Below are 248,532 nucleotides of genomic sequence, written 5' to 3'. Positions count from 1 at the left end.
ATATTTGTCTGTGTTTTCGCAACTGTAATACGAAGCAAATGTAAATCTATCATATTTTAAAAACGCTGCATTCACTACTTTTGTCCATTTTTGCTCTGGATTTGCATTCATTAATATTTTCTATTGGGGAAAGACAGATCCGTATTTATCTGGTAGAAAATAAACCCAACGACTGCAAATAGAGAAGCAAATGGAGATCAGACCCTGCTAAATCCTGGCGTCATCCGGGTCGGTGGCCATATTACTGCCGTGTCACAACACACTCATGTGAACCTGGCCTTGGGCTGAGACTAGACACAGACCTTCCAGTTGGAACTATTGGACTACGGGTGTAATAAGAAGATCTCGAGTAGTTCTTGGCTGCGGAGGGCAACTGTCACTTAATAGAATGTAAACCTTCTGCTACGAAGAGTCAGTGTGGTGGGCGACACCGAGGCTTATCGCAGTACAACACCGCTATCCACGGGAAAGTAGCTTGGTCATTTCTGCACAATCGCTCCCGTAAAGCGAGTCATTAGCCAATTCTTTTTAACTTATTTATTTTTTGAATCGCTGCACACGGGGATTTTAGAGCAACTTGAAAACACAGGAACTACTATTTCATCCATAAGGTAACGCAAAAAACTCTTGTAAATTACTCATTCAGGTTTAGGTGTAGCCCTAGCCGGGGGCCTGAGACACATGGCAGGCTTTCTGCACGGCACTGTATGACGGAGGGATTGTTATCGGATCGTGCCACAATGTATATTTTTATTCAGTCAGATTCCATGTGAAACAGACAAAAATCACCGTATAGCGAATTGTGAAATTGGAGTCCTACAAAGGTGCAGTATGGCTCCGTACAGCAGCAACGAGGGGCTTGTACAGTATGGCTCCGTGCAGCGGCAACGAGGGGCTTGTACAGTATGGCTCCGTACAGCAGCAACGAGGGGCTTGTACAGTATGGCTCCGTGCAGCGGCAACGAGGGGCTTGTACAGTATGGCTCCGTGCAGCGGCAACGAGGGGCTTGTACAGTATGGCTCCGTGCAGCGGCAACGAGGGGCTTGTACAGTATGGCTCCGTGCAGCGGCAACGAGGGGCTTGTACAGTATGGCTCCGTGCAGCGGCAACGAGGGGCTTGTACAGTTGAGTTATTAACCAGTGATTACAATAACAAAGCTTACTAAAGTTTATTTGACTGCGAAAATGTAGTAAAAGCGGTTGTCCCACAGTGTCTGATCTGCGGGGGTCTGACTGTATGACTGGAGGGGCAGTGCATACGCCTGGCTGTTGCTCCATTCATATAGACACTTGGGATACCTTGTATTCGTGGTTGTGGTCGGACCCCTACCGATCAGTTCCTATGGATAGATAAGTTGTGTTCGTGGGACAGTTGACTTTTAATTTTAACAGCCACTTGTTGACACGTGCAGACATTCTGTGGACTCTGTTATGTGACATACATGGCCATTTCTAGAAACAAGGTTAAGGTGCATTCACACAAAGTGGCATGTTTGTGATAAAAAACGCTCCAAAAGCTTATTTAAAACCACGTGAATTTTTGCTGTTTGACCGAATGCACACGGGTACACACGGATTCTGCAAGGGGAATCCCACACAATCCGCCGGTGGCAACCCTGGGTACCTGTCCGTGTCTTCTTTCTTCTGTACTGCGGATGTGCCAGCCGTCGCACATGCGCAGTACCGATTTCCCCTTTGCCGTCACTAGGCGATGAAGCGGAATCCGCGACCTTTCCGGCATTGTTATTCTAGATAGGCCGTGGATCAGTTGGCTTCCATTTGTTTTTTTAAATTGAAAAACGTTAACAATACGTGCAGTTTTTACCGCATCCATTGTTCGCCCGTGTGATAGCGCCTTCTCTTTATGCATTAATGAGGTTGTACTGTTCTGACTGCTGCACCAAGGTCAGTATTTGCTTTGTTATGGGGGTACTGTGGGAGTGTTGGTGGGCTTCTCTGCATGGATATCCCGTCATGTGATCTTTTATCGTACGTCTGTACACAGATCAGGCTCTGTTCACATTTGTGTTATTTACTGTCAGGTTCTCATTGAAGGGCAAAACAGCGTGCCATTAAAAATGAAAGCCATGATGCCCGTGTGCCAGGTTTGTTATATTAATCTGGCGGTCAGAACAGCGTGAATAAAGTAAAACAAGGTGTATATTATAAATGGCTTTACTCAGTTGGAAATCTATTGAGCCACAAAGTGAAGCCAAATATTTGGTCTTTTAAGTTCCCTTTGCTACATTATTGAGTCGCACCTAGTAGGGGGGACGGTGCTGAACTTGGCGATATGTAGTTCTCTATTATTTGATATGCTATTCTCATTTAAAAAGCTGTTTAAGGATGGTTTCACACACAGGGTGGGGGGGTTGTTTTTTTTTGTAAAAGCTACGGTTTCTGTGGCCGTTTTTCTTCATGCAGTCTTTTGAGCCAAAGCCAGAAGTGGATTATAAACTGCAGCTATTTAAGAAAGGTTTCACAAAGTTTTTTCTTTCTCAAATGTGTTGTCCCATCAGTAGCGGTTTAGCTGCAGGAAATAAATAGTTCCATACGTTGTGCACAGACCTGGGATGGAACTGTAGGCCTGTTGAAGTGAATAGGGCTCAGCCTGCAGTACCAACCCAGGCCATTGCATAATGGACGAAGCTGGAGGTGGGACAACCCCTTTAATGCTGCCAGGGGTCATTAATAAAGCCTCTGAGCCTTGCTTGCTGCACCAACACAAAGTGACTGCCTATATGCCCGCTTCCACTAGAAGAGCTCTCAACCACTGTGTGTGGGTGGGAGAAGCAGGAATAGCAGGATTTCTCTATGGCTCTGCACGATGAGATGTTTGGTCTGGAAACTGTAAGCATTTCTGTCTTGGAAGCTTATTTGGCATTGTTCAGTAATGGAGAAGCCTGAAAAAAATATTAAGTTTGTGTATTTTACTATTCAATCATTGTAAGTTGTAGCATTATGCTGCAATAGACAGATAAATGTAAATATAAACTATATGTGCCCGAGAAAACGTATATCTACTAGACCCAGTGTTAATTCCCATTTCCAGACTCAATTATTTCCTAAAGTGATTTAGTTAAATCAACTTTAAAGACTTAGGAAACCTTTTGTGCAAGAAATCAATGCACACATCTTACTAAGTGCAGAAACAAAATGATGCTCTTATATTGTTTGTTTTTTTTGCATTGTTTTCCTTTTCATGCATTTAGAAAGCCTCATATGTGGTTTGCAGGCTTTTTTACATTCCCTTTCCCAGCACTGATTAGCTGGTCTCTTTCATGACTGTGCAGGAGCTTAGCTGCACCTCCTCTCATCTCTTTTAGAGGCTGTGTAGCGTAACCACGCCCACTCGGTACTACACAGCTTCTCTCAGTTTATCTTATTTTCTCTGAGTACTTGCTGATTTGTTCCCCTTCACTCCTCCTGATCTCCTCCACCATACTGTCATACGGCCCTCTGTAATAGCTCAGTGGAAAGGCAGTGAACGCACGTTCACAACAGGGCAGCAGGCTAGGGGAGGAGCTGTCAGTTTACTCCAGTTTGCAGTGCCTTGAAAAATAATGCAAGCGTAAAAATCAAACAACGACAAATTTTTAATGAAAACCAATTACAGAAAGTCTTCATTTCCAAAAGCTCATTGATTAACAAAAAAAAAAGTACCAAGGTGCACGTAGCAGCTAAGATCCGTGATACATTCAATAATGTTGTCTTAATTATCAGCCATGAACCGCCTGCCATGTAAGCTGTGTAATAGGGCTTATTTACCAGCCTACATTTTGTGGTCCTAGTTCACATCCATAAATAGATGGGAAGTCTTACATTCTTTGTCCTATTCTAGCTTTGCATTGTGATAACCCTTCACTCTCCCAGTGTTAGTGCTGTCGCACAAAATCAACTTGTTGCCTCTCGACTGGATGGATAGGTGATGAGCATCCAATTGGTGGGATTCTGACTGCTTGGGACCCCAAAAACCACAAGTATAGGGATTCAAAGTGCGTTGGAATTAACGGTGGCCGTGCGTATGAGTACAAGCACTTGGTTATGTCTGACAGCCCTATAGAAATGAATGAAGTGGAAATGCGCAGTTATGGCCTCTGTGTCCTTGATTGGTGGGATATCCATTGGTCAGCCCCCCCCCCACTAATAAGACACTGATTGTAAATACATTATCCGTTAATTTTCTGGGACAACCCTTTAAAGTCTCTTACTTAAAGGGGTAGATGGATAGGGGGATGAATATATGATCACTAGATCCCAAGTCTCCTGTTCCTCCTCCTTGCAGGACTGCAGTAACTAGTAGTCTGAGTGGGGAGTGATGGTCATACATGTGCCCTGCTGCTGCAGTCAAGGTCTATAGTATGTTCACCTGATCGCATATTCAAATATTTGTGCATAGATTGCTGCCATCACAGGTTTGTCAGCCTTGATGGTATTTCTTTATGATCTGTATTGTTCTTTGCACACTTTATTAGAGACTGGGGAAAATGTTTCTTTAATGTTTAGCAGATTCTGGTCATACTTGTTAAAGGGGTTTTCTAGGACATAAAAAGGTTAAATGTCCTTAAAATAAAGAAAAATTGAATACTTCTCTCTCCCCCGCACTTCCCATCCAAAGCTGCAGCCCTATTGCCCACTGCGCGGAACCCGGGAGAAGTGGCGGACAGTCACGTGCCGTCCATTCTACGCTTGGCAGCTCAGCCATTCACAGGCTTTAGCAGCTGTAGAAAAATGGCTGCTGAAGCCTTAAGGGGTCATGTGCATAATGAGCGGCACATGACTGCCCACTTTGGCTTCCTGATTCTGGATAGGGATCAGTGGGGACAGGTGAGTATTCAATTTTTCTTTATTTTAAGGTGGTTTTAATTCTTTAGGGTTCAGTTGTTTGTGTTTTTTTCCTATTGATGCTCAGTATAGCGCAGCAAGATGCAGGATTGTATCTACGAATAAAACGTGTGCTGGTCGGAAACCTGGCAGATCCATTATAAGGCAATGGAGAAAAAGCATCAGAACTGATCCAATATAGCTTCTATAAAAATGGAAATCATGACGCCTGTCTGACTGAAGCTTTAGGCACGTCCAACATTGGTGGGATTGCTGTGAATTCTACACAGAAAGTTTGTGGCTATTTACAGTTTACTATATACAGACGGGGTTTGAAAAACCTCAACCGAGCTGGAATGAATGGTAGCATGCCGCAAGTTTTCATGTCTGCACCATGCTGCTTATTTTCCACAAAGGCTGTGGCTTTTCTCCAGGGCTTCACCATGCAGAGGATGGAATCTGTAATAACAGCTGCATGCAACTCATGTGGATTTTGCTGCACAAAAAAGTGCATCTCCATCAGGACTTTCCCTAAAGGACATCGGCCATGGCAACCAATCCAGGGTTTTTATACTTTAAAATTGCACCAACACATTAGACTGTTACTGGATCCACCTCCAGTCTGATGTGTATAGACTGTTCCTTCTGGCAGGTGTTGGAAGCTGCAGGGCAATAAGCCCCTGTCGGTCACCTCTGTGTCTCTTTTGTATTGCATACAGCTGAGCAGAGCATGCATAGGGATGGGGGGGATCAGCAGCTAGCTGTGGCCCTTTAACAGGGGCAGATATCTGCCATTGTCAATGATTGCCCTGTGTTTGAAAGGCTGCAATCAGCGAGTGGTTGATCACCTTGCTACAAAAATCGTTGTCGGCAGCCCCTCTGCCCATGTATATGTGCTGCCTACAATAATGAAAGTGTACATGTACCCATGTAGTTTACACCAGTCTCTGTGAAGGCCTTTAAAATAAATGCCGATGGACCAATTGGAGCTTGTCATTGGCCTTAAATTGGCCCATATAAAGAGGACCTTTAGGCCTCATGTCCACGGGCAAATTAAGAATTAAAATCCGGAGCGTTTTTACCGCACGCGGATCCGTGCCCCATAGGAATGCATTGACCACCCACGGGTAGATAAATACCCGCGGATGGTCAATAAAAATGAATAAAAAAATTTCTGGAGCATGAAAAAAAATAGACATGCTCCATTTAGGTGCGGATCACGCGTGCGGGAGCTCATAGAGCACATAGCTCAATTGATCTCCCGCATGAAAAATAAAAGACAATTACAGTGCATCCGCAGCTCAAATCCGCGTTACAAATCCGCAGCGGATCTGATTTTCCCCGTGGACATGAGGCCTTAGGGCTCCCACACACTTGCGTTTTTTTAAGGCTGTTTTTTGTTAACACGATTGTCAATAGGACTTTCTAATGTTAAAAACGCAATCCACATGGCTCACTAGAAATTTTCATCTAGACTTTGAAGAACATTAGTGCTAATTATGTATTAATATCTTGTAAGGTCTCTTTGAGAAGTGTATAATGCAGCTGCAGTCCGGTCTTCTGAAACCAGCCAAAAAGATGGGAATTGTCAGTTATTATAGACCATGCTGAAACAGATATGTTAGAAGAGCAAAGACTTGTATTCTTTGATAGAACAATTTTAGGACCTCTTTTCTTAGAACTCCCCCACACCCACCCCATTAGCAAGGACTGCAACACCCAGTTGTCAATTGTGAATATTCAGGAGGAATAACAGAGGAGCAGCACAATGGAGAGGAGTTATTCCATGAGGAATACTTACTGAAACTAACATGTCAGGAGAGCGGAGAGGTATCTGTGCTCAGACCGTTGTATATATCCATGCCAGTTGAGCGTACGGCTAAGGACTGTTCCGAACATTTAAAGAAGTCTGTCCGTTTTTTTTTATGTCCTATTAACATTATCTACGCATCTGCATCTGAACAGTGAATGCCACGGTAAATTGATTTTCAGCTGAGACTTACATCATGAGATATCGCAGCTGCAGTTTTTCCTGTGCTGTATGCAGATTAGCAGGGAACTATCCAATGATCACTACACCGATAAGCAGTCTGGGCTCTCCCTGCATCTTCAACTCAAAAACATCCCTTTGTTTGCTGAATGACAGCTCCAGCTCTGCCCGCTGGAGATGTCATGTGCTCCTCCAAATGTGCCTGCACCGCACTGAGGGTTTGGGTGCATTTGGGAGTCATAACGCATGCGCCCAATTCCTCAGTGCAGGGCAGGCACATTTGGTGGAATGTATGACGTCTCCGGCAGGCAAAGCTGGCGGTGTCCTTCAACAAAGAAGGGAGTGTGTTTGAGTTGAAGACGTGGGGAGAGCCCCGGCTGGAGTAGTGAACCACCCATCAGACAGTCCACCGTTAATTTAAATACAGCGCGGGAAGAATTCCGGTGACCATCTCAAGATGGCAGCCTCCGCTGAAAGAAAATACATTTACTGTGACTTTCCTCGATCATGTGTGAGTATATTGTGTTAAGGGGATAAAAATAACATGACATTTCCTTTAAATCCAGTATTTTTAGATTCCAAACAAGACTATTTAAAGGGTGTATAATAGCTGGCTACATGGCGTGTGAGGTGCTCTGATTTCTTGTTTCTATAATAGCTGTGTAGATATGTATATTTACCTTACCTTAGGTCAGTGCAGGTAAACTATTCCAACAGGGAGTTTTTTTTTTTCTTTTCATGATCCCAATGTTAGTAGTCAGTATACGCCTACAATATATCCGTAGACTTGACGCCATATTTGTAGCGGTATTTTTAAGTGGGTGTCAAGACTCTTCAGTATTCTGTAGTTGACTATCTTGCTTAGAACAGGTCTATCGTATTTAGCATATGGAGGCAGAACCCGGGTGTTGGTCATACACAGCATTGCTTCTGCAGACAGGGAGGGCTGTCTGTCATTAAGTGACACTGCAGGCTCATACAGAGAGCTTTAAATCTATACATTACTGATAGGAATCTTTGCCTACACAACTGTGCCAGACTCGCTTCACTCCAGACCATACTAAATGCAGCAGCTAGGCTCATTTTTCTATCCAGTCGTTACTCAGACGCCTCTGCATTATGCCAGTCACTGCATTTGCTGCCCATCCACTGCAGAACTAAAATTTAAACTCCTCTACCTGACTCACAAAGTTCTGCATGGCGCTGCACCACCATACATCGCCTCCCTACTGTCAGTGCACCACCCAGCCCGCTCACTCCGATCGGCTAACACACTCAGACTAAACACCCCTGTAATACGAACCTCTCATGCTCACCTACAGGACTTCACCAGAGCAGCACCCATCCTGTGGAATGCTCTACCCCAAGGCATCCGGACAATTCCCGATGCACGAAATTTCAGACATGCCTTCAAACTGCATCTCTTCAGGGAAGCATACCAAATCTCCTGACCTAGTCCCTCGCCCCTCCCTATGGCGCCCCACCCCGTTTGCCTTCTAATAATTGATCTGCACATGAAATTCCCTATGGCCTGTGTGCCCCATGCCTTGCTCCTCCCCCCCCCCCCACACCCCTTGCACCTCCTGTACCACCCCCAACCCATTTGTGTCAAACCCAATGTACCTCACATTGTAATTGTATTGTTTTGCATTTATCCATGCCTGAAAGCGCTGCGGAATAAGTTGTCGCTATACAAATAAAGATTATTATTATTATTACCTCTTGCCCTATAACCTGCTGCCAGCAGCTGGAGCATTATGACCTACATGACAGATCAACTTCAGGGGGATTTCACAAGGGATGTCATTTCCGCCATACAAAAGCCAATGCAGAATTTTTTGTGAGGACCCACATCAAAATCCCCCCATGTTGCATGCAGACTTGGGTACAAATTCACTCCCATATTTGAAGGGGTGAAATATGTAGTCAACAAGTTGGCGTATACATTGACATTCTCTGCATCTAAAATCCACATTGCAGGTCAGTTTACCCTGCAGATCATTCCTACGACGGGTGGATGAGCTTTCTCAAAATCTCATTGATATTGCTTGCCCTGTAAAATGTTGCAGATTTTCTGCAGGTAAAACCACAGCGTTTACGCGACACGTTCCATTAGTATCCAAACCCCATTTACATGGAGGAATTTTTATCTATTTTTTCCCTACGTTGGAAGCAACAAGAAAAAGCCTCTGAAGATTCTTGTAGAGGAATGACTGCAGGTACTGGAGCTCCTCTAATATCATCTGTAGGATCTCTCTCATACTTGATACAAGGATCATCATGAGATTTCTTAAGTGCATGGTGCTTCAAGCAGCGAGTAGCACAAAATGTTCCTCCTTTTCAGGAATCCTGCAAATTACTTTTTTGGCAAATATGTTATTTAGTAATGTTCTCTTTTAAGCCTGTAGTTCTAAAACTGATGCAGAGGACAGATGGGAGAAGCTGCCAGTGTCAACCACTAAGATTCCACCTCTTTGGCCAATGAAGGCAGCGACCCAATTACGTGACCCAAGCAATTAGTCCAGCCTTTTCTTGCAGCAGTTTTGATATCCCTTCCATATTATTTTTTATCTGTTCGGTTAGAACAAAAAGGGAACTCTCTTACACACTTTGGGAGAAAAACTAGTGCACAACTCCTGGTTACCACTCCGATGTTCTAAATGTATGGATTTATGATTTTATTCCTATTTACCTCACAAGGAGTAATTGAAGTTATATGTGGTCTTTTAAGGAAACGATCATTGGAGGCTATGGTCACATCCATGGAATCCAACGGACCATTACAAGCTTCTTTCAGTTGCGAAACACAAGAGACCCCGTTATAAGGCAACCGCTAATGTGCTCATTCGGTATTGTATTGTGTTTTTCATTAATGGTGAAAACCAAGACACAGAAGTGAACAGAATACGACTCTGTTCTATCTGTGCCATTGCTCATGGAAAAGTAACACTGTGACAACAATAGCCAATGAGGTCCGTCATGTGCTGTGGCATCTGTTTCTAAGAGCAGCCGCAAAGCAAATGTGAACAGAGTCTTGCTGGTTAATAAGTATTGTTGTAAAGTCTATTTTAGAGAAGAAATATGTGGTTGTTTATGGCAGAAGGTGCTGAGATATTACAGTGAGGCGATCCTCCCATTGTCTACTTGTAACAGGAGAAAGTTCAATAAACTCAATACACATTACAATTACAGTGTAATTACAATAATCCATCATGTGAAGACTGGAGCTGAGAAGCCGTTGCTGAAATTAGAAGCTGGCAAGAACCTGAAGCCTCACATGTGAAATGTATGTTACCGACGTCATGTCAGCACATGTATGTTTTATATTGGATAAATGCTCCACCTGCGTGACATCATACTTTTTTAAAATTTTTTACCTAAACTGTGCTGTTTTCTGTGTTCCACTCATCACATCTTATTTTCCCGACTGAGCTGAAAGGTACAACTTTTCTTTTTTTTGCCAAATAATAAACATGTTAAAAAACATTTGTGTGTAAGTTAGAAAGGAGGAGTACAGATTTTTTTTTTTTTAAATTCATTATTCAACTAGTCCCCCAGTATATAGAAGAGAGCTAAGTGTTACCTTTTTTCAGTTATTACTTTCTATGTGAAACTTAGTTTTTTTTTCTCCTTAGATGGTCATGTGATTTCATTTCTGACGAACTCAGATCAACTTGGGGTTATGGATTCATTTTCTAGTCAGAGTCTCAGTTTGTGCAATACTGTTAAATGGATCTACCACAGAAACTGCCTAGAGGTGGACACAGGCACTCCTATCAGTTACTGATGATGATCACACAGTTATAATAGAGGAGGTCACAGCTCATCCCTCTGCCTGTACACTTTTGTTTATTTAGAAGAATATACAAAGTAAAGATGAAAGCCTCCCCCCCCCCCCCGAGGGGAGGCGGGCAGAGTTAGGAAGTGCAGGAAAGAAAGAGAAACCAGAGCAGGGTCTAGGATAGCCACCTTCACCCCTCCCCCTTTTGATTAATGGTTATGGTGGATCTGCAAGCACAACATCACTGCAGAGGTAGTTGAAGGCAACCAGTAGGTTGATGTAGCTCTCTGTAAAAATGAGTTTGAAACCCCTGCCCTAAGGCTAGAGGTACAGAGCGGTAATGCACATTGTGCCAAAGAAACTTGGGTGCAGCTCGCATCAGACAGCACATGGACACTTGTCCGATCTACACAGACCCTGAACATTAAATGTTCTCATCTGTGAAACTGGACATCCCATCAGTATTTTCTCATCAGTGTGAAGAACTATGCAGGCATATATCCCCACAGGCTATAATGAGGGCCATGTGCTGTCCATCAAATACTTGGACAGCAGACGGCTAAAAAATACAGTTATGTGCGTTTAGCCCTTACGATGCCTGCTTTACCTCATAGGCTCCAATCTTCAGTATATGACAAGAGTAAGGAACTTTGTTTTCTTTTTTTTAAGGGATGAGCCACACCGTTATATTGTTCACCTCACCCCTAGCCAGGCTTGATATCTACATTACGCAAGATAAGAGACATGTTACTTCTTGATGAAGATTCCACTAGGACCTGATCTGTTGCACTAAGGCTAATTTCACATGGGCGAGTGCGATAGCGTGCTCACCAACATGCGATGCCCCTATACCGAGAATGATCTTTGAAGAAATTATTAAACAGCATGTGTGCAAGCACTTGGGTAAAAATGGAGTAATTAACCAGAGCCAGCATGGGTTTGTAACAAACAAGTCATGCCAGGCGAATCTAATTTCCTTCTATGATAGAATCACCGACTGGGTTGATCAGGAAAATGTGGTAGATATATTATATCCTGACTTTAGTAAAGCATTTGCTAAAGTTTCTAATATCATACTTATTGGAAAAACAAATGACCAAATATGGGATTGACAAGGCAACTGTTAAGTCTCATGCCCACGAGCGCTCATGGATTTATGCCGTGGGAGTACCACGATTAAAAACAAAGTGCCTGTGAGTGATCACTCATAATTTCCGCAGCCTTGTGTTCAGTCTTGTGGCAAACAGGTGCACCTGGGACTATCCTCATTGATTTATGATGGAATCGAAGACCTCTGGGTTCAATGACCAGTTTATGGAAGAAGCTCCTTATCTGGTCTAGGTGTATACGCATAATTTCTGGTATAGTGGCTACCATGGGAAAGTCATAGGGATAAGAAATATTTACTCCCATCTCTCTTAGATGGGCCACCATTTCCTCTACCACTTTGGTATTTTCACTGTCCCTAGAGTGTTTACCAAAGGGTAGGTACACAAACTGAAAGTGGGGCATTTTTGAACATAGTCGGATCACAAATCTAAGGTACTTTTGGTTAATTAGGTCTATGGGGATGTGGTAATACGCATCCTTTAGATCAATTGTACACATGACAATTTTTATTAGTTAAAGTGAATCTTCTAGTTTAAATTTTAAATCTGTGATAAACTATATATTCATTAAGTGATTTTATGGTTCTGAAGGAAACATTAGATTTGCACACTATGATTAGTGGGGAATAGAAGCCTTTCCCCACTCCTCTCTGGGTACTGGAATAATTGCTCCTATAGCCAATAGATCCAGGACACCATTCTCCAATCTTTCCAGGAGCAGTAAAGATTGAAAGGGAGTTGTTAGAATTTTCAACTCTGCCGGAAAGTCTTGTTTGCAACACCCAAGCATTGTTTGTTACTCATCTACAGCAATACCAAAATCGAGAGAGTGTTACGCCACTGGCCCCAAAGAACTGTTTGGACTCAGATTTAGGACTATGTAGGAAGTTCCTATCTTTTCCTCCTTTTGGATAGGACCAGCTCCCGAATTTCCCTTTCTGTACTTTAGGTTGAAACCTGAGTTTAAGACAGGACGGAATCTTTTTATATTGTCTGTCTTTTCGAAAGCTTTTTTTGTCCTCAGCTTTTTCTAGGAGTTCACGGTCAAACACAATTTCCCACTGATAGGGGATCAAACATAATTACCGTATATACCGGCGTATAAGGCTAACCCCAACTATCGCCTTATAAGCCGGGAAGACGGTGTCAAAAAAAAACAAAAACAAAAAAAAAAAACAACCCACAGTACTCACCTCCCCCCAGCATTCTGCAGCGCTGCTGCAGGCTGTCACTCCCTCCTCGTCCCTGACAGAGCATTGCTTTCTGAAGACGGGGCTTGAAATCCCCCGCTTCCAGAATGCTATTGCTGTGATTGTCTGATGCCGCATGAGTTAGCCAATCACAGCCAATCAATGATGTAATTGAATGGCTGTGATTGGCTGACACCGTGTGAGTTAGCCAATCACAGCACTAGCTTTCTGGAAGCGGGAATTTCAAGCCCCGCATCCAGAAAGCAATGCTCTGGCGGGGACGAGGAGGGAGCGAGAGCCTGCAGCAGCGTCGCAGAACGCCGGGGGAGGCGAGTACTGTTTTTTTTTGGACCCCCCTTTTTTTTTTGTATTACCGGCATATATGACAAGATTTTAGCCATAGTGCCCGCCTAGTTGAATTGCCTAGAACAGCATTTTTAGCTCCAAACTTTAGGGTTTCAGGAGAAGGATCTGTCAGAAATCCAATAGTCATTTTGAGTAATGGTAAATAGTTGATTATGTCCTCTCTGGGGGTCTTTGGCTAGATAACCATCTGAAACAGAATACTAAGCCAAATGAACACGAAGCAAGCCACAGCAGTAGCAGCAACATTTGTTTCAAGGGTATGGACAAAAGTATTTGGATACTGCAGAAAATCAGCAAATATGCAAATACTGAGTTTGCCCCACGGTATACTGGGAAGCGCATGGGTAAAATAAAGAGCTGCTAATTTTGTAATAACCATTCATTCATCCGATCGAGCACTTGTGGGACGAACTGGATCGACGGGTACGACACCGCCACCCACAGCCATCGTCACAACAATGTCTTCTCACAGCCTGGCACGGAGAGTGGCGAGCTGTTCCTGCCCAGACATACAGAGAACTTCTGGAAAGTATGCCTCAACATGTTACTGCTGTAATACAAGCAAGAGGAGGGCCGAAATGTTACTAAATAAAATAATAAAGCACTTTTTCTGAAAAACATGCAGTGTCCAAATACTTGTCCATATAGTGTATTCTGTGATTTCCCATGATTTCTTTAATAAAGGCTCAATCTTCCTATCCATGGGCTCCCTAAGTTGTGAGTAGTCTTCAAATGTCAGGGGAGGGTTTCTTAACAACCTTTGCTACTCGGATATCAATTTTTGGGATTTCTTCACATATCCCGATATCATCTGGAGAAAAAAGTTTAATCTTTAAACTCTCAAGAGATGGTGTTTTCTTTGCCTCACCCCACTCATCCAGCTGTTTCAATGTTTCATGACGGGAATAACATTATGCGGCGGGACCTAAGACCCCCTAAACATCTCATCTTGAATGGATGTAAGTTGTAGAATCTCTTCCACTCATGTCTCTCACTCCCTTGAGGAGCTTCCATATGTCATATGAAGAAATATAGTATTTCTCGCTCTAGTCAATAATCAGAGGACCCTCTCTGTCTGCTTGTTCCTCATCCGACAGATATTGAAAGAAATCCTCTGAATCTGAACTAGAAGGTTCTAACTAAAGATGAGCGAACACCAAAATGTTCGGGTTTGCGTTATTCGAAACGAACTTCCCGCGATGTTCGGGTGTTCGTTTCGAATAACGAACCCCATTGAAGTCAATGGGCGACCGGAACATTTTTGTATTTCGCCGATGCTCGCTAAGGTTTTCATGTGTGAAAATCTTGGCAATTCAAGAAAATGATGGGAACGACACAGCAAGTTCTCCTCTGCCACAGCTGTAACAGCTGTGGCAGAGAAGAATGATGTTAGCCCATTGAATTCAATGGAGCCGTCAATACAGCCGACTCCACTGAATGCAATGGGCTGCCGGCGATCGCGGGATGAATTGTCGGAAAGGGGTTAAATATATAAGCCCTTTCCTGCAATTCATCCAGAAATGTGTAAAAATAAAAAATATATATATACTCACCTGGTGCCGACAGACGGAGTTCAGCGCGGCAGGCTGCAGTTCTCCTGAACTGCTCTGAACAGCTGTGAGTAGTATTCAGCAGCCGGGGATTTATGATTCATGAATTCATGAATGGGTGTGAGTGAGGGCTGGCCTCTGATTGGTCAGGCTGTGACCATTCAGAGGCATCTTATTCAGCAGGCGGGGATTTTAAATCCCCGGCTGCTGAATACTACTCACAGCTGTTCAGAGCAGTTCAGGAGAACTGCAGCCTGCCGCGCTGAACTCCGTCTGTCGGCACCAGGTGAGTATATATATATTTTTTATTTTTACACATTTCTGGATGAATTGCAGGAAAGGGCTTATATATTTAACCCCTTTCCGACAATTCATCCCGCGATCGCCGGGAGCCCATTGCATTCAGTGGAGTCGGCTGTATTGCCGGTTCCATTGAATTCAATGGGCAAACATCGTTCTTCTCTGTCACAGCTGTTACAGCTGTGGCAGAGAAGAAGGATTTGTCTTCTATATGTTCTCAATGGGGTTGGCGCTGCTGCCGCCGGCCCCATTGAGCGCATATAGAAATGATTTCTCAGGGAAGAAAGTTAAAGTAACCCGAACATCCGAACATCGTGTGGTGATCGTTACGAATAACGAACATCCCGAACACCCTAATATTCGCCCGAGCATCAAGCTCGGACGAGTACGTTCGCTCATCTCTAGTTCTAACACATTGGATCTTTTGGTTTGTCTGGAAGGACCCGGTTAAGAAGTAGAGGAAAGGTTTGAGATGGAAGCCTGAACCTCCTTTCTGCCTATGCTTCTACTATTTATTAGGGTGCCCTATACCTTTTTTTTTTTTTTTTTTAAGTAGTACACTCAACACAATTTTTTTTAATAATATTGTCAAGTTTTTTTGGCACACAGAGCACATTTTCTAGCCTTCGTTTTGACATTGTGTCTGGACCTCTGCGTTTCTCTGTCACCCTGCAATGACAAGAAAATCATATTGCTAAACCAACAAGTACATTATAGACATTTTGACCAGGACGACCACTCACGGTTTGCTGGGTTTCTGCATCACCTTCAGAGACATCCATGGCGTTTATTGAAGTAGAGTAGGCTTACTGAAAGCAGTTGTAGGCTAGAAGTAGCAGCACCACCTTTTCCTAAGAACTAGTGAAGTTAAATGAGATACATTGGCGTGATTGAACACTGTCTCCTGGGCAAATGTAGCCTTGGGTATGCCAGAGGCCTGAAACATTCAACACTTTTGTTGTAGTTTAAAAAAAAACAAAAAAAAAACATTTAGCCAAAAAAAAAAAAAAGTGGATCGTTTTGTTAAACGTTGGGGGTGAACTCCAGCCAGTGGCACTGGCAATATTGTACAGTTAAAGGGAAGAGTGACTCAACAAATCCTGGAAGACAATGTCCTGCACTAAGTGAAGAAACTGCAGTTCAAAAGAGGTTAATTATGACACAGACAATGTCTCAAGAAAAAGCGACAAAAAAAAAAAAGCAAGGTCTACATTTTGTTCTTCACAGTCTGTGCATTTGATTTTTATTATAGCAAATACCCAAAGGATTTGGGAACATGAAGCCTTCTGCATAGAAGAGGGGGAGAAAAATTCCAAAATAAAAAAATATACAGATTGAAAGCTGGAAAAAGAACAGTTTGGAGGCTATGATTTTTGTCAAAAGGGTTACGAACTATTGACCAGCTGAATACAACTTCTGCAGATGCCATCAGTATACCTATATACGAGAGTCGGGAAGGGAATTGTCTATTTTTAGGGAGAGCACCTCTGGGAAATATGCAAATGGCAAGATAGAACAAGGTCTCTACAAGGCCATCTAGTGGAAGGCAGCAATCCTTCAAGTCATGTCAGATCTTTTAACAAGTCTTGTAACAATGACTGGCAATTTAGAATCTTCTCCAGAAGGAAGAGAGAACCATGCATGGACAGCTGTTTTGGGGCGATTGCCCCTCATCAGCGTGCAATAGATTTCTGGCTTTGGGTCATAATTCCCAGTCATTGTTACAAGACTTGTTAAGAGGTCTGACATTGCAGGAATGTTGCCTTCCAATAGTTGGCACTGTAGAGGCATTATTCCATCATCCCATTTGCCTATACTTATATGTACAGACACCGCTCCAGATCCATAAATATACAATGAAGCATTCCTGTAAACGCACAGATACAATGTCCAGCAGTCATTTATTTTAGATAGAAAAAAATGTCAAGGTTAGATAAGGCAAAGATAATCCGCTAAATATTTAAATAAAACACTAAAGGGAACGTATAACAAAAAGTTTTGCTTGATTGGGCTGTAAACATTTTAATAAAATATGCAGTAAACATAGTGGTAAATCTTTGGACTAAAACAAGGTTCCAATGTATATTTAACAATCCATTACAAATTTAAAAAAAACAAAACAAAAAACAACTATTTGTCCGAGCTTCAGAAAGGTTGTGGTAGCTACTGGGTAACAATAGAGAATTTGAAGACTTCCATCCGGATTGTATAGAAGAATTTCTCTATTTGGCCTGTGGAGCAGTCACCAGATTTGACACTTTGAAAAAACTTAAGTAGGAATAATAAAACCTCCTCATCGGGTTTTCATTGTGATTAAACTAACTTAGGGCTCCTACCCACATGCGTGTTTTTTTTTTTTTAACGCTGCGATATCACTATGGTTTTTTAACGCGTTTGTCAACGGGACTTTTTAATGTTAAAAACGCATCACAAGTTTGTGCTTTGGAATTTTTGTGCGATGAGTTTTTAACATTAGAAAGTCCCATTGACAATTGTGCTAAAAAAAAACCAGTGACACAGCTATTGGTTCTTATCTCCATATATGGTGGGGCTGCCCGTCCAGCGCTCCTTTCTGGAGGGAGGTGGAAGGGGTTCTGAGATTGCTTTCCCCCGCCTTAACAATCTTAGCAGACATGATCTTCCTTTGGAGGCCATCCGCAAGCTTTCATCCCCTGAAAAATAAATTGCTAGCATTTCTGTTGGATGAAGCAAAGGCCCTTATCGCTCTGCATTGGCTCCAGAAGGCTCCTTCTTCCCTCTCCCAGTGGGAGGAAAAGGTTGATATGATTTGCAACATGGAAGAGCTGTCTAGTTGGGCGAGGGGTACTCACGAGAGTTTTATACAGATCTGGTACCCCTCGCAAAAACTGAGACAAAGGCTTTAAGTGTCCGTCCTGAGCCCATGGAGAACCTATCTGTTATGCTAGAGACCAGTGTAATAAAATGCTTGGGCTATGGGACAGGCTCTCCTGCAGCGACTAGAACTAAAGGGCCCTGGATCGAAGCGTGGATGGTGGCGTCTGGGACAAACTGGATGAGGGTGAGAACTGTGATATATTTTGATTCAGCAGCTTCTCGTTCCCTCCCCTCCACCATGCCCTACCCTCCTTGCCTTCCCCTCACTCTTTGTCCATCCCCCCATCCTCTTTTTACACTTTTTTTTTGTCTATTAGAAGGTGGGAGAAGGTAGAGCTCTCGTTGGAGATGCGATAGGAGCTTTAGTGGCCGTCTCCAACTGCAAGAGATCCCGACAGATATATTTGTATCTGTTTCTTGAAGATTATAAGACTATGCTTTCTTTAATATGGTTTGTACGAAAACCTTTTCAAAAAATTGTCAAAAATCTGATAAAAAAAAAATGCAGCCATATCGCAGTGTTAAAAAAAAAAAAAGCAAGTGGGCAGGAGCCCTTATAATTATAATTACTTGGTGCAATATACATACAAAATAAATATCAAACATTTAAATGTAAAGAACTGCTAAAGGGCAGTAAGAAAAAAAACAAAACCCCCAGAAAACAAAGACATTACCTGTTTCCTCTCATTTATAGTAAAATATTCTATTCGGCTTCTGAATTGCCTTTAACGGATGCTCAATTTACAAAAGGTGACAGAAAGTAGTTATGACCACCACATTTGTCCCAGAGACCCTTGAAGGCCTTTAAATCTGCTCGGTTCCGCTTTTAGCTTGTTACTATGGATATCCCACATATTTATAGGGTAACTGTTAGATCAAGGCAACCTCACACTCAAGGACAACATGAAATTGTATCGCCATGTATCTGATTTTAAGACTGTATTGATACATATTTTTGTGCTTCTATAGTGTAGGCAGTATAATCCGCGCACAGTTTGCTTTATTAATGTCGTACACAAACCTCGTCAATGAGCTAAAAGGAGGAACTATCCAAATTATATTGTCAGCATAGTCTTTAAATGGAATCTATAACTGGGTCTTGTGCTGCAAGTCCACATTAGGGCGATTTCACACAAATGTAAGACATTTCATGTTTAGGTTACGGCTGCAACATTCAGACTCTGTGCTAAATGAAGTTTGGTCTATAGCAATCAAGAGTCATAATGCCCACAGGAAGTCCAAGTGTTGCAGCTGTAATGTGAATAAAAACGGGCTGTGTCATAGCCATGTGAAACGGACTACTACCTTAAGGCACTATTCCACGAGCCCCATTAACACTTGGGCAAGAGCATCAATCATTGGGCTGCACCTGCGTTTGCAGGTTCAGTCCGCCTATTGTCAGGGAGACACAAGCACTAGTGCTCATGCAATAGCACCCTATTTATATGGTCACTCAATGTGTGTAAGACCCTGTACACAAGTCAGCAGCAAAAACACTGGCACCAAATACCTTAATAAATTCAAAACTATTCAATAACTTTGGCTAAAAAAAACAAAAACAAACTGACAAACTAAAAACACAAAAATAAGGAAAATCCAGTCAATAAATATGCCTGCAACTAGCAAGGCATAACATATTGCACATGAATGGGATGATAGCTCATCGAGTAGAACGGAAAGAAAAGTCTTTTTAACTCACTCTAAGATGGAAAAAAGTTGGTGCCGTTGTATTGTTGAATGCGTGAAATAAGCAACATATGGCTCTCCATCATCACAGCGCAATACACAAACATTAATGGAAACCCCTATTCTGAGATCAGACGACCACTTCAGGCTTACAGGTAAAAACTGGATTCAATATTCTGTTCTTTCATATTTCTTGATATAAGACAAGTGTTTCAGGTGTAATAAATAGGATAAGGCGGTTATCTACAGGAGACTGGTAAGACATTTATACCAGTAAGACCCGCCAGTTAACATGTAGTCGAATCCATGGTCGTAAGAGTCAAGATGCTTCTGTCATTTGAATAGTAGGGATCCATTTCACTCCAAGATCTAGAGCAACAAAAAGAAACAAATGGGCAATCTAGAAACGTCTGTCAATAAAATAACTTAATGTGTCCTAATGATCTTCACTGGAGAAGGACTCTTGGATACTGGAATCATTAAATTGTTAAGAATGTATAATGATCGTTATAGAACAGAGCACACATAAATCTAAGCATTAACGCATAGTGACCATCTGCTGTTTGACTTTTTTTTTTTTCTACTAGATTCTCAAAAATGCATAGAAGTTCAAACATGCAACATTTTCTAATTTGTAGCATTGGTTCACCTTACCGTGTGATTCTACTTAAAAAGAGGAGACTTTACATAATAGATACACAGTAAATATATTGAAACTATTAATTGTTCTTGCGTTAGGGTGCTGGGGCGGAGCTTCATAGGCTTTATAATACACTGCTGTACTGAAGTAAAGTAGTGTAATAGAAGAATGATAAAATATGTGAGATTCAATTTCCTTGGTGGGAAACAATAAAAGGTAAAAAAAAAGTATTTAAAAAAAGATTTAAAATAAAAAAAAAAAAGTTAACCCCCCTCCCCCTAAATTATTTTAAAAAAACACTAAAAACTTATTTTTAAAAAGTTGCAAAAAAAATTAAACCCAAAACGAATTTTAAAAAAATTGTACACTACGTTATATGTACCCAAAAATTATGCCATTAAAAAAATACAACTTGTCCAACAAAAAAACAAAAACAAAACTCATATGGTTATGTCAATGGAAAAATTTTAAAGTTATGGCTCTAGGAATGCAACAATGAAAAAAAACTATGCCTTAATTACGATCTAATTTTTCAAACCAGCTTCGTCACTAAGGAGTTAAATATAAAGAAATACAGTAAAAACAGTTTTTTTTCCTAAGGATGCAACAGCGGTGCGGTTCTGCATTGTATCATATCATTCCTAACAGGGACATACTGGAACAATCTAAGCATCTATATGCGTGCACCCTTAAGTTCCTATAAACTACAAATGAGCATGGCATCCAGAGTGGCTCTGTGAGGTTGTAAAAAGTCATGTGCCAGTCCTCATCTTATACTTATAGGGAATCGGTCAGCTACTTTGAGCCTTTAAAAGCTTAGCTTATTAGCTGGAAGTAGCTCACCCGTTAGGGCTCATGTCCACGGGCAAAATAAGAATTAAAATCCGCAGCGGATTTTAACTCTTCTTCCGCCCGCGGATCCGCACCCCATAGGGATGCATTGACCACCCGCGGGTAGATAAATACCTGCGGATCGTCAATAAAAGGAATTTTAAAAAAAATGGAGCATGAAAAAATCTGGACCATGCTCCATTTTCGTGCGGGTCTCCCGCGGGCTTCTATTGAAGCCTATGGAAGCCGTCCGGATCCGCGGGAGACAAAAATCAGAGTTTACTCACCCGCTCCGGTTCTTCTCTTCGGCGCCGCGCCATCTTCTCTCAGTCGCGGCCGGATCATTTTGCTTCGGCCCGGCGCATGCGCGGGGCACGTCACCGACGTCATCATGCACATCCGCCGAGCCGAAGAAAGAAGATCCGGCCGCGACGAGAGAAGATGACGCCGCAGCGAAGAGAAGAAACGGAGCGGATGGGAGGTGAGTTTATTCTGATTTATTGTTATTTTCAGCGCTCATGTCCGCGGGGCAGGAGGGACCCGCTGCAGATTCTACATGGAGAATCTGCAGCGGATCTGATTTTCCCCGTGGACATGAGGCCTTAATCCGAGGATGTAACTTTTATACTTAACATCTCCGCTGTTAGCACTCAAACCTGCCACCGATTGCACTGAGTGGACTACAGAGGCACACCAAGCGCTGCAGAATAAATTGGCACTATATCAATCAAGATTATTATTATTATAGCCCTCTCATTCTATTTGTAGAATGGAAGGACTACTTTTGCGTTCAGTGCCAGGTTTGGGGGTTACAGCAGGAAAGGTACACTTACATTCTCAGACTCAGCGGGTCTGCTAGCCAACAGACTTTCTTTAAGGAAAATGGCTATGGAATCAACCTGAGAAGAACCTTACAGATGCATTGATAACCAAATGGAATAAAAGACAATTGCAATACATGTAAAAAGTCCACTTAACAAGTGATAGAACCTCCAGAGGCCGCGCTTACTTGTGCCATCTGGTTAGTCTTAAAAGATAAGGCAGGGACTCAATCGGAGAAAACTACTGCAGTGATCCAGAATGAAGAATAAGGCTGGGTCCATCTACCGGTACTTCTTTAACCCCATGATGGAACAGCCTTTTTTTTTCTCAACCTCACTTTCCGAAAGCCGTAACTAATTTTTCGTCGACATAAGCCATATGAGGGATTTTTTGTGGGACAAGTTGCATTTTTTTTAATGGCATCATTTAATGTAACACTTTTTTAAAATTTGAATTTTTTTTTAATAGGTTGAAGGGGAAAAAAGCTACAATTGTGTTGGTTTTGGGGTTGACCGGTTTTCACTGTACAGTAAAAATTACATGTTAGCTTTATTCTAGGGTCAGTGCGATTATGGAGTTACCAAATTAGATTTTGATTCTACGTTCCGACACCCATAACTTTATTTTTTGGTCAGAGAGGTTTGGGGGTGGCTTATTTTTTGTGGACTAAGCTGTAGTTTTTAATATAATTTTGGAGTGCATTACACATTATTAATTTTTTGTCATCAATTGTGGGTGTGGAGATCAGACGAGAACCCACAATTCTACCGTTGTGTGTTCTTAACATTTACCCTGTGGAATAATATCTTTAGAATTCATTAGCTTGGACCCTTCCAGATGAGAATCTTTATCTTTATACTGTCAACATATCTCGCAGCATTTAGATGCAGCAATACCAACTATTATAACTTTATCTAGAATATCATGTACATATATAGATTTCATTCACAGGGTGTAATAAAAAAACCTAAAAGGATTGCACTAGGTCTCCAATGGCCGCAATAATTCACCACCCCATGACTGAATTGTGTGTCAGCCAAACTGGGGATAAAGAGAGTCCCCTCTCTGTCGATCCAGTAAAGCTCCATTTAGACGGGACAAGTGTCGGACAAACGATGCCGGACACTCGTCCTCGCATATACTAGGTCCCGTGCACCTGCATGGGAGCTAGTATTGCTGGCTCACAGCAGGGAGGCTGCAGAAGACTTCTCTCCTCACGCTCCCACACCCCTCTTCATTCACTTAATATAGCGGCCATCCAATACTGAACGGCTGCTATTTACACTGAACGATGAGCTCATCGTCCATCGTTTATGCAGCATAAACGATGGACGATGAGCTGATCAGTGATCGTTCAGTGTAAATAGCAGCTGTTCAGTACTGAACGGCCGCTACGTTAAGTCAATGGAGAGGGGTGTGGAAGCGCGGGGAGAGAAGTCTTCTGCAGCCTCCCTGCTGTGAGCCAGCAATACTAGCTCCCATGCAGGTGCACGGACCTAGTATATGCGAGGACGAGTGTCCGGCATCGTTTGCCGGAGACTTGCCCTATCTAAATGGGCCTTTAGATTCTGCAGTCAAGCTACACTGACTGTAGCATCTAAGGTATTAGACGATTAGGACTGGAGCCATCTACAATCCCAGCTGCTGCAGTTGTGTGTCAGAAAACACTTATGTCATTTATACTGCAGAGTGATTGTGGTTTTGAAAAAACAAAGCACAGCTGATGTTCTTTCCCTCCTCAAAGTTTTTTTTGCACGCCATATGTACTCCAGTATGGTAACAATAAAACTACAGCTTGTCCCACTATGAACGAGTCCTCAAATGTCCGTCAATGAAGGAAAAAAAAAGTTATGGTTTTTGAAAAGTGAGGTGAAAGTGTCAACCCCCCCCCCAAAAAAAAAAAACACATATCCTTAAGGGGTTAAGTGGACTGTTTAGAGCATTACAATTGAGCTTTAAAAACAAGGTCACCTCCATGCATTTATCTTAAGAGTTCCCCAGTATTGCATACTACATAATAATAATCTTTAAATAGCACCAACATATTCCGCAGCGCCTACAAGACTGGGAACAGAAACAAAACCCAGTTACATCTAGTAATCAATTGATGGAAAGCGTAGGGGTGAGGGTCCTGCTCCAACGAGCTTACATACTACAAGTAATGGGGTGATACAGAAGGTAAAGGGGCTGGAGATGTGCACAGTATGGCGGGGTGGAGATGTGCACTGTATGGCGAGGTGACAATAGTCAAATGGGGCCATATAGTGGCTGAATCAGTATGACTGAGGGGGAGGGGGTGGGGGTTGATTACAGCTAGCTGGGATTGCAGTCAGCAGGACAGGGAGCATGTTATCAGGCGGAGTACAGAGGGGTTTGGTTTAGCAGATATAGTATGTCTCCCTGGAGAGCTGCATTTTTAGAGCACGCCTGAAGTTTTGTGTGTCAGTGATTGTCCGCATAGTTTGGGTAGGGCGTTCCAGAGGACTGGGGCTGCTCTGGAGAAGTCTTGGAAGCGGAAATGAGAGCTTCGAGTTAAAGGGGCACTTAATGTGATTTTGTTAGCAGAGCGGAGGAATAAGCATGGTTTTATACTAGATGAATCAGATTATTATGCAGTATGCAAATAATAAGAGACACTGTCCAATGTGATACAGTTGTAAACCTACTTTAAGCACATCATCATGGCAGCAGATTCCCAACACCAATTCTCAAAAGCAAGCAGTGCAAATAAAGATCAAATTGATTCACTCACTTATGGCTTATAGGAGATAGCATTAGACAATGTAAGAAATTAATGAGCCCCCTGGATAATTGATTCAACTTATTAACATCAGTATGCAAGAAGATTAACACTGACATCTTAGACTAGCTGCTTCCACACCTGCGGCGGGGATTCAGTTTTCTTCTTCCAATTGGGGAGCAGGAAAAAGGAATCCCTGGGCAGACGGTTCTCTCTTATGATGGAACCGAACAGCGCTGAACGGACCCCACTGACTATATGGGGTCATGCAGCACTATCTCTTCTGGTATTTTGTACTGCAGCTATCCAGAGTTATAGTATAAAGACGCTACCTAGAAGATGAAGAGTTGTCAGTTTTGATATTCCGCGTCTAATGAAAGGTCCTAGAACCCACTGAGTAGTTATGCTATGCCAGGCTGGATGCAGCAGGGATTGATTATAGACATTATGATCCTGTTAGTACATGTGCATCTGATTCTATGTATATGTTTTTATAAATCTATATATTAGACTGTTTATACCAAGCAGCCATTTAGTGTGATGTAAATCTTAAATCTATCACTTGCCAAATTCTCCTTGCCAAAAGAATCAAGCCGAGTTCGAAGTGGCATCAAAGGAGAAGGCAAACGAGCTCAGCATAACGACTCTGAGGGAACCATAGTTGGAACTAAAGTATAGAAATTTGTTTTCAGTAAAGCAACGTTGTAAATCAGAGTGAATAAGCCACAAGTGAAGAGACTGAAATGCTGCAAGCAAATGTTTACCAACCACCAGAAAGAAGAAGAGCTTTTCCATTTGGCCAAACAAAAGAGCGTTTGCGACTTTGCAAAGATGTATTTATTTATGAAAATGAAGATATTGGATAAGAATACTAAAAAAATTACACTTTGTTAATAACATGTTCTTGATAAATATTTACTCTGATGCTCTGAGGTACACATACAGTCATTGAAAATAAAAATATGCATTTTATAACTTGTCATCTATGTTCTAGATATAAAACAAAACGCTTTGCATATTGCTCATTGGAAACATAATACATTGACATAGAAGGAATGAACAAAACCAAGACCTTAACGTAAACCTGCTGTCTACACACAAGGCTGAACCAAAACTTACAACGGTTGTCACCTTTAACAAAAGTTAATGACTTTATGACTAGAAGGGTGGAAGTGCACGGTAAAGCTGGCTATACGCGGCCAGATCACACCACCCAAAGCCAATTTTGCTGATAAATTCATGTGACCCTTGTGGGTGGGCATGGTTTGGCTACATACAGCCACAGTTTACTTCCACCCAAAAAAAAAACAAAAAACAAAGACCTGACAAATAAATAATTGACCTTGATGCCATTAACCACCAATTTGGGTACGATCTCACAGTGTAGTAACCAGAAAAGCAGCCGACGCTCCACTCGCCCACGGTGGCCAGTGCCACAGATTTAGCTAATAATGATGCCCTTATACCAGCAAAATCTTGTGCCCATTGGCCTCTGCGAGCTGGCAGAGCTTTAACCACACTGTGGGGGAGCGTACCCTAAATCTAATCCACAGTGGAAAAATAAAATGTGGGCATGTTTCTCACCTGAATAACATCACTATACTGTTTGATAGGCAGCATTACTGTATGCAGACATTGAGACAAAATGACAACTCTTATTTGGACATTATCTGTGGGCAGATATAAGGTGCAATGTGCACGATATGTGAAACACTAGAACGAAGAAAGCCAAAACATATGGCATAATTCTATAATAACTTACAATGTGACACACAAAAAACAGCCAGCATTATCTGCACTTGGCAAAAACATTATTTTTGTGATTTTAAAGAGGACCTGTTAAGTCCAAGACAAGCAGGACTGGCTGCATGTATCAGCTGCCCTCACTGCTATTTTCCTTATAGCTCCCCTAATTCACTGGCTATGGCTCCCATTACATGCAGAGCCCAACACTAGTCTACTGCCAAGACGGCTGTCTGCACTGTCCAGTCGGAATGGCTAACACTACCTCTGATTGACAGTGGCCAGTGGAGACCACCCACTTGACAGAAGACTAAAGCCTCATGTCCACGGGCAAAATATGATTTAAGATCCGCAGCGGATCTCCCGCATGCGGATCCGCATCCCATAGGGATGCATTGACCACCCGCGGGTACATAAATACCCGCGGATGGTCAATAAAAGGGATTTTTAAAAAAATGGAGCATGAAAAAATCTGGACCATGCTCCATTTTCGTGCGGGTCTCCCGCGGGGACGGCTCCCATGGGCTTCTATTGAAGCCTATGGAAGCCGTCCGGATCCGCGGGAGACCTAAAATAGGAATTTAAAAGTATTTACCCATCCGAAGCGGACCGGGAAGGTCTTCTCTTCCTCACGGCCGGATCTTTCTTGCTTCGGCTCGGCGGATGTGCCCGGCGCATGCGCGCGGCACGTCGGCGACGTGCCGGCGACGTGCCGCCGGCGTGACGAATTCATCCGCCGGCCGAAAAAGAAGATCCGGCCGTGAGGAACAGCAGACCTTCCCCGCCCGCTACGGATAGGTAAATTCTTTTAAATTCTTATTTTCAGCGCTCATGTCCGCGGGGCAGGAGGGACCCGCTACGGATTCTACATGTAGAATCCGTAGCCGGCCTGATTTTCCCCGTGGACATGAGGCCTAAGGCTGGGCTCCATAGTGTATATAATAGGAGCCAAATGAGGGGGTCTAGAATATAAACAACGATGATGGAGTCAATGGGACAACAGCTGTAAAAAAAAAGGTATGCAGCTGGTTCGCTTGGCTTTATCAAATGGGTTGTGTCATCACAAAAAAAACCACATGGCATAAAACAAAAGATGATCACATACTCACCTGCCTTTGGACCCCGGGGTCACAGCTGAGTGGCTCATGCAGCCTCGATCCTGGCATGTACATCTATTGGAAGTCAGGTGACTGCAGCTTTGCTGTTCTAACTCCTGGCATCAGTGCTCGGAATGTGAGCAATTATGCAAGGAGTACGAGATGGTGAGACTGCGGCCTTTGATTAGCCGCATCAAAAAGAAATAGCCAGCGGCACTCCAACTCTTGACCACACAAGTGGGGAAGATAGAGGAATGTAGCGCCGCAGGATAACGAATCCTTTGATTAGCCGCAGTCACCTAACTTCCAGAGGATGTCCACAACGGGGTGCCAGGGACAAGGCCGCAGGAGCAGCTTAGATGTGTCCCGGGGGACTGAGCACAAGCGAGTACGTTACTTTGTTTTGTCTTATGCCCAGCCGTTTAAAAGTTTTATTCCTGGAATGACACAAATCCTTTAAGCAAGGATTGCGATATGAACTCTACAGAGAAAGTTGATAGACAAGACTATACAGAATATGTAATTTCAGCTGCTGTTCAGATGTTACTGTATGCATTTAGCTTATTTTTGACCTAAAAGATCGAGACTTTCACATTAACATAAAAAGAGTAAGTCTGTTTGTGTATCAATGTAAGAACCAGAGCCCCAAAAGTTTGATTACAGATACCAACAATCCAAGAAAAAATTGCCCATTACAGAATTATGCAGACAAGAGAAGAGAACGAAAAAGCATCAGCCAATTAAAAGACACACAGAACAGATGCCTTACTTATATATAAAAATGTACAGAAGACGTTGTAAAGTAAAGAACAGTTCATCGATTCATGTTGCTCCGCCTTACTAGCAATACCCGTGAGCATTGTATGTCTCGTTAAACCCCCGAGAGAGATATCCCCTAGTCATCTAAGGCCGCAGGTTCATCATTTTCCAGTTTATAGGAGAAGCGTTGGCAGCAAAGGCTATTTAGAGAGGTTCCACACCTGGTGACCCGTGGCGCAGTGCATCGACCCATCACTCGGTCCAGCAGTCTTCTAAGAGACACGCACGCTGTCTCCCCGCCGGTGTAGCAGCACATTGAGTCCAAGCAGTTGATACCTGATCCTGTCTCAGTAAGCTGAGGAGGAGATAAAAATGTGACAGCAGTGGGCCATTACACATGTATTTATACGGTTAGCAGAGAGAGAAACATTTATGAAATCAGTCTCCAAAGGGTAATAAAAAATGCCCTAAACAGATGTTAAAGGAAATACAGCTGCCAAATACAAAGACACATTAGCATCACATCTTGTAGTAGTGGAAATTAATCAGGAATATTCCTACAAGAAATCTCTACTAGCACATTTTTTATATTTTGCAAATAACACACAAGGGAAAGGAGAAAAATAAATAATAACCGTGCAACCACTAGTTTTGCACCAGCAACCATGCTGTCAGCCATTCTCTATTCAGCTAAGGAATGGGGAGGGGGGGGGGGGGGGGGGGAGTTCAAAGGTTTTAGAAATGCTTAAAACATAGTAACCTTTTTCAGATAGAAGAACAATAAATTCAGAGTAAAGCTCAGTGTGCCTGCAGCCTTTGCTATAGGAAATGTCCCAAATACAAATTACAAACCAAAAACAAGGATTCTGATATCTATTGTCTTCTACTTTATAAAACCACCAATTAAGCACGGCTCTGACCGGCCTTGTGACGACATCTTTTTTTGCTCTACATGCATAAATGTAGTTGATGCCTACTAGAGATGAGCGAGCATACTCGCTAAGGGCAATTGCTCGATCGAGCATTGCCCTTAGCGAGTACCTGCCCGCTCAGAAGAAGAGGTTCAGCTGGCGGCGCGGGTGACAGGTGAGTTCTGGCCATGAGCAGGGGGGAGCGGGGGGGATGGGGAGAGAGATCTCCCCTTTGTTCCTCCCCCGCTGCTCCCTGCCCGCCGCCGAATCTTTGCTCCCGAGCAGGCAGGTACTCGCTAAGGGCAATGCTCGATCAAGCAATTGCCCTTAGCGAGTATGCTCGCTAATCTCTAATGCCTACGCATAAAGGAATTCTTTCCAGCTATATAATTTTTTCTAAAACTCATGAGAAAGCAACAACAAAACCATTTCAGGAATACATTGAGGCAAATTTACTATTGAAAACGGTTCTTACACGCTTTGCACTATATATGTGGTGCGTTTTAGGCCTTTTTTTTTGCTGCCTGAAAAATGCGAAGGGACATAGTCTAAAGGCAACATTGTGCTTAAAAAAACAGTATAAAGTCGAATAGGTGGTATATAGTTAGACAAAAGTGTCCAAAGGTTCCCCAGATTTATCATCCAGCGTGAGTAACTGTGATAGAATTAGCACATCTTACGTTTTTGCTGTCTAAATGCCCATTTACACCTAAGGATTATCGAGCAAAAATTTGTTCAAACGAATCGTTCAGTGTAAAATGCAAAAGGAAAAAAAACCCAAAAACAAACACTCACTTGTCGTTCACAGTTGTTTAGGCTGACTTTTCAGTCAGCTTAAAAAACCTTGTTGGCTTCTCGTCCTGTGTAAGTGCTCCCCCGCTCAGCGCTTCCCATAGAAGATAAAGCGCTGAGGAAGAAGCGAACGAGAAGCCCACCAGTCACTTAGCGTTGACGTCAGCTCTCGTACAGTTGTTTAAAAGACTGTAAAAGGGCCTTAACCATTACAGTATTAAAAATCTACCCATTAAAGAGGCTCTATCATTAGAAAAAAAAAATCAATCAATTCTTACCTATTCCCCCGAAAAAGCCTTCTTACTGCATTTTCTGGCTTCTCCAGTCCTCAGGGTCATCTGTGACGTTATGTGCATTCTCGGCATTCTCCTTCCTGCAGGTCAGTATACACTACATAACTGGTGATGTAGCGTTCACTGCCTAGCATGAAATGCCGAATCCTATGCCAGGTTATTGCCGCGACTGCTAGCAGTGAACATTACATCACATAGCATACACTGACCTACAGGAAGGAGAATCCCGAGAATGGATGTCATATTACAGGAAGAAGAGGATCAGTCCGGCTGGAGGTGAGGTGACCCGGGGGAACTTGAGAAGTCAGGAGAAGATCGGTAAGGTGAAGATGTGTGAAGGAGACGGCCTGGGGAAGAATTGGCAAGTATAGAATTTTTTTTTTCTAATTACAGAACCCCTTTAAACTCAAAACTGATACTACTCTCCAATCGGAGTATCACTTCATATGGCTCACCTAATCTATAAAATAAAAAATAAAAAACACAGTTGGAAAACTAATCACTTCCAACAAATCTCTACTGGTGCTCCCCTCTTGTTGGCTGCCTTCTCATATATTCCTTCGTACATCAGTCAAGTCATATTACATTCTAGTACGCCGTTTTAACAATACTTTTATATACTAACGTCTAATGACTTTTGTTAAGGAAGTGCAGTATACTTCATCTATGTTGTATTTTTTTCAGCCAATCCCCCCTTTTTCGCCAACTGTGAGTGGCACTGAGGGTAGATAGCAGGGTCTTAACTCCTGAGAGAAGACTTTCTTTGACAGGCTGAATTCACATAGGCAATTTTCACGCACAAGTTCTGTCTAATAGCGAAATGGATGGAACTTGCATGTGAAAACACAATGTGTTTATTCATACTACCGATTTTTCTCTCACAGAGATGCTGCAAGGTAGAAAACATTGCTGGTCCTATTTTTGTCCGGCTCCTTGTAAAGAATCATCCATTATTTCTTATTTCATATTTCTCTAATATTTAACTTCCATCTTAGTCCCTGTGGGAAAATGCCAGGGACTAGCCTAGGTCTGAATGGCAACATTTATAACCGGACTTCTGTCCTAAAGAGGGTGTGTTACAGTCATGTTCAATGGGACCAAATGCATCATGATCGATAGTGATTGCTGCATCATCAAGGATGAGCCAACACTTAAGTCCCCATTTAGTTGTATAATACAAGTAAGAGCACATCCAACGCTACGCTGCAGTAAACACGTCGTGATATAAATCTAGTTATTATCAAATAATTGTCATTATATTTAAGGGATTGTAACACCTATATTAGGACCTGACCCACTTGACTAATGTAATCTTAGCCTTAGGGTTCACTCACACAGGTATATGGGCCTATGTATGATGCACGTGTTTTTCATGCATATAACACACAGTCCTAAAAGCCCATTGATTTACATTGGGGCATTGAGACATGCGTTTTCATTCACATGTGTTTTACACGTGTTGTGGAAAGTTTCCCGCCAAAAAAAGCATTGCATCCTATTTTGGTGCATAACACATCTATTATAGGCTACAGGGGGTTTAAAATACGCATGTTACATGGCATAGTGTGTATTACGTGCATAATAAGTAGCCCCCATACGCCAAGGCGATTGAGGCCTTTACAGCAGCTTATCACTGGTGGATCCTGTGTTATCTACATATAGGTGTTAGCTTTCACTGTAATCCTGAATGTGATAATGAGGACTAAAGTGCTCACTACTGAACAAGTATCAGTCTCCTGCTAGACTCTGGTCTCTATGTAGGAGGTTAGGATTATTATTATTATTATTTTTTTTTTTAAAGTATAGACAAGGACCGAAAAATGTAAAAAAAATAAAAAATAAAAAAAAAATCCTTCATACGTTTAACAAAACTTGATGAATACAACAAGTCATTTTCTGATGACACATTCCCTTTAGCCCACTGACTCAGTACAGTTTTCTCTTCTAGAAGTGGCAAAACAATTAAGCCAGGCTCACACAACCATATTTGAATTGCGTATTACGTGCGTATAATACGCTGTACATCGCGGCAATTCAAATGCATAGATTTTCGCTTTTACACTCACAGTAGCGTTTTTTAATTGTGTCTAGTACGAAATTTAAAAAAAAAAAAAAAAAAAAAAAAGAACGCAGCATGTTCTATTTTACCATGTATTACGCGCGGTAGAACCTTATTGTTCTCTATGGGTGCGCACAAAACACTGTACATACGTAATTACATTTCGTATGTGAGGTTTATAGGCAACGTTGCTAAGTGACACACAGGGAAATAAAAGTAAAAAAAAAAAAGGAACGGGGAAGCCTGTGCATGACAGCGTGCGCAAGATACACCATCATGCGCAGGCAGAAATCGCTGCCATACGCAGCATCTTGCGGTAAAAGGCTGCATTACATACGCAGCGTTTTACCCCAAGCTTGTGTTGGCTTGCCCCAACTATAATGAAATAGAGCTAAAATACAATCACATTTCTACATAAACGGAATAGGTTTTTTTCCTCGCAGATTTCATTTATCAGCTCATTACAACAACAGAACGTGACGCGATAAAGGCTGCTGGTGACCTAGAAGGCACAGGGAAAGACCTGTTAGACAAGGTTAGAAAATGGCAGCTTCTTTTAAAACAAAAAAAATATATAAAATTTTGCAATAAAGTTCAACTTTTTCAAGACTATAGCCAACAAAAACGGTTAATCCTTCATGCTGTCTGGATGTCAAGCACATAATGTGGGTTAAGACACAAGTCCACCAATGAATGAATTCACACAGATGGAAATAATGTTCTCTACAATGACTAAATGTGGCTGGAACACGGTGTCACTACCATATGACAAAGACATGCTAGCACCAAGGGTCCATGGGTGACTAGAGATCACAGTGCGGGTGGAGTACTACCTAGTCTGCTCAAGTGCTCTGCTGGTTGGATGCATCAGCTAGCAATTGTCTATTGTCCGACCCTCGGTGCTCGTTTTCAGTAAAGTCAAATGCTGAGCTGATTGAACCCTTATCCTCTTCCATCTAAAGGGACAGAAAAGTAACATTCTGGTAAAATGACTGCTATGATGCTTCGATAATTTATGTACAACTTAAAACCAATCCCGCATAAAAGATTCAACAAGCATACTCTTATTACACACCAATCATTGCTGACGAGATGGGACTGAATGGTACAATACACCTCAGTACGGGGAGACACAATCCGGTTGTGGTGTCTGACTGAGTGATGTGTGAAGATAAAACGAAGTATGAAGAAAGCATAGGGAAAGGATACACATAGTAAAGTGCACAAATGAATCCACAACACATTAGGACCTAAACAGAAGTGACACAGTATGAAAGTAAAGCCTGGTTTAGACGCAACGATTATCGCTCAAAAGATGTCTTTTGAGCAACTTTTGAGTGATAATCATTGTGGACAAGGTGATCGATGAAATGGCAGTTTGATTGACAGTTTTGAGCGATCACTTTGCGCTCCGAGCGGGGTATGCAGAGGACAAGCAGGGCCGCATGTCTTCTGCATCGAGCTGTTCTCTTCTCGCAGCGCTCAGCTATTATCCCCAAGTGGGGTATGAAGAACGCAGCTGGACCGCTGTGTTCTTCATATCCCGTCTAGGTTCACGGAGCAGGATACCAGCTGAAACAATATCAATGGTATCCCGCTGTGAACTCCTGATAAGGCTGATCGTTCTCTTTCAGCATGTTGAAAGAGAACGATCAGGAAAACTGCACGATGTAAGAGCAGTGAGACATGATTATCGCTCAAAAGACTGCTTCAGCGCTGTCACCTCTCTGAAGGCCGCACGCGTGGCACAAAAATCTGACTCTTTCTAGAGTCCAATGCGCATCCTCTCCTATACAAGTCAATGCGAGAGAGCGTGCACAGGAAGCAGTCGCATTTTCGTGCCATGCACAGACTTCGACAGGGGACAGCGCTGTAAGAAGAAAAAAAAAACCCCACTACCTGTCACCTCCCGTAATAGCACCATAACTTAATTTACGGTGCTGTGGGACCGGGCCACATTTCCTTTAAATAACACGTGGTGATTGTAAGGAGTCCTGCAGCTAGGAGGCCATGTGAGTAGATCTTATCTAGGAGGGTGCTGCAGCCATGATAAAAAAGTGTTAAAAGTGGTTGTCTAGTTTACAAAGTCCCTTTTTGTTTTAAATACCCTAGGAGGGGATAAAGGAGTTAATAGAGAGAAATCCATTATTCAGAACCTCCATGCAGAGAGCAATTACAAGGAGAGTCTTTCTTTTGAAGATCTAAAGCATCCATGCATTACACATAAGATCAATTAATTTCAATGGGCATTATGTAATGCTTCATTATCACCATAAATCCATAGTACAACCAAAGATCAGAAACTTTAACATACAATTATCTCCTCCTCCTGATCACTTTACTCTGCATTCACTTAATTAAAAAAAAAAAACATACAAAGAAGTCCCGAGAGATCAGGTTACTACTGCAGCCCATAGAAATCTATGGGGAAGCAAGGGGGAGCCGAAGGAAACTTCTACAGAGAGACACAAAAGACATAGCACTTGGGAATCAGTACTCTCACGTAAATGAATGGAGCGCAGTATGCCTGCCTGACCAATGCTACTTTCATTTAGGGACCAACCAGGCCCCTGTTCTTGTGATCAGTGGGGTTCCGAGTGATCGGACCCTCACCAATTACCTAGTTATCCCCTATCCCATGGGCACTGACAGAGCCGAAAATCTGAATGCAACGCTAGCCATTCCCTCTTGATGTAATGCTGACAAGGAAAAGGAAACTATAATTTTTTGGTTGTTGGGTCTCTAAAGTGAAAAGTTATTTATGCTACAGAAGGAGGAACCAAAATCAGCAGGGGCGAACATAAGTATTGCAAATTTTAGAGACCGCTATAAAACTCCAGAAAAACTATAGAGAAATAAGTGAGAGGAGAGCGCCAAGGGAAAAAAAATTTTCAGCAATCAATTGAGGTGAAATAAAGAAAAACACTCACCGGGTGCTCAGGTGAGACCAGACTAAGAGCATGAGTCTCACCGGCACCGAGATCCTGGATAGCGTTTAGAAATATGAAGCTGGGTCCCTTATCCGTGGAAAGCCGCACAGCAATTATACGAGTAAACACCCAAAATAATGGGGGCTCGTCATGTAGTCATTGACAGAAAAAAAGAAAAACAATGCTTGCGCTCACGGGAACACAGGAAGGATTATCAAATTGATTATAGTACAATCAATTTATTTTAATAAACATAATATACTGAGCTACGCGTTTCTGCGACCATTCTGTCGCCTTTTTCAAGCTCAAGTAACACAGAAAAAGACGTACTATTTATACATAAATTTAAAAGGATGGCTCAAAGAGTGACGTGATCACGTTAACCCGACCTTCCCAGGTAGCGGAACCCCCGCCCAATTCATTCAGAGAACGGTGTGCACCGCTAATTGCACATGGACTGGTGAGCCATCCTTTTAAATTTATGTATAAATAGTATGTCTTTCTGTGTTACTTGAGCTTGAAAAAGGCGACAGAATGGTCGCAGAAACGCGTAGCTCAGTATATTATGTTTATTAAAATAAATTGATTGTACTATAATCAATTTGATAATCCTTCCTGTGTTCCCGTGAGCGCAAGCATTGTTTTTCTTTTTTTCTGTCAATGTCCAGAAAAACTATGTATGCACCAGAAGCGAGTTTCTCTGTGCACTGGCTACCTGAATTGAAGCAACTCTCCAGTCATGGATAAACAAAAATGGCCACACTCCTTGTCTGACTATCTGGTGCACACTGCATTGGTATGTATTATTAGTCCAAGACACTACACACTGCTTTGATTTGCCAGTGCTGTCTATCTGGGTATTATTAAAGATGAGCGAGCGTACTCGGAAAAGCACTACTCGCTCGAGTAATGTGCTTTATCCGAGTATCTCACTGCTCGTCCCTGAAGATTCGGGTGCCGCTGCGGCTGTGGTGAGTCGCAGCGGGGCAGAGCGGGCGGGAGAGAGGGAGAGAAAGATCTTACCTCCGTTCCTCCCCGCTCTCCCCTGCAGCTCCCCGCTCCGTGCCGGCAGCCGAATCTTCAGGGACGAGCACAGCGATACTCGGATAAAGCACATTACTCGAGCGAGTAGTGCTTTTCCGAGTACGCTCGCTCATCCCTAGGTATTATTGTATCAGGTCGCCACCAGAAATACTGGTGGAGACAAGACTGACAGGCCGGTCACGCCCCCTGCATCTGATTGGCACCCAGCTCTCCACCCATTCAGGTCCTGGCAGGGCACTAGGGATGTCTTACATCGTGAAGCCTGCTAGCACCGGCAAGAGATCGACAGAATCCAGAGCCAGCGGCGGAAGGGGGCGACAGCGGCCTGGGACCTGTGGCCGCGGCAGCACATCCACACACAGCAGTGCCCAGTAAGGCCATCCTAGAGGGTGAAGGCTGGGAGCGCCGGCAGTGGCAGCACATCCTGACCACCCAGAGGCAGCGGCGCAAGGGTCCACGGCTGCAGATGCACTGACAGCGGCAGCTCCAGCTAGGAGATCCACAGGTAGGAAAGCGGTGGCAGCAGATGCACAGGCAGCAAAAATCTCCCAACTGCAGCGCCAACGCTGGGATCGGCGGCAGCAGACACACCAGCAACAGCACAGCAGAAGCAGTGATGGAGCGGAGGCATTCCCTTCACTGCAAGGGGATTGCTCCCGCGGACCCAGGATGACACACGGAGCTGCTGCTAGGACCTTACTCAACTCAGCCAATCGGAAGCTAGGGGTGTGACAGGGGCATTCCTCCTTGCAAGCCCTGTCAAACCCCTAGTTTCCGGTGGTGTCAAGGTACGATAATACCATCCATCTGAACAACATTGGCCAGTTACAACAGCAAGTAGCATCTTAGACCACCGATGCACACTGTGATTTAGTATACATAATATAGTTAGAGAAGTGATGTGGCCATTTCTGTTTATCCAGGTTCGAAGGGTTGCTTTAATCCAGTGCTGATCACCAGTGATAATGCTCTCCCTACCGAAAAGGAAGCAGGCATCAGAGACCATTAAAATTAGCTTTCCAGTGACAGGATCAAACCAAATAATGTTGTTATTTGTAGTCGTACGGGAATTTTCAGAATTTGAGCTCAGGTTTACACATGTAATACTGCCCAACACCACAATCCTGAATCCAGGATACGGACGGTCTGGAGTAAAGTAGTGGTGGCCAAGTTTTAAACAGTAAACCTTACTATAGTCACAAATATTTGGAACCTAGCATGGGTTATGGATTCATTCTGAAATATTTCAATGATTTAAGACGTTCCAGCGGCCACAAGAACTGTAAGTGCATGCTTCAATATTCTTAATTACTACATTTAATCTGGAGGAAGCTTTGCAATGCTAAAGTATTGTAAAACAGAAGTACTGTACTAGTTTTTCTTTAGCAATTCTCTCTGTTCCAAAAGAGCAATGGGCATTTTATAAGAATTCTAGTGATAGAAGGCCAACAGTCCAATCTAGAAGGAATCTCTAACAAACTTTACAAGATCTAAATGTAACTGCACTTTATCAGAAGGCAGAGAAATTATTTTGACACAAGGATTTCTCCCCGTCTTACTCTGTATTTCGTTAAAAGGCTGCAAGTGAAAGCATGTCTCAATAGAGTTTCCTTATTTTCCAGATGGATTCACGTTGTCATTTTCATTTCCCAACAGATAAGTAAAGGGCTACATTGTGGAACTTCATAAACTAAGCAATCACTACTGAATCTACAGAGCATTACCACTAAAGTGTGGCATTCGTGCTTACTCGCTGTTGTATAACAATTTAGAATCCATATAACCTCCATATGTAAAATTAGATATGCAGAGACTCAAAACTTTTTTAAGTCATAAAAGCTCATTCCCCTTCATAAAAATAAATATAGTGGTTACAGGAGCCATATGCAGCTTGCCCAACAGTTTGGTAGCTCCCAACCCCCCCCCCCAATCCAATTATTTACAATTTGGGGGTCATTAAATATGATGGACACAATAGTATGGGCATTTCCGAAGCGATGATATTGTTCTGGCAATGATCGGCCTGCATTCCTTTATAGGAATTACAAGGGGACCACTACAGGAAGCAGACTACGTATATATGGGGGATGAAAAAAAAAAGTTTAAATGAACACTTTTTTTATAATTGTGTATTAGGTGCTTTGCAATTGGGTTGCGAGGCTATCTAATTCTTTACTCCCACTCAAATTTGACATTAGGCCAAGAGGGAAGGTTTTAAGGCATCAGTCCGGCACCCAAAAAGGATTGTGCACATCCTATTAAAGGGCCACTCCAGTGATTTTTCTTTCTTCATTCATTATTCAGCTATCCCCCCAAGGATATGTAATTCAGCTATTGTTGCCTTGTTTAGTTATTCCGTTCTTTCTGAAGCTCCGGGCCTCTTTCTCCTCAGATGGTCATGTGATCTCAGTTCTGACCAGCTCAGATCTACTTGTGTTCGTGTGCTCAGTTTCTAGTCAGATTCTCAATCTGTGTGATGCTATTATAGTTACCCTACCACAGAGACTGCCTAGAGGGGAATGCAGACACTTCTATCGCAGTCACTGGTGATGATTACAGTCACACAATTATAATAGAGGCGATCACGGCTCGGCCTACTAACTGAATAATTATGGTCTGTGACTTCTTGAGGAGAATATAGAATGCAGATAATGGCAGTTTTGCAGAGATGGTACAAACTGGAGCTGATCATGTAATGCTGTGCTGATCTATCATTAGTTTTACATGAAAGTAACATCAAGGTAGTGACTGATAAGCATCAGATGAGGGGCTGCACAGCATGGAAAGGAGATCTCCAGAGTGCGAAAGGCAGACAGTTCAGGGGTTCAAACATTTAAGAACGCGATGTGGAGTGGCCCTTCAACTGGAACATGTGCACAATACTTGCTGGGCATCTGACAATAGACCAGGGTTGGTATAACCATTTTAATGCCAGTTTCACACAAACCTACTATGGGCGCATTTATGCACCAGTAATATGTACGAGCAATTTGGCCTGACTGCAGATGCACTGACCTGAACTCAGAGCATCATACATTCCCGTGATCCCAGAGTTCAGGCTAGGACACTTGCTCATAATATGCATGTATTGTGTAAAACTGGTATAATGATTATTTTTCTTTAGAAATATCCAACTAACAACTAGGCACTATGTCGTGCTGGGAATAGTTACTCTACCCAATATATATAAAAGGGGACTTCTTTAAATATGAAAATTCATGAATTACTCCCATGGTTCCACCAATTACAAATCAGTAGCCATAATATAGTGGAAATTTCAAACTATTTGTATTAATTCCATGTAATGGCTTACTTTGTGCACTACTGGATTTGAAACCCAAATGAAAATATCAAGAACAAAGTAAAATTAAGGCTAGGGTTACAAAAGGCTCTTGTTGCTAGACTTCTTTTCTTTATAGAGCAGTAAAAAAATATATAAAAGAGACTCTTTAAAGTTAAATGTATAAAGCAATTATTAAATTATTGAAAAAGAGAAAAAACAGTTTTGAAAATCACTTAGAAAATTATATACCTACACACATTTGTTGAAGGCTGATTTACTGTAGATATATAGTCACATGTGGCACATTTGTTGCAGAAAGTTGCGGTCTATAAGTCTGCATGCACAAGGATTTCAGATGAATAGGACAATAGCAGTACTTTCTACAATAAATGTGCCATGCATGGATGTATTCTAAAGTCTCAGTGAAGCCCTAATCTAAAATCAGGACAATACTCATAGCAAAAACATAAAGGCCCAATGCACATGGCACATTTACATTATGGAATCCGGAGTGGGCATCCACCTCCGGATTCCGCAGCAAATATTGCCCATAGACATGCTATGGAAAAATCGCTTTTCCATGTCCACAAGCGGCAATCAATTGTGATTTTCTGCTCGTGAAGGGAAAATCACAGCATATCCTATTCCACACGGAAAGCTTCCATTGAAGTCAATTGAAGCCTTCCGATCCCTGGCCCTTTTACGATGACATGCAACAGCGCGGCATTTTCTGTACTGCGCATGTGTGCCGGCCGGTACATCCACAGCATAGAAAAGAGCCATCCGGACAGGTACGCAGGGGTCTCCGGCCGGGCACAGGGTCGGATTCCGCTGTGTGATCCCGCATGCAGAATCCGACCCGGCCGTGTACATTCGGCCCAAAACCTAAATGTGAACACACAAAACATTTTTTTGTTAAGTAGTAAATAAAATACGCAACAAAAAACCAAAAACATAAGAGGTATATTAACAAATGGCACTGCCTTATGCATGTTATCTAGCATGCTCCAAATATAGTCCCCTTCAACAAGCAGTCAAACCATGCTGAGGAAAGTAGCCGTACAAGAGCACAGTAGGTCTGTTATCAGCGTGCCATGCTAGGGATTTTAAGGCATGACATGCACTCTTATTGCAGGCTTTTTGACCTGCTAAAAGTAAAGAAAAAAATAAAAAAGAAGAGCAAAATGAACAGATGGCAGCTCTGGCTGTTTAGCATAATCATACCCATGCCTTGCTCCATTTGCGTGTTGGTTAGTTGAGCCTCAACATGCAAAAAAAAAAAAAAAGTGGATGAGGAGCCTCCCCTCCTACTCTACCTAATTTTGCTCAGCTGATTCCTTGCCCGTGACAGAGGCTGCAGGGCGATGAATTCGTCACTTAAAGCAACTCTGTTGGGATACATCTACAGGTGGACAGAAAAGGTATGTAACACACAACACGTCAATAAGAAATAGTCATTGCAAAACATGGGAGAGGAATTAAATAGAAATATTACACAGAAAATATCACGTCACCATAAACACAAATCACCAACTAATTGGGATTACAGTTATCGCCTTAGGAACTACAAGAGCAGAATAGAAGTGCTGTATATTGTCCATTACAACCCTCTTCACCTCATAGGAGATGCTTCATAGAACAAGACCTTGTTCCTGAAATTCTTCAAACTCTTCCCAGATAATCCAGCACTTTGGTTCAGATTGTGAGATCTTACACCATTCTAAACCATCTGTATGAAAAAACGTAAGACTTGCAGAAAAAGAAAACCCGGGTGTATATATGTATAGAAAAATGACACTTGTACACTAAAAAAAAAGTTTATTCTTTTAATTACTGACACTTATTGGGCAAGATTAAAACTAAAATGTATGGGATATGAACATGTAACAGACGGGGAAGTCGAAATTCTTTTAGAAACTGATTTAAACTCATGCTTCACATTTACAAACATTTCAAGGATGTTTAGAGCAGTACAGTTAATCTGGCTAAAGCGGCTGTGGAATACAAACCAACTTCCGACTTCTGTATGAAATGTTTACTGGCAATGGTCTATAACCTACTATAAAGCAGCACAATTACAAACACTGGTAATTAAAGATGTAAAAATATAGAATTCACTTTGCAACTGTAGCAAACTCAGGCACTTACAAAATTATAGTCAATTTTGCATTAGCAGCAAATGCAGGCACTTAGCAAATCATCCAGTCTAATACATATTTCTAATCCTACGCAGATCAATATGTACTTGAGAGAGATTATATATATTAATTATATATATATTATATATTAATTATATATATATTATATATCTATATATATCTATCCGCTGTGTGAGGCTTGTCAAAAACTACAAGCCCAAGAATCATTATGGAGCACTGAGGATATTACAAGACAGCCCTATAGAGCTTACGCTGAGATCTACAATGAAAGTTATCGGAGTTTGTGCACTGATATCCATTAATAAAACCTTTCTGAGAAGAATGTCTGATGGCCATGTACAGTTCTCGATACCTGTGCCTTCTCTGTACTCGTAGGATAAAGGTGTCTATAAACCACTTTCTTCAGGACATCAAGAAACAAACACGCTGTGGTGATGATGATTATGGCAAACCATGCAGACCCACTGGAAAGCAGTTGGACAAATACAAAGTACATGTCTTGGGTGTGTAAAAATGGCCTGCGGGGATAAAAAAAAAAGTGAAAAATATATTACATTCTACAATTACAAATTTCACCCTGTAACCATGCAATTAACCAATTTCTAAACTGAAATGGTAAGTCTACTGAAATACGTAGAAAAATTTGAGATACACAATGACAACTACAACTTAAAAAGGGCCACGCAGGTAAGGGTTTTTTTCCAATTCATTCATTATGCAGCTATTCCCCCTAGAATATTCCCCCTAGAGTGTTACACTACCTTGGTTAGTTCTTACTTTCTATCTAAAGGTCCTGCTCTTCTTTCCCTCAGATGGCCATGTGATCTCGGTTCTGGCAAGCTCAGGTTGACTTGGGGGTTATAGATTTATTTTCTAGTTAATTTCTCAGTTTCTATGATTCTGCTACATAAACCCAACACTGAAACTGTTGAGGGGGATATACACATCCTTACAGACTTAATCCTTACAGGGGCTAAAGAACAGGTGAGAAGAGTGAAGAAGAAAGTACTGTCTGCTTTCCAGTTTGCTACCGGCAAAATGAGGCAAACTACTATCCTGCGTGAGAAAAAGATTCTGTTCTGAACCTATTCAGAATAGTGGGACAGCGGTCTGTACTGAGCTATTCTACATTCCACGGTAGGCAACTGGAGGGCCAGCATCAACTGTGAAGGTGGTTAGGAGAGCTGAAACGTGGGACTAAAGTTCACCATCACACACTGGAAAACTACTATCCTGGGTGTGTAGTAGATATGGCCTTCATAATGTTTTTTTTTAAGTTTATGGCTAAGCAGTGTATTCGTGCAGTGTGGTGCAATTAGTATATGGCAGAGAAGAAATTAATTAGGTCTGGTGCTTGAAAGATAGCATAATCTTGATGATCTGAAGCCAGGATTCTTGTGAAAATTGTATTGGAAAGATAGAAAAGAAGGACTGGAATCTTGTTAGAGAAGTAATAGTCCCTTGGAAGGCAAACTGTGCCAAAGAAGAATAAGGCTAAAGCCCCATTTACACGCAATGATTAATGTTCAAATTTTGTTCAAACGATGGCTTTTGAGCGATAATCGCTGCGTATAAACGCTTCCATCTTTCACTCTTCGGCTGAACAATGATTTTTAGGTAAGCATAAAATACATCGTTCAGCCGTAGAGAGATAGCAGGGACTGCACGCTCTGTTCTCCACGGGAGCAGCTGATTGCATTGTATCCAGCCGACAGCCAGCAGCAGCCTATGCGAAGTCTATGTAGCTCAGTACAAAGTCCAGACCACAAGCTGGGATTTGTAAACAGCTGCTGGAGGCTCATTTACATGCAAATGAAGCTGATAAAGTGCTAATAGGCATTAGTGCCCATATGTACTTTATGCAAAATGATCTCTAGAACTGTCAATCTTTCCATTGTTTGAAAGTTTGTCTTTGCGTGTAAATGAGCCTTAAGAATGCTCTTAGTGTATGACTTAGTGTAGGACTATTCCACGAAGTGGAGTGTGAGGTATTGGGAGAAGGATGGGGTTGCCTGAGGTCCAAATGTCCACAGCACATATGCCACAAGGAAAACTTCTTTTTTTTTGTATATAAAAAGGTGGATCTCAAATGGAGCGAGTATCTAACGAGCATGCTCTGTTTGTGAGAAACCAGTGGTGGCCAGGGAAAACAGAGTGACGATTTCTTAATGTGCGCCAAGGACAAATAACTTTGGATAGTTCCTGAAACTATACGCCTGACACCCTGACCCAAGTACAAAGGCCGTGCGCGTAAACCTACAGCAAAGGTATTATGTAAAGGCTCTCTCTTACATCTTGTCAAGGAGAGATGTAGAGGACTGACACTTATGACGCTGCAAACGTACAGGAGAAAATCACAACCCAGTCCTTGTAGAAGAAATGTGAAATAGGAATACAGGGATGTGTAACGTTAGATGTACTCCAGCAATGTACCAGCTTTATAATTACTCATAGTAATAGATGACTAGACTCTCTATGGAAAGGGTCGCTGTGGTAAGCCAATGGTGGAGCGGACCCCTTTATCGTAGTTGGTGCCCTGCGTAGTACGCCAAGGCAGTCCTCAGTAGACACACTAAGCTAAAACGGATTAAGTCAGTGTCCGCAGAAGGGATATATAGCTGGTAGGAGGGACTAAATCTATCTTCCCCAATGACACGGATGAGAAACTTGAAAATAAAACAAATAGTGTAATATAATAACTTAGTAATTTGGTGCTGACACTAAGTCAGCATATACAGTATGATGTGGTGTCACTACATGAATGCTGCAGCTTATTAAGGCCTGTAACCATGATGTGCCGTCCACAAAGACACAATATGGTAGTCATCAACTACCACAACTACGTGATGTTTCATGGACTTCATGTCATGATGTATGAATACTAAACAGATAGAGCTGGGAACAGGAAGTGTTGGAATAGCACATAACGACTGAGGTAGGATTATTACAATGTCGTTTCTAATCATGTTTTAGCTATATTATAACTTCCATTTCTAGGAAAACCACAGAAAGGAATAAAACCCACATGAGTCTTAAACTACTTTTCCAATCCTATTTCTACATCCAGCATTGGCTCCTACGGGGGTTTCTGTCTTCTATGCAGAAAACTACATGGGACCGGAACCTGACACAACCACACAAATATTTAACGTATGAAACAGAGAACTCTTTGGTCTCCGCTTCACAAAGTTTATGTTCCAGTCAGTGTTTTTAGTTGAAGAGAAAAGCACTAGGGAAGACTTCTCTACCCAGCTAAAAAGAATGACAAGGACAGAAAACATGTGAGCAGGATACCAAAGAGGACATTAGGCTTCCATCCATATGCAGTTTTCAGCATACAAGATGGAAAGCAAAAGATTGAAGGGGAAACAAGGCGGCCCAAAAACGCCATGTAAAAGGAGGCCTAGCTGCCAGAAGATTTCTTGCCCCCACATCAATAATCACGGATAGCCAAGGATTTCAGCTGCAGAACCTCTGGTGATTAACAGTATTAACCCCTTAATGGCATGGCCTATTTTGGGCTTAAGGACGCAACGATTTTTGGCAGATTTTCTTCTCCATTTTTCAAAAGTCATAACTTTTTTATTTTCCCGTTGACGCGGCCGTATGAGGGCTTGTTTTTTGCATGGCGAACGGTAGTTTTTAATCGGTTCCACTTTTGTGTTCATTGACTATATTGTAAAACTTTTATTATTTTTTTTATGATAGCAGGGAGAGAAAACGCATCAATTCTGCCATCGATTTTTTTTTTTTTTTTTTTACAGCGTTAATCATGCAGCATAAATAAGACAATCCATTTTTTCTGCGGATCGGTACGGTTACAAAGATACCAAAATTCTTACTTTTTTTTAGGTTTTTCCACTTTTCTGCAATAAAAACCCTAAATTCGGAATTTTTTTTCTAAATTGCTGCATTCAAAGTCCTGTAAGGTTTTTATTTTTCCATGTTCAGAGCTATACGAGAGCCTGTTTTTTGCGAGACGAGCTGTAGTTTTTATTGGTACCTATTTTGAGTACATGCGGCTTTTTTGATCACTTTTATTGCGTTTTTAGGGAGGCCAAATGCTAAAAATTTGCATTTTGCCTCAGTTTTTTAGAGTTTTTTTTTAACGTTTTTTCTGTGCACAGTCAAAATCATGTGCAACTTATTGTATGCGTCGTTACGCGACAATACCAAATATGTCGGGTTTTAATTTTTTTTAACCTTTATGCTAATATGAGAAAAAGCATAAAAAAAGGGTTTTTTGCTTCTTTTTCTTTTACATTTTTCTTTTTTATTCTTTTCTTTTTTTTTAAAACAATTTGTGTCCCTCTGGGGCACTTACAGTACAGCAATGATCGCTGTGATAAGGCATATCGCTTAGACAGTGATCACAGGTTTTGGCAACACAGGACTCTAGGATCTGCAATTATATCGCGAAAGCCCGGTGACGTCACAGAGGGAGCGCGCTCCCTCTGTTAACCGCTCCAATGCCGCGATTTACATAGATCGCAGCAGGGAAGGGGTCAACAGCGGGGGGGTGCACCCCCGCTGTTGCAGCAGGAGGCTGACAGCCGGCTCCTGCTGCGGGATAGCGCAAGATCATAAGCGATCTCGCGCTATCCCCAGGACGTAAGTTTACGCCCTGTTGCGGGAAGTACCCTGCTGCCAGAACGTAAACTTACGCCCTGGAGGGGAAAGGGGTTAATATTTTTTTCAGTTATTTTTAAAAACTAAATGTCCCTTCTATCGGAAGCTGAATACTACTTATACTGTTTTGTCATGCAGAATTACCATGTTCCGATGCAATTTGAACATACAGGATAGGAAAAGTATTATGTAATAATAAATCACATTGGCAATTCAAGGGTGATGCTGCCCTTACCAGATAATTCCACCATAAAACAGTGAAAAGATAAAATAAAATGCAATGGAACCCCAGGTGACAAAATGATTTATCCAGGTCCAGAACTGTGTTTCAAGGGCCATCTGGAAACAAACAAAAGAAATTCTAAGTGTTTAAACATTCACCACAGAGCAATTGCAAATCAATTGTATTTGGTGCTTCACACCATCCCACAGTTTAAGCCTACGTAAAATGTTCAGGATATTTGTAAATACTCTATTTCACTTGTCATGTATTGCTCTTTAGGTCACCTGCACACGAATGGGTCGAGCCTGCAGCGGAATCCAGCCCTGTGCCCAGCCAGCAACCACGCGTACTTTTTTTCCTTCATCTGTATTTTGGATAGAGCTGATGGCTAAAAGTAGCACATACCTCTAACTTTTTTCACTCCTTGGTTCCCCCTGGGGTGTTGGATTCTTTATCTCCTGGATCACTAACATTTTAGTATCGGGAGTTCATTTGGGGTTTTGCTGCGCTCCACTTTCCAGTGGATTCATTCCCCATTTATGATCTTTGGACCTATCTATATACTAAATTCTTGTTTTTTTGTATTGAATAAGTCTACCAAAGCGCTCTTCTTTCCTCTTATTTAATGTTGATCCAGAGAAAGGCAAAAAAAAAACCCCAATGAGGTAAAAGCCGATTTTTCCCCATTTAAAAAAGGGAAAACAATTCCTTCATGGCTCCTGGCCTTTTACAACTGATGACCTATCCTCTGAATAGGTCATTAGCAATTGATCAACAGGGATCCGCTGCTCAGGGTGCTGGTCCATGAGCCGATCATCAGGTCAGCTATCAGTGCAGCGGGGCAGGTCATCATTAGTGGTCAGGGCAGTAAGTGAAAATGCTGGCTTTAATCCCACTGAAATCAATAGGAGCACTGCCTCCTATTACACTTCCTGCTCCTCTCAAGATCAGGATCGGACATGAAGTCCTAAACATAAGAGGAGAAGGAAGTGCACTGTGAACAGGTCTGGCATAGGGAGCCTCCTGCGGTTTGCCCCAATATCCATTTGACTATTTTCCAGGGCGGCACCATTCTTAGGGTTTATTTAGACCTACCAATTTGTTGTTTGAACGACTGAACAATGATAGAGTTACCTCACGCAGCCGGTTTATACGCATATGGTGGCTTGTTCAAACGAGAAACAGTTCAGTCGTTCATTCAATGGATACGTTAATAAGGCCGCATTAACAATCGGTATTTAAACCAAGCAGTTAGTGAACGATCAAACAATGATTTTGATGCCTGTATAAAATGATTGATGAATGAAAAGTGACCAATTTATTGTTCATCATTTGATCGCTGGCTATGTTTACACTGAACAATTCTTGTTAATTTTCGCTCATTTGCACGGTTTTCTTGGATGATAATTGTTCCATGTAAAAGGGTTTTTAAAAGAGCGGAGGGGAACTAATTACTGACCAATTAAAGGAGCTCGTCTTACAGCGCAGGCATCCAGCATTAGGACACACAACAATGTTATCGCCCGAGCTAGTGCAGTAAAGGACCTAGAAGTGCAAGTATATTAGCACCACCTATAGCAGCTCATTGCCTCCTGGAAAAGGTCTTTCTATCAGCTGTTACTGCTTGTTCATTTTCCTGCCCACTCACTTCCAAGATTTAACAGCTGAACTGCCCAGTTTGCCCCACACCACCAGTCCTGACCTCAGGAAACCAACTTAATTTCTAGGTTTTCCTTTTGAACGTGAATTAAGAGCAACTAATTCATATGGTAGACATACGTACATGATAAGTAATGTAAAGGATTTACTAAGTTACTTGACACTTTGATCAAATGTGGAGTTTCTTTTAAGGAATATGAAAGAAAAATGTATGAAACTCACCTTCATAGTAACTGCTAAAACCATAACGGTAAACACCAAAGTTCCAAAGGTCCAGTTCCCAAACATCTATACAAAAATACAACAGTATTACATTAGTGCCATATTAGTAAATGCATGGCTATGCAAACTGCTGCATATGAAGCAAAATGCTGTGTGCCTTTGAAAAGAAAGAACACTTTTTTGCCCTATGCTCAAGGATCAAACAAATTTGAGATTACCAAATTATCTTCTCTTACAACTCATCCCTTACATTTTCTCTATATCAAAGTTTAAAAGAACCCCCTATGTTTCAGAGATCATATTACATTTTCTTTTTCCACCATCAACTTGACCATCATTACAGGAATGCAAGAAATTATTTACAAGGACCCTGCTACCGTCAGAACGAAGAATAAACTACTTGTTTATGCAGCCTGTGATGGACGTGATGAAGGGAATTACCTACTGCTTTAAATGGATTGTTTCAGGAAGACAACCTTTATCCATACGACCTATTAGGGCATACAGACATCATTATGAGCGTCTCCTCAGTCAGAGAACTCCTTAGTCAATGGCTCCCATTCAGATAGGCTGGGCAATCCATATATACATGGCTGACCATTCATTTTGCTGCTGTTCATGGCTTTCCACAGCAATAAGCAGCTTTACAGGTACTTCCAGGAGCCTGAGCAGCGTCAATCAGCACTTCTTTACAATAATGAGCTTAACACCTTTAACAAAGGCAATGCTTGAGCATTGTGAGCGTTCAGCCGATAGCTATATAAACGATTTTGTCAGCCTAATGGAGTTGTCTGCTCATTTTTTCAATGATGACCTATCCTCTGGATAGGTCATCAGTAAGCTGGTGGACAGGTGTCCACCGCTCAGGACCCCCATCCATCAGCTGATCATCTGGATTGCTGTCCAGCGCAGTGGGCCAACTGTTGTCATATGCAGACAAGGGAGGAAGTGTTGGTGCTCGAAATCAATGGAAGAGCAGCGCTGCTCATTTCCTGGTCGGGACTGGATGCGACATCCTTACCAAGCGAGAAGCAGAAAGCGAGGCTCTCAGTGGGAGTGAAGGTGGCGCTGGCACTTCCTTCCTTGTCCACTTATGCCAACATCCAGCTCCTGCAGTTGACAGCCGGCCAGATGATCAACTGATGGACAGGTATCCCGAGTGGGCAGACAACTCCTTTAAAGCTCCGGAGCGTGTTCATAATGATATGATATAATGGCAATTGTTGCAAGTACATAATATATGTGTAGCTTTACTGCTCTTTTAAGGGCGTTTCCAATTCAGACATCTACTGCCTAAGCAGTTTCCTCTCCTGACAATGAGTGGACTGTGAGGGGTCATACTGCTGGAGCCGCTATAAAGTGAGACACCCTTTATTTCAGCTCTCACCTCTGACAAATTATCCGATTCCTGGTGTGTTCACACATTGTGAATATGCTGCAGATTTTCCACTATGGAACGTCGTATAAAAATCTGCAGTATATTACAGTAAAATGGAAGTTTTGTAATGGATGGAGTCCTAACAAATAAAGATGAAGATTGGATTTTAACTCAACTGATGACTGTCTGAAAGATTCCTTTGTGGTGCTGCTCGCATATCTTATTTTGTTTGACAGCAAAATGGCTGGGATTTTACCAGAACTGTTCTTTCCATGGTGGGTTCCATGACATAATGTGGAGCGTTACACTTCTACAGACATAAGGATAGAGGCTGGGAGAACCAGAGATCTCTATATTATGGGACCCCAGGGATAAACTTGACACAGTTTAGGAAATATTCCAGGGCACAAAAACAAAACATACTATTTAGGAGTGACAACACCACGTTAACGCTAAATGGCTACTAGTAGCACCATTACTGCTAAACTATTCCTGGCTTACAATAATACTCTTACCAGCTGCCTGTTAGGCTTCAATATCTGATGGCATTCAGAAAATGGAAAGAAGGAAAAAGGAAGAGAAGTAGAGCCAAGAGATAAAGCAAAAGCACAGCACAGAGATGAATATTCAAGGAGGTCAGTAGTTGTATGCTGTCCACCCCCCGTGGACAGCAGGCCTTAGAAAGGACCACATCTTTTTGACAACACAAAAAACAGAATAAACTTCATGGTTAGTTCTTCCATGCCTACTTTTGAAACCCTTGTACTGAGCAGATGTATGAATGATAAACACACAGTGTAGGTTTGCAAGTGGACTTTAAAAAAGAAAGATTAAGTCCCTAGTTTCTACACAGACCCGTCTCTCTCCATAACATGCTACAAAAACCTGAGCAGTGTGTCGTCTCTCTGTAGGTCAGCAAGAAGCAATGGGCTTGATGCAGGAGTCCGCACACATCTGCAGAATCAGGCTACATAGGTTTTGTTGCTGCCTCAACCAGATGTGCACATAGATTTAGAAAAAAAGCTGCTTTACAAATAGCTTTAAAAGTATATGCATCAAAGCAATAACGGGATTTAGGGCTCATGCCCACGAACGGAGCAGGAAACACCCATGGGTTTATACTGCGGTGGTGATAGCATTTTTCCGTGGTCTCCATTAACCCCTTAACACATGGCCTATTTTGGGCTTAAAACCTCGTTCACACGGGCAACAAAGTCGCGCGGTTTTGTAGCATTGCTAAAATGCTACATATCGCTAAAATGCTACAATATCGCATGTATGAGAAGCCCATGGTTTCCTATGGGCTATTTCACACATGCGATGTTTTGTAGCATGCAAAAACCCAGCACAAAAACCTCACGGGTCCGGCGATATGCACGTAATTCGTGAGGTTTTGTATTCCATGTTTCCCTATGGAGCCTTCCTCTCTGCTGCATCACATAGCACGAAAACATAATTTACGTGCGGCGCGATGCAACTTTGACAGTAGGAAATCCTACTGCCAAAGCCCTAATCTAAGCCCTAACTGCAGGGGAAAGAAATACACATACATCACCTGTCCCACGCTGTCAGCCCAGCCGCATCTCCTCCCCGGCAGTGATCTTCTGATCTTCTCCTATTCTAGCCGGGGATTAAAAATCCCGGCCTCCTTGAAGCGCTGGCTGTGATTGGCTGACACTTAGGCTGTGATTGGTTGGCTGGGTCCCGAGGAGAAGATGCGGCCAGGCTGACAGCGCAGGACAGGTGATGTATGTGTGTTTTGTTTGTTTCTTATTCAGCTACGGCCTTTTTCCGGGAAAGGGCTTATATTTCAAGCGTCCCTCGAAAAATCTTGCATGTGGTGCTACAAAGTCGCGGTGATATCGCACGGACCAGCAATGCGATATTGCTGCAATTTTATCGCAGTGATGCAGTGTCGCCCGTGTGAACGAGGCCTAGGATACAATGATTTTTGGCAGATTTTCATCTCTATTTTTCAAAAGCCATAACTTTTTATTTTTCTGTCGACACGGCCGTATAAGGGCTTTTTTTTTTCAGCATAAATGACAATACATTTTTTTTCTGCAGGACGGTATGATTACAACGATACCAAAATTCATATTTTTTTTAGGTTTTTTCACTTTTCTGCAATAAAAACCCTTTTCGGAAATTTTTTTTTTTTTTCTAAATCGCTGCATTCAAAGTCCTATAACTTTTTTATTTTTCCATGGAAGGAGCTCTGTGAGGGCTTATTTTTTGTGAGATAAGCTGTAGTTTTTACAGCCATTTTGGGGTACATACGGCTTTATTGATCACTTTTATTGCGCTTTTTGGGAGGCAAAGGGCTAAAAATTAGCATTTTGCCTTAGCTTTTTAGCGTTCTTTTTTAACGCTTTTTGCAATGCAGGATAAAACCGTGAGAAACTTCTTGTACGCGTCTTTACGGGCACGATACCAAATATGTGGGATTTGTGTCCTTGTGGGGTACTTGCAGCATAGCACCTATGATCGCTATGATAAGGCATTGCAGGACTTCTTTCCTGCAATGGCTTAACACTTATTAAAGCAATCATAGGCAGTAGTAATAAAGGACGCCAGTAGTTGGTGTAATGTTACCATGGCAACTAGCCGGGCTCTCTGCAATTACATCGCGAAAGCCCGGTAACGTCAGAGGGAGTGCGCTCCCTCTGTGAACCCTTTCCATGCTGCGATCTACATAGATAGTGGCAGGCAAGGGGTTAACAGTGGGGGTCGCTGCTCTGATGCACCCCTGCTGCTGCAGCAGGAGCCTGGCTATCAGTGACAGCCGGCTCCCACAGCCGGATAGCGCAATATCTTTTCTGATCTCGGGGTATCCCCAGGACGTCCGTTTACGTCCTGTTGCGGGAAGGAGTTAATTATTATACTAATAGAGACCTCCCATGCGGAAACACACGGGGAAATAGAACATTTTTTTCCCTGCAGCGGAAATCCACAGCAGAATCACGCATGTGAGCACTGACAGGCAGAAAAGCTATTAGGTTCAATAGAATCTAATAGCTGCGTTATTCCACAGCGGGGAACGCGGCAGAAATCCGTCCGTGGGCATTAGCCCTTAAACGCTGACACTGTAAAGACTGTATTTACATTAACCATTTCCAATCCACTGTCTGACGTCTTCCTACATTCTGATTGAAGCTTGTACAGCTCCAATGTCAGAAGACGTCTGACAGGGTATTCTTACCGTCTATTGCCAGCCACTCCGCTGTCGGAGCCTCTCTGGCGCACACACTCTGGCTTTAGCCAGCAGATGGCATTGTTGTATAACAGCAAAAAGAGAAAGCCTTTTAGGAAACCCTGAATCCAAAATTGGATGAGGAAAGGGTTAAAGTAAAAATTGATGATATAGCCACTTTAACCAGTAGCATATAAACATAATTTTCAATGTGCTCCTAGAATATGCAAATAAAAGCTGGAATAAAGGCCCTGCAGTGTCAAATATTGGAAGATAGCTTCCCTGTAAGTCAATGTCATTCCAACAGGCCTTGCAGCATGACTAGGGATGTAAGCCAAACTATAACCTTGTCCATAAGGAACAGATACCAAGACAGCTGTTTTGGCGTTCTTGCCCCTCATCAGAGCACAGTAGGGCTTTGATTCTGGGAGCCTCCTGCAGACTGTATATCTAGCAGTATTTACGTTTGTCTGCTAACAACTTACTGACAAATCAGATTACATTCTACCCACAGAAATCTAGAGAGGAAAGGGGGAGTCCAATCAGAGGGAAACCGAGAAAACACACACAGATTGTGTGGCAACTAATAAGTTTTACTGTCTCACAGCTACTGGATTCACATCTACACAGTTATCTGTTCTTTTCTGTATATGAGAGATAATTGAACAGACTATCTATTTTGTGTGTGCAGTATATTGGAGACATAGCAGCTAGTGTACACCCACCAGCTTAGAGAGAACTTAAAATAGATATGGATTCTGGAGAGGGGGGGGGGGGGGTGGGACTGGTAAAACTTTTGGATTTACAAGTCATAACAGCCTGAAATACAGCTGCTCCTCAAGTACACACGACAGCTTACAATTACAGGTACAATTTAAGACCCATCAACTGAATGCCAGATCTTCTATCACGTCTAATAGGAGCCATATACACCTGCAGTTTGAGAATTTTACATTTTGACAATAAGTGCGAGATTTATGGTACACATTTACCTGCATGACCCCATACAAGGAGTTGTATATACTCACTCTTATTCCCCCTCATTAATTGTAAAGTTCAATAACACTAGTCAAAAAGTAAAGGTTTCATTTAACTACTATAGGATTTGCCACTACCACCTCTTACAGCAGGCCATTTCACAGCTTAACCACTCTTACTTTATATGCAGCCTTTAAAAGCAGGTGACATATCCTCAGTTCAGGCCATCAACATCTGATTGGTGGAGTTCCGCTGCTCAGAATCCCCACCAGTCAGTGGATTGAAAGGGCCACAGCACTCGTGCGAGCAGCCACTTCGATGCTTACATCTCTGCACAAACCTGTTCGCACTCAGAACTCTATTAATTATAGCAGAAGTTCTGAGTGCTACAAGCCTGTCCCATTGAAGTGAATAGGACTAGCCGACTGATAAGTCTGGCAGTCCGATTGACGTGAATGACACGGAGGTGCACATGCTCCATCTTACGCTGCACTGCACATCGGAACGTGGCTGGGGCGACATTCCAGGTATGGGTTGTCATGAGACATCTACAGTGGCCTTCTAGTAGACACACCGAAACTGCTTCACTTTTTTGCTATTGTGAACTCGGATGCTTTTAATCAAATTTGGAGTACACTTAAAATTTTCTCTCAAAAGTCGTTCTCACAAATATTTTACTATGGTATTAAATAGACAAAAGAAAAACAACAAAAAAAAAAAAAAAAACATCACAGAAAGCGGCCATATACTCACTGATCTACTGATACATGTGTTACTTGAACCTTTATTCAGCAGTCTGGCTGTCTGCATGTTGAGGGATAAGTGGTGTAATATGCCTGCCCTCTTGTATCAGTATATCAGTGACTATATGGCCGCTTTCTGTGATCCTTCGTCTGTTTTACATTTTCCTTTCTGGTATTCAATATAGAGTCCAAGTGCTTGGCTATCCTTTGCACTTCTGCGGAAAGGAATGGAGTGGCAGTGGCAGCACACATGCTTACCTACCGCTCCATTCATTCAGGGTTACACAGGACCCTTGTTCTCGTGATCACTGGAGGTCCTAGAGGTCGTACAATCTTCAATCATTTAACTCCCTATAACTTGAGAAAAACACTTTAAAAAAATTCTGATTTAACGCTCTTTAAGCAGTTTTCCAGGACTATACTACTGATGACTAGAGATGAGCGAGCACACTTGGTTAAGGCAGTTACTCAAGCGAGCGGATCGCTCTTCTCAAGTAACTGCATTCTCGTCCGAGCAGGGCCCGGGGGGCGGCAGGGGGGAGAGAGAGAGATCACGTGCTCGCTCATCTCTACTGATGACCTATCCTCAGTTGGGGTCCGCTGGTTGAGATCCTTGTTGATCAGCTGATTGAAGAGGCTGTGGAGTTCAGGTTAGGGCCGCGGCCTCTTCTCTGGCCTGCGACATTACGTACATTGGTCATATAACCTGAGAGCAGCTCAGTTCCATTCAAAGTGAATGCAATACCACGCATGGCTGCTATAGAGTATTACGCTGTACCTGATATGCACTGAAATGACAACAGCACTCACCTGTGCACCACTGTCATTTCAATCAGCTGACTGATGGGGGATCCTGAGCGGCAGACCCACAACTATCAACCACTGCTGACCTGTCCTGGAAACCCCTTTAATATTCTGCAGATACTTTTTGGCATTGAGTGCTTCTACATAGCTTGCTTGTTGTATTCTATAAAACCATAGAAAAGCACACTATTTACTAAAACTTTCAACAAGTAAAATCACTGTCACTAAAGTACTCGGCTTCTCAAATGCTCCTGCTACAGCTTGTCAATCTTTCTGTAGAGGTTGCTGGAATTAGAAATTTTGTAATCACTAAGCATTTTATTTTTTTTTAAATACCACTTTACCTTCTATTCTGTCCAAAGTTTTACATACATGTGGGAGTTTAGAAATAGCTTTTGGCCTTCAATCAGTTATCCAAACATTGCTATTAAAATAATAGTAAAACCATTTCACACACTAAACAAGCATACCTGTCCATTTCCAAGGAGAGATGTATCTTCACCCATAAGAAAGTAAGACCCAAAAAAGATGATAAAGGCATGCCCAAAGCCTAGAAAGGTCCAGTAAAGGAACGGTTTAAAACCGAGAAGGGCGTTTTTGCTAATGTCTCTGTAGAAATAGTAAAAATACCAATTAAATTAAAATGCCATACTTCTAGAAATCGTGATGTTTAAATCTGCTTAGAGATACAGATTCAGTACAAGGAAAAGGCAGTATAAAAAGGGGTCCAAACATACATTTCGATTGCGTCACTGATGTCAAGAAAAATGTTCTAAAGTGTAAAATAGCATTTTTCTGACAAACAAGTTTAAAGCGTTAAAGGGGTTGTACCAGAATTACAGATTATACCCTACCCAGAGGATAATTTGCTGATTGGTGGGGGCCTCCAATGCTGCTTACTGTACCCCCATTATGTGAGGAAGACCATAAAGGGAGCTTTGGTCATGCTGTCATGCCATTTGTTTTCAATGGGACTGCTTTAAATAGCTGAGCGGTAATGAAATGAGCAACACTGCAATTAATATAGTACTAATCACACAAGCTCAGCTAGCACTCAATTCACGGAGACATCACAGAGTAGAAGCACCCCTGCAGTGACGAGAACAGGGGGAACAGGATAACGGTTCTCAGGATTGGTGGCATCTCAGCAGTAAGATCCCAACTGATCAGCAAGTTATCCTCTTTAGGCCTTAGTCAGACGGGCGTTTTTTCGCGCGATTTGCGCATGCGATTCACGCATATATAGAACCAATGGTCCGCTATGGTATCGGTCACATGTCCGCTTTTTATGCGGATATGCGATAAATTATAGGACACGACGATTCGCAGATCGCGCCTATCTGCGTTTTATGTGCGCACCAAAATCATTTTTTTCGACGGCCAGTCTAAGTTTCATGCGCACGGCGATTTTTCTCCGGTCAGACGGGCGTTTTGCTGCGACGATTAACGCGGCTAGGTGCAGATTTTTCCCGCGATTTTTCGCCCCCGGTCACGTGATTTGCGCATGCGCATCCGACATGCGATCCGCAAATCGCGCGAAAAAACGCCCGTCTGACTAAGGCCTTACTGTGCATAGGGGATAACCTTTAATTCTGGTACAAGCCATTTAATGGTGAAATCCTGTCGAACTACCAATAGTAAGTCCTAAATGAAGGAAATGTATATTCTTTTTTCCTTTTTTAAACAAAAGGCCTCTAGGCCAGCCAAAGCTGTATGCCTATGACATATCAACAGTTACTGCATCCACAGGATATGTCAGAAGTGTCATGGATCCCCACTCTGTGACCCACAATTCTCTCTAAAACAAGGGGCCTCAACTCATCCCATACGCCACTGTATCAAGGCTACGACAAGTAGCCAAGTTTTACATAAACAGCCGAGTACCCTGTGCTATGCTGTTTCTGTTACAAATATGAATGGGAGTTAAGTAAACAGTGTAGCATTGTGAGCTACACTGTTCCTGAATCTCACAAGTTGCAGAAATAGGAAAGCTCAAAGCGCTACAATGTTTATGTAACTCCCATTCACCTCCATTGGACTTACAGAAACAACACAGTGCAGGGTGCCTCAGCTGCCTCTTGGAGCCTGGATGTGTAAGCCAAAGGTTGAATCAGGATGGGGGTTGGGGGCACAGATGTGAATACCCCGTGATAACTAGTTACTCACCTATAGAGACCAGGTTTGGTGTGTAACACATGTGGATGCACATGTTGCTCAAACAGACTGTACATCAATATAGGTAAGGAAGTAAAACAAATATTGTACAAAGTCAGATAAACGCTGTCATACAGCGTCTGCAAGAGAAAAAGAGAATTACCGTTTTAGATACATGTTGCACTCTATTAGTATTTATGTTATACACATTTTAAACATTAACACTGCTAAATTCATAATATACATTTCCTCTACTGTCCTGTCACAATATATTACAATGCTAGCAACGTGCATTGATTACACACACACACACACACACACACACACACACACACACACACACACACACACTACTAGGAGATGAGCGAGCATAGGCCGCCTGCAGACGGGCGGGTCGGGACCAGCTGCGAGGATTCTCGCCGTGGGACCCGACCCGAGCGCCTGCAGAGAGCAGCGCGTACTCACCCGCGCCCGCAGCTGTTTGATGTGCTGGCTTGCCGGACGGGAGCCGGCGGCTGGGCACTGCGAGCCCCGCACAGAAGTAGAACATGCCGCGGTTTGTTTGCCGTGCGAGATTTCGCGCGGACAAACCGCGGCCGTCTGCCCAGGATTGCGTTTGCTAACGCAATCCTATGGCGGCTTCCATGGATTTCCCGCGGAATTTTCGCCCGTCTACAGGCGGCCACACTCGTTAAGGACAGATACTCGAAAGAATATCGGCCTTTTCGAGTACCTGCCTGCTCGCAAAGATTCGGGTACCGGCGGGGAAGAGCAGGGGGGGGAACAGGGGGAGATCTCTCTCTCTCTCGCTGCCCCCCCTTCCCCGCCGGCACTCGAATCTTTGTGGGTGACGGGCATGTACTCAAAAGGACGATACTCGCACGAGTATCTGTCCTTAACGAGTATGTTCACTCATCTCTAATCAATACGCTACAATGACTGTAGGTCAATAGATCAAAATACATAGCTTAAATGATCTCTAACTTTCAAACAATTTGTGCTAATATGATAACCAGTGTGACAACTAGCAAAAGTGCAAGATATTTTATTTACCTAAAATTACATTATTGTGCCAAAAAATCCCTCTAAAATGCTGGCCACTAGGGGTCTCCCTACGGTCTAGTTTGCTGTCCACTGTCAAATCAGTGACAACAAATAGAGCAACAGCAGAAGAGGTGGTCGACGGGGATGAGACGACATGCTTACTAAAGTGTATAGAAATTACAGCAAAGAGGAGTGTGTGTGGGTGTTAGAGAGTTACAGAGTAAAATTTGTAGTTCTCAGTGTACAGTTTATAGAACACAACACAGCAGCATACTCTCCCCACCAGTCTGAAAGGATTTAGAATCCAATGTACAACCTACATAGGGGAAAGAAAATTTGGAAAAAACACAGGATCCAAATCATACAATTGCCACAATTCGTGGTATTCCTCATATACGCACATGGCATCTTATTCTGAAAACTTGAACAGCTTTCAAAAGTTAAGAGATGTAAGCATCACAAAACCTCCCAGCCATGTGTGTCCGGGTTGATTATTATAGGAGGCTCTTTGAACATGAGAGAACATTTAAGTTTATAACCTAGGGAAGGATCAACTGTTAGCAAAGAATGGAAATTAGGACATTAAGTAGTAATGGTGCACTTACCTGCTGAGAAAATAAACAAAAGAACTGATACAAAAATTGCGGTGTGATAAAACACACATTCTGAAAAAGAAAAATAGCAATTAAAAAAGTAGTAGGAATTTAATATTCAAATAGAACCATGTCATAACATATGAAGCTCCTAAATTGCCGCCACTCGCCCTCTCCAACATGCCACTTTCAGGATAAGGGGGGGGGGGGGGGGGGTGAAGTAGTCATACCATGCTAACTTGCGAGTCAGCGCCATCATCATTATCATCATCCAGTACATGCACAGTGAAGTGAGATCTACTGGTCTCCGCTACATATGTCCATGCACCTAATTCTGCTGGAGCTGGTTTGCAAGCCAGAATTGCATACCTACTCCTGAGAGCAGGACAGCCTGTGTGACTACACATCGGTAGCACACACTGCTTTAAAACTTTATTTTTCCCTAGTTGTGAAAGTGATATTTTAGAGTGAAAAACTTTAAAACCTGCTACTATCCTGTACAACGCTATGGTGGCAGTTCAGAGGTTTCATTTGTGATTTCAGGTTCCCTTTATATATGATAAATGCTAATGCACATAGTATAAAGTGTAGGAGAAACTAGATTTACCAGCCAGCGACATCAAAGAGTATTCTAATCTGACCTGGGTTAGGCCCTCCATTTTTAAAAAGGTAGGGCTTCAGGGCTCATTCACATGGACAAAAACACAACGTAGGGAACACATGCTAATGTGTGCTCTTTTATACACACCGTAAGACTTACAAACCAAGATCGGACATGCAGTGTTTGTTTTTTTTTTTGTGTAACATCAGTCCACATAGAAAATGCACATCCAGACACATCAATTTAATTATATGGGTCTGTGTGCTGTTTTGTATTCAAATCAGTAAAAATATGGACTGAATATGGACAGAAAATGTGTCCATGTGAATGGGCCCTCAACTACATTGCGAATAAACAAAAATCTTGGGTCATCTTCTGTTATGAAAAAAAAAAGTACAGAAAGTTGTGCAACAAATAACTTTTAAAATTCATTAAAGGGGTTGTCTCACGAAAGCAAGTGGGTCTATGCACTTCTGTATGGCCATATTAATGCACTTTGTAATATACATCGTGCATTAAATATGAGCCATACAGAAGTTATTCACTTACCTGCTCCGTTGCTAGCGTCCCCGTTGCCATGGTTCCGTCTAACTTCGGTGTCTTCTTGCTTTTTTAGACGCGCTTGCGCAGATGGATCTTCTCCCTTCGGCTGGTCTTGGAAGCATCAGCGTTTTGGCTCCGCCCCCTTGTACGCGTCATCGCGTAGCTCCGCCCCATGACGTGTGCCGGTTCCAGCCTCCTGATTGGCTGGAATCGGCACGTGACGGGGGCGGAGCTACGCGATGACGCGTACAAGGGGGCGGAGCCAAAACGCCGATGCTTCCAAGACCAGCCGAAGGGAGAAGATCCATCTGCGCAAGCGCGTCTAAAAAAGCAAGAAGACACCGAAGTTAGACGGAACCATGGCAACGGGGACGCTAGCAACGGAGCAGGTAAGTGAATAACTTCTGTATGGCTCATATTTAATGCACGATGTATATTACAAAGTGCATTAATATGGCCATACAGAAGTGTATAGACCCACTTGCTTTCGTGAGACAACCCCTTTAACGAGACATCTTGAAAACTAGACCACTGATGGACCGATCCCACTGTGGAGTACTGCGATTGCTCCCCTGTTGGCTTGCTTACTTGACAAGCTGTTTCTGACAGGTGTTTTTACTGAACGGTCATTGTGTCTTTTGGAAAGGTAATCGTTTATGTGAACAATGTAGACTTCTCTCGAGACGCAGTAATTTACCACATCCACTGATGTACATGGACATGCAGAAAGTGTTAAACATTTTTAATCAAGAGGCTTAAGTGTACTAAAACATGGACATACCTTATAAAAAAAGTACTGTACAAGAGTTGCTATTCTAATATAGTAGTAGTGACCATGCACCAAAAGAAGCTTAGAGAGGAATTTAAATCTTGCAATTGCATAGTCGCTGTTCCTTACAGCTTGTCTTCCTTCTTTACCCATGATGCCTGGAGAAAAAGCAAAAAACAGTACAAGTCACGATGAATACATGTGAAAAGGTAGCTTTGTACACATATATTTGCAATAAATAGTTGCACAAAAAAATTGAACCCTTTGGAATTGCCAGGATTTTAGCTGAGACTACTAATAAAATGTGTAAACAAAACTTAATAGGGTGACTAGTACTCCAGGATCAATGAAACAAGATGCATGGTAACTTAGAGACGAACGTCCAACCATGTACATAGAGCAAAAAGAAAGCGCAGTGCCAGTGCACTTTGGATGCTGCCAATTTAACAATAAAAAACATTTTATTCCACAGATTCAATATGCTGGTTAAACAGCATTTTTCATCCTTGAAAAAGGTTATGTTTAGTCAAAAAGTCACAGCTGTGAAATGTAATGTTTTTTTTTAAATCAGTCACCGCACATTGGATGCTGGTCTACTTTCTTTGTGATCTATGCTGATAAAATGTGGGCGGATAGTTATTATAAACAAACACAATTTAACTAAAACTAGTAACACAGAAACAGTTGTACCGTTCAGGCCTTCTATCAAGCCCACTGGGTAAATATCTACAGTACAGGGAGAAAAAGTAAACTCTTAAGGCTGAATGTCCACGGGCAGATCGGATTCCACTTGTGGGAGCCCACAGCAGAATCCCATCCTGTCCGCAGCCAAGGACAATTATTTACATGGCCGGATCTTCCTTCTTCTGCACTGCGGATGTGTGCCGGCTTGCCGCACAGTCCTTTTTTTTTTTTTTCAAACTCTTGCTTTCCCGCGAGATCCACGGCACGTCTGCAGTGACAGCTGCAGGTGTGCTGCAGATAGGACTGCTTCCATTGACCAAAAGCTCGGCAAAACAAATCCGCATGCTTTAATGCATTTGCAGATGCCCATGCATCCCTATGGACAGCTTGATTTCGCAAATCAAGCCCACCTGTGGACATTGGGCCTAAGATTTAGTAACCTATAGATCCCCCTAGTAAGTATCATGTCTACCAAATAAGACTTGCTCAAGATTGACAAGGACCTTTGGACCATTCCTCCCTGCAAACATGTTTCAGTTCATCAATATTTCTGGTATACCTTGTGTACGCAGACCTCTTCAGCCCATGCCTAAATATCTCAATAGGATTAAAGGTCAGAATTCTAACTCAGTCGTTACGAAACGCAAATCATCTTTTTCAACTTTAGTTGACTAGTTCTTTAGTCTCACATCTGTGGCGGGGATTCAGTTTTGCTCCAACATTCAGAGATCAGGAAAAGGGAATCCCCTGGCCGAACGGGCTGCCTTATGTTGGAACCGAACAGACCCCATTGTCTTTAATGGGGTCCGTTCAGTTTCTGCGCAGCTACCGGACCTGCGATGGAACCTCCGTTTGGGTCGTTGTCTCACTCAATATTTCTCCAGCTTGAGGTCATGGACTGCTACACTAACACTCTGTAAAATGTTTTTAGATAACTTAGAATTCATTTTGCCCTTAATGATTGCAAGGTGTCCATTCCCTGAGGCAGCGAAGCATCACTAAAACATGATGTTCCCTCCACCATGCTTCAGAGTACAGAGGTGGTTTTGGTGTACAGTTCTTTTGCTTTGAAATCTCAAATACTCCTTTTACATCCTCCCTGCGAGTGTTAAAATTTGACATTTCAACAAGGCAGGAGACATCTATATTGTATTAGTTATCCAAACAAGCTTAATTTTAATCACCACTTCTATTGCCATTACTTCTGCTTCAATTTTATCGCTCTGCTGCATAAACAACCACCGCACCTTCAGTGCATTCTATCCATATCAGCTCTTCTGGCCTTCCCTCACCCATGCACAACTTACATGCACTCTTCCATTACTTAGGCTGTATTCACAATGCAAAGTTTTCTGTGCAAGTTCTGACTGAGATGGACTCGGTTCAGATAGAACGGTCCAGTACCACAGCACCTAGCAGGTAACCCCACCGGGTGAGAAGACCCGGTGATGTCCTGTAAACCTGTCACATGGCCATCTAATGTAGAGGCTGGTTTACGGGACTGATAAAGTCCTTATCTGGCCTCCTGTTGGCAGCAGTGGTCACATGGGTAAACAACCCACTTAACCGCTACAGTGCAAGTAAACAAAGGAGAGGTGGACCAGAAGCAGCAGAGGGGAAGCAGAACGACAGCAGGGAGGTTTATTTTTTAATATTTCTGTCACCTCCCTACTGCCACCAATGCTTAGACAGAAAACCCATTTAGTAGTATTCGGTGAACAAGGTCTAGTGCACAAAATAAATGATGAACTCACCTATGCCAACATGAGCTTCTTGTATCATGCTTACATCATTTGCACCATCACCAATGGCAAGTGTGATTGGCTTCTCAGGAGAGATTTTTAATAATCTTACTACCTGAAAACACAAGGAAAATATCTGAGCCATTTACAGAGAAAGGTTTTAGATAAATTGAGATGAGAGTAAAAAACAATACAAATAGCTAGACTCTGATTAAATCAATAATTATTTACTTTTACTCAAACCATGAGAATTCAAACCTGGGAGTTCCTATGCCCCAGGCAGTAGCTCTTCTAACCAAGCCACCGGCGATCCTGGAAGGTACTTTACAGAACCTACTGACCTAGGTTTAAGGGCCTTTCACATGGGCGGAATTAGTCTGTGGGACACACTGCAATTTGCATTACATTCTGCACCATAATTCCCAGGGCTACCTGTGCATTTTGATGCAGAATTAAAAATGGCTTAAATCTGCCCGTATCTTCGCAGCAATACCTGAAGTTAAACCTGTTGTTTTCAGTATAGAAATCTGTTACCCTTCATCTTTTAAGGTGTGTCATGGCAGAATAATTTCACATGAAAGGCCCCTTGCCAGACTGTTTTCTGCCTGTAGTCTAGCTTGTTACTACATCCCTGCCTCGTGCTGCAATCAGCTGCTAAGAACTGAACTTGGGCTCTTCATTATATTTGTTTCAATAAAAGTCATCTAAGTTGTCTGAACTGCTGAACTCCAAACCCACCAACCAGGCCATCACACATACCTTTGCTTTTTGTAACGGTGCCATTCGACAGCACAGCACCGCGGTGCAGTTTTTACACACTTCCATGAATAGCTTTTCATGTTCCCTGAGTGCAAGAGAAAGGCTAGCACCATCGACAACTAGCCCATGTTGAATCACATGATCCTCTTTCAGTCTAAATAAGACAAAAGATAACAGATGTAGGTTTTAAAAAAATTATTTTAAAATGTCACGAGAAAATAAATATTTTAGAATATCTGACTTTAGATTGTTTATACATGGATATAGGGTAGGTCATCTTGACTGAGCTACTGTTAACAGCATTCAGATATGCTTTACAGCAGCCACATGACCCATAGTAACCTGTAGTCCAGAATTGTTGATTCTCACTTCTGTGAGGGTGTGTTCTCACATAATATATTGTGACATGGATACACAGCAGATTTTATGCTTTCAATTGAAGGGCTAAAGTCTACTGTGAATCCGCATCAAAATCCTGCAGATTTTGACCTTTTGGTGTGGATTTTCTGCTGCAGAAAAACTTTCTGATGACACATTCCCTTTAACTATATGCACAATGCTGCAATTTTTTTTATTGCTTGTTTGCTTCCTAAATGTAAAATTAAGTAATTTTCCAAATAGTCTTCATCAAACATTTTCTACAAATTTTGCTGTTGCAGAATCTGTAACTTTTTCACCTAGTTGTCTGCCCTGCTGAATCTGCCATGGATCCAACAGAGCACTACTGCTGGTTCTCCTTGCTACTTCATTTCTTCTCTCAGTGTCAGAGATAGCAGCGAAGGGGGGTGATGTACAAGGCAGACCAATGCGGAGAAGAGGGAAAGCATCCAGGGTATGAGGGAGGACAGACCACACCGGCTGTAGAGAGGGAAAAAAGCACCTACAAGCCAGTGTGATGGAAGAGAATTACATAGGCTGTGGATAAGCATAGAGCTAAGAGGACATTTTGGGACACTCCTTGGCATCAGTGGCTGTCAGCACAATGGGGAAGAAGAAATCAGTGTAGGGGGATGAAGTCCTGCTAGCACAGCCTATGAAAGCTAGTGAAAATCAGCAGTATTATGGACACACCTAATTCCTATTAGGTGCAATGGGATGAAACTGCAAGGAGACACAAATTAGATATTAGAAAAAAAACAAAAAACTTTCTGACAGTGAGGGTGATCAATGAGTGGAACAGGTTACCATGGGAGGTGGGGAGTTCTCATTCAATGGAAGTGTTTAAACAAAGGCTGGACAGACATCTGTCCAGCATGATTTAGTGATCCTGCACTGAGCAGGGGGTTGGATCAAATGACCCTGCAGGTCCCTTGCAACTCTACCATTCTATCATTCTACAATCTAGGATTGAATTGAGCACATCCAGCATATATTACTGGAAAAAAGGCACACACAAGAAAAAGTCTGAAATTAGGAGCAGGTTGAAAACTGCATATCAGGGGGCTGAAAACAGATTACAGACTAACTTAGAGCAACTTTTTTTTGCTTTACTCAGGGTAGCTACTAATGAATTTGTCCAACGCTTTTAACCTTGATCTCAGTTTTACTGTACAAAGGAATTCTTTATTTAGACATTGAGGAACTGCATTCCAAATGCAGTTTTTTCCACTTACCGCCTATCAAGCTGTCGTAGCTGCTCCGCACAGTCTCTGTCTGATTTTTGTTGAACAAGTTCAAGAATATTCATAGTTCTGTGGAAATGTCCACAGGATAAGCTGACGCTGACAGCTGTCTCATGTTTGTCTCCCGTGAGCACCCACACTTTTATTCCTGCCAACCGGAGGGCCTCAATTGTTTCCTGGACCCTATCCTGGAGCCTAAATCAGATTCCAGAGATGTTTAACTTTGCATACATACATAAAAAAAAAAAACAACAACACAAATTGTAGAGAAAATAAAAGGGACTTTTCTGCCATACAATATATAAAAGTACTCAAGAATTTTGGCCACACAACATACACCGTAAACTCTATTGAGTTAGATGCTCTTTGGAAATGGGCTTCTTACTTGTCTTCGACACCAGTTGCTCCCAGTATCTCCAGGTCTCTTTCAATTTGGTTAAATACGTCAGCCAGTCGTTCTTCCCTTTGCTGTAATGCAGTTCGGGCTTCATGCAGACGCTGGTCTATTTCTTGATACTCTTGAGCTGTGAATTTCCTATAGGCCACACACAATGTTCGAAGCCCTTTCTAGAAGAAGAATGTACACGTGGGATCAGCAGAACATTTTAAAGTATGACGGAAGAACGGCAAAAACACAAAATATAAAAAAATACATAACTTGCTGTATAATTGTTTCAATACTGGACTCGACGAAATGAGATATGTTAGGCCCAAAATGTCATTGGTGTTTTGACTAAATTACCAAAAGAACTAGTATAATTTACATACAAATATAAATGCATAGTAATGTGCAAGAATATATGCAAAAGTATCAAAATGCTGGACATGCGTCAAGATGGTCGGTTTGACTATGCTAAAAGTGGTGGCATCTACAATATTTTTGGCACAAATGCCTGGCATAATGGAATATTAAAATGACATATTTTCTGACATACTGGAGTCACTTTCCTTGTAACAGATTGACTAATAAAGCCCCAATGTCTGCATGGTAAAGGAAGCTGTAATGCTAAAAGAGGTCTTTAAAGCAGAGCTGAACAGAACCAATTACCATCACGACTTGAAAAAATGGAAGTATTGTTCCTTCCCCTCAGATGGATCTGTCAACTGAAGCGATTCTCCAGTTTCGGGATAAGAGGGGGGTGGAGGGTGTATTTGCAGTTATTCTCCTTTGCCGCACCTCCAGTTCGCCACTTCTGGGCTCCATTTTTAACTGGCCAAGATAGCTGCAGCGTTTTTTTTTTAACTACCCAATGTATACTGTGCACTGCTCTCGGATTAGCCAGTGCTGATCACATGAGCAGCTCTGGCCAGAGAGCAGGTACAGTGCATTAGTAGTCCAACACTGCCAATACACTGAGTATTAGGTAGTCTGAGGATTGCAGTAGCCATCTTTGATAGACAAGAATGGGACCCATAATCGGTGAATCAGAGGGACGGCAGAGAAGAATAACTGCAGGTAATATATAACCCCCTACCTCGCCAGTCCTGTAACAGCAGAATCCTGTCCCAAAACTGGAGGATCACTTTAATATACTGCCTGATGTAAGAGCAGCATGTTACAGCTTATGGTCCATATACAATACCCCAAACAGATAGTTTATGAGTCTGGTAGTTGGGAGGGGAGGAGTGCTCTCCTCGTAAATACACCAGACTCAGACTATGTGTCTAGGGCATTCTTTCAGCGCGCCAAGTACCAGTAGCTAAACCGCACATGGTGTGTGAAGATTTGGCTTCTGGAAGTACAGACCTGTAGTTTTTTAACAGCAAAGGGGACGGCAGCAACACTATAACTACTAAGGGGAGCTCCATTATGAGAAGGGGTTCATAGCCATTTGCTGGACATTTTACGTGAACCTATGCCAAGTGGCTGAGTTCTATTTTTAGGCCAAATAAAATATTAATTGATTGCTAATGGCAAGATAACATTTATGCCAGAAATAATAATGGAAAAAAAAAAACTTACTATGGCAAATTCATCTACATGCAGTCTTGTTCTATCTATTTCCCCACTTTTGGAATTTGGAAGGATAGCAGACTCAGCTCCTTTGGTGAAAAGTATCTTTTCCCCTGGAAACAAATTAAGTACATAAATGCTCATAGAGAAGGAAAAAACACTGCTATTCTTAAAAGGCTTTGGACACATCTGCATTGATTTTCGGGTTATTCGTGTGTTTCCTATATACAAAATAAAGAGTAACTTTCTAAACAGTTTTCTTTAAAAATTTCCTACCATTTTGCTGCTGTAGAGTCTGTATAACTCTTGCAAATAGCTGGCTGTGCTGCTGCCTCTGACAACACACTACTCCTGGCTTTCAGCTCAGGGCTGACCTCAAACGCTCTCCTGCTCTTAGTGTTAGAAATACCAACAGGGAGGGGTGGAGGATGAACACAGCAAAGTAAACAGTTAGATATGGAAAAAAGAACCCAGAGTCTGCAGGTAGAGGGAGAAATATCACACAGCCTATGACCTGAAGCAGATTCTGCAGAGGGAGGGGGTAAAACACATAGGAAGCATCAGCGTAGAGAGGAGATATCACACACAAAGAGACACACACTCACAGGCAGCATCAGCGTTTGTGTTGGCACAGGGAAAAGGAGATCCCTCATGGGCTACAGCACCTACTGCTGGGAGGGACACATCCACATGAGAAAAGTCTGAAACTAGCAGCAGGTTGCAAACTGCATATTGGAAGGGGTTGTGGGCCTGAAAATGAATAAAGGAATGGAGATTGCAGTCTGAAAGTTAGGGAAACTTTTTTTTTTTTTTTTAATGTTTTTAAACTGCAGGTAACCACTAACACATGTACATTTTTACCCCATGTTAAAGGTGACCATAACCTTTAAGGTCTGTGTGTAAACTTACCCAAAGGACTTTCAACAAGGACACTCATCCTACGTCGATTTGCATCAAACTCCAACACATGAAGAAGCTTGTACCTTAAAGTCATACAAATAATTACTTTTTAAAACAGGACAAAAGAATATTTCACATTGTATGGCTTAATTTTATCTAACTTCTAACATCTTTTCAAATCACACCACGACCTATAGCATTAATGACCTATCCTCAGGATTTTCCCATTCCCACTTAAAAAAAACCAAAACATAACTTATTCAGTGGTGTCATTTAAAGTGTCATATAATAATATAATAGAAAACTGTAAAAAAAAATTCTAAGTGGAGTAAAATAGGGAAAAAAACACCACAAAGTGCACCTTTTTCGAGGTGGGGGTGTATTTTTATAGCTTTCATGGTGCATTAAAAATGACATGTTATTTTTATTTTGGGAGTAGGATTGCAGAGATGTCAAATGTATATTATATTATTTGTTTTCCTATGTAGTACTACCTTAAAAAAAGAAAACTGAAAATGTTCTGCTGTCATCTCAAGTTAACTAGGATTCCAGCCTTATAGCTGGGTGTCAGCTATATGGGCACTGTACTATATCTTGCCAACACTGTACGTGTATGTTATGGAACATATGGGCTAGTTCCAAAAAGGGTTTTTTTCCCCCCAGGAGAAATTAATTTAATCTTTATATATTAAAAATACATTCTTTGCTTTAAAAAAAAAAAAAAAAAAAAAAAAACACAACAAGCGCCTAGGGAGAGTTGTCAGCATGCAGTTCCATCTCAGGCAGATATACAAATGATTAGAGTTGTGGTGTGATTAGATGAACAGTCTTGTCACCTGATGCCCTAAAAGTGCTTCCACTAGATGCCTCTACGATACAATTAAAGAGATTTCGTCCAGTGAACAGTTTGAAAGGGAGCCACATTACTGGAATGTGAGAAGCTGGATGGTTTCATCGACCATTCACTTGGTCCATTCTGAGCAGAATGTAAGGAGGTGTTGGGACCAGTGGATGTGTGAGGACACGCAAGGCTTGATGGTCCAGGACATCCTTGACAGACTCCCAGTAGAGAGGATCGCCTGATTGTCCAACAAGCAACTGTTTGTTGTGTACCATTCAGAGACCAGTGGCCCCATTGTTACAGATCCCTGTGTCTGTCAGAACCGTTTCCAGGTGTTTGGCTGAAGGATATTTGGTGTAATGGCACACAATACATGTACTGCCTTTGACACCCAACTTCTCCTCTGTTTGCAGTAATGTGATGAACAATGAAACTGGACTGCTACTGAGTGGAACCCGGACATCTTCATCAACGAATACAGGTTTAGTTACGACACGGATGACAGCCCCCTGCTAGTGTAATGGTCTGAGGGACTATCATATATGACAGTTGGTCACCCTCAGTAGTGGTATGAGGGACAATGACAGCTCAGCGATATGCTCAGGACATCCCACATGCGTTCCTTTCATGGCGGCTTCCAAGAGGCATCTTCCAGCAGGATAATGCTTGGCCGCACACACAAGGGGGTTACAGGAATGTCCCCACAACATTGTCCCACTTACGCTAAAATAAAGTAACTAGAAATATTTAAAAAAATAAATAAAAAAAAATATATATATATATATATATATATATATATATATATATATATATATATATATATATATATATATATATATATATATATATATATATATATATATATCTTTTTACCCCCAGTGAAACTAAAAAAAACTGACAAAAAAGGCAGTGAAAAGATACTAAATAAATAAATAAAAAATGTATAAAAAAAAAAACGCCCTATAGGTCACAGAAAAAAAAACAACAAAAATAATTTTGGCAGCTAAAGGACACAAAATAGGGCAGTAAACCCCCACATGGGCAAAACAGCCTGGTTCTTAATGGGTTAAGACCTGTTCTGTTACTGCAATGCTCTCAATAGTAAAATGGGAAGAAGGATGAGGGGAATATCTCAACATAGAAAGATACAAAATTCTGTCTCACACAGCTACCACATTTTTCTCTTAATACAACTACCGTAGAACTGAATATAAAAAAAAGTGTTACCTTTCCAGTTTGCCAAGGATTTTGATTTCCATAATTTCCCCACTGGTACCGGCAAACGAAACACCCATTCTATGATCAAAAGTGAAAAAAGTCATTTGTATTACAAATAGATACTGAAAAAGCATTTAATAGCTTTATTAACCAAAACAGAGAACTGTGCGCAAAGCCTGTCTGGCAGCACATACAGATGCAGGGATCACCAAATGGGTGTTCAATGTGTGCCATTTGTTTAATGCGCCGAACATAAGTTATTTATGTAGCCACTGCTTTGTAATAGCTTCTGGGCTAGGTATATAGAGAAGGCGTGCTAGGATAACTAACGCACTTTACTAGTCAAGCCTCGTAGATTCTCTACAGTTCCGTTACATGACGTGCTGTGATTATATAGGTATTCTCTTCTAGAAGCAATGCTTGTAAAAAAAGAAAAAAAACTCGAGTCCAATTTAGAGATTGTAAAATGCCTAAATCTTCCAGAAGTAATGATTAACGTAGTAATTTAGTTTTACATCTGTAATATGTAGTAATTTAGGTTGATCATCGCCACCAAATAAATATATATTGCAAGTATTACCAAGTACACAAAACACACCCACAGTCTAAAAAGTAAAACTGTTCAAAGAGGAGCTGTCAGAGGATCAACATAGCGGTTCCCACTGCTCAGTCTCAATGCACAGCGTCACACTTGATTGACAGCCCAACATCACAGATTTTAAAAATGGACAATTTAAAAGCCCTTGTATTCTTCACAAACACAAGAGCGAAATAAAAAGAAAAATCTGGAAGACACAAACACTAGTTAGGCCTCATGGCCCGCCGCGAATTCTTCATGGAGAATCCCGCAGCGGGTCCCTCCTTTCCCGGGAACATGAGGCTGAAAATAAGAATAAACTCACCTGTCTGGACGCTGCGGATCTTCCCTCCGTCGCGGCCGGATCGTCTTTCTTCGGCACATCCACCGGGCTGAAGAAAGAAGATCCAGCTGCGACGGAGGGAAGATCCGCAGCGTCCGGACAGGCGAGTTTTAATTCTGGTACGGATGTTCTGCGGATCCGAACGGCTTCCATAGGTTTCAGTAGAAGCCTGCGGGAGACCCGCACTAAAATGGAGCATGTCGCGGTTTTTTTCCCGCACGCGGATCCGCGCCTGAAGGGAAAAATGACATCCGCAGGTATTTAACTACCTGCGGGTGTCCAATGCATCCCTACGGGGCGCAGATCCGCGTGCGGGAAAAAACGCTGTGGATTTTAAATCATCTTTTCCCTCGTGGACATGAGGCCTTATTCCATGGCAACGGTGGAATAAGATGATATGGAATGGGTAGTGTCACTGCAGCCTCCGATTGGCTTCAGAGGTCAACTGACTTCCGGTCTATGCTGGCAGCGAAGTCTTTACTGAAGTAACTCTGCCGTTTCTGTGAGGTGTCATTTTATATCATGCCCAGTCACTTAAATATTAATACTCTAACAACCCCTTTAAAATCCACATTACACTTGTAGGTACCTTGCTGCAACCTAAACTTGCAGTGAGAAGGAAAAGGGGGCACATGTAAAAGTTTGGCATGGTGCCCAGACGTTTCTAGTTACACTCCTGGCTGGCACTCACCTACTGGAAGCTTCAACCAATGCTTTTTCATCAGGTGAAGAGGCATAGTACTCCAGCTGTGAGGAAATTCCATTGGAGAACCGTAGGCCATCAACAAAACCATCTGGCTGGTCATAACTTATTTGTACTGTGTGGCACAGGGAGACTGCTTTGAAGAAGAGTTCTTCTTCTAAACTCTGATAAATGTAAAAATATATATATGTGTTATACATTTATAGATGTGTATTTTAGGTGCACAACTGCATATAGAAAGTGCTCACAACTGAACTCTCAAAAGGCAAGCATAGAAGTGAAACCTCACCTTACAGTCAACTAATCCCTTAACCCCTTAACGACCGGCCCATAGACTTTTTACGTCCTCACTTGCTGGGCCTTATTCCCTGAGGACGTAGAAATATGTTTCCTGCAGGGATTAAGGCCCTGCAAGCTGAGGACGTGGCAGCTCCATGCTGACGGCTCCAGGAGGTAGCCGGCAATCTGGAGCTGCCATTCCGGGCCGCGGGTCCCCTCCCCCGGTCACATGATCGCCGGCATTTACCGAATGCCGGCGATCATATAAAAGTTAGTAAAAAGTTTAAAAAAGTGAAAGATTCAGCTGCCCCGATGGATCGGATCCATCGGGGCAGCTGAAAGTACTCACCCGCCTTCGCCGCGATGATCGGCAATGTCCCAGCCTCCAGGTCCCGTCGGCGCCTTCTGCGCATGCGCGCCAGACGTCATCCGGTCTGGGAAACTTAAAAATCCTTCTGCTCCCGGCTCCCATGTGTAGCCGAGAGCAGAGGGATGTCACCGGGAGCCGCTGTATGCGGTTCCCGGTCAGATGATCGCTGCTATCCAATGGATAGCAGCGATCATGTAAAGTAAAAAAAAGTTTTTAAAAAGTTACAAAAAGGAAAAAAAAAAAAGTTTTGTTTCATCTCTCCTCACGGGTAATATCCGTGAGGGGAGATCAAATAGCGTACCTAAGGCACCGCATTTATCCGTGGACTTCACCACAGCTTCTGCGCACGTGCCCGCCGCCCAGATGGCGGACGCATGTGCAAAAGGCACAGATTTCCAGGGTAATTTAAAATCTCCCTGCTCCTGGCTACCAAATGTAGCCGAGAGCCTGGAGATTTCACCGGGGCCCACAAAACGCGGTTCCTGGTCACGTGATCACCGTTTTCCAATTGAAACCGGTGATCACGTAAAAGTAAAAGAAGTGAAAATTTCACACCTCTAATCACAGATCAGATTTGTGAGGGGAGGTGAAATTACTTACCTAAGGCCTCTGGTGATGTCCCCCAACGGGATCTTTATCCACGGACCTTTCCCCAACTTTGGCGCATGTGCCCATTAGCAAAATGGCGGACACAAGCGCAAAAGCTGTTGAGGGCCCTGGAAATTCAAAGTCTCCTTGCTCCTGGCTACTAAATGTAGCCAAGAGCCTGGAGCAGTGACCGAGGGCCGCAGTGAGTGGTTTCCGGTCACGTGATCGCCGTTATCCAATCGATAAAGGCGATTACGTAAAATTTAAGACACAGTTGAAATTTGATGCACCTTTCCTTTTGAGTCCCCTTGTGCATACAGACATAATATTAAGGCCACAATGGGCATGTCTCTGAAAACGGGAGGATCCATTTTGGGGTGAACTTTCTCATTCTTATGTACGCTATACAAAAAAAAAATGTTTTTAAAATGACACAATTGCCAAAAAAATTAAAATCGTAATTTTTTCCATCTGCTTTGCTCAGATTCATTCAAAAACTGTGGGGTTAAAATATACAGTACACCCCTAGAAGTATGCGTTAAGTGGTCTAGTTTTCAAAATGGGGTCATTCTGGGGGTCCTCTGTCGTTTTGGCCACTCAAGGGCTCTACAAGTAGGCAATGGGGCCTAAAACGCCTTCACGCAAAATGTCTGTTCTAAAAGCCACCAGCTGCTCCTTTCGTTTTGGGCCCAGTTGTGAATACAGACCTAATTTTAGGGCCACAATGGGTATGTTTCTGAACACAGGACAAACAGGGGTATCTATTTTGTGGTACAAGTCTTCATTCATATGTATGCTGTACAAAAAAAAACGGGTTTAAATGTGACATGATTGCCAAAAAAATGAAAATCGTGATTTTTTCCTTCTGCTTTGCTTAGATTCATTCAAAAACCGTGGGGTTAAAATGCGCAGTACACCCCTAGATGTATTCATTTAGAGGTCTAGTTTTCAAAATGGGGTCATTTGTGGGGGTTCTATATCGTTTTGGTCCATCAAGGGCTCTACAATTGGGCAATGGGGCTAAAATCGCCTTCAAGCAATACGACTGTTCTGAAAGTCACCATCTGCTCTTTTCGGTTTGGGCCCCGTTGTGCATATGGACAGAATATTAGGGCTACAATGGGTATGTTTCTGAACACAGGACAAACAGGGGTATCCATTTTGGGTGCAAATACGCATTTTCATGTGCATTATAGAAAAAAAAACCCATCTTTTAAATGGCATATTTGCAAAAACATGAAATTTTATTTTTTCCTCCTCTAAATTGCATTAATTCCTGAAAGAAATCTGTGGGGTAAAAAAACACGATCCCCCTCAGTGAATACATTATAAGGGGTGTAGTTTTTAAAATGGGGTCATTTGTGGGGTTATCTATCATTCTGACTCCCATAAGCCTTTGTAATCTTGGCTTGGTGCCGAAAAACAAAGTGTTCCTCAAAATGTTGAAAATCAATGTTAAATTTGCACGTCTCTTAAATGGTTAAAAAAAACTGAATTTTTTCTAATGTGCACCCAGAATAAAGTAAACAGATGGAAATATATATCTTAGCAAAAATTTGTACAGTATGTTTGCACATATTTGTGATATCGCAGTTGAAAATGTGAAAAAATGAAAATTTTCTCAAAATGTTCCCAATTTTGGTGCTTTTAATAAATATACACAAATTCTATCGGACTATTTTCACCACCTAAATGAAGTACAACATGTGGTGAAAAAACAATGTCAGAATCACTTGGATATGCAAAACCTTTACGGAGTTATGCTATGTCAAAGTGACACGTCAGATTTCCAAAATTTGGTCTGGTCATTAAGGCGCAAACAGGCTTGGTCACTAAGGGGTTAAGGACATGGCCTATTTTGATACTTTAGGATATTACCATTTTTGGACATTTTCACCACCAGTTTTCAAAAGCCATAACTTCCATTGACTTAAACATAAGAGGGCTTGTTTGTTGCAGGTAGAGCTGTAGTTCATAAGCCGCCTGCACAAGAGCGGATTTGCACTGCAGATTCCAGAGTCGGCATCCGCCTCTGGATTCTGCAGCAAATCCCGCCCATAGCATGCTATGACAACACACGATTTCCTGTCCACGAGGGGAAAGCGATTGCGATGTTTCGCTCGCAGGAAATAAAATTGCGGCATGCTGTGATTTTGTGCAGGCTACGCATGGCCGTTTACCATTTAAGTCAATGGCAGCCGTCCGTTTCCCAGCCAGTCTGCGATCATTATTGCAGAATGGTCGCAGGAGCCATGTCATCGCCATAGCGACGTCATCTCTACTGCGCATGTGCGCCGGCACATTCACAGCAGAGTAGAGAAGACGCCAGAGAGGTATGCTGTGGTCACCTGCCGGGCACCGGGTCAGATCCCACTGTGAGATCCCGCATGCGGGGTCTGACCCACCTGTGTGCAGGCGGTTTTATTGGTACTGTTTTGGAGCCTATCTTATACTGTATATTTTTACAATTTCCTTTGAGGAAACAGATGAAAAAACATCAATTCTGTCTTTTTTTAAGGACTTTCACTGTACAGTAAAAAATGACATGATAACCATTTATGGCAGACCCAGAGGCCATTATTAGGCCTTCGGTTTCTATCACAAAAGGCCGATTGGCTGACAGAGAGCCCCCTTCCTCTGTTAACCCTTCAGATAACCCAGTCGTCACTGTAGAATTAAGCGGCCAGAAAAGGCGTTCTCTCCAATCTTAGCAGTAAATGTGGGGTGCCAGCTGTACAATGACAGATATCACCTGCAAGTAATTGTGTGAGCACAGCTTCTAAGCCCATACCACAACAGTGCCATAATAATACAGTGCCAAGTGCAGTTTCGGAAGAAGTTAAGACTTTCAATATATTCCATAAATACCAGTAGGGGTATATTCACATATTGCATATTTTGTGCAGAAAATGTCTGCAACTAAAAATATGAGCGATTACTGCTCTTGTGTGAGAGCAAAGGAGTTATTATAGCTGGGACGACTGTCAGGCACTTTAGCACCAAACAATCAACAGAACCCCAACTACTATTACCTCAATACAGCTTAAGTACCAATTGCTATTGCGATTCACTATCGCAGGCCAAGAGCTGACACTGGTCTACATAGTACTGAGAAAGTCTACTGCATAATCTTTAACATCCTTGCCTTACCAAGCTTGTAGGGGCTCCATCAACATAATCTATTGTCACTCCTTCTGGAACAAGTTTCCCATTGATCTCTTGGTATTTAACTCCATTTACTGAACATTCTCTAAATTGCATTTCATTTTCTGTCAATGTGCCCGTTTTGTCTGTAAATACATATTCTACCTGTGAGAGGAGAAGAAAGATCTTCAGTAACATTATAAAGCTTTCTGCACTTAGAGTAAAAACAGTGAATGAAAAAGCACCGACACCTGTATGACAGGAAGCAACTAATCTCTAGAAGTATTATTACGTAGATGGGTTTAACTAGAATGGGACACACAAAAAGGTTTGCATCAAGTTTGATGAGCGACCAGTAGCAGCCACTAACTGCTGTTAGGTCATTCTTCTGATGGAGTTGGAGGCTTGTGGAGGCACAGACCCACTCATTTTCAGAAATTAAAAAATCTGAAAAATAAGGAAGCATTCACACTGCGCTTTTCAGTCACTTGTGTAATTACGTCAGGGGGTTCCGTCACAGGTGCAGAAAACAGTACAACGACGGAACCCATGAAGGAAAGAAATGAAACCTTTCACTGTCGTTAGTGAAACTGACACCACTATGGTGTCTAGTTTTATTTGGGAGTACAGAATAGCATAGCCAACTCTTATTCTGTACTCCAAATAGAACGGAAACTTGTGGGAAAAACAACAACAACAAAAAAAATGCAAGACAATCTGTATGTGTAAATGTATAGCATTCCAAAGATATTCCTTATTCTGCTTTAGGTCCTTACGCATTGTAGCCACAACAGTATCACCAACCAGTTGTTACATTTTTGCTTCTTTTTTTTTTAATTTCATTTACAACAACTTTATCAAGGCTCTCTTCACACTTCTGTTTGTGATTTCAGTCATAAATGTGGTGGGGAAAAAACAGAACATTACAATGACGGAAACTGGACGGCAGCAAAATCAATGCGTTCCGTCAGGTACTTCTAGTTTTAGTCGATCCAGCATGCCGATTTCTTTTCGTTCTTCTCCATAATGGAAAAGAAGAAAGGAAATGTGAACAAAGCTTAGAGAATGTTTTTATTATTAACTTACAAATTAATCACAGAGAAATGTACAGTGTAAGTTATGATTATAGTTTAGAAAAATCTACTATCACTAGTCTAGTGCAGATATGCACATAAAATATCTACAAAAGATTAGATATTATATATAGAGGTCTAAAACCGTGTACAGTACCAAGAAGCATACAAAATGTTTACATTTGGCAAACCACTATTCAATTATGCAGATGGGGGTGCATAAAAGACAATCTGACGTACTGTATCTCACGGGTGGGGACTAAAGAAATATAGGAATTCCTGTAGTTATCTGCACCACTTGACCAAACTGCTATTAAAGTGCAAGTACGTCCCCAATTCCAAAAAAGTTGAGACGTTGTGTAAACTGTAAATAAATGTGAAAGAATAAAAATACACAATGATTTGGAAATGTCATAATAATATTTTATTCACAGTAGGAAAAAAAAAATATCGGAAGGTGAAAGGGAGACATTTTTTCATTTTATTAAAAAAAATTAACTCTAGAGATGAGCGAGCATACTCGTCCGAGCTTGATGCTCGTTCGAGTATTAGGGTGCTCGAGATGCTCGTTACTCGAGACGAGCACCACGCGGTACTCGTCTCGATTAAACGAGCACTGACCATTGAATTCAATGGAGCCGGCAATACAGCCGGCTCCATTGAAAGCCATGGGCTGCCGGCGATCGCAGGATGAATTGTCGGGAAGGGCTTAAATATATAAGCCCATCCCTGCAATTCATCCAGAAAGGTGTAAAAATAAAAAAAATATATATACTCACCTTGTCCCGGCAGACGGAGTTCAGCGCAGCCGGCCTGCAGTGGGTGTGAAGGGGGTGTGAGTCAGGCATGCCCCTGATTGGCTCAGCGCTGAGCCAATCAGAGGCAGATCTCACTCACACCCATTCATGAATTCATGAATGGGTGAGTGAGTGTTGCCTCTGATTGGCTCAGCGCAGCTCTCAGCTGAATGACAGCAGTTCAGCACCACAGTGCAGGGGACAGCAGGAGAAGATGCAGCTGTGCCCCCGCAGCTGAAGGGAGGTGAGTATCTATTTTTTTTTTGTTTTTTAAATCACTTTTAATTCATTTCCAGGGAATGGCTTATATGTAAAGCCCTTCCCTGAAAAAGAATTCAGGTGTGCCAGCGGACCATTGTCTTCAATGGAGTCGCCGGCAGCAGCAGCGGCTCCATTGAAGAGAATGCCTGCATTTTTATTCTTTTTTTACACTAAAATCTTTCTTTTTCAGGTAAGGGCTTATATTTTTAAGCCCTTCCCGAAAATTCATCCCGATGCAGTGGGCTAACATCGTTCTTCTCTGCCACAGCTGTTACAGCTGTGGCAGAGGAGAACGATCGTTATGCTGACAGTGGGGGGGGCGGGGGGGGTCTCACTCTTGCCACTATTGTGGCTTAATAGTGAGACCTCGGAGCCCGAAATGCAGCCCTGCATGTTGCTCCTCGCCTGCAATATCCATTTCTGTGTTTTTTACATGACTTTGGTGATTTGCTAAGATTTTCACAAATGAAAACCTTAGCGGAGCACCAGTCATATACAAAAATGCTCGAGTCGCCCATTGACTTCAATGGGGTTCGTTACTCGAAACGAACTCTCGAGCATCACTGAAAGTTCGACTCGAGTAACGAGCTCCCGAGCATTTTGGTGCTCGCTCATCTCTAATTAACTCCTTTAGAAATTGATGGCAGCAACACATCTCAAGAAAGTTGAGATGGTTAACAAAAAGCTGGAAAAGTGGAAGTAGTGAAAAAAAAGACAGCTGGAGGGTCAATTTTCTACTAAGTCACATGACTGTATGTAAAAAGTGCATATTAGAGAGTCAGAGTGTCTCAGGAGCAAAGATAGTCAGAAGTTCACCCATCTTTAGACAGTTTTTTACAGATTGGTGAACAATTTCAGAAAAATTTCCCTCAATATAAGATTGCGACAACTTTGAATATCCCACAAGCTACGGTATATAAAAGACTCAGAGAATCAGGAAAAATTCATGTACACAAGGGACAAGGCTGGCTGTAAATATTGGATGGTCAAGATCTACAGGCCCTCAGGCATCACTGCTTTAAAAAACAGGCATGATTCTGTAATGCAAATCACTGCATGGGCTCAGGAATACTTCCAGAAATCATTGTCTGTGGACACAGTTCGCCGTAAAATCCACAAATCCAAGTTATAGCTGTATCATAGAAAAAAAGGAGGAGCCATCAACACAATCCAGAAACACCGGTATCTTCTTTGGGCCAAAGCTCATTTAAATGAATTAAGGCAAAATAGAAAACTGTTCTGTGGTCAGAACAAATAAGTCTCAAATTTTTTTTGGAAACCACGGACACTGTCCTGTGGACTCAAGAGAAGAGGGACCCATCCAGCTTGTTATCAGAACGCAGTTCAAAAGCCTGCATCTCTGATGATATGGGGTGCATTAGTGTCTATGGCCTGAGCAGCTTATATATCTTGAAAGGGATTATCAATGCTGAGCAGCATGTAGAGGTTTTAAAACATATGCACCCCCATAGAGACAACCTCTCTTTCAGGGAAGGTCTTGTATATTTCAGCAAGACAATGCTAAACTACATACTGCATCAATCACAGCAGCATGACTACAGTATCCTACATCAGAGAAGAATGGGACAGCATTCCTCTCTCCAAACTCCAGCAATAGTTCTCTTCACTTTCTAGATGTTTACAGACCATTGAAAAAAGAAAAGATGAGATGTTACACAATGTTAGACACGGCCCTGTCCCAACTTTTTTAAGGTGTGTTTCTGCCATCAATTTCTAAAGAAGTTAATGTTTTTTGTTTAAATTAAATTTAAAAAACCTCTCACTTTGACCTTCTGATAGGTTTCAGGTTCCATGTTCTATTGTGAACATATGGTTATAGGACACTTCCAAATCATTGTATTCTTTTCTTCTTTACATTTTACACAGCGTCCCAACTTTTTTTTGGAATGGCGTTTGAACATACCGTGCTCACATCAACACAGGAACACAACCCTTTTGTATACCCTATTAGTGATACAGCGTATGGTGCCAATACAATCAGCTAAGCCACTCTGAAGACACCTACAAACATTTGGGTACAAGAAATCTCTACCAAATAGGCAGTTCAGTCTAAAGGGAACCTGCCATCGGGTTCATGCTGCCCCGGATAGATAGGCACAGTGCCCGCATGTAAATGTTATTGTGAAACATTGCAGCGTTTCAGAATAAACAGACTTTGAAGTTTGCTTGTTTGATTCAGGAATGCAACTCTTGAGCCAAAGAGGTGGGCCGCATTGGTCTCTCTCTGCCCATAGCATGAAGAGTGGAGAAGAAAGGAAGGGGGTGGAGCAAACCAAAAAGTGTCAGACACTTGAGTCCAAAGTGTATGACCAGGACTCCAACAGCCTTGAGGAGGGTTATAGAAAGAAAACTGTGAAGGTGCTACCAGCCTTGTAGTCTCACCAATAATGGGCGGACTAAAAAGGCAGAAACAAAAATCTGGTATCTTGGCACAACTCTTTCAATAAAAGGTCATGAGACATGAGGATGAAATATCCAACTTCTTAAATAAATAAAGAGCCATTCATTAAAAAGAGAAGTTGGATATTTCACCCCACTGTCTCACGACTCATTGGAGAGTTGCGTCAAAATAGCACATTTTTGAAGAGTGACAGCTCACACCCTACATATAAGCAGAAAGAGAGTGGTCACTGTGGGTGGAGAAAACTCGGTGTGGCCTTTTTCTTCGACTTGACAGCTCCATTCCAGAGTCAAACAGGCAAACTTCAATTTTCATGCAGTCACTGTGCATATCGGTCTCAGGTGCATGCTGCCCAAAGGTCCCCTTAAAGTGTGGTTGTCAAATGGAAGGCTGTGTACACATTAGAACTATAATTTCTGTCGACATAAAATCATTGTGACTTTTACTGCATTACAAGTGTGTTCAGCTAGTGGGAACAGTGCCATTATAGATTAATCCTCTTGACAGTGCTCTGAGGCTGGCGGGCCTGAGAGGACATTATCAGCTACTTTACAGAAGACACAGTTGATTCATGGAGCAGGCATTCACACAGACACAAAATAGTAATAAAAGGAAACTGAGGAAAATAGAAGAATAAAACAATGTACTTAAAAGAAAACAAGAGTGACTACGTTTTTTCACCACTGAGGAGTCAAAAACAAACAACACTTGCTAAAGAATATGCTACACACCAGCAAACCTTACCTGTCCGAGCTCTTCATTCAGGTCAGATGTATTAACCTGTGCTCTCTGATTGCTTTCTTCATGATACAGATCAAGGTCCCAACCAATGAAAAACGACCCAAGAAATTTCTGCATCTCCACAGTAACATAAAGTGAAATCGGGATGATAAAATTATAAAGCACTAGAAATGCCAGGAAATCTGAAATGAATTTTAGAATCTAAAAAGAGAAAGAAAAAAATATATATATTAGTAAAAAAACACAGTCATTAATTTGTAGGTAATTAACAGATACAAAAAAAAAAAACTTAAAGCGCTGCATTCCCAGATTACAATTTTTCAATGCAGTGAAAGCTGTTGGTTTGAAAAATTGAAGAATAAGGCCTCATGTCCACGGGGAAAATCGGGCCCGCTACGGATGCTCCATGGAGAATCTGCAGCGGGTCCCTCCTGCCCCGCGGACATGAGCGCTGAAAAGGAGAATAAATGACAATAAACTCACCTCCGATCCGCTCCGTTTCTTCTCTTCGCGGCGGCGTCATCTTCTCTCGTCGCGGCCGGATCTTCATTCTTCGGCTCGGCGGATGTGCACGATGACGTCGGTGACGTGCCCCGCGCATGCGCCGGGCCGAAGCAAAAATCATCCGGCCGCGGCTGAGAGAGGATAGCGCGGCGCCGAAGAGAAGAACCGGAGCGGGTAAGTAAAATGTGATTTTTGTCTCCCGCGGATCCGGACGGCTTCCATAGAAGCCCGCGGGAGCCGTCCCCGCGGGAGACCCGCATGAAAATGGAGCATGGTCCAGATTTTTTCATGCTCCATTTTTTTTTAAATCACTTTTATTGACGATCCGCGGGTATTTATCTACCCGCGGGTGGTCAATGCATCCCTATGGGGTGCGGATCCGCGCGCGGGAGAAGAGTTAAAATCCGCTGCGGATTTTAATTCTTCTTTTCCCCGTGGACATGAGCCCTAAGGCTGAACATTTACACGATTATAACAATCACACAACTGCTTCTGGGGCTGCCATGTACGGTTGTAGAAAAAGTCATCTAAAGAAACTATACAACTAAGAATTTTGTGTAATTTGCAAAATAACCAACTTTAACAGGTCTAAGTGAAACTGAAGGCAGGTTTTCAGTAAAATCCTAGTGTCATTTAACAAACCAGGGACGTTATTGCTTTCACTTTGGTCCTCCAAATTCAAAGTGCCCTCTATACTTAAAATTGGATTTGTCACCAAGTATGCTTTCATATGCAAGGGCAGCATATTGCAGTGACAGGTCTACACCTTCATTAGCTCAAAAGGCACAAGAAAAAACACATTTTTGTCCATATGATTTGGGGACACAGAAGACTTTGGGTATACCTGCTGCCTCTGGGAGGCAACACTAAGCAAAGCGTGTCAGTCCCTCCTATACCCCCCTCTTGCAGGCACTGAGCAGATCAGTTTTAGCTTACTGTCCATAGAAGGCAGACCTTCCTGCTCTGCAGCTCTTCTGTCTTTTTTTTTTTAAGTTGATTTGTCCTTCCTTTCTGGGATGCCACCTTCGACAGCCTACGAGTTTGCACGTACAGTGATACAAAGTGTCGGCTCTTACGTGTGAAAATACTTTCTCTTCTTTAAAACAGCAGGCACCAGACTTTACAGATAACGCGTTTCCACCGACAAAGCGGCCTTGATCACATCTCATGGACGATTGTTAGACGCGTTAATTAGCACATCTAAGATAGGACATGCGTGGCTACAATGCCCGAATCGCAGGTCAGTGCTGCACGAAAAGATAGGACCTGTCCTATCTTTGGTGCACGATGTGCAGAAGTTTCCATTGACTCCTATGGGAGCAGAAGTTTATGGAAACTCCTGCTGTAAGCTGCAGGGAATCTATTCCCTGCACAGAACATTTAAAACCTACTGCCCAGAAGAACATTTTAAATGTCCCAACTGTAAACTCCTGTTAAGGCCCATTTAGACCCAACGATTCTTGCTCAAAATTCCCCCCTCATCTTTTGAGCAATAACCATTGCATCTAAATGTACGGACATCGTGCAGTTTTCGTGCAAGAGCTGTTCATTGTTCAATTCTAGTTTTTTTGAATTGAGCAATGAACTCTCATCAGCGGTGCAGGCTGTTATCACAGTCGGCAGCGCTGATAAGATTATTACAGCCCGTGTCCCGCTGGTAGTTCAGCGGGACGCAAGCTGTAATCGCGAACAATACAGCCGTTTGCTTATGTAGAACAGCTGTACTGTTTGCCAAGTAATAGCAGAGGTTTCCCGCTCCGCCTGCATAGACTATGCAAAGATGACTGCTCAAAACTGTCACTCAAACTATCGTTTGAGCGACTTTTGAGCGATTATCTGTCAATGTAAATGGAGTATTAATGAGAGTAAGCTCCGAGGGTTCCGTTAATCCCCGCCGGGACTAACGAGAATTTACAACAGGACATGTAAAATGTGCTTCTGGACAGCACCTTTTAAATGCCATGCTGTAAGCAGTGGGGCATTCCTCCTGCCCCCCTGCTGGTCAATTCCCCAGCAGCAGGGGGCACTAGGAGACTCCCTGATCCCTCTCTCCCCAAGGGATTTTCCTATAGCGGGGAGAGAAAGGGGCGGGTTTATAGAGCTTTCCCTGAAGAGCATAGGAGGGGCGGAGCTAGAAGAATCTATCATCTAACCCCGCCCCCTCTATCTTTGCTATAGGGGATCTCTGTGAGAAGCCCTATAACCCCTCCACCCTCCCTGCGGTATGGGGATATCCCTTAGAGAGAGCCAGGCTATGGGATAATCCCTCATAGCAGGGAGAGAGAGCAGGGCTATTAGGGATTAACCCATAGCAGGGACAGACAGAGCGGGGCTATGGGTTAATTCCCTGTAGCCCCGCTCTGTCTCACTGCGGTGGGGAAGTCCCGAAGTCCTCTCTTCCCCTTATGGAGCAGCTGGACTTTTCAAGCGCAGTTGTTCCAGAGAGCATCTGCCCATTCACGAGAATTTTAGCGCAGTATAGGTGCACTTTTTTAGCAGACCTATACTGCACTAAAACAGCGCTCGTCTGAACGAGGCCTTAAAGTGACATGTCAGATTTGAAAAATGAGGCTTGGTCAGGAAGACCAAAACTGAAAGCAGGGGGAAGGGGTTAAGGCATAACAAATATTGACGCACACAATATTTCTTTAAAACACACACACCATACCTTACTGCTATTTCTGTCATGTTCTGTTTTTTGGTTATACCATGGTTCATCCCATTTTTCTTCTGCTTGCCATGCATATTTCAAGATTGTGCTGAGAATAGCTTCAAACAGAAGAATAACCAGGTACACAAGCAAGAAGGTATTCATGGACCTGTACAAATAAATTGATGAAATGCTGAAAATTTTATCTACACAAAGTGTAAAATAAAACGAATACTTTAAAAGGGGTTATCTGGTATAATTAATATCAATCAATATAAAGGGTCACTTACACGGGACGATTATAGTGCAAAATCCGTTCAAGATTGTGACGCGTTGGGCGAGAAGATGGCAAGAAGCCAGCTGTGATCTGCTTGTCTAACACTCTGTACAAGAGCTCACAACCTAGCGGGTACGTCAGTGCTCATTCAGTCGTTTACACGACTGACGTCCCGGCTAAATGGGACATTAGACCGTGGGGTCTGATAAGCTGCTTCAGGTGTGCCTTTCATGGTCTATCAGCATAGCTTTGAATCTGTAGCAGTGACTGTAGTATTGGAGTTTGCTGCAGATTTGTTTCATTCAAGGGAATGGAAATGAGCTGCAATACCAGGCAGGACTAAACCTATGGAGCTGTGCACGGCAAAACAATGCAGGGGACACAACATTCATCCTTTTATATCCTACAAATAAGACATCAATTATAATGAACCAGATAACCCCTTTAACAAGCAGCTATATATAGTCATATAATTGAGACAGTGGTATAAAGAGATAAGAGTATTTCAATGACTTATCTTTAACCCCTTAATGACAAGGTCCTTTTTATGTTTTGCTCCCCACTTTAAAATAAAAATAAAAAATTACAACTCCCTTAATTTTTCATCAGTTTTTATATTTTTTTTTTACAGGAGGCGTTGTATTTTTCTTTGGTACTATTCATATGAGGTACTGAAAACGTTTTTTGCTCTAAATGTTATGTGAAGTGAAAAAGAGAGTAAAAAAAAAAAGAAAGAAAAAAACAAAAAAACACTGAGTTAGGCCATCTCTTGGGGAAGTCTTGTTTTTATGGCGTACACACTGCAGCAGAAATGGCATGATACATTTATTCTGTGAGTCACTAGGATTTAGATGAAAAAAATGAAAATAATAAATGTGTGTACATATATATATATTTTTTTATATACTACTTAAAAATATGTCACCATATTGTCACTACCAGAACTTTATTTTTCCATCCATACATGTGGTGCATACAACTTTGATAGTTTTTTTTATTACACTTTTTTCTTGGATTTGGAGTGGCTAAAAAATGTAATGCTGACTCTTTTTTGTACTTTTATGGAGGTGGCATTATCAATTTTTTTTAATGAGACACAGGAAAAGTGTTTTATAAAAAAAAAAAATTAGGATCCTTTACTGTTCATAATAAGTTTTTACATTTTTTTTTCAGCCCCCTAAGGGAAATATAACTTGGATCATTTGCTCACATAGACCATATACTGTAATACTTTAGTACTGCAGAACATGGCATTTCCGTTGCCATTGTATTAACCCCTTAAGGACCAGGCTGTTTTGTACCTCAGGGACCAGATACCTCAGGGATTTTACCCATGTGATAGTTAAACTGCCCTATTTTTTTTCCTTTAGCTACCAAAATTATTTTTGCTGCATTTTTTTAATATCTTTTTCACTGACTTTTTCCATTTTTTAGTTTATTGGTGATAAAAAGCTAAAAAAAAATGTTTTCAACATTTATAGTTTTTTGTTAAATTCGTATATTTACGCTAAAATAAAGTATGGGAACGGGCTCCTCATTTTGTTTCGGACATTTTGATATACAATATGTAAGGTTTCAGACTACAGGGCACATACGGCGACGGTTTTGGTTGGCGTTCGCTTTAGGTTCTTTTTTTTTTTATTCTGTAATTTTTTAATCTACTTTTTGTACCCTTTCTTTTTTACCATCCATGTCCCCCAAAACATCATATAAGACCTCTGGGGGACATTCACATTTTTTTTTTTTATTGCACACTTTTCCACTGTAGCTGGGGCATCCATAGGAGCCCTAGTTACAATGGGAAACATTCCCCTGTAGTGACAGTAGTACCTGGCAGAGCTGATCAGGGTCTGATAGGACCCTGCAGCTCTGCTGTAACAGGGAGACCCAGTGGTCATGTAATCGTTGGGTCGCGTAGTGGAAGAAACACTTACATTTTCACTTCTTACTACTTCTTGTACCCGGGAAAGGAAAAGACAAACTGTTACAAAATGCTTTTCCCTTCTCCTATGGGTTCTCAACTGAGGACCCGACCTGCTCCTGCTCGATTGCAGGAGCAGAGGCTTTAATCCTGCACCATATTGCTGCGATCTGACGGGAGTAAAGCCCAGGACTAAGCGCCGTAAATTTACATCGCTTGGTCCTTAAGGGGTTAAGACATGCTACAGGCACATCTTAACAGGCAGAAGTGCATGGCATCCATGAGGGCACGCAAAAAAAAAACAAAAAAAAAACGCAGGCTGCCATGAGACCCAGACAGCACCATGCGAACTCGTTGCTAGGAAGTTGTTCTGGACTCCAAAATGCTGATCAGGGACCTAAATATCACTGTTATAATTGACAGCGGCATTTAAAGGGTTAGCAGCTGCGATTTGTATTAATGTGAACTGCCCCTATTGCAGCCCAGTCTCTGCTGTCAAAGACCGCTCATCTCGGCTGTGTATGGAGATGGCTCGGCTCCCAATTCTGATCCAAACAAACCTTGCACACCAAGGGGGTACATATATGTTCAGGAGCGTGAAGTGGGTTAAATGCTAAATGTCCTACTTGAGAGTTCTAGATTCATAGCCAAAAATTTGGAATCCACAGGAGATCTAGAGTCCTTTGAGGGATGGGGAATAGGTATCAGTCACAACAAAGCACGATGTAACATCGAGTGTAAAATGAATGACCACCTAAAGAAATATATAGTTGGTGAAAGGAGGTGCATGCAATTTCTTCACTGTGCACCGGGAGTCTCTGGTATTTACATTATGGTTTGCAATATAAATTTAAAGTAGTGAATAAAATGTTGATAACCTGACCAATGACATCTATAACCCTGACGGATATGATATATTCTTAATTTACAGTACATTTTCTGTACCATAAGGGAGCTGAGATGAATACATATTGTAGAGTAGGGACTACTGTGGTCATTTTCAGTAATACAGTAGGCTGCACTAGCATTTTGCTTGCTCTGGTTTACTGGAAAACAGAATGTCATACTTTTCCACTGCAGATCGTTTTTGTGATTTACTCTTGTAATTCAATGCCATTTTAGCTTCCATTCCAGTATATACGGCAACTCCTATAAAATAAATGCAGAAGTAAAGATAATTATACATACAAAGAAGGAGCCATTAGTGTCGGGTCTAATGACATAACAATTTAGACATTAACACGTTGGTTAACTTGAACATTGCTGAAGGGATAAGAGAACATTATCTTCTACTAATATCTGTAATACTCTTAGGTAGATTAATACAAAATGAAGAGTTGTCAGCTGTAAATGCCATGCATAGCTTTTTTGCTTCAGTGTCTATCAGCATTCACAAGACTACATTTTGATCTAGTGGGAATGGATTCATAAGCCTGTGACAGGCAGATCACAGCATAAAACAGCGGGCTGAGGACAGAGACACACGGATATGCAATCATTAGCAAGCTGGGGGTGAAGAACAAGGGAGTGAAGCTATGCACAAAACAGGAGTACATAAGCTACAAAAACTAAAAACAGTTAGAAGGAGAAGTTTAATTTAATGCACTACATTTATAGGAGAAAATCATGGTATGTATAGAACCATCATTATGCAGAAATCTAAAGGCCGGTTTACACACAACGATTATTGCTCAAAATTCATCCAAATGATGGTTTTTGAGCGATCATCTTTGTGTGCAAATGTGTGCCCATCATGCACTTAGGGCTAATGCCCACGGACAGATTTCTGCCACATTCCCTGCAGCAGAATAACGCAGCTATTAGGTTCTATGAAACCCAATAGCTTTTCTGCCTGTCAGTGCTCACATGCGTGATTCTGCCGCGGGAAAAAAAAATTGTGGCATGTTCTATTTCACCGTGTTTTTCCGCAGCCGAGGTCTCCATTAATATAGTACTAATGGAGACCGCGGAAAACCACATTTTTCCGCAATCACCAGTGGGGACTTTTTGTTTACTCCACAACGTAAATTCGCAGGCGTAGCCCACTCCGTCAGTGGCCACGAGCCCTTACCGTGCATTCTTTGTCCATCACTGAGTTCAGCTCAGCATAAAAGCCATGGTCCTAGATAAGAGGGACCGCATGCTGAGTTCTCTGCAGGCAGCGCAGATTAGATAATTAGCCAACAGCCCTGCAGCAGGATAATGAACATGTATTTAAAGAACAGACCACCTGCTGTTCTGTAATTACATCTCCTGGCAGCTGATTAACATAAATGATGGGCATTGGCAGCTAATTAACATCATTAGTACCTAATGCAAAATGATTGCTCAAAGCTGTCTGTTCCTGACAAATTTTGAGCGATCATCTTTGTGTGTAAACGGACCTAAAGCTTAATCCTACAAATTCTACTTAACAGCTTTATGTTGACAGCTTTGTGTCAACACTTCATAGATTATGTGATGAAAGGGGATGGGCTTGCATCCTGATCACAGTGCAAGCCAAGGCCCCTTTGTCACATGATCATTTTCAAAAGGGAAAGGGTTTCTAGCAAAGGAAGTTTGGAATGTTGCACAAAAGAAAAAAAACCCACAACCATTATGTATTAATGAAAAAAATAAGGGACATTTATCAACAATCTTGACATTTTAATTAAATTTAATTAAAAAAAACAAAACACATACCAAAAATCTCCTTTGTGTTTTTCAATCTAGCTCCGCGAAGCAAAAGGTTTTCTGGTCCAAGAGGCCTTTTATATAAACAAGTAAATAATATTCTATATATTAGTAAATACATATTTTACCTCATTCACTTACAACCACAGCAACCCTCAAAAAATAATTCTAAAGCATTTAAGAAGTGAACTGTAACTGATTAATAGGGTTATATCCTTTAATAACAACACATTACATAATAGAAATAATAAATACTGAACATTCTGAAGAAAGTAGAGTTCTGTGACTGGTCTGCAGAAATACCAATCTGAATATAAGGAATGCTGAGTGCACGACATCCATGTCCCCAAAAGAAGCAGTCGTGCTCAGCAAAATGCATGTCAGTATAAATGCTCAGTGACTAGAAAGAATAGCAGCATGCATAAGGCATAATTAGAAAAATATTTAATTCTGTGTATCCAGGTGAAGATCTGTGGTTGGAGCGTGGGGGAACAGAACAGCATGCAAGAAGATCTCCCATCATGCTATTCTTACACCTCTCCTAGCTTTAGCTTTGTTCATGGTAAAGGCATACTATGTGCTACAAGTTATATCAGATTTATGACCAAAAAAATAGGCTGAACTAGAAGCTTTCAAAAGGAAATATAAAAAAAATACATAAAATTCTATATTTTAACACACAGCTGCGTGTGGACATAGAGACTACCAGCGTGTTCCGCTGACTGTGAAATAAGTAGCACTGAAACACACTACAGGGGTTTTCCATACCTTAAAAAAAAAATGATGACTTATCCTCAGAATAGGCCAGTAATAGGCGATTAGCTAGGTCCGTCACTTGGGAACCCCAGCAGATGTCACCCTGTACAGAGCTGGAAGCAGAGAGCAGCGAACATTGCGCAGTGGCCCAACATGGTACTGCATACACAGCTTAGACTGAAATGAATGGGGCCATTGCACAATGTCCGATGCCATCTGCTTGATCCTCCGCATATCATGACAGCGGTCTGGCAAACAGCTGTTTGGTGGGGATCAGCTACTAATAGCGGGTCGTCCATTTTTTGGGTCTGGAAAACCTCTAACTAAAATAAGAATTCAAATAATACATTTAGTGGACCTAAAAACTGGACCTAAAGAACTCTAAGCTCCTTTTCGGTCTGCTGAAAGCCAAAAAAATAAGCATCTCATTTATTGCTGGTGCCTTTTTGATTTAACCCTCATGGGTCTTTCAGGGCATTTAATATAAGTTTTATTTGAAATACACCCTCTAATCCACTCTTCTTCACCTCTCCAAATATAATGCACATTTTTACTTCAGCAGGAGGACCTGTAGCATTTCTGCAGCCAAAACAGACAAAATCTGCATTTTTGGTGCAGATTTTGACTCGCTATCAGCTGCGTATCAGTCAGCGCTCCCCGACACCCCGAGGCATGTAGTGAGCGCAGCGCTGCCACTTCCACATCACCTGACCAGCAGCCTTGCACTTATTACAGGCCACCAGGTGATGGTGAGCGCTGACAACTGAAGGCTTTGGAGGTGAGGGGAGTCCTGAATCTTCTGAAATCAGTTCTGGATACGCAACTGATTTCGAATCAAAATCCATTGGTTCGGATTTTGACTGTATTGGATGAGGAACTGCTGTGGAATTTACAGCTGTGGAGATTCCGCAGCATTTGCTGTAGATGTAAACATTTAAAGAATGCATGCCCATCAAAAAGATATTTGGTAGAAAATGTCTAATCTGAATATGAAATGACCTTCAAAAAGCTATTTTCTTATAATGGCTTTTTCATTTTTCTGCATTTGCTCAGAAATTTCTCATGGCGGTTCATGGCAGTAGATGTTAGCCTCTCATTAAGTACCAATTTAACCGTCACTTTCAAACTGCAGGTTTTACATATTCTGCTGCCTGTGTAAACATCTTACATATTCAGACCCGATTCCAGCTTTTGTTTTTATAGAGGTGGTTTAAAATTGCTAGCAGGGATATGATTGCTAGTAAACCTGACATTTTTGGGAACAATTTTCATACATATGAGCCTCCATGTTCAGTGTGAAGACTAAACTAACAAAAACAAAGGAGACTAAGCAAAAATTACCTTACAATTTCCTCTGAATGATCCCGCATAGTTATTCTACCAACAAACCTAAAGAAATATTTGCAGAAGAATATTAAAAACCTTAAATATGTGTATGATATTAGCTACATTTATCAATGTCTTCACAGTACAATTCTGTAAAAACATATTCAAATTCCAATAAATAAACTGTAAAGTAATGAAACGTTAGACAATTTTCTAATATAGCAGTTACTTTTCGGCATCAACTTTGTAGGTTTTTCACGATCTCTGCATGCACTCAATTATTAGGAACTTTAAGGGTAAGACTTATGGTCATGTGATGGATACACAGATGCTCTGCTCGTTGCACAACAGCTCTACTAACGCCTCATGTCCACGGGTGGGTCGGATTCTGCATATGGGAGCCCGCAGCGGAATCCCACCCTGCCTGCAGCCGAGGACACATCTCCTGCATCCCGTCTGGATTTCTTTTCTCTTTCACTGCGGAAGTGCCGGATGGCGTGCCGCGTGCATGCGCAATACTTTTTGTCTTTTGAACTCTTGCTTTCTCGCAGTATCCACGGCTTGTCGCAATTCTGCGGATCGGACAACTTTGACTTCAATGGAAGCCCTCTGTGCGAGTTCCGCAGCAAAACGGAGCATGCTACCATTTGTTTTCCGGACCAAAAGGTCCGCAAAACAAATCCGCATGCTTTAATGCATTTGCGGATGCCCATGTATTCCTATGGGCGGCTTCATATGCAGATCTGCCACACGGGTGATCCACGTGGATTCTGCAAATCAAACCCGCCCGTGAACATGAGGCCTATATGTACTGCAACTTTGAGCAGTCCTAGACCCATGTGTCCATCACATGACTAGGATTGCTATCCTCTATCAGCAAGGATTTTAAAAACCACAAGTAATTTATATTGAAATTAGATGGGGAAATGATATAACACTTTGTTATACAAAGAATACCAACATTTACTGAAACAAAAATACCCTTTTAAGGGGCTACAGTACATACAACTATTCAAGATCTATAGCCATACACTTCATATAGCTGCCAGTCTCCCACATGCATGCTCAGCTTTTCCAAGCCTCCATATGTTCTCCATAAGGAGAGGGGAGACTACTGAAAGTATTGGACACGATGAAAGCCAACATCTAATATCAGCTCAGTAACAGGGCACCTTCATACACGAGATAATCGATTGGTTCAGCCAACATTCATCTAATGTGTGTGGTCAACTTAAGTGGACATGTCCAACATTGCAACTCTAACTAAACAATTACCATATCATTATATGTCAACTACTGGCCACAATGTATTTTCCACATAGTGCAGAGTATGCTTTCCTTTGTGATGGCCCTCTGTACAAGAAAGTGCAGTCTGCTGTGTTTTCCTATGCAGAAAAAAAAAAGAAACATACTAGAGCATACCATTCAGACAGGCCAAAAGTACACCCTTGGTGAATGGTAGCCTATGGCTATGTTTGGGATATGCAACAGGTGCTCTCCTGTTCATCAACAAAAAGTAAAGGCCCATTAATTTAAATTCATTTACATTAAAAAGACCTTTTAAAAACTCTTACCTGTAAAGATCCGCTTCAGGCTGCTGACACTCTATCACTGCTTTCAATGTGTCCAGGTTGGTAACAGACTGTAATACTGCACTTTCTGGAACAGCAAAATGTGTCTGAAAAGATAAAATAGGAATTATAAGTACAGGATACTCCAGTTAGAGGTCTCCATGTACATAGCTGTTCTAACAGATTGTCAGTAACTCATTAGATTACAGCTTATAGTTTTTCTAGAGCAAGTTTGAAAATGAACACAAAGATCTGGTTGCTTCCCATCAGCAACACTTTTATGGACACTAAGTTTCTATCACCTGTTAAAATAAAGTGCCGTACATGTATGGCATATGGGCCTAGGCTTTAAACCTGCTCAATTGTAAGTGTACAGCGTGGGTTATCTAGTAGGAACAGGTTGGGTGCTGGCTGCCAGTTACGGCAAGGGGACCCCAAGGAGAAGATAGAATCACTTCTGTCCTCTTTTGGATTCTTCAAAGCACTTAATGAGTGTTATGGAATGCATACTGGCAGGGGCAATGTCACTGACTGATATGTATCAAAAGAAGCAACACTTTATTAGACCAGCTGGACGTGACTGCTACAGCAGTTATGTGCAGGTCGTTGCAGCGTAATGACTGCAGGCCAGTAATGGAGACTGCACGGAGTACTGCAACAGCACAGGATTCTCCAAGTGGGTAATTCTTATTTTCAATTTTATTACATTCTCTACTTTCTGTCAGACTCTTATATGTCCCAGAAAGTTCCTTCAACTGCACATATTCCTGCGTTTATACATCACCAATCATACACACAAGAAACTGTGCAACTCCACTGTTGTGTAATAACACACTGGCCATCAGCTTTTCCACAAACCATTTATCTCCACCTATACAAATTATGTAAGAGCTAAAGTGGTCCATGTTGGCATTTTGAAAGGAAATGCATTATGGTTACAAGTGGTGACCACCTGTCTTGGATCCTGTTCTCTTTGCTAGATTTGTATGTGACATAGGAGAAGGTTTGATAGGTACGGGGTGTGTCATAGGGCTGATATCCCTGGTGGTGTCTGCAACGCGGAAAACCATTCAGATTTACTGGATAAATGGTCAAAATAAAGAACATTGCAATTTAAGGCTTTCCAAATGTAAAATAGCGCTCTCCAGAACCAAACAAAATAAGACCTCCAACACAAAAAAGGCATTCATAAGACAAGGGTCCAAAAATGGCCTGCAGAAATGGTGGAACATCTTAAGGGATTTTCTTTTTTTTAAATTTATAAAACGTTAGAAGAAGAAAAAATTATGTAATTTTGGTATCACCATAACTGAACGAACCCACAGAACAAAAGTTCATGTCATTCTTTCTGAACAAGTAAAGCAGTATAAACTAAATCTGCTCAAAAAAGGGCACAATTTTTTTTTGTATTTTATATCACTTAAACATTGAAAAAAAAAAAGTTTGCAGTACATTAAATGGTACAATTAAATAAGATAAAAAGTTGTCCTGCCAAAAAAAGCCTGCATGCAGCTTTTGATGGAGAAAAAAAAAGGTGGGGACCAAAAAAACTGGAGTAAAAATTAAAATCTTTTCTTGAAGGCGTCACACAAGATAATCATACATTTGTATTCTGAATACTGTAACGTTAACACCATAATTCAGAAAACATTTCTGTACTAGTACCCTTTCATATAAGAAAAACTTCATAAATCATTTGTTGACATAGCCGCCTTGGGGGTATGTTCACACAGCAGATTTTGACGTGGATGCCACGTTAAATCCACGTCCCCCTTATTGGCATCATCATCTGTGCCATAGAATTCTGCGTAACACAGAAAGTAAAAAAAAACAAAAACGTACATGACACTTAATACGGATCTGCATTGGAAACGTCACATGCAGATTCTGCTGCAGTACTAGAGGCCATCTCTGCTTCGGATTCTGCTGTGTGAACATCCCCTAAGTAATTGATTATTTTAATGTAAATCATATAAACAGCACCAATACATTCTGCAGTGCAGTACAGAGACTGCCATCACTCACATCAGCTCTTGTCCCCTTTGGGGCTCACAGTCTATCTTGAGGTATTTCCATGAACAATACATGTGTTACAACTTTTTGTGAAAAATAAAAGTCAAATGTCTCTAAAAAAAAAAAAAAAAAAAAAAAAAGACACAAAGTGACTAAACTTGCCTTGAGATTTGTCTCTCCATCCAGACTGGCAGTTGTTACGTGACATGAACCATTAACTCTGTCTGAGGACAGCAGTACAAGATCAGCAGGAAAAGTTTCATCTTTGGCTACCCGTACAATGTCACCAACCTGAGGGAAAACAAAAAGCAAAACACATTTTTCTTAGAAAATGAATAAGGGGTTTTATTTTCTATACGCGTCCTTCTGCAGAAACGATCCAACACTTAAAGTTTAGGAGTCATGTAAAATAGAAAGCCCATACGTACCCTGATATTTTTGGATCTAGTCTTAACAAGGCCACCACTTCTGACAACGTAAACTGGAGCTCCATTAACTTCATTATCTGCTTTGTGCCGTAGCCAGTCTTCATAGCCCTTAAAGCGCAGAAAAAGTATAAGAGAACACCTTCACAATATAAATCGGGGTCTGAGGGGTAGATTCAGGGTTTCCAAACACTTTGCAAGGTGATGTTTCCAGCATTAGAAAAGCTCACCAAACCATTAAGAGGAGGAGACTGGTTATGCAAACTTCCTATTGGTGAGCTATCCTGAGGATAGGTTATCAATAGTTAATTAGCTGGGGTCTGCAGTAGGGAATCCCAGCCAATCAGCTGATCAGGCGCCCACTGACAGCGGTGAAAATACACTGATGTCAGGAGCAGAAGCTCATCAATAGTCTTTTTCCTGGAAATCCCAGTTAAAGAATACAGAGGATTTTTGGATCCTCGGGATTGACACCCAATCACCGAATAGTCTAAAGTATTAGGCCTCATGCCCACGGCCGGGTCAGATTCTACCTGCGAAATCTCACAGTGGAATCAGACCCAATGAATAGAGCATGCTGCGATTCTTCCCTGCAAGTGGAAAATCACAGTTGATTTCTGCTCGTGGGCAGGGGAGAATCTGTTAACATAGCATGTCTACGGATGGCTATTGCTGCAGGATTCACGGCGGGTGTCTGACCGCTAATACCGCAGCAATTATCCGTCCGTGGGCATTTGGCTAAAGGTGAATTATGATGTATATATTAATACATTATGGATTACAACGCTCCATTGCAAAGTGTTATGTCTTTTCAGACACTGCAATGTGGAACACACTTTCTGCTATGTCGTTAAGATTCATAGGTGTGGGGCAGGCTTATTGCTGCTTGAGTCGCTATATTTTGGAAGCTTATTTGGAGTATAGACCATATATGTCCAAAACACACACGAATGATGGATATCCTCTTTATGCTAGTTATTTTTTTTTAAAGACTATGAACTAAGGGCGCCCACCCACTGGCGTTTGCGATTTTTGTGCGTGAAAAACGCAGCGTTTTCCCCGGCGTTTTTTGCCGCGTTTTCGCGGCTTTTCCATTAATTTACATTGACAATCATGGGTGCATTAGGAGAAAAATAAGGACACATATGCAACTGACAGTTCCTATGTTAAAAAACGCAACGCAAAAAGAAACGCCAGTGGACAGGAGTACATTCAATTCTAATTGCTCTTGAGAAAAAACGCAAAACGCAAAGAAAAAAAAATCTCCAGTGGGTGGGCGCCCTAAAGGTGTAAACTTTTAGCTATTTTTTTGGATAAGAGGTTTTTATTCTGTGTTGCTGATAATTGGACCCATTAGCTGACCAGAGATTACTAATCAATTGAACTCTCTGGTGAGCTGGAAAACGTTTCGGTGTACTTCTATGGGTGGGTTACATGTCATGATCTTGCTAGAAAATACGATTAGTTTTGCCTACATTCAATACCGATTTTGGAGTATAAATGATCGAAAGTGATTAACTTCGTTGACTACAAATTGACATCACTGCAACTAAAATTATTTGGGCCCATTGAAAGTTTTACATTAGACATGCTAAAGAGTGTTTATCGGTTTGTGTAAAGCAGGGTACAGAGTTGTCAGCACAGGAACAAGGAAATGGGCTCCTCTTTACCAGAAATGATGTACAAATAGATTTTCGCTCTTGGGATGTGAAGGGTTTTTGTATAACTGCTCAATATCAAAGTTGTACTGCAAGTCACTATACTACATATACCCCAGAGGCGGTATGGAAAGGAGTCCAAACTTTGTATATGGAAATGTAATATAAACAAGTTTTGTATTCTGAGAAGAGAACTTACAGAAATGCTGACATACAGTAGAGTTACCTGTTTGATGGCGGTTACTGTTATGACAAAAAATAGCGGAAGTCCACTTGTTACCGGACTTGTTGGAGTATCAATCATAAGCTGAAACAATAAAATATTGTCACACACAGGACTGCACTGTGATAAAATAATTTAGAAAACCTACCAGAAGAAATTAATTCATTCACTTTAACAGGTACGGGTTCTGTCAGTTGCAAACCAGGACGTTTAAGTGTATCTAACTTTAAAGACAGCTTCTGTTCATCCTATAGTCGGTTTGTGTCTCATCAATCTTGTCAATATACTTTCATTACATTTTTTTGTTTTACCACTGAAAATCAAGGCTAAAGTACAGTCCCTCTGCAATCCACTGTTTCTTCTCCGGCATTTAGCTTCCCTAGCAACTGGGACATTAGGACATTTTCTAAGCTGTCTTCATAAGAACATTTTCCCTATGTAGAATGCTTCTTAACCCCTTAGTCACCACCCCATAGACTTTTTGCATCCAGCTTTAGTGGACTTTAATCCCGAGGGCCGTAAAAACACGCTTGCTCTGGGGACTAAGCCACGTGGGCTGAGGACGCGACAGCTCCATGCGGTCAGCTGCCAGAGGTAGCAGACAACCTGGAGATGTCATTGGGGGGGCCGGGATATCCAACCCCCGGGCATGTGATCCGCGTTATCCATTGGACCACATAAAAGTAAAAGTTTCAGCTCCCCTCACAGATCAGATCCATAAGGGGAGCTAAAAGTACTCCGCGGCAATCTGGTGCAGAAAGGATCTGACGCCGCCTTCTGCACATGCGCGCTAGACATATTATGTCACACACAGTAGGCCAAGAGGCCTGAGAAATTTGAAATCTTCTGGCTACTGAAGGTACTCGGAAAGCAGGAAATGTCACTGGGGACCAGTCCCCGGACCAGTGATTGCCGTTATCCAATAGGTTTCTCTATCGTTTTGGCCGCTCAAGGGTTCTACAATTGTGCTATGGGGCCTGAAACACCTTCAAGCAAAATGTCTGTTCTGAAAGCCACCGGCTGCTCCTTTCATTTTATGACCCATTGTACATACAGACATAAGATTAGGACAACAATGGGTATGTTTCTGAACACAGGACAAACAGGGGTATCCATTCTGGGGTGTAAATCCTCATTTTCATGTGCACTATAGAAAAAAAACTGCCTTTAACCCCTTAACGACCAATGACGTACCTGGTACGTCATGGAGCGTCGGGGTATGTATGAAGAGAGGTTGCGTGGCAACCTCTCTTCATACAGTGCGGGCATCAGCTGTTTATAACAGCTGACACCCGCGGGCAATAGCCGCGAGCGGCCGATCGCGGCTATTAACCATTTAAACGCCGCTGTCAATTCTGACAGCGGCATTTAAATCCCCCGAACGATGTTCGGGGGTCCCGCGCGGCCCCCCCGCGGTGAGATCGGGGGAGCCATGCACGTATCATGGCAGCCGGGGGCCTAATGAAAGGCCCCAGGGCTGCCTTAGCAGACTGCCTATCAAGCCGTCCCCGTGGGGTGGCTTCATAGGCTGCCTGTCAAAAAGCGATCAAAGCATCGCATCTTAAAGTCCCCCAGGGGGACTTCAAAGTAAAGTAAAAAAAAGAATCAATAAAGTTTTTTTTTAATTGAAAAAAAAAAAAAGTTGTAAATGTTTAAATCACCCCCCCTTTTGCCATATCTATTATTAAAAAATCTAAATAATAAAAATATGTATTTGATATCGCCGCGTCCGTAAAAGTCCGATCTATCAAAGTAGCACATAATTTTTCCCGCACGGTAAACGTCGTCCGAAACAAAAAATGAAGAACGCCAGAAATGCACTTTTTTAGTTACCCTGTCTCCAAGAAAAAAACGCAATAAAAAGCGATCAAAAAGTCATATGTATTCCAAAATGGTACTATCAGAAACTACAGGACATCCCGCAAAAAATGAGACCTTGCTCAACTACGTCGACGGAAAAATAAAAAAGTTATCGCGCGCACAAAATGACAGAAAATAATTGAAAAAAATTTTATGTCTTTTAAAAAAAAAAAGAGGAGTATAGTAAAAAAAAACCTTAACAAGTTTGGCATCGTAGTAATCGTACCGACCCATAGAATAAAGTTATCATGTCGTTTTTGTTGCCATTTGTGCGCCGTAGAAGCAAGACGTACTAAAAGATGGCAAAATGTCGTTTTTTTTCCATTTTACTCCACTTAGAATTTTTTAAAAGTTTTTCAGTACATTATATGGTACTTTAAATAGCACCATTGAAAAATACAACTCATCCCGCAAAAAACAAGCCCTCATACAGTGACGTGGATGGATAAATAAAGGAGTTATGATTTTTTTAAAGGGGGGAGGAAAAAACGAAAATGGAAAAAGAAAACTGGCCGCGTCATTAAGGGGTTAAAATAACATATTTGCAAAACATCTCCTCTAAATTGCATTAACTCCTGAAAAAAAACTGTGGGGTCAAAATACTCCTGACCCCCCTCAGTGAATACATTTAAGGGGTGTAGCTTTTAAAATAGTGTCATTTGTTAAAGTGACATGTCAGATTTCCAAAACTTAGATTAGTCAGTAAGGCGCAAACAGGCTTGGTCACTAAAGGGTTACAAATACTGTACCTCAACTGCATTAAACAATTAACTAAAATGACTAAGCTCTTTCATAAAGGTATTAAGGCTTCTCATTTTACATGACATTAATTAAAGTTGTTTTGTAATGGATAGATCCTAAAGGACTACATTAACTTATAATGGATCTGTCAGCTTTTCTTATACCAGGTAGAATATATAGAGCAAGTTGTTCGCCATCCACATCCTCATTAAAACTCAAAAGCTGTAAGATGGCAGAGGCAGTGCAAATTGTAAGGACATTAATAACTTTATAAACATTATTCTGTTCAGCAATTACTTACCTGAACCAAAAATATGATGAGAAAATAGAAATTGGCTATTCTTCTGAATTGTTCAAACAAGTTTTTTGGTATGAAGTTCAACACTGTGTACTAGAAAAAGAAAATAGATTCATCAGCCGAAATACATAATGAAAATGTGAGAATAGGAATAGAAAGGGGTTTAAACGCTATAGAGCCCTTTCATTTTGGAAATCAGAGTTGATCCAAGATCATAAAATTCAACTATGTGATTGTCTCACATATAGGCCGAATGCAGACGGCCGGGTCAGATTCCAACTGAGAGATTCTCGCAGCGGAATGTGACCCTGTGCCCCTGCAGTGACCTCCGGCTTACCTGTCCGGTGTCCTCACTCTGCGCTGTGGATGTGCCGGCTGGCACACACTCGCACATGCGCGGTGTGGAGAATGCATGTCAGCGATGGCAAGGCTCGCACTGAAATAGGACATGCTGCGATTTCCACCCCACGAGCAGAAGATTGCAGTTGAATTCCGCTCGTGAGCATGGAAATGCATTTTTCAATGCATGTCCTGTGGGATGTATTTGTTGCGGGATCCAGAGCTCCAGATCCCACAGTGCAAATAAGCCAGTGTGCATTGGGCCATACTGGCATAAAAGGAATGAAGAAAGTTTGACCCTCCCTAATAGTATGCAGTAAGATAAAGGTAACACTGGAACTAAGAGAATTATTGTTTTCTTTAAAGTTACAATCTGTGTTAGAAAACAAACCAAAAATTTTCACAGTAGTATTCACTTAGGCTGGGTTCACACAGGGCGGATTTGCTGCGGAAATTCCGCGCAGAATTTCGCCGCGGCAAATCCGCCTGCACCCGCTAATCTCGGGATTAGCCAACCACCACACGGGACGGCCAATCCGCTGCGGCAAGTCAGGCAGGGACCGCAGCTGCGGCGGCGGCAGCCACGGCTTTCAAATATGCAGCATGTCTATTTATTTTTTCTTTCCACTGCAGGCCGCGCTCTTCTCTATGGGAGCGCCGGCCGCAGCAGAAGAGCAAGCGGCCGGGCCGCTTCAAAGCCGCCGCGGGTTTTTCCTCCGCGGTTCTCCCGGCGGAAATCTCGCGGTTTTTGCTGCGGCCAAACCGCGAAATTTCCGACGGGAATCCGCCCCGTGTGAACCCAGCCTTAAGGCTGGGTTCACACAGGGCGGATTTGTTGCGGTTTTGCTGCGTTTTTCCCGTTGCGGTTTTGCCGCAGAAGTACTGCTTCTGCGGCAAAACCGCTTCAAAATTTATTTTTGTCTTGCGGAAAAATCTGCATGCGTATTTTTCTGCAGCGCTTTTTTACTTTTGCAGCGTATTTTGGTGCGTCCATAGAGGTCTATGGACAAAAAAGCGCTGCGGAAAAGTCAAAAGAATGGACATGCTGCATCTTCAAAAACCGTACCGCAGTTACATTTCCGCACTGTGGCTGTGCGGAAAAAATCCGCCCTGTGAGAACAGCTTTTTGCCCAAACACATTTGTGCTGCATTGCACTGCAAACGCAGCGGTTTTGCCGCTGTGCGGATATGCAGCGGCAAAACCGCAGCAAATCCGCCCTGTATGAACCCAACCTAATAGTAACTGCATTTTATTTTAAAACATACAAAATAGGCGATTCTATGAAGTTTTGCAACATGCTTTATTAGCCTATTCTGTACATTTCTGTACAAAACCCCTCTTGATCCTGTTTCCACAAATTCTGTCCCCAGGGCTAGTGTTGTTATTGTGTCCCGTCTCAGCAGCTCCGTCATCGGCGCTGCAGGTGGCTTCTTCTCTCCCCAGTGCATTGGGTTGTGACATACCGTACTGTACACACAATGCACTGTGACCCTGTCAGTGCATCAGGTCCGTTAGGAAAGGGGAGAAGTCACCTGCAGTACAGAACATCTTCTCCTTCACAAAGGCTCCGAGATCCAAGAAGAATAGCTCTAGTGCTGGAGGACAGAATTCGTGGACATCGGATGATCAAATAGGGTTAAAAATGACTAACATAAAAACAAACATTAAAAAACAAATAGAAATAGCTAGGCCTGCACTAAAGAAGACACCTCAGTTATACAGCTCTGTCTAACTGCATAACTGAAGAGTAAGGCCTCCTTCCCACAAACGGATTTCCGCCGCGTAATTCGCGGCGAAAATCCGCTGCGTTGCCCGCAGCTATTAGGTTCTATTGAACCTAATAGCTCAGTGCTCACGGTGCAGAATTCCACCGTGGAATTCCGCACCGCGAAATCTCCCGTCCTCACCCGCAGCATGCTCTATTTGCCGCAGGTGTACGCGCAGACGGCTTCCATTGCAGTCAATGGAAGCCGTCCGTTCACGCTATCTCCCGCTGTAGCACAGCGGAAGATAGCGTGAAAACGCTTCCCCGCCTACCGCCGCCGCGTCAAATGACGCGGCCGGCCGTGTCACGTGACGCGGCCGGCCGCGGGCGCGTCACGTAATGCAGCGGGTGTGACATGTGACGCAGCGGCGGTGGGCGGGGAAGCGCCATACGGGACCCAGAACGCCGGATCCGCTGGTAAGTATGGGGTCTCTGGGGGGGCGCCGTGACGGGCTTCGCCACGGAATATTCCGCGGCGGAGCCCGTCACGGCCGTGTGCAGCCGGCCTAATAATATAATAATCTTTATTTGTATAGCACCAACTTATTCCGCAGCGCTTATAAAGCATGGGGGAATACAGACAAGATGACAATTACAAGTGGTCTACAGTTATTTGGAAACAAAAACGGGGTGTCAAGGGATTACAGGGGCAGGAGATAAAGCACTGGGGACACAAACAATGCGACAATTACATATAGTATTCAGTTATTAGAAGACAAACTGGGTGGAGGTGATAAGGAGGTACAGGGGCAGGAGATGCACACGATAGGCCACGATAGGTGCACGGGAATTTAAACAATTCTGGACGATAATCATCCCATGTAAATGGCCCTTCAGCCACTGGATTGTGGGCTTCTCATTGGGAGCGTTTACCCAGACCGAGAAGCCAGCAATCCTTTTTAAGCCAACTGAGGGCTTAAAGAGATGGGTGTGATTTTGTCCCGTTATGCGATTATCTCACCAGTTAATACTACGGTACGTGTGAGAAAGATATGGCAGGATCTATCTTCCAGTGTTTGGTTTTTTTTTTTTTAAAACCCGCAGGCACTAGCGTGGAGATTGAAAGGTCAGAGAAACAAAAGACCCTGGTTCATGCGCGACTATGATCTGTAACATCGAGCGTAGTTGCGCTCACACCCATCTGTCTAGGCCCTGAGAGTCAGCAATAACGAACTACGAACGAATAGTGAGCAATTTTTTTTTTGCATTTACATTGCACAATTAACGCTCAACTTCCTTCGTTTGAATGAATTTTGAGTGATAATCGTCCCGGGTAAATGACAGTGCTGGCACTCTGCAAGAAACATTTCTACAAGAGAGGTATACAAAAGGTCAACGCTTGCTTCTTGATGGACTACTGGCCGTGTTCTGAGCTCCGTTCTATTATTGCTTTGCTGTTTATAATGCAGATATCCAAGTTAATAGAAAGTTCATTACATGGCCACGTCTATCAGACACCGTGCTTAATCATAGCAACAGGTAGGCTTAATAATAGATAATTCTAGACTGGATTGAACCTTTACACACTAATGACTCATCATGCCTCCATCTAAGCTACATAGATTTTTCCTAAGTCCCACGTCTTAGAGCTTAACATACAATCTGGACAAAGGCTAACTCCATCTATTCGCTACTCCAGCACACAACAGGATCAGAGCTCTTCTTGCAAATGAATAAAGCAACTTACCTTCGATGAAATTATTCTGTTGTCTGCAAATTTCTGAGGGACGTAATGGCCATGCTGAGGGAACCTGTTCGCCACATAGACGGTCCTCGTCTCACTATGATTTGGTGGGTCACATCCCTGAGGAACAGAAGGATCAGCACTGTAAGGTTACTGTAAAAACACTCAAGGCCACTATCACACGGCAGGATTCTCATCAGCGTCTTTCTTCAGTATTGGTAAACTAAACCTAGACAGTTTTTCTCTTTAAGTTACATTCTTAGTTATAACTTCCAAACACAGATCAGAAGACTGCTGAGTAGAAGTGGCCAAATAGTAACAATGTTCAGACTTTTTAATAAGGTTTAATTCCCAATTACACAGACTGCTATTCTGGTAAATGGCCACTTAATGGGGTATTTCCATCTGACACTCTTATGGCACACCCCCCAGGATGTGCAATAAAAGACTGGTAGGCGCTGGTCCCACCTCTGGATCTTACTGCCCCCAATCCGTCTGGCTGGATGCTGTAGATGGGAATGTAAACCGGTTATGACAGCCTGCTTGACTATTCCCTAAGACCCCGTTCACACCAGAGCATGCGTATTTGCAGAATGAGCTCTGTTTTGTGTGCACAGTGGCATATTTTACCGTACTTTTTGCGCCCGCCAGGCATGTTCATTTGCGTGCAGCAAAGACGCAGCACATGAAATGGCTAGTCTAATGATTCCAGATATGTTCTTTTTGCTGACTTCTATGAGGACTTTGGGTACACAAATGGGCAAGAAGATAAAGCAGTTTTTTTTGGCGCGCCCAAAGTTTGCAGGAAACATATGCGCATGTGTATGAATCCATTGAAATCAATATGTTCTATTCACTGTGTATTATGTGGGCAAATACACCAATGTGAAGGGGGCCTTAGCTCGATCATAAGTGATAGGAGTTAAAGAAAACAGCATAGCACAGCTCCACAGCTACAAAACCCACGCAGCTTGCTGTGCTACACTGTTTCCATAACTCACATTCACTTGTATAGGAGATAAGGAGACCGCATAGCACAGCCCACTATGCCATTTTTGTAATCCCGCCATGGCATACAGAAATGTATACGCATCCTGATAATAGGCCATTATGGGTATATCCCTTTAAGGCTACTGGGGCACTTGCCGTGTGTGCGCCAAAACCTTTCAGACACCGCAAGGACATCCATCTGTGTGCTGTCCGACACCTGGACGACCCGCACATTCACATGCCCAAATACTAGTCCGTCATAAGGCGAAGAATCGGACATGTGATGAGTTTTTTCATGTAGTCTATGTGAAAAATACTCCGTGTATGCAGCCTCATTGAATAATATCGGTCCGTATGCGGTCTGTGTGTCATTCGTTTTTTAAACATATGACACACGGATTGAAAAATAACACACGCTAGTGTTTCAGAGACCTAATACCAATAACTGTAGTGTGAAATAGGACAAAGTGATGCACATCAACGTTCAACACACATTTCACAAGCCAGTGAAATACGAAGAGATGAAGCAACTGGTTGCAGAGATAGGTTACAAAACTAGAAGGAAGTGGAAAGAGTTGCTGGAACTATATTCTCACGCCGTATGATAAATACTGATGATATGGCAACAACATGAAGGTACTGATACAAAACACACACTATAGCAGCAAACACAAAGCTCAGCACCAGATGTGTCCTTTCCAATGTCCCTCTGTGACCAGTAGTCCTCGGTACCGTTCAGTCAGCAATCTCCTTGCTACCTTCTTGCCGATTTACCTGCCATATTGCTGCATGTGACATTCTGAGACAATAATGCTTTCAATGACTTTCCACTGAAAGAGACACGAAAAGGGGGATTCCAAGACTTGCATGGCACAACCATATGCAAACTTCAAGTTTTTAGAGCTACGAAAGCATACTGAAGACTGATTAGCAATTCTGCCTAATTATTCAGATCTGCCATTTGCAGCTCAGACAACTGCTGTGATGTACTACACAAGATGGGAAGCCGTCCTGTCACCATGTGGTGTCACGTAGCTTATGATTAAGGAAGCCGTTATGAAGTAATGCAACTGCCTTTCCTATGGAAGGAATAGAAGATGGCATATAGCAGGTTACAAAAACGTTGTCTATTTTAGCAATCAGTGATCTATCATCACATGGAGGGACCGGATTGCTGCCATGAAGCGTTACATCACTATGTGGCCCTATAGACCGATAGCTAGTAGCCTGCTTGATGAGGGGATTGCAGGGCCACTGCAGATTGGGAGACACACTGAAGTCATGATATACACGACAGGTATAGGTTTAGGGTACCTTTACATGGGCCAACTATTAACCAAAAAATGGCTCAATGGACTTTCAGCGATAGTATTGCTGTATGAAGGACAGGTTATTGAGTGATAAATTGCTAGTCGTTTCATTTTAATTCAGTGATACAAAGTAACACCACTGAGCAAGAAGCCGCACACCAACCAAGCAGTTCTTCATTTTTGTACAACTGCCTGTTCACAGTGAATGGAAGCCAGCGGCAGGAAGATTTCTGGTGCGCTTCACCTCCATTCACTGAATGGCCATCGCTCCTGTGTAAAGCACCCTTACTTTAAAAATTGTTTCCTAAGGGTGCCTGCACACGAACGGAATTTCCAGCGCGTTATTTTAGGCACATTATCTGCCCCAGACCGCAGCCAATATACTCCTATGAGGATCCGCAGTTGTCCCCAGACGGACGGATTTGTATCGCGTTTTTTCACGCGCGTGAAAAAATCTGCGACCTGTTCTAATTTGGGTCGGATTCTGCACGTGAAGCCTCCAATACAAGTGAATGGGTGCGTTTTTTCACGCAGTATATCCGCAGTGCAGCTGCGGATGGAGTCACTGGTTGCTATGACTACAGGAAGTAGGCATGGTAGGAGGCGTCCCAACACACAGCACAGAGCTTCACAGGCAAATTTGTAGAGGGAGATAGGTAGTATTTCTTGCCAATGCAGGATGTAAGAATGCAAAATCTGTAGTAATGAATTCCTCTTGTGAATTTTTTTGCAGTGACTGAAATAAAGTCACGCTGGAGAAGCGCCCGAAAAAAGTTACATGGATCAACCATGCCCACAAAGACATCTGCTCACCGGGTGAAAGCATGTTGCCAGGATAATTTAACGGTGCTCGCACAAGCAAGAGGGACAAAACGGAGTCTGGGTGTTGGTTTTAAAGCTGTTTTCCAAGGAATGGGCAGTTATCTAGGGGTTGGGTTTACAATAAGGGGTGTCTGCTGGTTTTTCGGCGCGTTTTTTTCCGCAACACATCCGTGTATATCCGCGCGTGATTTTTCACGCATCCGCACCTATCCGCAAGCACATTTAGGTACCATACGCGCGTGAAAATCCGCTAGCGGAATCCGGAACGCTCGTGTGCAGGCGGCCTAAATCTGGTATAACATCAATGTAGATCCACAGGGTGATTGCCATGGTTTAGAACTATCTTCTTAAGGCCCAATGCCCACAGGCATATTTTCACTGCGGGATCCGGATCCCACAGCAAATACTCCCCATAGAACATGCAAGGAAAATGCTTTTCCATGCCCACGAGCGGAAATAAACTGATTTTCCGCCCGCGTGCGAAAAAATAAAAAGGAAAATTCCTAGCATGTCCTATTCTACTGCGAGGCTTGCATGGACGGCTCACATTGCACTCAATGGAAGCCATCAGGTCTGGCCTGACTCTCTGCACTGCCTGTGTCTGTCCTGTTGAAAAGATAGATCCTGGAAGAAACTTTTCAGAGGCAGACAGACTTAACCATGACGAATAGAGTTGAGGGAACGGACTCTGCCGAGCTTGATGCTCGTTCGAGTATTAGCATACTCGATGGTGCTCGTTACTCGAACGAGCATCACGCCGCGTTCAACCCCGCCCTGGTTTTGCCCCCTCCTCGCCGCTGAAGTGTCAGATTTGACCCCTCCCCACTGCACACGTCAGCGAGAGAGCGCTGCAGGGGAGGTATCCTGCTTCACAATCCTGTCCGACAGCCTTTTGTACAAGATTGAAAAGAGTTTCAACGGAATGAGAAATGCGTTGTGACCCCAGACTAATTAACATATTGGTAATTGCAGAGAGTGAACTTTGCCTTCAGCTCCTGGAATACAAGGTGCACACAGTTTAATAAATCAGATATTCTCTCTGGATTGACCCGCTATCATTGGCAGCGATACATGTACTTCATTACCCTGACTGAGGATGGCAAGGAGCAGAGATTTGTCATTTTTATTTCCTTCATTGATTCTAAAAATACTACAGAGAACACCGGACTAGACACAATGTAAAATATTTGTTTACCGCAAATGACAGCTTGCTGTAAGCCAATTACCTCTCATGTGCCAAAGCCATAATGACAGCCAGGGAGAGAGTAACGGTTTTATCCAACATTTCCAGTAAGGTTGGCCGGTTTACATGCATGGGGTCGACTCATTACAACCAACCTGCCCAAACAGGCTGAACTGGGTGGACATGGTCTTTTTTCAATCTGACATACTGTTATATATCCTATTTTAGACTTCAAAGTGAACTCATCAGCATCTCTTCGCTGTCCTGGAGGGCAAAATAAAGTTGTGTCCCGTTGCTTCCAGCAATATGTCTGCTGTGTGCATAGGAGAATCCTGCATTAGTAGCAGACACATCAGCTCTGGTCAACCGCTGGCCCCAATCATCACACCCTCCAGCTACTCACTGACGGCCTCTCTTCATGCTTCGGAAGACAGCCGGCAGCCAGTGGACAGCAGACGGCAAAAAGATGGTGACAGTTCCCTTAAAGCTTCAAATACTGCAAGAATGCATGAAGGCGCCCCGAGTATGAAGTGCTGGGGAGCATTTAAGAAAGCATGGATAGGGGAACATTTCTAATCTTATTTTATTATTTTTCCTAAAAAAATATATATATATATCAAAGAAATTCAGTCAATTTTCTTAATATATAGTATAGTGATTTATAGTCCTTAGTGTTAGTCTCCCAGGTTAAAAAAAAGTTAAGAATCAACATTTTTTTCCTTTTTGCAGCTAAAAATAATTGAAAGTTAAGAAAAAGAAAAAAAAAAACTGTGTGCGCCCTTGGACCTCTCCTACTGAAAGAGCAACAATTATAAATGGCCATATTGTACTGTATATTACTGGTGCTATAATCTCTGTTTTTTCTTCTTCTAATGAGGTCTTCACAGTAAGGGCTCTTTCCCATGCGCAGATATATGGCGACAGCATTTTTATATTTTCATGCCTGCTCTGTATAAGGCCTCCTTCCCACGAACGGATTTCCGCTGCGTAATTCGCGGCGAAAATCTGCTGCATTGCCCGCAGCTATTAGGTTCTATTGAACCTAATAGCTCAGGGAACACAGTGCGGAATTACGCACCGTGAAATCTCCCGTCCTCACCCGCTGCATGCTCTATTTGCCGCGGGTGTACACGCTGACGGCTTCCATTGCAGTCAATGAAAGCCATCCGTTCACGCTATCTCCTGCTGTTAACACAGCGGAAGATAGTGTGAAAACGCTTTCCCGCCTACCGCCGCCGCGTCATATCACGCGGCCAACGCGTCACATGACACGGTCGGTAGGCGTGTCATGTGACGCGGTGGGCGTCATGTGACGTGGCGGCGGTGGGCGGGGAAGCGTCATGCGGGAGCGAAGATGCCGGATACGCTGGTAAGTATGGGGTCTCTGGGGGGCGCCGTGACGGGCTTCACCGCAGAATATTCCGCGGCGGAGCCCGTCACGCTCGTGTGCAGCCGGCCTAAGCGTCTGAATGGGCGTTTTTCCGCGATCACGGCAAGCGCTTTCTCGTCCGTTCACGCAACCGCGAGCGTCGTTTTTAGTGAAAAAAAATACGCTGCACCTTGGAAAACCCTCGCTGTGCCAAAATTCTCGAGATGCCTTCCAGTGCCTATATAGAGGCACCTGTAAGCTTTTCACAGCGTTGGAAGCTACAAAAATGCTACAATAGGAGTCTATGGAACCCGCCAGCATATATTGGCCAAAACATAGTTCCAGAACCATTTGGCTGAGCGTATATGCGCTGGCCGCGTATATGTTCTATTTATCGCGCTGCCAGCTTATTTACATGCCTTATATTCACCCATGTGAACAGCTGCATTGAAAATCAATGCTTCACATGGGTACCATATATGTACCCGGGCATAAAACCGCGCCGTATATGCGCTCGTGGGAATAAAGCCTAACATGCCTTAAAAACAAATTGCACTTACATGCACTTGAGTGGCATGCAAGCGCAATGTTTTTATTTTTATGCACCTATAGAAAATAATGGGCGATTTCTGAACAGGAATTACACATAAATAGGACGTGAATGTATCAAATGAATGTGGTTTTTTCCATGTGAATTTTATCCATCTTTAACGGAGACAGAACTTGTGAGTGAAAAATCACATGTGTGAATAGAGCCCAAGAGCGCTACAGTTTCTGCGGATTTTATTGCGGATCTACAGCACCTTTCATCCTCTCAATGGAATTCAAATTAAATGCTGCAGATCCGCACCAAAATCTGTGATAAAAATCAGCAGCGTGTGAATGCACCCCAAAGAGGAAAACAAGAACAAACAAAGGTATGGGTGAATGAAGTAAGGAGGCTGTCTTGTGGGGGGTGGCTTCGTTTATTCGGTACCAATTGAATTTAGGCATTTCTTTTCTTGACGTATACCGTGCAATAATAAAATAAGTAGCAAATAATGAATTTTAAATTAAACTCTATCAACTTCATTTTTTTGTCCACTCCAACTGCTTGGTCGCTTGCTTTGGAACACAAAGAGCGATATTTAAAAAGGGATAAACAGTTGGAGACCGACCTGCTCGCTGCAGGATCATTACCTTAATGAGCAGATTGCTGCAATCTAAGACGGCGCATTAGAACCCGCTCTCTGAAGGGACCTTACACGCGGGCCGGAATTAGGAAGCACGATGCACCCAAGTCCACAGCTGCAGAGTTCCACGCCAAAATAGTCAGGTCCAACTGCGGTTTTACCGCAGCTTGCGGTGCGTTATGCATCCTAATTCCAGCCACGTTAAAGGTCCTGAACGCTGCCAGGTCAGCTTTCACAACATGTTCTAGTACACGCCTGCATCTCCCACGCATTAGAGGACACCAGTCTATCACGTATAAATCCACCATGTGCTGGTTTTGGAGGTGGTGGCACACGAGAGACCTGCACAACGTGGAGAATGTCTCCACATCGCTTGTAGATATAGGGGCGGTGTAGGGCTCCAGAAACAGTCCTCCCAGCCCACTGGGCCAATCGCATATAATATGCATTCGGCAAGGGAGAAATAAAGCTCTTCATTTTGATGGTATACCTGACACATGGTGGACAGCAGAGTAACTGTTGAAATGCTCAGTTCTTCAGTGTTTTAAATGGTGTTGGCAGGTTTACGGGTGAAAAACTGGTGACGGGTTCCCGTTAATGCTTTACTTATAAGTCTACATTGTGCCATCCCTCTGTTATTCCTCCTGGAAATGAGTGACTAAACCAAGTACAGGGTGTGCCCCTACACTCAACACTGTGCAAACAGTGGCGAGTGCGGGACAGCCTATTGAGAAGGGAAAAAGTCATGGTCCTTTTAGACGAGCCGTTTCTCGTCACCGCTAACTCGTTTGCAGCCTTTTTAGACAGGCAGATCATCGTTGAGAATCGCTCACTACTCGCTCAGTGTCCGCACTGCTATGTAATGCACAACGAGAAGTGAGTGAGCCAACAAGGATTTTTACACTGGCTGCACGATGAACAAGAAGAAAATGATTGTCGATCGGTCGTTAGCTCGCGTTTTAACCGAACGATTAGTGTTCATTTTCACTTGTTTGAACTAGAATTGTTATATATTTTATGAAAAAAGTGCATCTATGAACTAAAACAGACATGTTCAAAAAGGCTAAGAGCTTGTTTAACCCCTTAACACTATAGGACATACCGTTACGACCTGCATCGCCAGGGTATGTATAAAGGGAGATCACCCAGTGGCAACAGCTCCGGTAAACCACGCGGCTCATCGGAGCTGTTAACCCTTTAAATGCTGCGATCATTTCTGACAGCGGCATTTAAATTCCCTGGACGATGTTCCGAGGTCTCGTACACCCGGTTTGCCGTGCGGGTGTCATAGCAGATGAAGGCCTTCTGAAAGGCTGCAGGGCTGTCACAGTAGAATGTCAAGCTATGCTCATGGGGTGGCTTGATAGACTGCCTGCCCGATCGCAGAATGATGTAATGCTATAGCATTACATCATACTGCAGGAGACATCAAAGCATCGCAAGTTTTTGTTCCCTCTGGGGACTAAAATCAAAAGTAACAAAATAAGATCAATAAAGCTTTACTAATCATTTAAGAAAAAAAGGTTATAAAAGTTTGAAAAAAAACAAAACCTTTTGCCATATTTATAATAAAAGAATCTAAATAAAAGAAAAATACATATTTGGCATCGCTGCGTCTGTAAAATTCTGCTCAAAGTAATGCATTTTTTTAGTCACCCTCTCTCCAAGAAAAAAAAACCCAATAAAGTGATCAAAAAGTCGTTTGTATTCCAAAATGGTACCAAAGCAAAGTGCAGGACGACCCGTAAAAAAAAAAAGAAAAAAAAAGGGAGTCCTCGTACAACTATGTTGACAGAATAATTAAAAAAGGTTATGATTGTCAGAAGATGGCGGCAGAATAGAATTTTGAAAAATTAAATGTCTTTAAAAAAATGTTGCAGTTTTTGGCCATAGAAACAAGACGCACCCAAAGATGGTGGAATTTTGTGTCTTTTTTTCTTCATTTTATTCCACTTAGAATTTTTTTTATGTTTTTCAGTACATTTTATGGTGCACTACATAGTACTATTGAAAAACACAACTTGTCCCGCATGAAATGAATGATTAGTGGTCGACGTTCAGTCATTAGCTGCCTTTTCTCTAACTTAAACACTTTTTTGAATAATATTATTCAGGCTAAGGGCTCTTTTCCACGAGCGCATATCAGCCGTCCGTTTTCACAGATCCCATGGATCCCTATTTCTGAGATGTAAACGCCCGTCCAAACCAATATAGCGACGGGCGTTTTTACGTTGAGCCCAAAAGATAGTCCTGGAACTATCGTTTGGGCCGGAATACGTCGGCTGCTGCATTGGCTCCTATGGGAGCCCATGGCAGCGGCCGTAGGTGGGAGTTTAGGAGTGTGAGTAAGGCTAGGGTCACACAGGGCGGATTTGCCGCGGTTTTGCCGCAGCAGATCCGCCCGCGGCAAAACCGCCCGCGGCCGCTAAGCCCGGGATTAGCCAGCCATGTGGACGAGGTTTCTCAGAAATCTCGTCCACACGGGACGGCTAATCCGCTGCGGTAAATCCGGTTGAAACCGCGGCTGCGGCGGCCGCAGCCACGGTTTCAAAAGAAGCAGCATGCTCATTCTTTTTTGCATTCCGCTGCGGCCGCGCTCTCCTCTATGGGAGCGCCGGCCGCAACGGAAGAGCAAGCGGCCGGACCGCTTCAAAGCCGCCGCGGCTTAAACCGCGGCGGCTCTGCCGGCGGAGATCTCGCGGTTTTTGCTGCGGCCAAACCGCGAGATTTCCGACGGCAATCCGCCCCGTGTGACCCTAGGCTAATTGTTCATCAGTATTTAGCGCCCGTGCAACACTCCTCCGTATAGCAACTGGTCCGCCTGCATGCTGAGGGATGTGGTGTCTATACCTGCCGTGTATTTTGTATCAGTATACCAGTAAGTATGGCCGCTGTTGGCAGCAGTCACATGTCCTGGTCAGCAGCAAACAGGAAGAACAGAGGGGTTGTAAAGCAATTTTAAGTTGTGGGAAAACCCCTTAAGGCTGGCGTCACACAGAACGGAATTCCAGCGGAATGACCGCACCGAAAAACCGCAAGAATTCTGCTAGAAAAGCGCAGCTTCAAAACCCACGGCCTTTAGCTGCGGCTTTTGGAGTGGTTTCACCGTCAGCATTCTGCCGCGGCTTTCTCTAACCATACAGAGGCCTCTGCGGAAACCAAAGAAGAATTGACATGCTGCAGAATTGAATTCCGCGTCGCATGTCAGTTTTCGTGCAGCTTGGCCGCAATGTGTGGAAGAGATTTTTGCAAAACCTTGTCCACTTTGCTTGCTAATTCCGGGATTAGGAGCCGGGGCAAAATTGCCGTGCGGACTTTCCGGACGGAAATTCCATGGCCATTCCGCCGCGCGTGAACCCAGCCATAAGGTTCTGTTCGGATTTTCGTTCCCCTCCCCCCCGGCCACACATGAAGCATACATCCCATCAAAGATCCTGTCCTTTTTTTGGACATAAGAAGGCTTATACTGTAAGTTTGCAGCAAGTTTTCAAAGTTTCATGTTTTTTTCCTGCTTGAACAGAGTGAAAGGGAAGGAACACCCTGCGGCTCTCACAGCATCATTTTTGCTTGGATGATTTTCAGACAAAGGCACCGAGATTCCAGAACTTGAAGGGCCATTCCAGGGAAAAACGTCTATATTTTCCCCAGGGTACAACCGGTATACAGGTGATATTGGGACAGATACTTACCACCCCCTTCATTGATTAGAGCCAGCCCCCTATGACCACCATTGTGACTAGCTGAGTGCTTCTGTGTGCTGCCACTTCCTCCATTCATTCCTATACAGGCCACAAAGTGTCATAGGAAGGAAGAGAGTCAGTGACTTCTGGTCTGCAGGAGGATCCAACTGCTCCCGTGGGACGATGGGAGAGGAGAACTGTCTCATCAACCAGGGGATTGCCAAGTTATGTTATCAGTCCTGATGTGCCCTGTATGCCAATTGTACCCCAGGAAAAGGATAAAGTTTCATTGGAGTAGTCCTTTATGGTCGGCTCACAGAAGCGTATGCGTATAACGCAGTGTTTTACCGTTGTGTGAGCCGGCGTTTCACTACGCACCGCACTGATTTTGGACAGTGCATTATATCTCACGACGCCGTCATGCGCAGTCGTCCGCTTTTTTTTAAACTTCCGGCTGCCGCTTAACGATGCATATAAACGCCGCACATATGCAATGTAATTACATATGTACAGCATTTATTACGCGCCTTTTTGGTTTGTGAAGTGTCTAAAAGCAACCTGTAAATACTACGTTATAGAGAATGGCAGGTCCCACTACCAACTTACCCACCATTCCCTAAAATCCAGGCCCAGAGGAGAAACACATCAAAATACTCAGCAAGCCGAGCCGTCCTGGACTCCTCCCCCAGCTTTATAACCAGGGCCAGAGACTATCCCAGCGTTGGGCTTGCCGTGTATATAGAGGGAGTCGTCTAGTATAGTAAGAATTTTTTATTTTAGTTTTTTACGGATTACTGAAATTTGAGTGAGCAATGGGGCTGGTCAGCTAAAAACGTAAGTTTGTTGTGGCCAATATGTGAAACAGAAGAAGTGAATAAGGAATAAATAAGTTTACGGTCGCTTAAATCGCCGCAAGAAAATCACATCGTTACGCGATTTTGTGTCGCTACAAAGTCGCATGTGGTGCTACAAAGTTGCGCTATATGCTATACATACTGTATGCAGTTATAGGACGCCTCTGTATGGCTCTTTATTACAGGGATATTCCAAATGAAGAGTCTTATTATATAAGTGAATGTTAAATCAATATAGATACATTTACAGGAAATGATCTTCGCCACACATGTATGGCAGGAACAAGTAAAGTGTTGAACACCTCCGAGGTGGAAAATATTTCTCATACTGTACTACAAAACCTTTTACGTTTCTGTTTTCATTGATATCAATTTTATGTATCTAAGGCTTCATGCCCACGGCCGTGGCAGACTCAGTCAGCGAAATATCACAGCAGAGTCCAACACGGTGCCCCTCAAAGACCACTACTAAAGTCCTGTCTGATGCGCCAGAGCGCATGTGCAGTACAGCGCATGACACGCCGGCGGGGATGCGTAATCATGCGAAGTATTGCGTGACAAACACCTTCTATTCACTACTACATTTAAAGGGGTTGTCCCGCGCCGAAACGTTTTTTTTTTTTTTTAAACCCCCCCCCCGTTCGGCGCGAGACAACCCCGATGCAGGGGTTAAAAAAACAACCCCCACAGCGCTTACCTGAATCCCGGCGGTCCGGCGTCTTCATACTCACCTGCTGAAGATGGCCGCCGGGATCCTCTGTCTCCATGGACCGCAGGGCTTCTGTGCGGTCCATTGCCGATTCCAGCCTCCTGATTGGCTGGAATCGGCACGTGACGGGGCGGAGCTACACGGAGCTACACGGAGCCCCATAGAGAAGAGGAGAAGACCCGGACTGCGCAAGCGCGGCTAATTTGGCCATCGGAGGGCGAAAATTAGTCGGCACCATGGAGACGAGGACGCCAGCAACGGAGCAGGTAAGTATAAAACTTTTTATAACTTCTGTATGGCTCATAATTAATGCACAATGTATATTACAAAGTGCATTATTATGGCCATACAGAAGTGTATAGACCCACTTGCTGCCGCGGGACAACCCCTTTAATAGCTGTGAAACAATGCAACGGATTTCCGCTGCGTGAAACGCAGCAGAAATCCGTCCGTGGGCATTAGCCCTAAGTGTTAATAAGGGCTCATTCCCACGACTGTATACATGAACCACTGCATGGGTCCCGCAGCGTTTTACCGCTCTGTGTGATGGCGGCAGAGCCAGCAGTATGACGGCAAGTGCACTGCGCATGAAGGGAGAAGGGACTTGTTATTTGTATAGTGCCAACTTATTCCGCAGCGCTTTCAGGTAATTATTACTCCCCACCAAGCTGGATACTTAATTTACAGACCTCGGAAGGCTGAGCCAACCTGGAGCCGACTACCTGAACCATGCAGGGACTGAACTCACAACCTTCAGGTCATGAACGAGTGCTTTAGGACTGCAATTCTGCTGCCTTAAAAAAAAAAAAAAAAAAAAAAAAAAAAAAAAAAAAAAAAATCACACTGCGCATGATAGATTGCTTTAGATACACAGAGGCCACAGCGTATCTCACACAATCCATCATGTGCAACGTGACTTTTTTATTTCCTGCACTGTCTCATAGCGGGGGTGCGTACGTATCGTCGCCCATATGTAATGTATTGTGCATGGACGCTGCCCATAAAAAAAGACTAGGTCTCACGCTGCGTGGTACACGGAGAAATAGAGCATGCTGCCATCTTTTACACGCAGTGTAGATATGCTAATGTGCATGGAGCAATGAAAATCCATTCCCTTTCATGGATTCCATTCATTGTCTATCACGTACGTTAATATGCGATGAAAATACGGTTGTGTGAATGAGCCCTTAACGTGGGTTAAGGCCCATTTAGACAACAATTATAGCTCAAAAGATGTCGCTCAAGCGACTTTTGAGTGATAATTGTTGTCATTTACAGCGCAAGATGATCGCTCAAGATGAGCGATCACCTTGCGCTGCCAGCGGAGGAGGCAGAAGACAAGCGGGGTGTCCTGGCTTGTCTTCGGCATCAAGCTCTTCCCTGATATGAGCGCCCGGCTGTTATACAGGCGAGCGCTCGGAGCGGAGGATACAGAAGACAAACCGGGTGTCCCCGCTTGCCTTCTGCATTCAGCTGTTTTCAACACTGAACGCCCAGCTGTTATACAGCCAAGTGCTCCGTGCCAGGTATGGAGAACAGAGCTGGACCGCTCTGTTTTTTGTACTCAGCCTGTTATTAGGGACAGGATACAGCTGAAACAATCGTATCAGCTGTATCCCGCTGTGAATCCCTGATAAGGCTCATTGTTGTCTAAGCAGGCTGAAAGACGACGATGTGCGATGGCATAACAAAAACTGTATGATGTCAGTGCAGTTACACACAACGATTATCACTCATAAGACGGCTTTGAGCGAATTCTGAGCGATAATCGCTGTGTCTAAATGGGCCTTTAGAAGTGTTTCAAATGGGGAAGATCATTTGTAACAATCGTGTGTATATATAGCAAGGTTTAAGTGTCCTATAACTCTATGTTCATCTATGCCCCCCTTTATCAGAAGCTTGATAACTAGGATGTGGAAGAGCAATAAAAAGTGTAAACCAATACTGATACTTTGTGTTCCATCTAATGATTATATTCTCCTACCACTGATGGACAATCTGATGTTACCACTCAATCCAGTAACTTTATCACTTAACCTCGGAGTCGTGTATGAAGGCATTAGAGGCATTAGAGGTTCGGCTCACGGCCCCTGCATTCCCGCTCTAAGGGGTCCTTCCCACTTGGGATAAAAATCATGCAATTTTTGCGATGTGAGATCGAGTTAAAGCGCTGAATTAGGAAACCAACGATTTGTGATGTTTTCACTCCTACAATGTGGAGTGGGGAAAAAAAGTTGCGGAATGTCTGATCTTTCTGCCTACAGAGCCTCCTTTTTATCACATCGCAGAGCACGAGCTTGTGATACGCGTACAACATGTGTCGCAGGAACAAAGATGCCAGTCTGCCGCAGTAGTTACTCACGGCAACAATCCCAATCACCAGTGTGAAGGAGCCCTTATGGCCACAGACGAGCCAAGTCTCCAGAGACATGATCTCACCAGAGCAAGTCAATACAGCCCAAAATGCTCCAATTATCCAGTACCGACTGGCAAGCACAGGGTTAGCAGACTCGGTACGGCTCCATTCAATCGCCTGCGACGAGATCTGCTCAAACGTTTTAGGCCGGTCAGTGTTAATCTTGCAGTGACAGTTAAATGTCATGACGTCACTATATGTCAGGGGACGGTAAAACACTCGCAATCCCAACGTATATAGTTACATCATTTAGCAGGAAGACCTACAATTTGTGGTATATGGTGGAGCGCAATAAACAAGGGTCACATGATCAGGCGACAGAAGTTGCTAAATCCTCTTACAATGACAGACTGGCCCATCACTACTAGTAGTGCCGCCACGCAGGGGGGTATACAGCCCATCACTACCAGTAGTGCCGCCACGTAGGGGGGGTATACAGCCCATCACTACTAGTAGTGCCGCCACGTAGGGGGGGTATACAGCCCATCACTACTAGTAGTGCCGCCACGTAGGGGGGGGTATACAGCCCATCACTACTAGTAGTGCCGCCACGCAGGGGGGTATACAGCCCATCACTACTAGTAGTGCCGCCACGCAGGGGGGTATACAGCCCATCACTACTAGTAGTGCCGCCACGCAGGGGGGTATACAGCCCATCACTACTAGTAGTGCCGTCACGCAGGGGGGTATACAGCCCATCACTACTAGTAGTGCCGCCACGTAGGGGGGGTATACAGCCCATCACTACTAGTAGTGCCGCCACGTAGGGGGGGTATACAGCCCATCACTACTAGTAGTGCCGCCACGTAGGGGGGGTATACAGCCCATCACTACTAGTAGTGCCGCCACGTAGGGGGGGTATACAGCCCATCACTACTAGTAGTGCCGCCACGTAGGGGGGGTATACAGCCCATCACTACTAGTAGTGCCGCCACGTAGGGGGGGTATACAGCCCATCACTACTAGTAGTGCCGCCACGTAGGGGGGGTATACAGCCCATCACTACTAGTAGTGCCGCCACGTAGGGGGGGTATACAGCCCATCACTACTAGTAGTGCCGCCACGTAGGGGGGGTATACAGCCCATCACTACTAGTAGTGCCGCCACGTAGGGGGGGTATACAGCCCATCACTACTAGTAGTGCCGCCACGCAGGGGGGGTATACAGCCCATCACTACTAGTAGTGCCGCCACGCAGGGGGGTATACAGCCCATCACTACTAGTAGTGCCGCCACGCAGGGGGGTATACAGCCCATCACTACTAGTAGTGCCGCCACGCAGGGGGGTATACAGCCCATCACTACTAGTAGTGCCGCCACGCAGGGGGGTATACAGCCCATCACTACTAGTAGTGCCGCCACGCAGGGGGGTATACAGCCCATCACTACTAGTAGTGCCGCCACGCAGGGGGGTATACAGCCCATCACTACTAGTAGTGCCGCCACGCAGGGGGGTATACAGCCCATCACTACTAGTAGTGCCGCCACGCAGGAGGTGTAAAGCCCATCACTACTAGTAGTGCCGCCACGCAGGGGGGTATACAGCCCATCACTACTAGTAGTGACGCCACGCAGGGCGGTATACAGCCCATCACTACTAGTAGTGCCGTCACGTAGGGGGGGTATACAGCCCATCACTACTAGTAGTGCCGCCACGTAGGGGGGGTATACAGCCCATCACTACTAGTAGTGCCGCAACGTAGGGGGGTATACAGCCCATCACTACTAGTAGTGCCGCCACGCAGGGGGCTATACAGCCCATCACTACTAGTAGTGCCGCCACGCAGGGGGCTATACAGCCCATCACTACTACTAGTGCCGCCACGTAGGGGGGTATTCAGCCCATCACTACTACTAGTGCCGCCACGTTGGGGGTTATACAGCCCATCACTACTACTAGTGCCGCCACGTAGGGGGGTATACAGCCCATCACTACTAGTAGTGCCGCCACGTAGGGGGCTATACAGCCCATCACTACTACTAGTGCCGCCACGTAGGGGGCTATACAGCCCATCACTACTAGTAGTGCCGCCACGTAGGGGGCTATACAGCCCATCACTACTAGTAGTGCCGCCACGTAGGGGGCTATACAGCCCATCACTACTAGTAGTGCCGCCACGCAGGGGGGGTATACAGCCCATCACTACTAGTAGTGCCGCCACGCAGGGGGGTATACAGCCCATCACTACTAGTAGTGCCGCCACGCAGGAGGTGTAAAGCCCTTGACTGCTAATAGTGCCGCCACATAGGGGGTAAACAGCCCATCACTACTAGTAGTGCCGCCACATAGGGGATATACAGCCCATTACTACTAGTAGTGCCGCCACATAGGGAATATACAGCCCATTACTACTAGTAGTGCCGCCACGTGGGGAATATACAGCCCATTACTACTAGTAGTGCCGCCACGTAGGGAATATACAGCCCATTACTACTAGTAGTGCCGCCACGTAGGGAATATACAGCCCATTACTACTAGTAGTGCCGCCACGTAGAGGTTATACAGCCCACTACTACTAGCAGTGTCGCCACGTAGAGGTTAAACAGCCCATTACTACTAGTAGTGTCGCCACGTAGAGGTTATACAGCCCATTACTACTAGTAGTGTCGCCATGTAGAGGTTATACAGCCCATTACTACTAGTAGTGTCGCCATGTAGAGGGTATACAGCCCATTACTACTAGTAGTGTCGCCATGTAGAGGGTATACAGCCCATTACTACTAGTAGTGTCGCCATGTAGAGGGTATACAGCCCATTACTACTAGTAGTGTCGCCATGTAGAGGGTATACAGCCCATTACTACTAGTAGTGTCGCCATGTAGAGGGTATACAGCCCATTACTACTAGTAGTGTCGCCATGTAGAGGTTATACAGCCCATTACTACTAGTAGTGTCGCCATGTAGAGGTTATACAGCCCATTACTACTAGTAGTGTCGCCATGTAGAGGTTATACAGCCCATTACTACTAGTAGTGTCGCCATGTAGAGGTTATACAGCCCATTACTACTAGTAGTGTCGCCATGTAGAGGTTATACAGCCCATTACTACTAGTAGTGTCGCCATGTAGAGGTTATATAGCCCATTACTACTAGTAGTGTCGCCATGTAGAGGGTATACAGCCCATTACTACTAGTAGTGTCGCCATGTAGAGGGTATACAGCTCATTACTACTAGTAGTGTCGCCATGTAGAGGGTATACAGCCCATTACTACTAGTAGTGTCACCATGTAGAGGTTATACAGCCCATTACTACTAGTAGTGTCGCCATGTAGAGGTTATACAGCCCATTACTACTAGTAGTGTCGCCATGTAGAGGTTATATAGCCCATTACTACTAGTAGTGTCGCCATGTAGAGGGTATACAGCCCATTACTACTAGTAGTGTCGCCATGTAGAGGGTATACAGCTCATTACTACTAGTAGTGTCGCCATGTAGAGGGTATACGGCCCATTACTACTAGTAGTGCCTCCATGTAGAGGGTATACAGCCCATTACTACTAGTAGTGTCACCATGTAGAGGTTATACAGCCCATTACTACTAGTAGTGTCGCCATGTAGAGGTTATACAGCTCATTACTACTAGTAGTGCCTCCATGTAGAGGGTATACAGCCCATTACTACTAGTAGTGTCGCCATGTAGAGGGTATACAGCTCATTACTACTAGTAGTGCCGCCATGTAGAGGGTATACAGCTCATTACTACTAGTAGTGCCGCCATGTAGAGGGTATACAGCCCATTACTACTAGTAGTGCCGCCATGTAGAGGTTATACAGCTCATTACTACTAGTAGTGCCGCCATGTAGAGGGTATACAGCTCATTACTACTAGTAGTGCCGCCATGTAGGACTCCCTCACACATACTGCATGAAGTGCTGCCACAAAGTTGTACAACTCCCCCTACAGCCATTACCATCACCGCCACCTGCCCCATTCTCGCCCCACAACACACACCAGCTATGGAAACTAAGTTGCCAGGACGGGCTGAGATTGCGGCCTAGCCCGATCCCCGGTCTATCCTGCGGAGCTACCCCGGATCCCTGCGCCGAGAGCGGTACAAACTCCAGCCACCTACCAGCTGCTGCCACAGCCAGCGCACGGGGAAGCAGTCCCGCCAGGAATCCATCGCCGAGCGGCGCCCAGCCTCACCGCGCCAGCATGGCCATGAGGGGAAAGACGTAGAGTTTGGCGGTGACTTCCCCGCTGTGAGACCGACCCGGTCAGTCGGCTCCTTCCGCGGTGCGCGTCCACGACAGCAGCAGAGGACGGCGAGGCCGCGCAGCCGGGGTGAAGCCGAGGAGGATCCCGCCCAATGCTGGTGGCGTCATGAGCGCCGTGTGAGGCGGGGAGCTCCGGCCCGCTGCGGTCAGCCGGTCGTGAGAGGCTGCATCCCCTGTCACCTCATAGGAGTGATGGCGGCAGGGTGGTCTGCCCCGCAGTGGGCAACTTACCTCCTCCTGTAGACAGTCTGTCAGCCCGTGTGTTAGCAAACAGCAGAATATAAAGGTGTGAGGCGGCAGAGAGCTATCACTGAGGCGTCGAAGCGCTGTCGCTGAGGCGGCGGAGAGCTATCCCTGAGGCGGCACAGAGCCATCGCTGAGGTGACAGAGAGCTATCTCTGAAGCGTCGCTGAGGCGGCAGAGAGCTATCCCTGAGGCAGCGGAGAGCCATCGCTGAGGCGGCGGAGAGCCATCGCTGAGACGGCGGAGAGTCATCTCTAAGGCGTCGAAGCGCTGTTGCTGAGGCGGCGGAGAGCTATCTCTGAGGCGGCGGAGAGCCATCTCTGAGGCGGCGGAGAGCCATCCCTGAGGCGTCGAAGAGCCGTTCCTGAGGCGGCGGAGAGCCGTCGCTGAGGCGTCGAAGCGCCGTCGCTGTGGCGTCGAAGCGCCGTCGCTGAGGCGTCGAAGAGCCATCGATGAGGTGGCGGAGAGCTATCCCTGAGGCATCGAAGCGCTGTCGCTGAGGCGGCGGAGAGCTATCCCTGAGGCGGTAGAGAGCTGTCGCTGAGGCGGCGGAGCGCCGCTGCTGAGGCTGTGGGAACCACTCACCATCCAGTATGACCCAATAACTGACCGGCTACGTCCTTTGAGTGAGAATCGTTGGGTCTAACTGCTCGGACTTCGTGCAGTTTTCATTACGAGTCATTCATCATTGTCTTTCAGCAATCTGAAAGAGAATGTTAGGCTTATCAGTGCCGTGTGCTGAGTTCTCAGCGGGATACCGCTGATACTATTGTTACAGCTGGTATCCTGCTCAGAGAACACAGCCGGAGTGTGAAGAAGACAGCGCTCTAGCTGTGTTCTGCATACCCCGCTCGGAGCGCTCAGCTGTATACCATCTGAGCTCTCTGTGAACACAGCCAAAGTATGAAGAAGACAGCGCTCCAGCTTTGTTCTGCATACTCCCCTCGGAGCGCTCAGCTGGAAACAAGCTGAGCGCTCCGAGAAGACAACAGCTGTATGCAAAAGATAGCTGTCCTGCTTGACTTCTGCATACAGTGGGAGCCTTCATTTGCACACTTATGCCAAGTGAATGCTCAAAACTCATTCACACTGCTATTTGAGCAAAATTTTAGTGATCATCTTGCCGTGTAAATGCGCACAACGATTCACTCAAAAGAGGTCCCTGAATCAACTTTCTTCAGAGAAGGTTCCTTCCTGACTCCAAGTCTGTCAGTCAGAAGATCCCCGAATCAGCAACCCTTCTGGTTATTTAATGTCTATATCCTGTAATATCATAGCGCTCTAGAAAGACATCTAGTCCTCTCTTAAACCCCTCTATGCATTTAGCCCTCACCACGTCCTCAGGCAGAGAGTTCCACAGTTTTTTATTCCGGCTATTCTGCATCAAAAGTCACGTTGCCCAGCAGGTTCCCACCGGGCGGCTTCAGGTTTCGGTTTGCCCTTTAACCACATTCCAGCCATGCGAAAGATCCCATAAGGAGTTCCAAATCTTGTTTGCATTGGGGATTCCCTGGAGAAAAAAATTTCACTCGGGAGCGTCAAATAGTTAAGGCTAGGACTAGAGATGAGTGAGCATACTCGGTAAGGCAATATTCGAGTACCTGCTGGCTCGTCCCAGAAGATTCGAGGGGGTTGCAGAGGGGATTGGGAGGGAGAGAGAGAGAGCTCTCTCTCGCTCTCCCCACAGCCCTCCCGAATCTTCAGGGACGAGCCAGCAGGTACTCGAAAAAGGCGAAGCGCTCTCTCGTGTATATTGCCTTACCGAGTATATTCGCTCATCTCTAGCAAGGACCAGAAACTGTGGAAATGTCTGCCGTAGATTTAACACAAATTCACAACAAATCTCAAAAATGTTTGACGTATTAAGGCCTCATGTCCACGGGGAAAATCAGGCCCGCTACGGATTCTCCATGGAGAATCTGCAGCGGGTCCCTCCTGCCCCGCGGACATGAGCGCTGAAAATAGGAATTTAAAATAATTTACCCATCCGGAGCGGGCCGGGAAGGTCTTCTCTTCCTCACGGCCGGATCTTCTTTTTCGGCCGGCGGATGAACTCGTCACACCAGTGGCACGTCGCCGACGTGCCGCGTGCATGCGCTGGGCACATCCGCCGAGCCGAAGCAAGAAAGATCTGGCCGTGAGGAATAGAAGACCTTCCTGGTCCGCTCCGGATGGGTAAATTCTTTTAAATTCCTATTTTAGGTCTCCCGCGGATCCGGACGGCTTCCATAGGCTTCAATAGAAGCCCGCGGGAGACCCGCACGAAAATGGAGCATGGTCCAGATTTTTTCATGCTCCATTTTTTTTTTAATCCCTTTTATTGACGATCCGCAGGTATTTATCTACCCGCGGGTGGTCAATGCATCCTTATGGGGTGCGGATCCACGGCAGGAGAAGAGTTAAAATCTGCTGCGGATTTTAATTCTTCTTTTGCCCGTGGACATGAGCCCTAAAGGCCTCATGCCCACGTGCGTATCGGTAAAACGCTGCAGGTCTCCTTGCAGCGTTTTGTCGATGTTTGTAAACAAAGACTCTTCTGTCAAAGACCGCGTGTGACACTTAAAAAAAAAAAGTGTTATTCTCCGCTCTGCTTCTTAGCACGGTTGTGTATGAAAACGTCCCTCATACGCAATGTATTGCATATGGACAGCGTTGCATACGCAGCCTTTACCAATATATAAGACTAACGCTGCATGGTTCGAAGAAAAATACAGCATGCTGTGATCTATTTCTCGTGCGTTTCGATGCGTAGTGTCTATGGAGTCAATGAAAGTCCATTGACTCCATTCACAGCGTATCCCGTGGTCGTGCAACACAGCGTAATTCGTGGTCAAAATCCAGTCGTGGATATGAGCCCAAAGGGTTAGGTCAAGCTTGAGATTAGTCATCAATAGTTGACCAAGAGAAACCATTGCTCAGAATTCTCACCAATTAGCTGATTGAAAAGTCTACAGCACTTGTGTGAGCACACAGTCTTTTTTAGGCATGGGATGTCACATTCATCGGGTGAGCAGCTCAATACCATTTAAGTGGTTAGGACTTAAGGCTGATTTACACACAATGATTATCACTCAAAATTCGTCCAAACGACAGCTTTTGAGCGATGGCCGTTGCGTGTAAATGTGTGCCCATCTTACACTTACCGTGCGCTCCCTGTCCATCGCTGTGTTCAGCTCAGCATAAAAGCAGTTGTCCCTGATAAGACGGACTGCATGCTGTGTTCTCTGCGGGCAACACTAATAGCATTGTATGCAGCCTGCTGCACTCGGCAGAACAAAAGCTATGTATTTAGAGAACAGACCACCCACTGTTCTCTAAATACATGCAAATGAAGCTAGTTAGCTAATGCAAAATGATCACTCAAAACTGTTAGTTTCTGACGAATTTTGAGCGATCATCTTTGCATGTCAATAGACCATTAGCTGCAATACCAGGCACAGGTACTATACAATGTACGGCGCTGTGCCTGGTATGGAATGAAGCGGCCGTGGCTCTTACATGGGCACCGCAGGCATTTCAGTTAGCTGATTGGTGGGAATCCTAAGTGGTGGCCCACAGCTAATCAATAATAATGATCCCTTCTTTCCTACAATAGGTTTCATTTACCAATTAATAAAAGCATACCTTTTAGCTCTGCTTCTTGTGTCTGCCACCCTCTTGTGGTTCCGGACAGACGTGTGCATCACACTGTTCCTCTTGTGTGTATGGACTCCATATGTCTCTTTTCTTCCAGTACTGAAAGAGTCAACGAGTTCTCTGGCTCTCAGCCCAGCTGTGGGGTTAATAGGCATTACTTTCCTATATAAGAAGTGCTAGAATTGTTGATGTGTTAGTCTCTGATCCCCAGCTTTCCTAGGTCTTTATTGTGTGTTTCATCCGGTACCTGTAACTGTATTCTGTTTACTGGTTGCCTCCCTGTCTCTGCACCTTAACCCGTTTGTATATTTGGCTCTGTTATCCTGCATAGCCTCCCCACTCCTGTCTTCTCAGTCTACCCTTTGTCTTGTAGGTTTGCTACGTCCTGACTAGAGATGAGCGAGCACCAAAATGCTCGGGGGCTCGTTACTCGGGACAAAATTATTGCGATGCTCGATGGTTCGTTTCGAGTAACGAACCCCATTGAAGTCAATGGGCGACTCGAGCATTTTTGTATATCGCCGATGCTCGCTAAGGTTTTCATTTGTGAAAATCTGGGCAATTCAAGAAAGTGATGGGAACGACACAGAAACGGATAGGGCAGGCGAGGGGCTACATGTTGGGCTGCATCTCAAGTTCCCAGGTCCCACTATTAAGCCACAATAGCGGCAAGAGTGCCCCCCCCCCTCCCAACAACGTTTACTTCTGAAAAGCCCTCATTAGCAATGCATACCTTAGCTAAGCACCACACTACCTCCAACAAAGCACAATCACTGCCTGCATGACACTCCGCTGCCACTTCTCCTGGGTTACATGCTGCCCAACCCCCCCCCCCCGCATGACGCAGTGTCCACAGCGCACACCAAAGTGTCCCTGCGCAGCCTTCAGCTGCACTCATGCCACACCACCCTCATCTCTATTTATAAGTGCGTCTGCCATGAGGAGGAACCGCAGGCACACACGGCAGAGGGTTGGCACGGCTAGGCAGCGACCCTCTTTAAAAGGGGCGGTGCGATAGCCCACAATGCTGTACAGAAGCAATGAGAAATATAATCCTGTGCCACCGCCATCAGGAGCTGCACACGTGGGCATAGCAATGGGGAACCTATGTGCCACACACTATTCATTCTGTCAAGGTGTCTGCATGCCCCAGTCAGACCGCGGTTTTTTATAAATAGTCACAGGCAGGTACAACTCCGCAATGGGAATTCCGTGTGCACCCACAGCATCGGTGGCTCCCTGGAACCCACCGGCTGTACATTAATGTATCCCATTGCAGTGCCCATCACAGCTGAGGTAACGTCAGATTAAATGCAGGTGGGCTTCGGCCCACACTGCATACCCCAACCTGACTGGGGTTTTTAATTCATAGACACAGGCAGATACAACTCCCTATTGTGAAGTCCGTGTGGACCCACAGCATGGGTGGGTGCCAGGAAGTCACCGGCGGTACATAAATATATCCCATTGCATTGCCCATCACAGCTGAGGTAATGTCATGTTTAATGCAGGTGGGCTTGGGCCCACACTGCATGACCCAGTCAGACTGGGGTTCTTTAGAAGTGGACACATGCAGTTACAACTCCCTGTGGACCCACAGCATGGGTGGCTCCCTGGAACCCACCGGCTGTACATAAATGTATCCCATTGCAGTGCCCATCACAGCTGAGGTAACATCTGATTAAATACAGGTGGGCTTCGGCCCACACTGCATGCCCCAGTCAGACTTGGGTTCTTTAGAAGTGGACACATGCAGTTACAACTCCGTGTGGACCGACAGCATGGGTGGGTGCCAGGAAGCCACCGGCGGTACATAAATATATCCCTTTGCATTGCCCATCACAGCTGAGGTAATGTCATGTTTAATGCAGGTGGGCTTCGGCCCACACTGCATGGCCCAGTCAGACTGGGGTTCTTTAGAAGTGGACACATGCAGTTACAACTCCCTGTGGACCCACGGCATGGGTGGCTCCCTGGAACCCACCGGTGGTACATAAATATATCCCATTGCAGTGCCCAGCACAACTGATGTAACGTCAGCTTTAATGCAGGTGGGCAAAAAATTATTTGGATTACACTGTAGGCGAGGGCCCCAAAAAATTGGTGTACCAACTGTACTAATGTACGTCAGAAAAATTGCCCATGCCCAACCAAGAGGGCAGGTGAAACCCATTAATCGCTTTGGTTAATGTGGCTTAATTTGTAACTAGGCCTGGAGGCAGCCCAGTTAAAATAAAAATTGGTTCAGGTGAAAGTTTCAACGCTTTAATGAGCATTGAAACGTATAAAAATTGTTTACAAAAATTATGTGACTGAGCCTTGTGGGCCTAAGAAAAATTGCCCGTTCGGCGTGATTACGTCAGGTTTCAGGAGGAGGAGGATGAATATTATACACAGATTGATGAAGCTAAAAGGTCCACGTTTTTGATGGTGATAGAGAACAATGTGTCAGAACCGGCAACTCTCGGGGCCGCCGTGCCCGCACCACCGGTCCGGCCACCCGGGGTACAGGAGCGCGGCGCAGAGGTACCCCGGTTCTTGTGATCTCCCCGGGCCGCTGTAATACTGGTCGCCGCCGGGTTGCTAGGGAGGCAGCTGGTGCTTCTAGTCGCTTGACTACCAGGCTGGCTTCCCTAGTAACTGTCTGTGCAGTGAGACTGGGGGCGTGCCCCCAGCACCGCCCTGATTAGCCCTGCTGCTGTCAGGCTCCCCGCCCCAATCAGCTTCTGGGGCGGGAGCGCTGACAGCATTTAAATAGGTGTGTTTTCCTCTCAGGCCTTGCCAGTGTTAGTTTGGTTCTCCAGCTGCACCCGCGTTTATCCTGACTGCTCTTGTGACCTCGGCTTTTCTGACACCTGCTTTTGGACTTGACTACGTTTTTGCCTGACCCCTCCGTACTGCGTACCCTCTTGTTGCCTACCCGGATTGTCTGACCATTCTACCGTTGCTTGTCTCAGTGTCTGTTTGTCTCCCGTGTCCCGCTTCCCTAGTGAGGGTAGGGACCGTCGCCCAGTTGTCGCCCTGGGGGTTAGCCCAGGGGGGCAAGTAGGCAGGGACAGGGGTTGCGGGATATCTCAGGGACCCCCATATCCCGGACACTGTCCTGACAGTAACACTGGCCGAACTAAGGTCAGACCCTTGCATCCGCCCGGCAACTTTGAGCCCCTCGATGGAGGCCGTGGCGGCTGTAGCGAACCAGGTCCAGGTCCTTACGACCCTTGCCCAGGACCTAACAGCCCGCTTGCAGCCACGGGAACAAGTGGCAGCTGCAGGTCCCATGCAGCCCTCGTCCGCTCCAGGAACGATGTCAGAACCTCGAGCCACGCTTCCGGATTGCTTCTCCGGAGAGAGAGATCAGTTTTTTGCATTTAGAGAGAGCTGCAAGCTCTACTTTGATCTCCGCCCCCACTCCTCTGGTACTGAATACCAGAAAGTGGGAATCGTAATTACCCGCCTGAGGGGAGAGCCCCAAAATTGGGCTTTCTCGCTACCAGCTGGCTCTCCAGCCCGACTATCCCTTGACGCCTTTTTTTCCGCCCTGGGTCAAATTTATGACGAACCCGACCGGGCGGGCTACGCAGTCTCCAAACTTCTGGCCCTGCGCCAGGGTTGTAAGATGGCGGAGGACTACTGTTCCCAATTCCGTCAACATTGTACGGAATCCCGGTGGAACGATGCCGCCCTAAAAGACTTATTTTTGACCGGTCTGTCTGAGGGTCTCAAGGACCTACTTGTGGCCCACCCAGAGCCTAGAACCCTGGAGCAAGCCATGTCGCTGGCTATTCGAGCCGACCGACGTTTGAGGGCCAGACACGCCGCTCGGACCACCCCACTCCCCACGTCTACTTCTTCGACTGACCCGACCTTTTACCCTCCCACCACCGAGGCCATAGAGCTGGGAGCCGTGAACCCCGAGCAACGACGGGAACACCGCCTGAAGAAGAACCTCTGCTTCTACTGTGGGGAGCCGGGTCACCGCATTGCTACCTGCGCTAAGAAGCCACGGCAGGAAGAACTCCCGCTCCTAGGCAGTTGTCGGGGGGACTGTCTAGGAGCCAAGGTACTCCCTGTGTTGTCCAAAATGTTAGTGCCTTGCACCCTAGAATTTCATGCTTTCCACCGTACTGGGCAAGCCTTTGTTGATTCGGGGGCTGCGGCTAATTTCGTTAACTTTAATTTCGTTGCTCAACTGTCCGGGGTTTTGTTACGTTTAGAAACTCCGATTCTGGTTTCAGGAGTGGACTCCACTCCTTTGCAAGCAGGGGTGGTTAATCTGGTGACCCCTGAAGTAAGGTTTACTATAGGAGCCTTACACGTGGAAACCTGCACCTTTCTAGTGATGAGAGATTTGTCTGTGGACGTCGTCCTAGGCCTCCCCTGGCTCCGGGAGCACAACCCGGTAGTAAATTGGGACACGTTGGAACTGGTAAAGTGGGGTCCCCGCTGTGCCAATCACCTTTGTGCGGTGAAGGTGGGAATCTCCACCTGCGAGGGGAGCCCCCTACCAGAATACCTCTCCGAGTTTTCTGACGTGTTCTCCAAACAATTATCTGAAGCTCTGCCCCCTCATAGGGAATGGGACTGTAAAATAGACTTGATTCCTGGGGCCAAACTTCCTAAGGGCCGCATTTATAACGTTACGGTTCCAGAGAGAGAATCCATGAGGGACTACATCCAGGACAGCCTGGCCAAGGGGCACATCCGGCCCTCAGAATCCCCGGTGGGTGCCGGGTTTTTCTTCGTTGAGAAGAAGGATGGGGGTCTCCGGCCCTGTATTGACTATAGAGAGCTAAATAAAATCACAGTCCGAAACCAGTATGCTCTTCCACTCATTCCTGACCTCCTCAACCAGGTCGCTGGTGCCCGATGGTTTTCTAAACTTGATCTCAGGGGAGCATACAACCTCATCCGCATTCGGGAGGGGGATGAGTGGAAAACCGCCTTCAATACGCCCCTCGGGCATTTTGAATACCTAGTTATGCCTTTTGGATTGTGTAACGCCCCCGCCATTTTTCAGGGGTACATGAACTCAGTGTTTCAGGATATCATGGGGGTGTTCGTGGTTGTATATCTAGACGACATTTTGATTTTTTCCTCCGACTTGCCGAGTCACCATACTCACGTTCAGACTGTGCTAGCTCGACTCAGACATAACAAGCTGTTTGCTAAACTCGAGAAATGTGTTTTCGGGGTACAAAAGATATCATTTTTGGGGTATATCATCACGCCATGCGACTTCCAGATGGATCCTGAAAAGGTGAAGGCCATCACGGAGTGGGCCCAGCCAGGGTCGTTGAAAGCCCTTCAACGCTTCCTCGGCTTCGCCAACTACTATCGCAAATTCATTAAAGACTTCTCCGTGGTGGCTAAACCTCTAACGGACCTCACCAGAAAGGGGGCAGATGTGAGGACCTGGTCTTCTGAGGCTCTGAGGGCCTTCAATACCCTAAAGGCGGCGTTCTCGTCTGCACCTGTCCTAGTACAACCGGATCTGTCCAGTCCTTTTGTGGTGGAGGTAGATGCCTCTGAGTTTGGTGTGGGAGCGGTACTGTCCCAAGGTCCCTCCACTCTCACCAACCTTAGACCGTGTGCCTATTTTTCTAGGAAGTTTTCGTCCACCGAACGGAACTATGATATAGGCAACCGGGAATTACTGGCGATTAAGTGGGCTTTCGAAGAGTGGAGGCATTTTTTGGAAGGAGCCCATCACCAGATTACTGTACTCACTGACCATAAAAACCTCACTTATCTAGATTCCGCTAAGAGGTTAAATGCTCGGCAAGCCCGCTGGGCCTTGTTTTTCTCTCGGTTCAATTTTGTTGTTACCTATAGACCCGGTTCTAAGAATGTCAAGGCTGATGCCCTGTCTAGGAGTTTTGGTTCTCCGGAACCTTCCGAGCCGGAGCCTGAGAGCATTCTCTCCCCTGGGGTGGTCCTCGCTGCTGTCTCCTCCGACCTTTCACCTCTCATTCACGCCGCTCAACAATCTGCTCCTGAAGCCCTTCCGGAAGGCAAATTATTTGTCCCGTTGTCACTGAGATTGAAAGTGTTAGAGGAGACACATGCTTCAGTCCTAGCTGGACACCCCGGTATCAGGGGTACTCTGGAGTTAGCGGCCAGACTCTATTGGTGGCCGCACATGGCCAAGGATGTACGGGTATTTGTGTCCGCGTGCCCGGTTTGCGCAAGGGGGAAGAACCTCAGGAGACGTCCTGAGGGGCCTCTTCTGCCCTTGCCCATTCCGTCCAGGCCATGGTCCCATTTGTCCATGGATTTTATTACTGATCTGCCATCCTCGCTGGGGAATACGGTCATTTGGGTAATAGTTGACCGTTTCTCCAAAATGTCTCATTTTGTTCCACTTGGCAAGTTGCCTAACGCCAAACTTTTGTCTGAGATGTTCATCAAGGAGATTGTTCGGTTACATGGGATCCCCGAGGATATTGTGTCTGATAGAGGGGTTCAGTTCGTCGCTCGCTTCTGGCGAGCCTTCTGTAAAAATCTAAACGTTAATTTGTCCTTTTCCTCCGCTTTCCATCCCGAGAGTAACGGACAAACGGAACGGATGAACCAAGAACTTATCCAGTATCTGCGACTGTTTGTCTCTGATAACCAGCATCAGTGGGCCAACTACTTACCTCTCGCCGAATTTGCTATTAACAACCATGGTAACTCGTCGACCCAACTGTCACCTTTTTTTTGTAACTATGGGTTCCATCCCCGGTTCTCGCTTTCTACTCCTTTGGTCTCGAACAATCCGGCCGCCGACATATCCGCCGAAGAACTGTGCACAGTTTGGGCCCAGGTTCGTAAGAACCTTCAGGGTTCCCAAGAGAAACTGCGTAAATACGCAAATAAAAGACGTACTATCTCTGCACCTTTTGTGGTCGGGGAGCAGGTTTTATTATCATCTAAGAATCTGAGACTTAAGGTTCCCTCCCTGAAACTTGCTCCTCGGTTCATTGGCCCATTTACGGTTTCTCAGGTTATCAACCCGGTGTCATATAAGTTGGCACTTCCTGACCCCTGGAAGGTCCACAAGGTTTTTCACAAGAACTTGCTTAAGAAGTATGTGACTCCAGTTCTCCCCACCCAGAACCCGCCTCCTCCCTCTCTGGTACAGGGGGAACTGGAGTATGAAGTAGAAAGGCTTGTGGATGCCCGACGGGTTAGAGGTGGGCTGCAGTACCTGGTCCACTGGAGAGGATTTGGCCCTGAGGATAGGACGTGGGTCCCTGCCAGGGACGTTCATGCGCCACGCCTAGTCCAGGCATTCCACAGGGCTTTCCCGCTTAAGCCCGCACCTGGCCATGGGGGTCCGGTGTACCCCCGTAGAAGGGGGGGTACTGTCAGAACCGGCAACTCTCGGGGCCGCCGTGCCCGCACCACCGGTCCGGCCACCCGGGGTACAGGAGCGCGGCGCAGAGGTACCCCGGTTCTTGTGATCTCCCCGGGCCGCTGTAATACTGGTCGCCGCCGGGTTGCTAGGGAGGCAGCTGGTGCTTCTAGTCGCTTGACTACCAGGCTGGCTTCCCTAGTAACTGTCTGTGCAGTGAGACTGGGGGCGTGCCCCCAGCACCGCCCTGATTAGCCCTGCTGCTGTCAGGCTCCCCGCCCCAATCAGCTTCTGGGGCGGGAGCGCTGACAGCATTTAAATAGGTGTGTTTTCCTCTCAGGCCTTGCCAGTGTTAGTTTGGTTCTCCAGCTGCACCCGCGTTTATCCTGACTGCTCTTGTGACCTCGGCTTTTCTGACACCTGCTTTTGGACTTGACTACGTTTTTGCCTGACCCCTCCGTACTGCGTACCCTCTTGTTGCCTACCCGGATTGTCTGACCATTCTACCGTTGCTTGTCTCAGTGTCTGTTTGTCTCCCGTGTCCCGCTTCCCTAGTGAGGGTAGGGACCGTCGCCCAGTTGTCGCCCTGGGGGTTAGCCCAGGGGGGCAAGTAGGCAGGGACAGGGGTTGCGGGATATCTCAGGGACCCCCATATCCCGGACACTGTCCTGACACAATGCTTCCATCCGCGGGTGCAGCCTACGTATTGTTTAGGTATCGCTGCTGTCCGCTGGTGGAGAAGAGAAGTCTGGGGAAATCCAGGCTTTGTTCATCTTGAGTGTAAGCCTGTCGGCACTGTCGGTTGACAGGCGGGTATATTTATCTGTGATGATTCCCCCAGCCGCACTAAACACCCTCTCTGACAAGACGCTAGCCGCAGGACAAGCAAGCACCTCCAGGGCATACAGCGCGAGTTCAGGCCACGTGTCCAGCTTCGACACCCAGTAGTTGTAGGGGGCAGAGGCGTCACGGAGGACGGTCGTGCGATCGGCTACGTACTCCCTCACCATCCTTTTACAGTGCTCCCGCCGACTCAGCCTTGACTGGGGAGCGGTGACACAGTCTTGCTGGGGAGCCAGAAAGCTGTCAAAGTCTTGCAGGGTGCGCAGGGTGGCAGCGTCCGTGTGGGACTTGCGGGAAATGTGCGCAGAGCCGGCGCACCTTTCCGAGCAGGTCTGACAAGCGTGGGTAGCTTTTCAGAAAGCGCTGAACCACCAAATTAAAGACGTGGCCCAGGCATGGCACGTGCGTGAGGCTGCCGAGCTGCAGAGCCGCCACCAGGTTACGGCCGTTGTCACACACGACCATGCCCGGTTGGAGGCTCAGCGGCGCAAGCCAGCGGTCGGTCTGCTCTGTCAGACCCTGCAGCAGTTCGTGGGCCGTGTGCCTCTTCTCTCCTAAGCTGAGTAGTTTCAGCACGGCCTGCTGACGCTTGCCACGCCGCGCGACACCGACTGCTGGCGACATGCTGCTGCTGACACATCTTGATTGCGAGACAGAGGTTGCGTAGGAGGAGGAGGGTGGTTTAGTGGAGGAAGCATACACCGCCGCAGATACCACCACTGAGCTGGGGCCCGCAATTCTGGGGGTGGGTAGGACGTGAGCGGTCCCAGGCTCTGACTCTGTCCCAGCCTCCATTAAATTGACCCAATGTGCCATCAGGGAGATATAGTGGCCCTGCCTGCCTGTGCTTGTCCACGTGTCCGTTGTTAAGTAGACCTTGGCAGTAACCGCGTTGGTGAGGGCGCGTACAATGTTGCGGGAGACGTGGTCGTGCAGGGCTGGGACGGCACATCGGGAAAAGTAGTGGTGACTGGGAACTGAGTAGCGCGGGGCCGCCGCTGCCATCATACCTTTGAAAGCCTCCGTTTCCACAACCCTATACGGCAGCATCTCCAGGCTGATCAATTTGGCTATGTGCACGTTTAACGCTTGAGCGTGCGGGTGCGTGGCGGCGTACTTGCGCTTGCGCTCCAACACTTGCGCTAGCGACGGCTTGACGGTGTGCTGAGAGACATTGGTGGATAGGGCCGAGCACAGCGGAGGTGAGGGTGTGGGTGCGGGGCCAGGAGACGGTAGTGCCTGTGTCCTGAGAGGGGGGTTGGATCTCAGTGGCAGGTTGGGGCACAGGGGGAGAGGCAGCAGTGCAAACCGGAGGCGGTGAATGGCCTTCGTCCCACCTTGTGGGGTGCTTGGCCATCATATGTCTGCGCATGCTGGTGGTGGTGAGGCTGGTGGTGGCTCCCCGGCTGATCTTGGCGCGACAAAGGTTGCACACCACTGTTCGTCGGTCGTCTGCATTCTCAGTGAAAAACTGCCAGACCTTTGAGCACCTTGGCCTCTGCAGGGTGGCATGGCGCGAGGGGGCGCTTTGGGAAACAGTTGGTGGATTATTCGGTCTGGCCCTGCCTCTACCCTTGGCCACCGCACTGCCTCTTCCAACCTGCCCTGCTGCTGCCCTTGCCTCCCCCTCTGAAGACCTGTCCTCAGTAGGCGTAGTAAACCAGGTGGGGTCAGTCACCTCATCGTCCTGCTGCTCTTCCTCCGAATCCTCTGTGCGCTCCTCCCTCGTACTTACTCCAATTACTACTACCTGAGTGATAGACAACTGTGTCTCATCGTCATCGTCCTCCTCACCCACTGAAAGCTCTTGAGACAGTTGCCGGAAGTCCCCAGCCTCATCCCCTGGACCCCGGGAACTTTCCAAAGGTTGGGCATCGGTCGCGACAAACTCCTCCAGTGGGAGAGGATTCGGAACCATTGCTGCCCATTCTGGGCAGGGGCCCGAGAACAGTTCCTGGGAGTCTGCCTGCTCCTCAGAATGTGTCATTGTAATGGAGTGAGGAGGCTGGGAGGAAGGAGGAGCAGCAGCCAGAGGATTCAGAGTTGCAGCAGTGGACGGCGTAGAACTCTGGGTGGTTGATAGATTGCTGGATGCACTTTCTGCCATCCACGACAGGACCTGCTCACACTGCTCATTTTCTAATAAAGGTCTACCGCGTGGACCCATTAATTGTGAGATGAATGTGGGGACGCCAGAAACGTGCCTCTCTCCTAATCCCGCAGCAGTCGGCTGCGATACACCTGGATCAGGAGCTCGGCCTGTGCCCACACCCTGACTTGGGCCTCCGCGTCTTCGCCCGCGTCCACGTCCTCTAGGCCTACCCCTACCCCTCATCATGCTGTATTACCAGTAGTGCAGAAACAGAACGCTGTAATTAAATGTGCCGCTTATTGGCCTGTGGTTGGAGGCTGACTTCCCTTACGGAATGCACAGCAGAGCCAGGAAACAATTTTGCGCACGCCTGTAGTGAGACGTAGGTGCGTATGACTGAGCTAGTGGAATTCACAGCGCAGAAGCAGTCAAGTGGCCAAAGGCCAGTAGTAGGCCTTAAGTATTTTGCTTCTATTTTTTTTAAATGCTGAGCTTATACAGCAGACAGATACTGTAGGCAGCGTATAATATTATGTATACTGTTTCCCTCTGGCGGGATGACGGCGATCATGTAACAGAGACAGCAGATCCAGGAAACAATTTTGCGCAGGCCTGCTGTAACGCTTAGCTGCGTCTTAATTAGGACTACTACCCCCAGCAGATAGATACTGTAGGCAGCGTATAATATTATGTATACTCTTTCCATCTGGTGGGATGACGGAGATCATGTAACAGAGACAGCAGATCTAGGAAACAATTTTGCGCAAGCCTGCTGTAACGCTTAGCTGCGTGTTAATTAGCACTACTACCCCCAGCAGATAGATACTGTAGGCAGCGTATAATATTATGTATACTGTTTCCCTCTGGCGGGATGACGGCGATCATGTAACAGAGACAGCAGATCCAGGAAACAATTCTACGCAAGCCTGCTGTAACGCTTAGCTGCGTATTAATTACGACTACTACCCCCAGTAGATAGATACTGTAGGCAGCGTATAATATTATGTATACTGTTTCCCTCTGGCGGGATGACGGCGATCATGTAACAGAGACAGCAGATCCAGGAAACTATTTTGCGCAAGCCTGCTGTAACGCTTAGCTGCGTATTAATTACGACTACTACCCCCAGCAGATAGATACTGTAGGCAGTGTATAATATTATGTATACTCTTTCCCTCTGGCGGGATGACGGCGATCATGTAACAGAGACAGCAGATACAGGAAACAATTTTGCGCAAGCCTGCTGTAACGCTTAGCTGCGTATTAATTAGGACTACTACCCCCAGCAGATAGATACTATAGGCACCGTATAATATTATGTATACTGTTTCCCTCTGGCGGGATGACGGCGATCATGTAACAGAGACAGCAGATCCAGGAAACAATTTTGCGCAAGCCTGCTGTAACGCTTAGCTGCGTATTAATTAGGACTACTACCCCCAGTAGATAGATACTGTAGGCAGCGTATAATATTATGTATACTGTTTCCCTCTGGCGGGATGATGGCGATCATGTAACAGAGACAGCAGATCCAGGAAACAATTTTGCGCAAGCCTGCTGTAACGCTTAGCTGCGTATTAATTAGGACTACTACCCCCAGCAGATAGATACTGTAGGCAGCGTATAATATTATGTATACTCTTTCCCTCTGGCGGGATGACAGCGCTGATGTAACAGAGACAGCAGATCCAGGAAACAATTTTGCGCAAGCCTGCTGTAACGCTTAGCTGCGTATTAATTAGGACTACTACCCCCAGCAGACACGCAGTAAACTGAAGATGGTCACAGGCAGCCCAAATATAGTATTTTCCCCCAATTTTTGGGAAAAAGCCGACTGCCTATATAGCCTGAATATCTCTTTCCCTGCCTCACCAGTACTGGCCCTATACTCTGTACAATGACTGCAGACTGCGGACGCAATGCTCTGCACAGCCGATATACAAAAAAAAATAATTGTGCAACACTGCTAAAAGCAGCCTCAACAGTACTGCACACGGTCAGATGTGGCCCTAAGAAGGACCCTTGGGGTTCTTGAAGCCTAAAATAACTTCTAACGCTCTCCCTATAGCAGCTCTGTCAGAATGCATCTGTGGCGAGCCGCGGGCGGGGCAGATTTTTATACTCGGGTGACACCTGATCTCGCCAGCCACTCACTGCAGGGGGGTGGTATAGGGCTTGAACGTCGCAGGGGGAAGTTGTAATGCCTTCCCTGTCTTTCTATTGGCCAGAAAAGCGCGCTAACGTCTCAGAGATGAAAGTGAAAGTAACTCGAACATCGCGTGGTGCTCGCCTCTAGTAACGAGCATCTCGAACACGCTAATACTCGAACGAGTATTAAGCTCGGACGAGTACGTCCGCTCATCTCTAGTCCTGATGTTTGTTTTGTAGCCTGGTTGGAGCCTGCTCCAGTCACCCAGCCTAGGCATCCTTTTCCCTTTTTCTGTGTGTATGATTGTTTACTATCTAATCCTGTCCCTGTTCTTGTTTGTGTCTTTTGTACATCTGCCTGCTGACTAATCCGGTCCTGGTACCGTTCCTGTGGTTTGTACAGCCCTGTCCTATGGTATTGGTGCGTACTGTGCAGAGTACTTCTTTCCTGTGTCCCATTACGGATAGGCCCGAGAAGATGACAGCGGGGCCGTTCTTATCAGGACGTCTACCCCGTTTATAGGCAGGGGTTCCCCCATCTCTCTTACTAACAAAGGGCCAGATTTGCCATCTAACCACCAGGAGTTAGCTGCCAGGCACACCGGGAGTAGCCCAAAGGCCAAACCGGTTGGCTGGTTCAGTGGGTCCACATTCGTTATCCGTAGCAATACCTGAATAATTGTTTTAAATTCTCCCGCACAGCTTGTGAATTTGGCAGTTCTGTGAGTGGACCAAACCATCTAGTTGTTTGTTGCTTGAGTTGCCAAAAAGTCCTCCTCTTTCACCTCTTGTGAAATGCATGCAGTGCTGCAAAGTCACAGGAGTCTCGATACTGCCCATAAATGATCTACACATGACACAATGTCACGGCACACACAAGACAACTTTCTGTTGCCATCCTCTGAGAACCGTAAATTGCTTTTTTTTCCATAGATGGGGCTATGTAGGGGGCTTGTGTTTTGCAGGTAAGCTGTAGTTTGTATTTTAGTTTCTAAAATCCTTATTTTGTCAATTATTTTAGTTGCGCTATGAGACTTAATCTAGAAACTTGGCTTCCGAAAAGTCGCAAATGGTCGGCCATAATAGGCTGATTTTGTCTTACATATGTAGTTTTAACCAACAAATGGGCAAAAAATATTTTCTCATACAATTTTAAAATAGTAATTTGCCTGAAAAAGTTAACCCATTGACAACATCCTCCATACATGTATTAGGCCGAACCCACTACAAATGTGTAGGTGTTGGCTGCCTTTGACAACAGACACCCAACAACAGCAGGCAGTCTATATGTTACCAGCAACTGAATAGATCACAAATGTCGAATCCGGCCCGCCACCTCAGCAAGTTCCCTCACCCTCCGTGCTGTTGTCAGTATCAGATTGTCTATCGGCTGGTTTTGTCTAGCAGAGCAGACAAAAACAGATGAGTGCCGATAGCACACTGACAACGCCCACGGAGGAGGGAAGCTAACATGATCTCTAGTGCAAGGAGAGCAGGACTGAGGAGGAGGAGCAGCTGCAGGATGAGAGCTCTCACTGGTCCTTCCTCTGTTCATGGCAGCAGATCTGGGGAGACATCAGGGGCCCAAGTATGCAGGAGGGCCCCAAAAAGAACTGAGAGCAGCCTGTATACCTGCCATTGGGACTACATTGGATGCAGATGAGTATACAGATTGTTCTGTCTGTTATATAAACATATGTGTTTGCATTCTACTGGGAGAACTATGACTTCTGGGGCCATTATAAGGATTACTATTACTACTGGGGCCATTATGGGGGTCACTATTACTACTGGGACTACTATAGGAGCACTATGACTACTGGGGCCATTATGGGTCACTATGGGGGTTACTTACCACTGGGGCCACTATGGGTGACCCTATCACCATTGGGGTCACTATGGGGACCTTATAACTACTGTGATCACTATGGGGGACCCTATTACCACTTAGGCCACTACGGAGTTTGCTATTACTATACAGTCTTACAATTACAAATGGCCCTTTGAAAGCAACCATAAGGCTGATGTGACCCTCGGTGAAAATGAGTTTGACACCCCTGGAATAGATGTACCATTGAGAAAAGTCAAATAAGCGTTCAGTGTATACTACTAGCCATACTAACCTCCTTTGCTACAATATTGATCCTGAATGTACAGTATATACAGATATGTATTAGCTAAAGATTATTCACTAATTCTGCACCGTGCTGACAATTTATTTGGTGACTGAGATAAGTTCTCCTTGAGCACCCCATAAAATCAAATGGCGGAGTACTGAATATATTCTGCACTAAAACAATAAAAGCAATCTGGATTAAAAAATAAATGTTCCAATACTTTAGCTAAAAAATAATCTGTCATTTTAAAATGAAAATTTACAATCACAGATTGGGGGTCATCTGGTCCAACCCCTTGTCCAGCCTCTGTTTGAAGACTTCCATTGAAGGAGAACTCACCCACTCCCGTGGTAAGCTGTTCCACTCATTGATCACCCTCACTGTCAGAATGTTTTTTCTAATATCTAATCTGTGTCTCCTCCCTTTCAGCTTCATCCCATTGCTTCTAGTCTTTCCTTGTGCAAATGAGACTAGGGCTGATCCCTCTGCACCTGCTCTTCAGGGAGTGGTATTCAGTTGTTGCACATTCTCCTGACCTGGTTAGGAGAGAGGCATCACACAGTCATTGCTACAGAGTTACAGTCACAACCCCATGCTAATTCACAGGGCAGGAAGTACAGTAACAAGCACACTGTGTTCCTCAGCACTAGCTGAAGCACAATAATTGAAGTATGTTATACATTTGTTTTTATTAAAGGCAACCCGTCAGGCCCTCAAAATTGCCCACAATGAGGTCAGCAGGGTATAGTGACAAACACACTCATTTCAACAGTCTGTCATTTATACAGATTACTTTAGCGGTTTTGCTAACATTACTTTTAAAACTTTTCAGGACTGCAGTGGAGAGGAGTCCAATGAAGCTTATGTATGTTCATATATGTACACTCAGTATACACACTTTTTAAAAAAGTTTTATTAATTATTTTAAAAAAACAAAATAAAAAAGACAAAAACATATTTGGTATTGCTGCATCCATAAAAGCAACGCATTATATATCCCGCACAGTGAACGTTGTCAGAAAAATACTCGTCACAATTGCACTTTTTTGTAAAAGCGATTAAAGAGTTTTGCATTTGTCTCCATTTAGGATTTTTTAAAAGTTTTTCACTGCATTATATAGTATATTAAATAGTACCATTGAAAAATACATTCTTCCCGGAAATAATAAGCCCTCAGACAGCTATTTTGATGGATAAATAAAAGAGTTATAATTTTTTTAAGTGGGTAGGAAAAATCGAAAATGAAGAAAAAATGTCTGCGTCCTAAAGGGTTAAAGAAATAGTAAAGTTTACTGAAAAAGCTATTTTTATTTGACCACTCAAGCCAGTTTTGATCGGTACTCTTGTATCTTGTCTCCACCGGAAGCTAGTGGCTGACCTGGGTTTGCTGTAGTTAATGCCCCCTATCAAGCCCCTAGCTTCCGATTGGCTGTTTGTGTGTCTGCTGTCACATGCCTCCAGCTGTTCAGTGCCCACAGTCACTTGCCGGACTGCAACCATTCTTGCCTCTGCAAGACAGTCCCGTCGGCTTACATCGGCCACACAACAGCTATTGCAGCTGCTGAATACAGTAGAAGAAGACCCTTCGGGGGAAAGGAAGTGGCACAGCCGTGGGAAATGGTAGTGTGGTGGGGAGCAGAGTCACAGTGGAGCTGGTAGGGCGGCGCCATGTAACACTCATTGTAGGGCCAACAGCACCAGAGGCTCCGGTTATGGTCAGAATGACTAGAGCACAGCACCGGGCACAGTCTCAGCCACAGCGGTGGGGTGCATAGTGACAGCAGCAGAGGGGCGGAGTACATTGGCAGGGACAGTGTTTGTAACAGCGGTGGGGTGGTGAGTGACAGCAGCAGGCAGGGCAGTTAGTACAACCATGCCTAACACTAACCCTCCACCCACGCCAAAGTACTGCAGTCTGGCAAGTGACTGTGGGGGGCCGTGTTACGCGGTCCCTGGTCACGTGATCACCGCTATCTAATGGATAACGACGATTATGTAAAAGTAAAAAAAAATAACATTTTTACCTCCTGTCACGGATCCGATCCATTAGGCCTCATGTCCACGGGGAAAATCAGGCCCGCTACGGATTCTCCATGTAGAATCTGCAGCGGGTCCCTCCTGCCCCGCTGACATGAGCGCTTAAAATAGGAATTTAAAAGAATTAACTCACCTGCAGCGGACCGGGAAGGTCTTCTCTTCTTCACGGCCGGATCTTCTTTTTCGGCCGGCGGATGAACTCGTCACGCCGGCGGCACGCGCGCATGCGCCGTGCACATCCGCCGAGCCGAAGCAAGAAAGATCCGGCCGTGAGGAAGAGAAGACCTTCCCGGTCCGCTGCGGGTGAGTTAATTCTTTTAAATTCCTATTTTAGGTCTCCCGCGGATCTAGACGGCTTCCATAGGCTTCAATAGAAGCCTGCGGGAGCCGTCCCCGCGGGAGACCTGCACGAAAATGGAGCATGGTCCAGATTTTTTCATGCTCCATTTTTTTTAAAATCACTTTTATTGACCATCCGCGGGTATTTATCTACCCGCGGGTGGTCAATGCATCCCTATGGGGTGCGGATCCGCGTGCGGGAGAAGAGTTAAAATCCGCTGCGGATTTTAATTCTTCTTTTGCCCGTGGACATGAGGCCTTAGGGAAGTTGAAGTTACTTACCTAAGGCCTCCGGCAATGTCCCCCAATGGGATCTTTATCCGCAGACTTTTGCCCAACTTCGGCAAAATGGCGGTCGTAAGTGCAGAAGCTGGGGAGGGCCCGCGAAATTTAAAACCTCTAGGCACCAGCTTACTAAAGGTAGCAGAGAGCTTAGAGTAATGTCCAAGGGCCACAGTGAGTGGTCCATGGTCACGTGATCGCCGTTATCCAACGGATAATGGCGATCGTGTAAAAGTTAAAAACCAATTGAAGTGTACTGCTCCTTTCTGTTTGGGCCCCGTTGTGCATACGGACATAGGATTAGAGCCACACATGGTATGTCTCTGGACACAGGACAAATAGGGGGATCCATTTTGGGGTGAAAGTCTTCATTTATATGTGAGCTGTATAAAAAAAAAAAAAATTTTAAATTACATTATTGCCAAAAAATAAAAATCGTAATTTTTTTTTCTGCTTTGCTTAGATTCATTCAAAAACTGTGAGGTCAAAATACGCAGTACACCCCTAGATGGATGCGTTAACGGGTATAGTTTTCAAAATGGGGTCATTTGTGGGGGTTCTCAGTCGTTTTGGCCGCTCGAGGGCTCTACAAGTGGGCAATGGGGCCTAAAAGGTCTTCAAGCAAAATGTCTGTTCTGAAAGCCACCGTCTGCTCCTTTCGGTTTGGGTGCCGTTGTGCATACAGACATAAAATTAGCGCCACAATGGGTATGTTTCTGAGCACAGGATAAATGGGGGTATCCATTTTGGGGCGTAAATCCTCATTTTCATGTGCTGTATAGAAAAAAATATGTCTTTAAAATGACATATTTGCACAAAAATGAAATTTTATTTTTTCTCCTCTAAATTGCATTAATTCCTGATTCCCAGCAGGCTGCAGTGGCCTCCTCTGAGCAGCGGTGCCACACCTGAGCAAGCTACTAGGAATCGGAAGCTGGGGAGCACTGACAGCGGTAAGCCTTTGGGGAAGGTGAGGGGCGCCGCATAATATAAAATTAGCTACGGATAGGAAGCTAATTTAAAATCCAAATCCACACCAATGGTGCAGATTTTCACAGTTTTTTGTATGTGGAAATACGTTATTGGCTGCAGTGATTTCTGCTGTGGACATTTTGCAGAATTTTGCTCTGATGTAGATATGTTTAAAACATCTAAAAAATTGATTTACACAAGATTACGCAACCGGGGATGTAAAAAAGTTACTCTCAACAGAGCCATGAATAAAGTAGAAGAACGGGAACGGAAAGATCTTTTGATAGATAAAAGTTTAACCATACATCCTAAAAATGAAAAGATTTCTCCACATCTTATAGCAAAGATTTTTTAAGATCAAAACTCTATTTCTAAAATTCCTACTTATTTTAAAACTAGATGACAATTTGAATGGCATACTGGACAAAGGTATCCTATGTGTAGTGAAAAGAAATAGGAATTTAGGGGCTACACGGTCACCAAGTTTATATGAGTCAAAAAAAGCTAAATCGCAATGGCTAGACTATAAGGGGTTCTTCAAATGCGGTAGGAAACAAGAAAAATTAAGAATGCAAGAGGCTATACCATTAAAAGTTTTATCAACTGTGAATTCTATAATGTCATTTACATTATCGCATGTACAGAATGTGACTTTAAGTATGCAGGCTGCACCACACGTAAGTTGAAAATCTGTATAATAGAACATCTGAGACACACAAAGAATTCAAACTCAAGAAGCTCAGGTGCATGGAATAGAAAAAGTGGAGAAGATAAGGAAATTTACTAGAGATGTGCGAGCGTACTCGCTAAAGCAAACTAGTGCTAGGGGTAGAGTGTGAAAGAGAGTTCTCAAGCTTGAGAAAGGTGCCTGTGAGCACAGAAACGCGTTGCCCGTTTTTTAGCGAACATTGGAAATAAAACGTGTTATTACTCTATCTTTAACGCTTGGAAACGTCTTTCTGGAGAAAAAAGGAGACATCACTTCAAGGAGGGGGCTCATGGTCATCATACCCCCCTCCTCCCCAGTAAGTGTAACTCCTATACGTTCTTGACAACCACCATTTGTGGAAACGAACCATTCATCGAGCGCAGAAAAGTTTTGTTACCAGCTATATCTGCAACTTTGCTCTACTTTCATACAAGAGAACAGTCCTACTGTGCAGTGAATCATTATACTGCGGCTTCACTCCACTGCACTTTGATATCTATAACAGTTCCAGTCTTATTGGCAGTTTCTTCTCCACCTGCAACTAATTTTATCTGTCGGTTCATTTTCACAAACAAAATGAAACACCGTCCCTTCACCTCCTTATAAAAATACTGTTTTTGGATTAAATAAGTATCAATTAGGCATTTCGTATCCAGTTTCCCATGTTGAAGGCAGTATTCTTAGCCACTATACTATCCAGACACTCAATGTTACAAAGCCCTATATGCATAGTGTCAGCTGTACATCACCCAATAGTGCAATATACACTTTTACCATCTAGATCCTTTTCCAGAGAATACCAATGCTGTGGAATAAGATGTATACTCTACATATACACCATCCAGAAGTGTAACCTTTATTGCTCATTTAGCCAATGTTATACATTTTATCTATGAATCAAGTATGAGTTCTTCTCTATGAATAGATAACATTCTACTGCTCTGATAGAGCTGCCCAACACATAACAGCCATCAAAGCCTTAACAGCTAAAGGCTGAATGCAGACGGCCGGGTCGAATTCCAACTGCAAGATTCTCGCAGCGGGTTGCGACCCTGTGCCCCTGCCGTGACCTCTGGCTTACCTGTCCGGTGTCTTTGCTCTGCTCTGCGGAAGTGCCGGCTGGCGCACAGCCGCACGTGTATGGTGCAGAGCTGGCGCGTCAGCAACAAGCTTTCAGTGCGAGCTTATTTGAGGCTCACACTGAAATAGGACATGCCATGATTTTTTTATTGCGCGAGTTGTCCGCGATCAAAATCGCAGCTGTCTGCATTGGTTTGCGTAAACCAATGCAATCCTATAGAAGCATTCAACGGCGGAAATTTCGCTGTGGAATTTCTGCTTGTGTATATTCGTCCAAAAGGAAAAGGCAGCAGTGCTAGGCAGTCTTAGTGAGCATGCCCAGTGCCCTCTTCTGAGATTACAACTGTGCCTGATCCTGACTGCCCCCCAGTTCATAATTATTCATGTGGTTGAAGCAGGATGTTCAAGACAAGAAGCTCGGAGCTTCTGACAATAGTCATTACATCAGAGGAAGTCTCAAAATCAGAATAGCAGGGGTCATGTGACACACCCTGACTGAAGCATCAGTGTTCATTTAAGATTAACAAAAGGCATTGTTAAATGCTTCTCTGGAGAAGGCTGTGATAAAAGGTTAGAAGTTTGTTAAGTCCTGGAATACTCCTTTAAAGCATCATTTACACGAGACGAATATTGGGGAAACGATGCCCGATACTCGTCCCTGTGTGTATTCGCTCCCAGGCTGTCAAACAGGAGCAAGTATCGCTGGCTCTCTGACAGAGCAGCCAGCAGGGGGCTGGAGGAGATTTCACTCCTTGCTCTCCCCTGCTCCACTCCATTCACTTAACACAGCGGCCGTTCAGTCCTGGACGGCTGCTGTTTACACTGAATGACCATTGTTCAGGATTTTATGCAGCCTAAACAATGATCAATGATCTGAACGATGATTGTTCAGTGTTTACAGCAGCTGTTCAGTACTGAACGACCGCTGTGTTAAGTGAATGTAGAGGGGCAGGGGAGAGCATGGAGTGCAACAGCATGGGAGCGAGTACAGGCACTGGTGTATCTTGACGCCACCGGAAGCTAGGGGCTGACCTGGTGTTGTTGCAGTTAAAGCCCCCTGTCAAGCCCCTATGTTCCAATTGGCTGTGGCGTCAAGATGCAAGAGTAGTGACTGCGACTCCGATTCTCGACAGCGGGGACCACAGACCACAGGTGAAACCATCAGGGAGCACGGCGGCCGACCCTGATTGCTGACAGCGGGGAGCGCGCATCAGCCGGCGGCACCTTACACTGGCAGCCCCCTGGCCCCACAGGCAGTGTTCGGAGGCTGCTGTCTTGCTGCGTCTTGGACCCGGTGTCAGCAGGTTGGCTGTCACACTACTGCCCTGCCGGCCTGCCTTGTCCGCTCTCATAGTACCCGGCGGGGGAAAACTGCTTCACAGCTGTCCATGCATGGCGCAGCGCACAGTCTCCCCCCCCCCCCCAACCTCCGCAGGCGGCCTACCCTCTGCGCTTCCGGCTGCAGCACTCCCCCCCCAACCCCCCCGGATCACTGCACATGCCGGGATCTCTGCTTCTGCCGTTGGTCAGTCTCCTGCTCACTCCTCTGCCCTTTACTGCTGTATCTTTGCAGCCAATCCTAAGCTAGGGGCGTGAGAGGGGCGTTCACTCCTGGTGACAGCTACCACACCCCTAGCTTCCGGTGGAGTCAAGATACACCAGTACCGCGAGTACATATGGGGACGAGTGTCATGCATCGTTTGCCTGACAGTTGTCCCGTGTAAATAGGGCTTAAGTCTAAAAATACCCGCTTATTAAGGGGGTAAACTATTAACTGTTTTTACAATAATAATGTTGGATTCTATGTATGTTTTAGAAGATTGTCCTAAATCTGAAGTAATAATATAGTTTGTTACAGATTTAGAATTTCACAGTCTAGAGAAAGATGATAGTTTGGGTTGGCCCTTAACAATGCACTCCGTGTGCATTACAGCTTTCGCCACACGTTAGGCTGCCCTGTAAATTCCACCAGCATCTTATCTTGTTGTAAGGCTTCCCGGTGCTCCTACGTCAGAAGGTTTCATTTACATCTAGAACGATCACCTATCGCTCAGATTCATTGACAGGATACCTGTTCTCACAGTTCTTGAGAGAGAGAAGGCAGCTCTAGGCAGGCATGTAATACTAGACCTAGTCAACTGGGTATCTTATTGCTTTTTATCTTTAAGTGTAATTCCACTTTGGAGTACTCTGTTTCCATGTGTATAACTAACAGGCTAACTTATCAAATACACTATCATTACCAAAATGTTCAGTTTATCACTAGGACAATATAAAAATTCCCATTTAACTAAAAACTGGCTGCATTCATGACACTGTAGTTCTAAATTTTAGGCTTATGTTTATATAAAGCCTGTAAACTACACAAAAATGTATCAAATTAGTTGAAAAAATTATTTTCAGCAATGTTTAGAGTTGATCAAATGAAATGTGATTCATCTTCACAAATATGAATTTGTGATCCTTTCCTTCTCTGTTACCAAAATGACAAATCAGTATTTAAATATGGTCCTTAGGCTGCTTTCCACAGCCATTAAAGGGCACATTTTAGTGTTTGTATTATAGTAATTTAAGTTCAGATCAGTTGAACAACCATAGTTGTGGCTGTAAGTAATACGTAATATGAACGCTAAAATGCACCCATATTCTGTGTGGGTAAAAGCATTTAGGGACAATAATACCATACTGGTTTGCTTGGCAATTGTTATAAAATCAATGTATAGTATAAACTAATAAACTAGCAAATGACACACACACACATATTTGTATACACTCTTGTATCACATCTTGTGTACAAGCTAGAGGTGGTACAACAGGGTATTAGAGCCTCCTTGCCAACCTGTATCACATCTTGTATCCAAGCTAGAGGCGGTACAACAAAGTACTAGAGCCTTCATGCCCACCTGTATCACATCTTACATCCAAGCTAGAGGCAGTACAACAGGGTACTAGAGCATCCATGTCTACCTGTATCACATCTTGTATCCAAGCTAGAGGCAGTACAACAGGGTACTAGAGCCTCCATGTCCATCCGTATCACATCTTGTATCCAAGCTAGAGGCGGTACACCAGGGTACTAGAGCCTCCATGCCACCCATATCACATCTTGTATCCAAGCTGGAGGCGGTACAACAGGGTACTAGAGCCTCCATGCCCACCTGTATCACATCTTACATCCAAGCTAGAGGTGGTACAACAGGGTACTAGAGCCTCCATGCCCACCCGTATCACATCTTGTATCCAAGCTAGAGGCAGTACAACATGGTACTAGAGCCTCCATGGCCACCTGTATCACATCTTGTATCCAAGCTAGAGGCGGTACAACAGGGTACTAGAGCCTCCATGCCCTCCTGTATCACATCTTACATCCAAGCTAGAGCCGGTACAACAGGGTACTAGAGCCTCCATTCATGTATTCAGTTTTCCGTAAAATTGTAATCACTTACTTATATCAACGTTATCACATAGAAACTTTCATTTAATCCCAACAATGCCTTCTAGGGGCTTCATTTTTTTGACAATGAGTGTATATATGGAGTTTTTACAAATGACCCTTCTGGTTTAAAACACTTCTAACTCACATTTAATAACACCCAGATACATAAATTTGATATCAATGGAAAAGAAACTCAAAAAATGTTGTTGCACAACATCAAAAGTGTTTTCCACATCAGTGGTGATCAATGTGAGACCCATTTTCACTCGACACACATCGAGCCTGTAGTCAAGTGTCTGCCCTACACGTTGTAGTATCACAACTGACTGATGTGATGCCTGCTGTGATGTGTATTCACAGATCATGCGTTGTGGGTGGTAAGGAGGGCATGTAAACACTATTTTTAACCCCTTAATGACATGGCCTATTTTGGCGTTGAGGACCAAGCGATTTTTGGTATTTTTCCATCTCCATTTTTCAAAAGCTATAACTTTTTTATTTTTCCGTCTACGCAGCCGTATAAGGGCTTGTTTTTTGCGTGGCGAACTGTAGTTTTTATTGGCATCATTTTTGGGTGCATTGACTTTATCGTAAAACTTTTATAATTTTTTTATGATAACAGAGAGAGAAAACGACTCAAATGTGCCATTGATTTTTTTTTTTACAGCGTTAATCATGCAACATAAATGACACATTAAATTTTTTCTGCGGGTCGGTACGGTTACAACAATACCAAAATTCTTATATTTTTTTAGGTTTTTACACTTTATTGCAATAAAAACCCTTTTTTTGGAAATCTTTTTTTTTCTATAGCTGCATTCAAAGTCCTGTAACTTTTTTATTTTTCTATGTACAGAGCTCTATGAGGGCTTATTTTTTGCGAGACGAGCTGTAGTTTTTATTGGTACCATTTTGGGGAATGTACGTTTTTTTTGATCACTTTTATTGCATTTTTTGGGAGGCAAAATGCTAAAAATTAGCAATGTTTTTTAGCGGTGTTTTTTTAAACGCTTTTTGACGTACAAAATAAAAAGCATATTTAACTTTTTGAACACGTTACAGACGTGTCAATACCAAATATGTGGGGTTTTAATTTTTTTTTACCTTTTTTATGCTAATATTAAAGCACAAAAAAGGGTTTTTAAAAAATTTTTTTTTACATTTTTCTTTTTTTTACATTTTTCTTTTCTTTTTTTACCCTATTTGAGTCCCTCTGAGGGGCTTACATCACTGCACTTATGATCGCTGTGATAAGACATGGCAGAGCTACTGCCCTGCTATGCCTTATCGCTTATACAGCAATTATAGGCATTGGCCTACAGGACGCCAGTGTATGGCGTCCTGTTGCCATGTAGCCTATGCTGCCCTTAGTGAGGACTGCAAAAAGGGGGTGACAGATTCCATTTAATACTCCCCCAGAGAGAAAAATCACAAGGCGTAAAATCCGGGGAATGTGGAGACCATGGAATAATATCACTATCAAGACCTGCATGGCCAATTCATCTGTTTAGTAGTCAGCTATTGCAATCACTTCTGACTTCATTGTGAAGGGTACGCCGTCCAGATGGAAGATAAAACCTGGGATTTCCTGTTCCAGCTGCAGTAGAAGTCATATCTGTAGAGTCCAGGTATGAAATCCCTGGGATTGTTTCCTCATGTGAATGGAAGGGGCCGTACATGTTTCTACATGTTATAGCACAAAACACATTCACCTTGGGGAGTTGCACATACACTCCATGTAAACGTGTGTTTTCCCTCCCCCAGATTCTGAGAATATGTTTGTTATCTGTGCCTGAAAAGTGGAAGGCGGCTTCACCACTAAACACTAAAGATTTCATGAAACCATCACTTTCCATACTCACACAGAAAGAGGCTTGCTTACAGATGCAAACTTTTTCCTTAAAATTGCAGTACCACTTCTGCGCCCGATAGGTGGAATTTAAAAAACGTTGAAAATGACATTGTGCACCAATAACAGACCGCTAGACTTGAAAATCAAGCACATAAAATGCTCTTCTGTCTTTGTTGGTGGCCATTTTGTCTCATATCCCTCAATCAACAACAACAGCAGAATAAAACTTTTTGGGCCCTATTTAGCAAAACTGTCTGTCACGTCCAATCAAAACGGTCTGGATCCAAAAACCTGAAAGACTTACGGGCTGTGAACAAACCAGAAGTGCACACAAAACAGTGGTAAACAATAAAGAAAACAGGTACCAGGGAAAAACTGCCCCTATAAACCCTTTACCCAGGAAGGGGACCTGCCTATACACCGATAACCTGCCATAACAAGGGCAAACCTGACCACGTATCTAGGCACTAGCAGACCCTACGTGGGAGAAAACCACAGAGAACACGATATCAACAATAGTAACTTCAGTAGGTATTATTGTATCTTGACGCCACCGGACGTGTGGGTGGTGACAAGATACTAGGTGCTTGACAGGGGGGTGACGTCCCCTGTTCCTGATAGGCTCTTTTTTGTCACCCTCTCAGCAGGTCCTGGAACTCAGCAATGCACAGCGGTCTCCTTAAATGATTATACCGCGTGTGCTGCTGGTCCCGCTGTGACTGTAGGCGGCAGCGGCCTGCCCCCAGCAGCGCTGCACCAGCGTCAGTTTCCCCGGCGGCCTCTCCCTGTCACTGTTCCCGGCGGCGTCTGCGGCAGCAGCGCCAGACTGACTGTGGCCAGCGCTGCACTGGCAGCAGTGTCCCTGCCAGCAGCGCCCTCTCTCTGTCATTGTTCCTGGGGTTAGGCTTACATTGTTTTTTCTGTTACATGCAACCCTTTTCAGCGAATACTGTAAGCCTAACAGCTACACTAATCCCTAGCCGTCCAGCCAAGGCAAAAATCACTACACACTGTTCTGCTAGGACCTTTGAGAAGTCACCAATTCAGAGCTGGGGGTGTGACAGGGTCATTCCTGCATCCAAGCCCTGTCAAACCCCTAGCTTCCGGTGGCGTCAAGATACAATAATACCACTTCAGTACTTGGCTTAGTGAAAAATCAGGAAAACAGGAGATCCAGCACCAAACTGTGACTTTCACCACAGTCAGAGTTAGACTGAATTAAGTAGCAATGAGCTAAGCACAAGGCCAGGTTAAATAGTCCTACTAAATCACCCACAGGAGAGACTTAGCAAGTCTCACCTTAAGCCACTCCCACCAGATCAGAAGATGAAGAGAACCAAATGCAAGACCTGAACTAGATTACTATAAAGGGCATAACCCAGAACCCTTGCAACACTGTCTAGCAGAAAGACTATCCTTGTTGTCCATAGCAACCAATCACAGCGCAGCTTTCATTTTACTTCAGCAGCTTGAGAAATAAAAAGCTGCGCTGTGATTGGTTGCTACGGACAGTCTTACTGCTAGACAATTTTGATAATCTTTGAGTTTCTGTTTCCATTTACGTATCTGAGTGTCATTAAACCTGAGTTACGTAGGTTTCAAATCAGGAAGATCGCTTGTAATAACCCTGTACTACTTAGACTGTAAGATGCACTTTTAGCACATCAACAGTCTTGCTAAAAAATTTGCATGACTTACTTTATAGTAAGGGTGACCCTGACCACTTCCTAAGGGTGTGCAGGATTGTCGCCCTCACCTCTCCTGTGGTTATACTGCAGTGCTGCCAGTACTGTACATTATTATCTTTTGTGATATAATATGAACCTATGTGACTCTCTGCTAGGAAGTGGCCTGTAATGTACACCAGGTGCACAGTTTGGCGCCTTGATGTGAGGCATAGTGATATGTGGTTTATAGAAAGGAAGTAGTTGGTGTTCTGATCATGGTTGGTGAACATTCTATGGTAGAAAGCGACCCCCTTGTTGAGACAGAGAGTAAGAGTGTTCTGTTTTAGGATTCTGCATTGTGAAAGGCTCCACAGATGGAAGCAATCTGCCTTGGAGTAACTGCTTCTTCACATGGGCATTTGTGCAAATGCACGCGCTTCAGCACAACATATTTGCACTGTGAACAAGGCACTTTTGCGCACGTGTCTGCGCATTGTAATGTACTCTTTTGCGCATGCAGAGCCTGTTTAATATGTGTGTGCAACACTTCCCACCCTTCCCGTGCCCTGACTTAAAAGGGTATTTAGCTTAATGAGGTCCAGATATGTTCATTTCCCCGTGGTTTTGCACTGTATTTCATGTATCCCCTTACATATTGGGTGCACATTTGCGCACACCCCCATAGACTTCTATGCGGCCATTTGGTGTGCATGCAAAAAAAAGGAAGTATGAATGAACCCATTGAAATCAATGGGCTCTATTCTTTGCGTATTGCGCACACAAATTTTACATGCGCAAATACACCCATATGAAGGAGTCCTAAAGGCTCGAACCCACTTGCGATATGTTTTCTAGCGATGCAAGACTGAGTAAAAAAGCATGATTATGAAAACAATAATTTTCAATGGTTTCATACTCAGCTGCACCTCAAGAACATTGTAAGAATCCGTTCTTTTCTCACTGTAGACACGCTAAAAACACTTACTATTGCCCTTATCCCCTCACGGCTTGATTATTGCAACTCGTTGCTGATCGGCCTCCCCTGCACCAGACTCTACCCTCTCTAATCCATCCTGAATGCGGCAGCCAGGCTCATCTTCCTGTCCAGCCGCTACTCGGACGCCTCTGCCCTGTGCCGGTCACTGCACTGGCTGCCCGTTAAATACAGAATTCAATTCAAGCTTGCAACCTTCATCCACAAAGCCCTCCACAGCACAGCGCCCCCCTATATCGCCTCCCTCATCTCAATCCATCACCCAGCCCGGGCTCTCCTCTCTGCTAACGAAACTAGACTGCGCACCCCTCTAATTCGAACTTCTCATTCCCGCCTCCAAGACTTCTCCAGAGCAGCACCGGTCCTCTGGAACGCACTACCAAAGGATACCCGGGCTATCCAGGACTCGAAAAACTTCAGGCGTGCTCTAAAAACGCACCTCTTCAGGGAGGCATACCGCATTCCCTAAACAAACCCCTCTGTACTCCGCCTGATAACATGCTCCCTAACCTATTGACTGCAATCCCTGCTAGCCATCATAAACCGCTCCTGCAGTCATACCGATTCTGCCGTCACACGGCTAAATGTCTGACCATTGTCTGTGTATAGAATCCCTCACTCTCCACCTCGCCATACCGTGCACATCTCCAGCCCCTTTACCTTCTGTATCACCCCATTACTTGTAGTATATAAGCTCGTTGGAGCAGGACCCTCACCCCTATTGTTTCCATCAACTGATTACTATGTAACCGTGGTTCTGTAATTTTTTTTTTTGTCTTTCTGTATTCCCCCGGTCTATGTAAGTACTGCGGAACATACAAATAAAGATTATTATTACTCATTTACGATGTGTTTACTCAAGGCTCGTAGCACTAAGAAAAATCACCCATTGTTTTCAGTGCGCCTGGCCACAGCAGCGGCAGCCCCATTGAAAACATAGGCAGTACCCACCCTCACATCCATAGAGTCTGACACTTACTGTAGGGGTTTTAGCTTGGAGGTGGGCCTGGTCGACTCCTCGACACTGTTTTGGCTCTCAAACTCCCTGGACTTTAACGTCATTGAACATGATTGGGCTATGTTAGAAAGGGCTGAGAGATCTGCAAATTGTGCACCAACTGATGGAGTTGCTGCAGTGGACATGGATCAAGTTGGGTTCAATAGGTGTTCCTAATGCAGTGATCGTTCAGTATATATATTACATGGGACTGTGGACTACAAGTGGCACAGAGAGGCACTATAACTATTCATTGGAATGGAAATATGCTCCAGGAGGGGAGCTCAAAATGTGTGAACAGCCCTGGGCCCATTTTATACTTATTCCGCCACTGCTTGAAACTAACTCATAGCATTGTTTTCTAAGCATTTAAACATGTTGAAAACATAACACAGGTCTGTAAAAAAAAATTTTAAGAGCTGTTTTGGTTACTCCACGTAATCTTTATATTTTTCAGTACGTTGAATCTGAAAATTACCTCTGTTTTGTCACAGGACATCACGTTTCCTGACAATTCAGTTATCTATGTTAAATAAGGCAATACCTCAAAATAAATGAGAATAGACTTATAAAATTAATTTTTAATTACAAATTTTACATGAAAATCATTTTTGAACTGAAATGAGCTCACTAAAACACACTAAAATCGTTTCTTCTTACCTGTAAGGCTGCTCTTGGTACATTTACACTTGTGAGTAGCATCTGGAATGTCTCTCTGAAGCATCCAACAGTAGTCTGCCATCATTGTAATGCTCTATTTTTCCTGGTATCTTCTTTCTATCTCTTTAATGTCCTGGTGGAATTGTTCACCTTGTTCTTCACTCACAGCTACCAAATTTTCAGGAAAGTAGTCAAGGTGGGATTGGAGGAAATGCACTTTCAAACTCATCAGGCAACCTAAAGTTTGAAATGCTTTCAGCATTCGTCCAATGATCTTTTTTGTAGTCAGGATCTTTCTTATTGCCTAAAAATTTCTCTATGACCTCTTTAAATGCAATCTTCTTTTTAAGAATCCGTCATGGTATTGACAAACTCTTGATCAGCTAAAAGCCTTTTAACCCTTTGCAATCCAATGTCGGGCCTGCCCCGACATCATAATTTCCCTCCACAGCTCCGATGTCAGGGCAGGCCTGACACTGCAGTGCAGGAGTGCATCTGCACCCGATAGTCAGACACATCGGGTGCAGATACACTTGTGCACTGGTCCCCATCGAGGACCCCCTAGTAGAAGGCAGAAAGGGTTAAAAACCCTTTCTGCCTTCTCCTTTACACATTACATAGCGCTCAATTAGTGCTATGCAATGCATAGAGATTCCGGCTGGCCGGCGATCATGTGACCGCCGGTGTTACCTGACCCCCGGCGGTCACATGAACTCCGAGCCGGGAGCCTGCACCGTGGGGGGGTCTGCTTACCTGACCGGCGTCTTGCGCGTTCTCCTTCTGTCTCCCGGCCCGGCGATCATGTGACCGCCATGTGCCACCTGACCCCAGCGGTCACATGATCGCCGAGCCGGGAGGCAGAAGGAGAATGCGGAAGACGCCTGACAGGTAAGCAGTTCCCTCCACAGTGCAGTGAGCACCTGCACCCTCCTGAACTCTGTCAGTTCAGGAGGGTGCAGGGAAAATGTATTTTTTCTCAACCATTTTCCCCAGCTCCAATTTATTTGGAGCTGGGGAGAATGGGTGAGAAAAAAATAAATGGATTGGAAAGGGTTAATGTCTGGTCCAACAAACACCTTCCTTCAGTTTTGCCTCTCAGAGGCCTGGAAATTTGGTGATCAAATATTTTATCTCTTGGAAGGGATTTCATGAATTGCTTCATCAATCCAAATTTTATATGGAGAGGTGGGAGAAGAACTTTATGTGGAGGTACCAAAGTTTCTCGGAGGACATTTTTTTGACTGACTGTGAGCACCCTCGGCTGCCAACTCTTCTTGGTCGAGTGATTTTGTCAGTCTCCACTGTCCCATAGACACAGAAAACAAGGGTATTTGGTATATCCAGCTTGCTGCCCGAGCAGCATGCACAAGACCTTTAATACCCTGCACACTTGCCAACCATGGTCTTCATATTTAAGTTTACGAAGAACCAATTCCAAGTTCTTGTAGGATGCCTTCAAATGTGCGGAATGACCTACAGGGATGGAAGTGTAAAAACGGCCGTTGTGGAGTAAAACTGCTTTGAGACATCTTTTTGAGAAGAATCTTTGAAAAGACACATTGAATCATATTGGATTTTGAATTGACCCATCAAACCTTCAACATCGATGCAATAAACCAACTTGTCTTCCTGGGCAAAGTAAGGAACAAACTTTTTTTCACAATCTTTAAACCATGAAAAAGACACTCCTGGCAATAATAAATTCCTGCTTTTGAGCCTTGAACCGAGTAACTCAGCGGCATCTTTGGGAAGATTCAAGTCTCTTACCAAATCATTCATTTCCTCCTGGGAAAAAAAATTGGTCTTGTATCATCTTCAAAGTCAGAACTTGATTTTTCATCTGGTTAAGGTATGACTCCACCTTCATGGAAGCTAGGTATCTTCTCCAAGGTAGCAGGAGGCTTGGGTACTGGTATATCTGTGCCAAGGGGAATGACACGAATTGCTGAGTGAAGATTGGGGTATGAAATTGGATGCTTCCATTTGGAATTATACCCTTTCACTTCGCATGAACAAAAGTAACAGTCATCACTATGGTTCTTTTGCTCTCGCCATATTATAGGAATCCCATTATGGAAAGCTTTTTTTCTTACCCTTGAACCAATTTCAGAGGTCTTCAACACACCGTTTGCACACTTTATGAGGCGCACAAACTTTATCTTTAGACCGAAGTATGCGAAATATACTTTTTTCACAAAGTCTGTAATATTCAGCTGTTGCTTCAACACTGTATATTCACCACAAATGAAACAGAAACTGTGAGGCGAATTAATACACTTCCACGGAGCCATAACCCTAACTTGGGAAAACACGATTTAAGAATGACGAGCTAACACGAAGAGATTGTGGGAGTTACTCCCTCTCTTTCCTGTTACGTGTGCTGCTGGAATCTGGAGTGCCAAGGTTCCTAGCAGCACAGCTCCACAGGTGGTTGAGGGTTAATTGAGCTGGCTGGGTGTGGTATTCTACAACAACCAATCCCCTTTAGCCTTCAGCACATATAAACCCAACTCTTGTTTATCCTGAAGCTGGTCTTGTACTGTTTGGATGTATCTGCATTGTTCCCACTCAGATCTGTGTTGCAAGTAGGTCTGTTGTGTCTCTCTGCTTTCCTAAAGACGGTTTGGACACCTGTAGTCCTTGTCTGTAGTATATACAGCGCGCGTTTTCCCTTCCCCTGTACAGGTGCAGCCTCCAAACGTCTTATGTCTTGCTCTGTGTGTCAGTTGGTGGATCCCTGACACAGTTCCCTATGTCAGCTCGGTGGCTGAGTGTCTATCCCCCCTGGTATGAGGACATATAGACTTGCTGTAAGTTTAATCTGTATGTAGTGTGCTCTGGTTCATGTCTGTTTGTAGATTTATTTTCTACCAGTTTTGTGTCAGCTTGCTGTGTGATCTGTGTCCTGTCCTGTGCAGCTTGCTGTGTGAACTCTGTTTGGTTCTGCTGGATTCCTGGCTAGTGTAGGGACTAGCAGTATAACCAGGAGCCATGAAGTGGCCTGCTAGCTTCCATGTTTTGTACAAAATGTCAACTAAAAGCTGGTATTTATATTCGGCTTATCATCTGTTACCAGTGGTTGCATTTTGGCTGCTGTGTGCTGTGTTCTCTGCTCTGTGTGTCCTGTTGTTCTGTCTCTGTGGTATTTGTATGTATCCTGTTCCGGTGTGTGGTTCCTAGGATCAGCTAGGGCCCAGTTCCGAAGACCGCTGGGCCGCCCTTTATTGGGGCGATGTCCCCGCTTAGGTAGGGCCATGTCATTACTCCCAGTAGCACATGGTCAGTTTGTCTGAAACAGTTGTGCATCCATCTTTCTCATTTGGTCATAATCGTGTGGGCCTCGTTCTTAGTTTGCCCACACGATCGTAACATTTCCGTTTGTCAGTGGCCACAACAGCAGAGTGCCAGCATCACTTGCAGCGGCGGCAGACACTGAGCAGGGGAGCGAGCTGTCAGCGGCCACAGCAGCAGAGAACTGGCATCTGGGACAGAGCTGAGAGGCGGCACAGCGGCACAGACACATCTGCAGAGGGAGCTGTGAGGGAGCAGATGGCCAGGGGAGATGCTCTGTGGCTTTGTAAGTCACAGCGCAAGGACTTCGTCAGGGCAGATGGAAGGGCACAGTCTCACAGCAGGGGGATTCCTAGAGTGGCTGCAGTATCACCACCTAGTGGTTCGCCACGGGGAGAAGAAAGGGAGACGGCTGCTTCAGGGAGAGTGATTGCTGCGGCGTGCTAGGACCTTGCTCATAGCAGCCAATCTGCTCCTGGGGGCGTCACCGCCTTGTCAAACACCCTGTATCTTGTCTCCACCCATACTTCCGGTGGCATCAAGATTCAATAGTACCACAGGCGAGAACCAAGACAAAAAATGGAATCAAACCCATGCATGTCAGAGCCTGTGCGGTCAACTTGCAACGTGTTGATGCTGGTTTCCATTAGCTCACTCTGGAAGTTCTTTTCTTTGAAAGTTATGTTTTTTGGCATTGTATATCTTAAATGCACTGATGTGAATTAATTAATAGTAATTTTGACTTTAAATGTAGTTTAAAACCCTAAGATTAAAAAAATGCTAAAAATTGAGAAAAACTTGCTACATTTAAAGAGAATTTTGCATTTTGTGGTAAATCCTGATGTCTAGGATTTTTTTCATTTTTTTTTGTTTTCAGCACACCAAAATACATGGAAATTAGTTGAAAATAATCAAACAGCTTTTTAGTCGCAGATCTGTGTAATGTATTATTAAGGAACTCTTAACCTTTCCAATCCTTTGTCTGACCTCTGAAGACATTATGATTTAAGGCTTTACAGCTTTGATGTTGAAAGAAAGACATCCGTTGGGGTTCTCTTACTGTATATAGCCAGCCTCTCTGCTGTTGGAGCCTATCCAACGTGTCACCTCATCCAGTACTGGCTTTAGCCAGCAGATAGCGCCATTGTATAACGGCAGAAAAAGAGTAAGCCCAGTAGAAAAACCAGGATACAAATTGGATTGGAAAGGGTTAAGACAATGCATGGAGAGGATCCTAAAGGCAGGAAAAGTATAATGGAAATATATGTATGGTGAATATCTTGCTGTTCAAGCACCCAAGTGCAGGTGGCGTCCACCATTGCATTCTTATTTTTAGCAAAGTAGTTGTATATCTGTGCTCTTTTGTGCCTGTTTGTTCCATCTGCCAGCTGCCCGGGCAAAGGCTACATTACCTGTGGAGCTAAAATGTTTTTCAGCAATTTCTTGGGTTTTATTGTATTACTTGACCTCTAATTGCACTTGCTTGTGTCCTTGACCCTTAGATATTACGGTACCATTCTGTAATGCCTTAACGTTGTAGGTGTCAGCCCAGACATTCAACCATGAGAATAGCTACCTGTTGGAAGGGGACAAAGCTTTTAAGACTCTGTGCACTTCTGCGTTCTTCTGTTGCATCACAAGGACAGAAAAATGGAAATAAATGTTTCAGTTTAATTTCAAATTCATTTCAAACCAGTTTTTATGGCTCTTAGTTTGTTTCAGTTCGTGCCTGCTCTGTCAGGTTTACATTTTATCATTAGAAACAATAGCGTTGTGTGCTGTTTTTTTCCCGTCGGAAAGAAAGGAAACTGGACAGACAGCAGCCTTCCTTTTTTTTATTGCACTGTTGCCAATGGAGAATGGATGAAAAGTTAAAACCTTCCATTTGTAACTGTGTTTTGTTCCATTTAAAGGTGTATTTCAGTTACACAAACTTGTTGTCAAATGAATGCTAATTGAAAGTCATTAAAGTTTGCAATGTGGCCCCGCTTTGGATTTTGTGCCTGTAGCTCTACAAACCATTACCTTCTCAGTGTTTATTCACGGGTTGTCCTGGATATGACTTGTAAGCATTCCAGCGCTACAGGTCAGGCTTGCTCAAATGAAACGACCAGAGACTGCTTTTTCTCTATTCAGCTGTTGGGACCAGATTGCTGACCAATAGCAAGGCAACACTAAGGCTAGGTTCACATAGGGCGCAATTGCCACAGAATTTCCGTGCAGACTTTCTGCATGGGCATTCTGCCCGCTGCTTTTCATCCCGGTATAAGCCAGCAAGATGGACAATATTTGCAAAAAGCTTGTCCACATGCTGTGGCCAACCCCGTTGCAGCCAAGCCGTGCTGAAATTGACATGCCACGCAGAATTAAAAGACATTGCATGTCAATTCTTTCCGTGGCAGCCTTCTTTCCTTTCTTCAATCCACTCCAAAATCCCCCATGAAAAGCCACAGGTTTTGAGGCTGCATTTCTCCCGCAGAAGTCTTGCGGTATTTCCATGCGGTCATTCTGCAAGATTTCCGCGGGATTTCAGTCCCGTATGACCCCAGCCTTAGATGGGACATGCACAGGAAGGAGGTACAGGGTAGGAAATTTTGGTAAATGTAGTTCCAAGCTGCATGTCAGCAGGAATGCCCATCTTGGAAAATAGTGATATGGGGAAACATCACACATGCATGCCACTCTACTGATACCAAATTGCAAATGTTCCTGTTAAATGAAAATTACAAATAAAGAGTTTATTTAAAAAAAAAAAGAAATGAAGAACAGGATAAGAAGATAATGGCTGTACAATTTAAAGCCATAACCAATTGTGCATAATCTTGACACAAACTCCTATCATATATGGAATTTTTGAAAATTTGCTCCACAACCAGAGTACCCGCTTTAACATTGGTTTCACATCGGCGTCAGAACCTCTGACCAAAGATTCCATCACAGATCTGGCTCAAAATACTAGAAGAAAATGGCCTGCATGCAGCGCTTTTTCTTATGTCCGAATGCTTGGCGGCAAACAGACGAACCCACTATAGTCAATGGGGTCTGTCTGGTGCTGTTCGGGTCCATCCAGAGATGGAGCCGTTCGGCCACGGGAAATCCCTTTTTCTGCTCCCTGAACGAAGCAGGAAAGCAGAATCCCCAACGCAGGTGTGAAACCACCCTTATTGATCAATTTTTGGTTATGCACATGTTAGAAATAAATTAAATAAAACTAAATAAAGAAATAGAAATAAAAAGAAACTAGAAAAAAAATATTTGCACTTGCATAAGACCGGATCTGTTAAAGCAGATGCAAATGGATAATAAATTGCAGCAAACAGAGGCTAATTGTTCAGGTTTTTTTTCGCACAGATTTTTTAAACTGATCCTTAAATGCAAACTTTCGTTTTTGCTTGTATTTTAGTTTTGCATCCATTTAGGAGGTGGTAGATGGAAACCTGAAAGCAGACATGAACAGAGCTTCAGAGGTTTACTGGCAAACAACATACACAAGGAAACAAAAGTAGCAGTTGTAGCATAACTCAGTAGAAGCGTAGAATTTAGGTTGTAATCCGAAATATTTGCAAAGAGTGCCATCTAGTGGCTCTTTAAGAGTGCATATAGAAATGATCATATTTGAGGGAATGTATCTTGTGTGGAGTTTTTAAAATCAGTTTTAATGGAAGAAATACTGATGTTATTTGCAACAAATTGATCAAAGGTTTTTGGTGATATTTCTAGAGATGCTCATTTAATTTTGATGCCACCCACCTACAGGACTGAGGTCTGTAAATCCTGACCAAGCAGCAAGCCATGCTAACTTTTCCTTCGGCTTTTAAAAATTGAGATGCATTGCACATATGACTCAAATTTTTGGCACAAATATATTGATTAATGAGCCTTTGTAGCTAAACATCTTCAGATTACTACATATAGCAGCAAAAGGATAAAAGTTAGCATTTGGTGTACATAAAAAGAAGACATTTATACAGAGTTCACTCGACAATATTCCCTACAAAATGTAGTTCTGTACTCCATCAAAAAAAAAAAAGGCATTTTCTTCTCCAAGTCTGTCTCTCAGATCTGCCATACACTGAAGGCAACCTATCATCACCATTGAGCCACATAAACTATGGTATAGACCTCAAAGGTGAGTGAACAGGGAGTCCAGGGAGCAGTTTTTCATACTATTTTCAGATGGCTCTGTGCAGGGCTCTCCCATAGAGGGCGTGCACAGAGCTCTTTGAAAAGAATGACACTATGTGCGCCAGGTGCGTAGGAAACACAGCTCCCCACACTTTCTGTTGCTTTGAGCCCTATGACATAGTTTATGGGACTCAAAGGTGATGATGACACATTCTCCTTAAAGATTGAAATAGAGAAGATGCAAGATTTAGTATTACTATTGTAAGATGCAACATTTAATTTAGGCTTTATTCACATGACCGTATATGTGCAACTATTGTAGCTGTGGCCAAAAATAGTGAGCATCTAAAGCATTGGATTCTAAGTATTTATTCAGATGAACAATTTTTGGGTGCATAAAAAAAATTGTGCCAGGAAAAATAGCATTTCGGCGACCGATTCTATACGTAGCGTCAAAAGATAGGTCTTGTTCTATCTTTTGCTGAGATACGCCGGAAGCTCCAATAGACTTCTATGAGTGCTGAAAAAAAAGGGAGGGGGTGGGAGTTTAGCTGCCTCCAATGCTGGGAAAGGAAGACAGCTGACTCTGTTTAATCTCTTAGGGCTCATTCAGACGAGCGTGTTTATGTGCGTACATAGGTGCACACAAAACCGCGCATCTATTTAGAACCATTGTTTTTTTATGATGTGTTCACATGTCCGTGTTTTACAGGCGTGCAAATACGCGCACCTGCAAAAGATAGGACATGCGTGCACCGCATAGGTCTGTGATGCGAGTAAATATTCCCTGCGGGGAGTCCGCTTGTCAATGAACACTGTGACAGCACTGTCACAGTGTTCAGTAATAATGGCACTCCCAGCGGGGAGTAAAGAATCCCCTGCAACAGCTGTGGCAGAGGATCGTGCTGTTTTCCTATTGATTTCACTGGGGACGCCGCTGCCGGTGGACCCATTGAAAGCAATGGGATGCAGGCAACCACTGCAGTGATTTTCGGGGAAGGGCTTTAAATGTAAGCCCTTCCCTGAAAAATCATCCCTAGTATGTGTAAAAAAATTAAACAAAAATATACTCACTTCTCCACCGCTGTCGGGGCTCAGGCACGTCTTCTCTGCTTGGTCCCCGGCACTGTACTGAATCTCTTTAAGCAGGTGAGGATTTGAAATCCTGAGCGCTCAGTCAATCACAGGCAGCGCTCAGCCATTCATTGAATAAAAGCTGATTGGTCACAGCGCTCAGCCAATCACAGGCAGCGCTCTGCCATTCCTCAAATTCAATGCTGAAAGAGCTCCAGAGCAGTACAGGGAGAACAAGTGGCTAGACACGCCTGAGCCCCGACAGCGGCGGAGAGATGAATATATATTTTTATTTTTTACATAAAGCCCTTCCCAGAAAATCACTGCAGAGGTTGCCAGCAGCCTATTGCTTTCAATGGGGCCACTGGCAGCAGCAGAGGCCTCATTGAAAGCAATGGGCATGGGCCTTCATTCACACGTGTTTTGGGACGTATGTGGAAACATGGTTTTGTGCGCACCTATGTACATAAACACAGTCATCTGAATGAGGCCTTAGGGACATGGTCCTTTTTTTCTATTTTCATTTTTTCATCCCCCCTTTTAAAAAATCGTAACTCCTTTATTTATCCATCGACGTAGCTGTATGAGAGCTTGTTTTTTGTGGGACGAGTTGTATTTTTCAATGGTACTATTTAATGTACCATATATGGTACTGAAAAAGTGTAAAAAATTCTAAGTGGAGTAAAATGAAAAAAAACCCCGACATTCCACCATTTTTCGGTGCGTCTTGTTTCTATGGCGCATAAACTGCAACAAAAATGACATGATAACTTTATTCTATGGGTCAGTACGATTACTAAGAGGCCAAACTTATAGTTTTTTTTTTCTGTACTACTTTTTTTTTTCTCAAAGACATTTTATTAAAATGATTTTCTGCCGCCATCTTCTGCGTGCAATAACTTTTTTATTTTTCTCTATTTTAGTTGTGCAAGGGCTCATTTTTTGTGGGACTCCCTGTAGTTTCTGTTCGTATCATTTTGGAATAAATAAAACTTTTGTATAGCTTTTCATTGCATTTTTTTTTGGAGACCGGGTGGCCAAAAAGTGCATTTCTGGCATTCTTTATTTTTCTTTTCTGATGACGTTCTTTGTGTGGGGTAAATAATGCATTATTTTGATAGATCGGACTTTTATGCACGCGGTGATACCAAATTTGTATTTTTGTTTTATGATTTAGATTCTTTAAAGGGGTTGTCCCGCGCCGAAACGGGTTTTTTTTTTTTTCAACCCCCCCCCCGTTCGGCGCGAGACAACCCCGATGCAGGGAGGTAAAGAAAGCTCACCGGAGCGCTTACCTGAATCCCCGCGCTCCGGTGACTTCTCTACTCACCGCTGAAGATGGCCTCTTCCTCCGTGGACCGCAGCTCTTCTGTGCGGTCCATTGCCGATTCCAGCCTCCTGATTGGCTGGAATCGGCACGTGACGGGGCGGAGCTACACGGAGCTACACGGAGCCCCATAGAAGACTGCAGAAGACCCGGACTGCGCAAGCGCGGCTAATTTGGCCATCGGAGGGCGAAAATTAGTCGGCACCATGGAGACGAGGACGCCAGCAACGGAACAGGTAAGTATAAAACTTTTTATAACTTCTGCATGGCTCATAATTAATGCACAATGTACATTACAAAGTGCATTATTATGGCCATGCAGAAGTGTACAGACCCACTTGCTGCCTCGGGACAACCCCTTTAATTTTAAATATGGCAAAAGGGGGGTAATTTAAACTTGTATTACTTTTTATTGATATAAATAATTGATATCATTTAGTAAAACTTTATTGATCTTGTTTTTACATTTTTTTTAGTCCCCATAGGGGACAACAATTTGCAATGCTTTCATCATATTGCGTTACATCATATTGCGATTAGGCAGGCATTCTATTAATCTACCCTACGGGGATGGCTTGATATGCATTCTGCCATGACAACCCTGGACCTTTCAGAAGGCCCCTGGCTGCCATGACACCCACACGGCTCCCTGCGATCTCATCAGGGAGCAGGGGCGTACGGGACCCCTAAACATCGTTCGGCGGATTTAAATGCTGATGTCAGAATTGGGTTAGCAGTGCTATCACAGTGTTTAGTGACATGGGGATTCCCCACGGGGAATATTTACACACACCATGGACTTATGCGGTTCATACATGTCCTATCTTTTGCAGGTACGCGCATTTGCATGCCTGTAAACCACGGACGTGTAAACACATCATAGGAAACTAATGGTTCTAATAAACACGTGTTTTTGTGTGCACCTGTGTTCGCACATAAACACGCTCATCTGAATGAGCCCAGAGAGACAGGGGTCATGCTTACTAGTGCAAAAATTCAACTCAGGCCTCCTCCTACTTTCACCACTAACACTTTCTATATGGAGATCTAGCAGCGCCAACCATGATGGCTGGCATGCTATATTATTTGAGAAGCTGTGCTCCCCACTGCTACGCTATTTGTGTAATGTGGCATATGCCATTTAGTTTGCCAATAGCTAAGGTTACCAGATTTTCCCAGGTTCAAAGCGGGATAGAGGGGTGTGGCCAGGGGTGGGGCTTATCACAACGTATTATTTTACCTCTGTCATTTTAAAAGTACAGAAACATTTCAAAAAAGAAATTCTGCAGCATTTCTGTATCTAAAAAACAGTAAAAATCCATACTATTGGTATAGATTTTGACAGGAAATCAGCCGCGTACATGCAGATGATTCCATACTATGTGGCACTCGCCTCCTCGAAGGTTTCTGGCTGTCAGCGCTCCCTGGCTTCTGGTCTCTGAAGGCCTATAGTGGCCTCAGCTGACCAGCATCACCTGACCAGCAATGCCACACCTGACCAGGCCGCTGTGAATGTGAAGCCGGGGAGCGCTGACAGCAGGAAGCCCACAGAGGAGGTGAGGGGGAGCGCCACATAGTGTGAAACCAGCTGCAGATACATAACTGATTTCCAGACAAAACGTTTTTTGGATGCGGAAGCGTTGCAGAATTTGAAGTGGAAATTTCCGCTGCACACATTCTGGGGCATTTCCGCCACATGTAAACAGCTAGAGGTATGCTGCCACGTGCAGAGTATCCTCAGTAGTAAGTGTGTCCCCTATATTGGCCCCAGCAGTAATAGTGTCTCAACCGAGTACTAATAGTGACCCCTATAACGGCCCCACTAGTAATAGTTACCCCCACAATTACCTCAGTAATCATAGTCACCCCAATATCAGCCCCAGTAGTTATAATGACCTCCACAGTGGCTTCAATGTGTATCCGACCCTTAGTGCCGTTGAGTCATTAGTTTAATGGTCAACCCGCATCCCAAAAGCGGGACAGATATCCCGAAAGCGGGACAAATGGCTGTCCCTCCAGGGACTCTTCAGAAAGAGGGACACAGAGTCCCAAAGTGGGACTGTCCCACCTAAATCAGAACGTTTGGTCAACTTACAATAACTATCTCCTTTGCGCACTAATACGATTTGCATTAGTGCTGCTACATCTGTGTTTTGTCATGCAGCTTGGCTCAATTTCTCCATTTCCCATCATTTATTTCTGATTGGTCTAGACTTCCATTAATACTGTAATTTCTACACTGCAAATAAGGTTAAAGAAGTTTTCCAAAACTTAAAGGAGTGCCCCAAGGTAGAACACGGTGTTATAAAAAATAAAATAGCGACGGTAATACCCACCCTTTCATGTGCCTTCAGTCCGGAGTTGCCTACCAGTTCTTGCAAATACAGGAAGCGATGCCATCACATTTATCGCTGACATGACCACACCAGCCAATTACTGGTCTCAGCAGTCTCATATGCTGTTCATATACACACGACTGCTGAGGCCAGCAATTAGCTGCAGTGGTCATGTCAGCGATAAATGTGATGTCATCTCTTCCTGTATCACCACGGATCAGAGCGAAAGATCAATGACGCTAGACCAGAAGCAATGTGAGAGCATGATTAATGGGCACTTTATTTTTATACACCATTCCGTACCCTTAAATGTTAGAAAAAGCCTTTAAAGGCAGAGGCCTTTGATCAATCACTTAAGCTAGAGCTTCACGATGACTTTGGCTGTGACACTTGTCGCTCAGCTGAAGATCATATTGTAGGCTGGTGATATTGCAATATAATAAAAGGCAATGCGGTCACATTGTGTCTTGCATTTTGCCACGACCGAAGATTGCAAAACATTAAACCTTACCCAATTTTTCGCAATCTGTGAATCATGCTCTGTCAGACTCAATGCAGCTTCTTCACTAATACTGTCTGCAAGTTTATCTCTGAATGCTAAATCTGTTACATTTTAAGACTGCCTAGTTTAAGTTTAGAGCACCTTTTAGTTGGCTTTGTTTAAATCAAAAACTGCACAAAAATTTTATCTGCAATTTGGTGCAATTTGTGTCATAATTTTGCCACACCCTTTTTCAGACAAGTTGGAAAAACTGCCTGAAAGTGCCTAAAAACAAATGATAAATGTGGCGCAAGCATGTACGTCAGTTTCCTGGCATCATTTGTACCAGAAAACTGTTGTATTTTTAATAGAGGAGCAATGTTTGTAAGGGAGAATTATCTCTTACAAATCAATGCAAGATGCCACAATTTTTACTGTTTGTTTTATTTGGGCAGAATCTGAAAGATTAACTCTATACGCTTCTGTTTGAAATCAGAGGCATACAGAAGTACGGTGGAACTCTCATGCAACCCATGCGGTTTCAACTCTTACAACAACACTGTATAGAGGAGGCCTGAAGGGGACTTGTTTGAGAAAAATGATCCCCCTATATGATTTCTAGGTAGATGCTGAGTGAACGGATGTGTCTTCACTATTTAAGTCCTCGTTCACGGCCGAGTCAGAGGCTCCATTAGGGACCTTTCCTGTGTGAAAGGTCCTCTTGTCTCAGATTTAGTCAAAAATACTAGATAAAATAGTGCGGCATGTAGCAACATTTTTTTTAGTGAAATACCATGAAGAAAATCTACAGATTATACTTTAGACAATGGAGTCCATCGGGCACCACAATGTCCATCATATGACGGATCCAACACAGTTGTCATTATCTCCAGTGGGAGTTTACATTGGACAAAGTGCACTGTACTGGAGCACTGGAGATTAACCCTTTGCTGTTAGGGTTTTTTGGAAATTATGCACCTCTATAGCCTGGATAATGTTCACAATTTTGACTGTTAACAGAATAAAAATAATCATACTACACTCCCTATACCCATGTAGTTTCTGAAAATAGACACTTGGCGTATTGATAAAATGCCAACTCAGCACTTTATATGTAAGCATGCAATTTTGATATTAATGGATAGAAGTGTGACCCAAGCAGAAAATTACACGCACAGTACCTCCTAAAAATAACATTTCAACATTAAGGGTGGGTTCACACAAGCGTGTTTTGGTGCGTACTTAGGTGCGTACATACGTCTGCACCTAGGTACGAGCAAAAACACGCATGAACACAGCTGCATGCTTGTTGTCAATGGAGCCGTGGCTGCTGCCAGCGGCTCCATTGAAAACAATGCTCTGCCGGCCCCATGCATTCTTTTTCAGGGAAGGGCTTTACATATAAGCCCTTCCCTGAAAAAGAAATATTTTAGTGCAAAACAAAAAAACCCAAAAAACTTACCCCTCCTCCACTGCTGTGACCCCCGCGGGCATGAAGAACACATCTGCCGCATGCGGCAGATGTCTCCTTCACCCCCCGCTAGTTAAAAGAATTCCCTGCTGCTACATCTGCCAGATGCAGCAAAGGGAATTCTTCAATTCTCCACTGCAGCTGTCACACATGACAGCTGCGGTAGAAAATTCTGCTGCCGGGATCCCGTCTATGGCTTTTCAGGGAAGGGCTTCATAAGCTCTTCCCTGAAAAGTCATTTAAAATAGTGCAAAAAATGAAAAAAAAACAAAAAACAATACTCACCTCCCTTCAGCTGCCGGAGCTCAGCCGCGACTTCTGGCGCTGTCCCCGGCTCTGTAGTTCTGAGCTATCAGCAGCCGGGGATTTAAAATCCCCGCCTGCTGGTAGTTCTGATTGTGGTTGCCTGAAGTGCTTCAGCCAATCACAATCACAGCTACCAGCAGGCGGGGATTTTTAAATCCCCAGCTGCTGATAGCTCAGCAGCACTACAGAGCCGGCAGACGTCCCCGCTGAGCCCCGGCAGCTGTCAGTGGCTTTGCAGGGAAGGGCTTCATAAGCCCTTCCCTGAAAAGCCTTTTAAAATAGTAAAAAAAAAAAATATTCACCTGCTGGGGCTCAGCGTTGACTTCTGCCGCTATCCCCGACTCTGTAGCTCTCAGCTATCAGTAGCCGGGGATTTAAAATCCCCGCCTGCTGATAGCTCTAATTGTGATTAGCTGAAGTGCTTCAGCCAATCACAATCAGAGCTACCAGCAGGCGGGGACAGCGGCGGAAGTCAATGCTGAGCCCCAGCAGCTGTCAATGGCTTTTCAGGAAAGGGCTTTATAAGTAGTGTAAAAAAAAAATTACTCACCTGTCTGCCGCTGCTGTGGCCCGTGCAGAGGAATTCATTAATTCTCTACCGCAGCTGTCACACATGTCAGCTGCGGGAGAGGATTCTGCTGCCGGCAATTGATTTCAGGGAAGGGCTTTGAATATAAGCCCTTCCCTGAAAATCAAGTAGAAGTGGTTTAAAAAAACAAAAAAATAGATACTCACCTCCCTTTAGCTGCTGGGGCACAGCCGTGTCTTCTCCTGCTGTCCCCTGCACTGTAGTGCTGATCTATCAGCAGCCGGGGATTTAAAATCCCCGCCTGCTGAAAGAGCTGAATGTGATTGGCTGAGGTGCTTAGCCAATCACAGGCAGCTCTCACCTGTCATTCATTCGGGGAGAGCTGCCTGTGATTGGCTGAGCACCTCAGCCAATCACATTCAGCTCTTTCAGCAGGCGGGGATTTTAAATCCCCACCTGCTGATAGATCAGCACCACAGTGCAGGGGACAGCAGGAGAAGACACGGCTGAGCCCCGGCAGCTGAAGGGAGGTGAGTATCTTTTTTTTTTTTTTTTTAAATCACTTTTACTTGATTTTCAGGGAAGGGCTTATATGTAAAGCTCTTCCCTGAAAAACAATTCAGGTGTGCCAGCAGATCATTGTCTTCAATGGAGCTGCCAGCAGCAGCAGTGGCTCCATTGAAGTGAATGGCTGTATTTTTTTTTTTACACCAAAATTTTTCTGTTTCGGGGAAGGGCTTATATGTAAAGCCCTTCCCTGAAAAAGAATGCAGGGAGCCAGCAGGCCATTGTTTTCAATGGAGCCGCCAGCAGCAGCCGTGGCTCCATTGAAAACAATGCGTGCATTCCCTATGGTGCACACATGTCTTATCTTTTCAGGCACGCACCTGCAAAGTACGGACATGTGCACACATCATAGGGAATGCATTGTTGTAAATACAAGCGTGTTTTTGTGCGAGCACATGCACGCACCAAAACACGCTCGTGTGAACCCACCCTTACAGAGTTCATTTATATCAATTAGGTCTATAGCTACATGCACATATATTCAAAAAAGCACCAGACCTTGAGAGGCCAAAAATCTGATTAGGGCCTCTTTCACACGACCGTATGTGTTTGTATACTTGCCGCATCATGGCCAAAAATTGCATGAAAGGAAAGAAGCTACGATCAAGTCATGATCTTACTAAGCATTTTCTCGTCCTTTCACACGGGCAGCTGGATGCTGGAAAACTCCCTCCCCCTTCTGTTTTTTCAGCTCCTATAGAAGCCAATGGGAGCCCCCAACGTATGTCGTCAAAAGATAGGGCAAGACCTGTCCTTTCACGCACCGTGTAAAATATGTCGCCATTTCGGGCACCAATGTCCTATTACTCCTGGCGTGATTTTTTTGCGCACTTAAAAATCGCCCATCTGAATGATTACATTGGACACCAATGCTTCAGATGATCGCATCATTCGAACACAGATAAAATAGCTGCGTATATACAGTCGTGTGAATTAGGCCTTAGGAGCATGTTCCCACAGGGGGTAAGTGCTGCCGGTTTTCTGTGCAGTTTACCGTAAAAGCCATGCGGATGACATTTTCATAAATCCTAATCATGTGTGGGAAAAATCCACATGGAATATACAGTGAAGTGACATGTGGTGTGGGTTTTAAAGAATGATCTATTTTTGTACACATTTGCGCACCAAAGGTCCCTATAGAAGTCTAAAGGGGGTACACAACTGTGCGCAATGCGCTGTGCAATTCCATAGGAAAAAGATCTGGAACTCATTAGGCTAAATTACCATTTAAACTGGGGCATGGATGTGTGCTGTGCGCAAGAAAAAATGCCCTGCGAGCGCAAAAAGTACAGTAAAATACGCCAATGTGCGTGCTAAAAAGACTTCTTAACGGCACAAATATGTTCGACTGAGTCATGCACAGTTGGGCATACAATTGTGTAAAGCTGCCTTTAGGTCGGATTTAGACAAGTGTAAGCATAATTGCGCACACATGAGTGCTACACATTTGCGGAACGAGCATTGCTTTTTAGTGCACACATTTGCATATTTTACTGTTATTTTTCCACATGTAAGGCACCTCTGCTCCCAGCCAAATGGCTAATTAGTCTAATAAGTTCAAGATGTGTTCTTTTTCCTGCACACTGTTTCCTGCATCTCCTATTGTATTGCGCAGGCATTTGCGCATCCCCGTTGACATAATAGGGACTTTTAGTACGCAGGAAAATAGAGCATGCTGCATTTTTTTTTTTTGTGTGACCGAAGTATGCAGGAAAAATATGCTGATATAAACGAGCCCATTAAAATCAATGGGTTCTATTCACTGCGTATTACGTGTGCAGTACACACAAATATGCCCGTTTGAAGCTGGTCTCAAGCCACATAAACTACATTATGGAGCTTAAAAGTGAAGGAATTGGGAGTCCGAGAAGCTTTCATACTCACTGGACGCCCCTTTACAGAGCTGTGTCCCCTCAACTTCTGGCACACACCAGGAGTTCGACTCAATGTAGAGTATACCCTTTGCTATGCACAAAAGTTGCTACAAATCTACAGCATTTCCAAATCTGCAGCAAAAACAGGTTTCAAAATGTTTACAGCTCACAACAGAAAAAAAAATCTGTCAAAGATTTCTGCAGGATTTGCCACAAATTGCTTAAGAATGCATAAAATTTGCATTCAACATCGTATCTGGAGGAAGCTATTGATTACAGGATATCCATGGAATTTGCTTCCCTCTGCAGAAGGACTATTTAGATAATACTAAATCCACGTCACATTGTCAGTAAGTTTCTACACCCGGACACACAAACAGCACACATTGCTTTGGTCGCTCTGCCTTGACCGTTGTCCAGCACTTGGTGCCGGTATTAACCGAGTTACACATATAATACATAATAATAATATAAGTTCTTGTCCTGTCTATTCATCTAAATACTTCCATTGAGATTAATGGAACATGAAAAAGTGAAGATTAGTTGTAGAAATGGAAAAAATATATATTATTGATACAGAATATCACATGTTTTGTGCTTCCCAAAACACCTATTGTGTCTGTACCTTGTAGACATGCTTGCCATAGTAATGCCACTATGTGGCACTCTTGACTTATAGTTAAATACAGCACAATATTTCTTGGAATCTGGTAATTGAAGCAAAGGATATATCCAGCGCTGTGAGAACACCGCAGATGGAATGCTGACTTAGGAACTGCTGTAGCTCTGGAATGAGTAGCGTGGTCTCCTCAAAAGGGCACTGGTACTGCAAAGTACAATAGCTGCCAGAGCATTTGTGTCATGTGATGTAGATACAACTGTAATTTTGAGAAATGTGGTCTTCAAGTTCTCCTTTCTGCGAAATTTCTAGGTAATTTCATGACTTTGTCGCGTTATCAAATTGGTATAAAAGAAGTCCTGGAAAATTATTGCATCATCTCGCGGTTCATGTAGAAAAAAAGAGAAATTATATATATATATATATATATATATATATATATCATGCAGAAATATAAAACACACCCTATGTAGTTATATCTATCTATCTATTTATCATCAATTTTATATATATAGAGAGAGATATAGATATATATATATATGAATGATGATAAATAGATAGATAGATATAACTATGTAGTGTTTGCTTTATATTTCTGTATGATTAAAGAGGGGCATGGGATGCAGGGCTATAGCAAATCACTCAGATTTGGACACAAAGTCTGCACGTGAAGACTCAGGAATATTAGCAAATTTCTGCTTTTAATTGCAGCGCTAATAGATTGTACGTGAACGATACACACTGTTGCTTAATGCAAAAGTTGTATCAAAACGACCTTTGCATTCTAGTGCTGCCTCAACGTATTTCTTATAGCCTTTTAGAAATATTCTCTCTTCTAATTAATATCATAATTTTAAGAGGTTTTCATATTAGGGCACAAAGATGTCATAGGGAGAAGTCCTCCACTGAAAACCTTCCTTTTTAGCTAAAGTGGGGAGCAGAAACAATGAGCAACAATGGCCCAGCCATTTTCATCACTGTAGGTGTTCTTACTATTGGCTATTTTCGGTATCTAGAGATTTTTCCCCACCTAAATATAAATAATTTCATCCTATAGAATTATTTCCTGTTTCCTACACATAGCATATAGCGATCACTGCATGCAGCATTTAGGATAGTTGCACACACAATTTTTTTTACATAAAAGCCCCGGCCTTTATATTTCCCATTCTTTTATATTTCTACTTCTGGCTGTACGTATGTACATATACGTATATGTGTATATATATATATATATATATATATATATATATATATATATAAAATGTCCATTTTATCTTTTAAAGAGGTCTGTCAAGATGACAATTTATCAGAAGCATCTAATTCTGATTAAACCGGCAACTAACATCTTGCTGTCAAAAGAGAAAATCGCTCTTTCTATTGAACTATAGAAATGATTGGCCTCAGAAAATGTATACTACAGTATAAAAGTTCCTTAAATTTTGATTCGGACATTTATGTTATGTTTATTGTAAGTAAAACTTAAAATCTGCAACTACTGATGGTTTTTACAGATTTTAAAAAAAAGTGCAAATAGTCAAGCAGCATCTAGAAAAAGGGGAAGTCTTGTAAAAATCATCAAGACTTTATTATGTTTTGTTAGATAGTTTTAAACAGTTTGCTTAAGAGCATTCCTGCAACCACTCTTAGTATTGTGCAACTTATATAAAGTAGTAAAAGGGGTCATCTGGTTAAAAAAATAAATACAAAGTTGGAAATGTGATAAAACAATAGGAGAACCACTTTTTACCTTTCCTCTGCCCTGGTGGTTCAGCACTGTAGCACCCACGGTCCCGCTCTGGTCTCTGCTTACAAGTGTCTAGCAGTGACGTTTCGTACTGCTGGTGACTACTGCAGCCAATCAGTGGGCGCAGCAGTTATGAGTTGTACTCCTGGCATTGTGGCTCTCATTGCTGAGTGATAATGTCAGCAGTAGGGACAAGTGACACTGCAGCCATTGATTGGTGACTGCACATAAACAAACACTGGGAGTACCACAGGTGCTGCAGCCCTGGTTTCCCGGCTCAGAGGAGGGGTATACTTGTTTCCTTATTCTTTTATCGCATTACCAGCTTTTTATTCAAATCTAGATAAGCCCTTTAAGTGTTCTCTAAACATTCTAGGAGTAAGAAATAGGCACTCTAACAAACAGAAGGACTTATAGTAAAGGAATTTCCATACATTTATGCATCTGTGTCTTGAGCATGGAGGGAATTTATATATGTAAAAGCATAAATTCATTTGAGGTTGGCACCTCTTTCCTTTCAAATGCCAACTCTCCTGCTTTGAAGAGTTAAACCTACATCCCGTACTTACAAAGAATCAACCAAGTTTACATATAAGGGAGTGTAAGACTATATATATTATATATCTATATCTATATATATATATCTATATATATATATATATAGATATATATAGATATAAATAGAGAGAGAGAGAGAGAGAGACTTCCACTCCGTTATATGTCAACTGATATATATATAGTCTTCCACTCCCTTATATGTCAACTTGGTTGATTTGTTGTAAGTGCAGGATGTAGGTTTAACTCTTCAAAGCACGACAGTTGGCATTATGATTATAGTATCCGACTATACAGGCTTTGTTGTCTGTTATTATTACGGAAACATATAGGTTCCATAGAAGCTGTAGACACAAAATGTAATTATGATGGATTTTAACCCCTTAAAGAACAAACACCGTAAATTTATGGCACATAGTACTGGGCTTTAATCCTGGCCGATAGCAAAAAAACGGCGCTGGGTTAAAGCCTCTGCTCCTGCAATCAAGCAGGAGCAGATCGAGTCCTCAGCTTTCAGACACAACCATTGACCCAGAGGAGAAGGTAAAAGCGTTTTTTAACTCAATGAGCGCCAAGTACTAAAGAGAGAAAATGGAAGTGTTAGTACCACTATGCAACCTGTTGATCACGAGACTATTGGGTGCCCTCTGTCACAGTGGAGCTGAAGGGTCCTAGCACAGCCTGATCAGTTCTGTTAGTGATTGATGTCACTACAGGGAAATGTTTTTCCCTGTAACTTGGGCTTTTAAGGATGACCCAGCTACAGAGGGAAAGTGTGAAATAATAAAAAAAAAAAAGACATTGTCAATGACCCCCAGAAGTCTTATATGATGTCATGGTGGACATAGATGTTAAAAAAATAGTTACAAAATAAGTAAAAGAAAATTACAGAATAAAATAACAATACATATATATGAAAAAGAAAATGATCCACTGCTAATGCCAACCAAAACTGTCGCCATATGCTGCCTGTATCCAAAACTATACAAATTATATAGCAAAACGTCCAAAACAAAATGAGGAACCCATTTCCTACTTTATTTTAGCGTGAATATACTAATTTTTAAAATAAACAGCTATAAATTTTTAAATAAATCTTTTTTTTAAAAGATTTTTACCCCCAATAAAATAAGGAAATGGAAAAAAAAAGTCAGTGAAAAAATATAGCGCTATATGTCATGGAAAACAAATACAGCAAAAACAATTTTAGTAGTGGAAGAAAAAAAAATAGGGCAGTAAAACCACCACATAGGTAAAATCCCTAAAAAGTGTCTGGTCCTTTAGGGGGAAAACACCTCGGTCTTTAAGGGGTTAAAGTTACATTTTTATTTATATTGAAACAATAAGAAAGCATAGTTGCAAAAGTGGAACTTCCCTTCAAATGTATTTTTTTAAAGTCTAGACTAAATTATGGGTTAGGATTAGAGATGAGCGAACACGCTCGGATAATTCAGTTACTCGAGCGAGCCTCGCTCTTCTCGAGTAACTGCATTGTTGTGAGCAGGCTCGGGGGTGAGATGGGGGGCGGGGGGGAGAGAGATCTCTCTCTCTGACTCTCCCCCGTGCAACCCCCCTGCTCCCCCCCCCCACCGAGCACGCTCGGACAAGAATACAGTTACTCGAGAAGAGCGAGGCTCGCTCAAGTAACTGACCTATCCGAGTGTGCTCGCTCATCTCTAGTTAGGATATCTCTTTTATGGAAGAGCATTTGGTGTACTACAAGGCTATGTGCACGCTCATAATATTTTGTATGCTAATTGGGAGTTCTCAGTGTGGAATTTGATTGCACATATTTAACATATTCACATTTCAGCAGATAAAATGCTGCATATACATGTGGCCTAAAACATGCCTTTGAGTGAACGACATGTTAAAAACATACATAAATACATTCTGAGGTTGGTGTCTCTTTAAATTAAACCATCTGCCGTTCTTCAATTAGTCATTGTTTAAGTAAGGTAAAACCATGGCTTCTTTTATTTTCTCCCCTCACTTTTTTCTAATTGTCTTTAGTTAAATATACTGGTTAATAATTGCCTATCTGTGCACACTGATTCTTAATTGCAGAGCTCATGATCCTCATAAGCCCAGGGACTTAATTAAAATTTTGTGAAATGTACTACTTTTCACTTTCTCTCATGTATTGTAGGTTTAGTTCATTTTGGGCTTTAAGTTCCTGCTGTGTGACATTGGTAATACTTTAATATAGCTGAAACTCCAACTTCAGTGGTTAAATATTGTATCTTTCAAAATTATGATGATTATGATTATTAGTATTATTGTATTATTTTTCTGGGTTGTAGGGGTCAACAATGCAGCATTGATGCCCCGTTATTTTCTAGCCTAAGCCCGGTGACATATGAAAAATGTAGTCACTTTATACCTCCACCCACACAGTTCTGATAGAAAGATAGATAATCTGCTAGATATTATCTTACAGGGATAAAGATCACAATGGATATGGTTCTTAGAAACAATTTAGGATTAATTACTATTTAATGGATTAGTAAATCTCCAATTTAAAAATCGAAATTACTGCAAATTATTTTCGGGCAAAATAGTTAAAAGGCAAGAGTGTAATAGTCTTTAAAATATACTGAAAAGCAAGATGTTTGGTCGAAATCATTTGGTTAAACATATTCTTGGTTGAAAGGTGAATGTCTGTGACCTCTTTTTAACTTCAATACTGTATTTCAGTTGACCCCTTGCCTGCAAGGCCATGTCATGTTATTCCTCCTTCAGTCATCATGAAACTCATGTACAGTGCCAGTTTGTTATGTAATACCTGGTCTATTGTAACAGGCTCAGAAACACGCATGGGGCTTCAGGCCTGTGTTAGTGGTTTAACCAACCATTGAGAAGACCTGGGTTATTTAGTCACTTAAACTCCCTAGAGTTAGGTTGGTGTCGGTGGAAGAGGGCAAACAGACTCCCAGGTCAGGACAGGGTAGCATGAACTCATGAACTCCTTTAACATTGGAATCAGTGTTCATCAAAGAAGTATATACCCTATAACACATTCCTTGAGAAGTCTATGGTTTCACCACCTAGGAGTTCCAATGTTTCATGAATCATGGACCTCTTAAGATGGTTTCCAGGAATTGTAAAATAGGATGTTTGAGCTAAAAGGGGGTTTCCAGGCAGCAACGGATGTCTATGCCGGGATACACTGGGGTCAGAGTGGAAGTGTGGTGGCCAGCACTTGGAATTGCAGGCGCAGTTCTCATTGAAATCAATGGGAGTGTGCCTGCAACTACAAGCAAAGCTCCTATTGACTTCAATGATAGCTACATCTGCAAAAAAGAATGACTGTCTCTACATCGGCGTCGGAGCAGTGGCTTTTGCTCCGACCTCGCTGTATTCTGGCAATGTAGCCGGCACTGCCTGGAAAACGCTTTAAGTATAAAAAACATATACAGTGATCCCTTGCTATATCGCGGTTCAATGATCACGGCTTCAGTGCATTGCGGATTTTAGATAGACCATATATAGTTCTGTTTAGCATAGTTTTTCGCTATGTCGCGGAATTTTGAGGTACATACAGGAAATACAGTACGCCACTAGTGCTTGCAAATGCGAGATTATACATGGCACACTATTGGCTGATGGAATGTGTTCTATATCATGGGAGCTGATTGGCTCACTGATCGTAGCATTGGTCAGTTTGTTCACTTTTGTGATTGTTTGGCAGTTCACCTGACAGATTCATTTGTGTAAATATAACGCCGCTGCTTTGTGGATTTCCACGTATTGCGGGGGTCTCTAGAACGTAACCCACGCGATAGTCAAGGGATCACTGTACAACCCCAATTCCAAAAAAGTTGAGATGCTTTGTAAAATGTAATAAAAAAAAGAATGTGATGATTTGGAAATCTAATATAAACATATAGTATTCACAATAGAACACATATTAGGGCTCAGTCAGATGGGCGTTCTTTGCTGCGCATGTTTTATGCGTTTGCGATTCGCATCTATATAGAACCAATGCTTTTTAATGGTGGCAGTCGCATGTCCGATTTTTACATGCACATAAAATTCGCACCTACAAAATATAGGGTGTTAATGGACGTGGTCACGCATTTTTTTTGCACGCGAAGTGCGTTTTTTTCTCACGTGCGGATAAATGCATGTAAAAAACGTCCATCTGACTGAGCCCTTAGAAGGTGAAACGGAGACATTTCTACGATTCATTTTTAAAAATGAACTCATTTAGAAATTCATGGCAGCAACACATCTCACAAAGGTTGGGCCGGGGCCATGTCTACCATTGTGTAGCATGCCCTCTTCTGGGAAGTGAGGAGGCCAATTACTGAAGAGGAATGTTGTCCCATTCTTGTCTAATGTAGGATTCTAGCTGATCTACCGTCCTGGGTCTCCTTTGACGGATTTTTTGTTTCATAATGCATCAAAACTCTTCTTATTGGTGAAAGGCCTGGACTGCAGGCGGCCGGTTCAGCACCCAACTCTTCATCTGTGAAGCCATGCTGCTGTGATGGATGCAGTATGTGGTTTAGCATTGTCTTGCTGAAATATGCAAGGCCTTCCCTGAAAGAGATGTTGTTTGGATGGGAGCATTGATAGTCCCTTTCAAGATATGTAAGCTGCACATGCCATAGACACTAATGCAACCCAATACCATCAGAGATGCAGGCTTATGAACTGTGTGCTGATAACAAGCTGGATGGTCCCTCTCCTCTTGGTTTCCAAAAAGAGTTTCAGACTTTGAATTCATCTGACCACAGAACAGTTTTCCATTTTGCCTATGGTAGCGCGAGAAACATGCTTGTCTGACCTCAGCCTAAAAGAAACGAAATAATCTTGTAAAGATGATAGATTTTAATAGCTAACAAAAGGAATTGATGTCACAGGAAACTTTCAAGGCTCCTTGCCTTTTTCGTCATGCTTATAACAAGATTATATTATAAGACTAACAAAGAGGCCAGGGAGCCTCAAAAGCTTGCTGAAATATCATGTACCGTATTTTCCAGCGTATAAGATGACTGGGCGTATAAGACAACCCCCAACTGTCGACTTATACACCGGGAATACGCTGTAGAAAAAAAAAATCAATACTCACCTCCCGCAGCGCTGCTGCAGGCTGTCGCTCCCTCCTCCATGCCAACAGAGCATTGCTTTCTGGATGCGGGGCTTGTATGCCCTGCCTCCAGAAAGCTAATGCTCTGATTGGCTAACTCAGTGCGGTGTCAGACAATAAAATCCGGCGCTGCATTAACCAATCACAGCCATTCAATGATGTCAATTTTTCATGCAATACGCCCATGTAAATGGACAAGAAAACGTTAATTAATCACAAGACTAGATCCCGGGTATTTAACATTGATGTGATTTACAACTGCTGTGCATTGCCAGTGTGAATGAGGCCTTTTTAGATAAGCTGATTCTTGTTTGAATGAGCAAACGTGCGAGTGATGTCACCACTAACTCATTTGCCCTCCTGCTGCTTGTTTAGACAGGCATATACATTGTTGGCTCATTCAAACGAGAATTGTTCAGTTCCTGTATGAGCAAATACAGGGACTCAATGATTACTGTTTAAACAGAACGATAAGTGAACGAGCCAACGATGATTTTCGTGTCTGCAGAAACTGAACGATGAACGAGAAGCGAACGATTCTCATTCGTTGTTCAGTCGTCGGCTTGCGTCTAAGCTGTACGATCATTCACTTTGAACGATTTTTTAAGTGATGATCGTTCCGTCTAAATGCAGTATTAGCTACATTTGCCTTTGTTTGTTATTATTGTAAAACTTGTGGATACCAGCAAAGTGAACCATTCTGAACTGCTTCGTCCATTGCCCCCAGTTGCAGTGACTACTTCTGTGATGTATACACTCCGGCCAAGGCTATTGAATTCTATAAATATCAGTTTTTAAAGCTGTGTGTTCAATTACAATTTGTTCCCCTCCACACAAGTACATAGAATTGATAATTTGTGAAGGCTGATAGGGAGGTTCATCTTATAAAATCTAACATATTATGTACAAATGGAGTTTACTGTAACGTATATTGGAATACATTTTCAGTTGTTTTATCTTTCTGGAAGAGGGATTTATTCATTTTGCGATTTAATGAGGTATAATTTCACTTTAGATCTTCAAGAGAACATTGCATAGAAGTCCCAAAAAGGGAAAGTCTTGACCCTGCCATAATTACTAACAAAATATCATAATTTCATGATACACATCTTTAGAAACACATGGAATAATTCCAACAGTCACATGTGGAACTAGATTAGACTGTAAGATGTCTTTGGGTCAGGAATAATACAGTGTTATTCATAAACCATATGGACTACAGCTGCCAATACACATTGGGACATTTACTTAGGCATATTATACGCCAAACTAAGTAAAGAGTGCCACGGAGTGAAGTGTGCCAAGTTTTTTTAATAGGCACATGCCTCATCTTGGTTTACGTCTAGTCAATTCCGTGTGCTGCACTTAGCTACGAGAGATTTCAGCTATGGTCTACAACAGTAAAAGCTCAAAAGTCGTAAATTTTGGTGCATGTGCCTTTATACAACAGTAATATGGTGTAAATGCCTTCATGAATTCTCCCTATAGTTAGCGTTGATTTGGCTGAAACTTATATTATTTGACTCCCTATTTAACATGTTATTATAATGAGGGGAGATAAGTGGCTGCTAGGAAACTCTGGGAAGCAAAGAATTGGACATGTTAAAATGATAGTTGGTTGACACCATTTTATGGCTAATAGATGACACTAAACTCGGTAGTGTCAGAAAATAAATATCTAATGTGTATGGTCAGCTTTGGAGAGTAGATTAGGTAGATGCACAATATAGAAATATATGTAAGGGTGCTTTCACATATGTTGGAAAAATCCGCCACAGACAAATCCACACCAAAATCTGATTGTTTTACATTAAATTTTGCTGCTGATTTTAACCATCGAAATCCGCAGTAGTTCAGACATGCCAATTTTGCCAGCAGCTACTTACCAGCCCAGAGGATTAGAGTGCTAGCCCTTGTGTGATCCAGCTAAGGCATCACCTACCCGCTTGTCAGATTCACAATGCCAGGATCTGGATCTCAGAAAAAGCCACACGAGCAAATAGAAGTGAGTATGAAAAAAAGAAGCGTGGTGATAGAGTCATTCAGGCAGCGCCGCTGAGTTTACAACTAGAGATGAGCGAGCATACTCGATAATGCAAACTACTCGAGTGAGTAGTGCCTTATTCGAGTACCTGCCCGTTCGTCTCCAAAGATTCGGCTGCCGACAGGGGGCGGGGAGCGGCGGGGGAGAGCGGGGAGGAACAGAGAGGAGATCTTTCTCTCCCTCTCTCCCCCCGCTCCCCCCTGCTCACCGCCGCAACTCAACTGTCACCCGCGCCGGCAGACGAAACTTTAGAGACGAGTGGGCAGGTACTCGAATAAGGCACTACTCGCTCGAGTAGTTTGCCTTATCGAGTATGCTCGCTCATCTCTATTTACAACATGTCAGGTCCTATTTGCACTGCTCACTGCTTCCGTTACCAAAAAATCTGGCATAATATTAAAACCCTTGTTTGCAATGGCCTTTTGTAAGACAGAACATTTCTCAGCAGTTCTAAAGTTATTTGCACTGTTTTTAGAGACCTTTCACTCTGGAGATCACCCAAGATCACCTAATTCACCAATGTGATCTCAAATGTATCTATTTGAATATCATTTCAACTGGACTTCCCCTTTAAACAAGTTGGTTGATCAATAAGTTTACTTTGTTTTGTCCAAGAACTACATGGTTTAGTCCAAGGGCCCAAAAGCTACAAGATTATTTCCTGTAACCCTCTTGTTTCCTATTTCTTTCCAGTCTTGATCAAGTGCAAACCACATGCACTTTATACTTCATTATATATTTGTCTATTGATCAAATGTATGTTATATTTATAAAATGTTCCTTATTTATCATGGATATACATTAAAGAGCGCTACGTTCACTTATTTCAATTATATTAGCTGTAAAATATTGAACCGTTTAGGTTCAACAGACCCTCTAATTAATACACACTGTAGTACTGGATATTTTATAAGCTGAAAGCAAGCTAACCTCAAGGGTGTATTAGTTTTCTGTATATAATAACAGGAAAACTGTATCCTGACATTAAGGTCTGAATGAGCATCGTGGAACAAAAAGGCCATAAATTAACATCAATTATGTATTAAAGTTCCAATTAACCTGGCTGACACTGATATACTTTAACAAGGTACAATTAGATAAAAGAAGCAACTCTCTAATTACTTAGGACAGGACCTTTTGACCTGTTCTGTACTTTTATCCCAGTACCAACGTAATGAGGAAGGAAGTGAGAGAAGGAAGGAACGGTGAGTATGGTAAGAGTTCAGAACCATACGCATTCCCTTGGAAAGTCCGTTACCTTTGTAGCATTGTCACTGCATTCATTTTTTATGTGTGTCACCTTTTAATGCTAGAAAGTTAAGTGCACGGTATTTTACTCATGCAGCTGGATAGTGAGCGTTGTCTGACTATATGTAAACAGATTTGCAGATTTGATATCTGGATTTTTAATTTCAATGATGCAAATAGTAATTACATTGAAATACTATGTTATACTTTATTAAACAATGCGTCTGATTATAGAATGCTTATTACAGTAAATGATGGGATTAGCCGTATACATTTTGCACCATGATCTTCATGATCTGGTACACCCAATGGAAAGAAAAACTCCTATAAGAGCTGTAGCAAGCGGGTTACACTTGCCTGCGGATCGTTGACCTCTCTTATATGGAAATGGCGCACCACACGTAGAAACTGCTCAGGAGATGCAGATTTCTTTATCTGGCTCCTGCCAGCCTTTATTCATCATAGCACAGCATATAACAATGAAATACACAGTTCATGTGAGCATCCCACCTGGGTGTAGAGTTTAGGGTCGTCTTCCCTGTCAAACTCCTGGTCTGCACTAGACCCTGGGCTAGCAGCCCTTGCAGCTCCATGAACCTGGCTCTCTCTCAGCCAACGTCTCTCTCAACACGGTGTGAGTCCAGGGTTGTCTTCCCTGTCGGACTCTGGCCTTTGCTAGGCCACCAGCCTGCAGCACCTCAGCTCTGCTGCGCTGGTCCTCTCCCTCTCTCTCGATTCTGGCAGGAACTGGCCCTTTTCTAGTTCCTGCTCCACCCCTTTTTGTTAACCCTTGCACCAGAAGTCCTGTCTGCAGCCCTCTACTGGCCCTTCTGTGTACTGCACTCCTACAGAGCGTTTTGGCAATACTTATGTTACATCCATATAGCACACAATATAAGTGGAAATCTCATCAGAGGATATTAGAAAACGTTTACTTTGAGAGTAAGTTAAACAATAATGATCATAGGACTGAACATTGGGGTACAGCAGTTAAAAAATGGACTACAACTCTTTTATCTTTGAGCCAATTTTTGATTCAATTACATTTTACAGTTAAAGAAGTTGTATCAGAATTACCTTTTATGACCTATACAATGGATAAGTCATAAAAGTCAGATTGGTGGGGGTCACACCGCTGAAATCACCATTGATCCCGATAACGGGAGAACCGTGTCCCCCTCTTCTCATCACTGCAGCGATGTTTCTCCTACTTGCAGTGACGTCAAATTGAATGGAACGATGGCCATACATGCACAGCTGCTGCTCCATTCATTTCAATGGGACCGACGGAAATAACTGAGAGTTTGAACTCGGCTATCTTTGGCAGTCCCATTAAAAATGAATGGAGCAGTACCATGCATGCGCGGCTGTCACTCCAATCAATCACCGGATTGGTGGGAGTCTCAAAGATGTGTGCCTGTCATCACTCCTCTTTGGGAACATTGCACATTACCAATGTTTTTGGAAAACAATTTGTGAACAATGTCTAAAGCTAGTTATATATCTTTGTATCAGAGACAGCAGAGGGACCCTGTGCTAGGACAGTATATGGCCCCTTGGTCAACAATAGTGCATCATAGAGCACACACTTATATCTCTGTAATAATCCACACATAAACGCGAGACATAAATTACATTAGCTCAGTCTGTCGAATGCACACAGTGGGTTGGCAGTGCATTGCCTCAACTACTGGACCCTTGTGCTTCTGCACGTATCTCACATATAGTATGTCCGCCGATGCCTTGCATATCTTTACATAATTAAGTTCTAAGGAAAAAAGTAGTTCTAAAATGTAAAAAGAAGCTTTTATGAAGTTGCAGAAGAGTCAATATTGTCAAGACGTGATAATATTTGTTCAAGGCTACCTCCCACTTGGTACAGAGATCTGTGTTCTGGCTGTATAGAACAGGTCACAGTAAGATTTTCCAATCAGTGGAATGCATGTGACCTTGCAATGCTGTGCTAGCAATAATGAATGTAATTCAAGTAGTCTTTGTGTCTTGAAAGAAATCTTCAGCCACCAACAAGAAATATAGCTGTGTCTTACATTGTAAGATCTGCTGGCAATGCATGTAGTCTGTCTGTGTACAAATGTGAATATGTATCTGCTTGCACTCAGAAAATATGTCTTTCAATGGAATCATATTTTTCACCTAGTGTATGTAATATACAGAAATGTTAACAATTGCCGTTCGGGAAGAATGTCCGTTGACCTACAGTATACGGTTCTTAATAATTCACATGCCAGAAGTGCCAGTGCTGGCCTGTTCTAATGTGAGGGATAAAACAAGCTTCATATCTAGCAGTAGTGTAGTATTTTGTATGTTTGCAGGTTGTCTTTTATTAAAGAGGTATTCTGGTTATTTACTATTGATTGGCAGGAATCTACCGCTCAGGATCCTGCTAATCAGTAGACCCTCTGGCCTGCTGTCAGTGCAGCGGAGCTGAACATCCATATCCGTTGTCAGGGCTGGAAGTATAATAGATGACTTCACTCCCATTGAAATTAATGCTTTCTATTACACTTCCGGCCCTGACCACAATGAGAAGTTGGAAGTGTAATAGAAGTCATTGCTCAATGTGAGTGGAGCAGCCTATTACACGTCCGATCCTGACCACTGATGCAGGCATCCAGCCCCTCTGCACTGACAGCAGGCTGGAGTATTAGCTGATCGGCAGGGATCCTGAGTGGTGGATTCCTGTCAATCAACTATTGATGACCTACCTAACCTGAGTTCTAAATTACATTGGCTGTATATTTGGGGTCGTTGTCATGCTGTAGAATAAATTTGGAGCAAGATGCAAACTTTCAAGGAACATCCATCATGTTTCACTGTTGCCTGCAGATACTCATTATCGCACTACTCTCTGGCCCTTCTGCAAACAAACTGCCTTCAGTTACAGCCAAGTATTTCAAATTTTGGCTCGTAAGGCCAGAGCCCCTATACCATGTTTTTGTGCACAAATGAGTCACTTGGCTTTGTTTCCATGTCAAAGGTATAGTGTTTTGGCCACAATTCTTCCATGAAGAGCACTTCTGGCCGGATGTCTCCCAACAGTTGATGGGTGCAACTGGGCTCCACACATTTTTGCCAGTTCTGAGCTGATGGCACTGCTAAGCATTTTCCAAGTTCAAAGGAAGTAAGTATGATGTGTTTTTTATCTGCTACACTATGTTTTCTTGGTTGACCACTGTGTCTATGGTTCTTAATGTTGCCAGTTGCTTCGTGTTTCTTCAAAACAGCTTTAACAGCACTGTGTCTACGGTTCTTAATATTGCCAGTTGCTTCCTGTTTCTTCAAAACAGCTTGAACAGCACTTCTTGAAACCCCATTCTGCTTTTAAATTTTTGCCTGAGAGAGGCCTTGCTGATGCAGTATAACTACCTTGTGTCTTGTTGCCATAGCATATGACCTATTACGTGAAACTGTCTTCCATTACCTCATCTTTGTAGCAGAGTTTAGCTGTTCTTCGTCCAGTTTTAAGTCTCCTACACAACTGTTTCAGTTTCAGTTAATGATGGTGTTTCACTCTATGAAAATGATTGTCATTATCACCTGTTTGGTATTATTGGCTAATCATACACCTGAGTATAACCCTACAAAATTACTGACTTTGTTCAAGTGTACCTAGAAGAATTGATGCTGTTTTAAAGGCAAAGGGTGATCACACCAAATATTGATTGGATTTGCTCATTGACTTTCAATTTTGTTAATTGATAAAAATAAACTATTAACAATTCTATTTTTAAAGCATTCTTACTTCGCAGCAATTTTTCCACACCTACGTAAAGCTTTTGCGCAGTACTGTATACTGAGCTTTACAGGGCTCCAGTACTGCATTTGCCACTCTCCCTGCTTGGTATGTTTACATCTGGCAGTTATTCAGTAAACAGGAACACTGAGGCCACTTTCACGCGGCCGTGCAAATTGCACAAAATAGGTGCATGGCGAGACACACAAATCTTGCTTGAATACGAATCCTGCTCTTTGGAATGGGGTCATATACATGAGTGACATGTTCTATCTTTAAGCGTTTTCAATGGGACCAGAAGACACATTGCAATGTTCATGCGAGTGCAACTTGAGGCTTCCCATTGAAAACAATGGGAAACACTTGCCAATCCTCTGATGTGACTAAACGCAACCTCACTGAAGTGATGGAAGGTATTTTTAGAAAAATGCCTCACATCTGCCAGGATATCATGCTCATCCATGTGTAGGAAGCCTAAAGTGTATGGTTAGTTGCAGGGGTGTGTAACAATTAGAGATGAGCGAACGTACTCGGTAAAGCACTACTCATCCGAGTAATGTGCTTTATCCGAGTACCTCCTCGCTCGTCCTGAAAGATTCGGGGAGCGCCGCTGCTGACAGGTGAGTTGCGGCGGGGAGCAGGGGAGAGCGGGCGGGAGAGAAGGAGAGAGAGATCTCCCCTCCATTCCTCCCCGCTCTCCCCTGCAGCTCCCCGCTCCGCGGCGCTCCCCGAATCTTTCAGGACGAGCGGGGAGGTACTCGGATAAAGCACATTACTCGGACGAGTAGTGCTTTACCGAGTACGTTCGCTCATCTCTAGTAACAATCCTTTCAAAAAATTTGCTGTGAAAACCCCTTTAAAGAAAAATCTAATTACCCCATACAAATATTTAAAAGATATCACATAGCTCTTTCTAAACGCCCTTTTACATGGAACAGTTGTCGTTCAGAAAATCGTTCAAACGAGCAAAAATGAATGATAATTATTCAGTGTAAACGCAGTCAACAATCGAACATTAAATGTTCACTTTTCGTTCATCATTCATTTTATGCACGCCTAAAAATCATTGTTGGCTCATTTACTAATTGTTCGGTTTCAGTACTGATTGTTGTCGTTCTCCTTCACTTATACAGTGAAAGTGAACAACTGAGCGATTTCTCGTTTGAACGAGCCAACGATGTATGTGCATAAACCGGCTGCATGAGCAAATGAGCAAACCCGTTCAATCATTAAAACAGGAGATTGTTTGGTTTGAACGGAACCTAAGACCCAGAGCTGTTACCATGACAAGGGGACATTTTCTACATCTAGAAGAAAGGTAAAACGTCTTTACCATAAGAGCAGTGACACTATGGAACGTTCTGTCACGGAATGTTGTATTGGTCAACTCACTGTAGTTCAAAATGTGTTTGGGTGCCTTTCTTGAATGTAAAAATATTGTTATGGGTACTAGATTTATGGAGATGGGACATTAATCTAGTGATTTACTTTGATTGCTATGTTGGATTTGGTAAGGAATTTTTTTAACTTAGCATGGAAACTCCATTCGGTTTCTTTACCTTCTCTAGATCCATATTGTACTGTAGGCTTGTACAGATGTAATATTGTCCATCATGATTGTGCTATTTGCAAAAATTATAGAGATCATTACTCGCCTGCTGGAGATGCCTGGTGGAGAAAGGTACCTATATTCATATCTGGGTGTCCTGTTCCCTGATAGGCCTGTTGTGAAGAGAGGCTGGTGGCCTTTACTCCTGGATATGTAGGGATGGAGGTTGGTACACCCCGGAGCTGGCACTCCTTTCCATGTTCTCCGACTCGCTGGCAAAAGCTAAGAGATCACTACTGAGGTTCTTTATCCTGGCGATACGTCAGGTGATGCCCAGAAAGTGGAAATCAATGACTCCGCCCTCTAGGGCAATGTGGCTGGAGGCCCTCGATACAATAAGATATATGGAAGAGTTGTGTGCCAGAGACAAGCTGAGGAGTGACAAATACATCGCGGCCTGGGGTGCGAGGAGCCGGTTCCAGGATACACTGGGCCTAATCACCTGGGTCCTTGATGGAAGTGTTCCCTCTTCCCCGAATTACTTGTAATGTAAGTCAGGTTGGCTGAACACTAGAGGATAGTAGTCGGAAAATGGACAGGCCAGTTACCCTTCCCTTTCTCTTTTTCTCTATCTTGGCTTACTCTTAGCTCTTTTTTCTTTTCTCTCTTTCTTTCTCATGTTATTGTATAGTAGTATAATGTTTGTATAAGTGGTATATTTGGTGTTTGAACAAGCCAGATTTGTGTCTTTTCTATAGCCCCTTTTACTCAAAAGGGGAGATGAATAGTTCCTAATATGCGGTTAGATTATGTCTGATGTACAAAGAAAAGGGGATTGGTCTTTGGAACTCTGTTTTATTGTTCAGACAAATGAACATGGCGACAAATAAAAACCACTGGATTGTTACGTAAATTCTTTATCATCAAAATAATATACTTTTTGAACCATAAAATGAATTAGGGACGGCGCTCTAGTAAATAAGTCGACGTGCAAATTTATAAATGATAATGGTAATGATTGGATAGAAAGCTCACCTCTGAGTCTATAGCCTGACCATAGGCTAATGCAGACAACCTTAATAAGATGGAGGATGAGCTGTTCAGGATTTCTTATATCCACAAAAATAGGGAGGAAATGGCCCAAACACCAGAAAGTGCATACAGCAATCCAGGAGAAACAGAGTCAAAATGACAAAAAGAAAGGCTTATGCTCAGTAGAAAATCTGATACAATTCTCCGAATGTATAAAGAGGATGTAGCAGGAGAAGTTACTAATTATGGGGTGTCTCTCCGTGATGCCCCCCTCGACGTTGTGAAAGCTGAAGAAATGTCTCCTTTAATCCATAAAGTTCAGTCACAGATAGAGTTGAGCGAACATACTCTGCCGAGCTTGATGCTCATTCAAGTATTAGCGTACTCGATGGTGCCCATTATTCGAACGAGCATCAAACCGTGTTCGACCCTGCCCCAGTTTTTGGCTCCTCCCCGCTGTGACGTGCCTGTTTTGGCCCCTCCCCGCTGCGACGCAGTGTGTGTCATTGGCAATTTTTTGTCTAGAAGGCAGGGGAGAGGGAGAGAGAGAGAAACAAACCTAGGGAAAAAAAAAGCTTGGGACCTGGCGTCCCGCATACAAAAATGCTTGAGTCTCCCATTGTAGTCAATGGAATTCGTTACTCGAGTAGAGCCCTCGAATTTTACGAAAAGCTCGACTCCAATAACGCGAACCTGAGCATTTGGGTGCTCGCTCATCTCTACTCACAGATTTATTGGAATCACAGCAGGTAACAGGTACAAAAGTATTCACTCCATTTGGTTTCTTTGCCTTACTCTGGATCAGCATAGTACCGTAGAGTAGTACAGATGTAACATTGTCCATCATGATTGTGCTATTTGCAAAAAGCATAGAGATCATTACTCACCTGTGCTATTTGTGTAGCACACAAGTGATCATATTGGCACATACAACAAAAGGAAAGCTTCAAAACGAACCTGAAAATCTACCTCTTCAGGCAACCCAACAACCTACACACACCCTGCTGCCACCACAACATGAGCACCTTTTACCCTTACCTACTGCTTCCTTCCCACTTTCCCTGTACACTTTAAAAGCCCTAGCGGGCAGGGTCAACTCTCCCTATATAAATGTGTTAGTTAATTAGTAGCTGTTTATCATTCCTATCGTTTTATATATGTAAAAGCCCATTTAGATGCAATGATTGCTCAAAATTTGCTCAAAAGCCATCTTTTGAGCTATAATCGTTGTGTCTAAATGTGCCCATCTTTCAGTTTTCTGATGAACAACTGTTTTCAGCTCAGCTTGAAATCTGTCATTTGGGAGAACAGTTGATAAGCAGGACCGCAAGCTGTGTTCTGTTGGGGAGAGCAGATAACAGCTGATTGCATTGTCTCAGCTGTTAGCCCTGCCAGCTGAATAAATTCAGCTCCCAGCAGCTCACAGGCTGCTAATTGGTACTAATAGGCATTAGTACCAATTAGCAGATTATGCAAAATGCTCGCTCAAAAGCCATCTGTTGAGCGATCATCTGTGTGTCTAAATGGGCCTTAATGTAGTAGTATATGTAGTTTATATGTACTGTAATGTAGTCAAACCACTATTTTTCATTTGTACAGTGCCCTGCAATTAATAGTGCTTTAAAAGAAATAAATTACTGGACTTGATGGGCTTGTTTCTATTTTCAACCTTATCAACTTTGTATCTAACTATGTAGCCCTTGTAACCCAAATAGCTTTGCCTTAAGCTTGACTTATCTTTGTACATAGCAAAAATACTTTTTTTTACTAATACTTGCAAAATAATTGTATTTATGTGATAAATGAGATTCTGGAGTGCTTATAAACAAGGTACTAATGTCAATCAGTGCTCTTTCTGTTCTTTTGGTAAATTGTAACAATCTATGAAAATGGTTTTAATTCTGTTGAATCCTGAATCCAATCAAAAAGCTTTAAATGATTGCAATATATTGATGGTCCTCTAATTGTACAGAAGGGCTGTCATCTCATCATGATTTGATTCAATTATTATTGTGTATACATTGTTGACAAAGATTTTGGGTTCATCTGCTTCTCTGAAAGAATTCAAGCTGTGTCAGATATGTCTCATTTGGAAATACGAGGCTAACACCATGGAAACTAGACAGTATATTCCACCGAGGCTAAAAATAACACGGCTTTCAATCAGCCCGGTCGCTTTCATACCTTTATAAAATTGTTCTTTAACTTCCTCTGTCTAGGGATTTTTTTTCCTCCTTGGCTGGATCACCTTATCCCAGTTGTACAGCTTTTATCACCAACTATTAGCACTTCAAGGGAAGTGGACTCAAGTGAATGCTGAGGAGGCACTTTCCTTGTCACATTGCTGTATGTGCATATGAAAATTTTCCAAATGAGTTAGAAGGTTGTACAATACATTGAAATACAAGTGGAACTGGAACAAAGTATTCATTACCACATGGCAGCTGAAATGATCTTACAGGAATAATGAGAAAACTCATTGTTTTCTTAATTTTATATTCATTTTGGCAGAAATATCAAATAAAGAATTTTTTTCCCCTTTCTAGACACAAATCCTAAATTGGTCAGCATGGGCCATCTGGTTTTAAATAATTACATGTTTTTTCTTAAAAAAAAAGCAAACAAAAAGCGGAAAAAAATACAGCAATGTTATGCTCAAAGGGAGTGTTTCAGTAGTTTTACGGATGAAAAACTGCTTATATCTCCATGTAGAGGCCATACATGTATGTCTCATGTGATTATGCGCAGCACCAATAGAAAGAAGTTTTATTACAACTTCTCTACTTTGGGGATGGTACTTCTTGCTGCACTCTCCCTCTATGTCCAATGAGCTGTGCAGCAGCTCTGATTGACAACTGCAGCATCCCAGCTTCTCACAGCAGAGCGCTTGCGGCAACGAGAAGCTGGAAATAAAAGATAATTTTATTGGCACTACACATAATGACATGAGACACACAGATATGTCTGCACCTTGCTCTCCGGCCCTTACATGGAGCTATCAGCAGTTTTGTATTGGCAAGACTGCTGACAGACTCCCTTTAACATTGGCTAAAGCTTACAACAGCTTTTAAGAAAACTTTATGAAAAAGCTGTATTTTTTATCTGTCTCAGTCTTCCTGACTTTAGAAGACTCATATTCTATATATAGTTCACTACAACATTCTTCACAAAAGGTCTAGAAGAAAGCAAAACAAGTAGGAACAGTTATGTCTGTGCTATTGGCACCTGAAAAATAATGCCTATAGGCATACCTCCGAACTTTACAGAAAAGGAAGGAGGGAAAAGTGAAGCAACACGTATAGTGTGCCGCAGCAATTTTATAAACACTGCCCCAATCAATTTCTGCCCCTGACCATACCCAGTCCCTACCAAATCAAGATTCATGATGCAGACCAAAATAAGACATGCCACAATTTTTTCGCATGGACCATTGTTCTGTGTGCAAAAGCACTCTTGTGAATAGCCTCATAAGGAACAATGTGTCCGTATACTGACCATGAAACACATGTATGACAAATATGACGATGTGAATGAGGCCAAATGCTCCAACCAGCTTTTGGTAAAATTATAGTTTGTAGCATAGCATGAATGTCTGTAACTGTCAAGGAATATGGAAGTTGTAGTTATATTAAAATAGCAACAGATGAAGGACAAACATTTTGTCTGGGGCATTCCCAGCATGTTATGACAGTTGTAGACCAATGCCATGCTTGGAGAGCCTTTTCCTTTGGCAAAGGCAAATACTTGCATAAATCAGTACAGGAAAAATGCATGGGAATGGTTTAGAATCATAGAATGGTAGAGTTGGAAGGGACTAATAGGGTCATCGGGTCCAACCCCCTGCTCAGTGCAGGATCACTAAATTATCCCTGTCTGTCCAGCCTCTGTTTGAAAACTTCCATTAAACGAGAGCTCACCACCTCCCGTGGTAACCTGTTTCACTCATTGATCACCCTCACTGTCAGGAAACGTTTTTTCAAATGCCTAATTTGTGTATTCTCCTTTTCAGTTTCATCCGATTGCTTCTAGTCTTTCCTTGTGTAAATGAGATTAGGGCTGATCCCTCTGCACTGTGACAAACCCTTCAGATATTTGTAAACAGCTATTAAGTCTCCTCTTAGCCTTCTTTTTTGCAAGTTAAACATTCCCAGATCCTTTAACCGTTCCTTATAGGACATGATTTGCAGACCGCTCACCATCCTGGTAGCTCTTCTCTGAACTTGCTCCAGTTTCTCTATGTCTTTTTTAAAGTGGGGTGCCCAGAACTGGACACAGTATTCTAGATGAAGTCTGACTAAGGAAGAGGGGGATAATCACCTCACGTGATCTAGACTATATGCTTCTCTTAATGCATCCCAGAATTGTGTTTGCTATTTTTGCTGCTGTATCACATTGTTGACTCATGTTCAGTCTATGATCTATTAGTATACTCAAGTCTTTTTTACATGTGCTGCTGCGTAGCCCAATTCCTCCCATTTTGTATGTACTTCTTTCATTTTTCTTACCCTTATGTAGGACTTTGCATTATTCATTGTTAAATACCATTCTGTTAGTCACCGCCCACTGTTCAAGCTTTTCTAGATATTTTAGAATTCTCTTTCTTCTTTAATGTTAGCTTTGTGTCGTTGGGAAATTTTATCAGTTTCCCCTTAGTTCCCTCCTCCAGATCATTTATAAAAATGTTGAACAACACTGAGCCCAGGACAGAGCCTTTTGGTACCCCAGTACATACAGTTTTTTAATTGGATGTGCAGCCATTTATGATCAATCTTTGAGTATGATCATGGCAGTTGTGAATCTACTTAAGAGATGCCTTGTCAATCCCATATTTGGTCATTTTTTTCAATAAGTATGATATGGGATACTTTGTCAAATGCTTTAATAAAGTCAAAACACTAATAGTAAAATATCTACCACATTTTCTTATCAACCAAGTTGGTGATTCTGTAATGGAAGGAAATTAAATTTGTCTGGCGTGACTTGTTTGTTACAAACCCATGCTGGTTCTGGCTAATGACTCAATTCTTATCCAAGTAATTGCATAAATACTGTTTAATAATTTGTTCAAAAATCTTTCCCGGTATAGAATTCAGGCTCACAGTTTCTCGGGTCCACCTTCTTCCCTTTTTTGAAGATAGGGACAAATTTGCCTTTTTCCAATCTTCTGTGACTTCTCCTGTTCTCCAGGAATTTTCAAAGATTATGGTGAGTGGTTCAGCAATTACCTTTGATGCTTTCAGTATAATAGGATGCAATTCATCTGGACCTGGAGACTTGAATTCATTTAAGTTAGCTAAGTGTTTATAGATAGACTGCAGTATATTATTCCCCCAATAGCAAAGGGAAGATCAGTTGATGTTACATAGCTTTCTGAGAGAAAATAGATACAAAATAGGAATTTAAATGTTTGGCCTTTTCAACATTGTTTTTAACCAATTCACCATTTTTATCCTGTCCTATAGTGTCTTTGACTTTTCTTTTGACATACCCCCAAAATCATTTTTTATTGCTTTTAGCCTCTGTTGCAAGCTTAAATTCATTATTACCTGTAGCTTTTCTGACACTTGCCCTACAGTTTCTGCAGACCGCATTATATTCTTCTTTAGATATTCCCCCTTCCTTCCATTTGATGAACATATTTTTCTTCCTTTTTAGCATGTGTATAAGTTCTGTATTTATCCATCCTGGTCTCTTTAAATGCTTCCCATTCTTCCTTCTTTTAGGGATTGTTAACGATTGTGCTTTGAGAATCTCGTTTTACAATATTTCCTAACCTTTTTGGACATTTCTGTTCTTAAGAACATCCAGCTGATGGATTCTTCCTATCCTCTTTCTGAGTCCATTAAAATCTGCCTTTCTGAAATCCAACCTTGAGGTCTGAGTCTTCCCAGGTCTTTCTCCACTTGTCCAAAATTCAAGGATAGCATGATCACTGCCTCCTAAGGTCCCAACTACTCATACTTCCTCAACCATTTCCTCGCTGTTTGTAAGAATTAGGCCCAAGATAGCAGATCCCCTTCCACCTTTTGGAAGATAAATTTTTCAGCGAGAATGTATGAGTTTGTTGGATCCATTACTTTTACCTGAGAGAGATTCCCAACAAAAGTCTGGACAGTTAGAATCTCCCATGATCACAATGTCATGCTTTTTTGAGAGCTTGGCCATCTGATATAGAAAGAGTTCATCAATATCTTCAGCTTGTCTAAGTGGCCTAAAGTAAATGCCTACAATAATGTCCTTTCTGTTGTTCTTTCTATGTATTCTTACCCAAACAGTTTCTACAGAACTCCCATGCTCTGAAGCTTGAATCTCTGTGGAGATAATTGTTTTCCTAACATATAATGCAATACCACCTCCTCTTTTTTTAGGTCTGTTTCTTATAAATAAGTTGTATCCTTCAAGCCTTGTATTCCAATCATGCGTATCATCCCACCAAGTTTCCGTGATGCCTATGACATCATATTTCTCTTCCTGTGTTAGGAGCTCCAATTCCCCTTGTTTGTTTCCCATGCTCTGTGCCTTTGTGTAGAAATATTTTAGTTTGTGATCGGTGTCTCTTGCTCCTTTGCTTTCCTTCTGATTTTTCGTCTTTGCTCTTTCTTGCCACTTCTAATAGCAAGGTTCTCAAATGTGTTAATTAGCTGTGTATTTTTACCTGGCCTTTCACTCCCCTTCCGATATTGTTCTAGTTTAAAGCTCTCCTAATGAGTGTAGCAAGCCACCTACCAAATATATGCTTATCTGTTTTTGTAAGGTGCAACCCATCTCTAGCAAGCAGTCAATCATATAGGTAATTCACTCCATAGTCTAGAAATCCAAATCTTTGCTGATGGCAACATCGACGTAGCCAGTTGTTTACCCCTAGAATCCTATTCCATCTCCTTTTCCATGGCCATCCACTGTGAGGATGGATAAGAAGACCAGCTGTGCTACTTCACCTCCTTTCTGAGGTCTTCAAAGTCTCTGCAGATAGTTGCAAGGTCCCTTTTTGTAGTGTCATTTGTCACTACATGTATTAGTAGGAATGGGTGGTGTTCTGTAGGACTGAAGAGTCTTGATAGCCTATCTGACACATCTTTGATTTATGCACCTGGAAGACAGTACACCTCTCATAAGGCTATGTCAGGTCTGCAGACAGCGGCCTCTGTTCCTCTTAATAGGAAGTCCCCCATAACCACCACTCTCCTTTTCTTCTTCACAACACTTCTTTTTCTCCATCCAAGAGGACTCTGTGTGCTTACTACAAAATTCTTTGTGGACAAAGTCATTTCTTGCTGTACCTCTTCATTGTTCTCCTGCATGAGAACCTGGTACCGATTCCTGAGCAGTATGGATGCTGACTAACTCCTGATCCTCCTGCTTCTTTAGGTCACATGATTCCATTCCTCTGCTTCTGCAGGTACATTGAGCATTTCTTATCCTTCAACATTTATTCAAAACTTTCTTCTGCTCTGTCAAGGAAATCTTCATCTTTCTTAATGAGTTTCAATGTGGCTATTCTCTCTTGAAGACTTTGCAACTTTTAGACCCGGCTAATCCCAGCAATCTTTCCGCTCACAGTGACTCTTCACTCTTCCCAGAATGCACAGTGAATATGTAAATTATCTTCCTGTAGCTCCAGTGTTATCCAAGTAACTCTGTTACATTTATTTCCATGACTGTCAGGCACTAGCCTTAAAGGGGTTGTCCCGCGCCGAAACGGGTTTTTTTTTTTTCAACCCCCCCCCCCGTTCGGCGCGAGACAACCCCGATGCAGGGACGTACAGAAAGCTCACCGGAGCGCTTACCTTAATCCCCGCGCTCCGGTGACTTCTATACTTACCTGTGAAGATGGCCGCCGGGATCCTCTGCCTCCGTGGACCGCAGCTCTTCTGTGCGGTCCATTGCCGATTCCAGCCTCCTGATTGGCTGGAATCGGCACGTGACGGGGCGGAGCTACACGGAGCCCCATAGAGAACAGGAGAAGACCTGGACTGCGCAAGCGCGGCTAATTTGGCCATCGGAGGGCGAAAATTAGTCGGCACCATGGAGACGAGGACGCTAGCAACGGAGCAGGTAAGTAAAAAACTTTTTGTAACTTCTGTATGGCTCATAATTAATGCACAATGTATATTACAAAGTGCATTAATATGGCCATACAGAAGTGTATAGACCCACTTGCTGCCGCGGGACAACCCCTTTAATGGCAGTAAATGTTATAGGGCTATTTGAATGGAGTTAAACCAGTCGCAAAAAGTCCTAAAGGCCCCAAACTACATGTAGTTTTCTCTATTATCTCCCTACCACTCCCATCATTTTCCTTTTAACACGTCTGGCTGTTAATCTATGCAGGCAAATGACAAGAGACAAAATGCAGGCTGAGACAGGCGTTACCATGAATTAAGATGCTTGGAGATGCTGTTGCCCAGCATCTGATTGTGTGGCACTGAAAAAAGAGCTGCAATGATGGATGGACTGCGGAGGAGGAATGTGGTGCAGGGCAGCATTCGTTGTCTGTGACGCTGCATAGGGGGAGGAATAGAGCCCAGCATAGGAGAAGAAGTGTCCAGTGTGATTAGCCAGTGACATGTTCACTCTGGATGGGGCTAGCGAGCTGGGGGTGGTTACAAAGAGCTGGGAATTGTGAGCCAATGACAAGACATTCATGGACTGGCCTATGACAGTGGTTAAAAATCGGGATTGTCTCGCCAGATCTGGGATGGCTGGGGCATATGCCTATAGGTAATATTTGTCTTCTTTGAATCTACTGTAATTCACTTGTAGAGCAGACATTTGTGCTCTAGAGCTGAGTCTCAGCTTGGAGCTCCATAGGTTACAGAAAGTGCTGTACAATTGCTGCTTCTTGTTCAAATATTCATTACCGAATTTCATTAATTAAGATGCTTATTATGATAATTTGCATTGTACATGTTTTTAGGCTTCTGTCAAATTTGAATAATTCAGATAGCAAAAACTGCTTTGCTGTATCTTCAATGGCGGTTTAAGGCAGGAGTGCAGGAACTTTGTGAACACTCGACACATGCTTATTTGCACAACTACACCGCATTTGCTATGTCTAGTCACGAGGGTTCATAGACAATGCAATAGCAATTAAAAATGATTACAAAAATGTTGGGAAATTCTTTCATTTTTTTAAAGCAGGAGTCAGTGTAACATTTTTGTTATTTATAAAATCTCACTTGTTTAGGGGATTTAACTTAGTGGGAAAGGGGCAGGGGTGTAACTATAGGGGATGCGGTTGCACCCGGGCCCAGGAGCCTTAGGGGGCCCATAAGGCCTCTCTTCTCCATATAGGGAACCCAGTACTATGAGTAAAGCATGATAGTTGGGGCCTTGTTACAAGTTTTGCATCGGGGCCCGGGAGCTTCAAGTTACGCCTCTGGAAAGGGGCATGGTTTAAACTCTAGGTATATATTTCTTTAGCTTGACTCTTAATGCGACGTGATATCATGGTGGTTTATTTAGACTTTGAATTACATTAGTGAAAAATTGTCTAAAGATACACCAAATTTATTATCCAGCATGAGCTACTATGATAAATAGTAAATGGTGAATTAGTAAATGTTCTTTATTATTCTTTTCACTGTTAATCTCTAGCTCCTTGGAAAATGTTGATTAAAATACATGTAAAAATGCAAGTGAACCCTTTGAATTCATCTGGATTTCTTCATTGATTACTAATAAAATGTTGTGTGACTGGTTTCCAAGTCATAATTATAGGATTATTAGCTTCTGGATACTTTTAAATATAATTACTCTTTTTTTTTTGTATTGCTTTGTTTAGGGGGTTGGAGTGGGGCGGTGAGTGGAAGGGGCGTCGTTTCAGTATTTGCCTCAGGCATCATTAAATCTAGGGGCACCCTTGGCAATATGATCAATAAAAGACATGAATAATACAACTGTTTGTGTGTTATTAGCTTGGTTAGATTGTGTTCGCCCATAATTGTGACTGTCCCAGTGTGTCCTCGCTCCGGTGCTCCTGCACGGAAGCTAGTAGTGCTGGCTCGCTCACAGAGCAGCCAGCAGGGGGGCGGGGCAGTGCAGGAGATTTCTCTCTTCTCGCTCCTCCGCCCGTCTCCATTGATATAACATATCGGCCGTTCAATACTGAACTGCCGCTATTTACACTCAACGATGAGCTGATCGCTCATCGTTCAGTGTAAATAGCGGTATGTTATGTCAATGGAGAGGGGCGGGGGAGTGAGAGGAGAGAAATCTCTTGCAGCCTCCCCGCTGAGAGCCAACGATACCAGCTCCCGTGCAGGTGCAGGGACGAGTATGTGCAGGAACAAGTGTTGGGCCTCGTTTACCTGACCGTCGTCTTGGGCCTCGTTTGCCTGACAGTCGCTCCGTCTAAAAGGGCCTTTAGATAACAATCAGACCACATTTTATTAGTAATCATTCCTGACAGTGATCCTACACTTGGAGAAATAGATATGGTGCCAGCAGCACAATCCAGAACACTTTAAGAGAGAGGCAATTGATGCATAGTCACTTGGAACTTGAATTCATGTATCCACTCTCGCGAATCATAGAAGTGATCCTACATTTGTTATGATTTTCTTTGTACCATAATTGTGTCTTCTGTCGGATTGTTGCCATAATAAATTTGGCACTATTGATTACTGATGTTGGACCAGTGGGTACTCTAACCAATTTGTAAACACACTTGAGTAATGGGGATTTGTTAAAGATTGGCGATCTTAGTCCAGTTTTTAGCATTAGTGAATTGGAAAAAGATGCGCCAAATTTGTTAATTGCCACACACCTCTTAATAAGTTTGATGCATCTTTGACTGCTAGTGAGCCAGAAATGCAAATCTACACCAGCTATGAGTCTATGTAGATTTACACTATCATGTACATCAATTTTTGATGTAAATTTAGTGAGTTTATCAGGGTGCAGAGGTATCTCCCATTTTCAATAAGCCCTGTCTACTTCTTTTCTACTAAAACGCTGGCACAAAGGCTATGATAAATTTCCCTCCATTATTCCTTTATATCATGGTTGGCCTCAAAATCTAGCTCAGTGTAGATAGAAAATATTTACCTGCTCTAAGTCTCAGATGCAGTTGAGTTTAGTTTTCAACTATGCTACAAGTGACTTCACAAACCAAGTTGTCCCTTGCCACTCAAGTGATGAGTGTTCCATGACTATTTACTCCTGTACCAGGACATGTTTCAAGTGGTCATTCAGGCTTTCAGCCTACGTTCTTATTGATTTCATCCGAAAGCTTTTGCTGAGTCCTTGGTGACATTAACTATTACAGGCAGGGTCTTAGGTTTCAGCAGAACCTAATCTCTCAAACTACAGCATCTATCATTTCAGGTGACCCAGACCAAAGAGCAGCATGCACGCCCGTGTACTCTGACACTCAGTGGGGGGTATCAGCTGCCAATTAGAACTCCTCATCCACTACATTAAGCCTGACTAGGGAGAGGTTGTCCAGCAGTCCAAACATGCTGTCAAAGAGAGGAGACACAGGATGACAGAAGCTCCTCAGAAAGCTTCACTTGGCTCTGACTCAAGTTCAAGCTTGAAATACAAATGCAAGAAAACACACAGCCATTCTTAAGAAAACATAGTTGGAATGAGCTTAATGTTCAAGGTGTCAAGTTGTTGTTTTCTTCATGTCATATAATCAAATTGTTTATGGATGGGCTATAGACATCTGCTGACAGGAAAGTGATGGAGGGTCATTAGAAAGGCAGTTTCTGGGATTCTTGAGAAGGCCTTGTGAGAGCAAACATAGTGTAAGACACAGTGTGGCTCCAGCTAATGTTTGCATCCTCATGCCTCACTGAAAGATGTTCCATGATTAGAACTATGTACTACAAATCTTTAATGCAGGTGGGATACAGTTTACTACGCTTCGATCTAAGCAGCAAAATATTGCCGCATAGTAAGTGGTTCTAATAATGCAGAGGGAATATCCAGACCAGCAATAACATAAAACCACTAGCTTAATATTCTGTACAACACTATGTCTGCAGCCAGATATGCAGCAAACTGTGACGTCTTTGTATCATCATAGCCAACATTAACTTTTGAGCAATTAGTGCTACAGTAGCTCTTCTGTAGGACGAAATCAGACACACTATCATATCATTGAGCCTTGGGTGCTCATGACCTTGTTGACTCACAGGATGACTTTCCTTGGACCACTTTTGGTAGATCGTTTCCATTGCGTAACAGGAGCACTTTACAAAACCCGCTGTTTGGGAGATGTTCGAACCCAGTTGTTCATATCCTCAAACTTGCCTATTTCTTTTTGCATTGACTACATCAGCTTCAAGATCTGACTGTTGACTTGCTGCCTAAAGCCTGGTTTAGACACAACAATTATCGCTCAAAAGATGTCTTTTGAGCAATAATCGTTGTGTGCCTTTACAGCACAAGTTGATCACTAAAACGTTGAGCGATCTCTTTGCGCTCCGAGCGGGATATGCAGAAGACAAGCAGGACCACTTGTCTTCTACATCCAGCTGTTCTCTGCTCAGCGCGGCCGGCTGTTATACAGCTGAGCGCTCCAAGTGGGATATGCAGAAAACAAGCAGGGCCGCTTGTCTTCTCTATACATCTGTTCTCTGCTCGGAGCGCCTGGCTGTTATACAGCCGAGCGCTCCGAGCGGGGTATGCAGATCACAGCTGGACCGCTCTGCTCTTCATAGCCTCCTGTGTTCAGGGAGCGGGATAAAGCTGAAACAATAGTATCAGCTGTATCCCGCTGTGAATCCCTGATAAGGCTGATCGTTATATTTCAGCATGCTGAAAGACAATGATCAGCAACTGCTTAATTAAAACTGCACAATGTCAGTGCAGTTATACACAACAATTATCACTCAAAAGATGGCTTTTGAACGAATTTTGAGTGATAATCGTTGTGTCTAAATGGGCCTTAACATATCCCACCCCTTAACTGGTGACATTGTAAAAAGATAATCAGTATTATTCACTTTCTGGGCTCCTTCACGCCCGAGATTGTGATTTTGCTGCAAGAAAATTGCAGAAAAATTGTGTATTTTTTCCTCGTGATTTTTGAGTGTCAGTGCTGCGTTTTCTTGCAAAAACATTGCTGCCACTTGTGATTCTCTTGCGTGTTTTTTCGCGCAATATTTCTGCAATTTTCTTGCGAGAAAGACAATAGGAGTTTCTAATGTTGAAAACGCATCACATCACATGAAAATCGCAGGTTTGTGCTTTGCGATGTGATAAAAAGGAGGCTCCATAGGGAAACATGGGAGATAGAATGGTGCAATTTTTTTTTCATGCAACATTGCATGAGTGAAAACATTGTAAATATGAAGGAAGCCATTGAAAATCATTGATTTCATAATTCTGCATTTTCACTCACTCTCGCATTCCGCGAAAATCGCACGATTTTATCACCAGTGTGAAGGCACCCTACGGGCTTAAACAGATGAACATATGCACAAATACGCTCGCTGCAATGGAGTGTATTTGCGCATGAACAAGTTATATCTTTATATTTTTTACTGTTCAAACCCAGCTCTAAAAAAAAGAAAGCCGAAAGATGGGACAGGACCTAACTTTTCTATCTTTTCGTCTATATAAGCCCCAATTATTAGAGGTTTAGGGTTAAGCTCACATACAGTGAAAATGCTGCGGATTTTCCACATACAAATTGACTGGAGAAAATCCATACTACTGTAGGGCTCCTTCACACGAGTGTATGCACAAATGTGCACGCTTCAGCGCAGTGTATTTGCATTATGAACAAGGTTGATTTGCGCGCATGTTTGCGCATTGTACTGCCTTTTTTTGCACATGCAGGGCCTGTTCATAGATGCACTGCCCTGATTTAAAGAGAAGCATAGAGTCTAGATCACGTGAGGTCATTATCCCCCTCTACGCTTCCTTGGTCAGACCTCATCTGGAATACTGTGTCCAGTTCTGGGCACCCCACTTTAAAATGACATCAACAAACTGGAGCAAGTTCTGAGAAGAGTTACCAGGATGGTGAGCGGTCTGCAAATCATGTCCTATGAGGAACGGTTAAAGGATCTGGGAATGTTTAGCTTGCAGAAGAGTAGGCTGAGAGGAGACTTAAAGGAGATGTCTCGAGGAAGCAGTGAATTTTTTTTTTTGCCCAGTCCCCCTAATTAAGCATACATAACTAAGCCCCCCTGTAAATGACTTTTCTAGCTAGTTCGTACTTACCGTTCCAGCGTTTCAGCAACTTATAAAAGTTTCCCCAAGATGGCCGCCGGCTCTTTTCCCTTCGCTTGCTGCAGCCCGACGTGCGCGCTCCCGAGACGCTGCCAGCTGTGTCTCCATGGCAACCAGACGCCCCGCAGCCGCCGACCGGACCCACCGCAGCCGCCGACCAGTCACCCACCGCCAGGCAGCAGGTAACCAGCGCTATGCTCCCGGCTCCCCAGCGCTACCGCCCCAGCTCCCCAGCGCTACGCTCCCGGCTCCCCAGCGCTATGCTCCCGGCTCCCCAGCGCTATGCTCCCGGCTCCCCAGCGCTACGCTCCCGGCTCCCCAGCGCTACGCTCCCGGCTCCCCAGCGCTACGCTCCCGGCTCCCCAGCGCTAGACTCTGACAACAGACGAAGGCCCCAGGGCCCAGCGCTAGGCCCCGGAGCCCAGGTGAAGGCCCCGGAGCCCAGCGCTAGGCCCCGGAGCCCAGCGCTAGGTTCCGGAGCCCAGCGCTAGGTTCCGGAGCCCAGGTGAAGGCCCCGGAGCCCAGCGCTAGGTTCCGGAGCCCAGCGCTAGGTTCCGGAGCCCAGCGCTAGGTTCCGGAGCCCTGCGCTAGGTTCCGGAGCCCAGCGCTAGGTTCCGGAGCCTAGCGCTAGGTTCCGGAGCCCAGCGCTGGGCTCCGGGGCCTACCGCTGTGGCCCGGGACCTTCACCTGTTAGTCAAGATCACCCCCCGACCCATCACTTACCTGGGCGGCTTCTCGGGGCTGCTGGGCTGGGCTTCTCTGCTGGGCTGGGCTTCTCCGCTAGGCAGCTCCAGTTTCTGCACCTTCCTCTAACAGAGGAAGGTACAGAATGGCCGCTCCAGCGCGCTCCCGAGCAGTGACATCTCGTCTGCGCATGCGCAGAAGAGCTGTAGCGGGGAGCACACTGAAGCGGCTCGTGCTGGAAGGAGAAGACCGGACTGCACAAGCGCGTCTAAAAAAGCAAGCTGCCAGCGAATTTAGACGGAACCATGGAGACGAGGACGCTAGCAACGGAGCAGGTAAGTGGAATAACTTCTGTATGGCTCATATTTAATGCACGATGTACATTACAAAGTGCATTAATATGGCCATACGGAAGTGTATAACCCCACTTGGTTTCGCGAGACCACCCCTTTAATAGCGGTCTACAAATATCTGAAGGGCTGTAACAGTGCAGAGGGATCAGCCCTATTCTCATTTGTACAAGGAAAGACTAGAAGCAATGGGATGAAACTGAAAGGGAGGAGACACAGATTAGATATTAGAAAAAACTTTCTGAAAGTGAGGGTGATCAATGAGTGGAACAGGCTGCCATGGGAGGTGGGGAGTTCTCCTTCAGTGAAAGTGTTCAAACAAAGGCTGGACAGACATCTGGGATGATTTAGTAAATCCTGCACTGAGCAGGGGGTTGGATCTGATGACCCTGGAGGTCCCTTCCAACTCAACCATTCTATGATTCTATGAAATGGCTACTTAGCATAATGAGGTCCAGATGTGTTCTTATTCCAGCGGAATTACGCAGCATATAATCCATTTTCACAAGCACTGAACGCACATTTCCACACCTTCAATAAACTTCTATGGGGAGCTCTGCTGTGCAAATGCGCAGGAAAATAGAGCATTTTTTGCGTATGGGAGAAATGAGAAATGTGCACGCAAAATTGGGAGATGAGAACGAACTCATTGAAATGAATGAGTTCTATTCTCCGTGTTTTGCTTGTGCAAATTTTTGTGTCCGCAAATACACCTGTTTGAAGGAGCCCTTACAGTGCTAGCAGTATGGATAAGATTTCAAGAAATGTCATCCACACACAGCAGTAAAAATATGCAGCATGAATTGATCTGCAGCGTGGTGCAGATTATTAATTTGTAGCAGTCATTTTGTGCTGCAGATTTTTCAGCTTGGATTTCACCTCTTCGAATGAGGGGGTGAAATCTGCATCTAAACCACATGTTAGGGCTTCTTCTGACAGGCGCATGCACAAATATGCTCGCTGCTATGGAGTGTTTATCGCATGCACCTGTCAAAGATCTTTTTTTTTGTTTGACAGTTCAAACTTCCCGCTATTGTGCGTGAGCAAAAAAAGAAAAACAGAAAGATAGGTCCTGCTCTATCTTTTATCGTACATAAAAAAACTACATGTAAAGGCCCATTTGCACGCAACGATTTTCACTCAAAAGTCGTTCAAACGACTGCAAATGAGCGATAATCATTGCATGTAAACACTAACATCGTGCACTTTTCATCTGAATGATGATTTTAAGGTGTAGTTAAGGCACTTTTACGTACAACAATTATCGCTCAAAATTAGTTCAAAAGCCATCTTTTGAGCGGTAATCGTTGCATGTAAATGTGCCCATCTTTCACTTTTCTGCTGAACGATGATTTTATGTTCAGCATAAAAACCATCGTTTGTCAGAAGAGCTGATAGCAGGGACTTTATGCTGTGTTCTCCGCGGGGAGCGCTGATAACATTGTCTCAGCTGTCAGCCCTGTAGCAGAACAAAGGGAATGCATTCAGAGAACAGGCCACACGCTGTTCTCTGAACATAGTTCCTGGCATCTCACATGCATTAATAAGCTACTAATTGGAATTAGTACCAAATAGTAGTTTATGCAAAATGATAACTCAAAAGCCATCTTTTGAGTGATCATCTTTGTGTGTAAAAGGGCCCTTAAAATCTATTGTTCAGCAGCAAAAAGATAAAGTATCTCCCAACAGACCACATTTTGTGTTCTCAACAGGAGTCGAGAGATTACATTGTATTCCGTTGGCAGCCCTGACGAGAACAATGCAGCTGTGTGCAGAGCTCAGACCTCATGCTGGGCTCTGCAAACAGCTCCTGGAGGCCCTTTTACATGCAATTGAAGATGATAAAAAGTTAATGAACATTAGTGTCCATTAACACTTTATGCAAAATGATCGCTAAAACTTTCAATCGTTTGAAAATATTGTTGCATGTACATAGGCCTTAAGAAAGAAAAAATGGCTTTGCTTCGGCACATTTTTCGGGCGTGATTTTCAGGCTTGCCAAACGTAACGAAATCCCGATTGTCTGTTTAAGCCCTTACATCTCAATATTTATACAGATTTTGATTTTGATTATTTTAACACAAATACCCACAAAACGTAAAGCAGATTTTCCAATGTGAATATGGCCTATAGGCCTCCTGTCCACAGGCGCTGCGGTATCATGCAGCGGATCTCCACTGCGGGAGCCGCCGCCCGGGAGCAGGAGCTGGCACACGGATCTCCGCTGTCAGCCTATCTGCGAATTGCCAGCCGCAAGCGGAAAATCGCAATAATTCTCCGCTCATGGACAGGGGGCCAGCGCTTTCCATAGCAACGCTATGGAAAGCTTCAGACAGTGTGATTCGCCGTTGATTTACTGCCGGCGCCCGTAGACAGGGGGCCTTAAGGGGATTTCAGAGTTATTGATTTTACACAATTTTAGTCACCCGTGCCTAAAACTATATGAAATCAATATACTCAGCGTGGTGCCAGATCACCTTTCTTTGGAGCGCTTCTCACTTACCAATGTGTTTCTTTTTTTTTCACTTTTATATTCTGGAAGCTAAACACTGGTAGTTTTCTCTCAGTCACACTTGAAATTCTCCTGATAGTTATTACTGATGATGGGACAGTTCAGTGATAAGGGAAATAATGCTATTAATTGAACGATAACAAAAGGCTCTTAGGAATCCAAATTAAACTGAAGACATGAATGGAGTGTTAATTGGCTCTTCTATTGTATGTGTAGTAGAAGATAAGTTGTGAGTAATCTCTCCACTGAGATTTACTTGACAAGATTGAAAATTAACCCAAACTTAGAAAAAAAGATTTTGACATGTTGACCCATATAGTATTTAAGCAATGATTCCAAACTACTTAAACACTTAAAACTGCCTGTGTTAATCTATCAAGGGTGATGTGGATTCCCCAGAGATCAAGATTAAAGCATATATAAGTAGGTCAAGAGCTGGTAAAGCTGAGAATCACTTTGAGAATTCTACAGTGAGGATTATTAAAAATGGAAATAGTGAAATGGATAAGTAAATGCCTTGCGGGTTGCTATGGGTTACTGCAATTTATGAACAGTAATTGTCTATTTGTTTTCATAAGGGGCAGCTTCACACATAGTGTAAATGCTGTGGGATTTCCGCACTGGAATTTGCTGTGTGTCTTCGCATATCATTGTTGTTTTTGTGCGCACAGGGCCAGTTCACATTCGCGTGTGGCACACCCTTTTCGTGGAATTTAATGGCTACTTAAAGCCTAATTTCCTCTTGTGTAGTTCTGCTCCTGCCATAGGCTTTTATGGCAGTTTCGCTGTACAAAACGCAGGAAAATAGAGCAGGATGTATTTTTTTGCGCATGCATGAAATGGGTTCTATGAACTCAAAGGGGTTCTATTTTCTGTGCTTAGTGTGCGTAAATTTTGAGGGCCTTTAAAATAGCCTTGGCTTGGCTCAACGGGGTTATGCTTATGATCGTATAACTGTTCAATTTCAATGAATATGCTACAACTAAAAAAATTCCTATTCACTAACATTATGCTTTCTGCCACGGCAGTAAAAGTTTCACACACAGGTTTTCGCGCCATTTTTCCATGCAGTTTTTTTATGCCAAAGCCAAAAGCGGATTGCAAAGACATGATAAGTATAAAAAAATCACTTTGAGGCTGGATTCAGACGAACGTATATCGGCTCAGTTTTCACGCCGAGCCGATATACGGTGTCCTCATCTGCAGGGGGGGAGGCTGGAAGAGCCAGGAGCAGTGCTCTGAGCTCCCGCCCCCTCTCTGCCTCCTCTCCACCCCCTCTCCGCCCCTCTGCACTATATGCAATTAAAGGAGGTGGGATGGGGCGGGGCTAAGTTCCAAGAATTAGCCCTGCCCCGCCTCTCCTCATTGCAAATAGTGCAGAGGGGCGAAGAGGAGGCAGAGAGGGGGCGGGAGCTCAGAGCACTGCTCCTGGCTCTTCCAGCCTCCCCCCTTGCAGAGAGAGACGCAGTATATCGGCTGGGCGTGAAAACCCAGCCGATATACGGTCGTCTGAATGCAGCCTTAGTTCTCCTTTCTCCTGGATCCACTTCTAGTTTTGGCTCAAAAAGTTGCAAGAAAGAATATGATAAAATCGTTTGTTTAAATCCCTTTAATAAAAGTATGATGTCTTTCTGTTCCCTCCATCCCCTACATAGGTCTGTCAGCAGTTTTGCATGGGTAAAAAGCTGCTGACAGAATCTCTTTAGCCCTTGAATGACCAGCAATTTTATTTGAATTTTCTTTTTAGTTTTTTAATCTTCCCTTTTCAAGAACCATAAATTTAAATTTTTCTTTGAAAACCTTATCAGGATGGTGCTTGATCCAATCACAGTGCTTACTTGCTGGAGGCGGGGGAATTCAAAGCCCCGTTTACTAGAGAGAGATGACAGTGGGGAGGATTACAAAACAGCTTGCCGCACCGCAGGGGAGACCATTGCTGTGGGCACAGACGCCGGCTGCGAGGTGAGTATATGCCCCTCCTCTCCCGAAAATAAGACATTGTGCCTCTTTTGGGGGAAAATTTTATATGAGACAGTGTCTTATTTTTGGGGAAACATGGTAGGTAGTAAAAATTAAATCTAGTACAATGCCTTTAATGTCTGCAAGCCAAGTTAATTCTGATCACAGCTGTTGCTGTGAAAACACCTGCTAGGTATGAATCTCATTATGCCCCCTTCGTCACCTGCTGAACATTTACGATAGGTGGTCATTAACAGGGTAAGATGAGTACTAAAATATACATTGTGTGAATACATTTCTGACCACTTTTTCAAGCTTGAAAGTATTTTTTTGCGTGCTTACATACTTCAATGTAAGCATGCCACATTAATAATTAATAATGATTTTAAATTGATTTAGATCATCTAAAAAGGCTTTGATTTGCAGTAAAGTAGTAATCAGATGTAGCAGTGTTACATTAAGTACATTAAGCCAAGTTATGTTGCTTATAGTATAGGTCCGGCTGAGTCCGGGGTGTTTTTTCTATACTTTCTGTCCTCTCTGTTCTCGCACTGTCACCCCGAGAAGTTGGCGCTCGATCTTTTAGTATGACTCTTTTTATTCAGTCCAAGTGCTCAGAAAACAGTGCGAGTGCATGCACACGGACTGAATAAATAGAGTCATACTAATAGGCGGAGCACTGACTTCCTGGGGTGACAGCGCAGGAAGATGGGAGCCCGGTATGTATAAAAATTCTACCACTGAACTAGGACCTATCCTATATGCACCATTACTTAGTTTATGATGTTTATAGGAGGTGACAGGTTCCCTTTAATTATGCCTCAGGGATGTATTGTTAGTGCATCATAATGACTCTTTGAGCACATTCAGTATAAAACCTGTATTCTGGGGAAATCTCATTAATTCCTAGCAAAAATCATAGACTGTACATTTGGTTCTGATTATTTACATTCATTGTATCAACAGGTTGTTCGATTAAATAGTTACATTACAATGCTTTTATTTTTCCAAGGTTTTTAATTGGTTTATGATTTCGACATGTTTTGTTTTTACAAACTAAACAATAAGAAAACCCCTAAGAGGCAGCTGAAAGTAACAAATAAGTATGACAACGAATAGAAAAAAAACAGCATTATGGTTGGATAAAGGAAGAAAAGTGAGGTGGGAGTGGGGTGGGTACCCCCCTACAAGTTTTCTTATTTTATTCAGAATTATATATATACATTTTGTTGCATGCTATTTTTAATGTGTATCCTAATGTATGAAGCTTTAGGATTCCGAATTGTTACCTTTGTAGTGAGTGAAGTCTTTGTTGAATAAATTATTTTCTTTCAACCTAAAATCTATCTCAATATTGGTAGGAGCAAACTTACACTTGGCTTTGTGTTTCCATATAATAATGTCAGTCTATGTTCTGTATATTAATGGTACCTTATACACTTATTATGCTTTTAATACCCATAAACACGACTGTTTTCTACATTTGTTAGTCATACAAAACAACATTTCAAATGTGTTTTGTAATATTGCTCCTACACATTCAACAACTTTTTGACAAACAATTGTTTGTCCAACAGCTTGTTTTACCCTGCTGCCCCGTAGATACGAGCATTTGGCTGGGCCAAACATTTATGTGTTTAGGGAGGTAAGCTGCAGCCAGGCAGTTCTGGTGGAAGCTTATATCCTGGGGAACTGAAGGCTTGGGTATTAAAATTCAACTTTCCCAATCATTGTTTTCCTGTTTCCCCGTTGTTATTGGAGGGTTTAGATGACTAACGTCTAATATGTATGTAGACCCTAAAGTTTGGAACACAGTCTTCACAGACTTATGTTTTTATTTAAGCAAACTGGACTGAATACATGTATTATACTTTCTATTATAAATAGAGATGAGCGAGTATACTCACTAAGGCACATTACTCAAGCGAGTAGTGCCTTAGCCGAGTATCTCCCCGCTCGTCTCTAAAGATTCGGGGGCTGGCGCGGGTGACAGGTGAGTTGCGGCGGGGAGCGGGCGGGAGAGAGGGAGAGAGAGATTTCCTTCCTCCGTTCCTCCCCGCTCTCCCCCGCCGCTCCCCGCCGACCCCCAAATCTTAAGAGACGAGCGGGGAGATACTCGGCTAAGGCACTACTCGATCGAGTAATGTGCCTTAGCGAGTACACTCGCTCATCTCTAATTATAAAATTACTCAAATGACAATAAAGGGAGATTTTGTAATAATGAATGACTTCAACATGCCTGATGTAGGTTGGAGTAGCACGAGTGCATTTACAAACAGGAGTAGGAATTTGATAGATGCACTTAAAGAAATATCTCTAAAACAGCTTGTTAGTTCATCCCCCAGAGAAAGTAATATTCTAGAGTTAATATTTATTAATAGGGATCTGGGGGTAAGGTGGAAGACAATTTGGGTTCCAGTGACCACCAGTGTTTATGGTTTCATATAAGAACAGACTTTGCTAAATCTTTAACTATAGCCAAAGTATTAGAATTTAAAAAGACTACTTTCAAGGATATGGATGAGTTTTCAAAAATGAATTAACAGGGTAGAATAAAAGAGCAGAAGTGTGTGATCAGTGGATCCTATTAACAGTGGCCATTTTAAATGCAACAAAACTTTATGTCAAGCAAACTAGCCAAAGCAAATGTACAAAAAAAAAAAAACACTCAGAGAAGTTAGTAATATAGTAAAAGAAAAGAAGTCGTCTGCCTATAAGAGGTTTAAAGATACTGGAAATGTAGCTGAGAATTGTAGAAAATTAGAAAGGAGGAGGCAAAAATATTAATAATGCTGCTAAAGCAAAAACAGGGGAAAAATTGCCATTAAAGGGTTTGAGTTGTATCATCTCTGTACAACCCCTTCCACACTTTGTAACATAACAAATTTTCATATACTCACCTCTCCCCACTCCGGCTGTCTACCACGATGGTGCTTGGTCCCCTGCTCCAGTTTCTTTTTACAGCTGTAGTCCCACATGGTTTACTCGCTGAACTGTGTTATTGGTAGCAGCCCCTGTCACATCCCATAAACCAGAGACCAGAGCGAAGGACTGAGTACTATTGTGGGAAACAGCAGAATCGGGGAGAGCAGAGTACGTGACAATTAGTTATGTTACTCAATGGAAAAGGGGTTGTACCAAGATGGTACAAGTCAGACAACCCCTTTAAGGAAAGAGATAAAACATTTTTCAAGTATACTAGTGATAGAAAGAAGAAAAACTGTGAAGATACAAAAATTTAAAAGGGAAATAATAAATATATTAATGGAAATGAGGCGATCGCTAACCACTTGAATAGCTACTTTTGTTCAGTATTTTCAGATGTTAGTTTTTAGAATGATAATATGTTTGGGCCTTTTTGTACTTCTGGTCGTAAGAGCTCAGATCTAGCATTTTTGGGAGTTGATGTCGTAAATAAACTTGCACGTTTAAAGTTGAAAGAGTCAATGAGTCCAGATGGCATCCATTCTAGAGTTCTTAAAGAACTCCAATCTGAAATTATCACACCTTTAACTGATTTGTTTAATAAGTTCCTTCTAACAGGCAATGTTCCTGATGATTGGAGAATAGCCATTGTTGTACCTGTGCAGAAGGCTGATCATGTCAAGCTCATCTCATTGATTTCTTTGACTAGAGGCTCATTTACACACAAAGAGAATGTTTCAAACGAATCAAAGATTGACAGTTTTAATGATCATTTTGCATAAAGTACTAATGGGCACTAATGCCCATTAGCACTTTATCAGCTACATTTGCGTGCCTCCAGGAGCTGCTTGCAGAACTCAGCAGGTGGTCTGAGCTTTGCAATCAGCTCCTTTGTTCTCGCATGGGCAGTCTCGGGCTGCCTGCATGAATACAATGTAATCAGCCACTCCCGTGGAGAATACAGCTGAAAGTCTGTGTTATCTACTCTCCTGCTGAACAATGGATTTTAAGCTGACCTTAAATTTACTATTCAGCCAAAGAGTAAAGGATGGGAATGTTACCATGCAGCGGTTGCTGGTCCTCCTGGGGCGGCAGTGTGTGGTAGTGTGCTTGTTATCCGGCTGCCGGAGGCGCAGGTGCCTGGCCGGCGTGGTGTTGGTGGCGCGCGATGCGTGGCGCTATGCGCGCGCCCACCTGTGAGTGCAGCTGCCGTGCATGAGCTCCCTTTTGTTGCATTCTGTTGGGGGTTGGCTGTCTCCCTCTCTCCGCCCCTGGGCGGAGGCTTTTGTTTAAAGGTCGGGCAGAGACTTGCAATCACTGCCAGTTATTGGTTTCCCTCAGTCTGCTAGATAGCCTGCCTCTGTTGGTCTCCTGCTTTTGTCATCTTGTCTGCTATACTTTGCTATTATCTGCCAGGTTTTTCCATCTGCCTCAGTTCTGCTTAGTATTGTTTGTGTTGGTTATTTACATCTGCCTTTTCTGTCAGTATTCTACCCTTCCATCCAGGTACGCCAGCGTCCCTTTTTCAGTCTCTAGTGAGTAGGGACCGCTGCCCAGTTTCCCGCCTGGGGTTAGCCAGGAGTGGAGGCAAGTAGGCAGGGACAGGGGTTGTGGGTGAGAGCTAGGGCACCCAGGCTGGCATATCAAGCGTAGTATACCACAATAGGGAGCATTTACATGAAACGATTATCACTCATATGCCATCGTTTTAATGAATTTTGAGCGATAGTCTTTGCGTGTAAATGGTCCTTAAGTCACAAAAGTGATAGATGAAGATGGTGCCATGGACATTATCTATCTGGATTTCAGTAAAGCCTCTGACAGAGTTCCACATAAAGAGGTTATAGATAACTTACTGAAAATTGGACTTAATCCTTTGATAGTCTGCTGGATTGCAATTGGTTAAAAGATGGATATCAGAGTATATTCTGAACACGGACAAAATACCAGTGGTAACCATAAGAGTCTGTCGTGGGTGCTATTCTTTTATAAGTGACATAGGAGAAGATTTAATAGGTAAGGTCTGTTTGCTGATGACACAAATGTGTGTAAGAGAGTTAATACTCCTGGTGGTGTTTTGAACATGGAGAAAAAAATTGCCTTATTGGATAAATGGTCAAAATAATGGAAACTGCAGTTTAATGCTTTGAAATGTAATATAATGCACTTAGGAAGAAAAAATCCTCTACTCGGTATCGAATTAGCTGTTCAAAATGAGTTCACAGTTTGGTCAAGCAGTAAAAAAAGTAAGTAAAATGCTCAGCTATGTAGCTAAAGGTATTACCTGTAGAAAAAAAGAGCTCTGTTAGGACTGTGTTTGGAATGCCGTGTTCCATTCTGGAAACCTCATCTACAGAAAGATATTGATAAAATCAGGAGGCTGGAATCGGCACACATGACGGGGCGGAGCTACGCGATGACACGTAGAAGGGGCGGAGCCAGAACGCTGCTGCTGCCGGACAGACCCGAAGGCAGAAGACCCTTCTGCGCAAGCGCGTCTAATCGGGCGATTAGACGCTGAAGTTAGACGGAGCCATGGAGACGGGGACGCCAGCGCAGGGAAGGTAAGTGAATAACTTCTGTATGGCTCATATTTAATGCACGAGGTATATTACAAAGTGCATTAATATGGCCATACAGAAGTGCTTAACCCCACTTGCTTTCGCGAGACAACCCCTTTAACAATGTACAATTATATCTCTTTTGCTTGTGAAATTTAATTAAGTATAAAATGAAGAAAAATAACCCCTTAAAAAAAAATTCATTCTCCTAAGTAAGGATTGCGGTACATTCACATGTAGCTGATTTGCTATGGATTTACAGAAATTTGCATAAGTGAATGATTGCCGTGATTTCAGGTAGAATTCAACTTTAGCTCTAGTTCTCTAGAATTTTTAGCCACCATATGAGCTCTCAATTGGAAATCAGTGAAATTTTGAATTTAGCTTTCATTATGATGGGACTAGAAACAATTTAACTCAAAACTGGTAAAATACTGAGTTATAAAAGTGTCAAAGTTATTCAAATTTGGATGTGGTGTTTGTAGCAAAATATATATTGTTATGTAAAATAAAATGTATTTTCATATTAAATAAAACGCAAGTTCCACCTGATATTACTGGAAATTTGCACCGTGCTCTACTCATAGAATAGTAGAGTTGGAAGGTACCTCTCGGGTCATCGCGTCCAACCTCCTGCTCAGTGGAGGATCACTAAATCATCTCAGACAGATGTCAGTCCAGCCTTTGTGTGAACACTTCCATTGAAGATCTTACCACCTCCCGTGGCAACCTGTTCCACTCATTGATCACCCTCACTGTCAGCATGTTTTTACTAATATCTAATTTGTGTCTCCTCCCTTTCATTTTCATCCAATTGCTTCCAGTCTTTCCTTGTACAAATGAGAATAGGGCTGATCCCTCTGCAATGTGACATCCCTTCAGATATTTGTAGACAGTTATTAAGTCTCCTCTCAGCCTTCTTTTTTGAAAGCTAAACATTCCCAGATCCTTTAAAGGGGTGGTCTTGCGAAACCAAGTGGGGTTATACACTTCCGTATGGCCATATTAATGCACTTTGTAATATACATCGTGCATTAAATATGAGCCATACAGAAGTTATTCCACTTACCTGCTCCGTTGCTAGCGTCCTCGTCTCCATGGTTCCGTCTAAATTCGCTGGCAGCTTGCTTTTTTAGACGCGCTTGCGCAGTCCGGTCTTCTCCTTTCAGCACGAGCCGCTTCAGTGTGCTCCCCGCTACAGCTCTTCTGCGCATGCGCAGATGAGCTGTCACTGCTCGGGAGCGCGCTGGAGCGGCCATTCTGTACCTTCCTCTGTTAGAGGAAGGTGCAGAGATGCCGAGCTGTCCGGAGAAGCCGCCCAGCTGTCCCGCCGTCCAGCTGTCCCGCCGTCCTGGTAAGTGATGGGCCGGGGGGGCTGCCGCTGCGCCGGGGGCGGGCTGCGCCGGGGGGGGGGAGGGGGGCTGCCGCTGCGCCGGGGGAACTAGCGCTGGGCCGGGGGGGGGCTGTCGCTGGGCCGGGGGGGGCTGTCGCTGCCCCGGGGTAACTAGCGCTGGGCCGGGAGGGCTGTCGCTGGGCCAGGGGGGGCTGTCGCTAGGCCGGGGGAACTAGCGCTGGGCCGGGGGGGGGGTCTGTCGCTGGGCCGGGGGGGGCTGTCGCTGGGCCGGGGGGGGCTGCCGCTGTGATGGGGGGGGGGGCTGTGCCGGTTACCTTCTGCCTGGCGGTGGGTGACTGGTCGGCCGTGTTCACTCCAGGGGTCCGGTCGGCGGCTGCGGGGCGTCTGGTTGCCATGGAGACACAGCTGGTAGCGTCTCGGGAGCGCGCACGTCGGGCTACAGCAAGCGATGCGAAAAGAGCTGGCGGCCATCTTGGGAAAAAGTTTTATAAGTTGCTGAAACGCTGGAACGGTAAGTAGAAACCAGCTAGGAAAGTCATTTACAGGGGTAATTAGTAATGTATGTTTAATTAGGGGGACTGGGCAAAAAAAAAAATTCACTGCTTCCTCGAGACATCTCCTTTAACTGTTCCTCATAGGACATGAGTTGCAGACCACTCACCATCCTGGTAGCTCTTCTCTGAACTTGCTCTAGTTTGTCAATGTCTTTTTAAAATTAGGGTGCCCAGAACTGGACACAGTATTCCAGATAAGGTCTGACCAGCGAAAGGTAGAGGGGGATAATTACCTCACGTGATCTAGACTCTATGCTTCTCTTAATACATCCCAGAATTGTGTTTGCCTTTATTGCTGCTGCATCACACTGTTGACTCATGTTCAGTCTATGATCTACTAGTGTACTCCATGTACAGTAAAACTACTGTAGTCTAATATTTGAGGATCCAAAAATTCTTCTGGTCTGGTTCTAATTTCTTGTTCAGAACTGAAATATGATGTGAGATTTCATACATTTTTGAACCCCCTGTACTCGGCCTCATGTACACGGTAGAGCTAGGTGCACAGAGCTAAACCCTAATCCTGATACAGATATTTACAGACTATTTTAACCACATGATTGCAATTTTTATTTAATTGGGTAGAGAACATCACAGCACATTCCTTATTTTTTCCCTCCTTTCATGAATTTACATTTTTGGGCCTCATCTCTTTTGATAACCATTTTAAAAACACATTCTAAGGACCACCTAGCATCAAAGAAACCAAAATAAGTGAAAAAAATCCCCTGTGCTCAAAGGTTTATCCCAAAGCACTAAAACACAAATTTGAAATATGAAATGTGTTATGCCACAGAAAGATCACTTACTTTGAAGCGGATGTTTTGGGGAAAATCAGAAAGACACCCCCCTGTAGTCATATGACATGAAGAGCCAGTATCAGCAGTCCAAGGAAAAATCCGTTCAACAAGTGTCACAGGAAAAGTCCATTTTAATATATACAAATGATATAATAAACAACACAAAATGAAAAAAAACACACACAAACACAAAACAAAACAAAAAAAAGGATAAGAACAAAGGGGGATGGAGTGCAACGTGTTTCCCAACTATCTCTCCTTTATCAAGCACAAGTGGAGTGATTGGAAATGGCCACATACTCATACAGGATGAGTGGGTCTTGCTAAATACCTAATCAGTTTCCATGTTAACTGTTGCTATACAATGCAAGAATTATACAAGTAATGAGGGTTGTATCCAGAGGCGTAACTTGAAGCTCCTGGGGCTCAATGCAAAATCTGTAACAGGGCCCCCAACTATGATGCTTTATTCATAGTACTGGGCTCCCTATATGGAGAAGAGAGGCCTTATGGGCCCCCTAAGGCTCCTGGGCCCGGGTGCAACTGCATCCCCTGCATCCTCTATAGTTACGCCAGTGGTTGTATCCCACCCACTGGGATCTTATACCTGGTGAATGTTTAGTAGTTTAAAATGACACCATGCTGTCACATATCGGAGCGTCATGATGGTGGAGCCCATTACAAAAACACCTTCTACGTCCATGGAGGGATATGCCACAATCTGGCTGTAATCTCGTGAGACTCAGGGGCCTCACATGATGTAGGTGTGACGCTTGTGTGTTCTAGCTTCAATGTTGGTGCGTTTCACCACCCGGAAGTTACTTTCCTCCATATAATATCAAGGGCTCCATTGTTCTCAAGGGCTCTAAAATATTAAGGAATATAAACAGTGAAGAAAAATGATAAAGGGGCAATTTAATTGATGTTTTATGTGTATTTAGAATGAAAATATTCCAGAATTTAATTACATTTTTTTTCTATTATATATACTGCTGCGTGGATAGGTAAAGGGATCAATCCAAATGGACTAAAAAAGGAGAAAAAGACGGGGTGTAGAAAAGATCTGTTGATATATAGTCAAACTCATAAATGTCATACTTTTTTCATAATGGAATATATTAACTTTAAAATATAAACTATTACTGTAGATAGTGAATGATAACGTTAAAATCAGTATTAAAGGGGTTGTCCCGCGGCAGCAAGTGGGTCTATACACTTCTGTATGGCCATATTAATGCACTTTGTAATGTACATTGTGCATTAATTATGAGCCATACAGAAGTTATTCACTTACCTGCTCCATTGCTGGCGTCCCCGTCTCCATGGTGCCGTCTAATTTCAGCGTCTAATCTCCTGATTAGACGCGCTTGCGCAGTCCGGTCTTCTCCCTTCTGAATGGGGCCGCTCGTGCTGGAGAGCTGCTCCTCGTAGCTCCGCCCCGTCACGTGTGCCGATTCCAGCCAATCAGGAGGCTGGAATCGGCAATGGAACGCACAGAGCCCACGGTGCACCATGGGAGAAGACCCGCGGTCCACCGTGGGTGAAGATCCCGGCGGCCATCTTCGCAAGGTAAGTAAGAAGTCACCGGAGCGCGGGGATTCGGGTAAGTACTATGCGGTTTTTTTTTTAAGCCCCTGCATCGGGTTTGTCTCGCGCCGAACGGGGGGCCTATTGAAAAAAACAAAAAACCCATTTCGGCGCGGGACAACCCCTTTAAGGAGACGGCCATCTGGATGACGTACTATGAAAGATATAAAAAATATATAAAACATATAAAAAAAATAGACTTATCTCTTTTCATAAGCATTTTGGAAACACATTCCAAGGACCACCCAGAGTATTTTGTTTCAAAAGTTTTTTTTTAGTAATTGTTTCCAGTTTTGTAAACATGTAATTACTAGTACAAGCATGCTTAATTTAAGCGCTGCGGAATAAGTTGGCGCTATACAAATAAAGATTATTATTGTTATATTAATTCTAAGGCCCAATGTCCACAGAGGGATTATCGCTGCAGAATTCGCGGTCAGACACCCTCTGTGAATTTCGCAGCAATGTCCGTCCATAAATATGCCATGTTAAAAGATTCTTCCCTGCCCACAAGCAGAAATACACTGTGATTTTCTGTTCATAGAGAAGAATCGCAGCATGCTTTATTTTGTGCGGAAAATCCAACGGACGGCTTCCATTGCAGATCAATGAAAGCCGTCTATTCCGCAGCGATTCCAAAATGTCAATTTTGAAATCGCCGCAAATTTGCGTAATCGCCGGTGCAACAGCAGCGTCATGCCCGACACTGCACATGTGCGCCGATGCGCCGGCTGAAGCACTCGCCACGGATCCGAACAGGTGAGTATAGGGTCTCTGGCTGGCACCGGGTCTGATTACGCTGCGCAGTCGGAATCCGACCTGGCCGTGGGCATGAGTCCTTGGGCTCACATGACTGGGTTGGATTCCATTGAAGCCCATTGAAGCCTATGCAAGCCGTCCGTTCACCCACAGCTGTTTTTGTGTTGGGCCGCGGATACGTGGGAGAGCAGGAGTTTAAAAAAAAAAAGCTGTGCACGGCGCATCTGTACTGTAACTTAGTGGAGCTTCTCACCCAATCTCCCTGTTGTTTTGCTTAAGTTGGTAATGCTCTTTCCTCTTTCTTCACTTTTCGTAATAGTTGGAGTTGCAAGACATAGCTAGTGGAAAGTAGACGAAACCGTATTAAGATGACTTGAAGGCAGACTTACCTGCTGCAGTTGGTGGCAAGCATATGGCTTCAAGTCTGACTTTATAGCTAACGTTTAAAATTTGATGATAACAAGTACAGCCGATCTTCAACCACCTAACAAACTGTCTTTTGTTGGTATTATGAGTTAGGGATACAATGGGAAGTTTTAAAGATTATGCTCTAGGCAGTTTTCATTAAAAAGATATACATAAATAGTTTATATTGTATTGACCCAAAGTGGGCACTACAGCAATTTGCTAGTCACTTTATGCAATAAAGAGTGTATAGACTTAAATAGATGGAAAGTGTGTAAATGTTTTTAAAATTTTTCAATAATGTGTTAAATTTGTGTGTTAATGCAAACTACTGCTGCATGACTTTTCACAATACACCCTAACTTGCTCTCATACCTGCCAATCACCCCTAGCTAGTACAGGGACTGGATAGTTAGCTTTCCCCTAGCCTAGGATTGGTGGATCAGGAAGGTATAAAAAAGGTGAAGAGTGGACGGGGTTAGTGAGTCTTGTCCATGTAGGCCTAAAATAGAGATCGCTTTTACTAAGTCCTGAGAAAAAGCCAGTGTGGGGGGAAGTGGAACATCAAAGTGTGAGTAACCAAGAAAAAGTTGCTCAGGAGAAGTGCGCAGTAAAGAGAGATAGATAGAGAGAAGAAAATGAGTTTGTTCAGGAGAAAACTGCAGCAAGAATCTAGTACAGACAAGCAAGTCAGAAACAGTCAGCGCTTTGTCACCCAGCCAGAGAAGTAAAGCTGGAGTGTCAGGCCAGGAGGTCAAGAAAGTAGAAAGTTAACCCTCACCTCCCAAGTTTAATCAAAGTGTTTTACTAATGTCAAGTTACCTTAAATCACTTCAAGTAAATGTAATTGAAGTGTGTAACTGCTGCCAAGAACTCTCCCTCTCCCTGCCAATAGAGTGTTAAAGTGTTTGACCAGCAAAAGTCTGCTTCCTGGAGTAACTTCCAGCCATCTACACCATCTGCACTGAGGTACCACACTATCTACTGCAGAGGCAAGGACTACTACCCCCAATTTTTGTTTAGTTCTCCAAATTTTTGTATCGATTATTTTGCTCGGAACGGGTCCCTGCCTGTACACGAGATGGCATCACAACAAAACAACATCTTCCCCTACCCAACTCCGCGGGTAGCAGGTTATGGAAACTGCCTGATTTTACCACTGTGCGTAGCCAAGTCATCCCACATTTTACCTTCCGAGAGGAGCAGCAGAATCACCGTGATTGCGATCTCGCTCCCCGCTACACCCCCCTCTCAGGTCTGCGCTTGTCCGCCACAATATCAATAATGTATTGTATTACTGCTACAAACATAAAAATATATACAGCATTTTCGTAGTTCGAGGAAAGTAACAGAAAGCCAGTGGGCTGTATGTTAACTGTGCACAAAGTGCACTTTCTAGTACTTAATGAGATCGTATTGAAACTGCTGCGTGCCTAAGCTCCCTACATACAGGAAGAATAAATGAGCACTGCAGCAGCGTTGATGCACAATCCTGTTCCATACAGTCCTGAGCGCCTACATCTTCAATCACTCTACACACTCCAAGTGCCTGTATGTACTTTAATCAGATAGCTTTTTGTTTTCTTTCTGCTCAGCTGATAAAGAAGAATTCCGGCTTGTAGTCAGGGCACACCTGTGGCTTGGTTACATAGCCAAAGGGCTTGTGGGGAGCTGGATTTCCAAGGACAGGCATGGAATCCTAAGGATAAATAGAAAGCACAACAAAAGCAGTAGAGATGCAGTCTGAAACAGTGGTGTGCATTCTGCAAAATACAGCTGCCTTTGTAGCAAGGCAATGTACAGCAGGCACCGAATAACACAAGAGACATGGTGTAATCTAATAGTTGCATATTGCTTCTTGATGGGTATTCAAAACATTCTTAGTTAATAGAAAATAATGTACATAGCGTGGAGAACTTTTATGTTTTCCCTTGGCCATGGTATCAAGGAACTATTTTTTATCCAACAGTTGCAATTAAAATGTGATTTGCTATTCAAGTGCTGCTCAATAGGAAAGGTAGCTGAAGCATTGGGCTGCATTCACACTGTGTTTATGATTGGAGTTTATGGAAGAAAATTCTTCCAATATATGCATCTAGTATTCAAATGTACAAACCTATACTTTTCAATGCAACTGTATGAAAGGAAATCCTCTAAATTGCTCAGTACAAGGTCTTCTTTCAGAGTCAAGGTCGGCCATATGGAAGTGTAGAGGCATACAGTTACATATCTGGAGCATACAGTTCTTTTTCTTCCATCCAAAAGCCAAGCAGTTGGGCAGAAGGTGAGCAGACCCCATTATAGTCAATGGGGTCCGCCCGGTGCTGTTCAATTCCGTCCAGGCACGGAGCCATTCCGCCGCGGGCATTCCCCCTTCCTGCTCCCGGAATGGAACAGGAAAGGGGTATCCCCACGCAGATGTGAAACCACCCTCAGTCCAGGAGTCTGTGTGAAGCCATACAGGACTTTGTGCACCATAGTAAAACCTTCTACACATGGCTGTCATGTTTGTGAAGCCTGAAGGAAATCCATACGGTATACAGTAATTTCATATGCAAGTAATGATGCATTACTAATATTAAATAACACACCGGACTTTAGGGCTCATGTCCACAACCATGTTTTTAATAGTAAGAAAAGGAGATCCAGCAGCACAGCATACACAAAATCAAGCACTGCTGGGAGAGCCACAACAGGTGCACGCTCCAATGGATCCTGGACTTCTTGGATTCTCCAAAATTGCGTCCAAGAAAATCACTTGTAGAGCAGCACACAGGGATTTAAAAGAACTTAAAGCACCATAAGGTGCCTCCTTTATTGGTTCTCCATATGTAAAATAGTACAAGCCACAACTACGTTTCGGCCCCAGCTGGGCCTTTGACCACCGTGTTTTTGTCGTGTGCATTGCTGGATGCGTGATACTCGGTGAATAAAGTCAATGAAAGTCAATGGACTTTCATTGATCCATGCACAGTGGCGTGTAGGCACTGCATATCGATACACAAGAGAAATAAATTGCAGCATGCTACTTGTATGGGCAGCGTTGTCATACACATCCCTACTCCCAAACAGAGCCGGGAATTGAAAAGAAACAAAACAATACACTGGCAATATGTATAAAATGCTGCGGGAGGACCCACAGTGTTTTACGTTTATGGCTGTGGGCATGAACGCTTAATATCACGCGATAGCTTTACTGTACTTTTTTGTGCTCAAATGGGTTGCACAGGGAGGACAAAGTATTTTTTAAATGCAGCCCCCCAAGTCTCCAGCTGTTGTAGCAGGATGTTATTGCTGGCTGAACTTTTTGCACCTCCATATTGTCCTGTAGCATTGAGAATATATAGTAGTCATACATTAGGATATAATATAACATGGTGCCCATTGAAATTGAAGGATGATCATTTACTGCATGGTTGTGTTGACTGCTCCAGAGCTAGAGTTGCTCTTTGCAGTTGATCTCCATTTTGGCTAATAGAGGGGTATAAGATCATGCTGCTATATGATATTACATTAGGCTGTATTAGTCAATGTGAAAAAGTACTGCAGGTCTCCAATCAATAGAAAAATGTCAAAATCAACTTATATAATTCTCTTCCAACTTGTGTGTTGGGAGGGATAACATAGGAGTTAACAAATTAGATATGATGTTTTTTCTTTGTAAGGAGACATTACTATTGATGACCTATCCTCAGGATCAGTAATTCACAGTTAATCGGTAGGGGTTTATTGCTTGGGGTCCCTGACGATCAGGTGTTGACCGATGCTGCTGTCATTGCAGACAGAGCAGGAGGCAGATAGCTTCTGATTAGCTATTGATTTATTGCCAGACAGGCGGATGTGGATCTGCTTTGCCACATACCGATTTGACTTTGGGCTAAGAAGTCAGCATTTGAGGAACCCTGGTTTACACCCTTGACTCATCCAAGAAGGAGTTGGTCTTCGCTGCAGGGTGCCCAGTCACTACTGACAAAGATAGTCTCAGTTGTGTGGCTGCTGATGCTGCACAGGGCTGAGGTGCAGTACCTGAAGGTGTGAACAATGTCTAAGCTATATGACTAGCAATAGTCAGGGCTGGCAGCACAATCACAAAATCAGTATCCATGCAAAGCTCAGGGATGGCAGCAGGCAAATATCAAAATCCAGGAAAAATAGTCAAGGTCAGGGATTACAGGACTGAGACAGGTCAGGGAACAGGCAGAGTTCAGAACTGGAACAAGCAACTTACTGGGGCTTTGTCACAAAGGGTATGGAATAGAGATGAGCGAGCGAAATAGGTAAGAACAGGTACTCGAACGAGTATCATCCTTACCGAGTACCTGCCTGCTTGCCTGCAAAGATTCGGGTGCCGGCGGCGGCCGGGGAGCGTTGGGGGAGATCCATAGTAAAATCCTGTAAAACCCCTTTTAATAAATGCACAATACAATAAAGATGTAAAGATGTTCAAAACGTATTAGGCAAAAGTGCATGAACTGCATTGTTATTGACTGTGTAGGTTCAAATCCAGATTTAATTTTCTTGAATAATGACCGGCTTATGAGGCAGTAAAGCATATCCACACCAGCACATTATCTCGAATATAAAGATATGGCAAACAGCCATGACACTTAAGCCACCTGCCTAATCATAGAACTATAGAATGGTAGAGTTGGAAGGGACCTCCAGGGTCATCTGGTCCAACCCCCTGCTCAGTGCAGGATTCACTAAATCATCCCAGACAGATGTCTGTCCAGTCTTTGTTTGAAGACTTCCATTAAAGGAGAACTCACCAACCTGTTCCACTCATTGATCACCCTCACTGTCAGAAAGTTTTTTCTAATATCTAATATGTGTCTCCTCCCTTTCAGTTTAATCCAATTTCTTCTAGTCTTTCCTTGTGCACATGAGAATAGGGCTGATCCCTCTGCACTGTGAGAGCCCTTCAGATATTTGTAGACAGCTATTAAGTCTCCTCTCAGCCTTCTATTTTGCAAGCTTAACATTCCCAGATCCTTTAACCGTTCCTCATAGAACATGATTCGCAGACCTCCCACCATCTTGGTAACTCTTCTCTGAACTTGCTCCAGTTTGTCTTTTTTAAAGTGGGGTGCCCAGAACTGGACACAGTATTCCAGATGAAGTCTGACTCATGTGATCTAAACTCTATGCTTCTCTTAATACATCCCAGAATTGTGTTTGCCTTTTTGGCTGCTGCATTACATTGTTGACTCATGTTCAGTCTATGATCTATTAGTAAACCCAAGTCTTTTTCACATGCTGCTTAGCCCAATTCCTCCATTTGGTATGTGCTTTTTTCATTTTTCTTGCCCAGATCTAGGACTTTGCATTTCTCATTGTTAAATCCCATTCTGTTAGTCGCCACACACTGTTCAAGCTTTTCTAGATCTTTTTGAATACTCTCCCTCTTCCCTAGAGTTAGCTATCCCTCCTAGCTTTGTGTCATCGGCATCCGCAAATTTGATCAGTTTCCCATCAATTCCCTTCTCCAGATCATTTATAAAAATGTTGAACAACACTGGGCCTAGGACAGAGCCTTATGGTACCCCACTTGATACATTCTTCCACTAGATGTGCAGCCATTTATTACCACTCTTTGAGTAGATCACTCAGCCAGTTCTGAATCCACTTAAGGCCTTAGTCAGACGGGCGTTTTTTCGCGCGATTTGCGCATGCGCATGCGTCCGGCGATTTTTTAAAACCATTGCTTTGCAATGGTATTGGACACATGAGCGCTTTTTATGCGCTCGTCTGATAAATTATAGAACAGAAATCGCAGATCGCACCTATCTGCGATCTGCGATTCCTGTTCTCTTCTCTATATGCGCTCAATGGGGCCAGCGGCAGCAGCGCCGACCCCATTGAGAACATATAGAAGACAAATCATTCTTCTCTGCCACAGCTGTAACAGCTGTGGCAGAGAAGAACGATGTTTGCCCATTGAATTCAATGGAGCCGGCAATACAGCCGGCTCCATTGAAAGCAATGGGCTGCTGGCGAGCGCGGGATGAATTGTCGGGAAGGGCTTAAATATATAAGCCCTTCCCTGCAATTCATCCAGAAATGTGTAAAAAAAAAAAAAAAATATATATACTCACCTTTCCGCTGCAGCCGGAGTTCAGCGGCGGCCGCCGGCAGTTCTCCGGAACTGCTTCTCTATAGTATTCAGCAGCCGGGGCTTTAAAATCCCCACCTGCTGAATGAGCTGCCTCTAATTGGTCACAGCCTGACCAATCAGAGGCAGCTCTCACTCACACACCCATTCATGAATTCATGAATGGGTGAGTGACTGCTGCCTCTCATTGGCTCAGCGCAGGGACCACTGTCTTCTTCTCACAGTGCATCTTGGTGCCATTGTCATGTCCCAGAGTAGAGTAGGGACCCCACAAAATCTTTCTTGCCTCCTGTTTATGTGTTGTATGTGTTTGGTGTTCATGTTATTAACCCTTAAAGGGGTTGTCCCGCGCCGAAACGTTTTTTTTTTTTTCAATAGCCCCCCCGTTCGGCGCGAGACAAACCCGATGCAGGGGTTTAAAAAAAAAACTGGATAGTACTTACCCGAATCCCCGCGCTCCGGTGACTTCTTACTTACCTTGCGAAGATGGCCGCCGGGATCTTCACCCACGGTGGACCGCAGGTCTTCTCCCATGGTGCACCGTGGGCTCTGTGCGTTCCATTGCCGATTCCAGCCTTCTCCAGAAGACCGGACTGCGCAAGTGCGTCTAATCGGGCGATTAGACGCTGAAATTAGACGGCTCCATGGAGACGAGGACGCTAGCAACGGAACAGGTAAGTGAATAACTTCTGTATGGCTTATAATTAATGCACGATGTACATTACAAAGTGCATTAATATGGCCATACAGAAGTGTAAAACCCCACTTGCTTTCACGGGACAACCCCTTTAATGTGTCTGTGTCCTTGTCACCCTAACCTGCTCCTGGTTGGAGGAATAGTGAGTGGGCGGGTTAGGGGCGGAGAGAGTGTGAAAGAGTGATGTAGTCAGGAAGGGAGGCCGTGTCTAAGAGTCTCACCGTCATAGTCCGTGAGAAAGCCAAAAGAAACCCATCTTATCTGCAGAGTTGAGTCAAGATCCCCTAAAGAATGAAGGGCCTGTGGAATCTCGGTAGGGAAGTCGTCGGAGTATGCCACCCCCTCCTCTGCTTATGCACAGAAGAGTGCAATAGGTCTGGCTTCACGTCTTCTGGTTGGAGTACAAGTTGGGTGTGCATGAGTATACAAAGTGCTCATTAGATCCAAGACGAGGGAAACTAGGAACAGAGAGAGCGACTGTCCGCTTATTTTCCTGCCACGCTGACAGCACTCATTCAGGCAATCCACTGTCAGATAACTGCGACTGATTACAAGTGTGTTTATGGTACGGAGTGTTAGCAAACTGAAAAAGTTGGCGACTGTCATGGAAAAGATGGTTCAGATCTGTTGTTACCTAAGACTGTTGCCACATGTACTGAGGAATCCCATGTTATAAATGTTAAGTAAACTGTGTGCTTTCAGTTTAACCAACAATTGGATTATTTACTCTTTATTTGATTTGTCTCTTTCATTACCTTGAAGAGGCACTGGCGTCACGTGAACATTTTAGCTTAGACTGTGATTATTCATCTATTATTTTACCACTGTGAGCTGCCGGGCTGGGACATGCCATGGTGCTCTAGGGAGGGACAGTAGAGCTGCCATTGACACAACACCTTTAGCCCTGCTGTCTCTTCTCGAAGGTCTGTGCTCGACTGCCACACCATCTCTTCCCTCATAAAAGTAACACACACGCACTTAGTAATCCAAATGATATATAAAAGATGTAATTCATCAGATCATCAGACAAGACTACCTTCCACTGCTCCATGGTCCAGTTATGATGCTTATATACCTATTGCAGATGCCTTCAGCATTAGACTAGAGTCAGAATGGCCACTATGGCCAGTCTGTGGCTTTGCGTCCTATACGCAGCAACATACAATGCATTGTGTTTCCTTTCGGGCAACACCTCTAGTGACACCTTTCTATTGTAGCCAGCATAACTTTTTCAGCTATTTGTGCTACAGTACCTTTGACTAAACAAAAAGAGCTACTTTTTTAACTAAACAGGTAGCCTCAGAGATCTAATATAAAGCTGCTGGGTCCCAATGCAAAATCTGCAATAGGACACTCAAAATCTAATGCTTCATTCATAGTACTGGTCTCCTTATATTGGAACCTTATCAACCACCTAAGGCTCCAGGGCCTGGGTGCGACTAAATCCCCTGAACGAATTTTAGTTATGCCTCATGCTTGCTTTTCACACATGCATGGATGTGCTTTGGGCCCACATTACCCTATCACTGGTTCATCAGTTGTTCTTCATTGGATCACTTCTGGCAGGTACTGAACATTATATACTTGGAACATCTCATAAGACCTGTCATTTTGGAGATGCTCTGACCCAGTTGTCTAGCCATCACAATTTGGTCTTTGCCAAAATCACTCACACCCTTATGCTTACCCATTTTTCCTGTTTCCAACATAGCAGGAACTGACTGATCATTTACTGCCTAATATATCACACCCAGCTTTTAGTGTTGTGGCTAATTGGCGTATAGGATTGACCAGCCGTGTTATTACAGCAAGACTGGCACCCAGTCTGCAGGCAGCATAAAACAGTAACATACACTCTAATTGCATCACTGGATCACTTACTTTATTAAATGCAGTATTTATCATAAAACGTGTTTTTTGTGCTGCAGAGCGAGAACAGCATACAGTCTATTCTATACTGTGCTCGCTCTGTATAGTCTGCCATATTCATGAGTTGCAGCTGCCCCTATTGGTGATTGACAGCCTTCTTCCTATACACAGGGGGAAAAAAGTAGAGAAAAGAAAACAGTCAATCATCTATGAGGGGTGGGTGGGAGGGGGCAGCCACAGCTTGTGAATATTCTAGACTTCATGCTGTGACATAGAAACTCTGATTTTATGAAAAGTACTGCAGCTAACAAAGTAATTGAGCCTACGTTGTGATCCGGGTCCTGTTCCTATTTTATGCTGCCATCAAATAGGGCAGCATAAATATGGTCACAGATTCCATTTAAATGCTGCTAATGGGGTGTACTGACCCAACCACCTATGTAAAAATAACTGATATTATAAGGGGTTAAACTAATTAGTATACATATTTATCTATGGCTGCACTGTGTATATCTACTTTTAATGACCCTAGAGAAGAGGTCATATGTCTCTGCCAGGACCTGAAGCTCTGTGTTGATTGGCCAGTTAGTGAGAGAGCTCTCAGAACATTCCCAACTGTAATGCAGTAGAGAAGTAGAGGGTTCAGAGGAGGACAGCCAGAGGTAGTAGTGGCAGAGGCTGTTGTAAAGAGGAGCGGTGTTGGCCACTTTATCGCCTGTTAAGTAAATGGGTCCTGAAGTGTAATACCTGGCAGAGTCAAAGGCCATAACAAAGATTGAGAAGCAGTTTTAGCCACAATTGTGGCCATATACCTATGCTGGGAAGCACTTGTAGGGACCCAAACTGAGATGGGCTAAGTGATACAAAGGGGCCCAGATGAACAAGGAGCCAACAATAGTGGTATAAGGGCCTGTGCAAATGTCTGCACAGCGGGCACTATGCAGACAAAGATGGAGACTTGAGTGTGTGGTGTATGGGAGGAGAGGGAGAATCCTTTCCTGCCACTTCCTGAATGACCTGAGTCAGCAGCAGTGTAGCAGATGCTGCACAGACAAAGGAAAATAATTGGGAATATTGGCGGACAGCTAGTTTTTAAAAAAGAGTTGTGATAGCAGTGGTCAATGTATTCATGCTGAAAGGGACATCGGAAGAGAACAGGAGACAAACTGCTTCAAGAAAAGCTAAAGTTGGATACGGAGAGCCAAGGACAAGATGGGAGTAAGACGGGATTCAAGTCAGGATCCCATGTGCATAAGCAGAGGAGAACTGACTGGTACTGAGAGAGAAAAGCAGCAGAAAGAGGGCGCCTTGAATATGTGAGACCATCAAGTTGACAATGCCTTTGTTGAGTTATACTGAAACGTTTCCTTTCGGGCGACACCTCTAGTGATAGAGACTGTGCTAAGGTGTTAAACCTTTGGCACCTAGGTTATGAGTAGTTAAGGTTAGCTAGGGAATACGAGGTAGTTTGAAGGACAATCGTTTGAATTTCTAAAGACTTAAGGCCCATTTAGACACAACGATTATTGCTCAAAATTCGCTCAAAAGCCATCTTTTGAGTGATAATCGTTGTGTCTAACTGCACTGCCATCGTGCAGTTTTCATTAAGACGTCGCTCATTGTTGTCTTTCAGCATGCTGAAAGACAGTGGTGAGCCTTATCAGGGATTCACAGTGGGATACAGCTGATACTATTGTTTCAGCTGTATTCCGCTCCCTGATGACAGGGCTGTCCAGCTGTGTTCTTCATACCCCATTTGGAGCGCTCAGTTGTATAACAGCCGGGCGCTCCCAGCAGAGAACAGCTGGATGCAGAAGACAAGCGGGGACACCCCGCTTGTCTTCTGCATCCTCCCCTCGGAGCGCTCGGGTGTATAATATCTGGGCGCACCGAGCAGGGAACAGCTGGAGGCAGAAGACAAGATGCCCCGCTTGTCTACTGCATCCCCCGCTCAGAGTGCTCAGCTGTATAACAGCAAGGCGCTCAGAGCGGGGAACAGCTGGATGCAGAAGACAAGCGGCCCCGCTTGTCTTCTGCATCCCCGACTCGAAATGCAAGGTGATTACAGCGCAAGGTTATCGCTGAAACGTTGAGCAAATGGACACAACGATTATTGCTGTGTCTAAATGGGCCTTAAGTTGTAGTTTATTATAATATGTTTATGTGACATTTACTTACCAGCCCCCCCTCCCCATGACTTTGGAGTGATGCTATGCAAATATTATTTTCTGTCTAGTAAAAGTTGTTTTGCTGCAATGAATAGCCTCCGTCTGTCACCACCGCACCATCACATCATCCACCTGTTTCAATATAAGTATTTATTTCTATCCATTAAGGTCTTTGTGTTATACTAGAGTCAATATTGCTGACTATTAGTTTTCAACATATGAAGGCCGTCTAGGATGCAGCAAAATATTTTTGGTGACTGGCATTTGTTTGGTTGCCGTCTTTTTTTACATTAACACAGACACGCATGCCTAATTAGATATTAACTGTGCAGACATATGTTTACATGCATGTCTAGCTTTACTACTTTGGAAAAAGTTTCTGGTCCAGCAAAGTAGTTAAAGTTTCTGTTTGCTCTAGAGGACATTTCTCTTTAAAGGTTTGTCTGTCTTCATTTCAAGAGGCAGGAACAAGAGCCCCCAGGCTTTTGGCTTCACTGAAGATCCCTTAACAGATGCTATCAGTACAGAATGCACTCACTAAGTAGTCTATAAGACGTGTTCTACCTTTATATTTTAACATGATTAGCCACAAATACTTTTGTGATTAAAACAGCAGAATGGAAACTATGGTGTTGTAAAGAAGAAGAAAAGCTTGAAGTAATTAGTAAGTCTGTTATGTTCCCCTGGCTATATACTGGTAGATCGTATAATATTCTTACAGTACGCACAATGATATTTCCCTTTATTGAGAATTATAGGTATTAGTACAGAAACACCCCCTCTACTACATTTAAGCTTGCTAAATTATTTAGACTTTATCATTTTTTTTGTGTAAAAATCTTTCCATTCGTTTTCCAGTGCTTTTTGTGTTTTTTTTTAATACAGAAATTTTTGACATTCTTCTTTTCAAGCTTTTTTTTCTATAGAGAACCCTTTGTAAAAATGTATGCCAACCCCCTTACCCCCCCCTCCAACCCAGGGGGGGGGGGGGCCTCAAAAAAACCCCCTAAAAACTCCACACCTAGGGCATGCTGTATTGCTAAATGAAAAAAATGCCATACACACTGGGGGTATTTAATATTTGGGGAACTTTTTATGCCCCTTTTCTGGCAGCTTTTCTTCCTTTTTCCAGTTTAAGGATGCAACAAATTTATCAAGTGTCGCACGATGTTGATAAATTTGTTGCATCTTTTAATAAGTCTAGAGATGTGAAATATCTCTATATGGCACACAGCTACTGGAGAGAGATTGTGATGAATTTTGCAACTTTTTAAAAAGTTACATGTTATAAATGTCTCTAAGCACTTCACTCAAAGTGGAGTAAAGGCCCATTTACACGCAATGATTATTGCTCAAAATTCGTTTAAAGGACCGAATTTGAGCTATAATCGTTACATGTAAACGCGGCCACCGGACATGTTTTGTTTGAACGTTGATTTTAAAGTGAACTTAAAATCCAACGTTCAGTAGACCACGGGCTGTGTACTCCGTGGGGAGCCAGCAGATTAAATTGCATTCTGCCGACACCCGCAACAAGAACAATGCAGCTGCTCGCACAGCTGGATGTGTGATTAATCACACGCTGGGCTCTACAAATAGCTCATGGAGGCCCTTTTACATGCAAATGAAGATGATAAAGTATTAATGGCCATCAGTGGCCATTAACACTTTATGCAAAAAGATCGCTAAAACGTTCAATCGTTTGAAAGATTATCTTTGCATGCAAATGGACCTTAAGAGGAGTAACATGTATTCTTTTGAGTGTTAATCAATAGTGAATTTGTCTAAACTGAGTTACACAAAAAAGCCTACTGGCAACAGTTTTCTTTTAAGAAAAAAAAGTATGAAAATACACCAGGGGAACTCCCTAAAAAAATTAAGTTATTTTACAAAAAATGCTATGTGTGAAACCATTTTTAAGCTGCTTTCTAAAAAAATTTGTAAGCTTCTGATTAAGGAAGCTATTGTTAATATTGTTCAAAGGTACCAATGAAAAAAGTTGCTTCAAAAAACTTTTGTTTTAAAAACAAGTGACAATTTTAGTAGAAATCAAATAAGCAATTTTCTTTATTAAAAATTATACAATCTTTAGTTCTTCCTTTACAATCACCCCCAGCAGCCCCATTTAAACATTATTGTTTCAGCTTAGCCTGTACATGGCTTTCCACCTGTACCTTGTACAAAGAAAATCTCCATTCAGCAGCTTCTTCTGGTAGATCTAGCATGGTAGGACAATGTGACCTTGTGATGGGGTCAAGGGGCCATTGTATGGAGTTCTGCTGGTAGCCGTTAACAGGCTGAGTCACAGATCAAATGTTTACATGAGGTTGTAGCCAGCCAAGGGGGATGTGAAAACTAATGAAGGGAGTATAACTATTAATAAAGGTAAATTAGAAAGTTATTTGATTACTAATGGCCAAGGTGAAGACAGTAAGTAATCTTGGACAACTCCAAGATATGTGAGGAAAATACAGGCAGATCAAATGAATGATACTACATCATACAGTACATGAAACTTATTTTGCCGATGAGGCTTGTTCAATGACGCTGTAACAAGCTCTCGGATATCGCAGAGGGTTTAATAATTAATCTATATACAGTGATAGCAGTTGAAAAAGTACCTATTATTACTATGTCATTTGCAAACATCTATTTCCTCTCTTGCTCCTTGAAATATTTCATTAAAAACACATTTTGCTAGACGTTCTTGACTACGGGCCAGTTTCATAACTTTCTTACTGGACAATATATTGACCGTCATCTTCCATTTTCTGACATCCTGTTTATTTCTTGAAAATCCAATGTATGTTGCTGGAAACATCCCATTTTATCCCAATCTCATGTGAGGGTCAGGTCTGCTTTGTCATAATTCTCTTTTTGATAAACTTCTTCATTTTCATTATTTCAAAATATCAAGCAGAAGCTTTCATATTCTCACATACAAGACCATTCGCACGGGTCGGAATATTCCCCAACAGCATTGCGCAATATGCCAGCACCAAAATCTGCACCGCTAACTGTGGATTTGATGCGGAATTTCCAGCAGAATTCTGCTATTTTCAATTCTGTATCAAAATCCACAGTGTGGATTTTGGTGCTAAATATTCCAAAGGATTGCATATTCTGCAATGATGATGCGGAATATTCCATCCTGTGTAAAAAATCCCTAAGAATGGGTCTTCCAGACTGAAAATACATCTCCAGCAGCCACTCATCACTCTCACCCCCCTTGGCTTTGGCACTAGACTTTGGCTATTTTGCATCAGTTACCTACCTGTTCTTGGGTGTGCAGTAGAGAAGACTCTATTAGTTTCTAGATACCTCCCCTGTGACACTTGTCTAATTTTAATATACTGTTTACAAAACAGTGGCACCTAATGCCTATTTGTGATAGGCTCAAAAATTGCCATTGCAACGAATTAGGCCACTGTAAGTAACGGATTAATGTGGAAGCTGACAGATTCTCTTTAAAAACTAACAGCAATCCTATAAATATTAGTAAATATAAAAGAAATCAAATGCTACAGCTAAAACACAAAGCTTAGAGTGGCCATTATAAAAATCTACAAATAATACAGTTAAGGCTCTTGATTTTCCTCTTAACGAACAAAGCCTAAAAATAACATAAGAGGGGCCAGTAGGTTACTCCTGGTTTCCATGCAGCGTTGTTTGATGTACCACTTAAGACGGGATGATGTGCGGCACATAGTTCTACACATCACAGGCGTTCCCTGGTTGATAAGCTCTTCTCAGAGCACTGTTTTAGTGGGGAGGAAAGGAAGAGGCATTGTTTTGCCTGGGATTAATGTTGGTATTGGAGTAATTGGAACAAGCGAGGACATGATGGATATCACCACTGCTCTCCCGAGAAGCCTCCGTCATTACACCTGGTTAGACCAGGTTCTTGCAACCTGTGTGGCCTCAGCTGCAAAATCTATGATTCATCTGCCATCCTGCTTAAAAAAAAAATCTAAAGTGAGCTGTTCATGCCTGCTCGGTTTGATGGCAATCACGCCACTCTCCCTCATGTGGGCCATACGCCTAACCTCTACTGAAGCGTTGCAGGAAGAAAGAGCATGCTTTCATTTCAAACATACAGTTTAATGCCACCTTTAGAATACTTCCTCTGATATCACATGCCTGCTATCCGCTATTGAACATAGTAGAGCTGACTTACATCTAAGCAGGATGGAATGTGCTTTTTAATTCTTAGAGATAACAGGCTGCAGGGGGAAAAAAAAATCATTTCTATTTTTTAGATGAGAAACATAGTACGTTCCCATTTCAGGAAGAGAAAAACGTCTGCTCCTCTGTGAATACGTAAAATGAATTCACTCTCATTAAAAGTCTTCCGTAGGACAGATTAATTCTCCTACACAGTGGACAATAGTAAGTACAGATGCATTTGCCGTATGTGCAGTAATGTTTTATCTGAGTTTCTTCATTATGATATTATTCATGATACACATTATCTGATAATGATAGCAAATGAATACAACATAAAATGTGGTTTCACATCTGCGGTGGGGATTCCGTTCTCCTGCTCTGTTAAGGGAGCAGGAAAGGGGAGTTCCATGGCCGAATGGGTCTATCTTCCCTACCCTGAATGAACCCCATTGACTATAATGGGGTCCATTCTGTTTCAGCTTAGCTGCCCAGAATTTTACTGGAAAAGGAGGGTTGCATGCAGCACTTTCTCTCCTGGTATTCTGTGTCGGACCTGCGACGGAACTTCAACTAGAGGTTCCAACACCGATGTGAACTCAGCCTTACTTTAGTAGCAAAACAAAAAATTCTAAAAAATTCCTATTCCTCATGATCTTGTGACGGCACTGAGAAGTGTATATCTAAATTATAACTACCGGTATCAAAGGCTCCATTAATACCCCAAAAGTTTACAAACCAACTTGTGGAAAGAGGATCTGATGGCTATTTCCATCCTTGCTGCCGTTGGGAAGGAAATGTGACCCCAGTGCATGAGGATCATCGGTGTCTTCTAGAAAGGGCTCTCACTTGGACCATGCATTAGGTAGCAATGGTTATTGTAAATGTACAGTAGATGTCGTTACAAGTGGTGTTTACATTTACCAATCGTGATGCCAATAATTATAGTATGACGGTATGCAATGAATGAAGCCATGAACAAGGCATATCTAAAGTGACAGCTGGAGCAAGTAGCTTCTATACCCATCTTTTGCTAGATGGAAGCACAGACGTGCTATGTGGTAGCACACTTCAAACACTTTGTCGGAGATTCTGGGAAGCGGCTTTATACATTCCCTTTGTTATTTTATTTTGAAAGCATTTTATTTTTTACTTTTTTTAAAGAAATGTTCAGAGACTTTCTTAAAACTTACATGTGTGGGACTTTGAATCCATTACAAAAACAAGTAATGTTTCTTATTTCTTTGCACAGCATCAAATACAAGAGTTGAACAAGAGAACAAAAAATAGGGGTGGGGTAAAACCTATCAAATCCATGGTTTATTATTACTGTCTCATCCCTATACTTTACATTACAGAAAATAACTAGTTATTCACTCACTAGAACCATGTGCACAGGACTATTTTAGAGATGTGTGATATGGTGGCGTCCATGTATTGCTTTGAGTCAATACCGTACCTCTGAATTTACATGGAAATATATAGAGGTATTAGGGAGATATTTCACATTAGAAGCATTACTTCAAGAGAGAATACCGTGCCTAGGGGGAGCACCATACACGGAATCCCTATTGGTCAGTAGTACGTGTGCCACCACTGTGCACACAGCCTTACTACATACACGAGCCCCTAGGACTTGCTCACACTGCTCTTTGGGGATTCCATTGCTCTGCTCCATTATGGAAGCAGGAAACTGGAATCACTAGCCAAAACAGATTTGTCTTATGATAGAACCAAACCACATCGAATGGACCATTGACCTTCATGAAGTCCGTCCAGCTTCTGTTATGCCCTCCAACATTTGCCCAAGCAAAATAGCACTCTTAGGCAGATGGATGTGGATCTGCCTTGCCACACCGATTTGGCTGTGGGCTATCTGAGGTGGCAGCTTCTGGGGAACACCGATTTTTACACTTAATCCATCAAATTAGGTACCGGCTTTGCTGTTGGGTCCCCAAGCCATTATACACACAGATAGTCCTGGTTATCTGGCTGCTGATGCTGAGTGGTACTTGTAGGTCTGAACTGAAGAAAAAAGCTGAAGTCAGGACCTGTGTGTAAACAAGGTCCAAGCTGAAGGCCAGGGCAGGCAGCAGACAATAGCGGTTATGGGTCAAAACCAGGAATACACAGAACTGAGGCTTTACCACAATGACTATGAGACCAATTGCGTAGGCATCCTGAATGGGGGAAGGATGACTAATATAGAAAATGACGGCTGGTGTTTGGTGGTGGATGGAATTAGGGAGTGCATGCTGAGCCTTTAATATACGGGGTAGGAACCCGAATGCTCCCTACGGGTAGAGATCTGGGAGTGAGCAGAGACAGAGGAGCGCCATGCACCATAGGACAGACAGAGGCATGTGACCACAAGCTCAGGAGCAGCGGCGACACACCGCGACAAGCACTGAATGCATAGTTATGTATTTTGTGTATGAAATCAGATTAATTATGCAAATCAGGTAGAAAGTGACATTTTAACTTTTTATAAATGTAAAAGCCATGAAAATCAAAAGGTGCAACTACCCCAATATTTGTGAATTGCCATTTTTATGTATTCTTTTCAAAATATAATTCCATACATGGAACGTACAACACAGTCGGCAGGACTTCTCCTATTCAATTTTTTGGAAGTTCAAAAGAAGAAAAAACTGCAGGCAAAAACTGTATCAAAATACTAAGTGCGAACTGAGCCTTGAGATGCTTTTACACTTGCGTAAGGACAGAATGGAAGCAAGCTGATGGTATTCTGTTTTTTTGGTTTTGTTTCATTTTTAAACCTATTGAAATCAATAGGGAAAAAAACGGAAACATTTAATTCTACTTTTCTGCTCCAAAAATAGAACAGAAGAACAGAATTGTGACTGAAAGCTCTAACGCAAGTGTGAATGGGCTTTTATCGGTGTTCCTTCCGAGTAGAGATTCTTATGCATGCCATTTCTTAGAAAGCCACTTCCACTAGGTGTCACTGTTTACTAGCAGAACACTTCTCTGGCAGCACTTCCATGCTGAAATTGCTAGGCAAATGAAGCAGGCTGGTGAAAAATGAAGTAGGATGTCAACGATACATTTTTAGATATATAATTAAAGGCCAATTGCCAAGCGCAGTTAAAGCAGGTAAATTTTTTTTTTTAGATTGCTGCTGATTTTAACTCTCCTACAAAATGCATTTGCGCTATAATAAATGAATTGCCAGGCAATATGCATCAGCCACAATGATATATTTGAACACATACATTATGTAATAAGCTTTGGTAATAATGATAAATTAGTGGAAGGTGTCTTAATAATACACAAAGTTAGAAGCTTTATTGTATGATAGTTGTACCACAATTTTTATGGTACTATAGGAATTAGGGAATTAAATCAATTTCCTTCACATTTGGGTCCCTGGATATTAAACCTGGTTAGGTCTCCTATTACACCAATTAAGCAATTTACTTTTGCATAAATCAGTCGACGTCTTTTTACATTCAGGGATTTTTCTCATTGTTAGTTTACGTATTCATTAGTATTGTGGTATTATTTATTCTAGCACTTTTTCAGTTCCCATTATATTAGAATGTTATATTTGTTACTGATAAGATGCAGCCTATGTCAAGGGGATATATTATATAAATAATTATATGCTCCTTTTCAGCCTTACATTTCCTATGTAGCTGTGGTATGTGTACACCAGAGAGTATACGTCACTTATAATGTCATGCTCTGCGTCTAATATGTGTATTATCATAGCTTTGTGGGTATGATGATGTGACTTACCTGAATAGGGGTTACTTGCTATAGAAACACTAATATAGATTATATATGAAGTTTGATCTGTGATATCAAAGCTCAGATTTTTTATTTGCCCATGCAAGAGACCCAAGAGAAATGTTTTTGAATGTCATACTCACTTTATACATAAGAAATCACATGTACAGAAACATAATTTTGTTCTCTTGTTATAAACTCTCTGGGCAAATTTACTTTCAAAATGCAAGTTTTCTGGGTCAAATTGTTTCAGAAACCTATCTTACATGCTCTGTGCCACATTTACTATGTGTTTTCAGATACATTCAGATACTTTTCCCGGTTCATCTAAAAAAAGGGTGCGGCTTCATGAACGGGGGCTATAGCCTAAATAGCACCATTTTTGTACATAAAGTAGGTCAACTAATAAGTGGTATAAACTAAAACTAAACAGACTTAAAACTTGACAGCTTCTCCATTCTGCATGAGTTGCTATGATGAATGTGGTGTATGTCAAGACTGTCTATCTAACTTTTAACTAGTATTAGTAAATGTTCCCCTATAAATGTATGGCAGAAGTCCTAACACATCCGTTCCTAAGCCAAGGGTATGCCATGTAGACACATAGGGGGAGATTTCATTAACTGAAAAGTGACATAAAATAAGCTGCAAATTTTGTCTTATGCCCATTTTATGACTTTTTAAAATTTATGTTTGCTTTAAAAAGGGGTCCTGGCTTATAAGAGGAGGTGTGCCCATCTCATCCAGACATATTCAAAAGGACTATATCAACACGATTATTTTTAATTAATTAAAACCAGAAATTGAAACATTTTCCATCTTCTAATCTAATTTTCTTTTATGACTGTAGACTTTTTTATTCTGTTGCCTATACAGGACTATGGAGGCAGTCATCTTTCCTGAGCTATATTTAACAGCATTTAGAGATTTGCTTTACAGCAGCCTCATAGGCCATTCCCACAATGGAGAGGAGGGGACACATTGACTTGTATGGAAGACTGTTCTAGACATGTTCTGTGACCTGTGTAGAGGTCAGTTTGCAGAGAAGGGGAGAAGAAAGTCATAGATTATACCTCTTGTGAATGGTGAATTAAGTGATATAGGTGTTACCTTTCAGTGTAATTTTGCCTGTGAAGTTAGTGAGATGACTGCTGCAAAGCCTTCTCTACAGAACAGGAAGTAATAGACTAGTATTCGATTGTGTGATAAGTGTGAAAAATGCCAGATTTTAGGATTTTTTTTTTACTATAGTTTGTGACCGAAAATTATAAAAAAAATAAAAAAATCACCAAAAATGATAAAAAAATATATTTAACACAAAAATGTGATTTTTATAAAACAGGTAATTTTTTGATGACACATTCCCTTTAAGTTTACTTTACACCACAAATTGGCATAAATCATATCAGAAATCAACTCCCGCTTATAACTAGCATAGATTCCTTTTATTGCGCAAGAACAGCCAAGATACACCTATAAACAGGCTCCTAATACCCTAGGTGCATCTAGCTCCTGCTGGGATAATTTTAAGACTGGCACATGAGACACCAGTCTTAAAAAATTCCCCCTTTACATTTTCCCCAAACCTTTACAAGCCACAGGTTGCCTGAGTTTAGTTTAAATATTTTCTTAGTAATCAGTAGGTGGCGCTATTGCCTGTTTTAATGACTACAAAGCAAGTAGCCATGAACATAAACATTTTATGTCATATAACTAACACCTTTTCAATAGAATGGGTAGGTCTTGTGTTATATGCTTAATTTCACAATGTAGCACACTTCTCTGCTCGGGTGGATTCTCCAAAGAAGGTTTGTAATCAAACTATGAGTTGGAAAACAGGTAGACTATGGCTCATCAGTGCGGCTCAACTGGAAAGTAAGCCGTGAGAAAGCAGCAATATGTGAGGCTTGTGCAACATTGTCAATTTAAGCTCACTCCATACCATAATGCTTCTGTCCATCCAAACATAAGAAGTTATTAAGCTGGAATTGTTTCTGGTGAGACCCTTTAGGGTCAATATATTTATGTTGGGCCGATCCACACATTTTGGAATTTAAGGCCTAGTAGACTATTTTATATATACAGGCAATACAGAATATAGTGCAGATACCTGCACTCACTGAAAGCTGAAATTCTGACATTTTAGGAGGCCCTCCTGACACATTTTAAAATAAAAGGATATGAGTATTGTGCATTCTGCAGAATATTAAGGCTGTTTTTTCTCACTGGTGAGTTTCATGCATGATTTCTGTGCGTTGCAAGATGCACAGAAATTGCACGTGAAAAGAACCCGTTGTTTTCAATGGGTTAACTTACCTGAGCCATTTTTCACTCACGCAGATAATAAGCAAAAAATTGCAGCATGTCCTATTTTTGGACAGTTCTGTTCATAAATCACCCATTATTTACTATGGAAGCCAAAAAAAAAAAAAACTGCACTGCACTCGCATATAAAAGTGCAATGTGATATTAAAATTTTTACTATTAGAGCAACATGCTTGAAAAACGCATGTGAAAATCGCTTGTACAGTGATGTGACACGTTTTTCTTGCAAAACATATTGGAAAGGCATGTAAGATTGCATGCTTACTAGTGTAATATCGCTCTGAGTTTCTCTGATCAATATCGCACTGGCCCATCCAAATGTAGCCTAAGGTTTAACCAACAGGAGACGCTTATGTACTAAAAGGTACATCTCCGCCATTTCAAGAATTTTACAATCTCAGAATTCATTTATTTCATCATTCAGTTGTTAATCCACCTGTGTGCTTCCAAAGTTTGCAAATTGTATCACTACTACGATAACACTTTTTCACTTTTTTTTTTACACAAAAATACTTATCATCTCCTAGAATCTGGGATGCAAATAAGGAAGATGAAACAATACCTCCTCAGTGCCACCTATTGGATGGCAGCATTCCTTTAAATCAATATCAGACCCTTTATACAGGACTTTAGAGCAACAATTGGGAATTGCAATCCAAGCCAGAATCCATACACAGACAGCTGTTTCGGGGTTTTTGCCTCTCATCAGTGTAAAGCAGGAGTCTGGCTTGGCTCCCAGAGGAGCATCGATGGCGTTGTAAATCTCCTCACTCACCTTCTTGGTCCCTAAGAAGTGATGTTACCTCTCCCAACCTAGAAGCTCAGAACATGCACAGTAATACCTATGAGCTATGACCTTTAACAGACCCACCTATATAAGAGCAGCCTGGATATGTCTGGCGCAGCAGTAAGAGCCCAGTCCATACTACCTTTTGCATACTTTTGTAAACATGACTGATTATGACGATTCCTATTCATTTTCATGGGATACACAGCTACCAATTTAAATTAGTTTGCAGTAATCGAAAGGTGTGCTGCAAAAAACTGCAAACCCTTCTTCAGATATGCCTTTAGCTTCTCCTTGTGTCATGATGATATCTGTTGTTTTACATAGCACCACATGTAAACCTACTTACCTACTTTTAGGCCACACTGGCGCTGCAATTTCCGCATTTATGGCAGAAAGCCGCGACCAAGTCATGGCTAAATCTACTGTTTCCTCTCCCGTTCACACAGCCGGGCTGCGGCATACATACGCTGCAGCCCGGAATTCCGTGGGCCGAGGGTAGAGACCTTAGTGCTACTTAAATCTCTCCCCCTCATCTTGCCAGCTGATAGTGTCAATAGAAGCTCCCATAGAAGCCTATGAAAGCTGCCGGCAAGGCGAGTGGGAGTGACTTTAGCAGCGCTTGCCACGCTAAATTCCCTCCCCTTCCTTCTCCAGCCTTCTGCTGCTGCTAAACTCCCTTCCCTTTCCCTTTTCTGACGGCTCCCATAGGAGTCTATGGGAACAGCTGGCGTAATCTGGCAAAACATAGGACAAGTCCTATCTTTTCCGGCGGCACATAGAAGCAACCGGCCGGAATGCACACCATACATGCTATCTTTTCCAGCCAGATGATTTTACGCGCCAGAAGAGGGATGTATTGGAATCCAATTCTTTAGATAGTCGTTTTATCGCGACAAATAGCTATGATGAAACGCTCGTGTGAAACAGGCCTCACTCAGAATTGTATCATGTTACATAAACAGTGTGTTCACAAAGTCAAATTACAAATTCTTCTCCCCTACAACTGTATATTTGAATACAAAGAGATGTAAAATCAATCCAGTATGGGATACTGCACACTGAATAGGAATGACAATGTAGAACAGTTTTACATGTAATGGTACAGATCCTCATTAGAGATGGATGGCAGTATACCTTCCCTGGTGTGAGACGTGGTGCAATACCCCAGGGTCCGACCACCCCACCGTCAAGTATCAGCACACACTTTAGTGGATTTTCTAAAATACTGTTACAGTTTATTATTTATTTCCAGATGTACACAAATAAAGAACTGCGACATTTCCGGCATAAGGCCTCCTGCAGTCGGCTGGGTCAGATCCTGCCGCGGAATTTCCACCCGTGTGCAGGAGGCCTAAGCCCTTCTTCAGGCAGCATGAAAGTACCACAAATTAAATCTTGAAGACGCATAAATTGTTCCCCATGCTCACCATTCACTGTTGGATGCACATTCCTATTTTTGATATTTGCATCAATCCCTTTGTACAATTTCTGGTACAGCATAGCTCTTCAGCTCATAAATGCCTCTTTGCAAGAGCAAGTTATGCTCGAAATGCGTCAACTCATATGCTGTGATTTAATCATATTTAATAAAGTTCCATTTGTATTTGGCATTCTAGAGTGCTAGATCTCACTGTGGATGTTTAAAGTGTACTATTTATTTTAATGTGTGGGAGTGGCTGTCTCATCGGTGTCCTGCACAGGTGTAATTCGCTCCCTCATTTGGTAGTCAGCTACCTGCATGGTGAGAGGATGCAGCTATATGCACTCCTTACTCAGTAAGTAATGGCCGCTTTCTGTGATTGTTTTTAATTTCTTTTTTATTTCCCTTTCTGTGATGCATTTATATTAGTGTAGGGACCCACTACAACGCAAGGAACCATGAAGTGGTTAGTGGGCTCATGTATCTTGGCCAACATCCAACCAATGCCTTGCATTTATTATCTATCATTCACATTCAGTGTGGCATTAAGACTCCAGGGGGAGCCCAGGGTGGCAGTACTAATGTTGTTCACTGATGGAAGTGCAGGGCAACCTGCCGAATTATCATGGCGTCATTAATAGGTTGCTGGTCTGCATGGTGAGCTACATATATCAAAATGGTCTAGCACTTTGTATTCACTCTGTGTGGGAGTGTATGCCAAGCAGCCACCCCCTCATTATAAAGAGGTAGTGTGAGTGGTTGTCTTATCGGTGTCCTGCACAGGTGTAATTCGCTCCCTCATTTGGTAGTCTGCTACCTGCATGGTGAGAGGATGCATCTATATGCACTCCTTACTCAGTAAGTAATGGCCTTTTTCTGTGATTGCTTTTAATTTTTTTTTTATATTTCCCCTTCTGTGATGCACTACTGAAAAATATTTTTTTGTTGGGTGCAATGGAAAAAAATTCAAAAATGCATTTCCGTCATTTTTTTTTGCAACAGTGTTCAAAAGCTCATTTAAACTTTATTTTGCAGGTCAACATGATTATAGTGATTCTATGTTTATATAGTTTTTGTTATGTTGTATTATGTTTAAAAAAGCTGTAAAAAAATTGCTTTCTGTTGCCAAATTCTGAGTTCCTTGAATTTTTGGCGAAGGAGCTGCCTAGAAGCTTGTTTTTTGCAGGATGAGGTTTTGTTTTTATTGGCACTATTTTGGGAGTCTGGGTGACAATAAAACAGCAGTTGTGGAGCTGTGTATTCTCTTTAATAGTAGTCACTGTGCAAGATATTTTAATATTTTGGATTTATACAGATTCAGCTATTCCAATGACATTTATTTTTTACATTTAGTTTTTTTTTATATAAATGGAAAAATTATTTTCTATAATTTTTCATATTTTTTTAGATATTTTTATAAAGCTCCCATTTATTTTAAGGGGATTTGTACCTGCAGTATTATTCCAGGCCACCGCACAGTGTATAGAGCTGTGTGTTACTAGCACACAACAGCTTCATGTCACCCTAGAAAACAGCTTATTGTCTGGAGTCCAAGTTCCTGATCTACTGATGACCTATCCTGATGATCGCTCCCCCAGACCACTCTTCATTCTCCACTTTTCTTCTGGGGTCAACGTGGGTAGCGGTGCCTGCTGTGACGTGACCAACGGCAGTCACGTGTCATGATACATATCATGTGACCATGCTGAACCTGGAAGAAAGAAGGAGAATGAAGAGCGGTCCAGAGCAACCTGGGTGAGCACTGTGCAATGTAAATTTACTGCAGTCATGCCTCACTGTTTCTCACTGAATATACTAAACTGGGGAGGACCAGTATTTCCTTCAATATAGGGGAACGTGGGGCCTGGAGCCAGTCCTCCATTGGCACCATTGTTAATCTGACCCTGTCAACCATCCTCCATTTACTGATGGAGGACACTCTTCTGTTGTATAAATATAGAGTACGTTGCATAGCAATACACTAGCAATAACTGGTAACTATTCACAATCTCTTATACAAATAATAGAGCACATTTACTCTATCATTGGAGACTTTAAACCAATGAGATGTTATATAACACCAAGGGTGAGCTGGGTTACCTGCATAGTTGCCTTATCTCTGCAACGGCATCGAAGAGCATCACAAAGAATTAACACCACCCCTTTCTGCTGGCCCATTGCTGTTGGAATTTATTCTTATGGCTGGTTTGCCCCTGCATTTGCGGCTTCTGCCGCTCTCACAAAGAATGCAACAGCTAGAGGGGAATCCAAACCCAAACTCCCACAGAAGATCCACACAGTGAAAAAGAGAATAGTTCTGGCAGCATGCAGGGTGCTATACAAAGTAAAGGTTTATTGCCACATCATGGACAAAAGCAGCTTCCTCAGGTCGCGGCGTGATGTCATGAGGTCC

The 248,532-nt window shown here is 43.3% G+C and overlaps 1 protein-coding gene across 5 annotated transcripts; it reads right to left on the bottom strand.

Moving 5' to 3' along the window:
• Positions 1 to 16,993: 16,993 nt before the first annotated feature.
• ATP11B (ATPase phospholipid transporting 11B (putative)) lies at positions 16,994 to 123,767 on the bottom strand. Of its 5 annotated transcripts, none has more exons than XM_066601582.1 (31): positions 123,573 to 123,767; positions 104,996 to 105,112; positions 101,207 to 101,296; positions 98,308 to 98,388; positions 96,427 to 96,534; positions 96,161 to 96,289; positions 93,989 to 94,092; positions 92,430 to 92,477; positions 90,342 to 90,406; positions 88,727 to 88,808; positions 85,480 to 85,630; positions 82,311 to 82,508; positions 77,020 to 77,178; positions 72,621 to 72,796; positions 71,019 to 71,087; positions 68,960 to 69,033; positions 68,060 to 68,163; positions 66,482 to 66,663; positions 66,088 to 66,291; positions 64,475 to 64,628; positions 63,728 to 63,830; positions 61,302 to 61,447; positions 59,389 to 59,448; positions 57,752 to 57,879; positions 56,056 to 56,194; positions 48,490 to 48,555; positions 46,621 to 46,724; positions 42,109 to 42,274; positions 40,914 to 40,999; positions 28,507 to 28,640; positions 16,994 to 20,022 (listed from the first exon to the last, which is right to left on the bottom strand). In XM_066601582.1, the coding sequence occupies exons 1-30, from the start codon at positions 123,621 to 123,623 to the stop codon at positions 28,538 to 28,540; spliced, it is 3,447 nt and encodes a 1,148-aa protein (XP_066457679.1). In that variant the 5' UTR covers positions 123,624 to 123,767; the 3' UTR covers positions 16,994 to 20,022; positions 28,507 to 28,537. The 5 variants fall into 5 exon arrangements, 3 of the variants coding, with proteins under 3 accessions (XP_066457679.1, XP_066457678.1, XP_066457673.1); XR_010792656.1 differs by lacking the exon at positions 16,994 to 20,022 and adding an exon at positions 25,488 to 26,739 and having other exon boundaries at positions 27,344 to 28,640; XM_066601581.1 differs by lacking the exon at positions 40,914 to 40,999.
• Positions 123,768 to 248,532: the final 124,765 nt, after the last annotated feature.

The sequence above is a fragment of the Eleutherodactylus coqui genome, chromosome 1 (assembly GCF_035609145.1).
Source record: "Eleutherodactylus coqui strain aEleCoq1 chromosome 1, aEleCoq1.hap1, whole genome shotgun sequence".
NCBI lineage: Eukaryota > Metazoa > Chordata > Amphibia > Anura > Eleutherodactylidae > Eleutherodactylus > Eleutherodactylus coqui.
This window is presented reverse-complemented; position numbering and strand designations above follow the sequence as displayed.

Excerpts from the sequence above, each read along its gene's own strand:
- ATP11B (XM_066601576.1), bottom strand. The coding sequence starts at position 123,623 with ATGGATTCCTGGCGGGACTGCTTCCCCGTGCGCTGGCTGTGGCAGCAG. Across the intron at positions 66,292-66,481 it reads GCAACTGGTGTCGAAGACAA|GCTCCAGGATAGGGTCCAGG; the intron begins GTAAGAAGCCCA and ends AATCTGATTTAG. Across the intron at positions 42,275-46,620 it reads TTTTATGGTGGAATTATCTG|GCCATTTTTACACACCCAAG; the intron begins GTAAGGGCAGCA and ends TTATCCCCGCAG.